Raw genomic sequence first — 273,820 nt, 5'->3', positions numbered from 1 at the left:
AAGTTTGGGTTTATTTCAAAGTAGTCGAGGTCCTCGTTAGTATAGTGGTGAGTATCCCCGCCTGTCACGCGGGAGACCGGGGTTCGATTCCCCGACGGCGAGTAATATATTTCTTTGTTTTAGGATCAAGGCAACGTGTCCATACTAGAAAAATTGTAAATATGTCCTTCAAAGTTTGGGTTTATTTCAAAGTATTCGAGGTCCTCGTTAGTATAGTGGTGAGTATCCCCGCCTGTCACGCGGGAGACCGGGGTTCGATTCCCCGACGGGGAGTGGTATATTTCTTTGTTTTAAAAGTAAGACAAAGTATCCATACTGGAAAAATAAAAAAAATGTCCTTCAAAGTTTGGATTTAATTCGAACTAGTCGAGGTTCTCGTTAGTATAGTGGTGAGTATCCCCGCCTGTCACGCGGGAGCCCGGGGTTCGATTCCCCGACGGGGAGTGATATATATTTTTGTTTTAGGATCAAGGCAACGTGTTTATTCTAGAAACATTGTAAATATGTCCTTCAAAGTTTGGGTTTATTTCAAAGTAGTCGAGGTCCTCGTTAGTATAGTGGTGAGTATCCCCGCCTGTCACGCGGGAGACCGGGGTTCGATTTTCCGACGGGGAGTAATATATTTCTTTGTTTTAGGATCAAGGCAACGTGTCCATACTAGAAACATTGTAAATATGTCCTTCAAAGTTTGGGTTTATTTCAAAGTAGTCGAGGTCCTCGTTAGTATAGTGGTGAGTATCCCCGCCTGTCACGCGGGAGACCGGGGTTCGATTTCCCGACGGGGAGTAATATATTTCTTAGTTTTAGGATCAAGGCAACGTGTCCATACTAGAAACATTGTAAATATGTCTTTCAAAGTTTGGGTTTATTTCAAAGTATTCGAGGTCCTCGTTAGTATAGTGGTGAGTATCCCCGCCTGTCACGCGGGAGACCGTGGTTCGATTCCCCGAAGGGGAGTGATAAATTTCCTTATTAAATAAAAATAATGTCCTTCAAACTTTGGATTTAATTGGAAATAGTCGAGGTCCTAGTTAGTATAGTGGTGAGTATCCCCGCCTGTCACGCGGGAGACCGGGGTTCGATTCCCCGACGGGGAGTGATATATATTTTTGTTTTAGGATCAAGGCAACGTGTTTATTCTAGAAACATTGTAAATATGTCCTTCAAAGTTTGGGTTTATTTCAAAGTAGTCGAGGTCCTCGTTAGTATAGTGGTGAGTATCCCCGCCTGTCACGCGGGAGACCTGGGGTCGATTTCCCGACAGGGAGTAATATTTTTCTTTGTTTTAGGATCAAGGCAACGTGTCCATAATAGAAACATTGTAAATATGTCCTTCAAAGTTTGGGTTTATTTGAAAGTAGTCGAGGTCCTCGTTAGTATAGTGGTGAGTATCCCCGCCTGTCAAGCGGGAGACCGGGGTTCGATTTCCCGACGGGGAGTAATATATTTCTTTGTTTTAGGATCAAGGCAACGTGTCCATACTAGAAACATTGTAAACATGTCCTTCAAAGTTTGGGTTTATTTCAAAGTAGTCGAGGTCCTCGTTAGTATAGTGGTGAGTATCCCCGCCTGTCACGCGGGAGACCGGGGTTCGATTCTCCGACGGGGAGTGGTATATTTAATTGTTTTAAGAGTAACACAAAGTGTCCATGCTGGAAAAATAAAAAACAATGTCATTCAAAGTTTGGGTTTATTTCAAAGTATTCGAGGTCCTCGTTAGTATAGTGGTGAGTATCCCCGCCTGTCACGCGGGAGACCGTGGTTCGATTCCCCGAAGGGGAGTGATAAATTTCCTTATTAAATAAAAATAATGTCCTTCAAACTTTGGATTTAATTGGAAATAGTCGAGGTCCTCGTTAGTATAGTGGTGAGTATCCCCGCCTGTCACGCGGGAGACCGGGGTTCGATTCCCCGACGGGGAGTGATATCTATTTTTGTTTTAGGATCAAGGCAACGTGTTTATTCTAGAAACATTGTAAATATGTCCTTCAAAGTTTGGGTTTATTTCAAAGTAGTCGAGGTCCTCGTTAGTATAGTGGTGAGTATCCCCGCCTGTCACGCGGGAGACCGGGGTTCGATTCCCGACGGGGAGTGATATATTTCTTTGTTTTAAAAGTAACACAAAGTGTCCATACTGGAAAAATTGTAAAAATGTCTTTTAAACTTTGTATTTAATTCGAAGCACTCGAGGTCCTCGTTAGTATAGCGGTGAGTATCTCCGCCTGTCACGTGGGAGACCGTAATTCGATTCCTTGATGTGGTGTTATACATTACTTTGTTTTGGGAACAAGAAAACGTGTCCATACTCGAAACATTGTAAAAATGTCGTTCAAACTTTGTATTTAAACCGAAGTTATCGAGGTCCTCGTTAGTATAGTGGTGAGTATCCCCGCCTGTCACGCGGGAGACCGGTGTTCGATTCCCAAACGGGGAGTGATGCATATCTTTTTTTAGGAACAAGACAAAGTGTCCATACTACAAACATTGTAAAAATGTCCTTCAAATTTTGTGTTTAATTGCAAATAGTCGAGGTCCTCGTTAGTATAGTGGTGAGTATCCCCGCCTGTCACGCGGGAGAATGGGGTTCGATTCCCCGACGGGGAGTGATATATTTTTTTGTTTTAAGAGTAACACAAAGTGTCCACAAAGTCTCAATACTTTAAAAAGCGGACCTGTCAGATTAATATATTTTTCTGGTTGGTTCTAGATAAGACTCAACAATAATAACTTACTACATATAAAGGAAACGACGGTGAATAGTTTTGCATTATTTAACAGTTGTAAATAATTGCCTATTGGACAATTAATAAAGTCAGCATTTCAGTTTTTATACAAACAATAGCTAAAGCACAAAAACCTACAACAGCGCTGTCATTCCCCCCTATGGTCCCCAAAAATGCAACAGTATTAACTCTCAAATGAAATCTCCCATTCAGCAAAAATTCCAAAGCAATTCCACTAAACGTGGATATAATGACGTCGACAATGAAGACTTCATCCAACGCTAGTGACCATTTCAAACCATTGACGAAGAGCCTCGCTCAACGTTTCCGGCAGCGCGTTGATATCGCGTATGATGACGTAGAATGGAAAAGGAAAATCGGTCAAGTACGACCGAATTTCCGGCATCTGAAATGAGACGAAAGCGTTAAGGCTGCGCGAATGACGACCCTTAATGAGGGCTTTACGCACGCACCTTTCCTGCTTCTTTAAATATCGGGACTTTAATGTCAAGAATCGAATCCTTCATGTCCGGATTGTCAAGTATTACAAAAGCTAGAAATACTCCGGCGTCAATGGCGGAGCGTACAGCCCTTTCGACTCTTTCGCGGCCTTCAACGTAAAGTCCTCTGCCGTCTAAAAAAGAATTTAGATCAAAGTAAAACGGTATAATATTTTGTATATAGTTAAAATTTAAATGTTAGGTAATCTGGGAACACGACTTAAAATGTGACGGCGTTCGGAATGCCTGGTTCGAGTATAAACTTATTATTACTATAATCATCGCACTGTCAAATATTTCTAAATTCTAAGCACCACGCATAAGGGAGCCTAAAATGACTTGATTACCAAGCATACAGAGCAAGTAAAAAAACGGGTAAAACTAAATGCATATACCGTTATACACAGGTAGGATTAAATCATATTGTTAGAGTAAGTACAATGTTTTGCAGAACCGATTACGAGTCATCTAAACTCCCGCCTGAGTCGTCCTACCTGACACAATGATGAGGAGTTGAGATATTCTCGGATCAGTTGATGAAGAATAAGATACCTGTGCCGCCTTCATGAATCTCGTACTAGCATCCAATAGCTGCACAGGAAAATGGCAAAACGAGTTAAAAAAAATGTATATGTTTAACTGTTTGTTGATGATTACAAAAATACCTACCTTTGCTATCTTCGTTTGCTCTTGTTTAAAAGAGCATTGCTGGAGCACTGAAGCGCCCGATTGATCTGTGAAGGGCTGATTAAAATCGTGTAAAAGTTTTGCATCTTCGCCAAAATTGCAAACTGCCAGCTGGCCGGCTTCCAGGGTAGATAAAGCGGTTGATATGACCGCGAGTGATTCAAAAGCCAGCTATGTACAGAAGACAGTTTCAAAGGATGTCCATTGTCCGTTCGTATCAACGCACAATCAGACTTATCCTTAAACTATACAAAATTTAAAAGTGCTAAAGATGACAACATGACGAAAAATGAGCCGCAACATTAACTTTTTCACTGACGGCCCGAACTTGTCTTCGGAGAGGCTAAGACACACCGAAAATTTCACATGTATGTTTTGAGACGTCAGTACATCGACTTACCTGTTTGGTATGGTTGTCTGACATGCTTGACGAATCGTCTATTGCAAGCATTATCTGGTATTCTCTCTTGCTTGGCTTCGATCTACGCAGCCAGATTTTATCCTTACGAAATCCGCTTGCTATATAAGGTATCACCTGTAACAACAGTATTTATTTATTAATTAAAAAGTATTTCAGTGAAAATACATGCAATGTCAATGTGCAATTAAACGAATCATTGCACAAGACGCATATTCTTTAACAGAATAAATGTAGCTAATTTACGTATTGCCAGAAATAGCACTCTCATATCAAGCTGCAAGTTTTAAAAGCAAAGCCAAGACATGCCTTTCTCATGTTTAAGCGTTTTCCACTTCGATAATCTCCTTGCAATTTGGCAGCCTGAGTGGGTTCCAAAATCAGGCGAAGTTGCTCGCTGAGCTCCTGCGAAAGTGGCTGAGTGACGCTCTGGTATTGATGCCACATCGTTTCTGCTTCAGAAATCTAGAGTAAAAATAAACACACTAACAAAAATGTCTGTGTACGTTGCAATAAAGTAAACCATAAAATCTCCTTCGTACAAAATAAACCTGCAATGTCGACCGCGTAAGCACATGGAATAATTTTACTTTAGTGCCAGATCTGTGATATATTTCATTTAAAAAAATTTCATGAAAAAAAGTGGTTTTGCAATGAATTCAAACGCGTTAAAGACGTTAGGTTTAGTCTAGTTGACAGGTTTGTGCGAAGGATGTTAAAAGTTAAACACCTCTATTTCATCATGTTGCAAAGTCGAACTTAAATGTTGTTCCATTTCTGCGCGAATTTTCACAATTTCGTCCGGAGTTAGCGCGAGAAATTCCTTGTTCATCGACCACTGAGCAACTGCAAAAAAGAAACGCATTCCATCAGTCATTTAAGACAAGAAAGTGGTCAATAGACAAAATTGCAAAAACGTTGCAAAGTTATTTTTTCACGAGATCAAAATATTGACAACATAAAACCGCTATTTAAAAGCATTCACAAGTATTTTATTGTCATGACAAGATGTTCGACAAATGACTTGAATGTAAATCCCTACTGTTTGTGTGCAAAGAAGACAAAGGTAAGTCACGTTCTTCCATTAATCCATCTTTGTCATTTTCCTGCAACTGCTCTGCTTCTTTAGACTCAGTGATGTCATCGATTACGTCAGTACACACGTCATTACTCTGACGAAAACAAAATTAGAAAATCGAAAACGAAGTTTGCAATAAGTTTTGGCCGGACGTGTTTATACCAGTTGCTGGGGATTCTTTGTCAAGTCTTCGTTCTTGTTTTCATTTCCTTCAACAGTTTCCATGACAACGTCATCTTCGTTATCCATATCACCAATGTTAGTCGGTAATTCCTAAACCCAGTACACAAAAAAATATAACAAAAACGTATGTGCTTACATAATAAGCGATTTAACAACCTGATAACTACAGCTGATTTTGATATAGGTAGCGCTTTATTAGCAAGGAAATAGCTTGTACCAATCCGAGCGTCACTAATTCTGCAGCTTCAGTTCAAAGACAACAAAGTGATCTCACCTCGTTTTCCTTTTCTTTCTCCTCATCATCATGAACGAGCTGCTGCTTCCTTTGTTCTTCGGTCGCAGCATCCAGCGCCTCAGCATCGTATCTAAGGATGGGAAGAAGAGTTAGTTTGTTTTTACAGCATGAACAAATTTACTGAGCACAAAATGTTTACCCCTTGACATCTTCACTGACGTGCTGATGCAGATCAGCGTCATTGCTCTTGCTCTTGCTTTCGTCATCATCTTCAACCTCTTTTACGTCATCCATCATCCTTAGCCGCTTCGGTATAACTGGCTGCAAAAAAATTTGTTCATTTGTCACATTATACATTCACATATATGATGACGTCACACGTTGATCAGTGGGAAATGGGAGGACACCTTTGAATCTGCTAAACTTCGTTTTGAATCACTTTCCCCGGACTTCCTTTCAATTTGTGCCTTTTCCTCCTGCTCTTCATGGCTCTCACTAGCGCTTTTACTGGTTAAGTTTGCTGACTCGTGGCCGCTTTGATCTTTTGACGGTGCACGACCACCTTTGTCGTCATCTTTGCCTTGAAAAATAAAAAAGAAAGTGCAAAATCGAGTGCTACTGCGATCACGGTAAACTGGATTCAAAAAAGCTATACAAGCATTATTTCCAAGTGTGAATTTACCTAACTTATTATAGTATATTAACTACACTACCTTCGTTGTCCATTTGCTGTGACATTTCTTCTGTTGCATCATCACATTGCATGACGTCGTCTTCAGTAACCTGTTTCTCTGCCCTAAAAATAAAGACAGATTTTTCATGTTATACGTCTAAAAAGGCAATATATGGTACGGTAAATAGTTTAATTTAAATCCTTGGAAATAATAAATGCAAAGAAATGAATTACTCTTTTGAAGATGTTACCTTGAAGACTTGTCACGCACTTCATGATCTTCTGCCTGCTCTTCTTCAATGGGAATTTGGTTTCCAGCGTTTCTGGTTGTGTCATCATGATCATCCTAGATTAAACAGAAAACAAGTGATAAGTTGTTGTGAAAAATACCTTTTATCTCTTCACGGTAAGTTAATGAAGATTTCAAAACCTCCACATCATTTTCTTCATCATCTTCCTGCTTCTCCTCATTTGTCTGAGCGTTTTGTAAATCCTCTTGTTCATTATTTGCATCTTCTCCTGCAGCATCGTCATCACTCTGGTCATCTTCCATCACTTTCTTTTCTTCGTTACTTTCCTCTGTTGTATTTTTTTCATCCATTTCATCCTGAATTTCATCACCAGCATCATTATCTTGATTCTTGTCATCTTCAGCAGTTATTTCTGTTTCTTTGTCTAAACAACACACTTTTACAGTAATTATAATAAAATGCAGTAGTCATAATTACAAAATGTAATAATTGTAATTTAAAACATTTGTACAGTACCTTAAAAATGCGATAAGTATTTAATTTTATGTATGGTATTTTAAAAGCTACAATACCTTCGTTTTCAGTGATGTCCATGTTTTCATCTAATTTATCATCTTGAAGTGTATCATTATCTGGTGATTCATCTGTGCAAGTTAAATCCAATTAAATTGTTAGACATAAGCTACAATAAACTACAGTACTTTAAAAAATAAAACTGAATACAAACCTTACTACAATAAAACACATTTTACAACATTTATGACAAAATTAATTTTGTTATCATGTATCATCAACAGTTATCTTTTAATTGAAGTTTATTATCACAAAGGAAAAAGCTTTAAATAAAAATAATAAACTTCTTTAATAACCTACCTTCCTTCTCTTCATCTCCGTTTCCATCATCGATGTTGATATCATCAGGAAGGTCCATTGGTTCTGGAGGAGGATTTGGCTCTGACTCATGGATGTCATCTCTGGAATACAAAAATTAGATGTTGACGTTACCTTGCAGGTCTTTGCAGCAGAATATAAGCTAAGCAACAGTAGGGTAGCATGTTTTTGGTGCTGGTGTGTATGTGTGGTAGCAGTGCTTACATGCCACCTTTTTAGCGCTATTGTATTCAACATTTTACACATATTGTTATACTTTTTCCCCTTTTCCCATTCTTTGATTATTATAATTTGGGAGAATATTTTTATTATGGTGCAGTGGTTAGCATTGTGCATTCACACCCGTAGTTTAAGGCAAAAAGCCGAAAGATTTGACAATAAATGATCACATAGTGACATGCACTGAATATAATCAATCAAATCAATCTTCACTTTTCGTTTGGATCAAATTCACTTTGATCTCCAAACTTCTCTTCCTCTTCTTTCTTTTCTTCATTTTTCCCTTCATGAACTTCATCATCCCTTGCAGCGAGTTCACTTTGCTCCTAAAATAATTTCATAAAATCAAATAATAATAATAATAAATATAAAACAGATACCTTGAGGATAATAACTATATACTTAACAAAGGTAATCCCTAATCTTTGTAGTTAAACTTACAGGTAGTTAAATTTTTTCAGACATAAAAATATGTTAAGATTTTGTTTATTTCTATATAAGAGCTGCTGCTGTTTGCATTAAACTGAAATTATACCGAATCAACGCCTTGTCCTTTTTCCTCTTTCTTGTCACTCGAATCTTCCTGTTCCTCTTCCTCATCTGATCCCCACATCCGCTCATCCAATTTATTTGCTTCATCTTCATCGCCAAGATCACCCATTTGCTTCTCAAGATCCTAAAAAAATTAACTAAAGACATTAAAATCCTACTTAAGCTAAATTCTGATCAATTTAAAAGATGAGGGAGAATGGTCCACACAAAATTTATAAACCAGAGAGGTGTTCAACCTTCCTTGGAGCTCAAATCAAACCTCTTTCTCCGTCTCTTCCTCGCTGTTCTCATCATCAGGAGGAGCGTCATCTTGGAATTTTCCATCAAAGTCTGTAGACATCTCGATAGCGTTATCTTCTGGTGGAATATCGTCATTATCATCATCTTGGTTTTTTGTATCAGGATTATCCTCGACCTGTTGAGTGACAATGACACTTGTCTTTTGAACTTGACACTTATTATACGATCAAATGACTCTAACTGGTGTCAGTGCAATATGTATTGTAGGTGCACAATAGTACTATATAGGCATAGTATAGGCATATAGATCACAGTGCATATATGACATACGTACACAGGCAAAAAAATTAGAAGAATCAAAGCGATGTCTTGCCTCCATTTTTACATTAATCATTATATAAAAAAAATTAATTGTGATTCCAAATGAAACATTATAATAATGATGGTGACAACGATTAATATGTTCTGAAACCTGATTTTCCTCCTCAATTTGATCACTGACATCCTTTGATCCTTGGCCTTCACCAATTCCAGCATCTTCCACCTCCTTGAATTCTCCTGTATCTTCTGTGACAAACAAAAAATGACTTTTTACTTCCATTGCTTTGTGACAATGCACTAAAAAAACTTATAAACTATCGAAATCCCTGTACACACAGAGAAAGGAAAATATTTGTAAGCAACAAAAATTCATTAATTAGTTGTCGTTTTAGGCCATGCACTGTGCAACTTTGTATTATTCTATGATGTATTATGCGACTTATTTACAAGTTCTACACACCTGACAACTCCTCTTCAAATTCAGCCGGTGGACAGAATCCCTTAGCAGCGACTTCCGAAAATATACTGAGCAATACAAAGTTTAATTTACATGTGACACGATGAGTTATGGCTGATGCAAGTGAGACTTCTTTGACCACCGTGGCAAAAGGTTGTATGATCGAGCGTAGAGACTTGAGAGTCTTTGCTAAAAGCTTTAAATTGAAGAAAATAATAACATAAATGTTGTGTTTATTAATATGTATATAGATATATTTTTTTCATTCTATGCTTGCTAAGACAAAATTCCTGCTTTTCAATATGTTGTAAGAGCAAAATATCAGAAAAAAACACATTTTATTTCTTGAGGGAAAGCAAAGATTTACAAGTAACAATATACCTCTGTATGTTCTTCCTTTCCTGCCATTTTCTGTATGAGTTCAAGTAAGTTTAAAACTTTGACTCTAAAATTTTGAACATCTAAATTTTCAAAGTAGTTCATGGTCCGTTGGTTGATGTAAGTAGTAAAATGCATTTCCAACAAATTAACTTCAGTTTCTGTTTCAAGGCTCTGGATTAAAGTTGTATATTATGTAACACAACATTAAATCAACCGAAAAAAAACATATTGAACCAAAACTTTAGCAAAGTTTTTGTAATTCAAATCACTGACGTTAATACTTCTCTGATAAACACTGGAATTTCATATCAATTACATTGGATATCTTTTACCTGTAATTCACTAGAAAACTTCACCAAATTTTGAACTCGAAGCATAACTGAAGATAGGAAGTCTTCCAAGTCACACAACAGTTCATCAGTAGATATTGCTTCATTATCTGAAAATCAAAACAAAAATTAGCTCTTACTAGTTTTGAAATATTTGTCTCAAAGGTAATAATCATTAATCATCCATAAATCATAAATCAGTAATCTATTGTACATGAATACCATACCAGGATGATTCTTTGAACTTTCCCTGCAGGAAAGCAGAATATTTTGACATTCAACCAGGTCAATGAGCAGGGGTGAAGTTGGACTAAGGTTTTGGGACCAACTAGTAGAAGTTTCAAAAAGTGGGAAAATTTCTTTTGAAATTCTTTGGCTCGACTCTTGCATGGAAGCGTTGCAAGCTTCAACTACTTGTATTATGGAAGACAAAATCATACAACCTGTAAATAAGAAGTCATCATTATTGAAGCAAGACTTAATGTAACACCAATAAGATACTAATTCACTAACTTAGACACGCACCGTAAACTTCCAAAATAGATCACATTCTGCAGTGTTACCTGTCTTGATAGACCCAAACTGGTCAAAACATTTATCTGTAACTTTCTTCAAGTTATTACATGCTGCTTTGATCAAATTAATTTCCTTGTTTGTGCTTGTCATAACCTCTGTCCATAACTTGTCACCATAGCGGCAGAAGCTAATTTTTGGCGGACAGATATGTGGAAAGAGCTTGCTTGCATCATACTCATCTGCAATATTTTCAATAAAAACAGGGCATTTTAGGTGATCCAACAATAATAAAAATAGTCTAAAACATAGTTAAAACACAATTGCACAAGCAATGAACATAACAGTCAATCTCTAAAATGTAACGTATACGGCTGAAGGAATTAATAAACTGTCATGTTTATTTTATACCAGTATCTGTGTTTTTGGGACAGCACTTCAGGGTTGTTTGAAATTTTTCGAGAGCACCCAACCACTCATTCAAAGCGTTGCGGCATGAGTGAATCTTGCTAGTTGCATTTGTCTGACATGGGAGCTGGGTATCTGTGCAGAAGACATTCATTTGTTAACTTAATTAATGAAATTTATGTTAGGTTGTTTGTTATATCATTTGTTGTGGAGTTGGATTTTATTATTTCTTTGTTTGTTTGGGTATAAGTAATAATTTTGACAGCTAAAATTACCTTCCTCCTTGGCAAAATCAATGAGAACTGCATTGAGTTGGTCCAGTATTTTGTTGGTCTGTGTCAGCTCTGACATAACTTGCCGTTGTTCCGTTGCAAGATGAAACAGATGAGCCGTAAAGCCTCGGAGCCGATCAATGTGTGACCTTCCTATTTCCTAGTAAACAATTTTCATTGCTTCAATTTTCATTTTCATGGTTGTATTTGAAAATAAAAATGGCACTAGTAGCAACACCACCAACTTAATAATATTGGTCGGTAAATTGTTACATCTATAAATTTCAATGAATAATAACAAATTATTAACAGGCGATACCTCTTTTTTATATTTTTAGTTATAAGTCTTATTTAAAGCTATCTACTATTTACCTTGTTTGGGGAATTTAGAGCAGCTGTTAGAGACGAAAATCTTGAAATCATTCTGTAAAAATACTTCTCCCCTGATTGAAGTGAGTTCTGTATTAGTCCATGTCCAATGTTTCCAGAAGAGTCTCCAAAATGTGAAGGCGTTGGTAAAAGAACAAAGCTATCAGTACTGTGGTTATTTAGCCAAACTAACCCTTTTCTGTACGATAAACCTGTGAAATATAGATACCTATGTTTAACAGCATGAAATGCTATCAAACATTTTAATTCCACATGTCAAATTTTATATTAAAAGCCTTTCATTGCTATTTAAATGAATGAATTAAATGGTAGCTGTAGTATGTTTCTTGTACCAATATCTCGCAATAACTTGAAAAGGTCTGACAAGGATTTTCGTTTTCTCGATTGGATATGTTTCACTTCCATGAGACGCTTTTTCCTAAGCTCTTCATCACTCGATGTGGCTGTACTGGGTTCCAAACCTCTCAGTATTTTAAAGTTTTCAATAATATTTGCTGCAGCGATGAAAGTTGAATGTAAAAATTAAATGTAGAAATAAAAAAATATGAAAACTTTAAAAATTACAGCAGAAAATGAAAATGTAAGTTAATAGGTAAAGAAAATTTAAGTGATCTCATGAATACTCAAGCATAGTAAAAAACAGTGTTTGTAATCATGGAAAGTCTTATATGAAATCAGATTTTCATGATGATAAATTGTAATCTACTTACCAGTGGTGTCTTCCAAGTCAAGCAACAACTGTGGCATTGATTTGTTCATCTGCTTAACCCAACCTGAACAATGCTTTTGCAGTTTGTCAGCAATAGCAGGCAATCTGCTTAACTGGGGGATGCTTAAATCACCAGACACATGAAAGCTTGTAACATTCTCCATGTTCTGCATCATTTCCAACTTCGAACCAGAGTTGTCCAACCATTTTTTGCATAGCAACATACCCTGTGACTGTGAGCCCTACCAAATTCAGAAATAAAACCATGGAATATTTTTTCAAAAATAAAAGCAGAAAACAAAGTAATAAAAAAAATAAAGGCATGAAGAAAAAAATTATATTGATAAAGGAATGTAGGGAGGTGTCGTGTATAGTGCTTAATCTTACATCTGATGTTGATGCAAAAGCAGAAGGTTGACCTTTTAACACGTTTAGGTGTACGGGTTCCTCCAAAGCTGTTGAGAACTTCTTGACAAATTTGAACAAATTGCGATGGGTTCTGTAGTTTTTGATAGTTAAGAATTCAGTTATTGTCCTGATATAGATGTTTTCATAATTAATTGTGTTTCAAATGTTAATTATCAGATATCACTGATAAAGGTTTAGTGTTGCTACATGTACAACTGAAGTAGTATTCTTACTTGATGGTAGAGTCTTTAACTGCATAAAAGTTGATGTCATTCCATTTTGCGATTTTGACAAAAGACTTAAGATCCTTCTCAATTGGTTGCCTCAGTGATGCAATTCGAACTTTCAAGGCATCTAAGAATTGCTTGTAGTAGCAATGCAGATTTATGAAAACCATCGCCAATGGGTCTGTAAACAAACGAAACAATTATTGTCAACTTGTTGGACAATGAAACACAGTATGTCCAGAATTACTGCATCTATCATAAATTTTTCTAATAGATTGTGTTTGACAGGCAAATGAACCCAAACAAAAAAAAAGAAGGAACCAAAAAATAAAAAAGTTTAAACCAAAAAAAGAAATGGAAGTGAGAAGTTGATAAGTTTGTAATGAACCTTGTTTCTGGTGTTTACAGCAAAGATGAGAATAAAATACACTCAAGAGATTCAATCTTGCTTCAAATTGACCAATTTTAGATGTTTCAATAAATTTTTGCAAAGTTGTTGAAATGTTCTTGACCTCTGAAATTTGATCACCTAAATTTAAAAAAAGAAATTACAACAAATTACTAATAAAAAAACTTTAATTTTAAAATGACTAGGCAACCATGGTATTAAAAATCACCTTCATAAGAATTTTCGTCATATTCATCAACAATCTGATACAAATAAAACCACCAGTTTGTCAAATCTTTGCGAGCGTTCTGTTGAGCATCATCCAGCAAGCGATTCCAGCTTTTGAGTTCGAGGCGTCGCCAATCGAGGATGAGTGTTGTCACAGCTTCTAGGTGATGACTGATAGAAACTTGCTTACTTGCATTGCTCTCCCATTCCTGCCAGGGTAAGCAAAATATTAACAAAAGCCTCAATTATTTCACAAAAGAAGTAACAAAGTATGAAGTGCCGATCATTACACCAAGCCAATACTCTGAAGGTTTAGTACAATAAAAAAACTACCTGGGCTTTTTCAAGAAGCAATTCTAGACCAGTGACAAACTTCATAATGGGGAAGGTAATTGAGAAAGACAAAATCCTGTCTATAATGACTATGAGGTGGTTCAAAACTGGATGTTTGGGCCATTCGACCAACAGCTTTTCGGTCACCGTGTTATGAAAGTCTTGCAGAACAGGCAAACATCTGGAGACTTCTGATGGTGTTGGATCCACATAAATATTCACAGAAGAAATGTCTACAACATACACAAGAGCTTTAAACACAAACAACATACCAATCAAAAGCCCATATAAATACGCTGCATACAACGAGACTTAGAGATAATAGCAATGTTATTCAAATTTGATGGTGGATTCCATGTTAATCCCAATATACAATAAAAAGGGAAAAGTTAATTATAATTAAAAGTCAAACTTTAGAGTGTTACTCTCCTATACTCTGCCCTTTTAATACCATTCTGATTAGTATTATTAACCTTGATCGATGGTGAGATAGTTATTGATGTTTACAGAAGCAAGAATATGGCTTCTCAGTAATGCATGATCAACTTTATGTCCGAGCAACCATGGAAGCATCGATGTTAATGTTGATGACATCATTCGGTGGAAAAATAGTTCAGGTATACAGGAGTAAAAGCAATCAACAGGAGCAACTGCTAAATCAAAAAACACAGCTTGGAAAATCTTTTTCTTCCTAAAGTTATAATATGAAACTGGGTTATACCTCAAATTTTACTTTACCTGGATCAGATCTTTTTACATTTTCTTTTACTTTGCTATTTGGCGCCTTTGTATTCAAATTATCCTCTTGACAGTTGGTTCGATATTCAGGTTGTGCTACGGAGAGCTCACAATGAACAAGAGCAGCAAGGTCAAATACTGTATCTGAGAAACTTAGTTTATGATTGTCATTTAAATTTTCAGCACTTTTCGTTTCGATTTCATTTAAACCAGTAGGATCCAGTAAGTCCGAAACAACCTAAAAGTAAAAAGGCATCTACAAAGGAGTTCTTCAAAACTAAAGAACACAATAGAGAACTCAAGTAAGAGTTTGATTAATTATATTTCAGTTAACCTCTCCAAATGTAGGAAACATTTCATTAAATTCCTCTTCAGCTTCTTCTTCTTCATTTATCTCATGTTTTTTCTCCTGGTACTTAAATAAACTGGCCTTTTCAGCTTCCCTACATAAAAATTTTACAATGGTACATTCAAACCTGGATAGCTATTAAAAAAAAATTGTATGCTAACTGTGGAAGGATGACAACTCATTTTCAGATGTAAATAAAATGGAACCTACTTTTGCTGTTTTATATCTTGTTGCTTGTGCCAGTGTTGTACAATTTCCTTAAATATTTTCATTGTGTCTTGTTTGCTTAACTCAGTCACACCAGAATTGCATTTAGTATGCAACTGAAGCAAAGCACCGATCAAAATGCTGAAAATATTGATTGACTCAGAAAATGTCTAAACACACAGTGGAGCTGAAACGTTACATCAGCTTTTGCTTTTCAATAATAATAGTAAAACATAAATGCCGGTTACAGAGGATATTGAACTTCATTCATTTGACAGTTTTATGTTCTACAAGTTTTAGTTCTGACAGAAATGTAATTAAACTTACGTTTCAGTTAATATTGCACTGGAATTGTCTTGCCCACCTAAAAAGAATGCACGATATTACAAGCCAAAACCATGCGTATTTGTGCAGATAACCGGTATTGAAAGTGTCAATGTTTTTAGCAATACACCACACACACCTATACAAACACATAATTCTTTACTTTTTTCGTTTATTGCCGATTGCACTTGTTTTAGAGAATGAATAACTTCAGGCAAATCATTATTGGAATGTTTGGCAATGACAACATCCGTGATCACATCTTCAATGCATGATTGATAAGAACCGTCTGAAGCTTGTGATACATCATCCTGCACTGCCTTCATGCTGCACGCCGTTCGGATTAAACGAAAACCAAATCGTATCTGTTTGTGTATTAAATATAAAAATTTAAAACAAGCAGATTTAAACATCTTAAAAATGGTTGAAAAAAAGTTAAGGATTGGTTGAAAAGCCTTAGTCAATTTTTTTACTTGTGCAATGGCGTCCTGCAACGGCTCAACAATATCTGGATAGCAGGGGTAGTTATCTTTTAAACTTTTATGAAAAGCCTGAAACGATAGTTGAAGTTTTTTTTCCTTGCTCCAAGCCAATTCTTCTGCATATTTCTTCAATACCAAAACAAAAAGAATTGTAAAATCAAGAATATTTTGAGTTACATTGCTCAATTGACGCAGACAGATTACAAAAAACCATCACATCTTACTTCATTGTTAAAGTCATGCATTACATCCTTCAGAGTGTTTAAGTTTGCAACTGTGCCTGTGAAGTTGGAACAATCATTGCTCAGCTGATGAAACTAAACATGAGCAAATGTTGAAAAAAGCTTAGTACAAAATAAATAGACCCTTGTAATATTTACATAAAATAATTTAAAGAAAAGGGTTTTACTCAGATTTTTAATTCTAATAAAGCAGTTTTGGCCAAGAATAAAAATACACCTGAGACATATCCAGTCTGAAAGCTGACTTTGACTTGCTCCTTTGAATTTTTCCTTCCAAATCAACCACATATCTTCCTAAAGCCTTAATATGAGGATGGAGAAAAGACAGCGACGTAATGTCACCTACGGGAACCTCATATCCGGTTAACGTCTGGTTTGACAAGTTTCTGACAGTTATATCGCATGTGCACTGATGAAGCTGGATGGAAAGTCAGATTTTAGTTACTGGCTGGAAAGTCGAAAACAGGAAAGATGCTAGGATTTGCTACAATTTAATAATTTCTTTAATTTTAATTTAATCAATATTAACCAGTGTTTTGACACGTCAAAGGAACCTATTATGAGACTAATTACACATTTGTACAATACAGATAATATATATTACAAGCAATAGAATGACACTAAACTATATTTCTACCTCTTCTGAAAGACAGTCGGTCTTAAGTTGTTGCACTGTAACCGGATCAGCAGGCCCTCTAGGTGCAACAAGTATCATTTGAAGATAGCCACACCACACCCATGCTTCCCCTACCATTTTCCAACACTGCAAACTCCATTGTTTGCTCTGGAAGCAAAAAACACAAAATATTAATCAGTTTATTGAATCTTATGTCATGATACTTTTTAGCAAATGTTGTACCCGCGTACGTCATTTGTTTTTTCTCTTCTTTTCCAAGTAGGGGCAAAAAAGAGCAAGCCAATAAAAACAAACATAAAAATATGCCTCCGCAACCAACGGATAGGGAAGTCACGATAAAACTTTATAGTCTTAAAACAGTCCAAACGGGGCAAATAAAGCTAGTTGGAACAGCCACAAAATCCAAACATATTAATAAATAAACGAGTACAATAAAATGCTTACTTCTTTAGCATTTGTAATAGTTTGTTGCAGTCTAGAAATTGAATCCACACAAGCTGATAACAGTTGACAAACATTAACTATCCATTGTGATTGAAAAGCAGTTGTGGTGTCAACAACATCGGAGAGCAATTTCGTGTTGTCAAGTAACTGAAGGCTTACTTCTTTCAAAACATCCATTTTAGTTTTAGAAATAAACTCTTCAGTGCTGCTGAGCAATTTGTCACATACTGACGCACATTCTTCAGGTAAAACAATTTTCCTTTTACTGCAGGCATTAAACAAAGCATGAAGAGTGGAAGAAAATGACTGACACATAAAGTGGATCACTTCAATGAGCTGTGGGCCAAGATAAAAGTAAGACTGGGAAGAAAAACCGCAAGTAAGAAATGCATTTGACCACAAGATTTGAGAAACTGACTCAAGCTGATGTACTTTAGTAGTTACTTCGCTGACAGGCACCCTAACATCACTGTAAATGATATTTCTCACTTTGTCAAGTGTCTTGCAAGTAGTATTGCATCCATTGGTCCAATTGTCATACAACAGTGACAAGACATTGTTAGTAATACATGGTCTCAAAAGGTTGCTAGGGCCTTCCTCAGATGAGAGTGAGTGAGCAGAACTAGATATGATGTGAGTTTCATTACCTTTATCCACTTGGATAGGTGGTTTTAAAGGCGACCAATCCCAAACCCTTGTCAAGAAATACCTTCTCCATGCAAACAGGCTTCGGCTTTGGACAGTTCTGAGAATTTCATAGAAATACTGAAGGTCTCTTCCACATTGAAGTGAAGAGAGTTTATCCATGTCAACAGTAGAGGCAATTTCAGTAAATTCTGTGTAAGATGTGAGACAGCTCAATTCCTTTGCAACGCTAAAACAATCCAAGAGTCGCCATAGGTTTTGCTGATGATGCGTGACACCAAAAGTGCAGTTTTGAGAAGCTGCTTTTATTGTATTTGGTTCTGCTATTATGGACAACTTTTCCATTAATGCTGTTGATTTCGAGGAGAGTGGAATGCCGTTATCAACTATCTCCTGAGTTAAGCTGAAATGGGAAGAAGGCGTATCAGTACACTCAGTATCCATATCTTCTCCATCTGAATCTTTATGCTGTTTGCTATCAGCATGAAGAGGAAGGCTTGATACCTGAACGGTTAAAAACTGCTTCAAAATATCAAGGATATTTAGCCAGGTCAGATGAGTTAATTTTTTGTTGTGAAATGCCTGCTTGATGAACAGTGCAAAGTCGTCAAACAAGGATTTGCAATAAGATTGGACTAAAAATTGAAACTCTGTTTGGAAAGGTTCACATGCACTTGAGCTCAGGGAACTTCGTATTTTGACTTGAATCTTTTGCTCTTGTTCTAAGGTATCATTAATCTGCAATATTTTGTCCATATTTTCCAAAATATTCCACACTTCCACTGCTTCATGATCGAGCAATTTATCTTTAAACATCAGCATTTGCTTCCGTAAGTACAAGTACAAGAGGATGAATTTAGGCAAAGAGAAGAAAGACTGCATGAAGTGCCTACATATTTGAAATAATAAGACATATGAAATGTAAACTGATATCTTGACAATCTGGGTGAATTTGCTTAATTTATACTTTGTAAAATATGGTAGGTAGCATAAAGAAACAACATAGCAACATCATGTAAATAACTAACCTCCAAACAAATGATATTCTCCTTAGCAAGCCTTCATACTTGCAAAATGAATCCTGATTTGGGATATTAAAGGTTGCAGATAATAAAACCTGTTTTATGTAGATATTCCTGCACAATAATAATAAAAATTGCGTCCAAAGCTTAGTTTTCAAGCTATTGAATCTATCGTTTCAACATACAACAACTGTGAAAAATTGCTAGGGGCATAGCAATAATAATACATGCTGCATCGTATGAACAAACTTTCAACAGTCCCACACCTCATCTTACAAAAATTGGTTAATATTACTATTCAGTCACAATGAACTATCTTTAACCAAGAATATGTGACACATTGATAACCGCAAGACATACCATGATTGATACAAAGGTACTAAACTCAACAGCACAGGATGTGGCAGATCGCTAACTTTTAGTAAGCGATTTTGGAGGCTACTGGCTATTTGAAAGGTTGAGCCTGTATTAAGAATCCTGAAACAAAATTTAGAAGGTTCGACCATACCATTGGTATACAAAAAACGTACAACAAGAATTTAAACTGTCAAGATAGCTTTGTGTAACTACTTCTTATAAAAAAATGATAAACTTACTCCTTTCTCTTTCTTGAAGTGGGTGAAATATTGCAAAAATCTTCTTCAGCCTTTAACTGATGATAAGTAATTTTTAACATGATCTTGCTGTAAACAGATGGATCTATGTCGTAACCTAAACCAAAAAGTATTGGGTAATATTTTATAACATAAACAACACATGCAGTACATATGAGTTGCGATCAAAAATACCAGATTGGTTCAAAAGCTGCATATTCCACTGCGGGTCCCATGGCTGATCTTGCCAATCCGGAATCTGTGTCAAAAGTCAAGACGTTAAACTTAATTTCTTTTATTTACTTTCATTTTGACCTGCTAAATTTATACTATAGTGTCTTGCTAAAGTGTCTTACACAACAGTTTGCTTTTTCTAGGTTCTTGGAAGAAAACACAATATGTGATAAAGAGGAGAATGCATGGGATCCTTTAGTAAGCGATTTAAAGCCAGATGCTGTAAAACAAACAAACGCTGCTCATTAGAATAAAATATCGAATACAATTCACTTAAAAGATGCAAAACGCTGTTGATGCCTACTCAGTTCGTTCATAACAACTGGAAGAAATTCTTCAATGACAAAATTTCTAATGGTGTGGTCATTCTTTGTGGAAAATTCTAAGAAAACTCTGAAAAATGATTGTATGGCCGACCTGATGTTGAAGTCTCTTGTCCTTAAAAATAACAGAATTTATGCTACAGTGTTATTAAACATAGAAGTACAAAATAATTTATACGAATAATATTAACATTATTAAAAAAGAATCTATATAAGTTTGAAACACCACAATCAAATGACATGTACTTCAAACAAGCATTAGCATACATATAATAAGCATACCTGCAAATTTGTGGTATTTGTTGGACCATTTCGAATTGCCTCATCACATTGGACAGTGTTGGACAAATGATCAAATCTTTTAGAGTAGGCGAGGTCATTTGAAATAAAGCTTGCGATTTGTTGTGTATCTGTGTTTTTCACAAAAACTTGACATGTTTTTCACTTTTGCTTGAAACAAAGTGAGCATTTACCAAAAATAGACTTTTAAGGCATGAGTTTCTTACAGTGTCATTCTTTGAAATTGCAGTGCCTCTTCTTAGATTTTCAATAAAGCATTCTACTTCCTGCAGTACTTTCAGTTTGGCATTCAAATGACTTGAGCCTGTAAAATTTATCATATTATTTATAGAACTACATCAAAAGGATGTGAAGTATGCCCAAATACATGGTATAATGCTTAATTAATGAAGCATTAAGCGTCTCTACTTACCACAAATAAGTTTCATTCCTTTTAAATATGATTCAACTTTGGCATAAATAAATATCAAAATTGTGTAACAAACCTTTTCTAAATAAAATTTTCTACACAAAAAATTTCTTACCTTTTAAATTTTTCTGTAATTTCTGAGCAAAGTCTAAACAACTGGCCATCTCTACAAAATTGGAACATTTTGACTTGATAATGGAATTCACTTCTTGCCATGTTATGTTTTGATGGTTTCCACCTTTCAGAGCTGGAGTGTTGATTAATTGGTCTAATAAGCCAGGGTCCGAAGACAAATGAATTTCAACGCATCTATTTCTCATTGCTCTTGACAGTTCACCACAGGAAGGATCGAGGGACAAAATCAACCTGATAAAAATATGACAATGATTTAACAATAAACTACATTTATTTAATACCGATAAAAGTTATGACTGCACTTGTGTTATGTGGTGTTGGTAACTTGTATAAAGCGTAATCTTAAAATGTACAAAAGATAATCTGGGAAAAATTAGTATGACTTACTCAAAAAGTTTAATTTTACTTACTAAAGTCAGCGAATTATTGGTACCTGAAATCAGGATGTGGCTTTATTTCTACCACTTTCCCATCAATAATTCCACGTTCAGTGATGGTAAGAACTCCACTTGGTTCAAGGAGAGCATTCAAACGATCAAGCACAGATGGCGAGCAAAAATTTGCTCCCTTTACAAGCAACCAATCTCCTGAATGAAGAATATTTAAACATTCAAAAGAATGTAACCGATAAGAAATACAAGGATGCATATTTTACAAGAACAGGAACTTGGTGGACAAGTAATAGTGTTTTTCAGACTTAAATAGTTTAATGTTTGGGTGACACTTTCATGATTGTTGGCTTTGTAAGTAAGCATCAGCAGCATAACAGCAAATACAAACCTTGTTGAAGAGACTGCACTAGGATGCTATCAATCCATTCGTATGCACCACGGCTATTCGTGTGACTGACGATTTTCTTCAGTGTATCAGTGCATTCTAAGCATATAAATTTTATTATATCAGAAGAAACACACGGTTAGATTTGCCAGCATCTTATCGGGGCAAAACAGTTAGTTGCAAAAGTAGAATAGTTAAATACCTTGTAGCTGCATGCATCTGTCGACATTCACCATGAATGTAGAAACCGATTTCCTAATAAAAGCAAGCTCGGATTCAACTGACAAAAACAGATTTTGAATAGTTTCATCGTCTTCCACATTCTCCAGTGATTTAGACATTCTTCGTATTTTCTCACCAGCCTTTATGAAATAGTATTATTGTTGGTTAAAAGTCAAGTAGGACACACTATGTAGCAAAGTGAAAGTCATATTAAAACACTTACCATTAGGATGTTTTGTATGTCAGAACAGAATTCCCAAGGTGAAGCAGTACTCAAGATATCTTTACAGCACTCCATAATAATGCTAAAAATTCATCAAAAGTATTAAATTTTATTGGTTAGTTTAAGTTAAAATAGTGTTTCCTAAACCCTTTTTCTACTTACCACTTTACTTATAAACATAATTTTATGACCCTTCATGATTCTTTCATTACATTACATGAATGCACTGTTGCATAATAATACAGGGGTAAAGACTTACTACTTTACTCATAAAAAAATTTACTGTTATTTAGTCTAATGAGGGCCAAGCACTTGAAACTGGATAGAATTTTCTAACTTTGGTTAGAAATTAAAAATTTAAAAGTAAATCTACTTGTGAACTTTTCTGAGGATGTTTAGAATGGATTTTATTAAGTCAGATTGTTCAAAACCACCAAGAAGCTCAACAGCATCCATAGAACTGTTGGTAGCGAGGATTTGAAGCTTACGCCCACTCAGACCAGCCAGAGTTTCCACCAACCGGCTTTTACCAGATCCTGCTGGACCAGTTACAATGCAAGGCCATTTCTAAAAAAAAACAATTTTAATCTATATGTGTTCTTTGTTCTTCTTGTGTCGCACAAAAATACATGGTTATGAACAACAGGGTTGCCCAGATCGAAGTACTCTTTCCAGAGGCTAGTGAAACAATTCCAAAAAGTGTTAAAAATGATCTGTAATAATGAAGTTGAAATGAAAAGCTAAATGCACACGTACTACTTGGCTTGTCTCTATTAGTTAAAGAAAAGATTTTTGTAGATGTGTTGACTAGGCCAAGTTGAAATCAATCTGACATTCTAATGATGAAGTTAACAAGTTCTAATCAGTATATAATTAAGTTAATTATGAGTTTACAACTAAATGAGCTCCATACAACAATTGCTTGATTCATAAAGCATCTTCTAACTCCTTACTGCTGTTGTAAGTAGATAGCAATAAACATTTGTGTCTGTACTCGTTTTAAAAAATATCTATAACCTGAAAATCGATCACGGAAAGAAATCTTTGATGCGTAATGTAAAAATCTTTGCAATTGACCACGCTTGTCTTTAGTTACCAGTAAACACAATTTCCGCAACCACTTTTACGTGATATTCTAAGGTGCTGTGGAATGTCTACTGGTGTTTTATCCAATTTTTACTAGTGTAGAAGAGTATAAGGGAAAAGCCTAAGTTTTCATCAACTTGAATTTAATGACAAAAAAAAACGTAATACACATTTCCTAAATTCTACAGCTACCAGTAGCATAGTGGCCTTTGCAATGACAGTAATAAAAAAGATTCATTATGCCACCATGATAAAACAGACCTAGCCTGCTGTGATTTTTCTGTGAACAATTGATAGCAACTTGCAAAACGTTCGGCAAGCCATAGGGATAAACTCCTCCTACCAAAATGGTCCCAGCCAGAGGAAACACAATGCAAGCTGAGATGTGGATAAAAAAGCAAATTTAAAAAGCAGTTTACCTTATTTAAAACTTCAATTAGAGCTTCAGCTCCATGCAACATGCTGGGAACAATAATTGAAGAATTCATGGAAGATGAAGGATAAAACAAACCTTCCCGCTTTATGACAGCATTGCCAATCTAACAAGAAAATAACAAGTAAAAATAATATGTGAACACCTTTGAAAATATAGCTGAAAAAATTCTGTATGGTTCTCACCTGGAGAGTCTTTGGTGTTATGTGGAAGTAACGTGTTGGGCTGTATGCTTCTTTGTCAAAAACTTCATAAAATATGTTGTACAGCTGCATAATACAAAAGTAAGCATTGATAACAATTGCTTAAATAAAGATTCCAACAGATAAAATCTTTACATTATATTAATCCATAAACCTTAGAAATGTAAAATTCTACTGTTAACTTTGACCAGGGGCACCTTTTGTCGATCTTTGCCGGTTCTTAACCTTTCACCATAAACAAGATACATATGCAAACTTGGGTCATGCGGCTTTACTTCAACCATTAGTTGGCACCACCGAGTCATGTCTCGAAGATTAAATTCCCAAGGTGATCCTACATGACCCCATTTTCGTTCCTGAACTACTTCGTTGTATACCTGCATTATATAAATAATCCAAGTTATTTGTGTTCTAGATTAAAACAGCACTAAATGCACTATACCAAGTATGGTAATGTGTAAAGAAATTATTATCTGTAGCATAAATAGAATGGTACAGAGCATGCTATATATCAGCGTTATTCAACGGGGGCGATATCGGCCCCCAGGGGGCAATTGTGACAATTTTTGAAGTTGGGGGGGGGGGGCGATTTTAGTCTTTAAAGGGGTGAAAACGCTGTTACCATTGCTTTCCAAGTTGTGATTTTATAATTATGTATCTGTTATTTACGGCGCCATTATTGCATAAGGTCATACTTGCTTTGTTTATGATTGTTCTTTATTTTTTGAGATAATTTCAAAGCATATTGTACATCGCAAGAAGTAAATACATTTGTAGAAAAATAATCATAGGGGCGATTTTGACCCAGAACTCCGAAAAAGGGGTGATTTCACAAAAAAAGGTTGAAGACAACTGATATAAATTGTTATATTCGTGTTGACCTGCACAAAGGTACTGAGAATGTGATAAATTGGTTACCTGTTGATTAAACTTGACCATGTTCTTCAGAACAGGTCGTTCCAAATTTGGAAACTGACTTTGCAAAATGAAGAGAAGGTCGCTGCTGCTTAAATTATCCACATGCACCTGCATAGTGAGTAAAGAAAAACATTATGTGATTAAAGTGCAATTTGCATTTGAGTACCGATATAACGTCATTACGTAAATTATTTATAGTTGATGATATGTAGGGGTTTGCGTGCCGAGTTTTTGTACTTTGCGTGAAAGTTTCCAGGTCATTTCCTATGATATTGTAATGACTTAACAGTAAAAATAACTACACCTCCTATCAACTTCCCCCAACAAAAATATATGACGTAAATGCGGACACTTTCGTCACTACTCCTACTACAGCACGTCAAAACAGACGTCAAGCACACTCCTTTGTTGTGAAACATCCAATAAAACGCAGATTGTGGTGAAGAAATACACCCGAAGTACTTCCTATGACTTAAAAGTGACACCAATTAGTGACCCTTAATTAATAGTTTTAATTAAGGCCAACATACAGCTAAACTTACAAAAACCTTATCATTTTCTCAACACAAATTGCACAGCAAAATTGTACGTAATTTGGCACGTAACCTGAAAAAAGAGATTTATAAAGATTATATATAAATGCTGTTCATCCAAAATGCATAATGATTAACAGTGGCCACAAACTTATAAACAGTTGGAGTTATTGTAAGAAACCCTGAATCGAAAAGCTTGATTTCTTAAAGTCGATACTTGCAGTCTAAAAGGCGATGAAAATGCAGTTCGCTTTACAAGTATTTATGACAGGAACAATATTACTGGCTGCTTCTGCTGTTATGTCAGTAAGAGGATCGAATGGTGGTGTATTAGTTTCACAAATAGTTGAAAAAGAACAGCTGTGCATTTACAATGACTGTTCGTGTGCATTGTTAAACACAACTGGCATTTTCGAAGTCCACATTGATTGCTCTGGAAAAAGTCTGAGGTCTCTAAACTTCTTTGAAACGGTGTCTTTGAGAAATATTATCCTCCACTCCTCCACAAGGCAAAGTGAAGATACAAGACACAGAAGATATGAACAAAAGAGAGTGAGACTAGTAACTGAGGCTGAAGATCGATATTTGATCGCATTAAACTTACGAATGAATTCCTTGGCGAGGATTGACAACGAATTTCAAGAATTCGGAGAAGAAGCTCAATATGTGCACATGCTGGACCTATCTTATAACAAGTAATGTATTCGGATATAACTGTTACAGCAAAAATAATTTTGTTTTCTAAAAAACTATCTTTTTTAGAATCCACCACATCAATTTTGATGCATTCTCTGCACTGGTCAGTTTGGAAGTTCTCTTGCTGAAATACAACCCAATACGTACAATACCAGATTTGTCACATTTAGCTAATTTAAAAACACTGGGTCTTGAAAAGAACTACTTTCTGAAGCAACTGCCAGGTACTCAGTTACCAAAACAGCTCAATAAACTGCTCTTATCTGGTGTTCCTCTTAAAAGCATAAACAGGTTGGTACAACTAATAGCTGTCATTGGTTTGCACAATAATAGTGGAATAATACCTAGTAATCTTGAAGTTTATTGCTTTTGCACTGCAAAAAAAAACAAGCAAGAAAAAATACTTGCATATTTGAGCAGGAATAACATTCATCCTATACTATAAATCTTGCCTTAACTTTTTACATCAGAGAACTCTTACAAGGACAGACAGAGCTTAAGGAATTGGATCTGTCAAATGGATTTGATACATCACCCAGACGAAGGAGTCTTGAACTGGATGCATTTGATAACCTTCAAAATCTAACCATCTTGAAAATTTCACACACCCGCTGGCAAGCAAACATGGCACCTTTGCAACAGTTGAAACATCTGAAAGTATTGAAAGCCAGAAGGTAAGAACAGGTATCAATATCAGAAAAGCTTTTGTTGTCATCCAATGATCTTCCTTGAACTCTGGATTTGTGTTAATCACTCAGATGTTATTTGAAATCAATGTTACCCATCATTGATGAGCAAACTAACATGGCATACAGTTCCCAACTGGAACAGTTAGACATTTCTGGAAATCGATTTAATGCTCAGAGCCTAACTACGACAAATATCCCTTCTCTCAGGAAACTATATCTCAGTTACACATCTATACCAGAGCTTCCACAGATCGCATTCCAGGTTAAATTTAATGAATCTTTGTTAAGAACTTTTCGCAACAAATAAACCAAAACTAAAGTAAAAAATTCTAGAATTTTTCCCTAGGGCATGCCAAAGCTGATTGAACTGCACATCAGTGGTATCAGGCTGAGAAACAAGAATATAACTGTCCTGAAAAATTCTGAAAGTTTACAGTAAGCATCTATTTGCATAAAAATGCTATCACTGGAAATTCTTTATGAGATTCAGTAGAGGCATAGGTGTACAGCAATAACACTAGAAATATGATTTCACTTCTTTTCACTATATCTTCATACGTTTTGTAGAAATCTTGACATAAGTCACAACAAATTAAGAGAACTTATGCCAATTTCTGCGCAACTGGAACAAATCAATTTGAAAGGAAATAAATTGCAAAGAATTGACAGAAAAACATTTTCCAGGGCAAATTCCCTTCGACATTTGGATCTTTCTTGTAAGTGGAAAATTAAAACATGATAATAAATGCTACTTATTAGCTTCTCCTACTTACATTTTGCTTTATATTTTACAGACCAAAAAATTACAAGCATAGATGCTTATGCATTCTATGATGTAACTAATCCAAAAGCCCTGAAGTGGGTCAACCTCAAGGGCAACAAACTCAGGGTACTACAACGCAATATGATGCTGGGCCTTGACAATCTAATTGAACTAAACTTGGAAGGTGAATTTTACGCTTTCATGATTGCAGAGCAGAATTCTTCACAGGAAACCTGAAGCTAATGCACATAGATGAAACTGGTGTAATTTGCAATTAAAAAAATATATTTCAATTAGTTAACATTTCCAGAAAACCATCTACAAACTCTTGGTCCACTCGATCTGCCTTCGCTAAAAGTACTAAGGCTTTCTCATAATAGGCTAATAAGACTAGATGAAAGAACTTTTACTGGACTGCCAAGTCTACAGCAACTCAATATTTCCAACAATGAGCTGCTAGAGTTTAATGCAGGTATTGTACACAGTTAATTTTCAATGAAAATTATTTTTTGTGTCCAAAATTAACATATACTGCTGTGATATAAAGTAAACTTACTAAGCAATTGTACCAACTTTTACAGAGCTACCAGAATTGCAACACCTTGATTTAAAATCCAACAATCTGACAGTTATTCCTAACATCAGCAGAATGACAGAGCTTACAACTCTGCTGCTTGATTATAATTTTATTAAGGAAGTTAGCTATGGCGCCTTACCTACGCATACCATAGCTTTAAATACTTTAAAGCTAAGCAATAACAAGTTAAAGATGCTGGAGCCAGGGTGCTTTCAAGGGTTGGTCAATTTAACAAAGTTGGATCTAAGTTGGGAGGCCTATGAATCTGAAAAGGTAAAGTAACACATTTTGGTGCCAATTTTCTAGATAAAATTGTTTACTTTTAAATTAAAGGAAAACAGCTTTTCTATGATGGCAATTGCTGACTTGGTGAAGCTAGAGGAACTTGATTTGCACCACAATTCGATAAAACATTTCATAAATTTCACTCTTCCAAATCTGAAGCGTCTGAACCTTTACCAAAATCAGTTGAAAACACTGGGTAACATTCCACTAAGGGAACTATTTCCAAGAATTGAAGATATTGACTTAGCAGTGAACCAAGTAAACTATATACGGGTAAGATGACAAAAATACATTTTACATGAGCTGCTGTTAACTGCAAAATAGTTATGTACTTTTAAAAAATATATATATCAGATGTCCTATTCACAAACAAAGTTGGACATTTTAATTTTAAATCATAAGCCAAAAACATTAACGGACATTTAAACTTTACAGCCAGGTTTATTGGATGGACAAACTCATTTAAAACGGCTAGATCTCAAACAGAATCACTTCGATTGTCCATGTGCTGACAATGAAAACAACCAACATTTTAAAAGTTACCAATATGTAAAGGAATGGCTTATTGATTTTTCATATTCGGATCAAGTAGATCCCCATATGGCAAGAGTGAGTGTGAATTGTGAATCTATAAAATTTTAGATGATAATATACTATTCTAAATTGTATTGAACATGTATTTACATACAATTGAAGGTACATTTACACTGTAAATGTACATTATACAAAACCCAAATGATCACATACATTCAGAAGTTACTGTTGTGTAACTGGGATAGTTAATTTATCTAAGTTTAGTTTACTAGTTTTGTAGCTCAGCAATAATTTGCCAAATTTATTTGCTAGGAAATCCAAGTTGATGAAAAGAATGAAATGCCGTTATATTCCTGCATCAAAACATCAAGAGAAATTGTAGCATTTTTTTCAAACCCATGCCAAGAGGAAAGCATACTCAGTTCATTGTTGTCTGTAAGTCATAGTTACATGTATTAAATTTTGGAAAACCAATACGTCTTGAGCTGTGCATATCTAGTAAAATTACCTGATCAGCATCAGTAAATGCTGTATATATAATTATATTTGTATATATATAACAACAAAGCTTAGTTAAAGATGAAAATGTTGATATTGTGATTACTTAAAAGCAGTTGTTGATTGGTAATACTTTCCAAGATATCATGGCTATTTCCAAGTCTATCAGTAATGTTGCAATACCTTAAGACGCTTGTATTGTGTGAACAGGGCATGGCTTTAACAGAATATAAAGAGTATTTAGAAACTCTAGAAGCTAGTGCTGATGAAAATTTGCCAGGAGTTAACTATGTAAGTGCATGCTTGTTACTTGTTGAAATATAAACTTTGGATATTGGATAAATGGTATATTTGGCTTTCTGGACAATAAAATAAGTTTAAATGGAATCTTCCTTTATTTGCAGGACTCGGATTATTATGAAAATTATTACGGTATTTGATGGCATCAAAATCATCTTTTGTTTTTATTTATTTGTTTTTTATTTCTACTTATTGTACTGATTTTTGTACATTTTTTGCTTACATGAAAATCACTTTTGTTTGAATAAACCTACTACATCAGCGGTTTCCAGAAAGTCCTAAAAATATTTTGCAAAGTAGGGTTGAAAATATTTCAATAGGGCACAAACTAAGAAAAGACATATTTACAAAATTGTCTGCTCAAATAATATAACATACATTTTCCACTACCACAGCCAATGTCTATTCACTCCAATATATAATATGTATACGTAACACTACCGGTATGCTCCACGATGAAAATTCAAGTGCCAGGCGTATGGTAATCTGAAATCACAAACCTGTGTAAATCTGTTCAGGAAACTCTTGGGTAAGGCTTTTCTACCACCTCCTTCTTGTACTGGGTTTTGACAGGCAAATATCCTTGTTTTACTTCGATCAACTTGAAAGCAGCAGCCTAATTCTGGTACATAGAGTTCTCCTCTGTGGTCGAACACACTGTTCAAACTTTCAAGAACAGATTGAGATGCAAGATTTAACTGCGAAGAAAACATTGTCATTAACCAATATTTTTCGCCAATTAAAATTGATTTCATTGAGCCATTGCATTCGAGCCTTAAAATAAGATTCATACATAAAATAATTTCGAAAAGAAAGCTTACAACAGCTACAAAGTCACATGTAGGTTACAACTAAAAAGATTTACGAAATTTTGATGCATGTTATTGTGAGCCATGGAAATTGTTTTATGTGTAACAACACCAGGTCTCTAAGCTGCAGTTTTCGAGTAGATAATAACACAATTGCAATTAGGTTGTCGTTTCAAAGACAGATCTAATACAAAAACTTGAACCTCTGTGTTAGGCTCAATGTTTCCAGTATGGCTTTCATGTATTGGCTAAACATGTAATTGTCTTAATTTTGACTAAAGTTACCAAGGTATCTAGCTGGAAATAAATGTGGCTTTGCAGTAATTATATAAAATAAAAATAATTTCAAATTTGGCACATAGTGTGCTAACTTAATTTAACCAAAATGTTTCTTTACAATTAAATTGAAGTTTCTGTTTATCCACTCGCTTCCCCAATGCTTTGACCTATTTTGCAGTAGAACTTTAACCATGATATAACCTTTAACCTTTATACCATGATACACTGTACAATAAGTGCAATGCCTGACACTATTAGCAAAAGTTAATATTACAACTTGAACCTTGATAAACAACAGTATTTCGATTGAACATAGTTGAAAATTTTCTTTATAATTGTTAACATCACTTTTGTAATTTCAAGCAAAAGTAAACGCTGGTGAATAACTGTATTTTTTAATTGTTTTAAATTACACCCACGTCTACTCGCATGCAACATATTAACAATATTAGGAAGTTCACCTCGTCTAGAACTATCCAATGCCCAGCCTTCAGTGCAGCAAGCAATGGGCCATCCCTCCAAGCAAATTGACCACCAGTTCCATTTTCTACAGGAAGGTCAGCTCCGAACAAGTCAGAAGCATCCTAATGTGCAACGGAGATCATCAATACTATTTAGGCAAGATGAGTAACGGAAAAATTATAGCTATAAACTTGATAGAAATATGTCAACGCCAACAAATCCATAACAAAAAATGTCATGTCAAGAAAATTACAACCTTATTGTTCAAAACAGACCACTTATATCAAAACACAATGGAAAACCTCAGATTTCAACAAAAATACAAACCGTTTGCTCGGAGAGGTTGATCCTTATCAGACGATGGTTTGACGCTTTTGCAATGGCCGAAACCAAACTAGTTTTTCCACCACCTGGAGATCCTTCAAGTAGAATGGGCCGGGATAGCTGCAAGGCTCTTAGAACCCTGAGCGCGTTTATTGATGTTGTATGAGCAGTGAAAGCAAATTGGCTGTCTTCTTGAGATACATCACTCCCTAAACATTATATGTTGTAAGAATTTGCAAATTATAATTATACATTTAATTGTGCAAAATGTAACTGAATTGATAAATGAAAGTGTATATAATACAAGCAATAAGTGTTAACCTAACTAAAAAATAAAACCTAAATTTAATACCTGTAAAAATCGAAAATGGGACAACACCAAATTTATTCGATTGCTTCAGTAATTCAATTTTGTGTCGACTTTCTGAGCTCAGCTGACTATTAACCCATGATGCAGTGTAAGATGATAACATGGACAGTAGCTTAGCTTGTTCCAATTGTGACAAAATAAAATTCAAACATTCTGTCTGAGAACTGTGACTTTGTGAAGCAAATGATCCAGACAAGCCTAACGCAAAGAACTTGGTATAACTGAACAATCTTACTCAACTTACTGACAAAATGTACAGGTTCAAAAAAATGTAACTGTGATCAATGATGACAGTATAACTGATGATGATGGCAGAATGTATGTTACTCTACAGTTACACAAAACAGACGTTCAAACAAGCTGTTCTCTAAAAATGCAAAAAAACTTACCTGACCCAATTCCATCTACGTAAACCAAACAAGCACCATGTATGTACGTTGATGGCAGATCAAGTTCATGGCTTGATATACTCATAAACTTTGCCCAGGTCAAAAGGTCACGAATAGATATTATAAATCTGAAAACAACTTAGAAGTCAAAAACCTAGTTCTGTAATACAAATTAAATTGTTAAAAATATTTCAAGCACAGTCGATGAAGCAATTCCGTAACGTCAATTTACCAGGCGGTAATGAACGCTGATAATGGATGTATTGTATTTAAGCATATATAATATGTACCTCTTTCCAAAAATGGTTTTCTTAAACCAAGTTACAAAGTTCACGATAAGATTGGCATACAGATTTGAATTCAGGATTAAATCATCTTTACTCTGTAATAATAGCAGAAGTTCTGGAATAGTATAATAGACTTGAAGTTCTGGAAGCTCATTCAACAATCAAGAAATCAGGTATTAGTACACGTGATATCACATAACACAACACTTTGTTGTGAGATTACGTTGCTTAGCTACCATTAGTCAGCAGAAGGTGAGTAAATGAAAACTTACATCAGCTTGACAGAGGTGTAAATTATGCTCTAAAATAGCGACCAGGTCTTCTTTTTTGCTTACAACCTCACACCATATTTCAGTCATACGATTGCGTAAAGCTGGTGACAGCTAAAAGAAAAAGAAAAAATTACCTTGGCATCAGACACATAAAGCTCAATCTAATTTTCTGCTTGACACCTGCATATTGGCAACATAATATTATTCACAAAGATTAGCAATCAAAAAATTAAAACATTAGAAAAAACAACTGTAAACCGGATTTTATAAACATTAACATTAGTTACCACAAATACTAGAAAAAAAAAGTTGGATAAGAATTAAGCAAGTTTTTCAGTTTCATGAAATCTTTATCCTCGGACTGAGAAAGTCTTAGTTTTTAAAGCTGCATTGTTAAAAGATGCGGTGAAATTGAATGTATGGGTTAATTAATAAATTGTATGCAGGTCAATGGGATAGCTAACTAACTAACTGCCAACGGTGTACAATTAAAAATTACAAAATGCTTGTTTTCTTGTCAGCAACCCGTTAATTGAATAAGTGAATCAAAGACTACATATTTTTACGAGCCAGAATTTACCTCTTTCTTGCCATAGTCGCCTCCGGGATTCATGGTTGCCAGAAATTGAAAGCCCTGCCTTGCTGTCACAAATGCACCCCCTTCAGTAGTACCAAGAGACTGGAAGATGTAAGTTATAATTAACATGAAAACATTTAAATAAAGAGCTTTTTAATGAACAGAACGATATGGCATAATGATAGAACACAATAGACTAGATCTTCCCAACTAGAATTTCCCAAGGTGTTTGCTAACTTTTTAAAGGGTGCAAAACCTAGGAAAAGGTAATTGTTTGAATTCCAAAGTATTTAATTTTTTTTAGTCAAAAACTGCATTTAATGGAAGCAAGGGGTGCAACAACAGATCAAACGTTTTCTAGAGGTGTGAGGGTTAGAAAAGTCTGGGAATCCCTGAACTAGACATTTTTGACAAAACTTAAAAACTAAACTGACGGATTTTTTTTACCATAGACAACTTGTCTGGGATCACAAGGCTACGTTCAGGTTCTAGGACACTGTTTAGTCTTTCCAGGACAGAATCATCAGCTAATGAGATTTCATCCACCAAGATATGATTGCCTTCGTACATGCTTTGCACCAATGGGCCATCCATCCACTCAAACAACTTCACTGAAGTGTTCTCAGTGTTATTGCTGCTGTCGTGTTCCCTATGGGTCCGGGCCTAAATAAAAAGGCAAGAGGGTTAAATGAGCAGAAGGTGTTTCAATAGAATACAACAAAGTTGAAACTTGTAGTATTCTACACCTTCACCTTCATGGCTTGTTTTTGTGATAACTACTTTGGGGATGACATTATTTCCAACTGAAACTATTTTACAAAAAATAATGAAAACAGTGACTATACATCTAAGGTACACCCAACACCCACTGGTCTGAGGCCTCCAATAAAATCAGCCGCTTCAGTGTTGGCATGACAATTAATGATTGAAAGTTTCTTTCTCATCAACCATGAAATCAGCTGACAAACTGTTGTTTTTCCTCCTCCTGTCTCTCCAACCAACAGTACAGGTTCATCAAAGCGCAGAGCTCGCTCCAGGGTAACAAAAAGCCTGCAACAAGTGAAGGCATCCATTGAAATCAAGCAATGAATGAGATCTTGAATAAATTTAAATAACGACGAACAGCTGAACTGCATAAATTTTTTGTTGAAAATATTTCATTAATTTTGTAACAATGTGTTTGAGATTTTTTCAAGTCCTTCTTCAGCGTACAATATGAGGAAACTAACAAATGCAACCTAAATTAAATAAAACTGCATCAAATACCTTCTCATTGGCTGTGTCCACACAATGTGTTTGAACTCTTCTGGGAGTTTACCAATCAATTTCAAAATATTTTCCAAACTAAACAAACGATCTCGGTCTATGGAACGGTTCAGGTGCTTTTGTAAAACTTCTTCAATTACCTGTGTTTGAAAATGTTTATAGTATCTTGAAGTTTAACAAAAAGCTTCAAGTACAAAAAGCATATGGTTTCAGCCTTAAAGCTTGACTTTTATGTCATGTGAAAAATGCTACATAAAAACTGCTAATCTGATAAAATGATTTTGAACAACACAGATGATCTTTAAACCTTTTCTTCCTCAACTTGACGAACTCTACTAGCAAGCAGTAAAAAACCGTCATCAGCTAAATGTTGTTCCCAATCATAAAATTCAGAAGAATCGACCTAATACAGAAAAGAACAACGGAACCCAAAAAGTAACTAATATCCTATGCAATTATAAGCCCATTCTATTCAGAGATATGCACAAGTCTACACAGCAAACAACTATTAACCTAATATAAGTCTTCAAACTCAGAGAGTAACTAACCACCATTGTAATTCTAAATCCATTCTACTGAAATATATGCATAATCTTAACGTTATATCAATCTGACGTTCATTTTGTTAACATCGATCAATATATAGATAAAAATACCTGATGTCTTCTATGTCGTTCAGCCCATCGAAATAAATCTCGAAGCGTTATAAAGCCATGTTTTCCAGCAAACATGCCTGATGCCCTTCGGCGAGCCTATTACAACAAAATCAATAACATACGACTTTTCATTACGCAAGAATTTAATGTCTGACATGTTAAGTTTACCTGTAGTTCAAGCATTATCTTGACTAGTTTAGCAGAGTGGTTGGGAGACAGCTGGCATCTTTTTTGCAAGATAGTTTTCAATTCATTGCAAGGAATTTCATCAAAGTGCAATTCGACAAAACGATTCCTAAATGCCCTTGAAAGGACTTTTCTTCCACCGTATAGTCCAGGGGGATTTTGTGTTGCAAATAGGGTGAATCTTTATAAACAGTGTTTATTTAACTTTGAGAGAAAAAGTTAAATTTATGGTGATAAATAGCAGTTTAAAAATTTTAATTTGATTTAAAATCCAGGTAATAGTTTGATTATTGCCTTATTTCACTGAGAGTTGTTGGTTTATATTATACACTATTTTGAAAAAATATTTTAATTTGCCAAAATTGTAAACCTTTAATACCAGGCGAAACAATTACCTTGCATGGGCATGAATCACATCCTGAGTTTCAGGAATATACAGTTCTCTATTGTCATCCAATACACGATTGAGTGCTTCAAGAATGTCGGTCGGTGCAAGATTTAATTCATCCAAAATAACCCAGTGACCTTCGCGCATTGCAGTGACCAGTGGACCATCCTGGAATACCAGTTTGCCTTGAACAGAAAAATGATAATCCGCTAGTGGCTATTGCAAGTTTTCATTACAAAATAACTATATAATTAAGATAATTGGAAAAATAATGCTTTCAAGCCCACTGCGTTTATTCATAGTGACTTAGCCAACATAAAATTATTAACAGGATGATATTAATAGTTAATTGAACATGTTGTGACAACTAAAGACTCTTTTCGCACCATTTTCATCGGACGAATATGATCCAACATATTCCTGCAGGTCAGTGTGTTCATGGTTATTAATCCGTATCACTTTATTACCGGTTAATGCTGCTAAGAATTTAATTAAACTTGTTTTTCCTGTGGACGTTTCACCTTGGATCAATATAGGGTATTTCCCATAAGACACTGGTCTGAAACAAAGACATAGCATAAACACTAAACGGCCATATCTTCACAAACTAAAGTGATTAACAATTCCGCTTTTAAAACGCAGCTACTCTGTCAAAATCCACCTCATGTTTTACTTTGCTTGCCACTGCATATTACACATGCAACAGAATATCAACACTTTAGTAAATCAAAAGTTATTACAATGCCAGTACTGCAGTATTGTTTGCGCAATATCGATTGTTGGTAGTTTTTATATTAACATTAATAATATAGCAATAAGCATACATTGTGTTGTCAACAATACCTGGCCAGATCTCGAAGATTTTCTTTCACCGAATCAGTTACAATGTAATTTGGGTCACATGATGGCGCATGCGGTCCACGTTGAATATGATGACCTTCCACTGTTACAAAATTGTAATCTGGGTTTGGCAACGGTTGAGATAGCATGCTTCTAAAAGTAACAGAACAATGAAAAATAAAGGTTGCAGCTATTAAACGACTCCATCGGAAATATGCTAAAGATTAAGTACTTCAGTTTTGATTTTCCAATTATGTGCTTTATAATAAGCTTGATAACAATTGGGTGTGAGCTTCGATCTAGGGCTGTTAAGAATGATAGGGAAAATCCTTCATACAATGCTCTCTGAAATGGTATCTTTGAATTATCCAAGACGTAACTTAAGGATCTGGAAAAGAAAAAAACATCATCCACAGAAGAAATATGATAAATACAATTTGGATATTAAACGTAAAGCATGTGATTGCAAACAATTGAATATGAGACAAAAACAACAAATTTTGAAAATGTAAGTCATCAGCAACCAAATTATACTAAAGGCAATGTGTTTACCTGCAAAGTGTGCGAAGTGAATAACAAGGCTTTCGACCGGTGCCATCAACAAGTTTTTCTCTTGCCATTTTGCGAATTTCCTCATAGAATCTAACTATTCCATCAACTACTGATGTAGTTCCAACCTACCAATATGAGCAAGACATTAAACGACCACGTAGAGTAACGGGATGGACTTAAAAGTAGAGAGATATCATCAAATAACATCTTACTAGAGTTGATATTAATTGACTACTAACAGCCCTCTGATGGACTCAATGGCAAAACAGAGAGATATGACAATTATGTGAGCAATTTTAAGTTTTTAGCAGCAAAATATAAAAGATTTTTAAAAAAATTCTGTTTTATATTTGGAATTTCAAAACATTAGCACTTACTCAAATCGTCTGCAATAATAAAATACTATGAATTAAACAGAACAACTTGTTTTTACCATTCTTTGTTCAAGGTAGTAAGTTACAATGGTGGCAATGTCACTGTAATCAATCGGTTCGTCAACAAAAATTTCAGTAAATCTATTTCGGACACCCTCTGAAAGATTGCGTTTACCAACATCAGTAGCAGGATTCATTGCAGCAAACAACCTGTAAAAACCAAACAAATGATATTTACCAACAGACAATCACTGACAACTGTTTTACGATATCTAACAGTTTCAAAAACACGTAACAAATCTTGCTATATTACATGAGTTACTAGCAGAATAACGTTTGCAGGACTTAAAGAGCTTTCAAAAACATTGTTTAATGCATTGGTACCTAAAGTTTTTCTGACGTTTAATTGGTTTTGCATCTCCCTTTTCCATCAACACCAACGACCCTGAATCAGATTCTAGTACACCACTCAGACACTCGAGGGTGTCAGGAGTAGCAAGGTTTATTTCATCAAGTAAGAGCCAATCACCAGACTGTATGCTCTGAGAAAGCTTACCTAAACTCATAATATGCTTAGTTAAGCTGTGAGCAGAAAAATTAAGTTAATGGCAATCAATTCGTGATTTGCTTAATATTCTATTAATTTGATGACAACAGGGTAGCAACTGGTTAGTTAGTGACGTTTGTAATTACTGTACAAAGTATTAGTACTGATGCTACAAATTCTACAACAAATAGATGTTATAATAAAAACTTTTTCAATTGCTTTTTCTACAGTATTTATTATAATAAATGTTTGCCATCATTTTATTTTCCAACTGCGCATTTTGCAATTTACCTTCAACAAAACTGAAAGCGATGGGAGAATCAGATTTTAACTTCACTTTCAGGTCATGCAGGTCTTTACTGAACTTATTCCAAGATGAAACCAAACACTCAACTTCTTTCTACAAAGTAAATAACAATGATCCTTATGCAGAGGTCATTATCGTATGACTTTATGTGTGTAAAATTTGGGTTTCATAAACTTGCTTACTTTTTCTTTTAGTCTTTTCAGTGCCGCCTTTGCTGATTGCATCATTAACTGCCACAAATCATTGTACCTGCAAAAACATTGTCTTAAGTTATTTTGTTCACTAGTGTTCCCTGTTGAACTGCAAAACTCAGAAAGGAATATAAAAAATCAGCAGGCTCTGGTTACAATGCTGTACCTTTTTTTAAAAAAGCAGTTCTGTACGTGTGATAAAAATTTTTGATTTTGTTTTTGTGAGAAAGTTTGTGGAAAGAGTTTTTCAAAGTCCTCTCTGACAGGTGCAACATAATGCCGCATCTGAGCAGGTTTGTAACCACCCAAAAGATCTCCAGAACTTGATTGCTGTGACATGTTAATCACGTGAAGTTGATTACCTAACGATAGAAAAATTACAATGAACAAAAAGACTTTACAAAGTAATATAGTTAGTAGTTACAGAACTAATTTACTTCTAACTGAGTTATTATTAGTTACCAGTACAGTACTTCCTCGATTATCCGGTCAAGTTGGGTCAATGTTTTCAAAAATCTGACCGGATAAGCAAAAAAAACGGATAATTGAATTTGTATTTTTACATCATAGAAATAGAAACAGAGAGAACTAATGCAGTAATGTACAGAAAAATGTCATAACTCAGCACTTTTATGGTAAAAAACTGATCGAAATGTAGCAGTTTACAAAAAAATTACGCTTAAAATCTACTAAAAAATGAATCAATCTTGGATTGTTTGCGGGAAGATTGACGTTTTTGGCTGGTCTAACTTCACACTACTTACGAAGGATATGCTGCTGGACCCATAGAGACATATTCAACAATTGTAACCAGTACAAATGCAACAATTAATGCATTCTCCATTCTAGAATTAGTCGGTTAGTTTGTTACGTCATAATCGAATGTCTCGGCCGGATAATTGAATGCCGGTTAAACGAGGTACGGATAATCGAGGAAGTACTGTATATCACATTACTTACTTTATATTTAATATCGAAATTAGTTCATACAACACAAAATGTAGCGAAATAGCTTTGATTTAACAATCACTTGACAAAACGACTAATGCAATTTAAAATGATCAACCTGTTTCTTGAGCAAGATATTGCAGACATGAAGTTTTTCCAACTCCAGTTTCTCCGACAAGTAAGACGGGTTCTACATTATCGATGCAGCAAGAGATACGTTCAAGAAGAACACTGGAGTGCCTGAAAAATAATGGTCAGAAAAATTTGTTTAAAAAGTAACAATATCCCATTGCTAATGGATGATAATGAAAGTAGACCATGACTGTGTCAAATATCCGATTCAATACCATTGATATGATCCACACAATCTTCGAAAAATCATAACATCTTGACAACAGTGCTGTAACCAAGTCATTTTTATAGGACTCGAGTCAAGACAAGTCATTTCGGAAGTTGACTTAAGTCAAGTCGAGTCAAATTACTGATTGGATCAAGTCAAGTCAAGTCAAAATGCAAGTCAAATCAAGTCATGTCATTTGCTATACTTTTAACCAATCGTTCGCAATGTAATCAAATGTCTGTAACTCAGTTGGTCAATAAATTAACAACCAAGATTTAATGACTTGGTCGACTTACTTTCCGAGGCTCGAGTCAAGTGAAGTCATTTCAAGAAATGATTCAAGTCAAGTCAAGTAATTTAAAAACGTGACTCGAGTCGAGTTATTGACTCAAGTCATTACAACACTGCTTGACACAGTTCACTTTTTCACCTAGTTTGTGCAAATGGTTGTCTCCTTCTTCTCAATCTTGAGGAGTTGGATTGAATTCGAGATATGGATGATCTCCCAACTTTAAAGACGTTACTTGTTACCACAATCTCTGGTTTGTATGTGTGACAGTAATACTCTGCCTGCAAAACAAGTGGAGGCTGAATTGAATTTCCACTATATTAAACTCAATTTTAAAGCTCTTTAGTACCATTTTTTTGCCAGTGCTTCAACACATTCAGAGAGTTTTGTGAAGTAAACATAATAAAACATGACTTCTATTTAGAAACTTCAATCACCTTTTCTTTAGATATGTTAAGTTCTGAACAAACTTGCTCCACCATTTTCAAGCGAACTTCAGGGTAAGGGCAGGAAGCTATAAAGCAATCGATTGCGGCCATGGCAGCATTGTGGGGAAGATCACTGCTGCCTTGTGCTACGTAGCTTCTTGAAAGTCGATGACACCATTTGAACAAATCCCTGACGAAGAAATTTTTAAGCAAAATATATCACTAAAGTCACACGTTATGTCGAGTATTTGCAAACTCTTAAAATATTTCCAAATTACTATAGCCTCATTTAGTAGGTTAGATTTAACAAAAGAACGTCTGTTGGTTACCTTACAGCATATACCTTTGTTATACATCAACCATACGAGTTACAAATGAAGACAGCTTTCTTTTATTACCTGGTCAGCATGTGTCTTTGGGTAGAATGTGAAGAGACAGTCACTTCTTCTTTTAACTTGGTATAGATCAACAAGATTTTTTCAACCACCTTGGAAAGGTTGGAATACTTTGCAAGAATTATCTTGAAAAAGATATTCAAACTTTTATCAACGAAGTTGTGTCCAGTGTTATTACAAAAACCCCTTTGTATCTTTATTTCTTTGCAGCAATGTTAATGACTATTGATATATTTTTATAATATTTATATGATAACGTCGATAACATTTACAAGATACATAATTACACATCTACGACCAGTGATGACCAATCTAATAAATATTGTATTTCAACAAGAAATCTAACCTCTTTCAAGTCAGTTTCAGGTATTGTCGACAGTTTAATGACACGAGCGTGTTTTGTGATCATGCTGACATTAAGATGACGAGCTGACATTGTGTTGTCAAGACGTTGAGACATGAAAAGTCGAAAGTCTGTTGAAATTAGATCGCCTTCATTGGGGCGACCAGGAATGCTCAATTTTCCAGATTCAATTAATGGAAGAAGCAATGAGATCTGTCATTGTTAAAAAGTTTGCTACATTTCACACAGTTTGTATCGTTAACAAAATATAAAATCAACTATTTGCTTTAAACAAAAAAAGTTAACTATGATCATAACTTTATGCATGGTTACATTTTAAATAACAAAATTTGATTTTGTACTGGTATATAAGAAGTTATTGACAGATTTTCTGTCTAAAAGATTTCACTGTACTTACTACATCAGAAGGAGCCCTGTCAATGTCCTCAAGCAGTAGCCAATGACCTTTGACACAAGCTTGAACCAGAATTCCCGGTTGCCAAACAAACTTGCCTGAAATAAATATAGGTTGCTGACCTCAAAGAAGTTATATGCAACATGCATAAAAATTTCTGTGCGGAAAACAACCTCAACAAATCTTTGATTCTGAAGCTTAAAGAGTAACTAACCTGGTACGGGGGTAGAGACATATGCACCGGTTAATGTTTTGCTGTCTGTTTCATCACTTAATTGAACTTTTGTTAGATGAGGAGGTGAATTGTGCCCTGGACATTTTGTAAGTAGAAAACACAACCTGGCTTTTTATTATCGTCACATTTCACTGATTTATGCATAACACTAAAAAGTAGTTACAACGAGCAAATTGTGTAACATTGTCCACTAACTGCGGCTGTGTACCTGTTACTTGAGCAATATATTCCACCAAAGCAGTCTTTCCGCAACCAACTGGACCTATTTGAAACAGGACTATTTGAAAAAGTTTTTAAAGCAAGAACTACAATGCAAATTGCTACATTATTGGAAGCGAGAAATACTTTCCTTGATATAAAATTAACCTGCAACATTAAAAAGTGGCATGGTAACCATACCTTGTAAAACAACTGCCTTTCTTTCTGCAATGGCCATGGCAAGGCTTTGAAGGTGGGGTTGCAAAGTCTTGGTTATTACCAATGTATTACTTTCATTGGTATCTGAAAAATTCTCTGAAACAAACGCAAGATATAAAATTACAAGTAAATTGAAAACAGCAAGATACAAAAAATTAAAAACATACAGAAGTTTGTATAAGTGTTAAAGGTCTTCATGGTATAATATTTCCCAATATAATAGTATTTAAGTTGTAATATATCATATGTTACCTTGCATACTTTGCGAACACTGATCCAACAAAACCCCACAAACAGCCACAAGTGACGATGACAAATCGGCTGAAACAATTGCCTGCTGGGTATGGGAAAGTTTCTTTTCACTGACACTGACAATGCATTGGACAGAGTCAACAACTGAGTCACTGATGTTTGGCATTTGACAGGTCAACCTGACAAATTATAACAACTTTGTAAAACGTTGGATAATTATAATTATCGTATATATATATAAATTTAACCACTTTTCGAGTGGTAGTATAAGAGGAAATGGAGAAACCATAAAAAGTAAAGTCACAATGCTTATTAAAAGAATTCTTGTTTCGCTAAGATTCATAACCAACACACTGTACATTAGTGTTTCTTCTTCTTCTTTAGAAAGTTCCACGCAATCAACATCACATAACCCAACAATATTTGCAAGAATTTTCTTCAAAAACCAACGCCCTCTTGAAGTGATTTGAATATTATCATGTTGAAGACAATCAACTAATGATGACCATTCCCATGGAAATTTTAATATTGAAGGATATCTCTAAATACATAAAAATTTACTGTGTAGTTAAGTACTGATGTACAAGAAATAAATACACAATTGTATGCACTAAATTTTTATCATTATGGCAGAAACAGCAGAGTTGATAATTAATCAGTGACTATCTAGGACACTCAAGCTAAAATGGTTCCAAATTCACCACTTACAAAATACGAGTGGTTTATTAATAACTAATGATATACTAGTTATCTGTATAATCAGATTGAGTTTATATGGAAACAAGCAATGAACTTTCATCCTTACCATGATCAAAGAATATGTTGCCTCCAAAACACAACTGAACTGATTTGACACCATCTTTTTTCGTTTCTTGGCCCCATTGCTTTCACACTTGTTGTGGGAGATTCGTATAAATGGAGCACCACGTTTTTCCAGATATGATAAAGTGAAACTATAAGAGCAAAAACAATAAAAATATTATCAAATAACATAAAAATATTCAAAGATCTGACTTAGTAATAACAGATCATCATTTATTTGAAGATATTAGGAAAATCCAGTGAGTCTGTAACATATAATAATAAAATATGATCATTATACACAAGTACGGAAGTACCTAAAATCTAATGTTGTCAAGCATAGACAAAGGCCCATTATAAATATTTTAAAAAATTAAACGTGTTCAATGAAAGCTTGTAACTCTCTGAGCTGAGGGGCTTCATTAAAGTGATTTGCATTCCTTGTAAATGAGAATAACATTTGTGAGAGAATAATTATCTATTTATGCATGTTATATAACAGACTTTTTGCTGGGATCAGTAAGTCACTTTGAGTTATCAAAAATTTGAGTTAAAAAGAGTTCAGTTAAGTTTTAAGTGCAGTGCAGTCAAAATGAAATTAAAATGCTCACTCTGATAAGGAAGGTATTGATGTGTAACATAACCATCCAATCACAATGCAGATGCGTTCATGCGTAGCAATTGCTTCTTCATCATCGAAAACCAGGCTTTTCAATTTACTGCAATATCTGGATATAAAATATAACACATTACACAATACTGTTAAGCTTACAAGCCCTATTTTTTTATTCCATGTGTCTATTGGATATGGTTAACACTGATTGGGTTTCGGGTACAGAGCTATTGTAAGCTGACTGCATAAATTCTTAAATATGTAACATATCTAATCATACCCATAAATTTTAATTTGAACACAGTAAATAGTACAACAACACAACGTCACTGCAACATTAACTACAAAAACAAATACAACAATACCTGTGTAAAAGATCTATTGTCAAAGGACCAAATGCCTTTGCTATTTCCACACAGGACTTGTTATCTGAGTTTACTAGCAATGTTGCCAATGATGATAATAGATGCTGTCTGTCTTGTGGGTTCCATATCTGTAAAATAAATTTTCTTATATCTAAATTTGGAAAAAGTCAATCCATACTTTCTAATAAACTGCCACAAATACAGTATACTGTGTGTTTATACACTACACACTTTTTAACTTATACTTTGTTTGCAAATTTCATACATTCTTTTAAAATATATATACCTGCTTTGCCAGATATTTCACGAGTTCTTTTTTCAGTGAATTATTTTGCTTACAGATTAGTTCTAAAGGTGCTTTTATATCAACGATAAAATGTTCCATTTTTACTAATCATCTAAATATGAAAAACAATAGCAAAAAGATAACATGATGTGTGTGGACTGTGTTGATGATATTTAGGTATTCCTCATGTGAAGACAAGATAAAAGAATATAAAAATGACACCCGAAAATAAAAAAACATACAAAAACAATGCACAACGCAATCATTACTACTACTAATTAATTATCAACTCTTAACAATACGTAGTGCAGGATATGCAAATACAACATAATTACAACCTTCCTAGTTAGAATGAATGGCAAAATTAAGCAGTACTGTATATGTATACTTTTACAAAGTAAAAACTTCAACACATTAAGTAAACTTTTAAATGGTAAAATAAATTCTGGTTGTTTCACATAAGTCAAAATAAATTCGAAGCAATGGTTAACCTCCAGTTTTAATAAAGATGAATAAACATATACAATCTCAAAAGTAAGAATAGCAATAGATACCTAATCAACCACAAATCACATATTACGAAGATTAACATGCAAAAATGCAAGGGTTTCAAAGGTTGTATGATCCACAGAAATATGACGTGGTGATACCACCATATTCTTTGCATTCAACAATTCATCTGCTTTGATGGCGACTGGGAAACATGACAGGTGGTTCATTGCAAGTTTAAACAAAGGTGCATTTTCATAATTATACCTGATCCAAAATTGAAATGGGTCACAGTTTGAAAGTGGTGCAGCCAAGTACTGATAAACCTGCATTTGGCAATGCATTTCCCGAGACATAGCAGAAGACATTTCACTTTCTGATTTCACAGATCGGTTTGATGAATATGAAAATATGAGGCTCTCAGTTGGTTCTATTTCATTATCTTCTGTGCCTGCTTCACTTGTAGATTCTTCCTCTTGGACTTCCTCAAAAAGCTCCATTGCTGCTGATTCCAGAAGATCTTTCAGCACCAACTTCTCATCATCACTTGCCCAAGAGTCTTTGATACGGGGGTCAAGCATTGATGCCATCGCATAATAATTGTAAGCCGATTCGTCAACGAAAAAACAAGTGGCCGCTTGGCTCTTTCCTAACTCCGGTTTAACAAAAACGCTTTCCATGTTTTGCAGTAATGCTGATACAAACAGATTCACTTCATGACAACTGGCATATTTTTCATTTGAACCAACTAAAATACTTTTAAGTTTTGTAATTGCAGGAAGCACAAGCGCAATGGATGCTGTATTGGCAGTTAACTCAACCAGGGCTGTCTTAAATGGTTTCAAGATATCCCTTATAGAATGTAGTGTGTTCCAGTGACTATCCTCTAATTTTGTGTATCCAATTTCGGTAGCAAGGAAATTAATAACCTCCTTTGATTCAATTGCTGAGTGCACCATGTTATAAAGCAAGAGGAGGGATTTAGAGTTATCCACAATTAATTTCGATTGACGCAGGCCTTGTTCTGACTGATAATCTTGAAGCTTGATGACATTATTCGGTTGGTTGATAAAACTAGCAACTGAGCGTGTTAAAGTTATTGTTTCTTTAATAAAGCTGCAACATTTCCAGGCAAGTGTCACTATGCTATCCAGAGTGACACCAATGCATTTAAGCTGAAGATAGTTTGACTGTTTTAACGCTCTGTGGACAATTGAATTGTCACCATTTATAAACGCATTCATATTGAGATTCCAACTGTTTTCTTGCTGTTTAATAATGATTCTGATGTCTTCATATGCAGTAAGCGTGTTGATTTTCCTACACGCTAATAGAGGTGTAATGCGCTTCAAACTGCCTTTCTCCCATACAACTGCATGTACTGCCACCAAGAGAAACATAGTGTTGTCTTGTCCTGCTTGAATATCTACACTCCCGTTAATTAAACCAGCTGAATTGCCAAGCGTTGCATTTAATCGACCTTTCAATTCCTTGAGCAACTGAGGTAACACTGAATTTGACAGTTGTGATGTTGATGGAGCACTGTATTGTGGTTCAAGTTCTTTGAGCAATTGTCGGAATCCATTGCCGTCAATCATCAAAGGCGGAATAAAATCCAGCGCAATCATTTCAGCAATTTTTTGAGTTATTAATTGAGAAGAAACCGTCACCTTAGCAACACGTGGCCTTTTCGGAGGAGGAGGAGTTTCTGTTACATTGCTTGATGAATCTTCACTTGCAGATGCAACAACTTCTGACAGATGTTTTGGGAATTCTGCTGTACGCAAACTTTTTATCCTTATCTTATGACGTGCTTCCAAATGTCGTCTCATTGGAGTTGTCGTAAAAGTTGATGGAAGTTTTCCTCGACAAATTCGCTTCTGGCAAAGAGTGCATATACTCTTCGTATGATCTACATCGCAAACTTCAAAATATTTCCACACCTCCGAGGTCATTTCTTAACCTAGGCTAGCACACTTACACAACAAAACTAATGTCTCTTATCAAACAAACAACACCAAACTATTGATTTTTACAACAGAAAGCTAATAATGTTATGATTAAATCTGAAATAACCTTATAATGCAAACGTAAATTTAAGCTTTTAGGACTTAATGGAAATTAAATTTAGATTAGATTTAAGTTACAACGTCAAAACATTCAAGTTAGGTCTAACAAGAGACCATGAAGATTGGTTTTTAACAACTTATTTTTTCCAGTGAAATAGTAATAGCTTTAAATTCATCTTTGTCATTTTATGTAACCTGCAGTCTACCGGCCAGACTGTATTTTTGGGCCTCTTTTGACAACTCATAGGCTGCTAGGCGCTGGTGTTGATACTTTAGCAAGCCTCTGTCAGCCAGTTTGCTAAAAAAACTGCTAGCCTATAAATCATATGGAAATGCATAAAAACTGTATCCACATTTGCTATGGTATGTAGTATGATCACACACAAGGTCTTGGCAAAAATTACCATAGCCTACTCTGACGGGGTTGTGGTTTGCTATCCTTGCTGGTACATTAGCAAAAATCTGTGTCAGTCCAGATTTTTGTCCCATACACAGACAATTAGCCTATGCTCATACGTTTTGCTAAAATATGGATACATCTACCTTAGATTGAAAAGTTCGTTAAGTGTGTGGGGGATTAAAATTAATTGCGTGTATAATATATCTGGCTACATTGGCTATTGTTTCATTTTGTCTTTTGGGGGATTTCAGCAAACTTTTCAATCTGACTGTCTGGTATCTCAGTATCTACCTATATGGAGTGCTTGCATTTTAGCACAGGCTGCAGCCTTCCATGGAGGGAATTTTTTCCAAAAAAAACTAGAATCTACGTTTTACACCACACCAATATTATTTTTATACCGCAACCAATTCTTATTTGAATAAATGGAACTGATTTAAAAGCCGCTGGCTTTGCTCTGCTTTTCCGTGCAACTACCACAGTCAAGTTACAACTGCTGTCTAAAGATAAAACTGGAGCGAATTTCACTCCAGTTGTAATCTTAGTATGTTTCTTGTGACACGATTTCGTGACGCCAAGCCAGATAGGCCCAAGCCGATATTCACGTCAGTGGCGTAATGACATTTGCTCCTTTGGAATTTGGATACATAGAGATCTCCACTGCATTATACAAATTTTCCATACCGTCTAGTTCCTAGGAGCTGATATATCTAAACACGTGTGTTGCAATAGAAATAATTTTGCTTATAGCTTCGGTAATTTCCCTAAGATAGAACTATGTCAAATTCATAAATTCTTTAAATAATTAAGATACAAAAGTTCTTTGTAATTAATTAAATCTTTTTAAAATAACAGTGTGTAAAACTTTTTAATCAGTTAAAATTATTTGTTTTACTAAACCAAGAAATAATTCCTTTTTCTAAAAAATCACAAAATGAAAATGTGGAAACTAAATAGTATTATGATTTGGCAATCAAACCAAACAAAACTTAGATAACAGCAGGTAGCCTATGAAGCCTATTATTACTTGGGCTAGCATTTCACAGAAAGTTTGTAGGGTAGGCAAAATTTGTGATTTTATTCTGTTTATGCTAATATAATCCAAGTTTAATTTCCCTTGCCTTGCCCACAAAGCACTACCAAAGCAAAAGTTCCTAAACGCAACATAGGCTAAGTCAGTAACTGTTACAAGTAAACAGAAATCTTGTAGGGTTGTATGGCAGTATGGAATGTTTGTATGATACACGGGAGGTCTATCCCGTGGCAGAGGAGCTAATATCGTTAAACCACTCATGCCACTGTCGCAAATATCAGCTTTGGTTTTTCTAGCGTAGCCTAGCGTGACAAAATTGTAATACAAAATATCATAAGACAAGAAACATGCAAATGCAGTGAAATTCCCTTTAGTTTCATCTCTTAACATTGCTGCAGGAACCAAGCCAACAGCTTCAGAATTAACTCCATTTGTTGAAAATAAAATTAGTTGCGACGCAAAATGATTAAAGTTTTAATACTGGCGTGGCGTAAAACATAGAACATATTTTTTTTGGCGTGAATCTCCCTGTGCTAAAAAGCAAACCTTCCATAAAAGACAAAATCTAGTCTTTTACAGCTTTATTTATAAATCTTGCCTGTGTCAATGTTGTTCCATATTCTGATAGTGGAAAGGCACCTGCACGCACAAGGTCACCTGCACGCACTTTTTTATCTTTGTGCCGCTTAATAATAAATAAACAAAGAATAGCTGGTTGCATGAACACTAATTTATAACAAATAAATAAAGTTTCAGTGCACGCAAAAGTTTCCATCTTTGCACACACAAGTTCTCGTCGAAAACGGCCGTACTTGAGTTGAGATGTTGCCTTTTCCCATGTGTTGTTTGCCTGATTTGAAAGTTTGCTACGTGCGTGGTGAGTAGACTTTAATTGCGCATATAATGGTTATTGGGGTCTAGTGTAGAAGTACACAATCAAATGATGTCACAATTTGGGTAGCTGGGGTCTAGTATACAAATGTATCCTGTGGTTGTGCGCTTCTACACTAGACCTGGCTATTGTTTCATCTTGCTGCGCAGGGGATTTCTCATCCAAAAACAGCAAATTTTCCAATCTAGGTTGTTTGTTTATAGATTTGTTACTTTTTCTTACTATAATGGTAAATGGTGAATATTTTATTTTTCATAAATATTCGACAACTTGTTGATTAACAATTTCTTGTAAAGTTTTTTACAAATCTTGCAAGCTCTTGTGTTTATCGTTTTCATGATGAGCTGAATGTGAGGTTTTTAACATAAGGCTATGTTATATGTTAATCAATTTTGTAACATATATACCTGATTTAATAGTTTTTTTGGATGTTTTTTCTTAGAAATAAGTTATTTTAAAAGTAATTGCAACATTGTCCTTGCTGAAGCAGTGCTACAGATGACTGGTGAAACAGAAATTAAAAAAGCATTTAATGATTTGAGACCACTTTGTGTTGGTTTGACGAAAAACGCTGACAAAGCGTCAATTTTATCCTTACACAGTCAGCTAAAATCTACACCATGTATGGTGATACAAGCATTACATGAGTATTTTTTATTTCCATTACGAATTGTCTTGCTAAAGCACAAAGAAACAAAAGAGGATGTAATTATTGCCGCTATCAATTGTATGACCTACATATTTGAAAACATCAAGCTCACTGAGTTTAAAGTGTTTTATGATACTTTGAAACTTCTAATTGTTTGCATCACCTCAGCAAGTAATGACTTACTTGAAGCGAGTGGAAGCGAAGACTTAAAATTAAACGTTATTTGTGCTTTGTCAAAACTTATTAATACGTCATCGTCACCATTTTGGAAAACATTTTATAATCCTGAGTACGTTCCAATAATGGGTCATTTGATCACAATTTGCCTCTCTGTAATTAGTAAGGATGAAAACAAAAAATTGAGAACAGATGCCATTCTTCTTATTGGAAGTCTGTGCATGCCCGCTTACTCTGATTCCCTAAAGGACAATGACAGGGACTCGCTAACTCTCTTTTGTGGAGATTGCATGGTGTCTTTGATGCCGGGGATTTTATCCTGTTTGGCAAAGGTCGTATCAGGAGATGCAAAACAAGGACAAGCTGTAAAATGCAGATCTTTGGAAACTATTTCAAAACTTTTGAGGACAACAGTTGGAGACACAGAATTAAAATTTATTGAAAAGGAAAGTTTGAAGCAGGATACTGAAAGCACAAGTAACACTGGAAGTGGCCGGAAGTTGTATAAATTTCAAACTAAGCGAACTGAAAAGTGGCTCATGGATGTCTCTCCAAAGATCAATGCAGTGCTTCAGCATATGTCGGTGGCCACTAACAGTTCCAGTGTAACAGTTAGACTTGCCTTTGCAAGCTTTGCCTCGGAAATACTCAATAGCTGCCAACATTCTCTGAAGGACTGTGTTCAAACATTAATGGCAATACCAATAAAACTTTTGCATGATGAACATGATAATGTTTCCACGCGATGCAGAGATATAGTAGAGCAGCTTTCAAATATGTCTCATGAAAGCACGAATTTGACCCATTCAATTTATGATCTGTTGTTTGATATTTGCACTAATTTGCCACAGAATTTAAGGAAGTCTTCTGATGAACAAAAACTAGCCTCTTTGCAGCTTCTTTTGGGATATTTAGATGTTTGCAAACAAGATCTCCAAGGCCTCATGAACTCGAGTGTTCACTTGACCAAACTCATGAAAGCTTTATTATTTTGCTTCGAAATGGACTTCTCTGATTTACATAAAATTTCTGAGATTGTCATGGTCTCATCAAACTACACTGCTGGAAATCCATTATTGTTTAAAGGCAAGATGTCAAATTGGATTTTCAACAAATCTTTTACGAATTTTAACAATGATCTAATCTGCAAAACGCTTTTGAAAGTCTGTCGATTACTGGGACAATATGGAGACATTGAAGTATTTGTTGACACTTTGTTAGATTGGTATGAAAATGAATCGTTATGTCATCAATGTGTAGTGATTCTGAATGAAATTCTGCTTGGAATTGAAAAAGACACACATGTTGTGGAGGGAGCTGCTGTGCATATTGATACATTGATAGATGTATACACCTCTCCTGAGAATTGGTACCTTGCAACTAGTCACCAGTCAGCCTATCTCAAGACACACCATGCAACCAAGCTTATGAAGGAAAGGAGTCATTTTTTACAACTTACATCGGACAAAAAAGAAATCAATCTCAGATGCATTAATTCAAATATAAGCCTGGCTTGCTTGCATTTGGAATCTATTTCCACTTTTGCACTAATCTGTGGGACAAAGTTTCGGGATAGTTTGCAGAAAGTCCTGTATTCTGTTCTTGAAAAAGTCAATGACACAAACCATCTCATTTCCAGTTGTGCTCTTGAAACATTAAAGATTGTTTCATCGAGCTGCAACTACAAAACTGTATCTGACTTGATTTGTGACAATGCTGATTATCTTGTAAGTACAATATCAGTTCATCTTCGCCACTTGAGTCTCTTTCCAAGAAGTCCGGCTGTACTACAGGCCATGCTGACACACAGTGACATCAGTGTGTTTCCTCTAGTTCGTGACACAATCGATGAAGTGTTGACAGTTCTTGATGTACAAAGATTCGAAAGTGAACGTCTGCTAGCTATTTTACCAGTTTTATTAGCAACTGTTACTTCAATAAATCGCTGGTTTCTAGCCGGTGTGACATACAACAATGATCCACACAACAACATTCAACGTGATAAGGAGGACGATAAAGAAGAGAATAATCGTATTGAAGGAAAAGACAGAATAGCTGCTGAAATCAAACGATGTATTGTTGATTTCCAGCAAAATTTGAGCACATCTCTTGATTTTGAAAGTGGCCCTTCATCAGGCATTGATGTTTCTAACAATCCAAATGATGAAGATGCAAGATATGACAATTTAACCTCCATGAGTGCAAAGGATGAAAAACCTCCAAATGAAGTGATTGTTGTTGATGAAGTTGTTTCACGATGTGGAAACCTGTTATCCAGTAGAAGTGTAAAGATACGTATAGTCACCATGGAAATAATTTACGAAGGTCTCCAGATGTTATCGAAACACGAAAACACTCTCCTACCACGAGTGCATGGAATATGGGGAACACTCATAGCAAGATGCAGAGACAAAGAGTTACAGATTGTAGCAAGAGCATTTGACATCATTTGTTTGATCGCATCCTACAGTGGTGACTTCATTCGACGAAGGCTGACAAAGGATGTGCTTCCTAAGCTCTTAGACTTTCTCAAAAACCATTCCAAATCAGTTAAGCTGATCGGACGTGACGCACAGATCGCATTCAAACACTCGACTGTGTTCAAACTGCAGCGTGATATCTTGAATAAACTGGGTCCATTGCTGGTTGCTGCAACCGTTAGCTTCGACGACATTCATGAAACGTTTTCAGTGTGCTATGTATTTTTAAATGCAAAGCAGCCACAGGAGCTGCAAGACGCAGCCGTCAACCTTTTCCGAAATTTAATTCGAATTGACCCTGACAGTATGTGGTTGTTTCTGAGCAATATATACAGCCCTACTTCAACTTTTGAACATATAAATTTTACTTCTGGTTTGAAGACTATACAGGTATCTGGATCGACAAACGTAAACAGTGAATTTGCCAAAAATATTGAAAGTTTGTTAAAATTATGCTGATTTCAATTTTAAGTTTACTATATATCGACTTCTTTCGTTTTTACAATGGTTTGCAACATTAGATGAGCTATGCATTAATATTTAAAGTGTTTCCATAGAAAAGTTATCTTCAGTCGTATAAGACACTGTCTTGACATAGAATGGTATATAAAAACATTCCACTGACGTCTTTTTCGCAAGAAACATAAATCACAATGTACGTTACCAGGTTTTATATTTAATAAAAACTTAACAAGAGCCAAGCAACAGTTAATAGATGAAGTCATTCGGCCGTCCTCTTGAGCAGCGATTGATTGATCGAGTTCAATCGCTGAGGATTCATGTCTCTGAAGTAAATTGCAATGTAAGGTAGGTTAGATAATGCTCAATAGGAAATCGAGTAAAACTTTATTTTACCCACTGCAAAGAAATTTCAGTTGGAGGAACGTGACTCCGTGATTTTATGCTGCCTTCTAGCGGGTGTCGGAAAACTTGTATGTTTTTACCACTAGGAATGGTAAAGTTCCTGAAATAAAAACCTATTTCATTTAAAATTTTAACTGGTAAAAATTTTTCGCTTTGTTCCACGTGTAGGCTAATTGCAATATCATCAAATCATGTAGGCTATGGTTCAGTACCGCTAAGATACGAAAGACCAACTGGTTCGAACTTTTTTTCAAACACAGTGTTGACTACAGCATTTCAGACAGCTCGACTAGGATTAAAGGTTGTCATTGATGTGATTTAAATCACATGCAACTATAGCAATTCTATGACGAAAAAATGCTTCGACTATTCAAAAACCAGCATCATACCACGTTTAAAAACTCGCAAACATTTTCCTGTAAGAACTACAATAGTAGATACTCATTTCTATATGCATACTGGTAAATGAATATCCAAATTAGCACTTTTGTTTAACAACGATTCAATCGGTCAAAGCACGTGATGCCGACCTGCTGCATCCCGTGTGAGTGTGATTATGCACTGTTTATTGTAACGGTCTATAACGTCACCGAGTACCGGAAATGACGCAGTACCCGCAGTATCCTTCCTAGCTTGAAACCTGCTTGTTTCAGCAATTGGATAAGTAGCAGTGTTTGAGGCAGTTGGCTCGTCGCTCATGGGTAATTTCTTCCGTATTTGAGGCTACTGCCCTAACATAGTCAATGGAAAAATTACGAGCAAGTTTCAGCAACAGTTTTGTGCTTTTAACATCAGCAAATTCCGTTTTCTTGGTAAAATACAACTTTGCATAAGATAGTAAAAAAAGTGTTTTGATTATTTTCAACTTCTCACTATTGTTAAATTTTAGAATGAACAAACTTTCAGCCAGTTTGAGATAAAATGGGTGACGTGCTTAATGTTTTGCATATGCACACAAGAACATCAGGTAATTTTGGCCGTGGAAACTGTAATAGAGTACTGTATTAGAAAATATTTAATACATTTGGCATTCGCTAATACGGAGCTTAGATACTGTGAGCTGTAGCCTGAATCTGAGGTTTTTGAAGGGAGTTGTGGGAGGATCTTTGTTCGTATTATAATGAACATTTCAAAGCAGTTTTGGTTAAATTTGACGTGAATTACAACCACTATGTCAAAAATTCAATATTTTACTTGACTAGCTAATTGCAAATTAATGAAATCAGCCAATTGCCAATAGGCCTAATTGCTACAGAAGCCAATAAAAAATGTCACATTTTAATTTTCTTGACATTAGTAAACAATTTTGGTTTCGTTCCAGCAAATCACACTCATTTTTAAAAGAAACTTTGATTTGGAACGTGTAGTAACTTGGCCGTAACTTTAGCCGGTTTGTGCGTAAATTTTATAATTTAAGTTTCTTTCTTAATTTACCAGGACATAACTTAGGTTAAACCGGCGTTTTCTGAGCAAAAGCTGAGTTAGCCCTTTTCAGGTAAGAAAACAAGGGAACTAGAGTTTAGGCTGCTATAAAGTTTTGAATTAATGAAGATCGTATAATTTTGTACATGTCGCATTAAAAAGTTGTGCAAAACATAATCAACTGTACAAATAACAAACTAAAAGAAAATTATGAAGTTTAAGTTGGCCTGATACTAGAGTTTCTTAGCTTTTCAAAATGTTTTCTACAGCTTCTTGCATGATGTGAGTGTATAAAGCTTGTTTTTCTAGGAAAATATCTTTAGAAATACTTAAATATTCAACCGGGTAATTTTAAAACTTTCCCAAAGCACGTATAGCACTGTACGTCATCATTACATCTAGGCAAAGTCGATATTTCTTTGTTATGCGTATTGGCCTGTATATTCTGTGAATATTAATTAGCATACAAGTGAAAGTGAAAAAAAGTGCTACCACATTTTTTTGTTGCTTGCATTATGTACTTTGTAATGTTTTATAAACTTTAAATGTGATTAGCCTAATTATTAATAAAATTACTTGGCGTATATCATAGCGTGGACATTAAATAAATTGGACAAGCACGCAATATTAGCCTGCAATAGCGCAATGACGTAAATCTACGTGTGCATATTGACTCAGTTCAGCGTGGCTAGTCATATCATAAACTTTAAGGCAGACAGAAAGTGACTATGAATAGACTACCGAAAAATCATTGCTGGCATAGCAGATTTAAAATGTCTGTCTGCCTTGCATACACAGATGCAAAACTGTCAGGTTGATTTTGTGCTTTTACTCTTTCAGTATCATTACAAATCTAAAATTAGTCGCTTTACATAGAAATGGATTCAATAGTTATGACGTCATGGCGTAGCAACGACTATAAAATGATCGATAATTCAGCACGTTCGAACAGTCAGATATATAGAAAAGTTTAATGACCTTTTGCAACAGTCGTTTCCGGAGTTGACACCACATAGTCTGTTTTATATGCTTGCGTAACATGCCAAACATTACACAAAACTTGCAAAAGCGGTAGTCTGCTATTACTGCTATATATAGCCGGCATGGAAAGAACCTTTTATAAAAACATTTTCTTTACAAAGTTTAAGGACTCGTGGAAATGTTGTAGAAGACTTGTTCTAAGACTATGGCTCAAGCAGGAATACTAAGGCATACACCAGTGCACAGGACTACATCACCAGACATCAAGGTGAGCTCATATGACGAAGAAGAGGAAGGCGGGATAAATGGAAACGCAATAAAAGACGGATCGTCGCTAGCTCCGCCTTGCAGGAAAGTCACCATGGAAAGCTTGAGTGACGGAGACAAGAGTGACAGGTGAGTTGGTCACAATTTTTCCGAATGTAGCCCATATATAGTCACCTAGCTTCGATGAAAAAGTTGGCTACTTTCTTACAAATTAATAAATTTTAACAGAACTCTATTTTTCGGAAATGCTGCCTATTTAGGTTGCTTATAAAGTACATAAGGGTAGCTTATAGGCCTACCTTTGTAAAAGTGATTCATTGTAACAGTTTTTCTTTGCTGTTACTTTGTCAAATCTCTCTTACTCAGATATTTCACCGCGTCATCAGGAGACGATTTTGATTACGACGATGATGACGACGGTGTGTGCATTCGATTGGATAGCGACGATGATGAAGATAACCAGAGTATGTCACTCTTTGATGGTTCAACCACCCTGTTTTTTCTTAAGAATATCAAAAGACTTATCAAACGTAGTGCACTTGTATGCACGTTGCATAACGCTTCCTACGCATGTAATAACTTTAATTGTTAAAAATATAGCGTAGCAACCTATACCCGGAAATGCAGCATCCCAGATCGGAATAATCTACTTTTAATAAAGGGCTTAGCAAATACATTCAAGTGTTATTATGGAAGTTAGGTCATTATTTCATTGGACTAACGTATAGATCGCATAGATTAGAACATCAAAGAACTGAAGAACAATTTTTACAACATTTGTTTACCATATCTATCATATACATTTTACAGGTTTATCAGGCCTTCATATCAACTTGAAGACATTACAGGCAGTGTCTTCAATGCTGGCACACTACAGCCCTGTAATACAGGTAAGTTTAGCCGTAGTGCAAATAGTTTTTGCCTGTAAATGTGACTTAAAAATATTTGCCAAAGAAACGAAGAAAAGTTTTTAATAAATGGAAAAAGAAATGTTATTAAGCAACTACGGTAGATTTGTGTAGGCTAGTTATAAACGTTATATGTGACCATAGAGGGACATGTATGGAAATCCTTTATTTATTGCTCCGCCACCCCCTCCCGAGGATGAATATTTTAACGATGAAGAGTCAGCAGGGAGCAGTATTACACCTCAACTTTATGGCTACCATGACGCTCCTCACAGTCCATCAGCACAATCCCATGATTCTACGCGTAAGAAAATTTTGTTTGTCTTTTGCTGTACTGTGATGCTCAGGGAACATTTAGAAACTACTAGAAGTTATACCGCAATTTAAGCAACATCAACAAGGCACCACACTTAGGTTATCGTTAGTTTTATTTCATTGCTTGTCTTCAATTAAGCGTAGTTTCACTGTTCTAGTAACCGGAGAAGACGAATTTCAATGCGCGCTGCAAGAATTAGAAGATGCTTTAAACGGACAAGACCAGAGTTTGCTTTCCGACGCCATGTGTGAACTAACAGATGTCATGGAAAAAATGACATATTTTTCAGCAGATCCAGTAGATGACGCTGTACCGTGACGAAAACTTTGAAAACGTTGCTTGTCCGTGGTCCTAAAAGACAAATGGAGTTTTAGTGCCTCGGTTATTTTAAGTTGCTTTTGGGGTGAAGGTACCGTACGTGGATCCATGTTTAGGCTGCAAGTTTGGTTTTCGCAAAATCTATTGCAGACTTATAGCAAAATATTTTTCATCCCGTTTCGATATATATTAACTGTTATAGGCCTACGCCTCTTTCAAAGTTCTAAATTGTTGAAACCTCAAATTTCAGCATTAAACAACTTCACGACTAATTTCGGAAAGTCTGTCACCATTGTTTTATATTTCCAATGACTACCAGTCAGGCATTGATAATATTTACACAGGCCCTAATGCAAATCACTCACTTCATTGGAAGCAAATAATCTGGATGTCTGTTGTTGTAACATTAGGGTTGTACAATGCGCTTTATATAATATATGCTTGCATTTAAGCTCTTCCTGCTTCCGTTGCTTATCGTTTTTGTATTCAATAAATATTTCGCTTTCTCAGTTCAAAATTTCCACTGTTACCTCAGGTGTTGCAATACCTGAACCAAGCTTGTATTCAGTTCAATTGGTAGACTATACAAATCTGTGAATGCTTGTCGCTCGCCCGTAACTATGTAAGAATAACTCTTTGCGCGTCCAACACCTTCTTGCAGTGGTTCGTCAATTGTCACCTTATTCATTTAATTTAATATAATACTGCAAAGTTTTTATCGTATCCTTTTAAGTTAAAGAACTGTAGATAAAGCATCCACAAAATACAGTTTTCGAGTTAGATCATAGGCTTCATAGCGCCATCTCGCGGTAAACTCAATTCCCATAAGCACAGGCGGGTTCAATAAAAGTAGGCGACCATAAATTTTTAAGTAAATTTTGCACAATTAAAAGAGGAAATAAGCACGTATGATGCAAGTTCAAAGCAAGTTGAATAAATACTCTATTGCAAAGTATGCAAGACAGCTCTTTGGCAAACAAGTCGACGAAATTGCAACAAAACCTGATCAAGGTAACTGCAGAAATCAGTCGCAAAAACTTCTTCAATGTCATTGAGGTTTTGCGTATTCAGAGCCAACTTGCTGCAGACACCGAGTATTGATTATGCTACACTGAGAGAAAAAATTCTCTATTATGGAAACGAAACAAAGGATACACAACGGTCAAAACACTGTGCGGCACTGTTCTGTACGAACCGGTTAACCACGGAAACAAACTCACAAAAGACAACTGCATTTCACGCATGACTGAAGACGATGATCACGTGATGTAAATAAAAGTATTGATGTCATTTTCGTCACGCTTCATGTACTTGTGATCAATCAACCATTCGATCTGCTGCTTGATAAGCTTCTTCTGAGGTAGAAACATATTCTTCAAGATCTCGACGAGCTCCGTTTGAAGCTGGGCATTGCTGATCTTCTTCCTCATCTTTAGGATCTTAACGATCGCTTCCTAGATGAGGATAAAGAAAAATTCAAAGTTTAGGAAGACCACGTTGCAGCGAAAGAGCTTGGCAATCACGCCATTTGCGGGGTTGTATGTTGGCAGCTGAATTGTGTCAATCATTGGCTAAACGTATAAATACTGTTAATAGTCGGAAATTCACAGGACATTGTTGAGGCGAGATTATAAGCGGGCCGTGTTGAAATGCCACGGAATATAAGCTTGTGTAATGGCCCCAAATTTGGAACACCGATCTTACATTCTACCATATAGCTTTGTGCAGATCAAAAAGGTACAAACTTCATTCAAACCCAGATAAGCACACTAAGTTAAACAAAACATCTGTAGAAATATCCATTTGCAATGGAAATTTAGCAAACCAAAGGATTCATTAACCGCTACTAATTACATGTTTGCCAACTTATAAAACAAAGACTGTAATATGAGTTCATTATTTCAGGTAACATTAAAACCCAGCTAGTAAACAATGTTTGAAAGTGAGAGCAGTGTGTATTTAATGGGTGAAACTCGATGGCGTCTGTTTTATTTAAAGTTTACTGCACTTTAAAACGAATATCTATATCCGTTATTAGTTATTAGGAGTTATTACCTGAGTTCTTAGAATTCGAAGCTGGGTAATCCCCTCATTGTCTTCCTCGCGCGACTTATCAGTTGATAGCTGCAGTCGTCCAATTAGATTCACTCGTCCACGTTTTTGCGGTTTACCTCCTTTCCTTAGTACGCAGAAGTAAACAAGTTAAAGGCGTAGATTTATAGAAAACTCAAGAGAGTCGTTCGTCGTAATATCTGTCGTTCAACGCTTACAATAAACAAAACTGCTGGTTGACTGATATCATTGAACTGTCCGTGAACTCTTTCGGGTTGGAAACCTTCGGCTCAGATACCAAAACTTGTCTTTTCATCTTTGCGTTTGATACTAGCGACTATAAGAACAAAAACAAGGAATGCAGTTCTACCCTGACAAACCGCTATTCATGGGAGGTATTTTACCAAACCATTTTGTTGTTTTATTACCCATAAAGTTTTCCTTAATTCAGCGTCCGACAACTGTGTGGCAAGTCTCAAGCTTTCGTAGGAAACCGCTTCCTTGGGCCGCATGTTCCACACAAACAGCACTGACATTTGAAAGGTGGTGACTTCAAGGTCGTACTGACCACACTCGGTTTTAAAGGTCAGCTACAACATAACAAGTCAATTAATATGACTATATTAATGGTGAAATCGTGCGCGTGACTTCTTGACATTACACTGTATTGAGGAAATTCATTTACATTAAAAGCTCAACATAACAGGCTACAAAAATGTTTCGTTTCCATTAACAAGTAATAAATAAATGACTTCATTTAACTTATCATGTAAAATGTGTATTTTGTCTTAGTACAACAACTACAGAAGTGTTTTTCTCCAAGTACTGAGCTACCACTAACACTTATCCATTAAAACTAACAGTCAACATAAAGTTAACAAATGTATTACCACAGCATTGGACATAAGATGATTCCAATGCAACTTCCTCCCAGTGTGCTGACTCTTATAGAACTCCTCTACATCCGGAATGAGGTCCTCTAAAAGGGTGGGAAGTGAAACTGGAATCCGCTCGGACTTCCTCGACCAAGCTCCAGCGTTTAATATCTTGATATTTGCAAGATCTGTCAACAGAAAGCATCAGTATTTAGATGAGTTAAGGAAAGTATTTTGTGCAAATGAAGGCTTGGAGGTAAATTTTTATAGATCCAGCATACCATATTCACAGTGATCCGTTTATGCAAAACATCACAATTCCTTGATTTTAACAAATGGAAAATAAAGGGTGGAAGTCAACAGCTATAAGTGAATTAGTCATGAAATTTAACAGAAAAACAACCGACCCGCCACTTTATCGTTCCTTGATTCTTTGAATTTTTGGTTGAGATCTTCACTGACTTTTATGTCCTGGAACATCCTGGCAAGCTTATTAACTAAATCTGCTGGCATTCCAACCTAAAATTACAGTTTATACAAAATGTAGTGAAAAACTGTTAATTAGTATACTTGGAAAAGTTTGCCAAAACAAAACAAATCTGAATGCCTATAGATAATCCAACATTGCTTGTAACTTTAAAAGATTTTTGAAAAACATTAATCAGTTTCAAGACAAAAAGTTCTTTCTAACGACTACATGAGACACGATTAATGAATTTCAAAACATCAGTATTAATCAATGAGTGTATGATTCTAGCTTCACCATAAGTGTCATACTGTATAATCGAAGTATCATGTAAGATGAGCTTCAAACCTCTCGAAGTCCTTCGACGATGTTTTCTTCTTTCTCACTATCGGCAGATGTACCCAGGATCAATCTTCGTGTCAGATGCGCTTTATGGTAGCGCATGAATACATCCTTGTTGGACACATACTTCAGTACAAGTAGCTAAGGCAAAAAATAAAAATAAGATTCTCAAAACTTGGTAGAAAATATTACAACCCTTTCAGTAAAAGCTCACTGACCTAAATACCAATAATAAGATCGGTTCAACAGTTTTGGATATAAAGTAATTCAAACATAATCTAAATTCTAAACAGTCGAAAAATTTCCAAAAAAGTTTGAAAAATTTCAAACTTAATCCACAAATCCCCTGAACAGCTTTAAAAAAGCTATTGTTAGTTTTGATCTGGCAGTTAGTTCCTGTCTTACCACATCTTTTAGTTTGGAGTCAATTTCCTCTGACGAGAGTTTTTTACTCAACGGAGTTTTTCTTAAAAGCATATCACAGAAATTAGCTAAAAGTTCCGGACACCTTGATTCAGGAGGAAGCTTCGTTGGATTGCTAAAGAGTAAAAAGCGAGACAAAAACGTTACTTAATTTTTTTAATATGAAGTGATACGAATTTTTGGATACTTTAAGAACTTAACTGGCGTACTTACTGTTTTGCTTTTGTATGCAATTCAAGGCTGAAGACAGTGTGATCATTTACAACTTTTTCAAATGCCTTATCACGGGCCGTTAGAAACCTCGGGTCATCTTCAAATGATTGTTGAATAAGAAGAGAAAATTTATTAAATAAAGTCAGAAGAAGTTCAACATATTTCTCAGAATCCTAACAAAGCAAAAAACATAAAAAAGTCTTTAGTACTTTCACTGCCGGGACTCACAAATTAATGAAAGAAATCAATTAAACAGCCTACAGTTGTGATTTATGGTAGTATAATAAATGTGCAGTTTTAAGCAAACTACCATTTAACTACTTAAACAACAATCACAAGGAACAATGATACCGTTGTGACAACATTTCGACAGTCGTTCATGTCTTGCAGACCCTGTTTTATTATGTGGTCTTGAAGACACTGGAGTATCGGAGCTACCCCGTCAGGAACCCGATCCATCAGATTAAACATTAAATTTAATTCTGCAAATGCAACATCAAAAAAATGGGCATGAAACTTAAAAGGGAACTGGATTCTTGATTTGTGGCTATATGTATCTCGTACTTACGTTTAGATTCATTCTTTCGAATCATGTCCTGGCATTCTGCTAGTATAGAATCAGAAAACTGAGACACCAAGACTTCCACACAATATTGTGTCAAAGCGGGCATTGAGAAAGTTTCAAGGTATCTTTCTGCTCGTTTAATTTCTTCTAAAATTTTCTGGTTTGCCTGTAAATTTACGGTAGGCTTTTTTCTATTTTCAGCAACAAAGAATATATTAATTATTATCAGCCAAAGTGTGCCAAAAGAAATGATAAATTATATGGTTTTACTTATATTCAGTCATGTGTAGCATGAAAGGTAAAGGTTGATAAAATTGGTTGCAGACAAAGTTAAAACCGGAGTAGGAGATAACATACATGCAATCATTGAAACCAGTACAGTTTCTTGGCTTTCATTAAAGTTGGTAAAAAACTAAAAAATGGCGCTTTGTTGCTTACATATTTCATGTATTCGCGGACACCATTCTCTGCAAGATAAGTCTCAGCTTCTGTCTTGTAGTGATCGGTTGTTGATGAGAGATAGGCAGATTCAAAATATTCACGATAAATCTCCAAAGGATCACTTGAATTTGAACAAAGGCTCACTAAATGGTCAAGTAAATAGATTGATAACTTTAATAACCCATAACAAAGTGTACTGTATAAATATTTTGAGCAATATTTGCATATGGTGTATTAGTTATGTACATGACCTGCTCCACAAAAACATAATAGTAAGTTTAGCAACTTTATAATAAACAAAACATCTATAAATATTTCTATTTTCTTAAAAAAATCTGTAGTACAGTAGAACTCGCCTATAACTGCTTTGTCTATTACAACAATTCCCTCAATCGACACTAGTTTTGTCGCAACAAAATTCCTATCTTTCACATTAGTATATATACATTTTTGTTTGCCTGTATCGGCATCTAATGAATATGTCATTATTATATATATATATATATATCAGAAATTTGCTTAAGTTGACATCGTTCATCGTTGTTCATTTACCACCACATTTGCCCATAAAACAGCATTTGTTTCTTAATATCTGTTGTTAATTGCATTTATGACGTTTGTAACAATTGCGTTTGTACGACTCCTGAATAAAATTCATAATCAAACCCAGGCATCCTTGTCATTCTAAACGAATTTATTAAATAAATGTTCCAAGCAAGCAAAGAAATCTTTTGTTTTTGAAATATCATGAAAGTTATATTTTCGTGTTATTTGGAAACAAATCCTTATATTATATTCCCTGTTATGCACCATTTTCAATCAATTTTGCAATCAATTCCGCTTAACTCACCACAAATGGGAAGTGGAAGTGAAGCAGACCACATTATACCTCACTGCCCCATATACCAAGCTCCTTATGGACCACGAAGCCTGTGTGTTCTGGATAACAGCGTAACCCAGTGGTTGATAAATTCCGACACCTAGTTCGAGTGGCCAAAAAACTTTAGCTTTGACACAATATTCAACGGAAAGCGTTTTGGCTGTTATATTGATTGGTCTACAGTGAGAGACTGACAGGTCACCGTATTGGCACCTTTTCTGATTTCCCTTAAGTTAACGCTATAGGTAAATTCTAAGTGCTGCACACTGGAACATCTGATATATAGCAAAACTTTTGCTTAGTGTCATTACTCATTACCATACTTTCCAGGTTATAGATTTAAAATTTCCCGGGCTTCTCAGTCGGCAACAAAAATTGTTGTTGTCCATCACAACGCTAAACTTCGATATAACTAGGTAATGTTCTAAGCTCATATACTAACCAAAAGATTGACGCACTCCAATAATCAGTTGGGCGTCCAACACCTCTCCTTCTCTTTCTTGTCTTATTAAGACCATTGTCCTATCTTTAAGGATCTCATAAATGTCCATAAAAATACTCTCATTCCATGTGTCTAACATGAGCTATAGAAATAATACAATGTGCAGGAACATCAGACATAGAGAAGTTAATAAATATCATAAACCAGGGCTAGGCTTAAATACAATCAAAAAAATTAAAAATAATTTGAGGCAAAAAGAAATATGTGAACAACCTGAAGATTGAACAAGAGAGCAAAACTTCACTCACTTTTCGTACAATGCCATAGGTTTCATCTTTTTTCTTTTTATTCCTATCATACATTGACTTTTCTAGCTGAGCAAAAGGTGCAGGAAGGTAATCGCACTGATCATAAAACTTTTGCCACTCAGCCACATACGCCCGCAAAAGTGCATGTCCTTCATGGTGACTTTTGATTCTCTACAAAGTTTGTACACAAATCATTATTTTTGAAATGTAATGACATTAACCTTAAATTGTTAAAAGTCAAGATGAAAATCAGCAAACAAAAAGACTAAATATCTAAAAAAAATTAAGATCTACAGCGTGCTTAATATTTAACCCAACATTGAATTATTTAAATATATATAACACAAACACATAAAAGCATACCTCTTGGGCTACTTTCACAAAATTGACAATGTCACTTTTCAGAGCATTATGGACTTTCTGTGGTCCATCTTCATTGTCCCATAGACAAACTGAATGAATATCCCAGTGCAAATCCTGGTAAGAATAGTAGTAAAGTACTGTAACTAGCCATTTAGACCATCTCATATAATTAATTATAACAATTACTTATTTTTATATTAATAACTGATAAACTGCAGCCCACTACTGGGGCGCAAAGCTATTTTTCGTGGGCCAGAAAGCAAGACAAAAAGTTACAATATCAAAATCAAATATCATGGAGTGGATTCAAAAGCCAGAAGCTATTGTAAAAATACTTTTTGAAAAAAACAAAACAAAAAAAAACATATTTTCGTAAAAAACGAGTGGTTCTGATATAAAACGCATGAATGAAATTTAAACAGGATGTAGTAAACCCTTGCATAGTTGTATAACTTTATTTAGTATATGGCAATTTTACCATAAATCTGTTTTGTTACCAAATTATGATTTACATAGATATATGATGATTTTTAGATCAAAACACCTCTTACAGGCAGATAGAAACTTGATGATTCCTGTCCACAGACACCAAATCGTTACTATATCTCAATCGGTTTTTGAGATGCAGAAATATATACTTGCGAATACTGTTTGTAATATTACAAGCTGTTTACAATGCAAAACTCTAAGCCAAGGTCATGCGTATATCAAAAAAATATTATGCCTACTCTTTTCAATTTTTTTTTTGGTGTTAGAAAGACCTGAAACCACAAAACTTGACTAAAATTAAAAGATAAATGGTTGTTATTCTGCACTGCCCTGCTGACTAGTCACTATATATCCCAAACAATATGCTAATGCACCTTAACTAATATGCACTAGTTTAATCGCAGGTAGCAGAATATTACACATTCAAAACAAAAAGTTCCTTAAATCTGCTCTGGTACCATTTGGTCAATATGACCCCAGCCTTATATGATACTGTAGGTTATATATTCCAAACGGTGAGATCTTGTAAATTACTCCTGTTTTTTATTTTCATTATCGGTTCTTGTTTACTGCTTCCATTCACACAACTTTGTTCCATTGTTCCGTTTATTAGAAGTTTTTTAATTTTGTTTGTTTGGGGTCATAAAGAAGCGCCCATATTGTTGACCATTCCTCAAGCTAAGAGTAGATTGATGACACGCCAAACTCCTCAGGATGTGAAGTAAATTATTCGCAGCTGTGGGAATTTACCAGAAGCATCTCCAGCTGTTCAAAACGGCACCCAGCATTGTCTATCAGGACGCAAGAGGTGCTTCATTTGTCCAAGACCGAAGGACAAAAAGTGCAGATTCAATTGCAGTAAATGTCACAACGCCAGCTGCGAAGAACACAGCAAGATGTTCTGTAATCAGTGCCAAGAGTAAATTATTTGTGCATTGAGCGCTCCACTACATCGTTTTGACAATAAACACTGCTTGATAACGAGTTGAGTTTTTTCTCCTGGTGTCTACGTGCATTTTCAGTGATGGGGTTATATTGGCCATATCATACGTATTGACTCCAAGGTACTGTTAAAGTGATTTTTTTCATGGTACCAGAGCAGGGTTAAAACCATAGTTGCTTGGAAGAAGAGCGATTTATTATTTCATACAAATATATACAGATAACTTTGACTTACGTGCCATTCCTGTCTACTGACAGGATGTTGCTTTAACAATTTTTGAATCACTGGCTCCATGGTTGGCCATTTTATTTTGAAGGTTTGTTCTTTACCCTGTTACATCATATGAAGCTTAAAATTAAACTTATACAACACTTTGGGTCTGAAACCGAATTTCAAATCCCTTGACATAGTACAGAACAAGTACGGCAATTATAGTAAAAAGAAAACATCTTATAGTGTAGTAGCATAAACTTACTGTGAGCATCGACATTGGGAAACTTTTGAATACTTCAGCAGCAGAAAACACAAAATGGGTTGAATTTCTAACTTGTATGTGAAAAGATTTTTTCAAACCTATTTAGACTACCTATGTGACTGCATGTCTGCCTAGGCAATAGCTTCTTTACAATTTGCTATGGAAACAGTATGACAACCAGGGCACATTAACAGCAGTATTCAATTTGGATAATGTACTGTAGTCTGTACAATATGAATCCTGTACAACAGTCCTAGGCAAGTGCTTCTCGGAAAGCTGGCTATTGTTAACAAATCATCTAAACACCTAAAACCAGAAGCAAAATTACAATTTGTCTTGTTACAACTGAAATTATTACAAATTACAACTGAACCAGTTCACGTTAAAAAGTCGAAAGTCAAGTCAGGTAGCCTAAAGTGAAAATTCCCAAAACAATCAAAGTTACAATTTGATGCCTGAAACGTTTGAAATTTAAAAAAAATGAAAGTGGGTCAACAATTTACCTTGTCAAATATAGCCTAGGGCCCTAGGCAATCAAAACTCTTGCCGCACAGACAATAACTTGGAAAGGGTCTATTCAATTGAGATCCAAAACTTATCAATGTGCAGGCCGAAATTTTTTCCGCTTACGCCAGAAAGTATATAAAAAATTACAGTTTCATGTTACAGCGCACCACATCACGTCAGGTTTGTTGTTGGGTCCCTGCTTTCAAAGACCAGCCAAAACCAGGTAAAGCCTGACAGATTTTTTTGTTATAGCGTCTACAATTTTTGGCATATGGCACGTAACATGTGGCACGTGGTTCGTGGCATGTGGCATGTGGCATTTGTGGCATTTGTGGCAATTGTGGCAATTGTGACTTGTGGTAATTGTGGCAATTACTTCAAACAAAGCTGGAAATAAAAAAAACGCAAAATGTGCATCAGTTGGCAACAAAACATCTTAAATCAAAAATATACGGCTTATCTTGCCAGTTCATCCTATAATTCCATCCAAATTTTTCGCATGGTATCTTCAATATGCTGCTTAATTAATCGCTAATTAAATACGATACCGCATTGACAAAACAAAAACTTTTTCCACACGTTTGTTCATCATTTTAAAATAGAAAATTAGAAAATTTGTGGGCATTATTTTTCATTTTATACTCAAACTAATTAGCTACTTAACTTTGTTCCTCACATAAGGTCGCTTGCATTGGTAAGGGCCAAATTGTGCATCAAATATAAGGGCTCGAAAAGTTACTTTCCGCAAAAAATATTTAAAATTTTTTTGTAGCAACTTGTTTATCAATCAATTTAGGTTAAAAAGCAATTAAATACGCTGTCATTATTTTTCATTTCATATTCAAATCAATTGCCGTTTTAACTTTGGTCCTCACCGTGCACAAGCCGTTATTTACATGGATATAGTTAAGGACATTTTTAACAAATGCATTGCCTTACATTTATTTTTTATTTCTATGTGCAAAAGTTACATTTCCAATTTTGCGAAATAAACACAGTTTTGAGTTCGTTATCTGTCATACCCAGGCAGTTACTGTGGTACCATTTAGTGCAGTTATCGCGTCCAAGCTGCAATTTCAGTTATCTTATTATTAGTTTGTGTTTATATGTATGCTTTTTTCGATGTTTTTTAGGGTTTAGATTAAAAGATTTTTAATATTAGTTATGTAAGCCTGCATGCTGTTTACACGTACCCATTCGCTATTTTTTATTCCATTACTACATTCAAACAAAGAGCAAATTTCATCGAAATTTCCTGCGCAAAAGTAATTCTTTTAAATACTGAATATTACAATTTTTTGCACAAAAGTTTTCACTCATTTGAATTTCGTAAAATGTCTTCCGCATAACTTTTTCTTTGCTGCTAAAGATCCAACAAATCGGTTTTGTATGTAATTTCTCCAATTGTGTGCATGGATTAAAGCTGAAATGAAAGCTTCTGCCATCTAGAATGATTCAAAAAATTCGTTTTCGCTTTTCATGACCGTAGAGCTTCCCAATTGATAACCAACGACCACTTATTTTTAGCACCAAAATTCTGCAGTTAAAACCGTCTAGTTGTTGCGGATGAGAAACGTTACAAACTTTCCATTGACTTCTGGAAACGTTTGTTTTTGGACATCTTGCCTTCAGAAACTTTCTATGTAACATAAAAGAACAAATGTTGTAACAATTGAAATAAGTGAAACCGGGTAAGTCAACGCTTCATGAAATTTTCCAATGCATGCAGCATTATTTTTATAACTAGGCCTACTGTTATTTGTAGATATGTAGAAACCTCTTACCTCTAATTTGCTGTTGCCAATGATACTGCGCTTTTGTTTTGGCCAAATGCATCCAGTAAGAAAAAAGACAACCATGGAATGTGAGTTTACTAAATAATGTAAAAAGATAACTAGTAGTGGTGATAATAGTATTTTTCACGTTTAAACAACTTTTATTGAATTCTTCTATAGGCTTCCATTGAATTCCAATGATTTTGCTGCGTATTGCAAGGACCAATTATAGCTTGATATTTCGATATGTCTTCCTGAAACACAGAATAAATCGCTATTAAAGTTATATGTACGCAATTGAATATAATACCAGATCTGCAATTGCCAATATATTGTACGCATCTTTATCAAATATCTTTTGTGTGCCTCAGCGCTACTTTAACTTTTCCGTTAATTTTGCATTGTACCGTAAATGCATCGAGGGCACATAAGTTACTTGTCTGAGCTTTTTTCTGTTTCAAGATGTTGTATAAAATCTGTGTAAAAGAACTGAATTTTATGGTTAAAATTCAGCATGAACTTTAACATATTTTTGCACTTAGTTTTGTCATATTTTCTTTATCCAACTTACTTTACTATCAAGCCATTTATCGTTTTCCAATAGCTTGAATGAAGGTAACTGTAAATGCGTACGTTGGTGAGATGCAACAATCACATTATCCGCGTTCTTCTTCTTTCGGAAAAGGTTTTCCGTTTCAATGCCATAATGTATGATGGAATTCAGTTTTTCGACCTGATGACGATTACCTTGTCTGCCATATAACATAGCGTCGTACAGTATTATAAAAAAGAAAGAATTAAAAAGAAGTTATAAAGTGCCGCTAGCTTCAGCTACTAAACTGATCAATGACTAGCTTTTGTCTCCAATTTTCTTAAAATTCAGTGGTTTTACTGGGCTTTGCATATATATTCCTAATCTTAGATTCAGTGTTTCCTTTCTCTTCCTTTTTTCCGACCTATCAATCGGATTTTTTTCTGTGTCTTTTTCAGAGCCCTATAAAGTAGTAAGTACAGTATGATGTAAATCGGACGCACCCAACTTACAAACATAATAGTTCACCACCAAGCAATAGTAAAGATCTTTTGCTTAATGTTGTATTTTATCTTTCTTTTTTTGGTAACCTTTCTCCAAAATCCTTTTAAAAGACTGCTCTGAAAATTTTCTTACTGATTTGCCAATTCCGAAAAGTTTTTGTATTTTCGGCTTTCCAAACGAGTTCTTTTCAATTTTTGCTGAGATTTTTCCATGGGACTCTGAGTCCTGGGACGGTTTGTCATTGTCTTGAAAATAATTTATAAAAAATATGTTTATTTCATTGACAAAACATTATTCATTAAAAGAGCAATTTTTCAGAAATGTATATTACCTGTATGCCTTTGTTGCAAGCGTTTTCACAAAATTCTGTGTAATCGGCATATGCATCATCACAGCCGTGTCTTTCTAAGTCACCTATAAAAACAATATTCAAGCAAGTACACTCTGCAGTTCATCTGTGTTAAATATCAACAGCTAGTGCTATTTTCTACAAACAAGAATTCCGGACCAAAGTAGAACTGTAGGCAAACAATATTTTTTCAGAGCTTGTATGAAATTCGTGGCATAGTAGAGATTTGTTTCCTTGCCTCCGGATGAGTGACAGGCTGCCTATTTTTGGGCTCAGTTGACAATATCATCAAAAATGTCGTCAACAGTTAAATCACAGCAGTCGTTGTTTTCAATTGGCTTTAAAAATAAATTTGCAATCGGAATTTGTCGCATGGTCAGTTAAAGATTTGAATAGATGATTGAGTACTGTATATCGTATTTATACCTCATACATGTCTAAATTGTGATGTGTACGTGTTGATGAGGAAGTAATGTCTTTCAAGAATTTAAAGCTTTCTTCGCTGTCTCACACATCACAACAACAAGAAACAAAAAAGAAAAAAGAACAAAAAGAATCGCTCCTAGCGTTGGTTAAGATTCCCGTGCCGCCATCGCTCCAATGATATGCACCCCAAAGGTGAAATGCTTTCTAAAACTATATTAGATGTATAGAAATATTGATATTTTTGCACTTTTTTGCAAACTTCTGCTATACTATATAGAAAAAAGAAACAAAAACGCGTAAGCCTTACTTCTGTTTAACCTACTTCTTGGCATTTTCCATAAAATGGCTGGAAAAGGATTCGAAATTTTAGATTCGATTAAAATCATTAGATTGTTGAAATAATTACAATAATCGAGCGTCTTTCTAAAGAAACACACAAGTGACTTGACTCGAGTCAATGCTTGAAATGACTTGACCTAGTCGGTTCGCTTTGATTAGGTTTTAGCATTAAGGTAAAACGAATCTCTATTTGTTAGTCTCGAGCTACTCAAACCGATATCTTATATCATTCATTTCATTCACCATATCAGGAATTATTAAAAATTCGTTTTTATTTTTTATGTATGTACGTAATAAGTGGCCCACAAATGCTATACTCATCATGCATTCCTTCCTCATCTTGTCTATCGAAGAAAGTAAGAAACCATAGAAAAATTCAGCCAAATCAAAAAATTTGAAATTGAAGTTTGAATAAAATAGAGCAGAGGTGACAAAAAACTTTTTTTCGGACTTGCGTAACCGCAGTCGTTTTCAAGAGAAAGAATGAATTAACGTCCTTGATTTTATTGACATAAACACACAAATTTTTTTTTCAGGGTTTAAGAAAATAATTGATATAAATGAAAAATACAATAAAAAATCATGTCCCTTTGAGAACGGATACAGGTATGAAGTATAACAACTATACATGTTGCTGCAACACTTAATAGCAGTATCAAAATTTCATACAACGAACTTCGTTTATACAATTGCTAGCCTGTGACTCCTTGAAACATCATCAGAAGATAGCTCAAACATAACTCAGTGACGAGATATCAAAGTCAGTAACGAGTTCGACTGAATTCTAGGAGTAAAATGGCATTTTTCAAAGTTTATATCTACACTTTCGTCTTACTTAATTAAACTGGTAAACTATGAAACAAATAAATAATGTTAGGCCATCATTATTGTAAGTATTTTCATTATAGATTTTCAAGAGCTAAGTATAGAAATCTATGTAACAGAAACAATTAAATCCCAAACCTCTTTTAGTTGCAAGGATATGTTTGTTAGAATGTTGGCAACATTTTCGGGTAATTCGTAGCTTCCAACAAAATCTGAAAGCACGATAGATATGCTCAGCACATGACTAACAACACCATACAACTGTATTCAGGCATTATCTAATACCGTTAACAAATGGTAACAAGTAGTCAATTTTAAGAAATTGTGATATTATTTTGACCACTGGTTCCTCAATGCCCGAACTGCTTTTCAGCTGAACCGACATATCAGTCACATATGCAGACAATGTTTGTTGTTCCAGAGTTATCTTGCCAGACGCTTGCACATCCTGCAAAAAATTGAATTAAAAAAAGTTTTGTGTTGTCTTTTCTAGTCCCCAAATTGGGAATTAAAAATTGTTCACAAATTGATAAGGTTTTAGATAAACCTTTTGGATTCGATATTTTTAATCACTAGTTTATGTAAAGATCTAAAAACCTTTTGAACATACCAATTCCATTGAAACAAGAGTTGCTTCCGAAAAGTCATCTTCTACTGCTTTCACCAATCCTTTACAACTGGCTGATGCTTGCAGTTCTGCTGAAACAATTTCAGCCAGTGGAGTGTTGCAAGTGACTAAAAACAGTTTTTCCCTTTAAAATAAAATATGTTTTTGTCAGTGATGGTTGAATTTAAGAACGTAATCGAGAAACTTTATCAGCGCATGAGTGAAAAATCAGGTTTTAAGCTTTATAGGGTTTAAGTTAATTTTAATCAGCAAACTTACTTTCCTATGTAAGGTATCAAATTTGGTAAAAGGAAAGCGACGGATTCTACACTGAAGCCAAGTTTCATCGATACCTGAAACGACAATGGAGAAAGATTAATCTTTGCGTGCGGAGAATCTTTGCGTAGTTACAGAAACTCTCATACAGCTTATTTCATGAAGCGGCATAAAATTTGTAGGGCACCTCTTTGTCTTTGAGAGTCCAAGTGAAGAAATCGTTTTCCGATAATGAGTTGAGAAAAGTATTTATTACGTAATCGCTGATAGACATCTGGAACATTCTTGAAGAGGGAGCAAGCGCGAGAGTTGGCTGCGCCGAAAACGGATAGCTGCAGAATCATGCACAGGCATTGAAACGATAAATAGCATATTGAAATGTTTTATTGGTTAAGATATTCAACTCTCAAATGTATTATAAAAACCATTATGAATATTTCACCTGATAGTTAAGTTATTGGAAGGCGTGATACGTCCACTAAAATACTCTGTAAATGATGCTGCGTCCACCTCTACAGGTCGCACAAGTTCCAAAAAGAGTGAAGTCTCAAAAATGAAGGGAATGTTGGCTAAACATAATCAAAATTTACTACACCGTATATACCGAAAAATTATCATAAATTTAGAGTTTAGTAATTTTGGATTGCTAGTTACCTTTAACATTTGTGTTCCAGCGAACAAATGCCTCTTGAACGTAGGAACAAATCTAAAGAAAAATTAAATTAAGTGAGATAAAAACCATGATGTAAAACCATGTAAAATCAAAAAACAAACAAAAGAAAACAAACATTTCGCTAAGGCAAGGTCCTTACATTCATTTCCAAGAAATCAGTAACTGAACCGTCCACGAGAGACAAAATACCGCTATTAATCTCCGCCAACTCTTTTTCCCCAGACTTTAAAGACAGTTTATCCACCGCAGATGAACAATTTTGCAAATTTATCTGTTGAAACATCATCACGTGTTCACTCTCTTCACAAGTTACCAAGTAATGCTGTAAAGCAACCAACCGCATAAACCGCTATTTATAAACGTAAAAACCTGAGGTTGTCCTTCTAATCCACGTTCAAGATGAAAGATTCCGTAGAAGTCTATTCCTTCCAACTTGACGCCTATGAAGTTTGCCTTGGACATTATGGTTATTGCGGCGTCATCCATTTCAAGCACAATTGTGTTTGGTGACTCAAGATTCAAAGACAGATCACCTTCATCCAAAGACTCAATGCTGAGGCTTAAAAGAAATTACCAAATGATAACAAAATTACCAAGTTTTTTTTTAACATGGCGCTAAAGACCGAGCGATCAAGCTCAATAATTTTTAAAGCAAAATATTATTTGAAGATATGAGGCCATACGTACTCAGTAAACGCAAATCCGAAGGGAGTATCAATATCTGGAACTCTGAATGACTGCATAGCATTCCCCAAGAAGCTCGAAGCATATTGTTTTACTAAATATTCAGTACAGAAATAAGTACAAGTTACGGAAACCATATATTAACCGCAAATGGCATCAAAACCTGTCCTGTAATTAGTTAATTATACTCTCGTATGTCGTATACTGTACAATACAGAAAAGACTTACCATAATCGATACCAGCTGGATTTAATCTTGCAATGATTCCAGGATTCGTTCCTTCAACTATGCTGGGAACAGCAGATTTCATTAATGCCAAATAACCAAGTAGACAAAGAAGGTTCTTCATTCTTCTTGATAAAGTAAATCTTAAAGTTAGGACAAATGTCGAGCCAGTTCTAGAATATGGTCGAGTTGTTGTGGTGGTGGGTTTTATACCAAAGAGCGCAGTTTTTCTATTTACGTGGTTTCTAAATCCAACGAACTGTTTACAGACTTTTGAAAAGAAAGTTGTCGTCATCTTTGAAATACGTTTACCTCCAAGCTTACTTTTATCGTGTTTATTATCTTGACGCGGTTGTGTTTTTTTCCCGTTGACTTCATCGCGAACTTGGTCAACACACAAGATATTATGTCATTACACGCTCCGATGCGTAAAGTAAACTTAATACAACTTAAAAAGAATCCACAAAGTTTTTATTAAGTCACACTCAAAAACCCATGAAACCGTAACACGCCTTCGTTTAACGCGCGTCATTGTTTACAGTTTACACCAAACGTCAAAAAAGGGAAAAAGGCTCCCAAAATTCTCTAAAACGCATTTAAAAATTTAATCAGAAATAAAAACTTCTTTTAATCAATTCATGTTAAGCAACATTAAAATCAACAACCAGATTATTAATACTTTCGACTGCTTCGATAATTTACCAATTAAGATCTCGATACTGCATTTCTTCATGAAAGGCAAAGCAATAATTAGTTTACTTAAAATTCTTTAAATTCTATAGAGTACTTTCCCGATAATCTTAGTCCGAACAAGTGTGACTCAGTAGTTAAATGACATGAACTGAACTGAACTTTATGAATTAAGATGATTATTTTATGCTGCATTGGAAAAAACTTGGCTTCCTGAAAATATAAAACATTTAAAACCAGAAGCATAATTGCCTCAGGAGATTATTCTCAGTTACTAAACCAACATAATTAAAACTTTTTCATTTGACGAGTTTTCTGACAAGGCTTACCTAATCTCCTTTTGCTTACGGCAAAATTGACATATCTTGCTATATCATTACCTGGACGTTTGCTACGGTTTACTTTTTCAGCGTAACGATTTTTTGCCGGAAAAATAATGATTGTTGATTTGTCCGTAATACCATCACACAAATCACACAATGTCGTTACTCAGTGTGCGTCAAGCTTCTGCTTCGGTGTCGGTCCTGTTTCTTCTGGGTTAAATTTCACAGTGGAACTTGTCACAGTTCATTAAGGTTAAGCTCAGCAACTATACTTGCAGCTGAAAAATGAAATTAATGATCTTTCAACCAAAAAAAAGAAGCAAATAATTACGTTATTATTACTCTTCACACTAAATGTTAATTAACTCGAAGCTAAAAGGAACCTAGTTCTTCGAGTTTTCCAACTTTTAGGTAATTTCATTTGGTTAAAATTGGCAAGAAAAATATTTTTCAAAATGGGTTTGGGCCAGAGTCGTAACTAAGATTTTGCGTCACATGCAATTGCACAAACAAAACTCCGTAACCTTTTATATGCACAGAACGACAGCTGATGTTGCCAATGTTGCAGAAAAAGTTAATTGCGAGATATTAAACGCTATACTTGACTTACTCGAAGTTTTTTGTTAAAGAAATTGATATTCGAGTTGTAGGACTAGTTATTTACACGTATTTCGGCATACACCCGTTTCAACCCAAGAATGCCTGATCAGTCCATTGACTTTAAGGGGCTGTAGGCCTATCTGAAGCCCTATTTTAAACAATGCTAAGTAACATTTTTCAATTTGGTACTAAACAAGCCCGGTCACGGAGCTGAGTTTTTGCATCCACCAAGATGTAGGATAAAAGGACTTAACGCAGTATTTTGAGAAAATTGTCGTATCTGGAATTCTCACACCAAATGCTTTAACTTTTAAACAACTTTTTCCCTTACATTTTTCAGAAAAATCAGCCAAAAAGCCTAAATTTTGAACCAACACAAAATGTCAACTTTAGCCTGAATCTACACTCATCAAACAACAACAGACCATGACAAATTAAGATGACATGCGCACTGGACCGGAACCATTTACACGTTTTCTATAGTGACGTCTTGCATAAGACCTTCGTCACAATCGCCGTGTTGCCGTTTCAAAAATGCTCAAAATGGTACTACAGACCCTTAAGGTAAGTGAAATGTTTTTAGTAAAGCAAAATTGAGCTGATGAGATTCTATTTGACAATTAGTTTTAAGAAAAATATATTTAAAGAAACATTTGCGATTCATTTTTCACCATTAATTTAGATTTACTACAATTTAAAGCTCAAAATTTATAGCGAAATCGCAAATGCGTGAAGATGTTGCTCGAAACAATTCCGTTTTTAAAAACAGAGAACTTATTTGTCTACACCGAAATGTTATTACTTCCTATAAAAAACAACGTTGTTATTCATTTTTTGCTTTTAATGAGTGCATACGTCATTGAACTGGCTACGTAATGCATGACCAGGTGGATGTTGATGTAAAAAGTTGTGAAAGCAATTGCTGTTGACTCGTAACTTGCCCAAGGTGAAGACCACTCAGTATTTGCAAATTGCGGTAAACAGAAACTCTGCGAGGGTGTGAGTAATATCTGATGACGCAATTCATGACGTCAAAAGCGGACCAACACCGAAACCGGCCTCCTGCAAAAATAACCACAACCATCAAAACAAAGCGGCTATAAAATAGAACCCAACTCGCACAAAACCATGCACATTTCAAACAATATCGTTTACTAAATATTTCGCCGAAGTTGACAATGCGTTTGTATATTTACTTGATGTGTGGGTTGCTTTTGGTCATGAATTTGTGCGACCAGGGTAAGAGCCTGAATCCCGGCATGATTTTGCGGGTGAGCACACGTGGATTAAATTACGGTAAGTGTCTGATAAGATCTGCTAGTTTCAAGGGGAAAATTTGTTGTAAAAGTTTGTATAAAGATAATTTAAATGAAGTATCTAAGGTTTTTACTGGTGACATATAGGCTATACTTTAACACTTTATGATATTATTGGCAGCAAAAGACATTGCTCTGAACAACGTCCGCAGGAGTGTTTCGTCAATTTCTATTCCAAATCAATCTGGCAGCAAATACGAGATTAAAAAGTAAGTCACTTTACAAACTATGACGTACAAAAGAAAACGAGTTTTATCTATTTACGCTTTTTTGCCCTTGATTGGTTTTTCGGTATGTTAGACCCACATAATTTACCGTGTGTTTGGGTTGCTCATCTTAAACTCATCTTTCGCGTCGATACAACGCATGTGTAACGATGAAAAAGCACTTTTGTCTATAAGATTTTAGATTGACAGGAAAAGTAAATGTTATTGCATACTGATGGTTTCATAAAGGTGAAGGTGTGAAAGCCGCTGTAAAAATGCTAAATTAATATTTGGTGTTTTTGAAATTTAGTATCAGGTTGACATCTTTCGATTTGGGAAGTACAGCGTTTCGACTTTCCAGTCCTAATGTGTTCACTCCATCAGTATCAGGTGCTAGCATTGGTTTTAGTCTCGATTGGAAGGTCTGGAAAAAGATATGGTGAGTTAAGTGGATAAATTGGCAAGTTTACTTTGAAACTTTATACACGAGCTATAATCCCACTTTGTTTCTACAAAGGTTTATCACGCTTAAGGAAGACGGCAACGCAAGAGTATCTGGTCGAGTGAGCGTATCGCCTAGTTTGGTTCTGTCCCAACAAGCAGGAAAGCCATCGGTATAAGTCAAGATTTTCTGACTTATAAACGTTATATTTTTTGTCTTACCTTGTACATCAAAAAAATATGCGCGAATTTATACGTACATTCAAATTTTTGTTTTACGATCTCAGTTTTCTGCTGGGGCATGCAGTGCATCTGTTACTAACTTCAATATAAAACTTGGAGGAAATGGCTGGTTTTTTAACTGGCTCTACAATTTGATAGTCGGTCTTTTTGAAGGGAGCGTTCGCCGCAATATTGAAAAATCGGTAAGCCAGATAGCAAATAAATTTGTCAAGGAAAATGGCAAAACCAACGTTGTTTTGTTGTTAATTTATTGTAATATTTTTAAGCATTAAAAATTACTCGTAACTTATATCGTAGTAACTATAGCGCGTAGCCTACTTTATTACTTTGATGGGCATTCTGAGCAACTTTAGATTGTTTTGCAGATATGCCCAGCAATACAAAAGGCCCTGCGAGAACAAAATGCTAAATATCTTTCTACGTATACCAGTAAGTATGTTTCATGTTAAAACATGTCAATTCGCAACACGATTTACAATATTTGTCATTGTTTGTAAATCGGTAGCAAATTACCCTTTCTTCTATGGAACCAACATCAATCTTGGCCTAATAAAGAATCCTGAAGTGAATAACAATGGTATTACAGTATCGCTTGCCGGAATATGCTACAAGAATCCAAGCCGAGGGTATACAAAGTTACTAACTGGTGTTGTTACATATGGACGTGTTCTTTTCATTAATATGTATAAGTTAGTTATGGACAATAATTTCTGAACTGTTTACTGTCCAGGTTCCCTTTTCTTCCTCCAGTTGTTTCTCCGATAACACCTTCAAAGCACATGGCAAAAGTGTCTTTGAGTCCATACGTCGTCAACACCTTCCTTTACACGCTATGGCAAAACGGCAAGTTCACCAAAGAATTCACAAAGGTTTCGGTGAGTGCGACTGCATAGTGAGCAAATGTATAGGATCAAGGTCAAATATCAAAGGGCTTCAATCGATTTACTAATCTCAACTTATACACATTCAGCTATCCAATAGTCTACCAATTCCTTTAACAGCGAGAGCTTTGTCGGTCTTTATACCATCTTTTCGAGATTATCGTGACAGGTAGTAATTTTAAAATAAAGTAGACCTACTGATTTACATCTTATACAGTCTCATTAAACTTGTGTTATAGTAACCCTGGGTGTTACACGGTTAATTGTTGTGGAACACTCTTGTTATAAAACGAATTTTTGTAATTTCCGGAATAAACTTCGCAAGGAAATTTTCAATGCAGTCTTGTAGTTGTTTGGTATATAGGCATTTGCAACGTGTAACGCGCGACATTATGTCAAACAGGTCTCTAAAGATTACCGTCAGAGCCCCAAAGGCTCCCCGAGCAACATTTTCGTCAGCAGGAATACAAGTGACAGGAAAATTTCAACTCCTTGTAGACGTCCAAGGGTTGGGCAATAAACTGACAATTGATATAGTAAGCTTTACGTATGCAACGATTATATATGGTTATTAACTTCTCCTCCCTTTCGCTTATATTGCTCTGCAGTTTATTTTCAAGCATACTGGCCATACTGTGCAGAAATTCAATTTGACAATGCTTATCTTACACAGCAGGTTATTATTGAATTGATTTACGTTCCCATGCAGAATCTGACATTTATGACCAAACTCCGAGTGCAAAACAACCTCATAACCGGTGAAGTGACCGCAATGACCGCAGTGGACACTTCTTCCAGTGGATTTCCTTCGACGATATTAAACCAAATTCTGCATACTTTCATTTCAAAATTATTATTATCTCCACTTAACGGTAAGCATGCATATCATGTTTTTAGTAAGGTAGTTAAGCGTGTAACATAAACTACTTTTGAAAGCATAACTTGTCGTTTTTTTACAAATAAACAAACACGTTTATACCGTATGTGCTTATCATATATTTTGCATAACAGCTGCGGCAGGTGGTGGCTACAAACTTCCAAGCTACTATGGGTTTGCTTTTGAAAACGTGTCTTTGCAGACAAAACAGGTAATTACATTAGCAAATTCTAGGCATACTGACTCTTCAAGAATTAGCTACAGCTTAAAAGTTTTACTTAATTAGTCAAAAAAATTTATGTAAGGATTTGGCATAATATTAACTTTATAAAGAATATTTTGTAATAATCAGTTTATTCCATTTTTCTTGCAATACTAAATTTAGTTATATATTTCATATAGAATGCTCTGGAAGTTGGAACAGATCTAAGGATGCTGTAAAAGTGCAAAAAGTCATTGTAAATTGATCGCATGCAAGTTTTGTTCTTCTCTTCTATAGTTCTTCCGCAGAATGCAATGTTTATTTCGTCTTATTTTAACATTGCACATAGAGTATAGGCTATGCGCTGAAAGAACAGTTTGTACTTTTGGTTTCGTTTGGCTTTTGATATTGTTGTTATTGCTTGTGATTTATACCCATTTAATGTTTTCACGTATTGACTTTAGCGTTTATTTTGTGAAAATTCTGAAGAGTTTACTTGCAGCTATTACAAAATAAAAAATAGGTCTACACAAGCTGTTCAACTGTAGCCCAATCCAACCACATATTTCAAAAACCTATAATGAAAATTTGTATTGACCAGATTAACAGTAAGAAGTCTCTTTAATCGTAGCTGTAAAGTTGGGTGTTATACAAGAGAGCGTTGCTTCCCTATTTTTTTAGTCTTCACCGAAAATGTCATCTTATGTCAAAAGCATTCGCTTCCAGACTTGCTTTTATGGTGTTGCTTATCTTAAAGCGATTGTCTATGTTTCACCTTTATTGCTAATTTGATCACTCTATTCACATTTATATTACCCGTTTTAATTGGCAGAATTTTTTATTTAGATGCTTTGTATTACTGCTGAGTAGTGTCTATACAGACATTTTTAATAAAAAACCTCTTCGCTGTAAACAAACCAGCATTAAACAAATTGTAACAACACAACATATCACGTCCAGCTACTCGTTTACGCATATTTTCATAGACTAGTATGTTTCTAATGAAAGCTAGTTTTGTGAGACAGACGGAGCAAATCATTTATTAGCAAGCTTGTTGAACCTAAACCCGGAGCAGAATGAATGAGTGCATCCGATGCAAACCTGAACGGGAGTAAAACCGGTAAAATAAAAATTTGTAAAATCTGAACCGGAGTTAAACCGTTATCCACTGCGGTTTCACTCTCTGGTTTGAAGAATCAACTTTATCGAATATATTACTGTTGTATTTCTTATGGCGGTGCCTACGAAGCTGTGATTACATCGGCCAAAGCATGAGTTTGTTAACTGACGTATTTCATGTGTGAAGTATACAAAAATTAATTATCAGCAAATTTTGCATATTTACAAAGCAAAATGTCAGCAGAATAAAATTATGCAAATAATATTTGAAAATGTTTTGCGAAAAGTTACTTTACCCAGATTTCATTTGTTGCAACCATATAAAGACTCAATACAAAACATTGTAAGTTGTTATTACATGTAAATATTGTTTATTGGAGATTTTTAAACTCTGACGTTTTCTGTTAGTGTCAGCTAGCTAGTTTCTTTGTTTTTAATTTTACTCCTTCGATTTACCTGGATTTTGTAGACCCCACGAAAGTAGGCCCAAGTCACAAACACTCTAAGTAAGCACACAAAAAAGTGTGGCTAGCTTTACTTTGGTGTGAACTAGGCCTACATAACCATTGGGTGACCATAACCATCTACATTGGGTGTTAGTTGGCAAGTCGCTTCCAGACCTGCTTTTATCGTGTTGCTTATTTTGAAGCGATTTTCTATGTTTTCCCCTTTAGTGCTAATTTGATCACTATATTCACATTTATATTACTCGTTTTAATTGGCAGAATTTTTTATTTAGATGCGTTGTGCTGATTGTAACAAATTGTAACAACACAACATATCACGTCCAGCTACTCGTTTACGCATATTTTCATAGACTAGTATGTTTCTAATGAAAGCTAGTTTTGTGAGACAGACGGAGCAAATCATTTATTAGCAAGCTTGTTGAACCTAAACCTGGAGCGGAATGAATGTAAAACGGAAGTAAAACCGGTAAAATAAAATTTTGTAAAATCTGAACCGGAGTTAAACCGTTATCCACTGCGTTTTGACGCTCTAGTTTGAAGAATCAACTTTATCGAATATATATATTTGTGTATCTAAGCGGACAGTTTTATACTTGAGTTATTGTTGTTGATTCATTTTCTCTATTATCATATAGCTCCTTTTAGCTCACATTTCTTCACCAACTAAAAATCACATTTTGAAATAACTAATTGTGAGATCATACGGGTTTTGTTTCTATAAAATAAAAATTTCATGAACACAATTCACTTTTTATTGTTACATTTTGCTGTAACTATTTTGATTATGCAGAGGACCAGCTCAAACAGAATTTGTAGGTTCCTCTTGGTGACGTCACACTACAACCGCAAACAAAATGATGTCCCATTTCTAAATACAGGCCTATAATGTTCTTTTAAGCAAAGCAGCTTGTTAAATTTATTCAATATTTAATTTATTTATTTAGCAGAAGAAATGTAGACAAAATTTTAACATATCAAATTCAATCTGCTTTAGAACAAACTTCCAAGCAGCAAACGTCCAAGCCTCTGAGGCATTCTCGCGATTGTTTTCAGTTACATTAATAGACTTTTCCTATGCACTAGCCTTTTTCACTAAAAAAAGTTATCAAGGATCGCTTGTTTGAATCTATTTGAAAGTTTATCGTACTTCACACCATCTAATCATACGCTGTGTTCATTTTATGCTTGACAATGTAATGTTGAATAAATTAATAAACGTATTTAACGCTAAGTTAACCTTTTTTCTTCTACACAGAAAATTCTCTGTCTATAGTAACTACTGTTTTGCGTCAATTACGATCTTTTCATTTGGAAGAGTTATGAAGACAATGAGAACAACAATAGAAAGAAAACATACCGCAACTATAAGCAAGCGTTTAAAGTTTACGCAGGTAGTACAAAGGCATTTTTAAGAAGCAAAATGAATAAATAAATCAACTATTTTTTGCCGATTTAGTCTATATTTGAAAAAAATGAAACTCTTTAAGCAAAATGACAAATAACCTTTATTTTCATTTGTGGATCTTTACAAACATTTTCACAAAAAATGAAATAAGTCACTTACAACTTTTCGGAAAATTCACACATTATACAATGCCATTATATAATTGCTATAAGTAATCAAGCCACTTGTTTAAGGGTTACATTTCTAAAAATCATTCAGTAAGATCTTCTCGAAGTTTTAAATCCAGTCAGAAATTTATCCAAAGCCTCATCCGATCATGATTGCCATATAACCTCAACATTTCCACGTATTATCTCAGATAGGGTTATGCTTGGTAAATTGTGCATTGAACAGATATAATAACCATAAATTTACCATGAATTTTTTGTCTTGGCCCTGGATGAATTTATGCATGAATTTTTCATAAGTGGCTGAGTTAAAATCAAAGATTAATTATAAATCGTATACATTGGTACAAGGATATTGCATTTTTAATATGTTTAATTATCTACCTCTTGAAAAGTTAATGCATAAAGGATAAATTAACTTGCTCAATGGGACTTGTATAGATATCGTGTGACGTTGTATACATTTAAATGCCTTAGTCAACTGTTTTAATTAATTCTGGCTGTAAGAAAGAACAAATGTTGTTCGAAACATGTTAGTTGTTATAATAAAATGTTTATACCTGTTTTTGTGGTGGTTTAAGCAACCACCTGATATGTACCTGAGCTGCGCAGTGCATTGTAATTAGTGGCTCCGCTTTTTGTTGTTACGATTACTTGTTGTACTGCAGGCCTATAAAAATGTCTACAACTTATTTCTAAAATAATTTATAGCTTATTTATTGTTAAGCATAGATGCTCAAAGTCCGTCGTGGGAGACATCTCTCCAAAATGAATGTTTTTCATGTTTAGCGCATGTTGTTGATTTAGTTTTACTCTATTTGCACGTTAAAAGATTTAATATATATGTAACTGAAGGACCAATAGAAAAGAAATGTTTAACAGTTTAAGAATTGCTACATCAGATTTAGCCTGCATACCGGATAACCTCTACTTTGCCGGACACGCTACCTCCGGAATGGAGTCAGTTCAACATGAAGTAAGGCAGATCCCCCGGGAGTTATAAAAGCAGTCAGACATTGAAGTGTCTTGAGATAACTTAATCGTAATCCGTAATTACTGAAAAATGGAAAACTGTTATGGAAAACTTTAAGATGTTTAACCAGACCAAACAAAAGCTGAAATAACGCGATTTCAAAATTTGACGTTTTAATGCCTCAGGCAATGAAGTTTCACAACAGGTAATGATGTTTTCCAACAAACTCCATCTATTTTGAGGTTGTTTGTGACATGATCAATTTACTACAAACATGAGCGTGGTCTCGTTAACGTTGCTAAAAAGCAAATTTGCTATACTTTGAATGTAACCTGTTTTTTGAGTTGTCTTGACATGGGTTGCAATCTAAAGTACAAAAACAATGGTTTTTATTTCAGTGTCTGTGAGTTGCATTTCGATATTTTAACACATAGTTAACAAAATGTCATATCTTTTGCTTCTTGTTTGGAGTTATGTGGCTCTGACTGCGGAAGGAAAAATCAATGCTGATGGCACATCTTTGGCTGGTGTTAAACTCAGGATCCACAAAAGAGGGATAGATCTGGGCAAGCGTGCTTTTAGCTTAGTTTGGATCCAGATATTATCTGTGTGATATGGATTTAAATTGGAACTCAAAACTTATAACTAAAGGTTTACAAAGGAAATAATTCCCTATATTGGATCGCTGTAAAACGTTTTACATTCAAAACTTACCAGTTTCTTGTACTTTATTTTTAGTACGAGATCTCGCAAATCAGTACGCCCAAAGCAACTTGGGCAAACTTGAGATTCCCGATTTTGATGGAACGTATGATTTCTCAAGCGGAGGTTCTGCAAATTATGAATTTAGCAAGTAAGAGAGACTATACAGCAGCAGCTTAACAGCAGGTTGAAGTACCTAATGAGAAGGATTTGTTACAACTCATTATTTTCCTGTCAGTATCAAGATTCCACATTTGAATCCGGGAAATATCTTGCTCATTCCCACTCCTCCAAATATTGTAACGATGTCGATGAGTGGAACAAAGATCAGTGTCAGTGGAAACTGGAAAGCATCAGGAAGCTTTCCTATTACCATATTTGGCGTGTAATTATATATTAATTATATAAACACTTTTCCCGAGGAGGCAAGACAAAATGTATGGCTTCTTCAAGCTAAAGTACTTTTCAAAATAACTGTAATAATATACGCTATACATATAAAGAACTGAATTCTTTAAAATTTTTAATTTCAAAGCTCTTTTTCTAATACTATAGGCCTACTTAAAATGTATTTTAAACGAGGTGTGAATTTTGCTGCAATTTTCCAGCTCAGTTCCACTACAGTTGGAAGACAGGGGGACGTTCCTGATAAAAGTTTCAGGTGCTAGTTTATCTCAGTCGGTTGACCCGGGATTCAACAGCTCTAATGGAAAACCAACTGTGAGTTAAAGTTTGATTTATTATGACATTTTATTCCTGTATATTGTCTTTGATTTGTAAATTTGCTGCGCGCGATGTTGTTGTTATGTAATCAACAGATGACAGCTGTGGACTGCTCAGCAAGTCTCGGTAAGTTGACGTTGGACGTTGATTCCAAGTTTGGCGGAATTGTCAGTTTTCTGATCAACATTGCGTCAGACACAATAAAAAGTTTTCTTGAAAACGAGGTAAGGCTTATGGAGATACAAGTCAACACTATTTTAAGGTTTTGAATTTCTTGATGCCTTAGTAACATTTTGCTTTTTCAGTTATGTCCAGGAATTCAAACTGTTGTAGCGGGCCAAGCAACCCAATATATCGAGAGTACACCAAGTATGCAGTTTGCTTTTAAAATTTTCTTTTAGTAAATAAAACAAAATAATTATTTATATAGCATCTAACAACAGCAGTATAAATAACTTAACAGTCTAGTGACAATAATGTAAACGTTGCTATGCCTGCGGTAAAAACTATTCCAGCATTAGTATTCCAGTATTCCAGTATTCAAGTATTCCGGTATTCTCAGACTTGGTATTACCGGCGTGAAACTGGTTAACGGTTCCCTGGTTAGTTATTTAGTTATAGTTGTTCAATATCGCTAAATAACTTTATTTAGGAATAATTGGATGAGTATAAGTATTACGTATAGCATGTTTTGAGTTTGCAACTACTACCGCAAATAAGTAACTGCAAATAAGAAACCACTTGGCAGTCACCCAAATTCATGTTTTGAGTTTGCAACTGTATAATACAAGGGGACCGGTAATTAGCATCAAACCGCTCTTGGTATTACATAGAAACTTTACTTTGATAACTTTTTGACAAATAAACAGGTTTTTTTATGATACGGTTTCTAGAACTAACCACAGAGTTTGAATACCAGCAAAAGTATCGATAAGTTAATTTAACTAAAAGTAATCAAATTACTATGTTTCCTTATAGTTATCGCGCTGCTTATATTTGAAACTAGCGTTTATCTGGGACTTGTTTGTCAACCTGTCGCCACCAACAAATACGTGCAATTTTTAAATCGTGGGAAATGCTTTCCCAACAAGAATCCAGACGTCGTGTGAGTAAAGAAAGAACACTTGTGCATCGTATAATTGAGATGTATCACTGTCTTTATGAAATTTACCGCCGTTTCAGATACAATTTCAATCCCACTACAACCCCTCCATTGACTTTGACCAATGAGATGGCTCGAGTGTCTGTTAGCGATTATGTCGTCAACACTTTTCTTGAGTCGCTCTTGATAAATGAATTCTTCAACTTCCAAGTGAACGCTGATGAGGTGATTCGGTTTTGGTAAAAACCTTTCTATTAACCTAATTGCCCACTTAACTTAAGTTGAGCCTCTGATTAGCTAAAATATAGTGGTGTGACTGCAAACATAAATGTCTAGTTATGGTGAGTAACAACTTCATTTACCGAACATTTTCTATACATCAATTTGCAGACTTTTATTGGCAACTCTATTTGCTTTAAATGCAGATCTCAGATTTTCTCGAAAACGACTTGACCGTCATTTTTTTAACTACGTTCATTCCAGCTTTAAAGCAACCACATTTTATGGGAAGGTTTGTATACTGTTAAAAACGATGAACCACTTTCTCAAGTCCATGAAGACTAACAGTTCTACGCGGTGCGTTAGAAAATGACTACAATGGACAATGGCGGTTACCAGTGTTTCCATTTCTGTCATAATAACAGCTCTTTTCAACATGGATCCCGATTAATCCCTAACCCGGAATAATCCAACTTCCATAGCCTAATAAACACCTTAACTAATTTTCTTCCTAAACTCTTCAGTTTTATTCTGTACAGTACTAATGTCCAAACTATCGATGTTATAACAAAAACCAAAACACTTGTTACAGTCATTGTCCATTTTCAGCGTCTTAGATTTAGATGCTGCGCCACTCATTACGAACCCATGCGCACAACCATATCCTATCCTACATTTTCATTAATAAACATTGCGGATTGTGATATCTGTACGCAAACGCACAGCCTTTTGGAACATGGACCTAGGTAAATAATATATCTATAGTTCTAAACTGGAAAAGCGGGTCAAATCCGCACATAGCCGACAACAGTTGTCATCCATATAAGGCAAACTTTCTTGACAAAACTTTTATTTCAGACGCTTATACTTAGCAAACTGTTCAAATTTTATAAAGTTTTGTGGCTAGCAGGTAATCTAATATCTGGCAAAACTTTTATTCTTCTATTGTTTTATTATACATATATTGGTTATACACTTCAACTGATACAAAATATCACAACATTTTCTAAGTTCAATTGTAACCAAGATTTTCCTTGGCCAGGAAACCTCCCGCTTTTAAGGCAAGCCGATTTGCCGGTTTCTGCTTTCCTATCTTTTATGATCATTCCTTTAATAAAAACAAACGTCTTTCTTGTATTAAATCCAAAATGTAGACTGAATCAACTCTTCTCCAACAAACGACAGCGTAATCAATTATCATTAGGGTGTGAGATTGGAAATTGCGGGCAGCGTAACATACCTCGGGGGGGGGAGTTGTGGGTAAAAGAGTAAACCGTGTATCGTGTAGAAAACTAGAAAAACTTGTGTAAAACCGTGTATGTGTTAGAAAACTTACTAACAATAAAAGTAGTCACAAGTGACATATCGATGAATTACTAATACTACATAAACACGCAGTCACACATTATGGCCACAACAATACGGATGGAATACATCTTAATATAAATCTAAAAATACGTCATGGAACATACATCTAACTATACAACTAAGTACATACCAAAGTGCAGTGCTACATTAACACGCCTGTTAGCATGGTTAATATACAAAGAATTACCAAACGTGAAATTTGGTGACACAATCGTCGACAGCTTTACTATAGGTGACCAACCCGTCCTTTCAACATTTGATGTACTTCACAAACTCGTCACGGGCTTATAATCTCATTTTATTGGTTGGTTCTAAAAATTTACTTAGCTTCGTAATATGTGTTGGTAATTATTTACAGTAAAACCAAGGTAAAATGTACTTACAACTTGGTATGTAAAAACTTTCATACATCTTAATAGTAAATAATAGTACACATTTTTAATGGTGTAAGACTGTAAGTGCTCTGTCCATTTGGATAAATAAGCCAGTTTTCATTTTATTCTAATCCTACCAAAATAGACTCAAAAATATCCCAAGATTAAAATCGTTTTGTATTTAAGCTTTGCCAGTAAGTGCGTGACGAAGAGAAAATGTGATGCTGACCCTTATATGCTGTGATGTGATGCTGCGTTATAACTTATAGCATTCGAACATTTGCGAACTTTTATAGACCCATACGAATTAAAACATATCCCGCAAGCCCAGCGACAACCCAGTTTGTTCCAGGAAAAATTCGCTTCATGGGGCGCTATGCCATGGATCTTCAAGTGGTTTTGGACGGTTTGGTGACACTTAATCACGCGACAATTAATCACGCGACGCTTAATCACCGACACATAATCACTAGGACATTTAATCACGCGACATTTAATCACGCGACACATAATCACTAGGACATTTAATCACGCGACACATAATCACTAGGACATTTAATCACGCGACATTTAATCACACATTTACAATATTTTTTTACATTTACAATTTACAGCAATGTTATGCATGGGAAATGTAAGCAACTGCACGAAGATAGACTAAAATCTCGCTTGACAGATAAGGGCATTCTTCCAGAGTTCCAAAACCGACGCTCTGACACAGTTTCAAGTAGCATTGTATTTTACGGTGTAACGTTTTGATGGTACTTTGGTCAAGAGCTTCGGTGACAATACAGTAGAATAATGTTAGATATTACATAGGTTATACTTTCGGACAATATAACAATTAGACTTAATGAAGCTGGTGTTGATTTAAAGAAACATTATAGAGAAAGCCGGCGCAACGGAGTCAAAACAATTGTCGGGGAGTTCTAAAAGAAAGACCAAGGAAGCCTTTGGCAGTCGCATCCAAGTGATTATGTGTCGCGTGATTAAATGTCGCGTGATTAAGTATCCAAATCGCGTGATTAAATGTCCTAGTGATTATGTGTCGCGTGATTAAATGTCCTAGTGATTATGTGTCGCGTGATTAAATGTCCTAGTGATTATGTGTCGGTGATTAAATGTCGCGTGATTAAGTGTCGCGTGATTAAGTGTCGGTACACCGTTTTGGACAACGGTACCATCGACGAAATAGCTACAGCCACTGCAGTAAGACTTTCTTTTCTACTAAACAACTGTTGCAAATACTTGTTTTCAGTTTTAAAACGTTGATTGTTTGCAGCAATTATTGGCCAATGTCACAGTCGAATTAAACGGGACAACTTTGTTCCCGCAATTCGAGCTTCCAAAGATAGCGAGCTTGACAGCTGAAGGATTGTCCGCTGATTTATTAAAATCTATCCTTGATACGTTACTTGCAAATACAATTGGGCCGGCTCTTAACGGTAATAATTAATCATTTACTTACTGCGACATAAACCAGTTTAAAATATCGGTGTTTTAGATAATCCTCGTTTGACTTATCATATTTAGCGTGACCATGTATGATTCTGACTTGAATTCTATATAGCTAAAACTTACATTCTGGTTTTATTTATATCTCTTTATTTATTTATACCCGGTTTTATCTTCTGCAAAAGGCTTTCTAGGGAAAGGATATGAGCTGCCTCGTGCCATAGGAATAATGGCTTTTGATGGGCCTTCATTGGAAATCAAAGAGGTACTATACATATACAGTTTATATATTTGTAACACAGATTAAACACCCACAAGTTAAAAGCGTCAAATCTTTTTTGTTAGAAACCACATATGTAACAGACACAAGTTTCACTTATAAACCTTAATTTTTCCAGGGAGCTTTTGAGATGGGCACGGACTTGAAACTGGCTGACTGAAAGGATCATGCAAAATATTGAAATTAAAAAATGTTCATTTTCATTAACGGATTGCTCAATTTAATAAATCTAACATAAAAGCCTCTAATTGTAGAATGTAATTCCTATGTAGAATAGGCGATGGAAAAGAGGCTATCATTTACACTTTTGTTTTGTCTCTTGGCAGTAGTAAGACTGGTGAGAAAGCAAGCCACGTGCTTGGTTAAATTACTGTACTGGGGATGCCCAAAATTTTTTGTCAGTTGAATGTCAGCGGTACATAAATTTTTTTTAATTATGCTTTTGTTACAACATACCATCATAATACAGTAAAAATAGAAAAGTATTTAAAGGAGTTTTCCTACGGTCGTCAGGATCAAGTAGACTGGCTTCAAACCTCTATTACAGCAAAGTTAAATTAGTCTTCTTATGACAGAATCATATTTTTATTACGAAAAAAAAGCTACACCAGTACTTCCTGGTGCATATAGATTCTCACAGCAACAAGCAAGACGCACACCGTTAATGAAAACCCGATCACAAACGTGAAGAAATATACTGCAAAGGGTGGTCCCAGAAATCCACGCAATCATGGCTATTTCCATTCCATAGGTTAAGACAAAAATTACCACGCTTTTATCTTTCTACCCTATAGGTTCTTCCTTCCCAACCACAAGGGATGCAGTTCCTAACAAATGCGGATTTGTTATTCACTTTTCAAAATTGACAATTAAGCTCATGTCTACAAGTTTTTATTTTCAGTTTGTCACAGCATAGAACATGCATATGTATGCACGTTACAAGTTACAACTGCACTACTTCAACAACACTTTACTAACAAGTCGCAGCCTTCTGAACCCCTTTTCTTTTCTAAAACTTAGAGTTTTTTTAATACTTTTGGATACTTCAAAACAAAACCCAGCACTCAGCTACCATCAACAAAATAGCACTTTCAAAAATTTTTGCAGCAAGAAAACGTATTTTTTGGACAAACACAGAAATATTTTCTTCAGTAACAGGGTCTACTACAATCGGAAGATGCCATGTACTCGTAAGTTCCTTCCAGCAAAAGTAGAGCAAAGTTATAATTATAGATAATGGAAAGTTACTTTTTAACTAGCATATAATGTTTGCAGCTAATTGAGAAACCATCTCGACATTGTCTTCAGCTTCAAAGGCAGCCATTTTTCTATTAAAAAAGCTTCATGCCTTGTTCTAATTGTGGCATAGAATGGCTTGACATCTTGGTTGGGGATAGAGCAGACTATAGCAGAGAAACGGTTCACCCAGTTACACTTGGTATCAGGGACTCCATTGTTCGAAATTACTCTTTCTTCAAACCATTAAAAATTTATGACGTGCTGAAGTCTACGAGTTAAAGCTTTCGAATAAGCAAAGAAGCATAATTTTTCATCCCCAAAAATGACGTTTGAGAAAGGCTGGGATTCTTTTAATGGCATCAGTTTGTGTTCCAAGTTATCATGATGACGTAATGCAATACAACGTAATTTGTTTGGAATATTCATTGTTTTGTTGCTTTCGTTTTTTAATTAAACACCAATATCTATAGTGACAATACGCTGTAGAGGTTTTTGCTGAAATACTGATGCCAGTTTGATTTTTAATTTGTTTTGAGAATTTAACCAAACGTTTTGGCCATTATCCGGACGGTATTAACTCACAATAATTTGTGTTGTATGTTAATAGAAACATTTTAATTTAAGTTAGTCTATGATACAAAATATTCAATCTGTAGAATTTTATGACACTTAACTGCTTTCTGGTTATTGTTTGTAGTTGTGCATCGTACTACGATTATATCGCTTTCATTCCTAGCCAAATTTCAATTTACTCCCGTGCCTAATGTATGGCGTTCTTAATTGGTGAGTGTTGTCGAGTCTTCTCGTATAGCTTCTTATTTCAGTCTTGGTTGTATCACGGCCGTTTGGACTCACAACAATCTGAATAACCATTTTTTATCATGGTTTATCTTTTGCTTGGATCCACTGTAGCAAATTAGACGATCTCTTTCATTCGGAAGTGAAACTTTGAAATAGCGAGTCGGGTAGGAAGGCGTCTAGTTGAGACGTGTGTGAGATTGTAAACGAGTCTCAGCTACTTGTAAATCCAACCAGCCCAAACAACCGGCAATATTGACGAGCCTTTTTACACAATCCTTGTACAATGTACAGTTTGTAGAAAAGCTTTCTGTTGAAAATTTGTTTTATCTTTACAAATACACTACTTGCCTACTACCACTTTTCACACTAACATTGCGTGCTGGGAGCTTACAAAGAAAAACAAACAACCTGAACAACTTGCTTGATCAAAGCAATGTGCCAACCGAACACATGTAATAAAGCGAAGCGAAGTTTGTAAACATACTGTGTTACACCCACCCATTTGCCCACTATACACTGCCATATGCGATCATGACAAAGGATTTTATTTTCAATATAATTCAAGGTTCTTTTCTCGTCCTACGTTATAATTGCAGAATTAAATACGCAGGACTTGTAACAGCAACAAAACTATGCTTTAAAATTTTGAATGCTTATTCTTCACAAAAGTTTAAACTTTTGATTTGAATCATTTTACTGCAAACATTGAAAGGAGAACCATTCCATCTTAATCAGGCCCTTTATTACCTTCAACGTTTCCACTCCATTGATCGGTGAAGCCGCCACCTGATGGTAAATGTAAGGGATGACTTATGCTTAACTTTGCTTTTCAGATCAATTCCTATATTTAAAATACTGTTATAATAAAGACGTAAGGTTGTTTACCCGTTACTTGGTAACTGATTCGAACTTCAAACCGATTAACAAAACGACGCTGTTTTCATTCAAACTAATCTAAAATAATAATATTTTCTCTTGGTTTTCCCTTATTGTCCGCTTCACGCTTGCTCTAACGGTTTTGGCATTGGTTTACATAAATAAACAATATAATTGATAAAACTTTCAGAAGGATAAATTCGCTTTTGTTATTTCTTTTGGTTGTTGTTATTATCGTAACAAATGACGGTTATGAAAAAAAGTGTTCTGTAGAAGTGGTCCAATACGGAATTCTAACTCTGATACTAGAGAAACGCACCCAATACATTATTATCTATTTCTTAGAGACTTGATTGTACATTCGTTTAACAAGAAATGATGAACGTAAGTAAGTTAGTGTTAAGTATTTTGTTAATTTTGTAGTGTTGGTTAACTTGCGTCATTCAATTACAGCATAAGTTATAACTTGATAAGAAATTTCAGGTTTGTCAGTTTGTTGTCAAAAAAGAGCAAAACTTCATTTTAAAGTTAAACAGGAAACACTAATTTATGTATAGCTGTGGTGGGGGCAAGTTAACATTATATAATAAAGATAAACGAGCACAAATATACTTAACAAATAAACTTTAATGACAGTTTTATGAATATTTTCTTGAGCTTCGAGGTGATTAATCGTTGTAATTTTTTGTATAGCTGCAAAATTGACTACAATGGTTTTTGTTGAAAAAACTCATTTAAAAAATCTTATTTCAGACCACTCAAGTGATAACGTCACAGCCTGCTGTTGTGTCTACGACTGTTGTAACACAACAGCCAACGGCTAAGTCGTGGAGTACAGGACTGTGCGATTGTTGTGAAGATATGAGAAGTTGTATGATCTTTCGTTTTTAAGTGCAATGTTGCATCTGTTAGGCTATTGTTATTATTATTTTATTGTACAACGCACAGTATTTTTGTAGGCAAAGCTGTACTTATATATAAGCTATATACAGTATTTTGGTTTAATCTTCATTTAATTCAAGCTTTTTTATTATTACTTCTCTTAAACTACAGTACATTGAACTTTTTGTAACTTTTACCATACTTTAGCTGAAATAGGCAGAAATTTGCCAATTTTCTAGAACAAGAACAAAAAAAAGCAAATGGAATTCAACCTAAAATTTTAAAGCATAAATCTAGATCCAAAGAAATTTATATTTACGTCGCATTTGTTTTCTCAAACAAAGTTTTTTATAAAAAGTTTCTTGCAAAAGCCAAAAATTGCCAAAATATAATTGCCGATCGCAACATTTTTCTTACAATTCATCAAATTATAACATAAATAAAATTTAGGTTGTTGTATATCTTGGTTTGGACACTGGCACTACGCCTGCCTCGCTCAACGCATGGGAGAACACTGCTGTGTTGGATATTCTGGTTTTCAAGGAGGATGCGTTCCGGGTGGACACTTGGCGATGAGGTCACGTTTTAGAGCAACCCATGGAATTCAGGTTCTAAATCAGAATTAATTGAAACAGAATCTCCTTATGTCTAATGAGCAGTCTTTAAGAAAAAAGTTTCAAACAGCTTCGGCATGAATAAGCCTTTATTTTAATGGAAGCTTCGATTTACTTTATGTAAAAGTGAAACAACAAGAAATTCCCTGATGATGTTCATGTCTCTTAGTTCTTGGAGATACATTCGTAAATGGAGTTTTTTGTTCCCGAACCAATATCCTCTGGTTTCATATAATAATGAACAAAACATATATTATTACAAAATGACAATTCCTTCTTGTTAATTTTTGCAGGGAAGCATCTGCAATGATTCTTGTCAAGTTTGCTTCTGTCTTCCGTGCGCCATGTGTCAGCTGTCCCGGGAAATGGATTACTACGGTTATCCCCAAGATACGTGTTGTTAACATGGCTGGTTCTATTTTTCTTTTGAAAGACTGCTACTATACTAAGTTTATATACTCTGTAGTAATAAAATAGTACTGCAGGGTACACCTATATATAGCTTTAGCGTGCAAGTTATAGTATCAATAAAGATTTTATACAGTGAATTTTCACGGCCTGACCAGTTACAGAAAGTTTTGATTTCAATTGGAAGGTCATTAGAGAAATCATTATACAGTAATGAATTATAAAGTCATGTGCTGTAAAGTGTTACAACAACCGAGAAAAGTTTAAGTGAGATTTAAATGTTTCTTTTGGCAAAGCAACTTGTTACATACGTTGAATATAACTAAAAAAGTTGTATAAACAGAAATTATTGCTCCAAAGAAATTATGACAGCAGCGCTGATGTAATATCAAAAAAGTTACGATTTAGTTATAAAATATTTACGAAACTGAACATACTGTGATCACTTAATTAACCGTTTGTATGAGCAGTTTACCACCATTGAACGTTCCTTAAACGTCCTAACTTTACCAATATAAAAAAGAGTCCAAAATATATGTACCAAAGTTTGATTCGTGGAAAGGTTCAAAACCATAAACACGATATGTTATAAGCAGCCGTTGTGATGTTTTATACGAAAGAAAGAGTAGAAGGAAAAGAAAAGGCAAACATATAAACTAAAACACAAAATTGCTCAGTAAAATACAGGATAAGTTTTGAATAGTTAAATAAGCCCTGGCAGGTCCAAAGAACATCGAACTTAAGGTACAAGGGAACATTCTAGCCCAACTACGTCAAACAGACGCTTTTGTGGAGCAAGACATCTATCAGTTTACGTCATTACAAATTTCAGACAATTCTTAATTAGGTGGCTTGCTATTTGCAAGAACCAAGTTAATACATGCAGTGGAAAAAAACCTTTACCAAGGATTTTTCATTGCAATTTGCAAGTTTTGGAAACCTAGACGAAGTGTAGCTCTTACAACTTCTGTTTAATGCCCTTTACAAAAAACGATAAAAGAAAATTGCAGACAATGGAGTCGCATGAAGTCATTAAGAAAGTACATCAACAGTATGTTGTTTTCTAACGGTATTTGTTCGTAGCCTAATAGGAAATGGTAAAGCAAAAGTACGTATTGCATTTACGCACCGGCACCATGTGCCGCAAAACGAACTTACTTACCTACTGCAAATGAGGCTAAGAATGGTTGGAGGAAAAAGTCTGCGCTAAGCTTGACGCTAATTCGAAATTATGGCAGATCCGTCTTTTGGAAGAGTGAAAATAACTTACAAACAACATATTTAACATCACCACGTTAGCCTGTAAAACCTTTGTGGCAATACCTCATCGTTATCATATCGATCATAGCCCATATTTTATTTTAATGTTGAGACACAAACTACTCCCTAGCTTTTTGGAAAAAACGATTTGAGCTAATTGCCATTACAGTAATAACAGTATATGATTTTGGGAATTGTAGCTTTGTAGCATCATCACAACATATGTACAACCAAAGTACCTATAACTTGTAACATCAATTAATTATACTCAAACACTAAACCAATCAGCAAGATAAAAACAGGCTATAGTTTGGCACTCTAAATGTTAACTTTATTTATATAATTATTTTTAAAAATATAAATAAAGTTAGCCTTCAGAGTGCAAAACTATATCCTGTTTTTATTTTACTATAAAATTTGGTTAACACGGTTCAGACAACATCAACTCTGTAGGCAAAATCAACTGCAACACTGAAGATAACTGTTAAAACATTAACTGATTCATTGGAAAAAATTTTAGCACACAATAACAAAAATCAACACAATCGATAGCAAAATCATTAACATGGTATGGATCGTTATCGTGGATGTATTAACTGCATTCTACTTTACTAATTTATTTCAATTTTTATCAATTCAAAGCCGATGTAAAATGCATTTGTTTTCGTTTTTAACTGGTACCACAACACACGGCATTTAAAACGAAATCAGACTGAAGCTAGCTAATAATTTACATCAATCTTTCAGCTAAAGTTGGGCGCGCTAAAATCTAGCCTAGATGTGTACTGCTTTTAGAATTAGATTTATTGTGTTCAATCTTCAGTTTTGCAGTAAGCTAAAACGAAAATGTGCAACGAAAGATGTTCAGGTGTTTCATTACCTAAAAATGTTAGTTCTCAAAACAGCTTATAAAACCAACCAACAATTCAACAGACCTACAGTATTATGAAGTAATAGCTACTGTTTAGATGTATTTGTAATTTGGTATTTATTAACTTATCAAGCAGTGTTGCTTTCTTTTTCACGACTTACAGTGTTGCTTTGCTATGTTTTTACAAATAGGATTGTCTCTTGGAATCTGATCAAAAATAGCACAAATCACATAAAAAAAACATTAGAGTTAAGTCCTATGCAATATACTTGTACAAGATGAGTAACAGTCAACATTCAATTCACTACAAGTCTATAATGTCACCTGCGAACCAAGTTAGAGTAACGTTCAGCTGTCTTATATCTTGCTCAGTCAAAGCTTATTTTCCCGCTTTGTGATTCTTTTTCTCACAACTTATCCAAAATAAACCGATGTTTCAACTTAGTAGGCCTTTAATAGGTTCTCCAGTGCATCTTTCAGGTAAGGGTGCTTAATCTAGTAATTAATTTACTGGTGCTGTATTTATTTTAATAAAACAATGCTTTTGTATAATGTAGTGCTTATCACTACACTGCTAATACTACTAATTTTATGCATTCTGCGCCATTCTATACCTTGTAAGTCCAAATCTTTTTGGAGAATCATGCTCCTAGACCTTCTAATCTAATCCGAATGGAAAGTATGACAGTTTTGGACAAGAAATCGTGCGTGCAAAGTCGCTAATTTTAGTGTGATGGCATGTACCAAAGCCTTAAATCTTTGTTTATTTATTGTAGATTGGCGTTCAAGCAACCAACTTATTCTTGTTTTTTTTTTATTATGAATTGGCGTAAAAATAAAAAAGTTCGGCGTGCACGTTGTTGAATCTCCTGCATTCAGCTGCCATATTTTCTACTATGACACACAAAGATATGATTTCTGCATCTTCAACACTTTCAAATAACAGTTTTAACTTTGTTATAGCACGCTTAAACAGGAATAATAGGCTTACAAATATCAACAGACAGAAAAAAACAGCATAAATCTTTACTGTAAAGAATACAGAGCTTAAATCATGCATAGTGTTAACTGCAGTGGTGCTATAACTTAATAACGATCAGAATTTAGACCTACCACGGCAACTACTTCTACAATACCAATCTTCAAAAAATACCAACTCTAGCCTATATGCATATCTATATAATTCTGATATGCTCGTATATGAGCATAAAATCATTGTTCACACTTTGCAGCAATAACTAATTAGTTATTGTATAAATAAGTATATATAAGTAATGAGTTACTTAGGCAACGCACAACGCTAAAGATAAAACTACCAAGGAATTACCGTAGAAGCCGATTAACTGTCAACATAGGGCTTTCCCTTTTTCAAACCAAAATAAACTGATTAAACTTCGACATCATCAATGTAAGAAACTCTTTAAGTGTTCTTTCTGGTTTAGCGTGATGCAGAGTCCAAAAGTAATATTTTGTCCCCAATGGAAAGACATATATGATGTTTTCCACTGTTTAGTGATCCTTTTGAACAGTTTCAAGTTTGGGCAACACAATTTAAACAAACATCAAAAAATATGACGTATGTGGTGTAGAAATGGTTTCAGTAAGTACCATGAACTTTAGTCCTTCGTCAGAGCAATGTTCAAATACTGTAAATACGTATAAATCAAGTTGTAAACTATGTATCAGGTTTCGGTCAGAAGTGGTTGCAAATGAAAATGTTTAAGTTGCAAACAGATATTGTAACTGTTTTGTAGGTTAACAGTTAACACAATACATACGATTAAACAGTGTATCAGGCAAAGGTAAGAAATAAACAACACGAGATATCATACAAATAGATATGACGATATGAGGCAAGGTGGAGGGTGAAAGCTATAAGTCACCTAATTCTATAAATCTCGTTATAAAACGCTTTAATCTCAAAACAACGAAACTTTTAAAACTAGTTATTTACTGCAAATTGTTTCCTATTAAAGCACTAATTAGCTAATCTTTTTCTTAAACACATAGTGAATATGCACAGGTACGTTACTTTCGTCTAAAAGAAGTATGGAAATGTTAATGTACTCGAAGTGAGGACAAGTCCAAAACGAAGTTGAAATTACGACAATATTGTCGTAATTGCTAACTGCTAATAAAATGTCGTAATTGCTGTTTTAAGTTGAATTGGGAAATCAGAACCGATGATAAATTTCACTTTAGTGTTTATTTTGGTTCGTGCGAAATTTTAAGTCAGGCAGGCATAGGTTTATGGTCTTTACACTGATTCCCTATCGACTGGGATGCATAACATCGGCGCTTCTGCATGTCTCGATGATCGTAGGTAGCATTTTATCATATTTCAATGATCTGTTTAGCATAAAAATTTATTTTGAAACCACACTAGGTTGCTCAGTAAGCGGACATTGCAACAACACTTCTGTGTGATGTTTATGGCCGATTTCAAGCAATAAATAGAAGTGTTGGCGGTGCAGAGTTATGATCGATAACTTTCCCGTAAAAAAACTCATTACTCTATAAATTGTGTAATGTCAACTCTTTAATAAATTTAACAACAATGTACAATCTCTTTATAAAGGCAATTAATTAATTTGTCAATTGCAAACTGCAGCGATATTATTCAATCCGGTCAAGTTGAATAATAACGTAGCCTAGTGTGAGAGTCAGTTTAGACAGGAAAAAGGTTTGTTTACGGAGGAAAAATGCGATGAATTAATTCAACTTGCATAATTGAATACCGGCTACATGCGACAAACAGTATAACAATAACACACGTGTTTGCTTCAGGAGCATATGCTTGACGTCATCGTCGCTTTTTAAAGCCATGTACAGTGTAAAATAGATCAAGTACCAATAGATAACTTGGGTCAAACACGGCACGGCAAAACACGGCAAGAAAGCAGAATGCATCCACTGGCGCTGGATCACAAGCAAACGACATAAAAAAGCTATGTCAAAATAGCATTATCGTTTGCGATAATTGCACCAATGGCCATAATGTTAACTTGAGTAATAAACCATTATGTTTTTAATTAAAGTTTAGTTGATTTTCTTGGGTTTTGCATTTGTGAGGCTCCAATAGTTTGTGGTCTTTGCATAACATTAAGCTGTTAGGAGATATTTAACTTCAAAGAAAACAACTTATTCAGAGTAAATTTTTCAAACTTTAAAGCCTGCGGCGATCTGTTCTGTTGTTACTATAATCATTACATGTGAAAAAATTTAAAACGTTGTCGAGGCACAAAATACATGATGATCAACAGAACGTGGCTGAAGCGTTCGTGGTTGAATTGTACTTGTTTTCTCACAACATAGGTGTTGAAATTTAAAGCAGTAACGGAATCTGCTTAAGTTGTTTTACCTTTTTATATAGATCAACTCGTATAAGTTAGATTAGATGTTGCATGCAGAAATGTTTGCTTTAAATCTGCTTTTACTTTTGAGTTATCTTGCCCTGGCTGTGGAAGGAGTGATCAATGACGATGGCACATCCTTAGCCGGCATAAAACTAAGAGTCCACAAACGAGGCCTGGACCTAAGTAAGAATGTTAGATGTAAATTGGGTTGTGTCAAGTTTAGTATGAACTGTTATAAGAAATAAGCAGCATATGTTGCTATGCTTTACAGTTCGAGATGTAACGATAAATTACGCCCAAAACAACTTGGACAAACTCACGATTCCGGATTTTGATGGCACGTACGAATTCTCAAACGGAGGTGCTGCGAGTTATGCATTCAGCAAGTAAGAGACAAGCCTCAACACTACATAGTACCGTGTTGTATAACATAAATTTGGGGATTTCCCCTATAAAGAGAACATGTGTCTTTAACTGGCAGAGTCGCGATTCTGGATATCAATCCGGGAAGTATCTCGCTCATTCCGGCTCCTCCAAATAGTGCAACAATCTCAGTAAGTGGAGCAGACATCAGTGTCAATGGGGACTGGGAGGCATCAGGAAGTTTTCCATTTACCGTTTTTGGCGTGTAAGTAAATTAGATAGAATATAAACAAAATAACATATAAGTTACGAGTAAATTTGCCCTACTTTCTAAAATGCATAATTAGATAAATGTTTGTTTCGATATTATTGTGAAATCTAATTGTGTTTAAATAGCATCTAGATTCTAGAGTGTATAGCCTTATCTGGTGAAAATACGCAGCAGCAGCATTTCATATGCCAATGCTTCCCTTATATAGCCTAACATCCTTAAATTACGTAGCGGCTTTTAATATATACCAGATGTAACATAACGATTTCTCCAACAAATCTTGTAGTTCAGTTCCTATTCAACTGGATGACAGCGGGACGTTTCGCATAGATGTAACCGAAGCAAGTTTAACCCAGTCTGTCACTCTAGGATACGACAGCTCCACTGGAAAACCGACGGTAATCAAGCTTAAATCGTGCTTTAACAGCTGGACTTTGCTATATGAATTAACAATAAAACAGGCAACTTATTTCTGTACCTACTGCAGATGATACCCTCAGATTGCTCAGTAAGTATTGGTGAATTGTCTTTGGATGTGGACTCCAAACTTGGTGGAATCGTTAATTTCTTGGCCAATATAGCATCCAATACAATAAAAGGTTTTCTTGAGGACCAAGTAAGACCCACTATAATAACTTTTAAACATTTTTGTTTGCAACTTCGTTGGTGTACTTTTCTATAAGCTTAATTTTTTCAGATATGTCCAGGACTTAAAAACATTGTAGAAGGTCAAGCAACTGAATATATCAACAGCACACCATGTATGAACAACTTTTTTAGAACGTCATTTACAACTTACAGTTGGCTACAATTGCAGCCAGAACTATTTGCAAAAACTTATTAAAGTGATCGTTACGAAGTAATCTCTTGGAGACGACAAATTTTAAACCTCAACAAGTATTTTTCTAAGAAAAACCACTTTTGTAATTCTCTAGTATCAAAACTAAGCTGTATTAATCACCACCTCAGGCTCGAAAATCATTTACCGTAGTACTAAGAACGCGACTATGTATGCTTTCATGCAGTCATAGTTCCTCTGTTTTTCGACACAAGCATCTTTCTTGGATTTGTTTGTGAACCTGCTACAACGGAAGACTACTTTCAGTTTTTCACTCATGGAAGATGTTTTCCCAACGACAATCCGGACATTATGTAATAGAAAAATACTAACTTTTTCTGTTGCCAATTTTGATAGAAATATCAATGTTTTAGAGCAAATCACTTCCAATTTTTCTCTAAATAATACAAAAACTTTAGGTATGACATCAGCCCCACCGAAACTCCGCCCCTGTCTTTGACTGATGAGATGGCCCGAGTTTCTATTAGTGATTACGTCGTCAAAACTTTACTTCATTCACTTTCGGTGAACGAATTCTTCCACTACCAAGTAGACCCTGACCAGGTAACTGTAAATACAATTAAACCCCTAAGTTTTTTCTAGTTCGTTAAGTTGCCTCAAAATGTTAGTAGATTATTTAAATGCTAAGTGAGTAATAAAGGCTATCTATAGCCTAACCATATATATATATTGTGTCATACTTCAGAACTTGAATTGCGCACAAACATTTACTGATTAGTGATTACAGATCTCAGACCTCCTGGGAAGTGATTTGTTTGACTCTTTGCTAACGTTCTTGATACCAGCCTTGAAGGAGCCAAAGTATAACGGAAGGTCATTGAAAGATATTCTTATTGTTCTATTTTATAGCTTCTTTGCTTTTTTACTCGAATCTGTTATGCCGCTACCGTGAGGCTGTGGTCTAACTGTTGTTTTTTTGCTGAATGGCGTGAGTGTATGTATAGCTTTTATTTCAGACCAATTCAGCTTTCAACGTATCCACCAAGCCCTCCATCTGCGAATTTTGCTCCTGGTGAAATACGAATGGCAGGTTATTACAGCATAGATGTTGAAGTGATACTCGACGATGGTAGCGTTGAACCTGTTGCTACTGCAACTGCTGTAAGCTATAGGTCTACAGAGCAAATTGTACTTCAGGTAGTAATCATGGACACCGACTTTAAACTGCCTTTTTGTGCAGTACGCAACGGGCATTGCTTTGGTCGAACTAAACAACACTATCGTGACCGGAAAGATTACTCAACCGGCTGTGGACAGTGTAACAGCTGAAGGACTTCCAGCTACTGTATTGAAACCAATTTTGAATACATTATTGCAAAATGCAGTTGTTCCAGCTCTAAACCGTAATTATTTTCACCATTGGGCATCCTATAACTTATGCAGTATAACTTTTAAGAGTCTGTAAAAGCACAAGCATTTAGCCTACTTTATGTTTATGTTACAGTAGCTTAACTGTTTTGACTTTCTATTGAGGTATACTTGAGAATGGATACGAGCTGCCCAATGCAATTTCAGTAATCGCTTTTGAGATGCCATCGTTTGAGCTGAAGGAGGTAGGTTGCAAAATAATTGTGCCACAGAGGGTTAAGCACATAAGTGAAAAACCGTTTTTAAAAACCATTCATGAAGCTACATTCAAGTTTTGATTTAATCCGATGTAATTACTTGCAGGGTGTTTTGGAGATTGGTACAGATCTAAAACTGGCTAACTGAGATGGTGATCTAAAGTAAGAAACATCTTCTACAGGTTGAGCAAGTTATTGAGATGCTCAAGTTGATTAATAAATAAAAGTTAACTTTGAAGAACACCTGGCCGGAATTTCTAACCACAGTTAATGATTCATCAGCAGCGTAGGACCGGTTTGGCAAATACTGCAAGTGTTTTCGAGATTAAAAAGGATTTATCTACTTCGCCTCTAGGCAACTATATGCATTCGTTTTACACAACTTTGAAAATTTGCTCAACTCACTCCTACTTAAAATTATCCGGTATTGGTTAATGTATTAAATTGAAGAAAACTTCACAACTAAACAGATGAAATTGGCCAGAGGTGTACAAAAGTTATCGGCTCGAGAGTTACTTTTGAAATGACCGTGTCAAAATGAAAGAAGTTTCTGTACCAAATGCTACTTATATTTAGTTATTAATGCACTTCGCCTGACCAATCTACATATCAAAATGTAGCTAATATAACTGATTTATTGCCTACATTAGGCACGGATAAGCTACAGTATGGTACTTAGTAGCTATATTTGTTATAATTTGGTGTTTAGTAGCTACATTAGTTACACTGAAATGGTTCCACTTCACCCATCAACTATAGTCACTTTAAACTGATGTTTACGAAACAAAAATTTAAGTAACGGGGAAGCAACTTTTATGTGGATAAATAGCAGAAAGCCTAATAAGCCTATAAGTAGGCCTACTTTAAAAATCCTCACAATTTCTAATTTTTGCTGGCGTAGGTTAAATTTCATGTTGCTTTGCAATCCACTGGTACAGTAAATCACTATCCTAAATTGATGCTAAAAATATGTCTTGTTGATTTAATTAAATTAACACTTTTCATTGTTTAACTTTGAATTAATCACAATGGCGTAACAAAGAGATATACTTGTGCCGTAATAATTTTTAAAATAGACAGAATTAAAGGTCAAATACAGCACATCTTAAAGAATGCCATAGAAAACCCTTGCCATAACTATTCCTTTTATATGTGTTAACTGTTAAAATGTTGCTCTTATAATGTGGCGTATGGGTTTGAGTGATGATAAAACTCGCCAAAACACAAGTAAAAAATCGGAAAACAATAAAGCCAAACCAGCAAAACGAAATGTGGAAACACATGAACATCCAAAAATGATTGCTCCGGTATTCGACCGAGACAGTCAGGTTACAAATGGCCGGGATAGAAAGGGATCCATCTTAGCCGCCGAGCATCTTATGATTAGAAGATCATTGCGAGGAAGTAGACTATTTAATCAATCACAATTCACAACCTTTCAAAATAGAGACAGTTTTCCAGCCGGAACTATGCCTCTGGAACATTCAAGACCAGGGTCAAAGAATACGCCGCGGCTGAGTATAACCAGCAAGATTTCCAAGGTCCAAGAAATCCAAAACCGAGTAAACCAGGTTTGCAACAAAATATTTTGGCTAGGAATAAGTTCGTTAATTATGGTCAGTGTTGTAACTTGACTTGACTAGAGTCACTTTATGACAGTTTTCACAGCAAAAAGTATAACTTATAAAAGATAACAAAAACGTTTTTTACCCAAATAATTAGACTACATTTCTCTGTAAAAAGTAGACTACCAATTAGACCAGTTTGGAGAGAGCAATGACTGTTTAACCAATTGAAAACAACACATAGGGTGACTTCAACACTTTTTTATGTTTAAACTAAGTACATTGGTTTAAACTGACTCAAGTCAAGTCATATTTTAAATCGGCTCGCTTTAATTGGCTCGATTCCGAAAAAGAATATGATTTGGTTACAACCATACGACTGAGGAAATAAATTCTCACAGTCAAAATATTTTAACTATAATGCTGTAACCTAGGAGTTGGAGAAGTGGTAAGTGCGCTAAAGACTGTTTATGTTAGTATAGCTTTTAAATGAGGTATAAGTCAAAATTAAATTTGATAAATATTTTTTTAAGTTTATGTTTTATAAGTCGGATCCAAATAAAGATTTTTCGAAGCTAATTTTAACCCTATTTTAACTAGACTTGGCCTCCCCCGTACACAGTCACAGCAAAACGTGGCGTACAGTTGCATTGTTTGCTGTAGAAACTTGAAATATGGTGACTTTTTCTAAAAAATGTTCAGCTATCTGTCCATGTTTGTTTGATAAACTTGGATTTTGTAATTTTTGAGATATTGTGATATTTTCATAATTTTGCTCTTTCTCCGCATTGAAGCGCATTACTCCTTTACGCACCAATAACTCGACTAACTATTCTCTTGCGTTCTCTTCTCGCGGTCAGCTGGCTTTCCGCACAGCGGGGGCGCGGCGTAACAAGAAAAATTTCTAGAAATGTGTCACTTTTAGAAACACTTAATTTACACTAAATTCACTTTCTTTAGTTTTACAATTATGATGTATACAGGAAGCCAGATGATTTTTCTACTAACCTGTAAAAATCCGATCAGTTTACGACGTATAGTTTTCTAGTAATTAACGATTGAAAATGTGTGTGCGGAGTCCGCCACACCTACTTAAAATAGTAAAGTCGCGAGCCTGGTTAGGATAGGGTTAAGTTTTTGAATTTGTGGCGGTTAACGCCACATCAGTTCGAAATTTTTTAACATTTCTCGTGTTGATTGTAAATTTACATTTCTACGTTGGTTATCTTTATTTATAAACAGAACGCGCTTTGGGTTGATCAGTTTATAGTTTACAGTCAGGGTATCATTACATATTTTCAATTTCGCTTTGAGTGTTTTGTCATTAATTTAAGTTTTTAAAGTTGTTTGGGATGACGGTTCCACATGTCCACTACTCTTTGGGGAGCATTTCCATTTTTTAATTGGACTCACATATTCACATGAGGTTTTCCGAGACATCACGAGATTCCTACCATCTCTTGACATTAAGCAATGTCTATGAGGTGTTTTCAAAGACGCCTCTCAGAAAGATTCCCGCGCTAATCAGGAACACGAGATATTGGGGGAATGCTTCGATCTCGTACCCTGGGCCGAACTTACGCCGATGCGATTGTGTTGGTTCTCGTACTGCTTAGCAACAAAAATAACAATTTAACTTTTATTTTGCGCAAATCACAATGTTATTTTTCACTTTGTTTGCGAAACGAAATGTTTTGGTGAATATAATATATGAAACAAAGCTTTATTGGGAACTGATTTGCAAAGAGGTCATTTTTGGCTTACGTTATATTATAATTTATTATTAATTACCTCAATTACAGTAAGTTATTTAAAATCGACTAATGGCCTCGCCACCATTTCTTGCATTGGACCCCGCGCTTGCTAAGGTTGCCTTGTTCTTACCAGCAGATGGCCACAAAGTTTTTGCCAGCTCGTTTAGTCTAGTTAAAACGTAGATCCGCGAACTTCTATGTGGATCCATCCCAACGCAATACACTGTATTATACTCACTACATTACTACAACCACTGTAACTCATACTGTACGTAATCGTTCAGTTTAGAAACCAGTATTCATAATTATGAATTAAATATATTAATTATAATTAGGGCGATTATTTTTTGACCTAAAAATTGAAAATTTTGACATTAAAAAACTTTTTTTTGACAAATTTTGACATATGAAGAACTCACGTAGTTAAATTACGCATTTTTGTACCAAAAGTTAAAATTTATTGTAGTAAATAAGGGCAAAAATGTGAACACAGACCTAGCCTATTCTGAAAAAGGAAATGAGCTAAGTAGGCTACAAATCACTGCCAAAAAATTGCAACTAAGACACAACAAAAACTTTTCGATACATTTGTCTAAACTAAAGATACATGAAGTTATTGAACTATCTAAAACAAAACCGAAGCAAGAGCTGATTCACAATAAGTAGACAATGGGCCATTTACAACAGGATAAAGTAGGCTACAAGGTGTACAATGTAAAATGACAAGTTCGCCTACAGTACAACCTCTAAGACACCACGAAAATGCAGTTTGTAAACAATTTTGACCTAATGCTGTAAATTTGACAAATTTTTGACTTTTTTTGACAAGTCAAAAAATAATCGCCCTATTTATAATTAAAACGACCCAAGAGTATTGGGTATGGTTAAATCCCCTACTTCGAAAACATTCAACTTTTTCATTTCAAATAGGATGTATTTGTAGTTGTAGTCTACACTCTGCAACTCAGGTTGATTAGCAGACCAATTAAAAACAGGATTAATTTTTCATCAAATTGTGCATTTTGTTGTTTAAAACAATAATTTTTGAAAACCTGGAATACACAAAAATGCTACATCACAAAACACAGATCTACACTTCTACCTACTAGGCCTACCTTACGAAACACTCAGCGTTTGACTAAGCAACACCATTTCTTGATATTTTTAGGCTGTCACTGACTTTGAAAATGTGTCGGATGATGACGTTACAGATGAAATTGACCTGATGCAGGATATTGAACAAAATCTTCACGTCATTGAAGATGACATGGTAAACTGTGAACACTACACAGACAAAGACAATATTAAATAAAAATAAGCCGTAATTTCATAGAATGGTCAAAGTTTAAAACAGAGTTTTTAGCAAATATAAAACGTTGCCTATGTTTAACCATAAAATAACTTGTTTTACATAATGACTTAAATTGAATTGGCAAAGTTTAATTCATGACAAAAAGTTTTAAGGATAGGGAAAGGATATGAAAGTATCACTAACTGCAATGAATTTGTATTTAGTTGCGAATTAATGTTGTCCTGCTTATGGATAAATTTCGAAAAGCCAACCAGCAGTTAAAAGAGGACCAATCGTGGAACAGACAAAACGACACGAATCAAAATAAAGATTTACTAGAATCTCTGCAGAACTGGATGGATGAGGACCATTTTGATGACTTCGTGAGTTCCTACATTTCAATACTCATCTATTCCATATTTAATAAATATTGTTATGGTTAGTACATGTTTTTAGGATGATTTGGAACCTGGAAGTAATCATTCCATCACAAACTCAAATGCCATAAAGTAAGTTAATCCAATTTACTGATGTTCTAAAAATTTAAAACTAGTATATTTCACAATGAACCATTTCATAGATGCGACAAGTTTGTGACATGCAAACACGAATAACCATAACTTTTAGTACAAGTGATGATTTTTGAAATACTGCGTACAGAAATGTATGAAGATGAAGTTAAGTATTATCCAGAAGATAAAAAGTTTCTTGCTTACTTTGTTTAAATTTCTAGTGACCACTTGGACCACATTCAGGCAAATATACAAAAGGTTGAAAGCTTAAATGAGAAAATAAAACAACTCAAACAATACGGTACTGACACTGCTCATCTCGAGAGACAGAGAAAAAATCTGCAATGGCAAGTTAAACAAGACGTTTTGGACAATGACTACAAAAGAAGACATGGCAAATATAAATTCTACATTCTACAATTTACATGAATTAATGATAATAACTTTCATTCATTTTTAAAAGAGTTGAGTGCTGATACTTTACTAAATTCCTAAGCCAACTATAAATTCCATTTATGAAAAGTCAAAGTTGTTACTAATAATACAGATATGTATCGATAGTGTTAAATTTTTTCTACTGTAGTAATGATGGCCCAGTAACATTGTATCTGTGGTTTAGGTGGTGAAGCAGACTCGTCCAATAAGCAAGAGTTTAATTACTTGAAAAATGCAGCAAGTGAGATTTATAATTTGTTGAATCGGACGAGAGTCGAGGGCATGGCCCACTCCCACCAATTTGAGGAAGAGCTTAAGAAGATTTTACAACAAATGGAAGATAAAGAGAAAGATGTAGAATATCTTGAAAGCAGACTCGAACAACAAAAACGAGTAACTATTTGAATTTGCTTGAATTATGATATATTTGATGTTTATGTGTAAAAGTGCAACCACAGACCAATAAAGATACATGCATTCCAAATTTCAATATAAATATTTAACATTGTGAGCAAACATTGCTTGTATTTGCCATTCATAGTTATGCAAAAATTACGTTGTATTAAGTTTGTGATTAACAGTCACTTGTTAGTTGGTTAGGCAATGGTACAAAGACTATGAGAAACTACAAAACGACCATGAACTAACTAAGGATGAAGTCACACGAGAAAGAAAAGATAACAGAAAGTTGCAGTCGGTAATTTTTTGAGTATTGCATTTGTGGTTCTCTATATAAATTCTTCATTTCCAAATTACAAAGATTACAAAAATGTCTCAACACAGACCTGTAACTTCCATTTCTTATGTGCTTTAAATTTATTTCTTGATATGCTTTCATTATGTCATTGTCTTCTGTCTGTATATGCAAATACATTTGTGCGGTCACTTAGAAAGTTGATGGTCTGAAAAAAAATCTGGAAGAAATGGAAGAGCATAAGTTTGGAACTCTGGCAAAAATTGAACAGGAAAAAGCTACAAAGGAACATGAAGAAGTAAGATGCACCAAAAATAGACTTTCTGCCTAATTTTGACTTGGATAAAACGACAACTCCTGTGGTTCTCTACAGCATATGCAAAGCATGAAGCAAAAATTTGAAGTATTATCATATACTCTGAAAGAGAAAGATGGAATCTTGGAAGATCAGCATCGACAAATCACACAGCTCAAGTCTGCTTTGAGAAAAGGAAGCTCAGCACAGCAATCTTTGGAGTCTCTGTACAAGCCAGTCTCGGACAGCCTACAAGCAGTGAGCTCTAAACGGGATGTGTAAGTTCGTTGAAATTTCAGACTACCAAAAAGTTTTTTTTTGAAACCAAAAAACTGAAGCTAACATTCCATTTAGTTGAATACGTCTGTCAATGTATTTCTTCACTTTCTGTGATAGTTTGCAGGGTAGAAAACAGTATATATAATACTATCAGTATAGCTGAATACAACTAGTTTTAAAGATTAAGAAATAAGCAAGTGGTGGCTATGGGTATCTAGCTTTGGGCTTCTCAAACTGTGGGTGTAAAATGTAATTTTGGGGTTGTGAAACAAATTTAGTTTTCATCAATTGACTTCCTTTTTTGTTAATTTTATATTTGTTTTTATGTTTCCATTACGAGATTACAAATTTCTTTTCTAAAATGGGGTCGCAGAACCAAAAAGGTTGTGAAGCCCTGCTAGCTGATAATATGGTTCAGTTGAATTTCAAACTTTTGAAATCCTTGTGTCTGCTGTATCAATCGAACAATTTTTCGTCAAGCGCTATGTTTAAATTTTCGAGATTCCACAAGTGCTTGAGTAAAAAAAGACGCGAAAAGGTGAAAAAGATATCTGTCATCAATCTCTTTAACAGATTCATGAATAAACGTATCACTATGACTGAGCACGATTGACTCGTGAGTTACACCTAAGACATTGCAAAAAACATGACAAAAAGCTTCTTCTGTTGGAAGCAAGATCAAAGAAAACTTGTTTCAGTATGCTTATAAGCTTATCTAAATAGTAAATATCCAATTACTATCACAAAGTTTATCATCAAACAGAGTTCTGTCGGCTACAAATATGAGCAGAAGTGATTCTATCCGAAGTCTCAATTCCTTTTCCGTCGATGAAGAAACAGAATCTCTGAGGCTGCAAGTGGTAGCTCTGCAAGAAGAAAATAGAAAACTTAGATCGAGCTCCAAGGTTGAGTTGACTTGATTAGTTTTTGTTTGTCATGCTTTCTTTACGCGTTTGGGTACTTGCTATTGCTTGCTTTTAGCATTTTATTGACTGGTTTTGCTCATCACTGTGATAGCAAATTGTTTCAATAGATGAGCCTTAAGCAGGATGGGAAGAAATCAAAAACGTTTTCAAACAAAGCTGTGAAGACCAACAATAAAGTAAGAAATTTCACATAAAAGATTGTAAATTATTTCAGATTATTACTGGTTGCAGTAGTTGCAAATATAAACACACATTCCATTTATTACAAATTAAATGTGTTTTTTTTATTGTACTTAAATGTTTTTATCTAACTACAAGTTGTTCTGCAAAAATAAAGGGTGTGCAGACAAACCCATTCAAAGTTCTTGCAGCACCCACTCCCAATCCATCCCCAGAAATGATGGATGAATCAATTCAGGTGTACCAGGTCTCTGAAGGATTCACATTCACTCCTGGTTAGTTTACCGGCATTTAACTAAGTTACAATATTGTGGTTGCCTAGGCAAATGATCGCATAAGCATTACCACTACTTCAAAGTTAGACACTAGCTTTCTAACACAAGTAAACAGACACGTAATTGTGATAAAAAAAATTGAGTAGAAATTTTGAATATCATTTTTTAATTTCTTAAAAGTTTTTGTGAGCTTTAATCTTTTCACAATTTTTGAAACTTTAGATGCGCTGCTATAGTAAACAAAATCTTGCAATCTTTTTGAATAAGTTTGAGTTTGCTTCAGAGTTTCTCTTTAGGTGAAGAACAGAAAAACCTTAATGCCATCGCTCAGCAAATGGCCCAGCAATTTGGACAAGAATGGACTGAAGTGGCTATGGCAATAACCCATCTCCAAAGAGAAGATATCAATGAACTTAACAATACACTGTTGTGTGAAAGCGATTTTATTACAGCACCCACCGTAAGAATCTTATTTATTTCATACTGCACTTAAATTTCACATTCTGTGCAAGATAATATGTTATGTCTGCCATTTAGTCATAATAAGTACGGTATTTTTGTGGTAAAGAAATTGGTAAATTGATGACTGGCTGTTTTGTCAGGGTTTTCCATCAGAAAAATTATTAAATATCCCCGATGAAGAGCAACAATATAGGATGACACATGAAGAACAACGACAAAACGAGACATATGAAAAAGAACAACATATGAACATAAATGAAAAAAAACAACCACAAAATAAGGCAGATAAAAAAAAGCAACACATTAAGGCAGATAAAAAACAACAAATGCAGACAGATAAGGAACAACGACTTACAGAGACAGAAAAAGAACAACAACTTATGACTACAGATAATGAAATTGAAAACACGGTATTTTTGTTTTAACTGGACTTATTCTGTTAACTCTGTAATTGTACGTAGATCTTATTTTATGTTTTCTACATTTCTTGAGGGTTCTTCTACAATATCCTTGCAAAGTAGCCCTGAAAAAGAAAATCAACTTATGGAAAGTGACGAAGAACAAAAAGTTTGTTTAACTTCGTTTAATGAGTTTGACTTTCATTTTGTATGTATCTCAAGTTTAATTTTTATCAGGTAAATGAGTGGAAAGAAAGCAGAGAAGATTTAACGTCAATCAAGGTATGCATGTTTGTGTGCAAATAAAACATTTCTGTTGGAATACTTATATATCTTATTGTATTTCTGTGATTTTTTTGCTGAAGTTCACAAATGTTGCAAGTGCATTTTTTCTCCATAAAAAGTTTCAAACAGTGTTTAACAGTTACACAGTTAAATTTTACACAAAAGTAATTTGCAACTTTCAATCAAAAAACTTGGCTGTAAGAAAATCTATACCATATCTTGGACCATATCTACCATAACTAATTAAACCTTCTTCATACAGGTTTCAAGTAGTGTACTACAGCTAGCAGAAGGAATGCTTTGTGGACAAGATCCTGAACTTCTTGAAGGGAAAAACGTTGGTGGAATCAATGCAATGCACAATGAGGCAAGTGATTTATTATTATTAATCAAAAGAAGTAGATAAATAACAAGCAATAAACACAACAACACAGAATGCATGCTATTTAGTTTGAAATTTTTCGATTGTAGTCTCAGTGATTGTCTTCGAAAAAAACAACTTTTTTGTGACTGTGAAAACAGATAAACAATGTATCACTTTTTTAATTGTAGCTTGATGGCATGTTGAACAATGTAAGTGGTTTTGTGAACAAAGTTCAAGGATTCATTGGTTGTCAAACTGGTATGATGAAAGAAGTGAATGAAGCCATTAAGAAAAATCTACCAGCAAGTATAGTGAGGAAATTGGACAAGGTAAAGTGTCCTGCATATCTGTCGTTTCAGTCCAGTAAAGTATGTTTTTGTGATCCAAACTGACAGCTGAGGTCATGTTGTGTTTCCTGCAATTCTACAATTTTGAGCTGACCTTCAGGAATATAATCGCTTGCAGTGAAATAACTAATTAATTCCTCACTACATTCCTGACCTTCAGGAATAAACTCGAATAGACAAAATAAATAAATGAAACCTTCGCTTGCAGTGAAATAATTAATTAAAATAAAAACTTCTTGCTCAGATTAAACTGAAGAGTGGCACCATGTCCCAGTTGAGTTTATTATGCACTGAGCTTTATCCTGAGTGGAAAGACATGAATGTAACCGAACAGGTTGGCCTCAACATCAGTGACCTTGACTATATTCTGCTGCGTGAAAAACTCTTTAGATGTACTGGTATATAAAATTGTTGTTTTTATTGTCGTGCCAAGAAATGAGTTCCTTTTCTACTGAAAATTCAGGTACATTACAAATTGAAGTTAATAGAAGAGACGCTAAGGGGAACTTTGTCGGAAACTATGAATGTATTTATTGGTGAAGTAGCAAAGCAGGTAAAGGAATCTCAACTATCACGTTTGTAAATTTTCAGATCATTTGATAAATACAACCAGGTTTAGTTTCCTACTTTCTTCTCTGTAACATACATTACGCAAGATATTTAAACAAAATCATTTTATCTGAAGTCTTATATTTATATTTTTTATGATGATCATTTTTTTAGCATGCAGAATATAGTGACATCCACGCAACAATTAAAAGCAAGTCTGACATAAGAGTTGAAAGATTGGTTAAAAATCCAGCATCGGTTCGACGGGATATTCAAAGTAAAGTCGAGTCATCAGTTCGTCACATGGCGAAAGTAACAAAGGCAGAGAGAAGAAACTACAGGCCAAGATTTACAACACATAGACAAGGAATGAGCCAACGACTAACAGGTAATACCATACTCAGGTAGAGGTTGATTAAAAAATATTCTGAAAATAAAAGTTCCTCAAAACGAAAAAATTAATTTCTGCAAAATATTTTAATTGAAAGAGGGAGATGGTACCAGGAGTGCTGGAGGGTGGTCTTCTTTACTCGGGCCACGCACACCACGAGCGTTTAATTCTATGGCAAATGGTGGGGCTTCGGAAGATTTCTCATTTAACCTTTCTTCGAAGCAACTGATCGGAGCAACAAAAAAGAAACCCATTTTAGAAAATAACACAGGTGAGTAAAAAACTGTTAGTTTTGCAATTGTTACAATTAAAAAATTGGATTTTTAGGATTAGAAAAATATAAATGTTTTATTAAAATTATGTAGTAAGTTACAGTTATTTTAAAATTGCAAATATATGTAGTTATGCTCCTACACTCAGACGTAAATTTTAAAGAATGTGCAAAATGACATGGATTACTTTATATTTCAAAAGATCCATACAAGCAGACAACAAAAGATTTTCATTTGATGAGGCTGAAAGGAAAAAAAGTATATGGAGAAACGGAAAGACCAAGAAATCCTGATATGGTTATCAAAAACTGTATGTCCCGAGTTCGGTGTTAAAAAGTTGGTTGTATATACAACCAAATCATAGTAGTGACTCATATATCAACCACAGCCAAATCTCAAAAAGAATTCCTTCACATCCTTCCAACAATGGCGGTGGGCAATAGCATGAACATGAAAAAAATTAACTCTAAACCTGCCTATACCACAAATCTTCCCCAAGTGACATCATATCAACCTAACCAAGAGCCTAGTGAACGCCGCAGTAAAGTTTCACTTTTCAACAAAACAGGTTTTTTTTAAATGAATCATGTTTTGTTGCATAAAATTGTACATAAAGCCTTTTATTGGGATAGCCTAAGAAAACAGTTTGATTTGTATGCACAGGACCAACGTCAAAGCAACATCCCTACAAGAAATCTGGATCTGGGTTAGGCATAACCATGTTCGACTTACAAAAGCAACTGACACAGAAACTTCCAGTAAATATGCTAAGTTTTGATTTCTGACAAAAACACTCCACTGTTCAATTTGAAAAACCAGTAATTTTAAACGTGTATAAAAATGTGCTCATGTACCTACCATTTTTAAGTTAAAGTTTTTTTTCTTCAGAAGCAACCATTCGTTCAAAGAAGTATATTTAATCAGTCGTATTCAACGCAAAATGAAACAAACATTGAAGATGATCTCAAACTTACAATATCACACGTCTTGCCTCCAGTTGGAACCCAAGTCGGTTCTCATTTCAGAGAAAAAGAGTTGCAGTTGCCCAACATAGCATGACATTACCTTGCACAGTAATGACATGCAAAGAATATTTTGTTTTATATTCGCGAATACAACTTAAGTCTCTTCATTAGGAAAAGTGACATTCTCGGTTATTCATGCAAAAGCAGTCATCTCGATGGTCTCCTGGAAAGAGTTCCAGTCTCACTATCATGCAACCCGGGTTTAATGCTCAAAAATGTTTTTTTTTTTATAAGTTAACGGTATTTTGAAATTAGAGGCTGGTTCATGCTCAAGCAGTCATCGATTTTGAGGCTCAAGTTATGTTTAAATTAATATGCTTAAATTATTAATTATCAAACGTAAAATGAAAACAAAGATATGAAAGAACACAAACCACAGTCTCCCATGGAGTTACATTAACTGTTTCATTCTACAGCTACAGCTAGACTTTGTCCACGTACAGTTCTGTAACAGAAATAATAAAATTACTATTCAAAAAGATCTGAAAATAATTGGCAGAGAGAGAAGTGTAATAGCATGGAGATACCTATAAATGCATGTGCAAATAAACATGGCTGGATATAATACTAGCTACTGTAGCTAGGTTAGCTCTTAAAAAATATGTATGTGTTTGTTGTTAAAGACATTTGTTTTTCATCAGTAGTTATGGTAAACAGCATAAAAATCAGCAAGATGCCAAAAAGCTAAGCTTGCACACGCAAATAAAATGTGTCCGCCACACAAGCTAGGTAGAGTTACAGTAGCTTTTGTAAGAGTGGTGAGAATTCTTGCTGTGTTTAGATCGCGCAGAGACTTTATAGTCATTGTGAAGATAAATGCTATGATAACGGTTTATTTTTCTAGCTGCAACATACTGTCAATAAGTACAATCAGCCCTCTTTCTTTAGCTAGTTGATATCAGTGATCTGAAGCATTTACTCAAAAATACTCCATACAATATTCACGAAAATTAGCGCCATTCCAAATAAGCTTTCGCAATAAAAGACAACCAAGTCTAATTTAGAAGAAACATGATTACGTCAAATTACGTGTTGCAATGTAATGCAACATGTAAAAGTTGTTTTTACTCTCCATGCCACCTATACACTTACCTACTAACCACGTTGAAGAAAGTAGACTGAGTTAGGACAATGTGCAAAAATACTTAATTATTATCGTGATCATTCTGAGTATTACTTCCTCCGTTTTTTTTGAAATAATCAGAATCTAAGCAGGTTAAACCCTTTGCATAAAATCAAGCTTTGTTTTTTTCATTTCTTTTTAATTAATATTTGGTAAGTTATAGTATAACATAACACCGATATATCTGTTATACAATTGCATCAAAGTCATAAATAGTCAAATTGCATAAAACTTGCTGAGGAGAAAATTTAAAAAAATAATCAAAACTCTGATGCAATTATTACCAAAGTGCAATCTGATATGCTGAAACTAACATTCAATGCTTTCCAGCAGATTTAAGATGCAGCAATGATTTTCTTGAAAATGTACTTAAATGTATATTAATATCTATTAAATGTATCGGTAGTTCTCTGTATAATAATCGAATCTTTTCACATAATCCAACAACCCATGATTACAGGCTTGTTACAAAGCGGAATATGTGCACTGTTACAAAGATTAAGGTCTCAAAAGATCAACGTAAATTTTAGGTTGGCGAATACGGCTACGTCTCTCCATACATTCTGCAATCTTAAGAATGACATCCTCCTTCCACCAAGCAGACATAAACTGTGAAAAACAACATATATTATGACTTGACACCATTTTCCCCGATTTCTGTAAATGTTTTATTAAGATGAATGTTTTTAGAGTATGTAAATTTTAATATGTAAAATCGTTACTACTCATAATCGTTATTATATAGGAAAGAAATGGTTCTTATAACTTTCAATGTAATTAACTTACTTGTAAGCCAACAGGTAAACCAGAGGCATTGTATCCAACTGGAATTGTAATTGCTGGGATTCCAGTAAAATTTGCTATTCCAGCGTACCTAAACACAGTGTTACAAATTTTGTTCTGCTTTGACTACAATACAGTTGTTATGCCTAGCTTTCTGCGATCTTTGTTGACATAAGATAACTTCATTGTTTATCAGACGTGAATTTTTGCCCTCATTATTTCGTCACTATCCATAGTGATGCAAAACAGCAAAAGAAAAATTGCCTTTTTTAGCCATTATTGCACCTTGAGAAGTTAAATGAACACAATATTATTGTACAGCAATTCAAAAAAATGTTTTCTTATCCTAGCCGTTAGTTTTATCAATGTGCAGCTTTCATTCATCCTATTCTCTATCATGCTTTAAAAAACTATTGCACCAATTAAAGGCCAGTGTTGTTTATCGGTCTAGCAATTACTAATTACGCAAATTATGGCAAGCTAAAAACGTCCAGGTCGCATGCATACGATAGCCTAAACCCTAAAGCTTGAAAATTTATGAAATGTGACTTCACTGGCCCAAACTCCAAGTGATGAATTTTGCAAGACAATGCAGGAATTTGAGATTTTATGAAACAATGTAAGGCACACTACAGTATATTCAAATACAAAATTTCAGGAAACCCATGGATTTTTCAAATTATTGTGTTTTAAATAATTCCACTCAATAATAAAACAAACCAAGAAATTGGCTTTTTTTCATGGTCAGACAAGCTGTTTGCATTAGCTGCCACCTTTTTTGTTTCCCTTGAAATGGCGACTTAGGTAAATTCTACGGTATTGCAATAATTCTGTTGCAGGCGCACTGCTTTGCATCACACCCAAGGCCTCACCATTAAACGGGTATCACATTTAAATTTCAGGGGGTACTCAACCACATTATCTCTTTACCTCATGTTCAAAGCATCCTGCTGGCCGTTAAATGCACCATCACTAATCTCTGACGGCAAGACAGGAGGAGCACAATGTCCTGTTGTTGGAGTTACCACCGCATCCACTTCCTGGAAGACCTTTTTGAAAATCTTAATCGATCGTGTTCGTTGTTTGTTAGCTTGAAGATAATCAGTTGCAGTAATACTGTGTCCGACACGCATAAGAATACGTAGCTGAGCAGTCTACAAAACAGTTACCAATATTATCAAACAAAGCTGCATGGACCATTAAGTTAATTACCTAACTAAAAGTTAAAGATTAGTGTTATTGCAAATTTTATCGCAAAAGATCATTAACGATTTAAGATTCTTTATATTTCTTTCAACACGTTTTTACAAGTGACTTAAACTTGAGAAACCAATATCCAATTACTTTCACCCAAAGTTTTACGAGACATGATTGCAACAGAAAAACACTCTAAATTCCTACTTGTATGTTTGCATAAAAATCAAACTAAGAACAACATGCATACAAGGCTCTCAAAGTTATTGTTGAAACCGTGAATCATTCCAGTTGTCATTTCAGCCAAGATCGAGATACGATGGGCGATCATAGTATCTTGTAGTTCAGGTATTTCTATACTTTGTACATTTGCTCCCCAACCTTCAAGGTGTATTAACGAATCCTCACAGATTTGGTTGACATCTTTTAGACAATCCTAATTGAAAAATAGATCTATTTACCCATAAAAGTCATCAGTAAAGACATTCAAGGTATAGACAGAACTTACCTTGAAGTATCGTCGATCTATGCCTATTTTAAAGCCTTTCAAATCGCCTTCAAAGTCAGGAAGTTTAAGTCTGGGTTGTTTTAAGCCAAGTTCATAACCAGGATCGGGGCCACCCAGCAAAGCATAAAATATTGCCGTGTCACGTACGTTTGTGCAAATTGGTCCTAACAAATGGAATGTTGATGGGTTATAAACTTGAGTAAATATAAGAGCAACAAGACATCAAGCAAAAGATGATAATTCATTATAGTACATAAATATTTGTTCTAACATGGTTGTTTCTGGTTCTGATTTTTAATGTGAACAAACATTATTGCGAATAAAATTTTCAACAACTAATTTAAAAACGTTACCCTCTTCTGCAAAAGTCTGGGTAAACACTTACTGCTTTTTCAACAATGTCTGAGATTTGTAACTTCAAAAACAAGAAACAACTGGCGCCCACTAAAATGGCATAATCAGAAAAAACAAAAACATACCACAGTGTCCAACTGTATTGGAAAGACCCTCGACTCCAGCAAGATTGATACGAGCAAATGTTGGTTTTAAGCCAACAACCCCACAGTATGATGATGGGATTCGAACTGAGCCCCCACCATCACTTCCTGAACAATGGTGAGATGCAGGATTAAAAATCAGACACAAATAGCCACATGTAAATGATTTTGAAGTTTAAACTTGATATAACACCGGAAAGAAGCAAGCTCACATGAATACGCATGTTATTCCAAAAAAAAGGTGAAATATCAAAGAAATACACTGACCTACTGCAGCAACACACAACCCAGAAGCAGTAGCCGAAGCACTCCCTGATGAACTTCCACCGGAATAATGGTTGACGTTGTATGGTGTTCGGCAGGGCCCAAACTCTCTTTACAAAGTGACATTTTATGCAAAGCGCAATAAAATATAAGAATAAGCGGTAACTATGATAGTACTTACTTATTTGCGTTATTTCCTGAGGTACCCATACCAAGTTCATGCATGTTTGCAATAGCAAGAATAATGACACCTAGTTTTCGCAGCCTTTCCACAACTTGGGAGTCATATTTGGCAACCTCATGTTGGCCAAGGAAACATGTACCTTTGCTGTAGTGAAAACCTTTCTAGAATACATGATACGTGCAATCAAATACTCCTATTTGATACTATTATTATTGTCCCCAAATACTGTTACTGTACTGTCAGGTGACACCAGGCCAGATGTGGAGCATTTAAACTATTTTACAATGTATACCACTGCATATTCATCCTTAATTACAACCAGAACTCCATCAACTGGGGACAATGTGCAGTTGTTTTTATAACGTTCTGTTGAAGCAGCCGCCATCTGTAACACAGAAATTTGTAAATTAGAAAAATTACCAAAATATGTATAGTACCAGAATATTAAAACAGAAGCTTACCTGACGTATAGATTTAACATTGTATTTAACAATAGCATTCAACGGTTTGATCTCTTGGAAGGCTCGAATGGCTTTCTCAGCCACGTCGCTTGGTGTCATGTATCCGCTTTTATATTTGGAAACATAGTTGCTGATAGTGTTAAACTGGAAGCCATCTTGATCGAAATCTAGAATTTTTATCAAACAGAGATCCAGTGACGCTGACTTGGAAAATAATTTAATCAATGCAGCCATGTTTCACGAAAAACAACCAGACCAGCTGCCTAAACAAGTACAACTATTGAGTTTGGGGCTTAACCTATACTGACCGTTTTCTTTGGTTGTTTTTGAAAGATTTTCTATTTGCTCATCACTGTAATCTTTTTGCCCAGGAATAGCACATTCTTCATTAAACGATTGGCATGGGTAAAATGTTGGATTTTCATTGAATTTTTTGTCACGGAAATAAGTAAATTCACCATTACGAAGGGTAAAATTGACCAAAAAGATTGATCCAAAAAGCTATATTTCAGACAGATATATATCAGTAAGATATTGAGCAGTAGTTGACACGGTATTACAACCACAATTTGTATATATGTAGGTGACCATACACACAAATGTGAAAAATGACTATTTAAATCTTAAAATCTGCAATGGGTGTCTTACTTTAACCTAGCTATGTCCAACCAGCGAGCTGCATGCAACCCGGTTAATGTATATATACTAGGGATGGGCCGATACGAACCCAAACCCGAATAGATTCGCCGAATATCGCCTTTATGGAAGATTAGGGCGAACACGAATACCAACAATGGCAAACCCGAATACAATATTACTTATAAATTTACTGACTTTCGTAAAAAATGATGATCTAGTTTCCCGACAATGCTAAACTAGAGTCAGCAGTACTTACAATGAAGGTCGTTTCCCTAACGATTTTGCTTTTTCGATTGTTTTTTAAACACTATTTTTCGAAAGAAAGCGATTTGTATATCGATTACGTCATTTTAGAAGCAAGACTTGACAACTTTTGGAGGAAATTTTATTGTTTGGTTGTAATACAAATAGATTCGTGATTCGTTCGTGTCGACCTTCATGATATTCGGGTTCGCACCTTCCTCGCGGCACATCCCTAATATATACCCAGTAATGAGCATCGACACTCCTTTTGAATTTAATAAGCAACAAACGCTTGTAGATAACATCCAGGCTAATCAAAGTAACTAAACCAAACTATTTTTATCTAGAACGACGTGGCGAGTGGGTTTGCCTGCAACACATTAATAATAACAAAAAATAAGTTGCTAACTGGCACCACTACAGGTGTTAAGGTAGGGGTGTCCAAACATTCGGGGCTCTCAAGCTACATTTACAATGTTCAGGTAAATATGGTTGATTAATGTAGAAGCTCTTTTATCAATTGCTAAATGTCGGCTATCTGGGCACTTTACTCATAACTTATTCAATGTTTTGGTTCATAAAATGTTTAAGGTGCAGTGGACCAACTTTCCTTTCACATTATATAAAATAAAAAGCTGATAGTAGATACCTGTCAACATATTGGGCAATCCTGTATTAAGATCAGTCAAAAGTTAGATATATACGGCTGAGAACTTGCTTTTGTGGTACTCTTCAGAAATTGCACGATTAAAATTTTTTTATCAAGAGTTAATTTCCTGATTTTACCTTACTTTTTAGACCAATTTTATCTAAGTGGGATGATTTTTAACTTATGTTTTGGGTTAAACTTAATCAAGAGCAATTAGTTATTTATTGCGTGGCCAGCATTCGAAAAATTTCTTCCTTTTAGGCCCAGTAAAGCATTTCAGTTGGACATAGCTGCTTTAACCAGTAAACTCAATTCTGGAGTATGTATAAACTTACTGAATTTTGGAGTTTTGTCAGCAAACGCAATACAAATCCTGATGTAAAAGGAACCTACACAGTGTAAGACTACCATAGTTACCTAACATTAGGAAGGCATTTACACCACACATATTTAATACCACTTATTTGAAACAAAGTGCTTAATTATCATTTGTATGATTTTGCCTTCTGTTCCCTTTCAACAAATCTAAGATCACTTTTTAGAAAAAAACAAGATGACATATACTTTTACAGCTGTTGCAAATTGAGTATGTTTCTACTCACCTTGATTATTTTTGAATTATAGGACATGTCATAGTCACCTTCTTTTCGTTCAATATATTGTTGTGGGCCATAGCCATGACGGCGCAAAAATACAAACCAGAATAAGTAAGCGATTACTGCAATAACCAATAAGGCTGCGATGTTTAAAATCATTTTTGCCAGGCAAAACAATGCGACTTCTACTTCACTAAAGTATAATAGCAATGGTCATTTAAATTCTATTTGTCAATACAGTACATGTATATGCATATATTTTGTTAGATTTAGCAAAAACATGTAGATACAGTTAAACGAGTTAGCTGACTTTAAAACAATTCTGGCTTCCTGAATAGCTTAGTTATGAGTATTCTTCAGTGCATCGCACACATTTTGTGCATTTATGTATAAACTGCACAAACTTTGACCAAACTTTTGACCTGACCTGACCTGAAACTTTGACTTTTGACCTTTGACCAAAATAAATTAATGTCTAACTTATTCAAATCCAATGTGAAAAACAAAACAACCAGAAATACAAGAATAAGAATATGTGGCATACACAAAAGAATGCTTTGCTTCATATAACTTAGTTTCAACAATACATGGTCTTTTAAAACAAATTATGGTTGTAGTTGGTGACTTTTCTGACAGAGATCACACCAAAGCATTATCACCAGGAACTTGATCAATCAAAGTTGCTTCAATTTTTTCCGATAGCTTGCAGTGATCCAAGCAGCCTATTTTTCAGTAGTGGCGACTTCATGGTGCAGCAGTAAAAGTTAGCAACTGGCACACTATATTATAACTAAACTTACTTTAACTAGTTTCCAGCAACAGCTTTTTCAATAAATCTAAAGTTTTGAAACACAAAAATAAGCAATACACCACTGTTTTTATTTTAAAGTATTTAAATTTGAATAAAGAAAATATCATTATCACAGGAAGTGACATTCCAAATTGTATCATACCGAAAACAATTTCAGATATCAACACAAAAAGAACTTGTTAGTGCTATTCATAAAGCAAAAAGTGAAACACTTTCAAAACTGTTATATCTCACCACATTATTTACGAAAAATGTGAAAAAAATGTTTTAACCAAATACAAATCATTATGGTCCACATCGAGGTATTCCGGTTTGATTGTACCAAGCATACATATGGTCAAAGAAGCTGGTAGATGTCAGTAACGGGTAATCGAACCTCTGATAATTCATGAAATCACCAAGGCCAGGCTTGAAATCCAGATCATACCCGGAGCCAACAATATTAAGAGCCTCTGACTCAACTTGTTCCTTCCAAAAGCGAAGATACTGACGATCTTTTTCTGCTTCCAGGATCGGCATCAAACAATTCTCTGCTGATCTATTTTCCTCAATTCGATGTTCGGTGAGTCGCTTTTTCTTTTGCATCAAGTACAAGCCCAGACCATGGACGGCGATGCCCAAACCAAAAATAACAAACCCACTTGGCCCCCTAACTGGGAGATTTCTCTTATATGGAATTGCACCATAACCCCCAGGGGGCGGCAAATCCTGCCTATATTTTATATTCTTCCAACCTGTGGAAGACATCCTTAAAGGTATCTAAACAGAAAGAGATAAAACAGATTTTATCAGGAAAATGATTTGAATACGCTATGTCCAATATTCAATTTCCAAACGTTATTTTATGCACTAAATATAACAGCTGTGAAAAAAACAGTACAGATATATTTCAATCTTTTCATGCATGAAATTCAGTAATATCAAGCAATTTAAACAAATTGTTCTCCATCATAAACATAATATTTATACATTAGATCAATATTTGATGAAACTTTGTATAATATAACAGGTGGAACAACTTGCTCTTCACATGCTGTTCCAGTCTGTAGTTTCATCCACATTTTCAAGCAACTGATCTTGTGTTAAAGTATATCTGCTGTCTTGCCATTTTTTAAATAGTATATTTATAGCTTTGCCAATTTCTTTACCTTTTAAGCCAGTTTTTTCTTTTAGAACATTACCTTTTACTGGAAATAAAGGTACTGAAAAATCTGTGAAGTATCCAATCGCTTCCACGTCTCCATTATATTTTAAAAATTCCATAAAATATTTCGCACACAGTCTGTCATATCGATAATTGTACACAAGAAGATCTGTATACCAGGTCAATTTATTATCAATGTTAGCTTGTAAGGAGTTTTTCAGAATAAACGTGGCGATGTTAAGTTCTAAGTTTGAAAATTTTACACGTTGATGGTAAGTGTTTAAGTCATTCAAAGAAGGCAACAATGCTGAGACATAAGTCATATAGTGTGGGTTCAAATGCCTAGCACTGTTGTAAATTTTTGCAAACTTTTTAAGGTCAGCATGTTCTGGCAAACCAATGAAAGGAAACAGGCCGCATCGATGCATGAGATTCACAATGGTGACAATGTGGTTTCCTTCAAATATTAATCGCACTTCAGTCTGTATTCTTTCCCCTGCAACATTTTTGAGACCAGACACATTATCTGCAATTATTTGTAACAAATCTTGGTCAACAGTTGTATTGGTTTGGGCAATACGCCCATAAAATCTAAAAAATCTCAAAATTCGCAAATAATCCTCTTGGATTCTTTTTGCAGCATCACCCACAAACCGAACTGTTTGGTGTTTCAAATCCTCAATGCCATTAAAGTAGTCAATAACTTGCCCCTCCAAAGTCAAAAACAGAGCGTTAATGGTTAAATCACGCCGTGAAGCATCTGTTTTCCAGTCAGTGGTGAATTCAACTGTTGCATGTCTCCCATCAGTTACACGGTCAATTCTGAGAGTTGTGATTTCAAAGTTTTCTTCTTCTAATCTACACGTCACTGTACCATGTCCCCAACCAGTTTCATTAATTAGTCTAATTCCTTCCTTTTTAAACATCGAAATCATTTGGTCAGGAGTTGCTGTTGTTGCAAAATCTAGATCCTTCGGGGTTTTACTTTGTAGTAAATCGCGCACGGCTCCCCCACAAAGACGTAGTTCATAGTTGTTCTCAGAAAATAAGTTGTGTAATATCTTTAACCCTTTAGAAAATATTCCTTGAATCTCTGAGGAGCCTATTTGCACTATTTTTGGGTCATCCCTATCACCACAATGAAGAGAAATGTTACGACTGGTTGCCATATTTCGTGTCAATTTTAGGTCTTGCTTGCTGATACTTGGATGGTGCAAGCATTTGTTATACAAGCTGATTGGTAGCAATGTTGGAGTATCTATATCTCTTAAAAGAAAACCCCTTCTGCTGTCACATATGTATGCTTTCCAGTTCAAAATTCTTCGCATAAAAATTGAATATTGACGAGATCCCATTCAAATTTTGCGCATTCTGAAATAGTTCTACAATGAAAAACAGACAAGTTTATAATTCCAAGTTCACCATTTGGCTATATAACCAAGATGCCAAAACTCAACCGATTTACTCTGTTGAAAGTTTATATATATTGGAAATCGACAAGTGAAAATAAAATTTTAAAAGGCCATCTGCAATACTACAATGCCTAACTGATTCTCTCTGATACGCTTAACGGTGAAACGTTGCAACATTTTTTTACTCCCTAACAAATTGTAAAAGTTTAACATAAAACTATGTATTTTCTAACAAATTTACACTAAAAAAGTTTGAACGGATGTTTTACACCAGTGATGACTGTCTACTCTACTCAGGCGAACTGTCTAAAGGTGGGATTGACCAAAAATGTTTTACCAACTTTCGAGTAACTGCTCCTAAAATTGTCTCAAAACTTATGTTTGCAAACTAACACCAACAATGCAAAATATAGAATAACTTTGCTTGTCTGCAAAGCCTAGATTCTGAGGTTTTCATTTTTTACAAGTTTTCCATAAACATTGACGCTATCATTGAATCAATTATGTTTAAATACGTAAAACCACCAAAGAGTAAGTATCATATGGTGTATTTAAATTGCAATGAGGAAGCAGGGGACAAAAACGCATAAAAACTGGACAAAAAGTTTTAGTGTGGCCACTACGTGCAAACACGTGCACCACAAAACTTCTGCAAGAATGCATGATTTTTCAATGAAAACTGCCATACGTTCCAGCAGTTGTAGGAATTCTTGCACCGAACACTGAAATTTTAGTTTAGTCTCAAACCTATCAGTTTTCCTTTAGATGTGTTGGAAGTTATGGAGCTACAGAAGTACTGCATGCAGAAGCTTGTAATTTGCCATACGGTTACAAGAAAAATTGTGAAGTCTCTTGTACTTTTGCACTCTGACTTACAGGCCTGAATGAGAAAGAGATTTTATGAGGTAATAGTAAAGGAATTATGATAATAATAATCTTTTCAACATTCTATCTTGATAAAGTACAAAATTAAAAAAGATCTGAATCAAGCTAAAAAGCTGCAAAAATTTCATGAAATTAAACCAAACATTATTATTAAAATATGGGTATAGTGCAAGTGTACAACCACAGGATGCATTTGCATAGGCTACTAGAGCCCAGCTACTCAAATTTTGAAGTAATTTGGTTGCACACTTCTGCACTAGAACCCCTAAAATAAACTGGTTTCTTTGGTTACAGGCTACATGACGACTGGTCAGTATTTCATGGAAAGATTCGCCGAGATTTCAGGTGTGCAGACCCACTAACTTAGGTACACAACTGCTATCCAAGTGTACACCTAACCTACTCAATCCTTTTTCAAGCTTTTGTCTAACACTTAAAGGCCTACAGATTTATCAGGGCTACCAACAACCTATCAAAAGTCCTGTGGACTAGACAAATTTTAACTGCTTCTCATTGAAATTTGGCAAGCAATAATTATGGCTAAATCAATTAGGCTTGCTCCTTAATCACGATTCAATGATTCTAAATGACTTTATTACTGTTACCATTCTGCTCTCACTTCGGTTTTGTGATAAAGAGAATCTTGCCAGTACTGCCACAGGAATGGCTGATGAATTTCTCTGGACCTGATTTAATCTCCATTATGGGAGAATTAGGCCTATTAAGTGACGTGACAATTTATTTGGCGTGCAAATTAAGGTTTTAAAAGCTAGCCTATAGAAAGTCAAGTGTGCAAAAAATGTATTTGTAATTTATTTTTGATTTTTTATTGAAATCTCACCACGGCACAAACAAAGAAGTTGGGCTTTACGTTGATGCCTGCAGACCGGCTAGATTGCAAAGTATGGCAGCTTTTGATGGGAAAACTTGCGTGCAAAGACGCAAATAGGCCTATGGGAGGGTGACGTGCACTGAAACTTCAATTCTTCGTTTATTTATTATAAATACGTGCACGTGGATAAATCTCATGAATTATTGTGCTCAAATCATTTTCCACTCTGCCCGTTCGGCATTCTCTGTGAAATCTCGAGCAAGTTTACATTCACCCGTTGGTAGCATTCATCCTTTGCTTCAACCAGTGACTTTGACTTGACACCAAACATGCCAAGCGGAACCAAAGCCGTGGGTCTTCTCAAATAACGGGAGCAGGGACGATCATAAGCAACGGATTAAACAGATTTCGTAAACTTATACGCAAAAATTGCTTGTATCTTATACCATACCATACGTGTAACTTGTAACATACTATCTTTACAAACACGACTTGGTGACGTAAAATGTCTGTAAGTTCGTTTGTAGCAGTAGATTAACATAAAAGAAAGCATTTTGCGGAAATAAAAAGGATGTCCCAATAAAGTTAACCTACAAATTATCTATATACGACACCGATTATTATATAGGGGAAAAACGTTGAAAATTTCATGGACACAGTAAGTTAAAAATATACAAGTTAAGAAAAAGTTGATTGAAGAGCAAACTATAGTTCAAGCAATAAAGACCAGGAAACTGAAGTAGGATAAAATACCTACTGTGGACATATGATAAGGAAAGGAAACATACATAAAAGTTTGATAGAAGGACAAGTAAATTGGAAAAGGAGCAGAGGTAAGTCAAGAGCTAGATGGTAATTAATTAGTGTAATATAATTGGTAACAATTAATAGCATAGTAATTGGCCTAAACAATGGTCAACTGATCGAGATATCCAACTTTAGTTTTGAAAATATTCTAACAACCGACGACATGACTATAATCTTCTACCTGAAAGGATGCAACAGAAATAGTGAGTACGGAAAGTGCGTGGCCAACATGTATAGCCTGTTGTTTTCCAAAAAATTGTGCAGAAACAGCTAGATTTTTCAACTCTCTCCTTCTCTTTTCGAAAATCTCTTTTTCGTCTCAGGTAGGTTGTGGGTGTAGCAGCTCCAGGAGTTCACGTAACAGTTCGCGATCTTTCGCCACGTCTGTCAGTCAGGCTAAAGGACTTCCTAGTCGTGACCAGGCCAGGTCATGTTGTAATTGTACCACCTGGTGCTTGGTCGACCCGTTGATCTTTTACCGGTTGGTGTGGTAAGCATGACTTCGATTTTTTGACCGAAAGGTAGGCCTATAACTTTGCCTGCATAAAGGTTTTCAAATCTAATAATTTTCGTACATTTAAAATTTTTTACGAAATTTTTGAATTTACCACAATTGATTGTCCTACGCAATCAACGCGGACCCTTACAAAACTTTTGTTAAGATCGCTATTAGCTTAATAGGCTAATATTCTTAGGCTACCATGCACATTTGCAGCACAATATTTCTTTAAATGCCCTTGATCGTTTGTTTCTGTTTTCTTAGGTTACCAACAGTTACAGTAGCATCAAAATCAAGATCTAGTGTAAACCTATTGCAATACAGATTCAAACGAATTTTAATAAGATTTAATTTTAATTTTATAGGCTAAATGTTAATTTGGAACAAATTATTTAATTTTCCTTTTTTTCAATTTGGTCCTTCAATTGTTTTTTAACAGTTTAGGTTTATCAACATTGATTCGGGAAGTTCTGTTACAAACTATGAAATACATTTCTTTGTTGTTTACATAACCCGTTTAAGTCAGTTTTGTGATATTCATTCATCCGTAAGAAAAGGTTGGCCGTGCATGGTCATGCGACTTATATTTTTGCCAATTATACTTGCAGATTCTCGAAGTTTTGAATTATTTTGTGTTAATGTTATTATAAAAAAAGATTTTAAATAAATTCAGTAAATTGTACGCAGTAAATATTTTGTTAGGTTTAAACTGTTTTAATAATTTAACTTTTCAAGAACGTTTACTGAAATCAAAAATACATGTGAAAAAGAAAGCCATAGAAATGTGCAAAACTACCATCAGTCTAAGCATGTTTTAAAACCTGCATTATTCCATAAAAAATAGTTTGTTTTGTATAAAATTAGTTTGTTTTATTAAAATCAAGAGGAAAAGATTTTATTTCTTTGATTTATGTTTTTTTTTTGCAGCATACCAATAAAAATAACCTGAAATGCTTTGAAGGCCATAGAAAAAAATCGTGAATGTGCAAATCTTTAGTTGCACTTATTCTTAAAGTAACAACGGTTTCTACACGGAGGACTACAGGAATTTTTAACACAACAAAGTCCATTAAATAAATCCATTGTTCGGGTCAATATAACAAGCGATTACTCAGTGGCACTTATTGTACCTTTCTAGTTTAATAGAAACACGTATGCATACAATACTTGTATACAAAAATAATGTCTGCAAATAGATGGTGTAAGTGCACTCTGGCTAAAGCGGTAACATTGACGTTCTGCTTGTTTACCCAAGCAACTTTTAGCACAATTAGCTTCATCATGTCACGTAGATGTACTTACCAAGGTACGTTTAAAAACTTTATTCCAAAACATTTATAGTATAAATGTTTTATAGCGTCAAAACGTTCTTAGAAATAAGATGATACCACCACTGAGCAGGAATCATGGTGTTCCCAGAAGTGACTAAACGATTTCAGAAGCTAAATTAGCTCCGTTTTCTTCAGAGTGAGCCGCAAGTGAGGTTTCTTCCTTCTTCTTTTCTTTCTTTTTTTCTTCCAGAACCCAATCATGAAGATAGGAATACAAAGCCAAGCTCTTGTCGTCGCGTTGAAAGTCGTAGACGGATGATATTCGGTCCCAGATTTCTTTTGATCTTCTCTTCTCCATAAATTTCAAAACGTTCGCTTCGGAATCTTTTTGAGCCTAGAATATGATGTTAAAAGATGTTTCCATTAAGTTTAGAGGTTGAAAACTTTGAATAAAGTCTAGGTATAAAGATCAGCTTCATATTTTAGTAAATGCTTTTATTATTTCCTGAATCCTTGCTTTAGTGATGTTGTATAGCAACGTATTGCACCTCTTTTGTATAAGCGTTCTGTATAGGTTTTAGATATGAATGGAGGTTTGTTAAAGACACTTTTCACCTTTTTGTTCATTTCGTCGTTAAACTCGTTCTCTTCATGTGCTCTGTAAAGCTTGTAATATTTGGCGTGATAGTAAGTCAGCGGAGAGACACATTGCACAACGGTGTAAGCAATCATGCCTGCAATAGCGAGCACAGAAACCAGAATCCAGCCAACAACTTGGGAAAAGCTTCTTTTGTCCAGGTAGTCGTCAGAGTTGTAAACCTTACTTGCAATCGCCACCTACGTTGAATTGAATACATCAATAACTTTAAAAGAAAGACAAACCTATTTTCTTTACTCAACATGTTACGAGTAACCAAAACCAAAAGACTATATAATTACAAAGAATATCTCAATGATTTGAGTCGATCAGGAAACACATAGTTAACTTAACGTTTGACCTTTTCACAGTTGTCATATTGTGATGTCGGCCGACCAATGTCGTAAGGTAAAGGAGTAATAGCACAAGCGAGAAATCTTCCATCCAATAAGGCAATGGCCACCCATGTAATCGGTGCTATGGTAGCTTTTGCTGCAATCTGGGAAACCGTTTTCAAAATTTCGACCCAGTCACGTTTGAAACGCTTGATTTTGTTGATGAAGCCAGTACATGTTTTCCACATTTTGGGATTGGACACCATTCCAAATAGAAAGAGACCAATAGCTGGCGCAATAATAAAAGACAATCCGTAACCTATATTCAAAAGGTTGCTGCATCTACCGCTTTCAGTTAGCAAAACGTCAGTGCAGTTTGGTCCAAGTTCAGCCAGTGAGACGCAAGGACAACGGTATGAGGCTAAAGTGACAAGCTGTTCTATGGCGCCGGTCACTGCCACAATCCCAGTGCTTGCAATTACTCCGCTGTAGTCCTTAAGCGTCTTTGCCAAAGTTCCAAGTTGCTTTGCCATAATACTGTGATATGATTGTTATACTTTTTTTGCTTTTTGATTTAGTTCAACCTCAGTTTTTTAGAACTTTATTTTCCGTTGAAGAAAACATAACACTGTTACAAAATATAAGAACAATAAAAATGCAATGATAGGACATCATTGACACAGCCATGAGACGGCAAATAAGTTATCGTATTATTTAAACTCGAAGTCAGCTGTCAATCAAAGCTGTAGCTGTTGTCTGCCGTCAACGTACCCATAGTTATAATCTAAGAAACATTTTCCTACCTTTCTTTTCAATAAACTGTAATAATTAAACAAGTGTAAAAAGCAGAAAATTCAGGACGACGATTGCTTCGTAATGCGATTCGATTGCTATTGTAATGTACATTGTACAGCTGTGTGCAATGTTTACTACCCAAAAGTTTTTATTACTGTGCAGCCGGAAATAAACTAAATTATGCGCATCACGTTATCTGACGTCATACTATAAAAACGTCCCTGGCCCTGTTAATTACCTTATTACTTATAAGGTAACGATTTATCAATTACCGTTGCCGAGATTAAATGGCTCCAAGAATTAAAAGTGTCTCCTATATGCAGGGTTATCATACCTTACCATACGATACCGTTCTTATTTCTTGTTTGTCCTTATTTTGAAGGTCTTTGTCTTTGAAAATATTTTTGTCCTTATTTCTTGGAAATGTCCTTATTTTCACTTGCGTCCTTATTTTTGTCTCATTTTTAGGGCAGAGGTTCCTATTTTGGGCATTTCGGCACTTTTAGTATACCATTTTCTACCAAAATTAAGAACATGCATAAAGTGTCTTGTTTTTTTTAAGAACATTGATTGCCTTCTGTTGTGCACTGTTTGAGGTAGTATTCTTCTTTCGTCCTTATTTTTGAGTAGAGACTGGTGTCAAGTTGTCAACCCCGTTTATATGCGATTGAAAAAAACGTCACTTCTGTCATTTTTTTAACATTTGATTTAGTTTTGTGTACACGCGCTATATGCGATCTGTGAAAATTGCGTTTCTTTGTATTTCGCTACATGGGGTACATTGGACGGATCTGTCTCAATATAAGTATAAGATTGTCTCTTAGGGCGAGGTTGTTAATGATCTAATCTTGCAAGTTTGTCACTGATTAAGTTGGAGGTCTGTTGTTTGCTGTTGCCTGCGCTGTTCCATATTTGGCCAAAGTATACCGTATAGTATTATATTATATCACTGTATTTAACCTTCTTCTTGATGATAAAGTTGTTAACTCAAAGCAATTGCATATGTCATTTCGATAAGTCATTTTCCAGTACAACTCAACGTCTAATTGTGTTAAGGTAAACCGACAAATAGCATAAAGTAGTATTTGTCAGTTCAATATACATATGATCAGAATATAAGATGATTTAATCAATGATTTGATTATTTCAATATTAAGATGTAAAGTTAAAATCACCTAGATTAATTATTTTTCCACTTGAAGTCAAACAAAAGATTAATTAATTTACATCAAAAGATCTTCGCCAAACCTGAACAAAATGTATACAAAGTGGGAAGTTACACTTTACACAAGAGAGACGTTTTAATAATATATTTCAACAGTATGAGGAAGTAAAGTAAGATAACTCATGTAACATGTTGTCTGATATATAAGAAGACGGGAAATGGCATTAATAAACTGCCTTGCATGTTGAAACTCATGCGATCATAAGACGTGGAAAGTCCAATATTATTAGAATTTCCCGGAACATTATTCACATTACGCCAATGCAACATGAAAATTTATAGTAGTACTCAATTTTTAAAACCTCTTACCGTGCAAAACTATGGAAGCTCCATAGGCGTTAGCAATACTCTGAAATTTTTATGCATAAGTTAATATTATCTTAATTGTCAAAATGTAATTTGACCTTGCCATATTTTGCGTAAACATAGAGATTAAATTCGCAACAAAAGATGGAAACAATTTATTTCTTCAAGCAGCTAATTTGAATATTTATTTGTATGTTGTTAACTCCGCTTTATATTAATAACACAATTTTAAAATTCGCAAAATATAAATAGTTCGAAAATTGCAAATTGTTACCGACGCCTTCGTGTGGTGTTTAAAATGTTTCTGTAACGGGTTCGTTTAGTTCACGATCGTTTCTTTCCAAACGAGTGACTGTCTAGCCAGAACCGACCATTCCACTCAAATACTGTAGTGTAGTGTCAAACGCAATAACATAGTTGAAAACAGAGAAATTAACGCCAGCAAAACAACAAACGCCTTCGACGAACAACAAATCGTGTCGCGAATCATCGTCCACATGCAATCAGAGTACACGTGAAAGAGAAAGAAATTGCTGAGGCTAAATTGAATGATGTTGTTGAACACCGGTTGCCGAGCCGACCGAATTGGGACGCTAATATAAGAACAAACAAAACTATGGTCGTATAGACAGGCCTGTACTTGTATCTGAAAATCGAGTGCTGACATACTTGAGAGTTGAAATGTAGTTTGAAAAGTTTTAAGCTGAAGGGCCGACGCTAATTCTGAAGCTTCTGAGAAGTTATCAAACTTCTTTATCGTTCGTGACAAAACAGCTAAGGTTCATACTGGAATAAAAATAGCCACACTAATGAATTCTTTACAAGCAGACACCATCGTTTGTGTAAATGCGTTTTAAGTGTTCTCTTTAAATTTAGTGCAGTGCGGTGAAAACCAATTGAAGTTTTAAGTAAATATGTGCAATATATTGTACACGCACAAGTGTAAAACAAATGGAACGCTGCGTAAATTAATTCTGGTGACTATAACAAAAAACATCTTGAACGTAGACCTTTTTTCGTGCAGAGAAAATTAGATTATATAAAAGCCGAATATGATTGGATCCCACATAATAGGTATGAGTGTTAAATGTTAAACCTATAAATCTGAGAATAGTAAAGAGAATAGGCTAAATAGATTCAACAAACAAAATCAAAACTGCCACCAAGGAACTACAAGCGGTGGAAATTTTATCTGAAAATTTTCGCAAAACTATTTTTTTGCAAGCGTGGCGAAAGCTGTAAGAGTAATCACAAAAATAAAATATACCATCAATGATGATACGATGTCAAACGTGCAAATATATAGCATATTATTACCACATTCGAACAGTATGTGGCCTTGACGTTGGCGTGTTATTGTTTATTGTATCTTCGAATAGCTTAAAACTGAATTATTTTCGCAATGATCAGTACTCATGCAGCACTGTCAAAAACTATAGGAGCAAAAGTCATAATATCATGTCATAAATATGCCACTCAAAATTATCTTTATGATGTAGTTAAAACTTGTTCCGCAACTTTCTTAATTCAAGCCTGCATGACAATTGCTCAGTGACGTTCAGTGTACTTTCACACGTGAAACCGTTAAAACTACTTTAATCAGAAAGTACTGCGCACATTTTATAATGAATGAAGTAAAATCTTTAGTTAGTATGGTTGAGAAAAAATGTGAAGACACTATTTTGGTAAGTAGTCTATTTTACATGATATGCTTGGGAAATTGCAAAGGGAATGCTGTAACGGCCCAATATACTTTAACCGGCGTTTGCAACGCAGATTTATGATGCTTCTATATTGCAACTTACTTGAACGTAAGGAAAATCTGAAAAATCGTAATTTTGTATTTTTTTATTTGTAGTATTCTGATATAGGAAAAAATATTCTTTTATGTTTGTTATGACAGAAGTAAACTCACAAAAAATTCAACATCATTGTTGTCATATCTTTTGTCATCAAATCTCTTTGCTTTTTCGTGTTTGCGATCTTTAGCATGCACCGAGTTGAAATTGCAACCACTTAGTTAGGACAATGTCATTCCTTTCAATTCATCCATTTATAAATACAAGCGCAGTATGGCGTAAAGTTTCAAACCTTTAATTTTAAGAAATACGTTTTTATTCTGTAACAACTGTAATTGGTTTCCGGTACAGGGAGTGATATACACGATGTAAACATAACTATTACAATTACCTCAATTAAAATAAATTCGGCTAAATTTTCGAATTTTGTTTGTCAAATCGGTTTAGTTCTCCTTGATACCTGGGTGTATAATTATATTTTCCAAGCACACACATGTATATTCGATATTCTGACTCCACTGCGAAATGAATGCACGACAATGCTTATCACAATTTAACCACATTTTTACATGCACTTTCATTTTATTTTAAATCGCCGAAAAGCACCTCAAAATTTCTCTCAAAAAATTCAAAATCATATAAGGACTTAAAAACTTATAAGGAGAAAAATGTACATCTCAAGTTAAAAATATAAATCTGGAATACATCAACTTCATTAAACACTGGTCACTATAGTATCTAGTATCCAGTTACAAGGAATTTTGTGCGTACTTGGGTATTAAAGTTTCGGCGTTAACTTCTACATTTTCTCCATGTCCATGCTCTTCAATGTCAAGCGGAAGAGCGCCTTCCCCATTTGCTTTCCTCTCTTCCTCCAGGACCCATTCATGAAGATAGGAATACAAAGCTAAACTCTTCTCATCGCGATGAAACTCATAGACCATTGATATTCGATCCCAAAGTTCCTTGGATCGTCTCTTTTCCATAAATTTTATAACATTTGCTTCCGCATCTTTTTGAGCCTTTTTTTAAGTAAAACAAATTTAGTAAAAGGAATTACAGGTTGACAATCAAGACGACAGATTTACTTGCAAATGCCAAGTAACTAGGAAAATAGCAACACAAACAGGAAAGAAAGGAACCCACCTTTTTGTTCATTTCATCAGTAACCTCGTTTTCTTCATGTCACCTGTAGAGTTTGTAATATTTGGCGTGGTAATAGGTCAAAGGGGATCTGCACTGGGTGACTGAATAGACGATGACGCCGATTACAGCCAGTCCAGCCACAATGACCCAACCAACAAATTGAGAAAAGCTTCTTTTGTCGTGATAGTCGTCAGAGTTGTAGATCGTTTTCGCTATGGCAACCTGACATTTGCAACATATAGTTATAGGTATTTTGCTATAAGTAACCGAAATAGGTGTTAAGTCGGACCAAGTCGTATAGTGCAGGGCTTCAAGATTACCAATACAAAAACTTTTGTTCAGTCTCGTCACACGCAAAATTCATTTTAAATATGCCGAAATATCCAAGAAGGTAACTCATGCCGTAAGCGCTCAAGCAAAGTGATCGCCAATCAAGCCTCCGTGCGCATAATATACATTTCGGAAACTGTTAATGCGCGTGTTTACGCAGACGCCTCGGTCTTTGAAGCGCTCAAGTTTGTTCCATTGGAATAATAGCATAAAACTTCATTTATGTTACACCATAAGTGTAGAGCTCCTGTTTTACAGGTTGCATTTTTTTATAAATACTGCGATAGCCGACTTAACTCGACTTCAATCGTCATTATACGTGCATGCTTTATTATATCAATATAACGTCCTTACCTTTTCGCAAGTAGCATATTCAGAAGTGGGAAGTTCCACGTCATAAGGTAAAGGCGTAATAGCACAGGCCAGGAACCTTCCATCAAGTAAAGCAAAGGCAACCCACGTAATCGGAGCTATGATGGCTTTTGCAGCAACCAAAGCTAGTACGGCAAGTATTGTTTGCAATTCGTGAAGCTGCCGCTTAAACTTCCTTGAACAACCGGTTAGAATTTTCCACATTTTGGGATTGGAAACCATTCCAAAAAGAAAAAGACCAATAGCTGGTGCTATGATGAACGAAAGACCGTATCCCAAATTCAGGAGGTTGCTGCATCTGCCACTCTCAGCAATGGTAACGTCAGTGCAGTTCGGGCCAAGTTCTGATACTGAGACGCACGGGCAACGATAAACAGCAAGTGTTGTCAGTTGCTCGACAGCGCCTGTCACTGCCACAATTCCAGTGTTAAGAGCTACGCCGGAATATTCTTGAAGATTCTTGGCAACGGCTCCAAGCTGTTTTGCCATTGTAAATTTCTAAAGCTATATCCTATAATCACGTTACTACATTCACATCGAAAGTTCTATGTAATTTATTAGCACAACGTTATCAACAATAATAAGCTTTAAATGTAACTGTAATTATATTGAAGTAGATTTCATATCTAAACGTAGGGAAAAATTTATTGAAATATTTTTCATACCTATTTAATATAAAAAATATAACATATATACGATAACAAATAAACAATGAATCTGCTTAATCAGAAATATTGCTTTGGCTATATGCACACCTTACTGATTGCTGATGCTGATTTCTTTATACTAATGCTAACTACTTATATTAATGCTAACTAAGTATATCAATATGCATAAAAAGTTATTCAAATCACTTATGTATTTGTTTCGGTCGTCAAATTACTGGATTTCAAAAATTACGTTAACGTTTACCAATCCCTATTTTGTCTGTGTAGCACACGGTCACCGAAAGACGGGTATTGACTTGATCTGCTTGCTATATGGCGTCCCGAAGTCATAATTCTTACAAGATTCCTGCCAGTATGAGCCCCAACGAGAAACAGGAAACTAATTAGGACGTATCAGTTTCCAACGTATTGCATAGCACTATTGACATAATGCCTGATGACGCATGTAAAGTCGTCCGCGTTCTGCCTTGCAACATAATTTCCTTGGGTACTCACGGTGACTAATTATATCATATACGCATTCAAGCGTTTTAATGCAAAGATATATGAGGTTTGAAATAATTTACAGACTTATATCTAACTTCTGTTTTAGATACACCGTCGGCTATATAGTTTCTACGGAAAGCACATGCAAAATTGTTAAGCCTTTGCGTAAATCAAAGTTTCCTAAAAGCTGCTATGTACCCTTTTATTACTTTAGAAAAAATCAAATACAACATTGTAATTTGACAGAATTTAAATAATTATTCGTTGGTCTGACATAGGCTATTGTAGTTGGGTTATAAGCTTTCTTTTTGCATTGGTTGAGCAACAATTCTGTACAATCAGGGATCTTTAATTCCGTTGGATTGCGGGCCGTAAAACAAAAGTGATCACGAGAAAAATACGCAAAGAAACAAACGCTAAATGCCGATAAAATGTATAAAGATTAATCGTGTGAAAAACATGTTCTACCTGTCCCAATAGATGTGAGAACGTTAAAAAGATCATTGAAAGTTACTAAAATCTAGCGCGGTTTATGTATGTTTTTCATATGAAAATAATTACATTGTCACATTACAGCACAATGAAAATCACAAAACAGCAGTTCTTTTAGGATAACATCTTTTGGTGCTATAAGTTAAATTGTGGCGTAACAATTAATTTCATTCAAATTTGGGACGGCAAAGATAACAAAATCATAATACAGTACAAGTTGCCGAACACTTTGATTAATTATTATTATTGAACCTGCTTATGTAGAAACTAATTGTATCGGGGGCCGTATTGTATAAATGCAAAACCAATATGACATTCAATATTTACAATTTACTGTACAATTTGGTCTCAGAGATTGGATTGCAGCTATAGGCGAGGACTTCAAGTTTAAATAACTCTGTTCTGTGTGGAATATTGTCAAGGGGCCTTTAGCGCCAGTCAGCGCTTGGATAAAAATTAACTTTTTAACGCTAATTGGTGATGTATGAGGATGTTTTTAAATTTTGAGCTTATAATTGCTCAAAAATTACTACGAGAAGTTTTAAACGCCTCATATTTATCCTGGGGGTATATTAGAAGAAATCCGCATGTGTAAGTATAATTTATAGGTTTAATATAAGCACATTTGATTAAAAATTGAAAAACAAATTAAACTCTGTGCATGTAACCATGTAAGGTAAGACAAGCGCTTCAAAACGAATGACTCAAAGAAAAAAAATTTTAAGCTTTTTGTTGTTTAATTTGATGAAAGAATGTTTTCTTATTCTGTTGGTCTTGTTTTTTGTCAACAGCTATTTAACTATGTTGCGTATACGGATCAAGTTCTCATTTAGCGAAACTCTCATTGCTTTGAGGATGTCGTTAGTTTAGATTTGGACAACTGTTATTTCAAAGTAATTGGACTCAGACAACAGAAAACTGAAATGCCCATTAAACGTTCTACTTCACTGAGACAAACATTAAAGCAAATTTGTTGGCAATTATGGAATAATAACTTATACGCATCAGAGGACTAATCCCACCGCACAAAAACGGCAAAAATGAAGATCCGTTAGTAATCTTTTTATTTCAGAATATTTTTTCGGGTTATTTGGTTTTTAAGCAGTATTGATTTAAGTTTAAAAAATTTACCCTCATGATGTCTAGTTACAGGATTCTGACTTTATTGAGTTTGAAAGACATCGGCGTATAGAGGTACACAGTATTTTAGGATCGAAAAATCTTCTGTGAGCAAACCAGCTTATCAACTAAGGTCATTTTGGTTAGATGGCCACTCACAAGTCGTAATGGAGTAAAAGGCCATCGAGGCAGATTTTATAAGACGAAGCATAAATGCAGGAAAACAGAAATATCAAACAGAGATCTTATTTGAAACTATTTAATAACATACAGTATACCTGCCTGTAACTACAAGAAAATGTTGCAAATTTAAGGTTTTATAAGTTAAGCGTAAACATAATTAAGCTTAGTTTACCGCATAATTTGATATCTTCTTCAGTGAACCGGGATATTTTATCAATGAAGTCTTCTACGAAATTTTCAAGTGGCTACAAGTCAGTTAATGTGCGACCAGATGCTTACGGAAAAATTTCTTTTTTCGGTTTACTGAGTTGCCTGGCTGCTGCAGTATTATGTGTTGGATGTGCAATGTTATACGCACTAAACACAAATAGCTCAATGCGATTGTAAGTATTGTGTCAAATAGACTCGGTATTGTATCTGTTGACAATAATGACTAGAATGACTTTTATTATCAATTTTAGACATGTCTATTGTTAAAATGTATAATAAATGCATTTTAGAGTAGCTTTAGAAGTAGCTAGTAACCAAATGAACTACTATATAAATACAAAGTTTGTAAGCAATAAAATAATAAATTTGCTTGTATATTTGAATATAAACATCAGTGTACACTCCATATACAAATTACACAGAATGCAAGTCAAGCTGACTGCAATGTCGCATTGGACAGCTCGTTTTGAGAATCGTTATCGTCGACATTCAAATGATCTGCCACTCAAGAAAGAAGAAGAATTAGTAAACAACTTCCCACATCGCTTAAGCAGAAGATCGCCATCAAGCGACGACGTGCAATTGGTATCTGTTAAACTTCGTTAGTTAGTTTGGGAAATTTTAAAGACCTTTTTATGAAAAAGTTGTATGAAACTTTAGGTCGATCTTGATTATTTAAATTTGGTTAAAAATAAACTTCAATGTTTTTTTTATGTGTTTTTTTAGTCTAAAACAGCACGTAATGTTAAAAAGAGTCGTTGATTTTGTTATTATTTATTATGTTGCAGAGCACAACAGGTCAGTTGTAAAGAAATGAAGCTTATGCCAACTTCTGATCAAGCAATATTCCAAAAGTCCTTTCGTAAGCTTATCGACAATGCTAATTTTTCGTACACAGGAACAGGTGTGCCTTACGTCAGATGGGGTCGGCGTGACTGTTCTGGACCAAGCAACGAGTTGGTTTATAATGGTCCGTACAGATCCAGATACATATTTTGCATATTAAGCTCTTAATGTTTTAAGTTTATGCAACAGTTAATATTTGCTTCCTATAAGCAGCTATGACTATGTAATTTTTCCAACGCATCAAATAAGTTTTTTTTAGAATGTTAACGATTTGCTTTCATATTTGTAAGGTTACGCAGCTGGTGCATATTACTCCCACACGGGTGGACCATCTCAATATCTGTGCCTTCATAACAATGTTACTTACAGTCCTGGTAGATACCAGGAAGGATTTCAAGGCAAGTTGCGGTGAAATACATTCTTATAATTTTTAGAAGAAAGAAATGTTTAAAAATCTTGGTTTTTAAAAAAATACCACTTATCACAGCATCTGATTCTGATATCTTTTGGAAAGTTATAAAAAAGGAAATTTATTTAAAAAATCCTTCATTGCTTGTGGGATATGAAATCGAAATAGATATTAAACTTAACATGGTATTTGATAATGATGCTTGAATAATTACTTGGTTTATTTTTGTTTATATTCTCAACTTAGGTCTAAGTAGATTTTATGGTGTGGAGTATCGAGATTCGTCGTGGGTTAGCTCAATATTAGACCTGTCACTTACGGAAGGTGCTTCATTAAGTCTTCATTCTGTTCCTTGCGCGATTTGCTTAGCAAGACAAAGAAGCAACCAGGTAATAAATAGCTCAAAACCTTCACCTAAGAAAAATAAATATAGCAGCTATACATCGTTGTAAGCTGGCGCAACTTTTAAACTATAGTAGCAAAAAAGCTTCAAAACTTTTTATAAAGCTCATGATACCTGGACGAGACACATGCCCAGATGGTTGGACAAAAGAATATTCGGGTTACATGATGGGAAATGCTTATGGTGCAAAGCATACGACATCTCCAATATGTGTAGATAACAAACCACAAGTTGTGCCAGGCACAGAAGGCGAACAACACGGAGAATACTTGTACATGGTTGAAACTGACTGTCACTCTTTGCCTTGTGAACCATATATTGCAGGTCGTGAGCTGGTCTGTGTGGTCTGTACTCTTTGAATTATGAAATCAAACAAAACTAACGATTAATGCTATGATAGTAGTTACAAATATCATCGAACTTTCTATCACACTAAGAAATTTACTCTAAGAAAGTTAAACTTTTGTGTTATCTTCTCCAATATGCATTTTCTATAATGCATTTCTTGAACTAATAAATGTAATAATACTGTTCGAAAATGGCTTAGCCTTGTTTTCATCATAAATTGATCTATTTGTAATTTTAGTTTTGCAATCAAGTATATACTTGTTACTAATTTACAAATTTAGGACTTTGTCGGTCTAAATATTACATACGAGTTCGAAATATATGCGGTATGTGAACATTTTAATCAAACCTTTCGTTAATCGAGATTCTTTTGGGTTGTAGCATTGATAAATTCTAAAAAGTTAAAGGATATAGCTTACCAAGATCATGTTGTTTGTTGGAATGAGAAAGTAATAGAAAAGGTTTTTGAGAATATTTGAGGTTTTTAAGTGGATCAAAGCAAGCGATTTAAATTCACTACAGCAGTTCAAAAATGTAAATTTATGGCTTAGAATAGATGCGCTACAAGATACTGTCACATTAAAATTCTTTCAGGTGTTTTATCGCTAACGGCCCGTCATATAAGTCAAAACGTCAAATCAGTCAAAACCAAATTTATTTACTGGCAAAGAACAGCATAAGCTTCTCGGTCGGGCACCAAACCCAGCTTAAAAGCTTACTTACCATAGCATACTTACTTTTTCTACAGCAACTCAAAGGGCTTGGTGTTTCATGCTAGCGGAGGACAGGTTCGAAATAAAGTGCTTGAAAACGTGTACAAGCAACAGGATACAAACATGTACAAACTAACCTAAAATATGAAATACTAAAACTACTTTAAAAGTACAAGACGGTATAATACAACATGAAAATATCTATATGTGTATCGGCAACGTGTTACGTTCTTTTTAATCGAGCGCATAGCTTTAACGTTTCAACGCAAATGTCATATACTGTAGACTGTAGGTGCAGTATAGTAAAAATTTCTTTACGATACGATAGCAAAAAGTAGTTAAATAAACTTTCTATACGGTTGTGAAATACATTATCATTAACATGGAGCACATTCAAACCGTCAAAGTTTTGGTAAATTTACACTTGGAACGAAAAAGCAAGGAAGGCATTTTGTCTTTAACACCGTGAACAATTTCGCATAGTAAAAATACACAGGATTGCCAAAAGCAAAGTAAGCATACACGTTTACACGAAGGCACAAACACAATTGCAATCAAATTCTTTAGAACGGTTAAACATGTCGCCGTTGAAAGGAATTTTTTTAAAGACGAGATCTATACGCTTTACTGATGGCTAAGCCAGTGGTTGTTTATCTTTTCTTGCCGCGACCCAAAATCTTACCTGTGGGAGCGACGGCGACCCAAGTGGTGACGTAATAGTAACAAACAAACTTGGAAGCTTCCACGATTAAAACTAAGAAACCCTGTTATTTTGCTTCCGACGCAAACACAGAACAACTTGGGCGCATCTCATTGAACTGGCTTACATAATTGAGGTTATACATATAGGCAGCCATGTTGATATGCGATACGACTGCGTGGAACGCACCTCGGAGAATTTCAGGCGCGCGTGTGGTCTCAGCGTCAGCCCCATTATTACACACATTGAATTTTGAGCATATTACACTTATTTCGGAGGTCTCTCGCGTATCGTATAGAATAGAACAGATAAAAGAAATATCCACTTTCAGTGTCGTAGCCAGGACTCGGTCGCGACCCATTTTCGAAGGCTCCGCGACCCAGGGGTTAAGAACCACTGAGCTAAAGCATATAACTGAACGTAATGCAAATGAAACTTTTTAAAAATTAGTAAAACATAAAGTGGCCTTAAAACAATCACCTAAGGGAAAAGATCTTCTCCAAACAACGAAACGTGTTTTGATTTATGATTACAGATACCACAACATAATATCTAAATCTATTTGTTGAAAATGAATCAACAGGAGGTTGCAACACTTATAAGTTCAGTATATCCCGCACTTACGGCTAGTCACATAACCAATCTCTGTTCTTCTAAGTTTTAATAACATTTACTCGAGGATGTGTAGGCTAGTACGACGTTCTTCATTGTCCGTCAATATAAACACCAGTCTTTCTTACACAAACCCAAAACGTAGAATAAAAATAAACTCTTGTCCACAAAACCACACCGCAATGAACTTTAATTAAGGTGTGAGATTAGAAATTGCGGGCAGCGTAACATGCCTCAAGAAGGAGTTGTAGGTAATAGCGTAAACCGCGTACGTGTGTAGAAAACTTACTGAAAACAATATAAGGCGTCACAAGTGGCATATCGGTAAATTATTAATACCAAACACGCAGTCACACATTGTGTATAAGAATGGCCGCAACAATATGCGTGGAATACATCTACATACACACTTAAAAATACCTCTTGGAATACATCTAAATATACGTCTAAAAACATATCAAAGTGCAGTGCTAGATTGACATGCCTGTCAGCATGGTTAATAAACAAAGAATTACAAAACGTGAACTTTCGCAACAGTCACACTGAAAAATATCCATCCCAGGCAATTTTTGATTTTATTTTCTTGCGTGGCAATGGATTTCAATACTATGCTCAGTGAAATTGAAACCGTAGGTAATATATATACAAATACATAAACAAAAATTATAGCAATAGAAAATTTACAAAATTTTTAAAAGGGTCTTAAACATTTGGTAAAATCTCACTGTAGGCCTATTTCAAATTTGTTGCAACGCTATTTTGGAGAAAAAATTGTTGGCTAGCAGCATAACTCGACCTTTTGTAACACAAAGACCGTGAGGTGCAGTATTTTGTTGAAACAGAATATAATAAAGATGAGAATTACGATAATAAGGAAGAAAAAGGTCTTTATTGTCTTTAAACATTTAGTAAAAGTTTTCGGTATAAAGTAAATTTGTAAGTCATGAGAATGACGGTGTCAATGTTTTGTTTTGGGATAAAAAGCGTGTTTTTGACTGGAAAATATCGCAGGCACTAATTGCTGTAAATGTTTGTAGATTGTTAAGATTAAAATTAGGTAATCTAAACAAATTTAACGTTGTACCTTCAAAATTAACACAGCACAAAAATGCATCAAATGAAGACAAGCTGTTTGCATGCCTAATACAAAAATCACCAAAATTGAAACGAATCCACCAACTTTGCACATCCTGATAAAATCTTATCACATATTTTCCATGTTTCATAACACAACAAACGGACGTCTGATTCATGTTGGTGGTTTTAGTTGAAATATTTTAAACAACAAATATCATCCAAAGTAAAGAGGTTCGAAATTTTCCTTGCGGGAAATTGTTTTTTTTTTGTCTTTCAATAAGCTATCAAAAATCTATATAAATGGCTTTTATCAGAAAACTAACTTCAGTGCTTTTAAATTTGCGAAAGCGAGTAGGTTTTTGATGTGCTTATACTTAAAGTAATAACAAAAAGTAGACTAGAATTGAAACGTTTATATAGCAGGACAAAGTGGGACAAGTTGTCAGTAGGGTAAGGTCACAAAAAGATTTCTAAAACAAAAACCAGCGTAAATCATTCTCCAAGTTTGTTCATTACAACCAATAACATACAAAGAAAGATGGTTACCTTCGACGAAAGGGGTGGTTACACTTGACCCATTTCATGGAAGCCCTTGTGTGACAGATAACCTTTGCCTTATTGTACAAAACACTAGAAGTAGTGGGATGTATATTAACGGATTATCGGAGTTTATGTTTAACAGATACATATATTATTACAAAATGTTGTGTACACCTCAGTGATCAGTGTAATGAAAAATATATGAAGTAAGCCTATTATAATTAAAATAAAATTAATAATAGTTGTTTTTTCTAGAATTAAAATAAAAATAATAGTTGTTTTTCTAAAATTCACAGTGGTTAAAAAGCATTTTCATTACTTTCACGTAACATTAGGGCAATTTATTATGCTTTAAAACAAGTTTACAATAATCACATGATAATAATTTAATATAATATATGCTATAATTTACATAATCAAAGCACCAAAGTATTTCAAATTTTCGAAAAAATATGTTGTAAAATATCCGTCAAATTTTTTTGCACAAAATGTTTTGCTAAAGCTTATATTTAAGTCTTGTTGGTAGTTGTATGACTTATACTTAAAATACCTATAACTTATATACCTTATATACCGTAATGGGTGAATTTTATGTGATATTTTAGGTTGTTAATTAAGTTTAAAAAAGTGCACACGTCCAATTTCAGGACAAAGCTGAAATTTTTTACTAAGATTAAGTCAGTTTGTAAACTTCTGCAATGAAACGTATCATCGCGACGAGGAATAATTCTAATAAACTCTCCAGCGTTGACAAGTCAGCAATTTTACGTTCTTTTCTTTATGGCAAATGTTCTCTGTTGAATCTTTTGAGTTGCCTATTTGTTGCCTTGTTATGTGCTGGATGTGCAATATATGCGTTTAACGCGAACAACTCTCTGCGATTGTAAGTAAAAATGATATTGGAAGTTAACGAGCTGTTTTTTATATTAACGATGTTGCATGTATCGTTAACATTTTATACGTAACATTAACAAATATTCATTAGCTTGTATGTTAATATAAGAATTTCTTAATAATTTCTGACCCAATCAAGAGAATATTGAATTTAAAATTATATATTATCATATTTTAAGAAAAAAACTTTTCTAGCATATTAAGCACTGTTAATTTCAGAACTATTAATTTCACAGAATGCAAGCAAAACTTGTTGGAATGTCACAAAGGACAGCTCAACTCGAGAATCGTTACCGCAGAAATTCTGAAACCTTTCTATTTACCAAGAAAGAAGAAAATTTAGCAGACAACCATCCGCATCGCATCAGCAGAAGATCGCCATCAAGCGACGATACGCAATTGGTAAGTTTAACTTTTGTTATTGCAGCAGCTTCAATCAGTTGTGTTAGATGTGTGCAATATTATAGCAAAGATTGCTTTTAAATTGAAAAATAGTCCTATCTCTAACGATTAATTATATATCCAACCTACAGATTTGCATTTATCTGTTTCAGACAACAACAGGTTAGAAATCGAAAACTGAAGTTTATCCCAGGTTTAGCAGATTTTTTTTGCGTGATGGCAGTTTTGATGAAGCGGAGACAAGGATTGCTTAGAACAACTCAATCTATTGTAAATATTTATCAAGCATAGTGGAAAACATTTATTCCCATTTATACAGGAACGGGAGTGCCTTACATACGATGGGGTCGACGTGAATGCTCTGGAACAAGCAACGAACTTGTGTATAATGGTAACCTCTGTTAACATTGTAAACAGTGTTATAAAACAAAGCTAGCCAAAGAGTCCTACATTCATTCTGCTAAATACAAATATTTCAAGGTTACGCAGCAGGATCATATTACAGTCATACAGGTGGTTCGTCTCAATACTGTCTTCATCACAATGTTACATATTCACCAGGTCGCTATCTGGATGGATGGCAAGGTAAAAACCCAACTTGCAATGTAACCTGTCAGATCTAACAATTTTCCAAAGATATAGATATTCTGATGACCACTTCACGTATATTATACATGAATTATCTGAAATTAAATTGTTGTTACGTTTACATGCAGTATGGTTTCAAATTTCCAGGTAGTGGAAGATTGTATGGAGTTGAGTATCGGGATTCCTCTTGGGTCAACACTTTGTTCGATTTATCACTTACAGAAGGCAACTCACTGAACCTTCATTCAATTCCATGCGCAATTTATTTGGCCCAAAGACGAAGTAATCAAGTAAAAATATGACTAAAGGTTCTTAACTCGCTTTATTTACCTGACAATTTCCTTGAGAAATAAACTTTTACAGCTCATGATACCTGGACGAGACATATGCCCAGACGGATGGACAAAAGAATATACAGGTTACATGATGGGAAGTGCTCATACTGCGAAGCATTCAACATCTCCAATATGTGTAGATGACAAACCGCAAGTTGTGCCAGGCACGCAAGGCGAACAACACGGAGAATATTTATTTCTAATTGAAATCGAATGTAATTCTTTGCCTTGTGAACCATATATTGCTGGTCGTGAGCTGGTCTGTGTGGTCTGTACTCTGTAAGATATTTCGCTGTCCAACTTATTTCAACGTTTGAGTGAACATAAGTAGAATGAAGTGATATGTTACGTATACTGCTGGTAACTTTTTAGTGAATATAATATTGTAAATGGTCAATTTACTTTTTTATCAAATTGAATCCATTACATTATAATTGTCAACTATTTTAACATTTCTGTTACATTATTTAATTGCTGTATATTATTGCTTTTGCATGCTTTTCTGCATTTCTTTTCATCTGATTTGTCACGCCACTTTATTTTAATAATAGCTTAAATGTAATATAATATAATAATCTGACGTCCAATAGTTCTGAAGGTGAATATTCGAGTTTCGTTCTCTTAATTAAGAGTTTAGTGTCTTAGCTGATCTGTCGGCACTAGGGATGTGCCGCGAGAAAGATTATTTGGGTTCGTGCGAACCCGAATATCATGAAGGTCCACACGAACAAATCCCGAATCTATTCGTTTTAAAACCAAACAATAAAATTTCATCCAAAATCTGTCCAGCCTTGCTTGTAAAATGACGTAATCGATAAACAAACCGCTTTCTTTCGAGAAATAGTGTTTAAAAACGATTGAAAAAGCAAAATCGTTTTGTAAGTACTATTGAATCTAGTTTAGCTTTGTCCGGAAATTAGATCATCATTTTTAACAAAATTCAATTAATTTATAAGTAATATTGTATTCGGATTCGCCATTGTTGGTATTCGTGTTCGCCCGAATCTTCCATAAAGGCGCTATTCGGCGAATCTATTCGGGTTCGTATCGACCCATCCCTAGTCAGCACCCTCTCGTTAATTAAACTTTATTTAGCAAATATTTTTAATGCGGATTTAATTATTTGTGGGACTAACCAACAAGGCACTCTGACCGCAATGTAGAATCCGAGCTGTAAACAGGTAGGAATAAACCGAAATGGATTCATGAAGAAATGAAAATATAAAAAATTTGCACTTTTCAATTGAAAACATAACATAAAAAAGTTTGACAAACATACTTATGTAACGTTTCAACAAATATGGTTGCTTTGAGTCTACGACATAGAGAGAAATTAATTCGATCGATTTGGCTGCGCTTTGTCTCTTGCTACTACCAGTGATGATGACATTCTACCGATACCGGTACTACTGGCAGACGTGCCTAGTTTTTATCGTTTTTAAAATACAATCCGATAGTTAACTGCAGGTCTCTTCGAACCAGCACTAGAAAGAGGCCGGTAACATTTTGGAGAGCACGGCCGGACCTGCAGTTTCAAAACGTGTATAAAGAAAGTGATCTGGACCAGGTTTTATCCACGATGAATTTTTTTACCCTCCTCCGAAGTTTGAACTTGGAGAAAATTTTAGCTCGTTTTTATCCACGTTTGAAAGTTTCTGCGACAGTGTGAACGCAACAGCAGCTGCTCGAAAATATGCTATTATGTTGAGTTTACCGGAAGAGGTGAAGTTGGAAATAAATGCAATGGTGCGGAGGTAGTCACCATGAATTACGAAGAACTAAAGTCCAAAGCTGATGAAGTTGCTTGTTCCTCACTTCGATGTAACAAGGTCAAACAAGAGCTTATACAAAGAACCCAAGCTTTAGGTGAAACGAATCGAAGTTACGTCAACGCTCTTGTCAATTTGGGAGCAATTGCATACCCGAAACCGGAAGATGAAGGCACGAAGAATGACGTCTTGTATAACGCTTTGATAGCTGGACTGCGTAACAAACATGAAGCAGAAAGGCTGATGGTCACTTGTGTCGCAATATGATATTTCGCACCGTTGTTTATTTGTTTTTCGTGTGTTTACCCACGCTGTTATTTTGTTAGTGTTGTATCACCCTGATTTCTTTTGTCCACTGTCTTATTTGATTTTGTTCTTTTTGGCGCGTCAGTGTTTCGATGTTGTCGAACGCGTAATCATTGCGTGTCCTTTTTCGATTGGTGTCCCGCATTTGCTTCAGGCGTGAGTAGTTGCCTTCCTGAAAAAAGGTCACCTTTGGAGTCAGTCTACGTTCGAGTGTCCAGAGCGAGGACCTGTCCTTTTTTTTGGTCTCTCGTATCTGCTGTTGCTGTTTTTATTATATTTTACTAATTAATTTTGCAGAAGGACGGCAAAGCAAGGTTTTGCATTGACTACAGGGCTGTCAATGATTGCACTAAGAAGCACAGTTTTTCTTTGCCACGGATCGATGAAAGTTTAGAATCTAAACTTTAGATCAACTCTCGGGGTGCAAATATTTACCACACTGGACCTTAAATCTGGTTACTGGCAAATACCGATAAGTGAAGACGACCTTGAAAAAACAACGTTTACGTGCCATCGAGGGTTATTCAATTTTAATGTTATGCCTTTTGGAATAACCAACGCACCTGCCACGTTTCAACACTTGATGCGGATAGTGCTCGATGGGGTTGAATGCAATGTTGCATTAGCTTACCTGGATGACATCATCATATTCGCACGCACCTTTCAAGATCATCTGCACAAATTGGACGACGTACTTTCCCGATTAATTGCAGGTGGCCTCAAACTTAAACCGTCTAAAAGCAATTTGTTCAAAGAAGAAGTTAGATTCTTCGGTCATGTGGTTTCAAAATCTGATGTATCCTGCGATCCGGAGAAAATCTCAGCCGCTTCCAATTGGCCTGCGCCCTCGTCGATAAAGGATGTAAGCCGTTTTTGGGACTCGCATCATATTATCGCAAATTTGTCAGAGATTTTGCCAAAATTGCGGGCCCACTGTACGATTTGACGAAGTCTCAATAACAGTTCTGCTGGAATGGTAAATGTTTACACTCATTCAACTTGTTGAAAGACATACTCGTAACAAACCCGGTATTGAGATACCCGGACTTCGCAACAGTTCATCCTCGATACAGATGCTTTAAACTCTTCGCTTGGCTGTGTTTTGTCACAGATTGTAGATGGTGAAGAGCACCCAGTTTCATACGCAAGTAGGTCTTTAACGAAAGCAGAAGGAAATTATTCCACGACGAGGAAGTAACTCATGGAAATTGTTTATGGGGTGCAGAAATTTCGTTGTTATCTTGGCACACCTTTTCTTCTTCGCAATGACCACGCTTCGTTACAGTGGCTGTGGACAGCAAAAGAAACATACAGTCAATGTGCGCGCTGATTTGAAATATTGGCTGATTTTGATTTTAAGTTGATCAATCGGTCTGGATCAAAGCACTTCAATGAAGACGCACTTAGTAGAAGGCCAAAGAGCAGCAAAAGAAGTGATTCTACTGTAATCGCGTCGAATTGAATCTTGACAAGTATCCGTTTGAAGTTGAAGAAAACGTTAGTAACTCCCGAAATAACGGTCGACTTCGCCGAAGCCCACGTCGCCCTAATCGTTACCCAGACGTCGAAACGTATTAGTTGTTTGTTTGTGTGATGCTTAATTTTATGTTGTTGACTACTTTCCTATGATTTGCGTTTTATATACCACAGTTTCAAGTATATGATGGTATTTTATTTCGGATCCGTTTATATACAGCCTATTTTAGCTATCAATCTCACGTTTTTATACCTTTTGCAATGTTATTGGCATGAAGTGTGATTTGTAGCCCACCGATGCTCTTTATTGTGTTTGTGCTATTGTGTTGGTATAGTCATCATATGTATAAATTTCTTTTATAACAAATTTTTTTAAATTTTGCTGTGGTTTGTAATGTAATGTTTGTGTTTACATTTTCTGCATAGAAATGCTGTACCTTGATTTTCGTTTGTTTTTATTGGTGTGATGACCATAGTTTCTGTCACTATTGCACCATTTTGCTGTGTTTAAAGAATTGTTTTTGTAAACCTTGTTTTTTATGTGGCCCACTATAACATACGTAGTCGAAAAAGTTTCCTTCAAAATTCACAAATTCATCTTGGTAACAAAAGTAATGACGTTTGCTTCGTGATTATATCGTAGTTTGTCGTTGAATTTACCGTAAACTTAGCCTATAGCCTGTCATGCTGATCGATGTTCAAACAATGTCAGAGCGAAATTAATTGGAGGGGGAGGAGTGATACATTGTTTTACGCTTGATTTGTCAAGCTTTATGACATTCTACCGATACCGGTACTGCTGTGTAGACGTGCCTAGTTTTTATCGTTTATGAAATACAATCGTATAGTTAACTGCAGGTCTCTTCGAACCAGCACTAGAAAAAGGCCGGTAACATTATCAAGTTTCAAACTTTCAGATTAAGGGAGGTTAAAGATGTCAACCTTGGTCCGATTTTGTTCACTTTTACATATGTTCTCTAAAATATGAGTTTTTTAATTTTATTAGTGGGTTTCTCGTAATTGCGCAGAATATGGATGCAAGCTAACCTATAATAAACAATAGTTTCAGCTTCATACATAACAATGAAGCGTTCAGAAATAAACTTTCTGATGCGCCTTTATAGTTTATTGCAAAATTTCGTTTACGTAGCGTTTTCACCATATCGCTTTCCACGTTTGACGCTTAACGTTTTGCCTTACAAAGATCCTTGAAGATTTGTTGTCATTTTGCCGTGAATGGGCTTCACTTCCGCGCGTACGTGGCACCCTGCAAAAAACTGTCGCACTTCTTCAAGCGGATATGGTAGATTCTTGGTCCTCCTAAAATGATACCGTTGAGTGACTCCTGGGTGACATTTCAGTGTAGTACGTTCACAATTGGTGGTCAAACCGTTAAGAACTAAGCACGGTTATAATGATCTTATTGTCATATTACGATCTGTGTTTGTTGGAATATCCTAACTTTCAGTTGAATAAAGCTCATGTTAGCTTTCAGTGATTGCTAGTCCACAACACTAACCTAATGTGATAGTTTTTACATCACTCTCGTCCTGGTTTCGAAAAACACATCTAAACGGACAGCACAACGCATCCTTTTACAAATGCCAACTGAAACCTGCTTTTGTGAAGTGCAGATGGACTCACTGTCATTTTGTTTGTAGTGCCAAACGTTACCTCACTTATTGGGACAACGAACAACAATATAGGTTACAGGTCAAGATAAACGAAGTTGTTCATCCGTTCAAGAAAACGCTACATTTACTGTAAAAGGCAGTTGCATGCGAGAAAATGTAATGATAACTGATAACAACCAATTGTTTCTGACAAACCTAATTACCTAAAGGGTCGGTAACGACGACGACAACGACGAACCTCGATAGTCGGTATACCCATGGCCTACGCATAGCATTGCAGCAACAAAAACTTGATTCTGATCAAAATACTGTACTTGTAGATATAAAGAAGTTTTGGTACTGACAAACATTTATTAAACATTTATATAACCACGTGAACGAAACCTAAATTACATGGTTACGATTATTTCTTCTAATTGTCGACCTTGTAAGGAACTGTTCGTTTATAAAAGTTAGAGTCTATAGATCGACTTTACTTTGTGATCATAAATGCTATACTCAGTGGCCAGTTGCGAGCGGGTTTGTGGCTGGTTTTTCATGTTTTGCTTAACTTTTAATCGTTGCATTAAGTGCTCCATATCTAGCCTTAGGGATACTTCAGGAAAATATGTGCAATTAATTTGCAGGCTGGCCAAGTACTCCTCGTTATGACGTTAAAATACTTCATTACTGAGGCCGCACGCGTGACCATATAAGGCAAGGGGAAATGAACGTACTATATCGCCTTATATTTAGAGCGATGAATTAAAAGCTTTAGTTGTTGACCTTGATCAAGGAAAAAAACTTGATGATATTTTTTCTTATACACAACACAAGTACTTTACCACGAACGACATATTACAGGTTATTTTGAGAAAGGTGTATAGCCTACTGGGCAACTCGGAAAAGTAAGTGGAATGTAATCCTGCCTGACAAGGGAATTACATGTTGCAAAAATAAGGAGCATTCTTAAACTAAGGTCTTTATATAACAATATCAGCAAACTTTCTTTTATAATCGTTAATGGTGTTATCATCGAAAGCGCCGAAAAAACAACCTATTAAGAATCAAACCAAAAAACGGAAGTGAAGTTTGAGTCGCCAACAAGTCGTGGTAGTTTAAGTTCCAATACATGTCAAATACAAACAAGAGATTTTGTAAAAGGTCTGGTCTGTCGTTCAAAACAATTTCCTGTTTGTACTGGATTAAGCTGGATTGATATCTCAACATATATAGTTTTCACATATATTGCAGCTGCAGTTTCAGTTTTATGTTAACGGCGAAGTGTAATGCTAAAAACTTTCTAACATGAAGCCTAAGGTTACCTCAAGCAACTATCTTGCAAAAGTCTCACACAGAGAAACTTCAGCAATGTCACGACTTGCTGCTTACAGCAAAATATCTGTTTCAAATCTACTCTGTTGCTTGGTTGTTGCCATTTTATGTGTTGGATGCGCAATGTACGCACTCAACGCCAACAACTCAATGCGATTGTAAGTTGAATAAGTTTTGAGTGTTGTGTGTTACAATTTGCTACCTGGTGAAAACAATAAGTTAGTGATATACTTCCGCACAACTCTATGATATTTGAATGGATTAGAACTGACCAAATGTGTTTAATCTTTTATGAGCTCAATCCATCGACTATCAAGTTAAACTGCTTTGTTTAAAATTACTAAAACAGACCATTGATTTTTAATAAAATTGTTTTGACTTTTACAGGATGAAAACAAAGATATTTGCAATGTCGCAAAGGACAGCTCGACTTGAGAATCGTTATCGCAGAAATTCGGAAGCAATTTACAAGAATTCCGATAAATTAGCAGAAAAACATCCCCATCTACTCAGCAGAAGATCATCATCAAACGACGATGTACAATTGGTAAGGGTTTTTCCCGTTTGTTGTATGTCATGTGACTATAACAACACGTGGTCACTAACGGCATTACTTGGTACAACGCAAATTATATGAAGGACTATACCGTTTTTTCTGTAATATTGTAATTTATGGTAAAATCCAAGACAGGCTGTATTGCATATACCAAAGTCTATTAAGTTTTAAGGAAGCTTCTTTTACATTTTTTGACTGCTTATTTCGTCAAAGGTAATCTATTGTTTTTAATTTATTTCTTGCAGACCAGAACAGGTAAGTCCCGAAAACTGAAGATTATGAGCAGGATTTGAACAAACGCTTCGAATTTGCTTATCTCGTATCCTGCTTAGCTAACTTATCAACATTACTGTACAAAGCCTACTTTATGCAGAGACGGGAGTGCCTTACATAAGATGGGGTCGCCGGGAATGCTCTCCAAGCAACAAATTGGTTTATGATGGTAACCTTTGCCAAGATTAAACTTTCTGTATTTCACCAGATCTAAACTTACAAAAAAGTTATTGTATAGCATATTGTTAATCAAAATACATTTCACTATTTATTAATTGTTTAATTATTAATTAAATTCAAGATACAATTTAACGCTTATTAATTGTATATATTATAACATTCTTCTAAGCTTTTATATTTTTTATTTGTTTATAGTGTCGGATTTACCTGAGTGTACAGTTAAATCAGGTTCTTGTTTTCTTTATAGGTTACGCAGCAGGAGCATATTACAGTCATACAGGTGGTTCGTCGCAATACTTGTGCCTTCATCACAACGTTACCTACAAGCCTGGTAGATATCTGGATGGGTTTCAGACAAGTTAATATTTTTCCATTTACGAGGCTGTTTGACGAAATTTGTGGCATAATTATTTACAAGAAGTTTAGGACTCTGTCATTGCAAAACAGGTGCTGGTAGATTATATGGGGTTGAATTTCATGATTCAACTTGGATCAACCCGTTGTTGGACTTGTCACTTACAGAGGGTAAGTCATTAAGCCTTCATTCGGTTCCTTGTGCAGTTTGCTTGGCGGAAAGAAGAAACAATCAGGTAGAAATTCTGTGACAAAATAGTAAACTAACGCCATAGTACAGCATTAGAGTAAAATATTGCCAATTTAAGACATTGTTAAACTCGAAGAAGCAAGCTTAAGCTCGCGGAAGCACGTGTCGATAAATTAATGTTAACATTAAGCGTGCTGTATAATCTTGTTTTTGTTTACTATGTTATTAATATACTACTGAGGTTAACACCGTTCAACCACCATTAACATAAAAGTTCTAAGGTAACGTGTTCGTAAAGGGTAATTATGTATATTTGATAAAGCTCATGATACCTGGACGAGACGTATGCCCAGACGGATGGACAGAAGAATATACAGGTTACTTGATGGGAAATGCTTATAGTGCGAAGCATACGACATCTCCAATATGTGTAGATAACAAACCACAAGTTGTGCCAGGCACAGAAGGCGAACAACACGGAGAATATTTATTTATGATTGAAATCGAATGTCATTCTTTGCCTTGTGAACCATATATTGCTGGTCGTGAAATTGTTTGCGTAGTTTGTACTCTTTAAACTGGAAATACAGTTGACATGTGTGATGTCATTTCTTGTAAAAGAGTTTATTTGTACTGTTTAAAAGAAAATAAACGTTTCTATGAAATTAACTTATGAACGTCAAATCCGATAACAATCTCTCAAGTTAGTGCTTAACTTAACGTCAAAAAACAATAATAGCTTTCGGTTTTTTACGTTTTGATGTTTTACGTAATGAGTCATTACCAAATATTAATGCCTTTAACGTGTCATTACGCATGACAGAATATATAGGTTATACTTAAAAATAGCGTAATACACGTTTGTAATAAATGACACAGTAAATGTAAGACACGTAAACATAGCACAAGTTAACACGGTATAAATCAAACCGACTTATGCGTTTTTCTTGGTCAATGCGTCGCTAATTGTATTTTACTGTGCCCTTAGTGTGACATTACTTGTAGCAAGCCAGAGTTGATTAAATAAATTTGTTAGGCTGCAATCACATACTTAATGTGTACACCTTGACTGGTATAATCGGATTACTCTTGCTATATTAGTTTTGGCGACCGTACAAATTCCCTCCCGGGCCCAGAGGAATTCCATTTTTAGGTGTGCTACCATTTTTGGGAAAATGTAGTGAAAAAAAGATTGCGGAATGGAGCAAGAGTTATGGCCCGGTGATCTCGTTGCGTTTTGAAAGAAAAGACTTCGTTGTTTTGAATGACTACAACTCCATCCACAAGGTTTAGCAGATTGCACGAAAAGATCTAGAAACACTGATGTGTATTATACTTTAATTGAAGACAAAAATTTGTCCGAAGTTAAACTAAAACTTAATTTAAAAACTAATTGTTGTTTCATCAGGCGCTCGTATACAACAGCAGAGCAAATTTTCAGGTAGGCCGAAACATACTATCTCAATTATAACTGAAATAGCAAAAGGCGCTGGATTTGCTGTGCTTGATTATGGAGACTTCTTCAAGTGTCAAAAAAGATTGGGACTCTTGGCTCTTCGTGGGTGAGTTCGTTTTACTAAGTGTTGTTTTTGTATGTATGATATAAATGATATCGCAATGTTTACCCTCGGTCTGAGTAAAGTCATTGCACGACTTAAAGTCGGCGATGATTTCTCATCACTCAAACCCCGAGTCTTGACTCTTCTTAGGTACAGTCAAATTTCGTTAATCCGAACCACGAATAACGGGAATCCCCACTATCCGACACAAAACTGCAGGGAATCGCTTTCTTCCTATGCCCTTTACCTATTTAATCCGGAAACCCCGCCGTCTGACTCCTACACAGAAGTTTCGGAACAGATGTGTTAAATCAATAGAAACAAAATTCGATAAAAGGAGATGCAAAGTGCGCGACGAAAAAGATAGGCTGTGAAGGCAAGTTTTTGTGCGTTTATCGTTAAAGACGAAAACAATAGCCAATTATTATCTAGGCACAATGAAAGTAGAAATCTCACTCCTAGGATTTTTGTAATAGGCTGAAGTGTCAAGTAGCACCGTCAGCAGTACGGCCTGACATTCACTACGAAAAATTTCGTCCTATTATTCATTGGTTCTATTCTAATTAACCAGATATTTCGCTAAACCGACATTTTGTAACGACACAAAGTGGTCCGGATTAACGAGGCTGGCTGTAAGTGTGTTTTAATTACTAAGTGATGATAATATCTGTGCAAAATATTTTATTAAATATGGCTTTTTATAAGTGGGTTAACAATAAAAGCATTTGGACTGACCTCTTTTTTTGCCGAACCTCGTGTATTTTAAAATGTTATAAATGATTAGCTATATTAATTTATAGGTTTGGTGTAATGAGTAAAAACTAATCATTTAACTAAATTATGGTTAGTAACATATGTATATAGTGTATATTATATATTGCTGACTGCTCCATACTTCAAGCAATCTAAAATTCACTAAAAACAAACTCTCGTAAAACAAGTACTGTAGCAGGCATGCTTGGACCTTAAACTATATTTGCGTTACGTACAGATGGTAAAGTTATACAGTTTTTCCATAGAATACTGCCAATCCACTTACAGTAGAAAATAATTTATCCAAAATACTGCAAGAACAAATATAACCTTAAATTAATTTACAATCCGCAAAGACTTAATGCTTTATATTTGTCTTTCTGGAAAAGGGCTGGAATAGGAAAGCAAAGTATCGAAAGTCGTGTAATCGAAGAAGCGTCTTATCTGGTTAAGGCAATACGATCAAGGAAGGGAGATTCCTTTGATATATCGGTAAAGTTAGTTAACACACCTAGGTTATCACTATCAGTAACTATTCGTGGTGAACTTTTAAAAGCTACCTATATAAGTAATCAGTGACTTTTATTTATATAAATATAGCACATATGTGCTTACTTGTTTGCTAACATTTTCACGTAATAAACTTGAATGATCTTGGTTTGTAGAAAGTTTTGCAAAATGCGATTTCAAACAACATTTGTAGCGTTGTATTTGGAAAGCGTTTTGATTACGACGACAAGCGCGTGGAGGACGTCATGAACCGTTTGCTAAATGCGTAAGAAGAGAAAATTTGTATTATTTGTCTGTGAAATAAATTTATGCTATATTGGTGTTAAAGATCAACAGATACAACCCAAATACTTTCAAAAGTGAAACTTAAAATGTCGGTTTCTTACCTTTTTTTAGTATCAAAATACTGTATGTTGTTCATTCCTCGCTTTACATTTCAGACTTAAAGACCCGGCTAATTCACTAGCTTCGCGCATTTGCACGCTTGCACCGTTCTTAAAATATTTACCGCCTGTTGTTTTTATATTCTCAAAGTTCAAGAAAGAGCTAGAGGTGTCATTAAGTACGTGGCGTAACCATCGAATCGATTAATCGGAAGTGCAAAATTAGCAAATACCCATTAAAAAACTACTGATTAATTAATTTTATTAAGTCAGTTTGTTTGAAGGATATTGAAAATTTTTATGTTATTACAATTTAAGCAATTGTCGATAATAATAATAATAATTGAAACCGATAACAAACAAAAAAACGGCAAAATTATTCGGAACAAGAGAGAATAGTGCTAGTTACCGACTATCTAAAGATTATAGAAATAAAACTTATTTGAGCTTTTTTATTTTTTTTCAATTTTTTCAGAAGTTACTTGATTTTATATAAAATATTGAGACTTGTTTGCTTTTCATAATTTTTTAAATTAACATGATATTGAAAGCATTTATTTGAACTTTTAGAAATACTTTAAAATTTAATTGCATTTGTATTAATTTATTTGAGTTTTATTCCCTTTTAAAGCTTTATGATGTTTCATTTCAACTTGTATCAATTTATTTAAATTTACCTTACTCTTGTCATTGTTAATATGTTCAAAGTTTTGACTTTTACAACAGACGGCAAATGATTTGATAAGTAATCTTCATGCAAACTGCAAATAAGTAACTGAATAAGTAAAAATGCAACGAGTAGCTAACTTCGACGGCGAATAAGTAACCAGCAAGGAACCAGTAGCCAACCGTACGCCGGAAGTTTTGTTGGCTAGCCTAGCATATTTACAAGTGAAAACGCCAGTGCGATGTGTAGTATTGTTGTATATCCGTATTAATCCCGGTTAAATTACTGTAATACGTCCAAAGCAATAATCAGTTTGAATTTGTTTAATTGATTGTTTGTCATGCAACGTTCTAAATTAGTTGCTGGGAAATCTGTTTTAGGCCTATTTATCTGTAAACCATGTGACCCACCTGCATCGTCTTATATTATTGCTAATATGTACAAAGGTTCAGTGTAGTAATCATTTCTTAACCTTGTGCTTGTACCTTTTAGATTAAATTATATTATACCCTGGGTTCTGCACAGATAGAAATCACACAATCCACACACGTACTTTATATTCTTTGGAGTTATTTCTACTGTCCTGTTTTCAACTATCGTTCGTTCAGGTCGTTTTATACGACACTTTAAGAAAACCGTGCGCATTTCTACTATTCAAGGTAGGGTTAAATGCAACACTTGCTGGCTTGAAAGGTATCTTTTTAGGTTTACATGGTCAGCATTTTATAAATTTGCTGGTTACATCGACTACAAATTTTGGACAAAATGGTCTAATTAAGATGCTATTTTTAAATATGGTATTTGCCGACAACGAAAGGCACTGTATAACTAATTAAAAAAATTAGAAATCTATTACAATCTATCAAGGTACAGTAAAACTTGCATTTAACAGGACCATCAATTAATTTTTTACATTTGAGACCTTTTGGCGGGTACTGAAACTGTATCAAGCACGTTAACCTGGGCACTACTTTGCTGTTTGCATTATCCAGAAGCGCAAAAGAAACTTCGAGAAGAAATTTTGAATGTTCTAGGTAACACGTGAATGTTTTTATGTTATCCCATCTTCAAACCAAAACTTAAATGCATTTTTCCAGGATCCGATGGTAATGCTACCTTGTCGCAGAAACCTAAGATGCCATATACAGCAAGTGCATTTATGCAAGAACTTATGAGATTTCGAGCTGTAGTTCCGATTGCTCTTCCACATAAAACAAATGAAGACTCCGAGCTCAACGGGTACTTTATACCAAAAAGCACTACGGTAAGCTATACACGCAACTCTTTCAAAATTAAAATGTTTAAAATATGTAACACCAAATGCAAATTTTAGTATCATTTTCACTTATGGGTATTCTACTTGAGTCTGCGCATCTTGTACCTATAGTAGGCTACATAAATAAGTTATTATCACAGAAAGGAGTACAAACGATGATCTGCTTTGATTTAGGTTTTAACTAATCTCTTTAGGTTGTACTAAACATTAATTTAATAACGTTCATTCTGCTAACGTTAAAACACTGAATATATGCAGGTGGGCCGAATATCTGGGCCGTGCATAATGACCCTGATTTTGGGATAAACCGGAAAAATTTAAACCCGAACGGTTCATCGACGCTGATGTAGAGTTTATTAAGTCAAATCACGTGATTCCGTTTTCACTTGGGCCAAGAACTTGTTTAGGCAAGCAACTCGCTCAAATGGAAATCTTCATCTATTTAGTTTCAATGATTCAGCAGTTCGAGTTTCTGCCTGATCCCAACAGTGACAAGCTTCCAGAAATCGATGACAGCATCAATGGACTTGCAATGTTACCTTATCCTTTCTGTTTATCAGCCAAAGCATTATACTTTATGCTTGATTGTTTTTATAATATATACAGTAGCTTGTTGACGTACAGGCATGACGTGCAATACATTAAATGGATACGCTTCTGATACAAGTTAGCTTGCTATAGATGTTTTAGTCTGATGTGTACAGTTTTACATGCTACATAACTGTTGTGCAAATAAAAACAATACTTCAAGTTTAATTACACCCTTATTCAGTGCAATATAGTTCAATTTTTAAACTATAAACATTTTATCGGAAACAGATTTATTTCCATATCCCCCCGGAACGTAAAAGCCTGTTTTATTTCTACCAAGCAATTACTCTTGGACGTTAAAACAATTCAACTTGAGGGGATACAATTATCATTAACTCTTGTAGTACGTTTGCTTAACATACGGAAATAGAAGCCTCAATTGAACCCTGAGAACTTTCATTAGGGCACAGTTCGTTAATTCAATCTCGCACTCACTATCTACAGTATAAATATTCATGTAAGATTACTACTCATGCCAGTAAATATTAAACGCCTATTTCAATGCCTTTCACATATACCAGTGTGTTTGAATTAACGGCCGGAGTAGCATGCTTGATATCTTATAAATTCTGAATTAAAAATGAATATATTTGACAATCGCAAACTGTCACAATACCAATGAATATTTAAGAAAACTTTTTAGTATAAGCCCCTTTATCCTATTGAAATTTTTAGTACACAACCGTACAGAAGTTTGTGTTTAAGCAAATAATTAATTTAAGCACAAATAATTATTTAAACGTACAGCTTTCGTAAAAAACTAAATATTCTAAATTAACTGTTCAACTAAATAGTTGAACAGCTTGAACATTTGTAGACTACTTTAATCTGGTTCTCAATTTGAAACACCCAAATTTGCGACTTTTACACTCCAAAACATACAGCTATAGGTTTTACAAACGGGCCGATACGACACTTTCCAGTTGACAACCGAAGACTTGGGTATGCTAAGCCTAAAAGTGAAACATTAAACCTAAATATTAACCAGCATTTAGCATAACCAGACAAAAGATGCTTCTGTTTACTAAACCGCGCTTATGGCCTCAGGGCTTCAGCAAAGCTAACTTAACCGGGTGAAACCAACAAGCAATGCATATTTCAACCGTTGCAAAGTACAGCTATATGAGCGTATGTCTAGCAGTGTATATGTTGGTATTTCGTAACAGCTGGCATAAGAAACCAAGTAATATTTGGTACTTATGATGACTAATAAGTTCTTAAAGTGTTATGATTGCAACTAATGTGTGCCAATTTCTGATTTTTAATCCTTGTGCTATTATTTTGGCTTAATTATAGTAAGGTACTGTGTGTTGTGTGATTGGCTTGTTTTCTGTGACGTATTTGGTAAACAGGTTAAATGTTGTAGGCTCATTCTTTGGTTGGTCGCGGTTCTTTGAACCCAGTGCTTCGTTTGTCTTGACGTAACAATTGGCTACGACAACAATTTGCTACACGAGAAATGATTTTAAAGACTGACGTCTACTTAGGCAACAAAGAATTATGCAATGACGTCAGATATCTAAGCTACTCAATATGTTAAGAAAGAGCCACAAAGTCAGCTTAAAGAGAAGGATGTCGAAATTTTTTCGTGGAAGAAGTATGCTATGTAAATAGACTAGAAAGAAATCGACTAAAATAACCAAGCAAAGATTCCCATTGATAGTTTTCAACAAAACTTTAAATGTTAGTTTGTCTAAGGATTAGTAGGCCCTTGTATTGTGGTTAAGGTTGACTATAAGTGTGTAAACCTATATGTTTGCTTACTTTTTGGGTTATAATTATCGTTATTTCGACTAATAACATAAACGGCTACTTAAATACGGCGTAGCTTAGCTGTATGTAATAAATGGTGCGGTAAATAGATGCATGTACATTTATATTGCACATGTTAATTAATCCCGAAAAGCGTTTTAAGCAAACTCAACTAATGAGCTTTGGTTGGTCAATTTGTTACTACTGGCGTTTTGGTGTGCTATATCTCTGATATTTATTTAAAGCAACTTGCAAGCCATATTCAATTAAATAAATATGTTAGACTGCAATCACATACTTAATGTGTACACCTTGACTGGTGTAGTCGGTTTACTTTTGTTGTACTGGTTTTGGCGACCGTACAAATTCCCTCCCGGGCCGAGGGGAATTCCCTTTTTGGGAATATTACCATTTTTGGGGAAATACAGCGAAAGGAAAATAGCGAAATGGAGCAAAAGTTATGGTCCGGTGATCTCTTTACGCTTTGGGAGGAAGGACTTTGTAGTTTTGAATGACTACGAATCTATCTACGAGGTTTAATAGATTATATAAAGAGATTTAACAACGTTGACGCTTGTTATTTTAGTGTACGTATGTGACAAAAATTCGTTCAAATTGTACTTTTTTATTTATGGTTTAAAAAGCTTATAATATTGCAGGCACTCGTTAAACAGCAGAGCAAATTCTCAAGTAGGCCGAAACACACTCTCCCAATAATGACTGATATAGCAAAAGGTGCTGGATTTGCTGTTCTTGATTATGGAGAATTCTTCAAGAGCCAAAAGAGATTAGGACTCTTGGCACTTCGAGGGTATTAGTTAGTTATACTACATAGTGTTTTTATCTTTACAAAAGTTGATGAAGCACGTTCTTTCGTATACCATAAACCAAAAAATGCCAACAGTAAATACGTTTGCACTGACCTACTGTATACACCTTTGTTATTACCCAAGCCATGTGTTTTGAAAAGTCTGAAATGATTATAGCTCTACACTTCGATGTTTGGTAAATTAGTAACAATTAATCAAGTCTTAACTGAACTATGTTCAGTATAACAAATGCATATAGTAGGCCTACAGTCCTACTTAAGTATGATGCAAACTGTATAAAAAATCCTACAAAATAACTCCTGAATAAAAATATAGTTGGTTTAAATTAAAAATTACTTTACCAATACAGATAATATTTTTCTTCTACAGTTATTTACTTTACGTACGGTAAATAAAGTTATAGGTATAAACCGTATATCGGTACAAATAACTTTAAGAGTATTGACATTCTCCAAATTAAACATAATTTAACCAAAATGTGTTAGGCCAAGTATAACCTTTATTGAACTTAATATCTGCAAATGTTTGATGGTTATTTGTCTTTTTAAACAAGGGTCGGGATAGGAAAGCAAAGTATTGAAAGTCGTGTACTTGAAGAAACGAATTATCTTGTTAAAGCAATAGCATCAACGAAAGGAGATTCATTTTATATATCGGTAAAGTTAGTTAACACACTTAGGTTATCACTATCAATGAAAGGAAGGGCTTTTAACATATCGGTAAACTTTGCTAACATATACAATACTTATATACGTAATCAATGACATTTTATTTATATAAGTAGCACATAAAAAGTTTCCTCATTTGTTGACATTTCCACGTATTAAACCTGCATGATATTGGTCTGCAGAAAGTTTTGCAAAAGGCGATTTCAAACAACATTTGTAGCGTTGTATTTGGAAAGCGTTTTAATTACGACGACAAGCTCGTAGAAGATATTATTGACCGTTTGCTAAACGGGTGAGAAGAAAAACTTCTATAGTAATTAAATATGAAATAAATTCATGCAATATTTGCTCAATGTGGAAAGGCATATTAACCAAAAGGTTTCAAAAAATGAAATTTAAAACGTTAGAGTCAACTTTGTTTTGTATCACAATAGGCTGCTTATTTTCTTGCTTTATATTTCAGACTTAAAGACCCAACTACCACACTAGCTTCGCGCATTTGCACGCTAGCACCATTCTTGAAGTATTTACCACCTGTTTCTTTTATAATCTCGAGATTCAAAAAAAAATTAGAGACTTCATTAAGTACGTGGCCTATACCTATGCCGATGTTTCCTACGTTTCTGATTGAGTTGAATGATTCTCAAACCATCCTAAACTTAACATTAACAATTGTAACAAAATTAAGAAATAATAAAAAGCATTTCTTTACTGTACAAAGGCAGGATATGTGTTATTGTTTTAGTGCATATTAGTGTTACATAAAACACTTTTTTACAGATTTTATACAAGAAAAGATTGATACACACAGAGCCACATTTAATGTAGAGGATTTGAGAGATTTCATTGATGCGTTTTTAAGTGAATCTATGAAAGAAAATAGTTATGGATTTACGGTAATTGCCTTATACTATACACCGTACAAATTACAACCTGTCTAATTATGATGCAAATTTATGGAAGTATGACAATTCCCGACACGGAAAAGTGTCAGTAATTTAATAAGATGTACTAAAACAAAGAACTATATCTTTTGAGGTAAAACACGTGCAATTATTACAGGATCGTCAACTAATTTTTTACATTCGTACACTTTTGGTTGCGGGTACCGAAACTGCAGCAAGTACCTTGGCCTGGGCACTTATTTGTTGTTTGCATTATCCAGAAACGCAAAATAAACTCCGAGAAGAAATTTTGAATGTTTTAGGTAATACGCAATCGTTTGTATGTTATTCCATCAACGAACCCAAATTTAAAAACATTTTTGCAGGTTCTGACGGGAAAATTACCATGTCTTACAAATCTAAGATGCCATATACAAGTGCGTTTATGCAAGAACTTATGAGATTTCGAACTTTAAATCCAATATCTCTCCCACATAAAACAAATGAAGACTCCGAGCTCAAAGGGTACTTTATACCAAAAGACACAACGGTAAGCTATGAATATAACTCACTTTTTTAAAAATAAATGATACTTTGATGCTATAATGACTTTAGTGTCATTAATTTAACTGCCATTACCTGTATTTCGCTGCAAACGAATCGTGCGTTCAAAGCTATTTTTCGTGGTTTCTTGTTACCCTAACTTAAATTTTATAACACAGTAACTTAAACCTAACCTAAATCTTCCTTCTAATCTCAATCTAACTTCAATTAAAACCTTAAATAGCTTAAATCGACTTTTTTGATACCCATTCTCCTAACCTAACCGAATATCTTTAGCTATGGGCTGCGTGATCTATACTTTCGGTGAAATATAGTTACCCTGTTTTAATTTATGTCCTCATATACTGTACATGAGTCCATTTTGAGGGTCTAGTGCGAATTATGTATAACCATTTAAAGTAATCAAATAACTGGGCTATATTTGATTTAATGTAAGTTTCATTCAGATTGTTTAAGTTGCACTATCAATTTATCTATCAATTTAGACTATCAATCACTATCAATTTAGGCTACATAAATAAGTTATTATCACAGAAAGGAGTAGAAACGATGATCTGCTTTGATTTAGGTTTTAACAAATCTCTTTAGGTTGTACTAAACATTAATTTAATAACGTTCATTCTGCTAACGTTAAAACACTGAATATGTTCAGGTGGGGCCGAATATCTGGGCCGTGCATAATGACCCTGATTATTGGGATGAACCGGAAAAATTTAAGCCCCAACGATTCATCGACGCTGATGGAGAGTTTATTAAGTCAAATCACGTGATTCCGTTTTCACTTGGGCCAAGAACTTGTTTAGGCAAGCAACTCGCTCAAATGGAAATCTTCATCTATTTAGTTTCAATGATTCAGCAGTTCGAGTTTCTGCCTGATCCCAACAGTGACAAGCTTCCAGAAATCGATGACGGCATCAATGGTCTCGCATTTTTACCTTATCCTTTCTGTTTATCAGCCAAAGTAATTTAGGTTTTTAATAACACGTATTTTAGTGATGTACATTGTGCAGTATTAAATGAAAAATTTTTACTACAAGGTAATTTGCTTTAAGTGTGTTGGTGAAATGTGACCTGTTGTGATGCTTTTCTTAACAGAGAACATTTGTTGTGTTTTTCAAAAAGACCCCATATAAAGCAGCTTCTTACATGAGTTTTAATGAAAACTTGGTAAATATTTGTAAAATCGAATATAATAAAGGAAAAAGTTAAAACGGAGATGTCTAAGTTTGGCTAATATCCATACAGTTAAAAATAATAATCGTTAATGCTTCTTGTATAAGTTAGAAATCGTCGATCCATCCATGCCCGCGACGAGGGTTGCACTATACTATAGTACTATACCTTATATCAGTGGTTCTCAAACTGTGGTACGCGTACCACTAGTGGTACGCGAGAGCTTTTTAAGTGGTACCGCGTACCGCTGAACATGATTTTCGATGTGCTGTGAGTAATGTGTTGCCCCGGATAGACAAGCTTGTGCAGAAGAAACAGTTGCTTCTATCAAATTAAATTGTGTTTTCTTGCTATTCATTGGTGTTATGGTATAGTAATAACGGTAATAACTAATAAATACCGGTACATTTGAGTAAAATAAGTCATTCAGGAGCCAGGTGGTACGCAGTGTAGCAAAAAAAACGAATGAGTGGTACGCGATCGCAAAAAGTTTGAGAAACACTGCTTTATACAAAACACTTCAAAAACGGAAATAAATCAAATCGTTTTAAACGTTTTTCAAAATTTCTGCTTCATTTCAAATTTTATAGCCACAAACTTTCGCAAAAATATTCCGATAGAAATAAACGTAAAGGCTTTTTCCATATTATGGGTTTACTATGACCAATTAACTTTATAACTTTCAGTGGACTATTACTATTACAGAGTGCGGAAATGCAATGAGTGTTAAACTTAAAGTCAGGGCAAATTATTTTTTGAAGTCATTTTCAATTTCTTCTTTTTCTTGAGACCATAGCTCGTTAGATCCATTGTTCATGGGTTCAAGATAAATTACCGAATCAAAGTATAAGTTAGTTTTATTCATCTAGCCCTTCACTGTGGTTCTCTATGAAGCAGTGGAATAGCCTTGCTCATGTTTCATATACCAAAGACCATCGACATCAGACAAACAAGGAAAATTGTTTTGTATTCAATACGCAATAATTCAGGACAAAATAAATGTTTTGTACAATCTGCTATAATTTTAGACAAGAGAAATGTACGTGTTTAGGCATATTTTGCTTGTAGGCATTGCGTTGTTTCTCATCATTTGGTTATCGACAAGTGGATAAGTTTTAGAGTTACCAGTGTTTGATTTATATGTAAACTATAATTATATCAAAATATGATTGACTAAAAGTTAAATACTGTAATTAAATTCTTCTTATGATTGGGCGTAGCTCACCTATTGCATGTATTCATCCACATTAATCCCCTGCAACATTGGTCGTTCATCCATAAATTTTAAATATTAATTTCGTATGGAAAGGATAAGGAGGGAAAAAATTTATCCGGCTAATAGCCGCTAAGGGCCAAGAGCTCTTAGCAAATAATCGTTTTGGTAACCATTAACCGAAAACGTAGGAGAGGTCTTGGAGCAAAATGTTTGTTCATCCATCGACTCGTGGAAATGTGTGCTTTGATAATTAATTAATCATTTTACTGTTTGAATAGTTTGCTTCCTTGATGAATTTTGGAGTCTAGCGCGACATACGTTGCTAATACAATACTTTTCTTCATGCTTCTTAAGAATAAACAATACTTTTGTCTGCATTTTACTACGCGACTTGTCATTTAGCGTCTATAGCAGCTAACCGCTAGCTAGCGGGTAATGCCATCCAACTAACAGCTGAATTTCCAGATTTGGTGAAACCAGTGGTGGGATTTAGCCGATTCGCGAAAACCGGTTCCAGTTACTAAAACTTTGAAATGTAACAAACCGGTTGTTGCTGGGCAAATGCACTGCTGGGTGTTACAAAAAAGATCGACTACTTTCATGGTGATTATTGATTACCAGGAACCGCTCCATTTAACCTAAACGATAGGTACATTTGCACACTCACGGACGTTTTGCCGCTTGGCTAATGAATTGGTGGCATTAGTGGGCGCTAAATATCCCATAAACAAATGTTAAAGCATTATTTCCATGATTATGATGTCATTTGTTTTGCGCAGTTTCATATACATATATTTTGATTTCAATCTTTACACGAAACAGCCGTGACAACAACTCCTTTAGAAAAAGGTAAAACAAAGCTTAGCTTTCAACCGCGTTTATTGAATTGCAAACAATTGCAACAACTAGGTCATCTAGTTCAACCCAAGTAGGCCATCTAGTTCAACGAAACTAGGTCATGGTAGCTGCGTAAACATCGTGGTATTCTTTCCATGGCAAATATATCGGTGTCGATCCCAGCCTGTTGATAAAATTCAAGGATAAATACGGGAAAGGCTGAGAAACACACTAGGAAGCGTCAAAATCTTCAAACTGAAACAAAATTGGAAAAAAACTAGGACATCACATTCCCGAGACAACATCGAAAGATTTATACACTGAAAGAAAATTTTCATCTCCTTCAGGAGGAGATACACTTCCAACAAAGCAAATCAAGCATTGCAGTTGTTGATGCAGAGTTGTTTAATGTTTAATACAATTGTAAAAGTTACTTAAACTTAGGTTATCTATATTTTCTATTGGATAGATGACGTAAGATTACGGCTGGCAGTACAAGCTTTGTTTAGCATTAGAAACCTTGGTTGAACCATGGAAAGCACTAGCACCAAGTGGTATGCTTTCTGAAAATGTTTGAAAACCATTTATCTTTATGCTCTTCGACCAACAACGGAAATTGAGTGAAGCAGCTTAATGTAAAAAAAGAAATAAATCAGGGCAAAATTATACAGCGCGTTTTAAAAAGCAAATATTTAAGCAAGTGGTTATTGTTTATTAACGCGTTTTGTTTTATATAGAAAGGTTCAGTTGTATTTGTGTATTAACCATGCTGACAGGCGTGTTAATGTAACACTGCAATTTAAATATTATTAAAAGTTCGAAAGGTTGAATATTATTAACAGTAGAAAGGTTCAACAACCGGTGTTAAACGTTTCAGAGTACGCTGAATTGTACTTAAAATGGATTGTTCAGTGTTTGAACATATTACTTCACTTCAATCGGACACAACATAACTTTAGTCAAACAACGACTTCATTTGATTTAACATAGAAAAAAATTTGCAAACTTGAGTAAAACCCTGATGCAGGGCATTTAGGTTTTAAAATGAGTTGAGTAATGCGAAGTTTATTACAAATTTAATTATACAAATGCAATATCTTCAAAATACAGCCTGAAACTACCTGCAGAGTTAAGCTTTACAATTTTAGCAAATTTTAGCAACCAAGCGAAAAGGATGTGGCACAAATGCCACACCGCTGGTGCCATGCTCAACTTCAGGAAGTTCATAATCATCAGGGTTAGGTAAAAACTCAAACCTTTGAACCATTGAAACTAAAAAAATGAAAATTTCCATTTTAGCGAGTTGTTTGCCTAAACAAGCCCGTGGGCCAAGGGAAAAAGGAATTATGTGACTTGGCTGAACAAACTCTCCTTTGTCGTCAATGAATCTTTCAGGTTTAAATTTTTCCGGTTCATCCCAAAAATCAGGATCATTATGCACAGCCCAGATGTTTGGTCCTACCTATAAATATTTAGTTTTCTTTTACTAATGCCTTAAATCTTTGTTAACACACAACCCACAAAATAATCTGTACGTCCAAACTTATTACATCGTCAACTATTGGCGAAATAAAAAAGTAAACAAAATAAAAACTTTTCTCACCATAGTATTTTTTGGGATGAAATAGCCGTTCAGTTCTGCGTCTTCGTTTGTTTTATGAAATATGGAAAGTGGGGCCAGAGTTCGATATCTCATCACTTCTTGTAGGAATGCTCTGGTATATGGCATCATAGGTTTATGAGTCATACTCGCTGTACCATCATACCCTACAAGCGAAAAAATTCAAGAAAGCCTTAAGGAAATCGTTTCTTTGTGTAAAAAGTTACATAATATTACAAAAAAAATACAAATGAACAAAGTAATGTATAGCCCAATCATTATTGAAAATTTCTCTTTGTTTCGAGTAATTTGTGATAAGGCTAGCATACCAATAACGTTTAAGATTTCTCGTCGGAGTTTCTGATGAACCTCGGGATAATGCAGAAGACAGAGAAGTGCCCAAGTAAGTGTGCTTGATACAGTCTCAGTACCAGCAAAGAACAGTTCTCGAATATAAAAAATAAGCTGGTCATTCTGTAATTTAGAGATTGAGTTAAGAAATAAAATTTGCATCACGTTTAAAGTCAAATTTAACACATAATCTCAGTTTTTTATATTTGTTGCAATACTTAAATGCACTGAACGCGATGTAACTGCTAGCAGATTGAGGTTAAGAATTTTAAAGTTTCGACTACTGTACAACATTTTTCAGAAACTTGGAAAACAACAGCCTTTTGTGGCCGAAAAAATGCACCTTACCGTAAACCAATTGTTATTATCTTTTATAGATTCTTTCAAGAAAGCATCGATAAAATCTCTCAGATAATCTTCATTAAATGTCTCTTTGTGTTCATCAACTTTTTTCTTGATAAACTCTGTTATAAGACTGACAAATAAAAAACTACTAGTACTTGTAACAAAATATTTCAATTCTCTTGGTCCTGGATATCAGATTATAGAAAAGAAGCTACCTACCAAACACCATGGACAGACGTTCCTTGTATCTTGAATACACAAAGATAATTGGTGGTATGTCTCGTAAAAATGGTGCAAGTACACAGATGCGAGAAGCTAATGCTGTGGTTGTATCAGCAGTACTGGCCAATGAAGTAAAACTTAATTTAGCTCTAGCCATGGATTGCAAATTTACATATTATATTATTCACTAACGTACAACTACATGGAGTCTATTTATCTTTGTAACAAGTTTGATTAAACTTAAATTATAGCTATGTAATTGTAAACTGAACAAATTCAATAAGAAACTCACAATGCCGTCAAACGAGACAAAATTTCTTCTATCTGCTTGTTGTCATAATCAAATCGCTCCCCAAAAATTATGTTGCAAATATTGTTTGCAACTGCCTTTTTGATGAATATCTGATTTAAAGTAATTTATATATTTCAAATCATTCACATATAGCTAAAAACTGCTTAAATAAATTACTTTTATATTATCTGTAAGTTATATACATAAAGAGTAGAGTAATAGAACAAAAAAGTACAACATGAGTCATGGCAAAAATAAAACCATAAAATAATAAGGAAAAGCATCACAAAATAAAAGAGCTTTTTATCACATTATCTTGATTGCTATATTTATACATTTCTATGCTTGAAGACCGGATCCTTTAGAATACGTTGGCACACAAAGTTACAAACAAAAATTTTATGATACTTTTTTCATTCTCCTGTCAAAACAAATGTTTAATGGCTGCAACAAAACTCGCCGATGCATCAAAAGCTTTGCCATCCATCGACCTAATTGCTTCATTTAGATAAGAAGCTTCCTCAGTTACACGACTTTCCAGTTTTCTACCACCAACGCCCAACCTTAGAAAAAATAAAATATGACATAAGGAAAGAAAAACGTTATTATTTGCAGTAACAGTATCTAAAATGATGTCAAAATAATTAGTTACAGTACACATACCCAGAAAGGACTCTTTGTCCCAATTTCTTCTGAGATTTAAAGAATTCTCCATCATCAAGAACAATATATCCAACATTTTTCATTATGTCCTTCATAAAAGGAGTGATTGCATCAGTTCTTCCAGAGAATTTGGCATGTTGCTTTACTAAAGCCTGACAAAGATCAAAAAGATCCCAATTATCTTCAACTTATACAAGAGAATAAGAAATGTTAAGTGAAACAACCTCGTGGATGGAATTAAAATCGTTCAGGAATACCACGTCATTCCTTCCCATACGCAATGACATGACAGGACCATAAGTTTTGCTCCATTTTGCCAACTTTCTTTCACCATACTTTCCCATAAATGGCAGCATTCCAAAAATGGGAATTCCCCTTGGCCCAGGAGGAAAGTTTCGTGGGCGTTGATACCAGTATAACAGGAGCAGACCAGACAAACACAATAAAAAATACACATTTATTAGGTTAGTCAAATCTAGCTCAAACATACTTGTTGTTTGGCTTTATGTAGTCTAACAAATACTACCCTGTGAATGATTTTTCTATATTTTCAACTCTATTCTTAGTTGCAAGCTAATCCATAGCCTATGTGTTGCGCAAATAGTACAGTAATTACATTTAAGTAAATACAGTATTTCCACTAGAAAGTAGAAAGGAGGTTGAACTCCCAATACTTTGCTGAACTCACTCATTTCTTAAGTGTTTCCAAGTCAAGAAGTTGAGTTAGAAAAAAGTATACATTTTAAAACAGTTGATTTTAGCAACCGCCAATGGGTAATGTGACTATCCAAATAGCAATATATCTAAATAGACTATCCAAATAGACTATAGCAGTTTCAGTTTGAGACCTCAGGATGAGAATATTGTTTATTCAAAGATGTTTCCTACTTCCAACCTAAGATTCTGTCCTTTCACTATTTAGGGGATTTTGTTGGGAAACTTTTTACACAATCCAACAAATTCGTATTGGTTTAGAGCAGGGGTGACGAACCTATTCGATGACGCGGGCCACTTTGTCAGTTACGGCTGAGCAAGCGGGCCGCACAATTTTTTTAACATTTTGCATAATAATTAGCATTCAAGCACAACCGCTTCATTTGGCAGATTTTTAGCTGCTCCCGCGGCCGCAAAAAATACATCGATTGAGTGCGGCAATCTATTGAAGACATACTGCTGCGACTCAATTGTGCTATCAGCTTTTGATATCGCATTGCGCAAAGATTAGAAACAGGTGAAAGAAAGTTCAAGACTGCTGGTCTCACCGGACGCTTCGTTCAAGACTGCTGGTCTCCCGGACGCAAAATTTAACCCTAAATTCCGGACGGTATGGCAACCCTATTTCCTATAAGTCCTAATGTCCTATATGCCTTGCATGTATGGGCGTTTGTCAAATCGTTTGGTGGGCCGCACAAAATTGTTTGGCGGGCCGCAGGTTCGTCACCCCTGGTTTAGAGTTAGACTTTAGTGCCTACATACAGGGTTGCCATCGGCCTGGACTCAAAAATAACGATGATTAGGAAACGGAAGAAGAATACTAGCTTAAGCAGTGGACAACAGGAGAAGTCAATCAATTTTTCCAAAAAAAAGGAAATAGAACGAGAACGCTATTTGCATGTTCTTAATTTTGGTATCTCTTTGGTGCAAAATGGTATACTAAAGCTGTGGAAATGCCCAAAATAGGAACCTCTGTCCTTAAAATAAGGACCCAAGTCCCAAATAATTATATTTCTAAGAAATAAGTACAAAGGATTTTTCTAAGACACAGGCCTTCAAAATAAGGACAGTATGGCAATCCTACCAATAGGCCTATATACCAGCCGACCAGTGTTTCTTCACGTAGATCGCACACCTCATCGGCGGGGCCTGGCAAAGTTTTTGTGAGGCTTGGCAAATTTTTGGTAAAGTATATGCATTCAAATTTAACTAGGCTATATATTCACTTTTCGCAACATACACTTTCGAAATAGAGCTTGCATTTCACAATGGTCAGAATGTTGTGTTGAGCGTGAAATCCTCTACGTGACAAAAGCATTGAGCAAAGTAATGCGCAGATTAAAAATCCCTCGCACATTTTGCAAACTTTGTAGTCTCGGGCCAGAGTGTATTCCACGTGAGCTACGGTGAAACGGCGTAAACTCAGTTTGACCTCGGTGTCACACGGAGCCAATTCACTTCTTGGCGCAAACATCGCAGCTGCAGAATCATGTCGTTCTTTCGTTTATACCAAAAAAGACAAAGACCATGTCTCCTTTCTTGTTTTATAGTTGATGAGCGAAACCCAAAGGTATGGGTATAGGCCAGTGGTGTCCAACTCAAACACGCTGACGTGCCAGTTTTTATCTTAAAACTTATTCTCGTGCTAACGTTTGCATGGTAAATTATGTTTGACTTTAAAACAGAAAAGAGGCCAATTTAGAAAATTTTCAATATTGTCAAAGCCACCTGCTGACTTGTGCGCACACTTAGACTACTATACTGTGACACAGGTCACCAGAAGTCTATGTTATTTGTTGTAATATCTGCGATTGTTTTGTATTGTGAAAAAACTATAGAACTACAATTAACTGTGTAACAAATCTTAGTTTTTGGAATATGAATTTTCTCAAGAAGTGCCATTTCAAATACCAGTGTTGGACACCACTGCTGTAGGCTATGCCATTTCAAAATTGTACATCACAAGTTGCAAGTTGTTGTAGACCTAGGTATAAACATGAGAATACATTTTATTTCGAGACGCTCTAAAGCAGTTTCTTAGGTATAGCCCAACATTTTTACACCACGCGTATTTTGGGTGAGGTGGGCAAACGCGGAAATTTTAGACCCAGCTTCTAAAACGTTTGGTTTCTTTTTAAACGCAATCCTAAATATGCCACTAATGGTGGGCCGTAGTGGAAAGTACGAGAGCTGCATGCATGAGTTTTGTCAATGTGCACATCAAATTTATTATTTTCAAGCCGATTTATAATAAATAAACAAAAAATCTGGTTGTTTAAATGCAAATTTATAATAAATAAAAACACCATCACACCAAAATTTACATCTTTGCCTGCATGATTTCTCTTCAAAAACTTACGTACTTTCCAGTCGGGATGGTGAGGCGTACGATTTTTTTCAAAAGTAAAAATGGGGCCTGGGACAAAAATGGTTAAGAAACACTGGTCTATACTCTGGACAAAACCCAAAGTACCTTTATTAATTGGTAAATAATCAGTTTGTCGATAATTGGCATTGTCAGCTCGGATTAATTGCAAACTTAGGATCATAACCATCTAACTGTACCTGTACAACCTATCGTTAATAGCTTAATCATGACTTATGAACAGTATATAGACATACTATGGTTGCCGCTAGGTATAATAACACATACAAGGGTGATCTGATGAAATACAGAGCTTCATTTCTGATAACATTTCATTAACCCATTTGAGTTAACTTCTTCTGTGCTATAGAATGGCTAGGCTATGTTAAATTAAAACATGGAAATATTATTTAATCCTCATCATCATGAAACATTCGCTGTAACAAATGGTGATCTTTCCTTTTATAAACTTTGTTATGGTGACATTGTTGAAGATGAAGAAATCTCTGTTTGTCGTTTTCATTCAAAAGATACCGATGTTAACACAGACGTTAAGGTATAAAACTTTTTTTATTTGTTGTGCATGTTGCGAAAGTCAACTCTGCAATTTTAGCTGAAGTGTCAATTACATATATCGGCATATATATATATATTCATGTAAAAATGTTATTAGTTATGATAATTATTATAACGTTTATTTGTATGCAGTTGTTTTTATGAAAATATTATAATAAAATTTTCTACAACAATTGGTTTAAACTAACTGACGAATTTATGTACGGTCTTTCAGTGTATGGCATGGCATCCGTCTGAAGAATGCAGTGACATAATTGCACTTGGTCAAAGTAATGGCCGTGTTGTGTTGAAATCTGTTGAATTCATGGATTATTCGTCCATGGTGCATCTTCCAAAAAGGGAATTTTTTCAAAAACATTCAAAGCAATGTAATGCATTGGCCTGGAACACACATCATCCAAACTGGCTTGCTGTTGGTTTTGATAAGCAAAAGTATGATGTTTCATATGTATTATATGAATTGTTTAGTTGTTAATTTTTTATCTTCAGTTATTTTATTAATTGCAAACTTGTGTATATTGATTTTTTGATATATATACAGTTAATTAATCTCCATTCCAATATTTATAATTCTGACTGGTTGTAAATTGATGATAGATGTGCCTGTGTGTGTCTTATCTAACTTTTAATCATTGACCATTTTATGAAAATAAGACAAAGTTCACTCGTTGTTTGGGATGTGAATTCAAAAGGTGATTTCTCCCATATGACGGAACGAAATAAGTTGTCTGGTTCAGAACTTAACCCTTCTCCTAATCAACCGTAAGCAGTACCGGTAGTTACTAACTATATTTTTTGATACATATTAACTAACTAGCTCTATCTACATGTATATACTTTCAAACTTGGTTTAAATGTGTTTCGTCCCTAAAGCATTTTATTTACGGAGTTATTTCGTGTTCAACTGTCATTCCCGACTAACATATTTCCATACACACATACGTACTATATACCAATGGAGTCAAACCTGAATTCTTAATATGTCGTGATTATATCATTTGCTACAAGTTTATATTATACTGAAGACTAAAGAGCAATGTGTTCTGCTAAAAGCACTGCAGTTTTGCAATTAGCGAGCAACATACATTGGTATCATTATTACTGCCTATTGGTCATGCCTTCGCGACACCTTCTGCATGGTTATTGCAAACACAGATACAAGAAAGAAAAGTGTGGAGTGTAGCAGCGTTCTACGACTACGTAACATTGCCTATATATAAACTGATGTCAGATAAAAAAATGATCTTTGCAGGTTTGTATCCCACTTTCGTTGGTTCAGTTTTTGCAAAATACTGGCAATAGCGTTAAAGGAGTTGGCTGTTGTTTACTTGTGTCAGTAGCAAAGCTAAAGACGAATCTCAACGTTGTTACGCTGTGCCGATGTATGTCGTGCTCGACAACACACCTGTTATTAATAACTAGCCAGCCATGTTTTGGAAAAATTATCTGAAGGAAAAATGATTTATTGTAAAATTGTATTTCTGGTAATTGTGAGACCTCTGACCTTACAAAATACTTACAAGTTATGACAAAAGCAAACTTTCGTATGATGTTGTTCATAACTAAAGCGTGTTAAATTCACATTTCACGCATTGAACAGCAAAGAAAGCAATGTGTTATGCCATTTTCTTGAATGCGAATTGAATACAAAAATTAACGATAGGGTAGTCATAACTAATATATTATCATACCTATTATCATATCGTAAATTTACAACAAATACAATATAATGATAAGCACTTATAATTAGATTACAGCTAGACAGTTGTTTTACAATACAAATTTGTAACATACCAATGCGATTGGTTTTAGAAAATGCGCGGGAGTAAAACATCTTTCATTGCTAAAAAGAGCAGAAGTGTAAGCGACAAAACAAGCACACTCCAGCTTTGATTATTCATATACATTTAAAGTAAACAATTTAAGCACTGGTGACCAAAGACAAACTGACCATGGACGACATGATATTTGGAGAAAATGCCTTGGGGACGAAACGCTAGGGATGAAACACTGGGGAAGAACTATCTGCATCCTTCTCAAATTTCCTCGAGGCCCGTGAATCTTCTAAGGACACAAAACATCTCAAATTTCTCTTACTGAATTCTCACACATGCCTAAATAGCAGCATGTTGCCAAATTGCGAAAGATATCGATTGTTGCTATTAATTTATGCATGCATCAAAAACTTATGTAATTAAAGTAGGTCACTGATCTTAACTAAATAACAATAGAAATATATAGGTCTAAGATAGTAATTCAACAGTTCTATTGCCTCTTTGTTACTTCAATACGTAACCAAGGCTCTGAAAATTTTTTCGAAACAGATCTGTGGTTGTTAAACCACTAGTTGAACTGACCCCTGGCGAATCAGTTAACTCTCTGGCTTGGATTGGACAAAGCGGCGAAACAAGTACTTTAATTGCTGGATTTAATCATAAATTTCTTCGTGTTTATGATATTCGTTCACCATCAAGTAGCATTTCGAGCTCAACAATTAACCACAAGGTAAGGTTTGAGTGAAACAAATGTCTTAGATGATGTGTTATTACAGTTTTAATTCAATATGCTATTCTTTGCAACAAGAAACATCATGATCTTTTTGTTTTTGTTCGCAGTGATGGTTTATTTCATAATTTTTCTTGTTCCATGTTGTACAACTTTCAGGCAACATCTGGAATCTGCATTGACCCATGTTGTGATAGCCGCATTGCATCATTTGGTGAAAATAGTGTCTCTATTTGGGATTTGAGGAAGTTTGTGAAACCTGTTGTTAACATTCCAGTTAACAATAATATCAGAAAGGTAGGAAATAATTATATATTTTCACCAAATTTTGAAAGCCATTAGTCCAGGGGTGGGCAAACTTGTTCAATGAAAGAGTCACTTGCGGAAAAATATGAACACCAGCGAGCCGCAAAATCAGTGTTTGTCAATTTGGTTATTATATTATTAGTAGTCATTTTGGGATATTACTTTTTAGCTAGAAGACCCATAAAAAACATGTCGGCGAGGCGCACTTTGCCATAGCATAGAGTATAGAATCTATACCTGAAAACAATGTCGGATTCTATGTATAGTGTTACGCCATAAACGAAATGCTGGCCTAAATAAAGAAAAAATAGACAGAAACGTTCATAAACGGTACTCTTGGTAGCCTTTACAATTTTTTTGAAATTTTACGATTCGACTAGAAGAGCCACAAAAAACATGCCGGAGAGCCGCATGCGGCTCGCGAGCCGCAATTTGCCCACCCCTGCGTTAGTCATTAACTGGTGACTAGTCGAAACACTAGGCAATGAGTGCCAAGTTTTTTCATGATTGTTAAAATTTCTTCAATCACTTGCAACAAAATTTGTGATTCTTAAAACTTATCAATGCTGTATAATGATGGTGCTTGTGTGAGAAAAGCTAATCATTTTGTATTTTTGAATTAGCTACAGTGAAAGATATGAAAGCAATTCATATACAGTTATGTTTATGCATTATTTCAAATTCTTTGCTACATATATATGTATACAGTTATACATACATAAAAATAGTAAACATGGTGTCGGTTCGGAAGATTAGGAAAGCATGTCTTAGCATTGATTGACAATAATTTTTTATTTTAAATGTTACAGGTTATGATTGTCGTAATGTCATATTATGATCATACTTTTCTTCAGGTAGAATGGAGCCCACACAGAGGAGGAATGTTAGCGGTCCTCTTAAATTCTGGTCATGACGGATTTGGAGTAGCAAGTGATAATGATGTTGTGTATGTTTATGAGCTACACAAAGCACTTTATTCAGACCAGGATCTCAATATTGTTGGTTACCAACCAATCGTGAGGACCGTAAAACCAAAATTGCCTGTATGTCAACTGCATCTTCCCACCCCCACTACTCTGTTATATATCTTATCTCATTTTTCGACGTTTTTATACTGTAATATATTCATCTGCTTTGCCGTTTGTTGTTGTAATTAGGTGACTTAGGTATGCTTTTGAAAACAGGACGGATGAACTTGAATAGAAATTGTTAAATAAACTTGTATGGTAATATGCTGAATGCTTTTTAACAATAGCCTACTTCACAGCATCAAAAATTCAACTATCACTATGTTTAGTAAAATCATTTTTCTGCTAGGCTGGAGACTGGATGACATGGGTTAACGGCTTTACTTGGCTTCCTGTGCAACCCAATTCCCTGTTAACATTAAGCAATGCTTCTTCATTCCATGTAAGATTGATTTAAGAAATGATACCACTACTTTTAATCATGACATGATCAAAGTATAAAATGTACACAGGTTACTGGAATACTGGAAAGAACATCTGCATGCTGGAACGGAAATCGAAGTTTTTCTGTAACATCGGGTTATGACTGCTTTTATTATTCACATCCAGATAACTTAGCATTTCACCAAAACTCCGACAGCATAGTATGTATTGTATAGCTAATAACTGTATAGGCTATATAGTGCCAACTGTTTTAAATTTGTTTTGCTTAATTTTGCCATCGCTCGCTGTGAACAGTTACAATATTTTTATGTTTCAAATTTCATGTTTGTGATTCATACAGTATATAATTAATTTTTCATGTTGACCTATGGTATACTTCATTTTCACAGTTTTCAGCTGAATTTGTTGATGTGGGTCAAATAATCATGAAAAGGGCCAAAAACAATTACGGTTTAGTAAATGGTACTGTATTATTTTTTGCTTACATATAGTTAGGTGGATGGATTAAGTCGAACCAATGTGAATATTCCTTATTAGCAGCTACACAATTTTTATATATATATATACAGTATTCATAGTGTGTTTATTTTTGCATTCATCAAAATTTTGGTGGCATTTAATTGTATCTTACATAAGTTTATTGAGACAGTTGAACTATGAATTACTACTGATGTTTGCATCGACAGTAATGACATCGCTTGGGTATCCATGAATGATTTGTTCTTATCCTTTAATAAGATTATGTTGATTTTTCACAGATAATCCTTTAAAAAACATCGAGCTGTGTTTGGAGCCAGAGAACATTGACCTTCATCTTCTGTGGGAGTGGATCGACAGGATTAATCATCTTACTCAACCCAATTCATCTACTCCGGCTATTCTTTCCCCAAGTGGACCCCAACCCACTACGGGTTTTATTCACAACAAACCAAGGTCAACGCCCAGGAGACAGTCACTTAAAATCGGAAAGTCTGCCTATTTCAGCGGTGTACTGGCTGTAATGAAGGGTATATTGTTTTAAGTATTGCATGAATACCAGTATTATTCATAATGCTGCGTTACATTAAAACTGCAGTCATAAACACTGCAAGTGTCAAGTTACAGGAATTGTTTAGTTATATACATGGCCTGTTAAGCAATTACTTTTATGATTCTAATATTGATTAGGATTGCTTAACAATTTTTCTATTTGCAGAATCGATCGGCGATTCAAATACAAATCATTCAACAACTGAAACTATACAATGGATTGGTGTCCCATCCACTAAAAGTGTCACGTACACAAGCAAGAAAAGGTAAGAAAATTATATCAAACAAAATAGAATTTAGTGATGAAAATTGTAGCTAATAATAAAAGACATTTGTTAATAAAATCATTTCAACTACGATACTGGTTGTTTATAATCCACATTTATCTGGTGGCTGCAACAAAGTCCCCTGAAAATGTTCATGTGTTGCAGTTAATATGGAACTTACTTTTTTGTGTATTTTTTCTTTGCCTTAATCGCCGGGATTGAACCTTTCTGCGCCATAGGAGCAATTATATAGCTTAGCATTGTTCAGTACTATTCCAAAGTTGTTAAAATGTTTTGAAAAAGTTGTGTCTTGCCTTAAGGGATTTTTCTGCTCTTATTTGCATTTAATATGACTATGTACTTTTGATTCAAACGGTCCCTTTGCCTTCAAATAACTATGTCAAAACCGTAACAATACTTTTAAAATTATAAAGTTTTGGAACAATATTTCAGAAATGCTGTTTTGAGCTTATGTGATTGGGGAAGCTCTGTCGGCAAAGCTGTGGAAAGGTTTGGACGAAACAGCATCGGAGAAGCACTTGTAAGACGTTTGCAAACTTCTGGTGCAACAGAACGAGCTTGCACCATTGCAGTTTGGCATCTTGATCTAAAACTAGCAATTGAGATTTTAAATCTTGCTTCTTCAAAGAAAGGTGTGTGTTAAATTGTTAAACTGTTACTGTGTGTGTTAAGTTGTTAACTGTGTAAAATTATGTACAGCACACTTCACGTATTTGATATCACATCTCTTATATTTGAACTGACTGAAAGTAAGGCTTAGCTGTTAGAAGTACAATAAAGAGGCTGAGTTTTTACTAAAAACATGACTGCTCTTGTTTCGCATTGAACTTTGTTGTCTATCCAGGTAACACTGACCTGCAGTTTTCAGCTGTAGCTATGGCTTTGAGTGGTTACACTGGAAGTGGAAGCCCAACTTTGTGGTTGGACACTTGCCGACGTTTGCAGAATGAACTCAAGAGTGCATATTTGCAAATGGCCTTTGCATTTCTCATTGCTTGTGCTGAGGAAAACAAATCAAATGAGAATGAAAGTTTGACGTTTGAGCCAATACTAAGCAATAAAGTAAGTCATTCTACCCATGTTTACTTAGTGCTTGCTATTGACCTAAACTTGTTTGTGTTTCTACTGTGTAACGTAAAAACATTTTTTAAATTGCAGTCAAAGGTTAACTAATTATCATAGACTTTTTTAAAGTTTCTAACTTGTAAGCTTATTGCCTTTTTTCTTTTACTTATTGTATATTTTAAGTCATAGTTGAAATCATCTGCTTCTTTAGCATTAATGATAAAATTAGTGTTGTCAATATATTGAACATAAACAAAAAACTTACGCCGGAAGATAATTAAATGAGACCAATCAATTTATTACATAATTGTAAAAACAAAGCAAAAGATAGTTGATTTGTGGTGGGTGGTAGCAGCACATGCGCAATTTGTTACTTGTTATTTGTTACAATTAGCCACTCCTATTTCTATAACACTCTGAGCAATAAACAGCATTTTATCTCTGTTGTAGACCATTCTAGTGCAAGATCGTGTTGCATTTGCTTGTATATACCTTCCTGATTCGTCACTGGTTAGCTACCTCAGTCGTCTTGCAAGTGATGTGACAAGCCTTGGTACTTTATCAGGAGCACTTGTAACTGGCTTAACTGGCAGTAATGGAGTGCAATTACTGCAGAACTATGTCAACAAGGTTAATTTTTTGCTTCTATAGATACCAGTTTCTTTTTCTTGTTTGTTTGTTAATTGTAATTTTTCTTTGATATTAAATGCCAGTTACATAGAACTTTTAGTCCGCTATAACATTTCAGTTCAGAATTACCGAAAGCGAAACACAAGAAAATGGAAAACCAAAATATTCAAAACATGAAATTTCCAAACTGGAATTTTTTTTCACAGCGAAATAACGAATCACATTTTTCCAAATACAAAACAGATAAACCACTATTCCAAACCAAAAAGTATTGGCACAAATTTTGTTTTGATATTTTTCGGTCTGTGATCAATTTTGTTTTAATATGTTTTCTTTTTTATTATACTGTATGTCTTATATCATATTAGATCTTATATAGATATTTTAAAATCTTAATTAATTTTGAGAAGATGTTATTTTCACTTTTTAACTTTCTTGTTTCGAAAATTCCTATAAAATGTAACACACCCAAGTTTAAATTAATCAAACGTTGTTCATGTTTATTCAGACAGGTGATATGCAGACTGCTTTGCTTGTGATTATGCAAACTAACAACTCCCAGACTCTGCTTGGTCCTAATGTTTTACATTGGAAGGAGAGGTAATTCAGTAATTACAAATAATAAAAAGTAATAACTAATTAGATCAAAAGTGGAGCTTGCAAAGACGCGAATCTTTTTATTTCTCAATCTTAGTTACTGTCAACTTCTTAACAAGTGGAAGTTGTGTTTGGAGAGGAGTGAGTTTGATTTGCAATGGGCAAAAGCCAGCGGCATTCAACGAACCACCTCTCAAGTTTATATTCACTGTAACTACTGCAATAAAAACATTTCCAGCACACCTGCACCTACTACAAGTAAGACATTATGATCGTTTGCTGCGACTTGTAAATTTTTTTGAAACTTACTATTTGGATGTGTAAGTACTGATGTGAAATCTCTCAGCTACAGTAAGGTTATGATACTGAGAAATGCCAGAATATGGAATGCATTCTTTACCTAAAGCAAGTTGTACAAAGTAAAGTAGCATTGTCCTCAGTAGTCCGTAGAAAGTTTGAAAAGCAAGAACTGTTAGTTCAATAGTTTCCTACTCTATGATTTAGGTTGTATCCGTATGAACCAGACATGCTCTAGTTCCTGTATTGCAGAAATATATAAAAATCAAAAGTAAAGTTAACCTTCAGAGTGCCGATTTGTTTTATATTTTGCTATAAACTTAGGTTAACATGGTTCAGTCATCACCAACTTTACAGAAATATGGTTATCGTTGTTGCAATAGCCAGTGTTTAAAAGATTTTTGCGCTAAAGCTTCAATCACTTCGCCTGTGAGGATCAGTAAGACGATACTGAGGTCCAGGCTTGGTACTCCAGCATATACAGCAGAATTGTCTCCACGAATCTATCGCCAGAGCAAGGACCACACCGAAAGTCCGTCATCTCTTGTGAAATTAATGCGAAAGGTTGCTTCCCCAAAAAGTAGTCAGTCTAGCTTGAATCTGAAGTCGTTTGTCAGCTCACAACTTCAAGCCTTGAATGCGATAGAAGTTTCTACAAAATGTCCCAACACAGGTAGAAATTAGCTGTAAAAGTACTACATATTACAAATATGCTATGAATTAGGTTGTGTTGTCAGAAACATTTATTTCGTATAATGTATGGCTTATACAATGAAGAGAAACGATATCTAGAAACTGTGCAATTGTATATAAAATACAATAATGCTGCCGCATGATACATGGTCAGTAAGCGTACTTAAAGGAAGCACAAAGCTCAGGGTTATAATTTGAATATAGAAAATCATGGATAACGTAATATAATAAGATATAGAACATGGAGATTTTTGTGTGGTTATAATTACGTTCACAGACAAACAGCAGGACCAGAAGCCACCCATCATGTCCCGACCTAATCATTTAATTTCGCCAGTGTCGCCAGGTATAGCATTGAAGTGTGGGGCACTTAAACGCACAATTAGTTCAAATGCACACACAGTATTACTAATATGGTGGTGGGCTTGTTGTTCGGCGTGGCAGCCAGGATCGTCTTAACAAAAACACATTGTTCTGGGGAGGGGTCTTACAAGCGAAAAAACTTACCTGTACACCATACTGATTGATACATGTTTTAACCTATCGATATATCGTGTTGCTTGAAGGGCTGCTATGCTGTTAAGACGGGCCTGGCTTGGACTGTTATCCTCTTCTTCGTGTTGGCGCACATAATGTGTTACTAGATAGGACCTTAGCCAGTTTGCTTATATTAAACACTATAACCGGCTTCAATATTTTACGTTTTAGCCCGTGGCCGGGGATATATGGGCGGTGGGATAGGAATGCAAAGCTCAGTGAGTTTAACTTTTGATGATCTGTTCTTGAAGTTTAATGCAGCTGTTGTGTCGTTACTGCGCTTGGCAACCTCTCACGCGCTTTATGTTCGCCAGATATCTAGCTGTCCTTCCTGTCGTAAACCTTTACCGAGATGTTCCGTTTGTTCCATGCATTTAGGAACCAGGCACAATGAAACAGGTAACTTACTCCTGCAACCATACTACAGCATATATTTTTCACCCGAACTTAATTTTGTGACTGAGGTATCCAATATCACCTTGACTGGGTTGTTGTTTAATACGTTTTAAATTTGTTAAAATTGATTATATGTCACTCGTGCCATTGTATATGGTAGATGTATCAAAATGGACATCCTGGTGTATGAAATGCAGACATGGCGGTCATCAAGCTCACTTGATGGAGTGGTTTGAGTAAGAAAGTTTTCTTTTTCAAACCTTAACTTTATTTTAGACTTTGTTCAGCATCCAACTTGTAAATGGTTCCAGTATTACTATTACAATGGAAGAACGTTCACTTGGTTTAGCCAGAAGAAGCTGTATCATGTAAAAATGTTGTACTTTTTTTGAATTATGATGTTTTTAGGAAACATGTTCAATGTCCAGTTACCGACTGCGAGTGTTACTGTGGGTCCGACCTACCAACCGGTTGAGCCGCATACAACTTGCATTATGTTCACTTATTCAGAATCAACGCCAACGAAATTGTACACTTCCTATATGGAATAGTGTTCTAAACGGCTGGCTGCCAAATTATTACCGCATTCCATTCTTTTTTTCCAATGCATTTGTTTTGAGACGTGAGACGATACATATTAATAAAAGAATAATATCGTTATCCGATAAGTACAAAATGGCCTGTTTGTAATAATTACTCCAAACAAATTAGTCGTCTATCATAATTTACTCGCTATGCTGTTAGTCTTTTTTCAACTGGTATTAACCCAAGGTTTATTTTCTCTGATGATCTTTTTCTTCAGTGGCTGTATTTGGTGAACTATCAATATCTGTGGTCTGGTAAAATCTCATTGGTTACGGTTTTATTTGCACAGTCTGCTCAAGCAAGTGGCGTTCAGTGAGTCGGACTATCTGAATATAGGTTCAAACGGCCTCAAAATTACGTCACGTGATGCGCTACCGGTATCTTGTCTTGGCCCACGCCCTTTCGAGCGACAGTGTTGCAAAAGCAAACACAACTTAGTTAAAAATCTATTCATAATGATCGCAGTTGTTATAAATAACTCATGGGTATATGCAAGCTATATTTTGCGCCATGTTTTGGAATCCAATGAGCCAAGTTTTTCTATCTACCGTAATTTAATCTGTGAGTGGGCTAAGTTAATAATAATTTCCTTTTGCTTATGGCTTAGCATGCAGTAGGTCTTAGTGTACGACCCTAAATCTATTCTTAACCACATTTCAATCGGTTGGATGTGGTTTTTCGCGAAAGTATAGGCTAAACGTACTTTCTGTTAATTGGCTAAGTGGTAGTTGCCAATAGTTTAGTTATTTGCTGGGGGAAAAACGCAGTTTTTTCTGTTTGGTGGTTTTTTATCAAAGCTTCAGTTAATAGGCTACTCCACTTCATAAACAAACAACATAATTGCTTTCATGAAAGATAAGAACTTCCTGTGTGCGTTCTGGGTGGAAATTGCATCGTATTAGTAGAAGTGACAAAACTCTTTCCTCCATGCAAACGTAATGTCCGTAATTTATGCCAGGCCAACGAGTTAAACATGCTATATTGAGTGCTACAGACTGTTTACATTTTAGTACGACCCAACCCAAACAGTTTCGAAAATGAAGCAAATAGTTTGCTTTTCCTTATTACTTGCCTTGCCGTTGGTTTATGTGGAAGCACGTAAGTTGTTAGTTTTATCTTGTTAATGGAGCTTATAAATTAACTTAAAAATTATTGAGTTACTGAATGTTCTGAAATTAATCTAACTTTAGCCTAGATGTCTGTTTGGTCAATGCTAAAATGTAATCCAGGTGAGCCGGTTGTAGCTTTTTATGCAGATTCTCTGAAAAAGCTTAAATCAAGCCTTTGATAAGCAGAAATATCTGTTTCTTACGAGCTTGTTTTAATTTTATATTGAGATGACTTTTTCCTCTATTAACTGTGACTCGCATCTGTCTATCTATTCTCCCAAGGGAGCTAACTCAGCCTAGAAAACTCTAGGCATCAGCAGCCAACTTATAACAGACAAATATTTGCTTTAACGTGCATTATGTTAGATTAGCCTCTCAAATTTTCGTATAATTAATCTATTTAACGTTCCAGAAAAAAACATAACGTGCGAAGGGTAATTATCACTTTTAAACTCTTTACATTCGCTTCACTACATATACATTCCATGATCATCTTTCAGACATATCTTACCATTCAGTAGACACTCAGTTATCGACCATTAGATCTTTTGCGCTCACCCCCGAGCTAGTCGTTACACGACAGCTCTCCGCTGGTATCTTTCATTTTAGCAACTCATACTTTTTGAGATGGAAAGCGGTTACTTATATACAGGTTGACATATAATAAAGAAACCAATAGCTAACTACAACAACTATAAGTGAACGCAAGAAGTGGTGTAATTAAGGTGTCAGTCTTATGCACTTCACAGTTTAGCCAAGTAGATAAGATCAAGTAAACAAGTTTATTATCGGTATCTCTTTTATAAGTTGCGCATTAATTGTTATATCCAAGATCAGACATGTGCAACCAGTGGCCCGCGGGCCACAGTGCGGCCCGCCAGGTTGTTCAAAGCGGCCCGCGTGGTGCTCAGCAAAATGTTAGAAGTTCATACTAGCCATCACTATTTGATGCAGTTTACATCAAAGCAATGGAAATTTTCGCATTTTCGTGTCGTGGACTACATTAAATCTATTTTTTAACTATATAAACTGCACAGGAAAGTCGTTTTATGATACTAATTTTTTCTGGAAAAAAATCCTGTGGCCCGCGTTGTCATTCAAAATTTTGTATTTGGCCCTCCAGTGAAAAAGGTTGCACATGCCTGTCCAAGATAGATAATTAATTATTATTGTTTCTCGAAGTAGTCTTCATAACTCGTAAACGGCATCAAAAGTTGTTAGTACGTGGTCAGAAATCCCTCAAACTCGGTTTAAACAGATGCGTTATTTGTCTTGGTTAGTTTCTCTCAAGCTTCTTCTAAAGTCTTAAAGCTGCTTACGTAATTGTCTGAAGCAAGATCATAAAATCATTAATGCGTTACGTCACCTGGAGTAAAGAAAAGACATTGCATTAAGATAAACTTACAAAACAGGGCGAATTGCTTTGAGTAATAAAATCTTTCCTTTAAGTTTGACGTCACTTTTCTGACAGAAAGAAACAGCGCCTGTCAATGCCACTAGATTCATCATGACGCTGGACATCCCCCTTTAAGATGATATTTGTTATTTTCGGTTATTTTCATAGTTGATAGCGATCTAAACATGCAGCCACTCACTTACGGTAGGCCTACAGTTTATTATAGTGGCGTTGCCATATTTAACTGTTTAATATTTTCTTACGCCCTATCGCTTTGTTAAACTCAACTGCAAGGCCACCTGATATATCGTTTCGTATTTGTTCCAAATGCTTACACGTGATAACTTGCAGTGAGGAATACAAACTAAATTGAGAAAAATGTTAACTTACGCAAACGCACACTGGAGTTGTTTATCTTTTTAGAATGGGGCACGTGGTCTGATTGGGGCGACTGTCTCGGTCTTCCGTGCAAAGGCGGCGGTCGTTTTCGAAGCAGAAACTGTACCGGGTAAGCAAAAGCCGCTTGCAGACAACAGCTAAAATTGCATTTTGCCAACTGTCCTTTTGTTGCTTAACTTCCTGATTGTGATAAGCTTGGAAAAAATTTTTTGTAGTTTCTTTAAATTTGTGTTGTGCAATAGGCCTATTGGTACTGCCTTGCCAGATTGTTGTAGCTATATATATATACATAAAGTAGGCCTATATAGGCTACTTGGCGAAATAAAATGTTTGAATGTCATCAGTGCACAATCCACAGAATAATTTAGATACAAGCTATGACAGATTGTATTAACAGAACCTGCGTAGGAAATAGCACTGACAATGAGGAATGTGCCGTTCCGTGCGACCAACCCGTCGATTGGAGTCCTTACTTTTACACCGCCTGTATGTCAGCGGAACCGGAGTGCGTACTGGGTTCTCGAACCTTAACCCGTTTCTGTTCAATAAACGGTACAGATGTCGCCGCAGCGACAGAACTGTGTCCAGGAGGAGTAAACTCGTCGCAGGAAGTACGTTTGTGGAAGTATTGCTTGCTGCGAACCTGTGTGGCATCTTCTATTATCTACCTACGATAATTATTATGGTGCTGTATAAACAAGGTAGTGCTGTCTACCGATTGTTAAAATCTTGACATTTTTCAATAAAACTATTAAACCCATTTTCAAACCCGTAAAAAACCTGCTTCTATAGGTAGGATGACTGTTATACCCATCCAGGTTAAAGATCAGCAAGTTACCACTGCCTTGATCACTGCTTTACTTTTCCGTGGACAAGAAATCACATTTCATGCACATAAATAATATGTTACAGACGCAGATATGCGGAAACGGTCTGTGTGCATCATTTTTTCCAACAATATTTCCAGAGCCGTGTTCTGAACTTTGTGGCAATGGATACAGGCTCGGAACACGATTATGCTCGACCACAGCCGCCGACATGTCACCTTCCTGTCGCACCGTACTTGAATATTGCAATCTCCAATCTTGCAGTCAGTGATGTGGAAAAGAGTGATTATAACAACTTATTATAATAACTTAATGTTGCGCGGCTTACTTAGGGTTTGGTGACACTTAATCACGCGACACATAATCACTTGGACAGTTAATCACACATTTACAGTATCGAAAATTGCAAGTTTACACATGGGAAATGTGAGGAACTGCACGAAGATAAACTAAAATTTCACTTGACAGATGACGGTCAACTGTGTTTTGCAATTTTCGATACTGTAAATGTGTGATTAAATGTCGCGTGATTAACTGTCCAAGTGATTATGTGTCGGTGATTAAGTGTCGCGTGATTAAATGTCGCGTGATTATATGTCTGTACAGTGTACACCCTTACTTAGTGCACGTCGATGAACAGTCATGACAGCTTTGTTCTGATAAATATAGGTCATACTACTTTTCCCCACTGGGGTGATTGGCGAAACTTTGGAGATTGCACTCAGGCTTGCAGTCCAGGTGTGATATTTCGGTCAAGAGATTGCCTGGATGATATTGGAAGTATCGTTAATAGTTCTTTGTGTACCGGTGATTCTGTGGAGGTAACTTGAATTCTCGTTCGTAATTTTTCTTTTGTAGCATGGGCCGTTCGTGCTTCCAAAAGTTTTTAATGTCGCATCAATTTACTGCCTGTAGGCTACATCATGCAATTCTTTATAGTTTTGATATTTAAGTATCAAATTAAAATGAAGAAAAAGCCCTTTAAAAATGTTGACCTTGACCTTGGATGTAATTTTAATCATTAAATTACAGCACCAACAATCAACGTGTATTTTTCTGTTTGCCTTCATTTCTTAAATCTTTTTAAGGTGTTGCCTTGCAATGAAGGTTATTGCGAAACATATTCTGAAGGAGTAAAAACGTGTTTAAACGGAGAGTACATCCAGATAACCCGGGTTTGTCGGGACGATTCTCCTTCATTTACGCCACTCGATTGCATCCGCACCATAACTAACGAGGCGTGCGAAGAACAAGGGCCTACACCGGTTGTTCGTGAGTACATGCTGGCACGGAAGGACAGATTATCGCGTACCTAGACGGACTTGCTCGTCCAGTGTATACAATATGACAGATGCATATAATTGCACAATACGACTGGATTTCGTTTGCTATTGTCCATCTAGATATGATATGGCGTATTTTGTATCAGTGATATCTTTCTCAAAACAACGGTTTGTCTTTAGTGAATGACCCGGACATAGATTTGCTCCTTTTGCTCGACGTCTCAGTTACCGTAGATGATTGCAATAGCCTGCTCTTTGCGACTCCTATCACCAACACATCTGACGGTTATAATACTACTTACATCCCCAACTATCTTCAGCAAACCCAAGTTGCGGCCAGGTAAAGATGTCTTTGATTTAAATCGCACAGTGGATATTGACAAAAAAATCTTATCATCGAAAATCGGTTTTTGTTTTCAAGCTTTGTCCGATCTTGGAATGAAGTGAGTCCTTCGCGCACCCGCATTGCAGTTAGTCAAATGGGCAGCCAGCTTCGATCAAGCACTTGTGGACAATCTGAAAACACCGACTACATGCCAACTATTTTCCTTGATTCGACAACCGACATAGAATCCACCGTTAGTGCATATATAAACAAAATAAAAACGGATCGTTTATACACTACTCGTGCTGTTTTCATGTCGTTTATTTAGATTTTGAACTCTCCTTATCTTTGCGGTTCAACGTCTTACCCGGGATCGGCATTCTGTGGATCTCGAGCAATTTTTAACACATCAAGGGGTGACAGAATCAATCAAAACTACCTGATTGTTTTTGCTTCAGAAGTATCGACTTTTAGTAAGTGTATATGCTTTGTACATACATGCACGTGATGTATGTAAAGCATACATGCTTTTAAAAGTCAGCACAAAAGCGCAATCATCGACGAGTTTATTTGTATTATATGATTTGCATGCAAGTACAGATTTTTTTCTAATATTGCGCCTAAAACCTTTACTTCAAAATTTTTGTGAACAATAGTAAACAATTTGCCTGTACGTACAGTATAGAGGGGCACCTGAGGATAGGTCCATCGTACCACTTGGGGATAACTTAATCTCGCTGTAGCATAAGCACCGTACTGCAGGAAATAGCTAGATCAAGGCATAGCCATAATTGTGTCATCTGAAATGAGTAAAAAGACATTTATGGAAAAGTACTTATATATGGGCAAAATCTACTGCAACTCACGCCACGCTATTGAGAAAACTCTTTTAATTTTGTCTTTTAGATCCAGAACTAATATTGCAAGTTTTAAATCAAGACTTACATCCCTTGAATCCTGAAAATAGTGCTGGCAACGTTACAATGTTCTGGATCAGCGTTGTCAATCCTGCTACACGGGCCGACATTTGGGAACAAGAGCAAACATGTATAAGAAAGCTTTGCTCTTTACTTGTTTCTCACACACCCAGTGTCAAATATTTACAAAACCTTTGTATCGTTAGGGCTTCGAAGATTTGCGTGCGGTACTGACGCCACGAACACTGATCCATGTCCATATTTTCTTGGTTCAACGTGGAACGACTTTGATGTAATCATTGGCCATTTCCGAGCTCAAGTCTCCATAGATCTTGGTATCTAAAAGCTTAGGTGATGAGGTCATTTCTACACTACCGTATCTGGTGTCTAAAGAGAAGCTGGGCGGATGCTAATGTTTATAAATTAAGATTTTATTTTAAGTTTTGTATTGTGGTCAACGTTTTTGAATTCATTGTCTGATCGTAAAAAGCCGCTTAATTTAGTCGATAATTCTTTTAAGTAAGGAAAAACCTGTGGAAAATAAAGCAATCACACGCTTACACTTAAGCTTTTAATCTCACCATCATTATCGTGGCCTTAAATGTCCTTAAAACGTCGTCTTTTCTAATCTTGAAGATAACCTGCTTTTGCTATCCTGTAATTACTTCTATATAGTTATAGTATGTTGATAACAGTATGGTGGCTTTCATGCATTTGCTTATACAGTAGTTTGGCCTACAAGTGTTCTTCTATTACAAAGTAAAGCGATGCTTTTGCTTATTCTCTATTGCTAGTTGCTACTAATCGGGATATTGTGTGACGTTGTATTGTAGATTAGCATATATATGCTTAATATCATACAGGGAACGAGCTGCAATATCAGCCTTGTCTTATGAGACCCAACTCAAGAATAAGCTTCATGTCGTAACTTGCTCTTATCCTTTATCTTCGTATTTATTAGCCTACGAGCTCCAGCTTATGTACAATAAACATAATCACAGTCGACAAAAAACTTGATGATTACAATTCAGAAGTAATGTAAATGCAACGGAATATCTAAGCATTAATTCAAAGTTATTACATAAGTTTTAATGTTAGGCGGGAACAGTGTTGGCAAGAACGGAAACCTAAACGTACCCTATCGTACAAAATATTTGGACAACAAAAATGTCGACACAGGAGTTAGAAAAGTCGTAACCAAGTCATCAAAGTTAAAGTCACTTATCAAGTTATTTACTTTCTGCGGAAGTAAGTCAAGTCATTTGGTAATGAAGGCGGTTTCTGCTGGTTGGTACATCACGTGTATATAATGGTCTATGATTATCACTTCGTTATTTGCAAGATTTTTCATTTCAAAATAGCAAAACCTGATTTGTGTTTTTTTTTTATTTTAATTTCTATTCTCGTTTTCATGTTAATTTTCGTATTTATTTTCATTTTAGATTTTATCCTATAATTTTTGTGCAGCTTTAGCATTATCAGCAAAAATATGCATATTGAAGCGGTTTCTATATACAAATGACAGGGACAAGCAATACCACCTTTTTATTGGATATACTCTTCGCTTTCAGCTAATCCGTGGACTAAGTTATATAGAACCTTTGTATTAGAGCCACAAGAAATAACGAGGTGCCGAAACGCTAAATACTTATACAGTAACACAGAAAATTTGTAGAATTTTCAACTCAAATCACAGGAATCGTTTGAAAAGTTTAGTAGGCTACACGCAACACAACTACTTTACAAAGATTTCGCAATTACACGGTACGCGTATGGTAAAAATTGAAGGCCATTTACACCTTCATCAATATTAGGAAGTTCTTTGTCATGCGGATCGGGCAGAAATTCGAAATTTTGAATCATTGAAACTAAAAAGATAAAGATTTCCATTTGAGCAAGTTGTTTTCCTAAACATTGACGAATACCAAGTGAGAACGGTATCACGTGACTTGATTGAATAAGTTCTCCATTGTCGTCGATGAATCGTTCCGGTTTAAATTTCTCCGGCTCTTCCCAATAACCAGGGTCATTATGTACAGCCCAAAGATTTGTTGCAACCTGTAGGAAGATAATTGTAAATAGTAAATAGATTAGAAGTACACAACAGTTAACTGTGTCGCTTATGTCGTATGATGATATATTGGGATAGGATAAGCGACGATAGGTTTCAAGAAGCAACGTTACATTTCCATGTTTGGCTACAGCATATACGCCTATGCGGTCTTTTGAGAAAAAGTATTTTCATTTACCACGGTATCTTTGGGTATGAAGTATCCGTTCAGTTCTGCATCTTCTGTGGTTTTATGGGAAACACCGATAGGAGAAAGCGTTCTGTATCTCATCACTTCTTGTATGAATGCATTAGTGTATGGCATCATAAATTTGTGGGTAACGCTAACTCTCTCTTTGCAACCTACCAAATCAAACAGTTTACTGTGAATGTTAATAAGGCCATAAGCTTGAGCTTATGATCATTACATCGCATTGCAAGAGTAGTGAAATGATTCATAACGAGATTCATAATTTCATATCGATAAACAGATTTATACCGGAAACTGGTCACAAAGTGATACGTGGCAAGCGTTATACTGCGGCTTAGGCGATAGTTTCACTTAAAATATAGTAAATGTCTTAAAACTAATACATTTTAAAATTATATATAACCTTACATAAAACTTTCATTATTTCTTCTCGAAGTTTCTTCTGCTTCTCTGGATGGTGTAAAAGGCAGAGGAGTGCCCAAGATAAAGTAGTTGATGCTATCTCATACAGTGAGATCTATATACAGATCTATATATAGTGAAAATTATCCGTCGTTATAGATACCATTAGTACTAATTTTTCCGGCTGCGCGAATGTCATACTGTAGAACACTGTAAAACAATCAAATCGAGAAAATGTCGAAACTATGCTTCTAAACGTCACTTCGATTTCGATTAGATGTTGTTTCACTTACCGTTAAGTCTTGGTTATTTTCTATTATAGACTGTTTTAGGAAAGTATCGATGAAATCTCTTAGATCATTTTTCTGAAAAGTTTCTTGATGCTCATAAATCTTCTTTCGAATATAGTCTTTAATATTAATACCAATAGTCTGCTCAAAACAATATCTTGTAACTTATACTTATAATTAACCTAAAAGCCGTTTAATATGCAAAATATTTCCTGACCAAGCTTGGCAATGATCATTAATTTTATGTCGTAAAATAAGTTATACTTAAATTAAACCTAAACTTACCTAGCGAAACAGATATTCTTTTCTTGAATCTCGAATACACGAAAACAATGGGAGGTATGTCTTTTAAGAAAGGTGCAAGTGTGCAAATGCGGGAAGATAATGATGTTGCTTGATCCTCGAGCCTGGAATAGTAAATGATTAAAGAAACCTATAAATTTTTGCTCGCATTTGTCGTAACAATTTCCGCTTCTTTGCTTTGTAACCTAATTTATACGTTCGTACAAAACGCCAAACGGTTTAAAAAGTTGATTTTCAAGCTCTATCTAAACATCCATACAAGTTGTTAATTACGTGAATAACAGTATATAGTCTACAATTTTTTGAATTAAATATATTACATATACTTACATATTCAATAAACGATTCATGATGTCCTGTATGTGCTTGTCGTCATAATCAAACCGCTGTCCAAAAACAACGCTTAAAATGTTGTTTGAAATCGCCTTTTGAATGATTTTCTGAAAAGAAAAAAGAATAAATCCAATGTACTTTAGCATAAATTAAGCTTGTAGGTATTGGAGACATTTTTTATGTTGTTTATCTGTAAGTACTGTAATCAGATTTAGTGGAAGATGAACTTTAAAGTTATGAGGAATAAATTATAGCATTAAACATGGTAAGTATGTTAAAGCGTTCAGTAGATACCGATATTTTAAAAGGTTTTCCTTCCATCGAACGTATTGCATCAATAAGGTGAGACTCTTCTTCATACACACGACTTTCCATTGTTCTACCGACGCCCAAGCTTTGAACCAAATGGTTGAAATTGTATTAAATTGTATAATATTGAAGAAATCCTAACTAAAATTGGTTCAATTACCATGTTTATGATTTAGCAACCAACAACTGTTTGCCTAAACCGACACAGTTTAACTTTTTCTTTTAAAGATTTTCCCTCCTTTAAACTTACAGTCATGCTCAACTTAACTTGATATTTTAAACGATATATACTTATAAAAACACTTAATAAATTTGAATAAATTTATTGAGATATTACCCAAAAAAATATAAACTTATTTTTGGTCAGTTTTAAGATAAAATAAATTTAACTTTTTAATGGCAACCAATCAGTGCTTTTTCAAACCAATTCGAGACAATTCTTTTTGAAAAAACTCATTATAAAACAACTAGGTTTTGCTGTCATGGATTGGATTATTAACCGATCAGCAATAGTTGTTAAATAGGTTAGCTGCAGAAGACAAAATTACCATCAACTGTACTTACCCGCGAAGAGCCTTGTAACCTAGTTTTTTCTGTGACATAAAAAATTTTCCATAGTCCATATCAGCAAGACCTGCGCCTTTTGCCAAATCAGTTATAAATGGAAGAGTGTATTTTGGCCGTCCAGCAAACTTCCTGCCTTGATTCACTAAAGCCTGTTGGAAATCGAAGGTTACCGGTAAATAACATAAAAAAATATTATATATAAATACACAATGATAAAAATTTAAGGAAACCAAGGCCAAGTTTAATGAAAAAGCTTTAAATTATTTGCAGAAATCTCCATTCACCTCATGGATGGAGCCATAATCGTTTAGGAATACCACATCAGTTCTTCCAAAGCGCAATGACATCACATTGCCATAAGTTTTGCTCCATTTTGCTAACTTTCTTTCAGTATATTTCCCCATAAACGGCAACATACCAAGAACAGGGATTCCCCTGGGCCCAGGAGGGTATTTTCTCGGACGCCAATACCAGTATATTAGGGGCAACACGACGGTACACGTTAAAATAAACGCGTTTAAGTAGTTACGTTCCAACATTTGTATTTGTTACAAATAATTTGTTACTAAATAATCTGGAAAACTAGATTAACTTGTATCGATTCCTTAAACAGCCGTAAATTATTATTATCATTTAAAATAAAACGATTGTATGCACGTGGAAATGAATTTACTACAGTAAATATTTAGTAAGTTTATCTGTCAATTCACACTTCGCATCTATTCACTCGTTTGCCGCTAAAACAAGCTGGGTCAACGCGAACTGTAATGCGTATCCAGAACGTTAACCATATACGTTCGCTGCTGTCCCACATCTTAATTAGTCAATTACCTTTAAAATGCCGGCTTCATTTTCAAAGCTGCTTTTATATGCTTTGTATATTTGTTCTTTTTCTATTTTGCTTCGTTTTCTGAAGCCTTCCGTTCCATATGGGGTTTGTCAATTATCTGATAAGTATATATTTTAATCTGGTGTTTTACATCTTCGTTGGAAATACTTTTACGATGGCGGATGACACATTAACAACAATGATAGCGCCTTAGAAATCATAGGCTGTTGTGTCAAAGTTGCTAGTTGCTACTATTTGTTTAACGTCATCACTTGATACTTTATAATTTAACGGTTTTAGTGGGAAAATGTTAAATCTTTGAAAAAAAGCCAAAAACAGATTTTTGATAGAAGTCTTTTACTTTGTTTACGTGTCAATCAGTAAGATAAGGAAATTTTATCTCAAATCCATCATCTAAAATAAGGCTTTAGGTAGTAATTACTGCTTGCACAATTCTGCCGAGTACTACGTACTGTACATACAGCGCATTACAAGTGGTATCCACTACGGCATTTCCTCATATTATGAGTCAAGGTGTTTTTCTAAATCCTATCAATTGTGTTACATAATAAGTTTATATAAACTTTTTGTTCACGTTGGGATGTAGAGGTACAGCGTAATACCACGTCGTTTCACAGCGTTCTATATAGCATATAAGAGTCTGTTGTCATCGATTCCTGTTTTTGATTTTTCACTTTCCAGTCTTCATTCGAAGCATATTTTCTGTAGTTTTCCTGCACAGTGGTGTCACAGTTAGCTTTCTCATTCTTTTACCATTTGTTGTAATTATTACTTCCTCTCTTTTGCTTTACGCACAAATGTCTTATTGCATGTCGCTTTGTTATATATTTAGTCTTTTATGGAGTTGTGGAAGTGGCCATCGGTGTGTTATGTAAAATTGTCAGGTTCGAATACTTTAGTGGATTCCCTCTTTTTTATTACGGGTCGCTGTACAATTGCAATCTACCGGCTGTTTAGATTGGATATAGATGTTTTGGCGCTGATTGGTGATGATTTTAAAAAGTGTTTTTGTAGCTTTACAACTTGCCTTTAACGAGTCTGATAAACCCAGGCTGGAATTTAAACTTAATACCTATAGTGCTTGCAGTTTGTATATGAATTTATAATAGACGAAAATTAGCTTTCAGTAAAAACTGGCAAAGTCTGATAAAGAAATGAAACAAACAATAAAGCGCGTCAGTAAATGTTGCTGTGGCAGATGTTTTATTTTTTCTACAGTAAAAACATTCTCACCAAAAACAAGGAGATTATCTCGAGGAGAGTATGGTCTGCATAGAGTCAACAGATGTATGGGAGAAAAAGAGTGTGACGTTGTAATTAAACAATCGTATCGTTTATTTTTCGGTATCGTTTGTGTGGATCGAATATAAAATGGTGCTAACCTTGCTACGGCGTAAAACAACGAAAACATGCTCACAAACAATCAATGATTGGGAAAATAACGACAAAGCCTCGATAAAACGTTCAATATATTAACTACACTACAGTATGTAGAAACATGGACTGTCGCATCCAAAGTTGAAAATATTTTTAGCGTAACAAACACAATCTAGATTACTACAACAAACACTAATATATCATGACTGCTCCAATTCTCTTGCGTGAAATGAGTGTTTTGAGCGTAAAAATACAAAAAAAGCTCTAAGAAAAAAAATAATTGAATTATAACACCTATCACAATCACGAAAGTAAGGATTCTTGTTTACATTAAATATCATACCCACGCAATTGATGACCGATTTTTATAAGAAACGTGTTATAAGGAACTGTAAAAGACTCTTTGGAAAACTAAAAACTCTAATTTCGGGTAGCCTAAAATCAAAAAACGCTTTTGGTTCAAAACTTGTTTTTTTATATTATACTATGTTATCAAAAATTGGTCTAGTACTCTAGGTTATATGCTGTGTTTACAGTATAGTGGATGGAACGAATAAACCACACACACACACTAAGCTATAGGCTCAACAACAGTTAAAGGAAAAGTATGATGGGGATAGAAACAGACGCAAAACAATAATAAATATACTTATAAAGAGCTTACACTGTAAACCGATACTTTACAAATTCAGTGGCATAGGAGTATCCGCCATTGGTTATCGGCATTTTTGGTTTCCGACTGGCTCTTATTAGCTATAATTCCAAGGCTGTGGTTATCAATGTGAGCGAACCACGACTCTCATGACAGAAAAAATCTACGACCAAGTGGAGTCCGTAGGAGACACGCTTTTATGCAAACGTCGCATAATTTTCAAGGAACAGAAAACAACTGGAGCGAGTTAATGTCATGATACGTTTTTACACACGCGTTTAGACACTGGATTTTAATACTGAATGGTAGAGCCCTGCGCGGGGTGTATTTAACATAAGTTGACGTAATCATCTTATAGATAAAATCTACAATGATTCATGCGGACACCAGCACCCGCCCTGCGACAACAATTGATATTTTGCGGGTACACGATCTGCATTATAAAAACTTTTTTTCGCGACCGACCCGTTAGCACAGCGAAGTTCGTGCGGGTACCCACAACCGCTCCGCGTGGGACGGGCATACCCGCGCAGGACTCTACCGTACAGTAAAATCTATTAAATTCTATTATTATTATTATTATCATTATCAAGTTATATATCGGTTTGACTGCGTGCAAGGTAAATCCAGAGTTAATTTGGTTAAATGGGGTTAAAGGCAACTTGACCAACTTCAGAGTACCCTTCTTATTGGACAGCTTATCATCTATTTACGTTATTGTATCACCTTCATACATAACACCACAAAGTAGGAGGGCCGCCCTGGGCGTCTGCTAAATTCCAAATTTGATTGCGCCAGCAAGTGACGAGAAATTTTGTAACGAAATTAGAGTATTTTTGTCACCGGTAATTGGCTAACTAATCCCGCAACCTTTAAGTTTGTTGTGTCAAGCAGATTACAAACGTTTGGCTAATAGCATTATTTACAACAACCTCAGAAATGATACTGCGTTTTCTCAAAGCTCAACCAAGCGCTTGCAAACGTCCAGTTTTAGCTATATTGTAACGCTAACTCCTAAAAAGATTGACCTTCAACACCTCAGCAAAGCAAAAATGAGTTCTACTTAGTGACCGTAAGACGTAAAGAAAACAAAGAAAACGACGCATCTTTCGAACAGTCCAAACCTTTTCGACTGCTATTTTCTGGTTATCTCTTTTGCTCTCTCCGGAAACCAGCACAGAATAAAGACTGTTCTCGATATATATACTTGTTTGTTCTGCTATTGAACCACGGCATGATTTGACCACCCGCCTTGCTTTAACTGGAAATCGAATCAAATTATCAGAGTTGTTAAGTTAAATAGCCTATCTAATAAATCAACTTAAAGCTTATCACGGATATATCAAATCTATAATAGGGATTCTTTACAGGGCCATTCATATATAAATACGTACTGTAGGCTTGCTGCAGTAGGCTACTTTTGCTCATATCAAATTATCACCCATTACAATTCTTGTCAATCAATTGTTCAAGTTAAATATGTTGTGAATGTATACCAGCAGCTAGCAAGCAAACAATAGCAGGCATAGCTTCAAAACAACTTTGTACGAAGTTTGTAATTGCATTGTTTTAGCAAGCTTCTGCTGGTGCTTTAAAACCATTTGAAATCTACTCTTTACTGTATATTTTAAATGATTTTGGTTGATTTTGTACAAAGAAAGATTCACTCATGGGAAAATATATATTTAAAAATTATGACGACAGTGTGATTAAACAAAAGAGTATTTTGAGATTTTGAGAATGCTTTTCGCAAAACACATATAAACATATACAATGCATTGCGTATAAGGAAAAAACGCGCAATCAAAAAAATATCAAAATTACAAAGACAGTGCTACTGGAAAATTACTTGTTAAATTACGGAAAAGTGATGGCCAAGATAAACGACTTACAGCATATTGATTAAAAACTACAGTTTCATGACAACGTATACATGTGTTCCTATTAGCATATTATACGGTCGGTCGGTCATCTTTGTAGTCAAAATAAACATCCATTAGCATTAAACAAGCTTCAAACATATACAATCGAGTGTGCAAACGGTGTTTCACTAGCCGGGGGTGGAGAAACTGTAACAGAAGTAAAAACCTATCATAATACCTACTTAATTCTTCATTTACAGACAAAAATTATAATATCAACCTACTTTCTAATCTCCATTGCTTATCTACAGCGGCTTGGCAACCACACGGAAAGGATATGGTATGAAAGCCATTCCGTTGATACCATCATCAAGTTTAGGCAGCTCTTCATCATTTGGATCAGGTAAAAACTCAAATTTTTGAACCATTGAAACCAGAAAGATGTAAACCTCCATTAGAGCGAGCTGTTTGCCTAAGCAGGCCCTGGGACCAATTGAAAACGGAATCACGCGATTCGACTGAATAAATTCTCCTTTCCTGTCGATAAATCTCTCCGGTTTGAATTTGTCCGGTTCGTCCCAGTAGTTAGGATCGTTGTGGGCTGCCCAAAGATTTGGTGCAATCTATACCGTTAACACAGAAACATAGGCCTGAATATAATCGCAGTTACTTTTAACAACACCTCTTGCTTATAAAGAAGTCTTTATTTACCGTTGTATTCTTTGGTATGAAATATCCGTATAGTTCTGCATCTTCGTTCGTTTTATGTAGAAGGTCGAGAGGGAAAAGAGTTCGGAATCTCATTATTTCTTGTATGAACGCGTTTGTGTACGGCAGCCTATGCTTGAAGGATATGCCTACTTGGGCGTTGGGACCTAAAAATAAAGAGGTGGCGGAGCATTTTCTGAGACTGATATTTTGGATTGCATAGTGGAAACCACAGTAGTATAGATTTATAGATATTTGTAAAATATACAATACACTGCTACAATGGTGTGATAAATTTCAAGATGCATTTTCACGAGCTCTTATTAAATCCACAGTATCAGCTAATCTTACAGCATATTGCTCGAGGATTTGTTTATGCTTAAAAATAAATAAAGCAACGCCTTGAAGAATAAATCAGTAACAAAACCTAAAGTATCTGTTACTATAATCTGTGTGGTATTTTGTGAAATTAAACTATTACAAGTGAGCAGTACGTCATAGTAAATTAGATTTTACCAACGACGCTCAAAATTTCCCCTCTCAGTTTCTTCGTTATCTCAGGATAATGCAAAAGGCAGATGAGCGACCAGGACAAAGTGCTTGATGCGGTCTCAGTGCCGGCGACTAAAAGTGCTCGAATATAGAAAATCAGTTGATGATTCTGAAAAGCGCCAATTGGAATCCTTTGGAAAACTTTTTATTTGCCCAACAAAAAGCCATACAGTAATGGTACGTTTAATAAGAGATACATCTTAAAAATGTTATACCCAAATTGGCTCCCAAAATGTAACAAATTAGCCCATATTTAAGTTGACGTATGTTATACTGTAAAAATATTATTTTACCGTAAAACCATTGTTGTTTTCCTTCTTTGATTCATTCAAAAAAGCATCAACAAAATCTCTCAGATCATCTTCGTTGAAAGTTTTGTTGTGTTCCTCGATCTTTTTTCGTATGAACTCTGTGTACAATTTACTGAAAGCGACAAACAAACAAACAAACAGAACAAGAAATTTATAAATATATTTTGGTTATATTTTTCAGAAAGCCCAAAATTATCTCTGAGCTAATAATAAAAATACTATGATGTATACTTACCCAAGGCAACAGATATTTTTTTCTTAAATCTGGAATGTACAAAACCAATCGGCGGCAGATTCCTTAAACCTGGTGCAAACATGCAAATGCGCATGGCAGCTGCGTTTGTCGGATCGTCAAGCCTAAAGTTTAAAGTGTGGATGCAAAAATGATTTTAAGCGTTGTACGTTTTACAAATGTTAATGATTTATATTTATTTTGTGTAATTTTCTCAAAACATTTCAAATAAACTTTAACGTTCAATTTTAAAACACTTTACACTTTACAGTTTCAATAAACGAGACATGATATCTTCCATGTACTCATCGTCATAATCAAATCTCTCGCCGAAAACCACGCTACAGATGTTGTTTGAAATTGCCTTGTGTATATACTTCTGCAAACCAAATGTACCATCAGGTTATCCGGCACAAAAATCGATTGGACCACTGACAATACTTCTAAACGAAACACATGTTGTCCCAAAGAAAACGCCCAATACACAAAGTAGCAGGTATTAAACATGTCGGAAAGTTAGTCTATGTATGGTCACGGTACCGAGATGTTGAACGCTTTTCCATCCATCGATCTTATCGCCTCATTGAGAAACGTATCTTCTTCTTGTACACGGTCTTCCATGCTTCTATTTCCGACGCCAAAGCTGCAAAGAATAAGAGGTTTCGAAATTCGCTATTAACAAAATTGTTTGACTTCTAGATGGTAGCGTTTAATAGAAATAAATAGAAAAATATACACGTTTATTCAATGAAATATTGCCAGCTTTTTATGTTTGTTTGAGCAAGAAAAACACAGATGAAAAGATGTTTTCAAATGTCAGAAAAATACTTCGTATTCTAAAGATTTTCCTGCATGAACAAAACGCCACCAACACATACCCGCGAAGGGCCGTTAGTCCAAACTTCTTCTGGGCCTTGTAGAAATCCCCATAATCAAGTCCAACATACCCTGAGCCTTTTGCTATGTCAGTTATAAATGGTAGGGCGAACTTTGGCCGGCCAGAAAACTTGGTCTGTTGCTTTACTAGCGCCTACTAGAACAAGATTATTCTGCAATATCAGAGGTGTATGCCACGCCGCCCGCGGATTAAAATGCGGTTCGCGCAACCATTTCATGTCGCGAGCACATACACTTCAATTCTGCTTTATTTCGTAAAACGCGCTAAGCTAATACCAGACACGGAATCAAAATAATCTATGATTTTTCAGCAGATTTGTACATTATGTGGATTACGCTCTACAACAGTAACATCAAAACGACTTTGGTTATAACATCACTATCAAAATTATTAATACATGTCACAAGATAATTTCAAGACGCAAGATGCCAAACTTATTGCGCAGCCCTGTTCTACAATACCACATCAGTCATATGTGCAAATAAAATTATGTGCGAATTTGGTTAACCTCGTGGATGGAGTCAAAATCATTCAGAAATATCACGTCATTCCTTCCGAAACGCAGCGAAATCACCGGGCCATAGGTTTTGCTCCATTGCGCTATTTTTCTTTCACCGTACTTTCCTAAAAATGGCAGAACTCCAAAAATGGGAATTCCCCTGGGTCCAGGAGGGAGTTTGGCCGGTCGTCGGTACCAGTATAACAGAAGAACTCCTATCAAACTCGTCAAAGTATATAGGTTCAGGTAGTTGGTCCAGTCCAATAAAATCATTTTTGCATCAACTACAACACTCACTGCAACTTTAAAATAACTTTGAAAACATCGTTTATTTCATGTTGTGGACTGTATTCAATGCTCTACACGGCTAACGGACGGGAAAAAATGGCAAACCCGAAAAAGCTTAACACGTGCTCAAAAGTAATAACCTAAACCAAACATAAATACTGCTTATAATCTAATTCTGACTTCACTTAGACCCTAATTACCAGTTCACCTAGTCCTAATATCACCGCCTAGCAATAGGCCTAAGCAACTTGACCAACTTATCGTGAAACAGTCACTTCGTAAAACAAACTGATCTATATGTTATTAACTTATTTCTAGATCTTGATGTAATACTGAGACGTATTCAATGAATTCTATTCTTAATTTTTCTATCGATTAACCTGAAATGATGCTTATTTATCTTTACAGTCAATATGTGGAAAACAGTTGATACCAGCAAGATAGCGGATAACTTTTGCGGTTATTAACCTAATCTAAGAGGTCAAGCTACATCACGTCCATAATTTTAGCGGCGCTTTTAAGATTGCTAAATGTGACCTTTCCCGTTTGAACCATGTTAAATACACGTATCCTTTTGTTTGCTCTATAGAAATGAAATAACAAACTGTATGGTAGGTAGGTCATTATTTTGAGTTATTAGGTCCTTTGCCAAACTGTCAATTAATTATTAACTCATTCCTGTGGTCTGTGGACTATGCTACATTTACAAAGTCTGCGTAGACAAGACGTCTGTACTTATTCGTAAACTCAAAGCGTGATATACATAACATTACGCACTATATTCGCCTAACTAAACCTATGTCCTATACACTTTGCGCAATGTACAGCGATCCGTGCAGGCACGCTCAGACAAACTTTTCGCCGAGTTCAAAGTTCAAACACTTATGCAGAACTAGTTTTACTGCTTTGAGTGAGTGTCTCTTATTCACTGACCACAACACCACAAACTTTATGATAAGTTTGATAACAGTACAGTAGATATAGGCGATGGTCACAGCAGTACTGAGCTTTTTCTTGTCATGCCGTTACAGTATTTCCAGTAAAACATAAAATGCCGCTAGTTTTTTGAAATTTTTTCATCCATTTTCAAGGCCAACTCACAACTAACTTGTACGTAACTAATTGAAAACGAACTTGCGCAAGTGGTACGGCCAGTGGTAGAAAGGAGATCCATCCAAACAAGGATGCTAATTATTCAGCAGAACACACTTCAAACTCGACTGAAACAGAACAAAAATCTTCGAAACTCACAGTTATCTTTTTTCGTTTACTGGGCTGGTATGTAGCCTGCATACGAAGGCTACATTGAACTATACTGACGTCACATACTACTGCACTGTATATATACAACCGTTCAAAATGTTAGGCAAAACTTAGCTGGTCTTCATTCGTGTGACAGTTACGTTGTATTTTGCAAACTGCTAGCGATAACACAGTCACTTTGTATTTGCTTTTCTCTGACAACTTTTTCCCACTCTTCTTTGCCAAATATTTTCTGGACAAAACTTTATTTCTGCTGGATCAACAGTCTGTTACAGTATAATACGAGCGCTCAAAGGTGGGAATTTGTTTTATACATTAATGATTATGACAATTAACGTCCCAGTGATTATACATAAGTTATATGACGAGCGTCCCCAGATCTAAGTTGACATTTGATCGGTGCTCAACTGATCATGCAGTAACGTCGTGATTTTCAGCCATTCTTTAACATTCACTTTCTTCCTTGGTACTTCAAAAGAACACAAACTTGCTATAATTTGCAAGTCATGGTATATCTTTAATATACAAATGCAATGTTTTCTTCACAGAATCACAGTGTACTTATATTCTGTCATGTCTAAGTATTAAACATTACCGGTTTGCATAGCGCAATAGGCCTATTAACGTTGCCATGTCGAACTTCCAACAGAATAGACACACTGGCTAACAACTGGAAGATTGATATGCGCTAACCTGGCAATGTTTAAATCGCGAGTTGCGCGGTTCCTTTATCTTTGAAAAAATCATTGTTGTCGAATGCAATACCAGACAGGCAGGGCAACCAAAGTCGATCACAACAGAATAAATCGAGTTGCAATCAGGAATCGCACCAAATAAGGTCAAAGTCGTTAAAACGTAAATTAAATCGATAAAAAATTGATGTATACTGCCATTGAATCTTAAACACTGAGGCCCATAGATATAAACTTTCTGTCTCTCTTCTTTTTGCCGTATTCCTTTTCTTGAACTACAGTAAATCTTATACACACGTTTCAAACGTACGTTTGTTCGTTCGTTCGTTCGTTAAAAACAATCCTGTATATAAGTTATATTCTTTCTTGTGTTGTTAACGATGGCGTCCATTTATCTGAAAGTGTTAACACAACGGAACTCTGCAGTTGGTTTAAAACCGTAGCTTTGAGCCTTTGACGTAATGCGTAAGTATGCTGAAACACATTTTACCATTCTGTATATCGGTTATATATTTCATATGGAAATTTGCACAGCTTCTGTCTCCTACAGCACATTTTTATAATAGCTGGTCAGCCATAAAAAATATGCACAAAAGACAGAAAATCACAGAATAATAATATGAAAGACAGGTTTTGTTCTCGCTGCTTCGTTTAAAGAGAACGAAAACATGGCATAATATGTGTAAGGGCCTATCGGTTACAAGGGTTACATACAACGGGGATATAATGTGTTAGGAAAATATTGTAGGCAGTATCAAGTATGTACAACACATGCAAATATAACAAACTAAGTTATAGGGTACGGTTAATTAACGACGAGAATTATATGCTATACATGCGATTAATGCTTGAATAGATGTAAATCAATTTTACAAGAAAGTGCATGAATGTGCTCCAAAACGTACGAGTATCGGCTGTACCAACCACCATGTACACAACCAAATCGCTTTAAAATATATGTTCCATATACTAACTATAAGTGCATAGCGAGATTTTTTCGATATAATGGTTGATTGCTTTATAAACTGTGAAGCAAGCATAAGTATAGGGCGGTGTTATGCTGTATAAGTATATGTACATTTGTTATACACGTCGGCAAACGAACATCCTTCAAATGGCATTTAGACAACCCCGAAATACTTGGAAACAATATAATAAACGTATACATAAATCTTCTACTTTATATTTAAACGTTTCAATAAAACGTTACTGTCTATTTCAATTGTACAAACCTTTTTTAAATTGTAAAGATTTTAAGCACTTTGCAAGTTGTCAAACAAACGATGACCAACTTTTGCATGGTGCGTTTTTTAACTTTCAACAGAAACCGTCAAGTGGGAAAAAAGGAACTTACATGCTTTTGCACGTAAACGTATACAAGTTTCCCATTTATAAAATATGCACGCAATAGAGTAGCAATTCAGTACATTACAGGTTCTCTATTATAAATCAAGCAGGCAATTCGTCGAACAACAAAACTATGGGCCAAAACACCCTTTATTTTAGCATATTAAAGGTTGAAAACAATACAAAAAGAAGTTTGTTAAAACCTGTCCTAAATGCCTTTACCAATTGCAATTCAGAATAAAACATCAATTACGTTACTACCAACTAAAGTTATGTTAGTGGTTATTAAAGCTCAAGGGAAAAAAACAACAACATGGAAATTTAATATTGATTAAATATATGCTTTTAACAAAACTCCCATGATGATGACTACAAATTCTCCTTTTTGATCTCTTCACAGAGCAGAGGTTTCCCTGCGGTTATACGCCTCGTTCTCGTACACGCCTTCCCCCTCTTGGGCGGCAACATCGCCTGCATTCTCGTATGTTGGTTGATTATTATCAGAACCGAACCCGTTTCCAGCGTGAACCTCGGCGACCCCGTCAAAGCCCTCGTTGCGGTGACCCCCGTCCACTGCTTGAACTCTGCTGCTGTCCGGTCTAGGCTTGCGCCTTTCGGTCCTGCGAAGTGCACGTCCAATTACAGTACTCCGGTGTGCCTGAAAATAACAGAAACAAAAGAATTAGCGCTAGTTTTAAACCCGATAAATAATTCGTCTTTCGCGTAAAGGTGCATTATTAATGCACTCTGAATGAAATGTTCAAGAAATTATTTTTTCCTGTTTGTGTCACAAGTGTTCAGTTCGTTGGGTATGAATTAAGTGGTAGTCAATGACCGCAATTCTTTCTAAACACTTGATGCACAAGTAAAACAAAACACCTGATACGCACCAAAAAGAAATATCGTACATTCCCTTAGGAATGTCGATGAGACAAGATTTAGAATACATCAACACCCTTTAAAAAAAGCCTACATCAAGTAGCACCCAACATGCAAAACGAACAACTAAATAGAAAAATATTATTGAGTACATAATGATATACAAAAGATCAAACGGGTAGAAAGTATTATAAAGAAGCAGAAAACAATTCGTGCAAAACTAAAATAGACATCCGTATTAGCGTTGTTTTATTTGCACCCAAGCTATAACTGAGACCATCCTCCAACCTCTTTCATTCAGTCGAATAAGGATACCACAGGAGTCCGAGGAGGATGTTTTCAGATGGTAATTCCACTTATTGGAGGTATCAGAAAAGTGCAGGTATAACAGTACAGAAGAGCAAAAAATTCGAGAGATGGAATGTTGGTCGGCATCATGGTATTGCGGACAATTAAGAAGAGTATCAGTGTTGAAAGACAAAACGAATTTATCGGCGAAGCTTGAAAAAGTCTAACCTCGTAGAAACAAGAGATACAATCTCTGTGACAAGAATCCGTATAGTAACAGGAAAAAAGATTTCTTCTGAGTATAAATATGGATAAATTGAGACTACATTGTCTTTCAGTTTTAATTCAAGAACAGTTTATAGTTTAGTATCTTGCACCGGGCTGCTCACGGCGGCTTGCAAGGGCTGTTTGGTAACAGCTGGAATCTCAACTTTCTGCTCTTTTCCTTTTTCGCTTTCTTCTGATTTAACACCAATGTCTTCATTTTTAAGGGATTCTTCTCCGTGTTGACTTGAGACGTCACTTATCTTATCTTCCTTAAGAGATTCAGTGTCATGGGAAGGTTTCCTTGATGAGGTTGGAGAAGATGATGATGTAGAGGAGTTGCTCGACTCTTCGTGTAGAGTTTCCAACTCTACAACAGTAGATTTAGGTTCCTCCTTTTTAGGAGGAGCTTTGGAGCTTGAACCTTCTTCGGATACTGTTGCAATTGATGATTCCTTCTCCACTGCAAACTTGCTGTAGTTGTCATAAATTTTAGCGTACTTTTCCCGGTTTAAATCCTGAACCAAAAGATCACGAGACTTGCGACGCCTTGTCCAGTTCTTTGCACGGATATCAGCAAGACCCTGGCTAGCCTGGATTATGGCAAATGATATGAAGATGTTTAGATAAAGTTACCAACAAAACAATGTAGTAATATGTGGGATGATGGAAAACAAAAATTTCCCAGCACACGCTACATAAATATATGTAGGACTTTGCCATATTCTAGACAAAGTTTAAACTTCAGATGATGATGATATATGCTGAGATTGCTTGTGTTGTTAAGATGAAAATTGATTTAAATATAGATAAATGATGAGATTGCGGAGTTAACCGCAAACGGTTAGACCGATTAACTGGACGACAAACCAACAAAGCCATTGGTGTGAACATGCGAATACTGAAAACTTTGCAAATCTTAAACAAAATTCCTTTTTTCTCTGAACTATTTGTCTCTCAAGATAATTATAGTATCCTTATTTAAAATTGCATAAAATCGTTTATATCAAGTTAAACGTATGAAGTTATCTAAAAAAATTACAGAAACTGCTCAGATAAGCAACAAGCTATTTCTGTCTGTATATCAGCTGAACAAAGTTGTGCTTACTCGTTTCTGAACGCCCCCGCGGTGATGACTGCTCGGCCGCTTTTCAACATCCTGTTCATCTGTAGAAAATTTGTTTGTAAACGATTGCCAATTAATTAATGGTAGATTATTAATTAATTACATTACAATTAATTACAATTAATCGGAAATAATTCTCTAAAGCTTTAAATTTTTGGCTAAAACCAAATTCTTTAAGGAGTAATATGTTGGCTGTGATGACAACGACTTCTACACCAGAAGTGATTCAACTTCTTCTTTTACCAAATAAATCATCCAATGCTAATTTATATTTATTGTAATTACTAGTTGAAATTATCTGTAAACATTTAAAGAATCTCACCATCTTCTTCATCGTCCTTGTGGTAGTATTGGTCATAATCCTTGAGCACGTCGTTGTCGAAGAAATCAGCAATGAACTGTGGCCACCAGAGGTCAGCGCAGACAATCATGATGCCCCATAGGCATGATATTATACCTGGAACACAAATCTTGATTACGAGTTGTTCTGTTGCCCAACTTAAGTGCTTGTAGCTGCTTGTAGAAGGTTATTAAATGGCCACCTTGATGTTACTAAGATTGTGGTTGCTACATTTTACAGTCGTTTGCTTGCGTTACGGAGCAACTTGCTCCCACAAGGTGGTAACGTAAAGATTACATGACAGGTTATTGGTTCTCAGCAATAACAAACCAACCCAACAAATACTGCGCCGGTGGAATTGTTGTTAAACTCAATACAGCGATAACCACATTATACCGACCTCCTGCTAAAACCAGGTAGAAGCTGGGTCCGTAGTGTGGTTCGATGTGACCATCCTCAAACGGAATGACCAGCGGTTGGCTGCCCCATTTAATGCTTGCCCAGATGATATTGCCCACAAGCATAAGGCCCCCGGTGATCAGGAACATCCAGCCGGCGTAAAAGAGTACAACAGCTGACAGTATATTGGCGATGAGCCACGTCGGGACGGCGGTCCTATTTGAGAGTGGTACGTCATGGTTACGTAAGGCAGAGCAAAAGCTGATTATGCGCGGAAATCAGCCAACTTTAATAACTTGCTACTGTTGTTATAATGCAAAATTGTCGTAACTCTAATTCTTCGCCGATATATACACGATAACCCGATCTTGCAAAATAATACAACTCTTTACAAAAGATACAATTGATTCAAGTCCGTTCTACTTCAAAGTTGCATTACACCATACCGCATCACTTACCACAAGACCATATTGGTAAACCAGCCAGCCGTTCGGTACGATCTGCCCCATCTTATCAGTTCACCATCAAGAGTAAAATACTCAGCAACCCATAAGATTGGCAAAGGAGCGCCTCGAAACTGTGCTGCTCTGTATTCACGGTTGATTATGCCAGCTGGAAGAGAAAACACGGAGTGTAGTAACACAGAATTATATTTCAATCGCGCTGGTAATTGATTTCGGACTTGTTGGTGTTGCCTGCAGTTCTGCACAAGGTTTTTTTTAACTATATTTAACTTTAAAATTTCGAAATTTAGTAATATCCTACGTATTACGCTAAACAGAAATTAAATAAGTTAAATCGACTTAAATGTACAGTGCAGTGCAAACAATTTAGAGAACCGTTTTTTTATAATTCACAAATGTATTATTAAACAAAGTAATAGGTTTCTGAGAAAACGTTTTCACTTATACACGTGATTTTCTATAAAGCTTTTATGACGTAATAGAGTGCGTGACTACAAGCAAGCTTGCATTTAAAGGCGACGGAAGCATGATTATTGCTCAACGAAAATACTTTGTATTGAATATTCCCTACATCGTGCTTGCTTTAAGGAAATGCTAACCATTGGCCAGACTGGCAGTTTTTAAAATAAACCACTACGGGTAAAAGAAAATTTTCCTCAACAAGCACAAGCAAGGTATCGTTAACTGCATTCGCAATAAACAGCTGTATAGCTAATTCGTCACTACGTCTTGAATTGACACCGACATACGCGCATATTACAATGGGCAATATTTAATTGTATTGCCTTGAAGCATCAAGTATATAAGTTAAAAACAGCTGTAGGAGCCGACCGAACAACCACACCAAAATGTTACCATAAGGTCCAAATCCTATTCTTCCCTGACGCCAAGCCCAGTGAAAACGTTCGTTGTAGTTGATTGTCTCATAAAAGGTTTGGTTGCCAACATGTCCCACTGTTTGGTTGACCGGCGTTCCTTTATAAAAGAAACCGAAGACATTGAAAAATATAACAAAGTTGAAAGGAAAAGATTTAACTTACGATATCTTAATTTAAAACCACTACAATTCCTGTTATTTACGGCTCGTTGCGCCCTTCTGTTATATGCACTTACCTAACAGAGTTATGTTCACGGAACCGAGACCAATTTTAACTCCGACTTTGGCGTGAATCTCGGTTGGTGTAAATGCCTTGTAATATGTCCGTGTTTCAATTTCATGATATTCCCACTCTTGGCCCAAAACTCCCACTGCAAATGTAAACATGTGTTAAAACAGTAATTCGATTGATTTTTAAGAGCTTCATTTCAAACTACTGAATATTGTCATTGTGTTTGCGACGTGGTTGCCAACTGAAAGAAAAGCACACATTTTATTCGTCCAATATAAATAATTGTTACGTTACGATTAAACTTTTACTGTATTTGCAAAAGTAGGCATTCGTATAAACTATTTTATCCAAACTTTGAAACATTTACTTACAAAATATTGCAGAGCCAATGAAGAGACTGACAACGACCCGACAAACAAAGTAAAACCTCTGAAAAACAAGAAATAAAAAAAAGTTAATTCTCTGTAAACTTACCAAAGTGGGTTGCGTATAACCCCGCGAGGGTCTATTTTTAAAAATGCAAATAATGCCAACTACGTCAGCAATAAGGTATTTGTCACGTGAAGAAAAATTTTTAGTTGCTGCTGCTTCAAAGTTCTATTTAAAGTGCTTTCGGTTTGTTTCGCGGTTCTTGCTACATCCAAAGCTATCATTTGGAGGTGATGTTGGCAGCAATTTTAGGGAAGAGCAGTGAAGCGAGACGAAACCCATTCGGTGAAAAAAAACTTTTAAAATCTTAAAAATATTTTTTTATCTGTGATTTTCCATTAACGCCATAAACCGCAGACACAAAAGCGAGTATTTGGTGTCATTGAAAGAATCAGGAGACTTTATAGCGGACACTTCTTTTCGTGGGCAAGCCGTGTGTTTTATTTTCAAACGTAAGCAGAGTGTAAATTGATAGCACGAAAAAATTTACTCTGTCGGTTTTTCCCTTTTGGATTCAGCCACAGCTGGTGACAATAAGCCTGAATGTCTTCCACGCTTTACGCGATCATCTACGTCACAATACATTTAGCGTTTCTTGAAGCTGTATACCAAACACAATCATAACTAACGGATATTTACTGTAAATCATCATGCCACCAATAACAGCTAAATCATAGTCTTTCCCAGCCGGACACAAAATGTAGAATGGCCCCTCTCAGCTTATTAAGAGTCAACACGGCCTGAGATTAACGGAACAAGGTGCGAGATATATGGAGGCGTGAATTTTGAATCCTTGAAATCGTTATAGTGTGCCCCAATGAGCATCATTATAATGCGTGAAGGGGTGGTCAGTGGCGGTGACAGCAGCAAAACACTTTAGGCGTGGAATAAAATTAAGTCCATAAAAAACACAATTGTATGGAAAAAAACGTACTATGATGAATAGACATAAACTTTTCATGACAATATTTGGTTTTAAACTTCCATAAAAGTTCGCGTGTTGTTCGTTACTGGCTTGTTTTGCAGTAGCTACGAGAATGAATCTGTCTTATTTATTTAATCGCAACTGGTTTCTTGTTTTTTATTTGACTTACGCTGACGTGTATTGCTAAGTACATGTAATGACTCTGAGTTAAGCTTTTTTGATCAGGGTTTCAAGAAACTTCGCGAAGAATCGCGACGACATAGCGTAATTTTACTTTTATTAGACGTCATTAAAGTATTCTAGAAAGAGGAGCACTTACCAACTGGTTTGGAAACACCTAAAGCACACATGTGGTTTGTCCCTGCCTTGTAACAAACCGCGAACCGACGTTGTTTACTTTTATATTATGACGTAGTGTTTCCAAGTAATACGAACATTATCCTATGTATAAGTGCTATAAAAAGATTTCCATTTAAGTTGTTTCTATTGTTATGGATTGTAACTAAAACTATTCTTTTCAAGATTGTGAGGCTCAAAATAACTTTATCTAAACACTAGTCATTCCTAACTGTGACGTTTGTAATTGAAGTTTGAACTCCTTCTGTTGTAGGCCAATTTTGCGACAGTGTTATGCAAATAACAAACCAATTTCTTAGCCGAAAAGTACCTGAGGTTACGTAGAATAAAAACGTCTGCCTCTGAACGACATTGAAAGCACAACGTCGTTTACCATATTTGTTTAAACAAAATTTCTTTGTATTGTTGGTCCTGTTAAAATCTCGTATGGAATGTTTGCCTATATAGCTGTCGCAATGTCGGGCAGTTGGTAAAGGGCTAGGTTAAAATATTTACTTTCAAAAACGACTTATTTTTCCCTTTTGTTACGATAATGGATTTAAAACAAGGACCAATACAAATTGTAGTATTTTGTTTAACTATAAGCGCAATATTGCATGAATTTCTTTCTTCTTTTGCTCTTTGGGTTTCTGTTTATCGACGATGTAATCAGGGCCGTAAGTATATCTTCGAGCTTAGGCAGTGACACGAATTTAATGTCGACCTTTTAGAACAATCGTCAAATTACCTTTGCTAGTTGTAAATCGCCACAGTTAAAAATATTTACAACGCAAGCGCAACCTTTAAATTAACAAAACGAACTAAAACCGTGTTAACTTTGAAACAATTAGTTTAAGACGTTTAATAACACAATAAAGCAACATTTTAAAGTGTCATGTTTCTACAAAAACTATTGTAGTTGCTTTCGAAAGCATTTTACTGGACCTTATTACATTTCTGCCTTTGTTTTGCTTTATACAGCATCGCAACCTTTAACGGAGCAAATCGATCATCCAACAAAAGTTTAAAGACTGTTAAATACTGTTTTTTAGTACAACAAGCGAATATTAAATAAAATGTATTATTGTATCTTAGTTTGTGTTTTAGTTTGTACGTTTTATTAATAAAATTTATGGAAAAAATAAAAAAAATAAAAATTATAAAAAAAACGACAGAAAGAAAAAAACGTCTTAGCAAATCATCTCAAATTTATATCATTTACAAATCTATGGCATTTATGCAAAACGCACAGATACAATCAAATTAAGATAATCGTATAATAAAAACACCGTAATTTGTTTTTTTTATATGCAAAGCAGGTGTACCCTAAAGTTTTGTTAGCACCACCAAATTCGGTACATACTGTATAGTCGTGGATGCAAGTAAGGTAACTTGTGTAACTCAGTCTGGCGTTACTTATCAAGAGCCTACATACCTTCTGCAGGAATCTTTTTACAATGTCGCAATTTAAGATACTTACAAACAATAGATTTTTCTGTAACTTACCGCAATTCCACGGTAGCCTGGGACAATCAGGGCAAAGCAGAAAGCCAAGATTGCAAATGCAAAGACGAAGCCAATTTCCAGAACATCGGCTGTAACCGCAGTGGGCATGGCGGGGTGTTGGGTAGGACCTCCATTCTGCCGAAAAGCGCTGTAAATGCCGCTCATTTTTTAAGCCTTAGTTCGCTATAACAATAAGCTTCAAGGCTTTATTAAAACAAAAATATAATTTCTGTGCCTGCAAAATAATGCTACTACATGGTTAGTTATTGTAGTTCATTGTCCAATGTTCTCTGTTAAAATAAAAAACGGCAAGAAAAAGACGCATTTCATTCCTCATGTGGATTAACCTAAATAGAAAAATCCTGTCATTGTTTTAATTTAAATAAAAAAACGAATTACAGAAAATGACTGAGACAACGACTAATGTTTCGGACGTTTGCTAACCCAGTAACGTATACAAAATTCTATACGATGCAAGTTCAAGTGCTAATACAATCATTGTTGCAACCTGGACATTAAGTTGGGCTTTCAACACACAGGCATTGCGGTAAACCCCTTCTGTACTCTTTCACCTGTGAAGGCATATCACCTTACGTCATCTAATTCCACAGACAAGGAAGTGAAATTTGATGTAACGTCTTTTATCCACGCAGAACGCACAAGCGACGAAAAGCAGTTCCTAAATTTTCAAACGCTTTGTTTCTTACTGATACAATTAAGTTCTCTTACCTTGTTGTTATCACAATTTCCGTGTAAACGAGCAAGCAATGCTTTTAAAGCAATTAATCTTTTCAAACAAGTCGTTCCAGCCTCTAAACTTTATTTAAACGCGTTAATGTGGGCGTGATCTTATTCGTTATGCTGTATATGCATTTTGTCTAATTCAACTAAAACAGTTGTAATAACAAAAAGATAAACATCTTTTAAGATAAGACGCGCAGACTATACCCATTGAAACTCATTAAGAATCGACATTACAATCTAATATGCTCTTATGCGTGGTATCCGTTGTTATTAGTCATACGCACATATGTGTAGAAAACTCTGATTTCCTGCGCACATCGAACATTTGCATTACTATCTACAAGTTACAATCTACAAGTTACCGTATATTAGGCAAAACGTTTGTTATAATTTAAATTTCAAAAACTGTTTAACTTTAAATTACCAATTGGTTTGAGTTACACAACGGTTAATTAAGTCGGTCTTAAGATTGTTTAGCTCTTCAGTCAAAAGTCTTAACAAAATACCTGCCTATCGATACGGCATGATTGCAACTTCGCCCAATCCAATAGACAACCGTTTAACTTTGTCTACGACGTAGCATCTAATTCCGACGCCTGAAAGCAAGGAAGGTCAAAAGCCTTTTTTTCTTTTCCCGTCAACGTACTTATAAGAAGATATCAATGTAAATCAGAAATATTGACATAAATAACTTCAAGTATTCCAACTCCTGGTGTGTTTGCGAAACCGGACTTTATTACGAAGGCTACTTTGCTGGGCGACCGAATTTTAATAATTATTAACCCTAGTTCGGAATAACTTACGCAACACAAGTTTTAGCGTCCAAACCTTGTATAATTGCTTAAGGGAAAACCTGTTTTTGACGTGTTTACGAGTAACTTTACGAGAATTTGAAGTATGACAAATGCTAAAGTGAAATTGATTTTATCACACCGTTAAATGCAGTTTTGCGTATCATTTTTAAACATTAAGTGTAACTTGCAACATAAGCTTATGTCAATTTTATAATAATGGTGTATATATGAAGCAAAGTTGAAAATGATAATTTTGTTCATTTCAAATTTAAGGATTTAACCAAATCGAGAAAATGTTTAAGCGTCTTACTTCGATTGAGTTTTTTATTATCTTCACAAACCACTGAAAAATAATACAAAAGGTTGCAATCTCTGATTCACTACTCCCTTTTGTCTTTCTAAATATAATTTTTTGCTACCTGCCTTCCATAACAATGTTGTATTTCGTTGCTGTCTTTTCGCCCAAAATGCAAAATCTCTTTTCTTGAACACACACAAACATAATTCAAACAGAATAAATGAAGCATTTAGAATAAATGGAGCATCCGAAACCGTCGCGTACCAGCGTTGTCACGAAGTTATGTTTCTTTCTTTATGACGAAACGCTTCCTGCAAATGCAATCTTTTCCTAGCAACAATTGAAAAACAAGCAAGATACATCAACCCGCGAGATCTGCAATAGCTTACTTTTAGTAATAACAACCACTGAACAATCACGACTTCTGCAACCAGAAACTTCTTCATACAGTTGTCTATTTTTCATCTGTTCGCGTTAAAGGCTCAGTACGTTTGTAGACATTCTTAGACCTGACAAACATAGATTTTTCGAGGAAAGAGATGCCCATCAGTATGAAATACGCACTGCTTACAGTGTGACGTTGTATCAATGTAAATTAAAATACTCTTCAACAAACTTTTATCAGGCTAAAACTCAGATGACGTTTTACTGAAAAGCGAACAAACACTCAACTAGCATTAAATCTGTATTTAGCGCGTTTGAACGATGAGAAACTTGAAAGACCATAATTGCTAACTTTATATTAACCTCGCAAGCCAAATGACCAAAATCACTGTATACTAACCAAACGCAAGTCAAATTCAATACAATTAGATTAAATATTAAACTACTATGCTGATTGGTCTGACTCGGTAAACGCGGGCTTTCGGTCGCCTCGTCATTCATTTAATACAATTAGGTATATGTTAATATTCGTTACTGCCGACATTTTTTGCTGAACGAAAGGTTATTGTGCAGAACATATTGTCACCCATTTCGAACAATAGCGTTTACAGTAACAAACCAGTACCGATATTAACATTATTCGATAGTGTTTGTTATCGCTCTTACGCGTGGTATCCGTTGTTATTAGTCATACCCACATATGCGTAGAAAACTCTGATTTCCTGCGCACATCTAACAATTTGCATTACCAACATATCTGCCTTTAAAATATTTAAATGATGTCGTGCCCAGGCTTGCGCTTTATCTACGACTCGCCTTTATGTCTGTCGACTTCTTATCAGCAGTTTCGTCTCTGACATCAGCTAGATACTGGAAACTGGTACTTCTTTACTCAAAACTATAGAGGTTTAAGTGCATGTATAAAAAAGACACTTTAATACTTACGGGGTGAATAGTACAAACTTTTCGTGGGTAACGCAGCGGAACCGTCATGCACTATGACAACGGTGCTGACCTTATGCCCAAGACGGAGCAACAGGAACGCTAAATTCAAAATGCTTTTTAACCACTGCGTTTCGTGGCAAGGCAGATTCGTATAAAAATGAATGAGACAGTTGTGAATTTAAACCGTTTTTCAAACACAATGCCTTTGAGTAAAAGTGCTGGCCATTATTCAGTAGGGATGGGCCGATACGAACCCAAACCCGAATAGATTCGCCGAATATCGCCTTTATTGAAGATTCGGGCGAACACGAATACCAACAATGGCAAACCCAAATACAATATTACTAATAAATTTGCTGACTTTGTTAAAAAATGATGATCTAGTTTCCTAACATAGCTAAAATAGAGTCAGCAATACTTACAACTAAGGTCGTTTTCCTAACGATTTTGCTTTTTCAATGGTTTTTTAAACACTGTTTTTTTTTTAAAGAAAGCGACTTGTTTATCGATTGCGTCATGTTACAAGCAAGACTTGACAACTTTTGGATGAAATTATATTGTTTGGTTTTAATACGAATAGATTCGGGATTCGTTCGTGTCAACCTTCATGATATTTGGGTTCGAACGAACCCGAATAATCTTCCTCGTGGCACATCCCTATTATTCAGTAAACAATTATTCAGACTAAATATCGGTTTATCATTTTAAAGCAACTTTGTATTTTGTTGTATTGTACTGTTGTAGGCCCCCAAGCCCTGACGCAAATAGAAACGAAGAAAGGAAACAACGGCTCCAATCATCTCTAAAGGCGGCGTAAATAGCAAGAAAACTTGTCTCTAGTCTTTGCCTTGCTACAAAATATCATTGTGAGAAAACCTTAACACGTAACACAACGCTAAAAATAACAAAGAGCCTCAACGCTGAAACGAGCCGGTGATGTCTTGTGATTACTCCATCGTGCTTTTGTTATTTTTAAATGATCTTTACGGTGTAATCTAGACTCTAAGTCTATAGGCTATGATTTTCATAGGACGGTTTTTCTTTGTTGATTCGGGTTACACTTTTCGCAATTCAGAATCACAGGACATTCATGACGCATCTTTTTCCTTGGATTATTTCTTTTTTGTTTATTGCAGATTCACATGACATACGTGGCAAGAACTCGCAAGTCTGTAAATTTCCGCACGTCGTTGAATGTTTATCGCAAATCTATAACTTTAATATCTCTCTAAGTAAACCACGTTGATCTAATAGAGTTCAAAACCAGATGGAAAACAAATGGATAACAAACAGGTTCTGTGTATTAAATGTGAAACTTTAACAAGTTTATATCAAACAAACTGGTTGTCAAAAAGTTCACAGAAAATGCAAACAGGATGACGCAATTCAACAAACCTCTGTAGAGCGTGTATAGTTCCTCTTTGTCGTTAAGGAAAAAATTCTTGTCAAAAACAAGTGTGAAAGGTACAGATCTCTTGTCCATGATTGTTAAACAACCATTGTGTGGTCAAGTTACTGTTAGTATTAGCTCACTTGCTGATAAGAGCAAATTAATAATTAATTAATGCTTGGAATTAACGTCGAACGATAGAATGACCTATGAAAAGTTGAGTAGATCTATTTACTTTTCGTCCCTATATCACATTCACCAGCAAAAATATGAGATTGAACGCAATTCAAAAGCTTACAAATGACGTCATTATCAAAACAAACATGTAATAAATGTAGTAAATAATAGCAGTAAATAACGTGTAGTAAATAATAATGTTTCTAATGTTTCAGTAAACCGTTTTTGGCATCTCTGGGTCACTATTGTCCTACAACTTTTCGAAATGAAAAATGTGTTTACTCGGAGCCACCTAGCGACAATTATATACAAATTATTTTCACCGCAAGGTCTTCAATAAATTTAGCAGTTTCTTCATTTCTTCATTCAAGTTACAGGAAATAGGAACCACAAGCTGTTTTAAACTAGGTAGCATGTTGACAGTCATGTTAGAATGTTTGATTTTTTTAAATCGTATCATAAAAGTTTGAGAACAAACATTTTTTCCAAAACTTATAAACATTTACCAAACTATTAACCATAACATAAGAAATGTTACAGATCAATGTAAGGCTCGAAAGAAATTGGATGACGTCAAACAATACAATGTTGCTAAAATTCTATGACTTAATACAATTGCTATTTTGCATTCACTGCTCACAAACACGCTGGGCATAATTGACCGCATAATACTTGCACGTTAACATTTAGTCCGTCTGTTAAACCTGTACGCGCATAAGCTTAAAACAACATCGTATCTGTTCAAGTAGTATCAGCATCTCATTTACAGGACAGAGTTGTTGCAATAAAAACAACGATAAAGCTGATTTCATCCCGGTGCTGATGCATGATTGGTTATTCATAGTCACGTGTCTTGAAACGAATACGTGTTACTATATTCTACAATATGCACATGCTTGCTATACTGGCTAAATGGTTGTTTGTTTTCGGGCAGGTTAGGTAAAAATTTACCCCAGAAAAGAGATAGATTTACCTCAAATGTGTGTCTGGAATAACTTTTACCTGTGACCTGCAACTTGTACTGATAATAGGTTTAGTCAGGAAAAATCAAGCATTCTTACAGTCTTAGCAGCTTGCTATGCTAGCTAGCTTCGCACAAATAAAGCAGCAACAATAGCCTGAAAGTTTAAATCAATGCAAGCTACTGCTTCAATAATTTTCTTTGAATTTGTTTGATAATCGCAATACGTAAAATGCACGTGTCACAATGTTCAATTTCAGCTTTAAAAACGAAGTCTAAAAAGGATAAGGAAGATAAGTCCCCTGAAGTAGCAGAAATGAAGGTGGATGATTCTTCTTCACCTGCACCTTCCAAAAATGCCAAGGCGGAAAAAGTGGGAGTGAAAGACAAGAAAAAGGTAAAAGTAAACGGCAAAGTTCTGCAAAAAAAGGAAGAGAAAAAGGAACGCAGAAAAGAAAGAAAGAAGGAAAAAGAAAATGTTTCTTCTCCTGCCATGATTTGTCTTAAAACCTTCTGTCGAAATCACTATCTGATTTGCGCTATATCGGTTGTTTCTCTTGCTTTTCTTATCGCACTCTACATGTCAGTGGATGCGTTGGATCGCGGAGGCGCTCCTAAAGTCACCGATTATGTAAGTTGTGCGCATTTTAACTACAATAAAAGTTGCAAGCGTTTATAACCTTGTCTTCACCACTTTTAAAACTTTCATTACTAAACCTGACGTCAACGCTAGGTGTCAATGAAGATTAAAGTTGAAGGTGGATCACGGGGCACGGTTGTATTTGGTCTTTATGGCCAACACTGCCCCAAGACTGTGCAAAACTTTGTAATGTTATGCACTCAACAAAAGGGGTATGGTTACATTAATTCAAGGTTTTTCATGTTGCTGCCAAATCATTTCTTAATGGTAAGTTATAGCTTGAAGTTGCGAATTTACTTTTTGTATACAATTGCCTGTACAACAATTTCAACAAAATATAATTTACATTCAGTATATTCTATATCGTTTCGGTTTCAATAACCAACTGTAATTGCACTAACTTATATTTGATTGATTGCTTTAAGTGTCGATGAAATATGATTGCAAAGAAAGCGTCGTTTATTCTTTCCTGGTGCTTTTCTCATGCAAACCTATAACTCGCGCGCGCTCTATTCTTAGGGAGGCGATATCGTCAATAACGACGGGACGAGCGGAAAGAGCGCCTTAGACGAGCCGTTTGAAGGCGAAAATCTTAAGCTGAAACATCAAACCAAAGGCAACATCGGAATGGTTTCGCTAAAAGACAACGAAGATAGCAAACGCTCCTCTCAGTTTTACATAACAATGAAGGAAATGAAAGAATTTGACGGAAAGTCCGTGGTGTTTGGTCATGTAATCGATGGTAAGGTTGCACTTTTTCGAAACTAATTGCAAAAGTGTGTTACGTTTCGCTTAATTTCACCTTATCGTGTGCCAGTCTTAATCCGTACCAAACATATCTTACAAAGTGTAAACTGCCATTATCGTGGAGCTTTTGGCTTTGATGTAATCTGTTTGATGCTTTCTTGTTGCTTTTTAGGTTTGTATTTCTTGGAAACTTTGCATAGACTGCCAGTGGATGAAAACTTCAAGCCCCTACAAAACATCACAATCGTATCGGCAGCTGTCCATTAAAATCTAAACACTATGATTCACCTAAAGCGACGAATATATTCTTTTTTATTTAACCTATTCACGCTTTCGGTTTTTGGTGGATCGATATGTCAGTTGGTATTTACACTCACCATGATATTCTACTGTAACCTTTGACACAAATTTGCTATATTTGGCAACTACATTTTGTTGCTTAAATTGAAATCGGTCACTCCATAAACAGTTTTTTTCTTCAACACGCTCAGGTTAAAGTGTCATAAACATTTTATACTTCATCACAAGAAGCAGAGGTTAAACAGCTTTCTCGGTGAAAAATGGTAAATTATTTATGATCCAGACGAGCGCACTCACGTAAACGTTGGCATTAATATAACAGTAGAAATTAGTATTTCAAAAAACTTGGTGACAGAAAAGTGTTGTAACGTGTGTACTCGAAATATATAGGTAGACAATCATTATATTTGTATCATGTATAATGTTACAGCCGTAGAATGTAGCTGTTTAAAAAACACAGTTGGGTTAGTGTTATGAGTGAAAAGTATAATGCTTGTATGAAATGCTTGACTTCATTTACTGTACAAAATCAAATTTTAATGTCTTAGATCATAGGAAGCTGAGCGTGTTTTGTGTAAAATGCACAACCGCCATAACGGATGTCAGAAACTGCTATTGATAAAACTAACCTAAACTGTAAATTACCGTAGCTTATTTCTAAACATTGGGTTAAATACTACAAATCAATCCTAGCTAAGCCGCTATACTTTCTCTTGCGTGAAGTTTGATGGAAACTGAGTATCCATGATCTGACGATCGGGTCAAAGTCCAATCGCTAATCGTGACATTGCGAATTCCAAAGGTTTGTAAACCACAAAAGATTTCCAAACCTACTAGTAATAAAAAACAAACGCTTTTTCCAACATGAATGTCTGTTGGGTCGTTGGTACACTTTTTCAGTTTAGCGCGTCAAGTCTCGCGAGCAGATTGCAGACAACCAAGCCAGCGGCCATATGCTTTGGTGCCTTTTTCTTATGCGTCGGGAAATGTTCTGGAGCCATTTTAACTTCCTGAGTTTACAGTTTAGTAGAGTAGTATGTATCACTATAACCACGTCGTATTAAGAACAACTGTAGTTTGTCTGATTTAGCAGGAGACCGTCTACGACGGTTAATGTAAGGATAAAGTAATACATATTTTAGATAAGGATTCGGGTTTTAAAGTCACACTAAAGGTTTTGTTATTGCCAACCCGAAATGCAAGATTTTGAGGCCTGGGAGGAAAAACTAAGCAATGGCTCTCTTAATGGTAGGTAGTTTTCTAGTTTTTATTCGCTTGTAAGCATACTGTGTCAGACCCGTAGCCCTGGTAATGATAATTGCATGTGTTGGTATCCTATAACTTTGTCGCATATTAGTCAATACCACCTCCACCAACCTGGTTGTTCATATAGTAATTTTATTGATCCCCGGTCAATACTTGTATTGAGCCGATTGATATGGGAAATGAAGCTATTCCTCCATTCTTGTTTTTCAATACCTTTTCATTACTTAGACTGGAAACTAGAGAAATATCGTATAGAAATATGGATGTCTTCGCTATATCAGACATGGGAGATTCCTATAATATGCAGTGTTGCTTACTTGGTTGTAATCTTTGGTGGACAAAAATACATGAAGAACAGATCAAGGTAGATTAAACATTCAGTTCTATTCATCTAAAATTCTAAAACAATGAGGTCATTACACAATAATTTGTTATTTCTTTGAAGTTTCAGTCTACGTAAGCCTATGATGATATGGTCGTCGTTGTTGGCCGTTTTCAGCATACTAGGAGCTGTTCGTACGTCAGCAGTCATGGTAATAGCTTTTCAAACTGGAGGCCTGACAACGGTCGTTTGCGATCCCATTGTTTATAATGGACCCGTAACTCATTTTTGGGCAGCGCTTTTTCCATTTAGCAAGTTTATAGAATACAGTGAGCAATTCTCTTTAATGTTATCTTTGCTATTGTTAACGTTGCTTTTATAGAATATTAAGCCAACTTTGACAATAATGACCAGAGGGTGTGGCTTACTTAAAATAGGCTGCTATTAGTTTAAACGTATGAAATGTTTTCCATGTAGACCAAAATAATCAATTAACCCCGTGTATGATATTTTCAACTCAATAGCAGATGTTTTGTTCTTGCAGTTGACACAGTTTTTATCGTATTACGAAAGCAAAATCTCATATTTCTTCACTGGTATCATCATCTAACAGTTGCTCTAGTTGCTGGGCTCACGTATGGTGGAAAATATGGAGGTATGAAGTGACAGCTTTTATCAAAAACTGGATTTATACCCAACCAATTATTAACCTAACGACTAAGAAAATAAACATAAACCAGGTTTTAAGCGCAGCCCAATTTGTATTCTGTATGTGAAGAACAAGATGCATTGCCATAAACGTTTGAGTAACCGCTTACGTCGCATTATTTCTCAAGACAGCGACTGCTTGGCGGTACAGGTGTGTTTAGTAGAAAGTCACCCTCGAAATTCCTAGCGTTCCAGATTCAAGCACTTCGTGCTGAAACGCTTCGTAGTGGTGCAATTAGGTGTAAGACCCTAACTACTGCTTAATGATCCTAGTAGATTGTAAGAAAGTTAGTTAGTTAGAAAATCACAATACAATGCCGTATTTACTTGAACGGCATGTAATGGTGTTAAAAATCAATTTAAGCCGTACGTAATGCTTAATTATACCGTACCGGAACATATGGCGCAGGAAGCCTTTGAAATATACTTTCTATTTTCCACGACAAATAACTAAAAGTTAAAATTTCGTTTCGGTAAAAATTGTACTCTGCAATAAGATCATAAAGTATCTTGTTAAGCCGATATCGAAAACGCTTATACAATCGAATAAACAAGGTATGTTTCATAACTTCTTGCTGGCAACAAGTTTGCATAAACTGAGATGAAATTCCAGGCCTTGGTTCGAGATGCTCATGGTTCGATTAGAAGTTTGGGGAAACTACGTTAACCACAGCTATCTACTATGCAGGTGGTTGGGTGTTTATGACAGTTAACTACGCCATACATTCGTTGATGTACAGCTACTATGCTTTTCGAGCGGCAGGCATAAAACTTCCACGTTCCCTGGCTCTTGCCATTACTGGATGTCAGGTAATGAGATAATTTAGCAAAGTTGTCATTCACAGTTTAGTTACTTGTATTATAAATATCTTGTTGATTTTATTGCGGGAAAATCTTATTTTTTCAACTTATTTTTTGTTGGTAAACGAGGCTTTTTGACAAGGTTAACGTTGTTTTCGTTTATAGATTGCCCAAATGATAATAGGTTGCGCTGTCATGTACGGAATTGTGGTTTGGGGCGATGAGTACGGTTGTCCATCGTCGCCCGTCCATAAAATATCGGGAAGTGTCATGTACGCTTCCTATCTTGCACTTTTTGCCAATTTCTTCTACAAAACTTATGTTGTTGGAAAGAAAGCGAAACAGGGACAACAAAACTTTCAGAAGGTAGAAATTATTTGCTTTGCTATGATTAGTTGATTGTGTAATTACAATAACGCTCTCCTTAGTGTCCGTATATGCTGTCTAAATTACTTCATTATATATTTTGCAGGGTCTGGAAGTAAAAGAGCACTTCCAAATAATGCCTAATAATGGAAAAACTAATATTAAGTCTTTGCGCAAACGATCAAAATATGTCGATTAATGACGACAGTGCAGACAAATTAATTTTAACAGAAAATTTATTATGCATTATTTATATAGGCCTAGTTTAAAATATCTTTTTGTAGTAGTTCCCGAATAGGCTTTGTCCTATATCATTTTCTTTTACCCATAAATCGTTTAGAAATTAGGCTTGATGGCCTATGAATTACTGTAATTCTGTGAATGTTTATTGTTTCTTTGTGTCTTTAGCTGTCCATAAAATATATATAAACAGTTTTAAAGTAGTGTACATTGTATGTACAACGTCGACATATAGACAGCAAGTCGTCGTAATATACAAAACTGGATTATAAAAAATATTTCAATTTGATTTGTTTTGAGAGAGTGATGGTGTAGTTTGAATATAAATACTTCATATGTGATGAAGATTTTGCGCCGGTGCTACCACCGTGTTTGTTCGATACTTTTGAGTAGTAGTCAAAGGATGAGATCATTTCTTCACAGTAGTATGCTGCAATACATTTAGACAACCTAAAGAAATTTACATATTTGATGTTTTCGTAGACATTGTGCTTAAAACAAAATTGTTTATACTAACATGCCAGAGTCGTAACCAAGTCATTGGACTCGAGTCGCCAGTCAAGTCATTTGCATTGTAATAAAGAATCGAGTCTTTGGAATAAATAAGACTCAAGTCAAGTCAGTCGATATCAAAAACCAAGCCATGTATAAAAAGCAAAATACCATTTCTCTCAAGAAGAAAAGATAGTGATTGTACAAAATTTGCGTCATTTTTCTGCACGGTACGCTATCGTAGACAAATAAATTCATTCTAAGTCACACTTTAATAATTTCGGACAAAATTGTATGAGATATTCGTTTCATCTTCATGCTCAATCGCAATCAAAATGAACCGACTCGAGTGAAGTCGAGTCATTTAAAACATTGGCTGGTGTCAAGTCAAGTCTTTTATGTAATTTCCTTGAAAGGGACTCAAGTCTAGTCGAGTCCTATAAAAATTTGTATGCCAGCTCGAATCACTAACTCGAATTTTTACGACTCTGTAACATACTATACCCATGCTCAATAGCAGATTGTGGCCATCGTATGCGATGTTCTAGACGTACGTTTTCGTCCACATACCGGGTTGTCAGTTGTTTGCTATGTCAATACTTCATTGTCGTCGTTTAATATCGCTGTGTCAAGAGAAAGTTGGGAATTAGGGCCAAAAATTTCTAAAGCCTAACAAAGGTAACTAACTATAAAATGATTCTTCAACAGCTTGGGCTGGCAATAAACTATAGCTGGAAACCGCTTACGTAACTACCAACTACAAATCAAGGAATCCCCTTTCACCACAACTTTGTAAACCAATTTGTCTTGATAAATGTAGGAAGAGGTCAACAAGTGCAGCTGTGCAGAAAATGCTTGTATGTCTATTAACATTTGTCCTTCGCCAGAGGAAATATACATAGAGATAAAAAGGAAAAATGGTTATGTCTGAATAAATCTCAAATTGAGTAAATTGATAAAATTTGTGCAATTGTTGCTTCAAGCGCAACCTTATATGATACAGTAGCCTATACAAAAAGTCAACTTCCAGTCATTTTACGTTGTAAGAATTAGTATTAGCCATAGAATATAGGTACTGCGTATGGAGTAGTTACAAAAATAAGACATAAAGTTCAAAACGTTATGTATACGTGGGTAAAGAGTAAAAGGAGTGGCCATAACATTACTGATAAGTGGTGCGAGGATATATACTTAAGAAATATAACATGGTGTTACAAAGTAACAGACTCAGTCTGATGTGTAAAGATTATTTGGCGGTGACATTGACAACGTTGGATACAGATAATAACAGAATTAGACATTACGGACAACACAATTTTTTGGCTGTAAATGGAAATCTTTAAATGTAAAGGTTTAATAATAATGATGAACCTTTCTCGACGGCCTGTTTGTTGACGGTCAAATTGAGATGCATGTTTGATCAAATAGGTTATAAGTCTGCTATCATTCCACTTTATTTTATCTATTGACAATTTTTTTCAAAATGAGTAAAAACGGAACTATGCACTTTGATTTTAAAATCATAACCATGTTCCAATCCCATTCCCAACACTGATATTTCTTCGGGTAGATTAAACTTTTTCGGTGAAAACGATAAACCATTTATGACGTAAGCCAGCTCACTTACGTAAACGTTGGCATTGATAATAGTAGAAAATATAGTATCCCAAAAAACTAGGTGACAGAAAGTGCTGTACCATGTGTGTTCGAATTTTGAAATATATAGGCTAAGTAAACATTCATTATAATTGCATCATGCATAATGTTATAGTTATACAATGCAGTGCTTCAAAATAAAACTAGTTGAATTTGACTTTCGTAAAAGATAGGCTATATATGTGCTTAGACAGTAGGTTAGTATAGAGGGGATCAGTCAAGCCAATTGGCCTGGGCCTTCGACTTTTAATGAGGCCTATTATTTTACAATCACTTTCATCCTGAGCCTTCGATAAAGGAAGCATGGAAAGTAATGACTCGAAGGTTAAAAGGTATCGTCAGAAAGTACGACTTTTTGCGCGTTTATCGATTGTAAGTTATAATATTCCAACTGCGCCACAGCTAAGTACCTATTTCTACTTTATATAGGGGCAAGATGTGGCCCCTTTAATTGTGTTCTTGTTTCAAATCTATATAAACTTTCATTCTGCAGTATATATATTTTAATATCAACGTCACATGTTATAGGAAAGTTCTTCTGACAAAATTTTCTGAAACATTTACGATATTAACATGCAGCCAAACAAGTTTAATTTTCAATGAGGAAACATATAAATCTTTGGTTTTTCGTACGATTTTCACTTGCGCGAGAACAAATGCGTTGCCATTAATATCTGCTTATAGTGTATAAATTTAGCAACTGGCTGTTAATGAATCAGTATTTAGGAATTACAAGCTTACAAAATTTTCACGTGTATTGATGACCTGCCATTACTACTAGATTTGCTGCGCAATGTACTTCATTAAAATAATCAGAATTTTATCCAATCTTGGGCTTTAACGCCTCGCTAGTTATAAAGACTTGAAAGCATCACGGAATATTCTAAACTGATTTTAGATGAAAAGCTCACATAATTAGAAATAGGTAATTGGTCGTCAGATGTTGCTTAATGCTAATCGCTCTCTTTAGGGAAATGCCACCAACAGCACTTTGACTGCCAACATCACATATTTACGACATATTGATGTGTTTGTTACGTTTTATAGTCAGAGTAAGACTGAAAACGCAGTTTTGTAAAAATTTCATGCTCAATAAATTTTGGGCCAATATGCCTGCATTACGTTTTAAGTAGGCTGTAGGAGTTAAACGGCTTAAAGAAGGTGGTAAAGAATTTTAGCAGTGTATAAACACAATAACGTGATTGATGGAATGTTACCACAATGTGTCAATCACGTTATTGTGTTTATAAACACTTCACTGTAGTTCGTTTGTAACATTGTCATGCACAGTGCGCATGATTCTCTATTACGTCATGAGCATGAGGTAATAATTCTTTTCGTGCTCAGTCAAAACTCATGAGGCGTTAACTGTGTAGGCTGCTGTACCGTGTACAGTAGTTAGAATAGAATGAGTATATGGGCAGGTTAAGTTTATCTCTTTTATACTGATCGTGGCCTGGCAGCTAGTTTTAGTGTATGTTTGAATGAGCTTATGTTACAGTGAGTGTCCACTTCATTTGCATGCTAGTCTAATTGTAAGTTTGTAAATCTAAAATCCGCTAGATTTTTTGCCAAAGAAACCGGGCGCAAAGTTTGGGTGAGTGCTATTCAATGTTCTTCTTTAATCATAGGTAGCTATCTACTATCCAATCAAGTGTCTATCTAGTATGTACCCTATTAGTTCAACGTGTGATGTGTACTGTGTTGTGTCCTCTGTAGCCAGCTAATTCTACATCTTTATTTCGTTAGACGTTAGAGACTTTTTATCTTTCGTTACCGGTATTTTGATAACCACGACCGGACGCAATGTGACGCTATGCAAGCATGGTGTTGTAACCAACGTGATAGGATAAGTATGGGATTTTTTAATCATAATAAATTCTACAGAGCCAGCCATCAATCTAATGTAGGGGCAAAGTAATACAATTATTTTTATTATAGTCTAGTTCATAAGTATGCAAGTTTTAAATGCGCTCTAAACATTTTGTAATTGATAACCTGGAATGCAAGACTTAGAGCCCTGGAAAGAAATATTGAGCCATGGCTCTCTTACCGGTATGTAGTTTCTTAATTATTCTGTGGTTTCTTAAAGTTTATAAGCGTATTGTGCTTAAACTATATCGTATTAATTGACGATAGCTATTTTTACAGCTTCGTGTTAACCTAGGTTAACTATTATAACATAATAACCTAAACCCAACCCAAATCTAGCTTCTAATTTAAATCTAACTCCAATAAAACCTTAAATAGCTAAAATCAACCTTTTGCATACGCATTCTACTAACCTAACCTGACCACCTATCTTTAACAACAGGTTGCGTGACATACGTACAGTGAAATAGTCGTTTTTTTAAATGCTGGTCACCAGGTTATACTGAGCGAGTTGAATTTTGAGATAGCACCTTTTTTATAATTTTTTATTACTTAGACTGGGAACTAGAAAAGTATCGTATAGAAATATGGATGTCCTCGCTATATCAGACATGGGAGATTCCTATAATCTGCAGTGTTGCTTACTTGGTTGTAATATTTGGTGGACAAAAGTACATGAAGAACAGACCAAGGTAGATTAAGTATTCAGTTGTATTCATCTCAAATGAGGTCATTACACAATAATTTGTTATTTCTTTGAAGTTTCAGTCTACGTAAGCCTATGATGATATGGTCGTCGTTGCTGGCCGTTTTCAGCATACTAGGAGCTGTTCGTACGTCAGCAGTCATGGCAATTGCTTTTCAAACTGGAGGCCTGACAACGGTCGTCTGCGATCCCATTGTTTATAATGGACCCATAACTCATTTTTGGGCAGCGCTTTTTCCATTTAGCAAGTTTATAGAATACAGTGAGCAATTCTCTTTAATGATATCTTTGCTATTGTTAACGTTTGCTTTATAGAATACTGTATAGTAAACAACGTTTCGTAATGACCAGATATGGTTGTGTGAGGTGCACTTACCTACGAATAAGCTGCTGGTTTGAACGCAGAAAAAGGAATAATTCGACGTAATTAAATAACTTTCAGTATGATATTTTTAAGTAAATTGCAGATGTTTTCTTCTTGCAGTTGACACAGTCTTTATCGTATTACGAAAGCAAAATCTCATATTTCTTCACTGGTATCATCATCTGACAGTTGCTCTAGTTGCTGGGCTCACGTATGGTGGAAAATATGGCGGTATGAAGTGACAGATGCTATCAAAGACTGTATTTATACCCAACCAATTACAAAACACAATCCAGTTACAAAAGATTAGCTTAACCTATACTGGCGGCTATTACAGAAGGAATACGCGAAAGTTGGCCCAGCTTATAAAAATAAACATCAAACCGTCATAAAATAATTTAAGTTCAGATCCCCAAGGTTTTCGAGTTTAGCCAAACTTGCGTTCTATATGTGAACAGCAAGGAGCATTGCTACAAATGTTTCAGCAATCTCTTCAGTAGTGATTGATTGTCGCCTCACGCGCTGGACTTGTACAATGTTGTAGCCCGTTTTCGATAACTATGCAGTGGCGTTACCGTCGTAATAACCTTTGAGCAAGGCATTAACGACGCTTGCTCTTGTGTAGTGGTCCTGATGAACAGTTTCAAATTCGGGCAAAACTAATTAAAAACTCAATAACAAACGCTGCATCAATCGGAACTTGCAAACGGCTAGCTCAGTGACCGGGGCTCGAGCAATTAGGAACCATCGCTGGGTTTAAGTCATGCAAAGACTTTTCTCAATCCGAGGATAAGGATTATGATAACATACCATATATACTTACAGTACATGCAGTGGTTGTCTTGGTGGTGTTGGATCAGTATTGTGTATATGACGTTTTGAAGCCAGTGCAATTAAATATATGGCCCTAACAGCTGTTCAGTGATCACAGGACCAAATTTTGTAAGACCCCGTAAATATTGTAAAATCGCAACAGAATAAGCTTTATTGCTTTCATTTGAAATTAAGTTGAGACAAGCTCGGTAATGGGATCTCGTGCGTCGAAGTTGAGTCTTTGATAAAACATACCACGTTACATTGAATCTTCCTAACCTTTTGCTGGCTATAAATATTCTTAAGCTAAGATGAACATATTTCATGTCTTGATTAGAGATGCTCATAGATTGTTGTAGACATAGACACTCGGATTGGTCGTGTGTGTGATTACTTGGTGTGTAACTACGTTAACTCCTATATACAGGTGGTTGGGTATTTATGACAGCCAACTACGCCATACATTCGTTGATGTACAGCTACTATGCTTTTCGAGCGGCAGGCATAAAACTTCCACGTGTCCTGGCTGTCGTCATTACTGGATGTCAGGTAAAGAAATGATTTATCAAAAGTAGAGTTGCTTGTATTAAACATATCTTGTTGATTTTATCGGAAAAATCCTGTTATTTTTACATGTTTTTGTTGGTAAACGAGGTATTTTGACAAGGTTAATGTTGTTTTCATTTATAGATTGCCCAAATGATAATAGGTTGCGCTGTCATGTACGGAATTGTGGTTTGGGGCGATGAGTACGGTTGTCCATCATCGCCCGTCCATAAAATATCGGGAAGTGTCATGTACGCTTCCTATCTTGCACTTTTCGCCAATTTCTTCTACAAAACTTATGTTGTTGGAAAGAAAGCGAAACAGTGCTAACAGATTTTTCAGGAGGTAGACATGATTTGATATTTTAAGTGTTGATTACTGTGCTGATACTTTCCGTTTGATATCCGTATATGTTAGTCAAATTGCTTAACTTATATATCAAGCAGGGTTCAAGTAATTGAGCACTTCCAAATAATTCCTATTAATGGAAAAATTTAAATCGACACTGAAATCAAAATATGTCCGCCAATGACGACAATGGAGATAGTTATATTTTAGCATGAATTTGCTTATGCATTATTTATACAGTTTAACATTAGAATGTCTTTTTCTCGGCTTGGCTTACTATTTTTACCCATTATCTGTAATGAGAATATAGGCTCAGCTGTGATTTTGTGAATGTTCATGTTGGTTATTGTGTCCCTTTCCGCTGGCATTAAGAGACATATTTGCACAACTCTGGTGTACATTTTCGGCACAATATGTATAGTAACTTAGTGCAGTGTTTCCCAACCTTTATTGAGCCACGGCACATATTTTACACTAGAAAAATCACACGGCACACCAGGAACATGGAACATGTCACAAAAAAGTATAAATGGTGGAAATAAAATAAAAATGTCTCAATTTACTGACTCATTGCAGCGATCTTTGTGCAATTTCTTTGTTGCATTCTGGCAGTCATTCCTTTGTTATCCAGGTGCAAGTCTGTCACTAAACATGCCACAGGTATTTATAAGTAACTTAGAAAAGCTGGTTAGAGCGTACACAGTGCCAACAGCAATATACTTCCAATTAGTTTAGGAAACAGTACCACAATAATTTCGAGGTTTTCTTAATGTGAAATAACTGAAAAGTAACCGATTTATTTGCGTTTAACAGAAATTGACATCACTTATTATAACAAACTGTATAAACTTGCGGTCACCACACAAGCAGTGCTTAAATCTTTCCAGCAACCGCAGTAGAAGTAAACAATGTGGTGCTGTGTCAGTTTTATAGGTGCCGTAGCTCTGTATATAACAAAAGCTCGTCATATTGTATGCTCTGTGTATGCCACAGTTTGGGTTTGCATTCCATAATTATCGTCTAAAAATAATGTTAAGTTTCAAACAAATTAAAAATAAAATAAATGTATTTCATCCAAAAGCACTGTAGGGTAAAATTCAGGGATTAAGTGCTGCTGGAGCCCGCATACGTACCGGAGCGTCATGCCGGCAAAATCTGGCAGCACTGTAACCTTGCGAGTATGTGCACCCGCCATTATCTTGATGAGGACTTTAGTCTATTTAATGATGACTTCATAATAATCTTCTTGCTGTAAGTGATGAAGTCATTACGATTTCATTAAGATATGAACTTTGAAACCAAATGGCTTATTATAGTTGTTTACTAATTAATGCATGTTAAACAAACTTTGGTAGATTACAATTGAGATGTGGAGTACATGCCCGTGGTGTTATCATTAAGCTTATTGCATTCCATTTTATTGTCTTATTTTGTTTTAGGCTACATCAAAAAGGATACTTTGGCAAAACTTTTAAAAGTTCTGTAAAGACAATCTACCATCGTTTAGTTTCTATTTCTGCTTGATATTTTTGGAATATAGTTTGCCTTGTATATGTATTTCTTTAAAAAATCTTAGCGCTGCAAATTGTCTCCGCTACACCATAAAACTTTCTTTAAACTTCCATTTTTGACGCCTGCGCACCCGTGAGCGTACTCTTTCGGTATAATCTAAGATTATGACTTTATATAGGTGACAATTGAAAGGAAAATTAACTTAATACTGTATTTTTACAATCAAGGCATGATGGTTTTCAATTTAACCACAGTAACGTCATTAAATGATATGAAGTTCTTCCATTTTTGGAGGTTTCTTGGTACCTGCTACTGTTGCTGCAGTGAGGAAATATGGAAATTTTTAAGTGAGCGGCAAGTCCAAAAATAAGCTGGCCTTAAATCAAAGAGTAGTTGCCAGTAAACATACTGGTGAATGGTTTTTAATAATATATAGTGGTAAAGCAGTTATTACCAAAATTGTATTGCAAATTTGGACTCCTCTTATGACAAAGACGGCGGTTATTATAATGTCACAATGTACAAGCAATATGCTTCATGACTTAGGTATGTACAGTATTAGGCATGGTATTAGTGGTAAGCTAGCTAACGCGTTTTAGATGGAATGCGTCTCTTTCGGCAGGTGATTAGTAGCAGGTAATGTTTATTTTCAACATAGGAATGTCACAAATGACAGTGCATGAACTTGTAAAGCAATATTGTTTTTACCGCAGTTACTGGTACCGTACTAGGCTAGAGCCAACAGCCAAGACTAAACAGTACGGTATGTTAGCATCTACTTTAACCATGACAAATACCCCAACGGTATGCTAGTTTAGGCTTATTTAACTCAAAAAGTTCTTGTTATAAGCTTACGTAGGCTATGCTTTTATTATACCAATTACTATTTACTTATCGGCCATACAAAAAATTCTATTCAGATTTGATCCAAATGCATAATTCATCCATTACGTTTCTGTTATAGTGACGTAAAAAAATCGCAATTCTCGACATAATTAAGCGATAAATTTGGGTTTTTTACCACTTACTTATGGCAATGACTGCTTAACAGTTTAACCACTATATATTACTTAGTACAAATGTACAGGTATGCTGAAATGGATCGGCATTTTCTAAAAGCAAAGAGGAGGTTTAATTAAAATGAATGTTCAAAGATTGAATTGAAATACCACATAGGCCTACTTTAAGTTTGGTTGTTTAAACGTCAATTTATAACAATAAATATAATGATTGAGGTTACAGTAAAAGTCATTTCACAAAAGCTTGTGTCGTCAAAAACTGTCCTATTTGCCAGGTTGGCCGCAAGACTATTTCCTTGCCTATTCGTAATCATTCGGCTCTGCCGTGAAACGCTTACGCCAAGCGATGGCGCCAAGGTGCGAAATGCTGTTTAATAAACGAAAGCGCAGCTAATAAAGAAATCGTTGAAGAAAATCTATGTCGTTCTTTGGATTTGGTTTTGATTCACTCGCTTTAGGCAATTTTGGCGCGTATATGATTTTATTGCAACCTATCTTAACAACGGAAAAACTGTAATCGTTTACAGTAAGGGTTTCTTATTATGTTATAAGCCCTGACTTGCATGCGGCAATTGTTGGTTTAGTGAAGTTATGACATGAAAGGCTCACCATTTATCACGGTATAAAGAACTTGCCCCGAAAGTGCTCGGTTTGCAGCTTATGCTATTTTTACATTTGCCACGTTTGTTCAATATTTTTCTTTTTCTTATAAAACTATAACCTACTTTAGTGCTTGGGGAGTTTGGCATTATGCAGTAGGTTTATTATTCGAATTATTATCATAAACTCGAAATCACAACCTGAATAACTTTTGTGACGTTTTGATACTCGTCGTTGTTTAATTTGTCCCTGGCTCGGGCTTGCAAAAAATGATAAACTTTGCAGCTATTGCTGCGTACGTGAGCTAGTCCGTAATAGCCCATGTTTTCAAGCAGCTTCACTGTAGCCCCTAAAATATTCCGGCTCCATCGATATTTACATCTTTCTTCACTATTTTCGATCTGCTCAAATACGGAAGATTTAGGCGTCCAGGAAAGATCAGGCCCTTAACTACGCGGAAGGGGTCTATGTTTTCAGTTCCTTCTCCCTCTGGAAAGGAATTTTAGCATGTGTGTATTTACTAGTTATTTGGCTATATCTCGAAATCCTTGGAAGCAATTAATGGAAAAATAAGCGATGAAAACATTTAGTTTCACTTCATTTTCAACCCAAAAATTAACATTTTTTTTTCAGATATAGTCTTTTGCTTACTTCGCCGCCCTCATCTAAACTACCAACGTCAGATTTATTGCATTTTAGTCAATGACTTAATAACCGTTAATAGTTTACATTCTATCGTAGCTAGCCAACTCAGATTGCGTATGGAAAAAAGCCAATTTCGTGTACATGTTATAAGCTTATGTGTGATTTTTGTTCCCTTCGGAATAATGTTTGCGCCCTTTGACGCCGTAAGCTATAGTAACCAGGCTGGGGAAAAGGTATCAAAAGACAACGGACAAAATCAACAAATTGAAATCATCTGACAAGCCCTACTTTTTTGACACGCATAAACGCTTGTTAGTAAGCAGGTTCTTTTTGTTGCAGGAACTAGCCTATATACTCTCGATTACAGCAGTTTTTAACCTTTTCACTATTGTGACCCAACATCGTTGCAAATGGCAATATCGTGACCCACAAGCATGTTTTGTTATTTTGTAAATAACATTACATTTGAAGCAAAAAGAAATAGCTGTACAAAAACGATACTGTACGTACGTACGTGTATGGCATACATGCAGCATTAAACATTGTATGCATCAATCCTGAGTACCGTTATGGTAAAACAAACGGAAAAAGAAGTTGGTTTTTCAATGGATTGGCATAAGGAAGAAAAGTTTAATGCTTTAGTTATAAACTTTGCTAAAATGGTGTTTTTTTAGCATGTGCGCACCATGTCTATCTGAATGTTGTCGCACACGTATAAGGTTGTTGCTAATACTGTCTTGCAGGATATGTCAAAAAATCGTCGGGTTTACGATTTTATTTACCAAGTTAATTTTGCTAGAGTTCAGAAGGTCATCAGAATGAGGCGAAAGTTTACTTTAATGACCTGTTTTTTGTGACCTAGATACGTTGGTTTTGTGCCCCACCTTATGGGTCGTGGTCCATAGGTTAAGAACCACTTGGTCTGCTTCTTTTGTAAGTTTGTACGCCATGCCGATCTAGGTTAGTCAAATGTTGATAGGCATGTTTAACTGCCTGCAAATTAAATTGCAACGTTTTATGGAAAGGAAGTTGTTCTATACGTTAGTGCATCCTTCATGCAGACAATAATTCCGTTTTTGTTAGGTTTTTTTATTGCTCAAGTATAGAAATCTAACCTAAGTGGAGCGTAAATTGGTTTTTCAGTAGTCACTTAGTAAAACATTATATTAAGTACTGCAGCTGATAACGACAAATATGAGAGTTATGTTTTTTGTCCATATTAAAATTGAAGCAACTTACTAATGTCTCAGACACTTGATTGTACAATATTATTCTTTCCTGCCGCGCAGTGTTTAGTTTCTTAATTTAGGCGAGTAACAATATCACAATTGAGTTATAATTAACTGGGGCTGTGTTGCTTGTATGCAATAGTCAGCTTTCACTGAAAGCAGCTCTAAAGTGAGGGGCATGTGAAAAAACAAGTTGAAAGAACACTATTAACTGAATACTCTGGTAAAATATTTCAGACTTGCCCATCACTTTAACGAAACAAAATAATCGGCTATATGAGTAGATTTATAACCAGTAAAAACGCCATGAAAATGCTAGGAAAGTTTCATGATAAAAACATGAACATACTGATGAAACATGAAATGTTTCATTTCAATGAAATGCAGATGAAACATGAAACCAGAAATCGATGATATTTATGATCATCGATTGCTGGTTCAAACAATTAAGAGCATCCCTTGCTCATAAAATAAATCATTGTATCATACAGGGTCAAGTGGTGGATTGTGATTAATTATTACCTAATCGCACTATAAACTTATTTCTTGACATCAGCAAAACTTTACCATTTAGCCCTTCATAAAAGTACATTCGTTTCAAACTGAATTGTTTTTAATTGAGGTCTAGATTTTTTGTGGATAGAACATTCTATGTGTCTTATACTTTGCTTTTGAAAAATTGATATAAATAAGTACTGCATCAGTCCGATGGGTAACAGAAAAGAGCTTAAGTTACTGTAACAGAAGACGTGGTTTTTACATTAGACAGAAATGTTACAAACTAACTTAGAATCATCATCGTAGTAATCGTTTGCGGTAATAAAACGTGGCTTAGTTTTCCAAAGTCAAAATACGCTGTGCCAAGGTGAAAAACAAATATACAGCGAAAAAAATTTTGATTCTGAATTATGCAATAGTTTATAAAGTTTTACTCTATAAACCTACTTTTCGTCTGAAATCTGCCATTTTACTTAGTTTGATTGCTTGCTTGATGTTTGAAAATTACTGGCAACCACTTTTTAGAAAACTTATTGTAAAAAGCACAACCCAAAGCAAACACAAAACCTTGTGCATATTTTAAGTTTATCCTTGGGCTGAGTAAACTCTTTACACGACTTAAACTTGACCATAATCTCTTATCACCAATAAGCCCCGATTATTATCTTTGGACGTTTTGCGCTATAACTTATACATTTTTTTATGTCAAGCCATTTTTCTAGAAATTGTTACTGTCGTTTTGGGACCACGCAACAGTTGTTTAAATATATTTATCTGTTTAGGCAGAAACAAGTGCAAAACGCAACAAAAAACTTGACAAGAACGAGCACATGAAACAAATTCATCGCCAATGAAAATTTGTAAATGTGTTGCAGGCTTCAAATGTGCATTGTCAATTTATTATACGGTTTAAATTTGGCGACCGGTAAAAAAAGTTCAAGAGAACGGAATTTTTAAAAACCAACCGCTAATTTTCTGCTGCATAGTTGTTGCTATAAATTTTCAGAGACCGTCGGAGAGTTTTGAGGACTGTTCTATTCTCCAAAAACACTTAGAAAACCCCAGCACTGCAACGTTCGACTAACCTAGATTGCCAAGAATAGCAAAAGTCACAGCACCTGGGTGGATACGGATATGCATTTTTCCTGGAAAAGTAGAAGTGTCTTTTCTCGGAAGTTTGTTTAATATGATGGTTTGCAATTTCAGAAACCAAAAACTCTGTTTGCGTTTTGTTAAACATTATCAAGCCTTTAAACTTCCTGCTGCAGTGTTAAAAAGCTAATATCGTTGATGTTGCGTCTTTTAGAGCGAGCATTTTTCCTTTACTTGCCGAATGGCTTGTTGGTTATCTTATAACAGAGAGAATAATTTTAGCATCTCTTTACGTTGTATATTAGCAAACAGGTTTTGAGCAAACATTGGAATTTGTAAGTCTGGCCTAATCACACTATACTGTTGAAATTGTATAATGCAGGAGTTACCGGCATGGAAAGGAACTCTAAAAAATGCTTTACTTAACGGTATGTGTTTCTATTAGTTCAGTGGCAAGTTAAATCTGATAAGCTTTAACTTTTGCCTCTATAAAAGGTTGATTTAATTTGGTGAAAGTTCAATTTGGAGCGTCATGAAAAGTTGAAAACTAATAATTTCAAGAATCTTTGATTCCTTCGAAACGAAGCAATAATTCTATCATCAACTTCTCATTATTATTTTGTCATATATCCTTGCTATGCGAGATACCGTACTGTGATGTCACAAAGCACCACCTTAGATGTGAAATAACAAAATAGTTTGTTTGTTTAATTCTAATAAAATGGAAGACCTGCTACCAACTTCTAAACAAGTTTCATGATTCGATGTTTATGCGTAAAGAACAATAACAAAATGTGCGGTTAAAGATAACATTAAGCATAATTTTAACCTTTTAATTGCCTGTTGGTTGATAGCTATGCATTTAGTTTTCAATCACAAAATTAAAATGCTTTTTAAACAGTTGGACTATAGGCTATTTTCTGTGCGTTTTGATTCCCAATTAATCCAGTACGGTAGGCACGACACCACTACAGGATAAAATTGGCCTTTTTACCCTTACCATGTGACGTTTCCAACTTTATTGCGCATGTTAGCTGCGCCAACTAAGTTCCATAATTCACAAAAATATTGAGCATTTTTATTTGTCATTCATAGAATGGAAAGTGGAGCAATATGCGGTTGGAGATTGGGTTTTACCTATTTATGAGACATGGGCGTTTCCCATAGTCTGCACTGCTGCCTACCTGTTGATGATTTTTGCTGGGCCAAAGTATATGAAGGACAAAACACGGTAGACTAAGAAGAATACATCATGTATCCTATCACAATCAATGCTACCATGCTATAATGATCCTTTTTTAAAGCTTCGACCTACGTAAGCCTATGATGATATGGTCATTCATGTTAGCAGTCTTCAGCACATTAGGAGCTGTTCGTACGTCAGCAGTCATGCTGGTTGCCTTCCAAACTGGAGGTTTGCATACGGTCGTATGTGATCCTATTTTCTATAATGGACCCATAACGCATTTCTGGTGTGGGCTTTTTGCGTTCAGCAAATTTCTTGAATACAGTGAGTAATTCGATCCATGATGTTTTCTTTAAAACTCTTATCTCATTTTTATTAAGATCATATAATTATACAGTAACTAGAACCTAGTTTGTATTGGCGGCTTTTGATCTTAGATAGAGGAATTCTTTATAATTATTTGTATATTCACCGGGCGCGTTAGCTTTAGAGAAAGTTGACTTTAAGCACCAAGTAGTTCCTAATAACACAAGTAATACTAAAAGGGTCATAACTCATTTATTTGCAAAAAAAGCAGAGACTTGTTTCGGACTAGCATCTTCCTTATTAAGAATAATAATACGGTATTAAGCGAAGCGACTATATGCGTAACGTACATGCCGATGTCGTGCCAAATCTGTTAAGGTATTGTGACGTGAAAATATCGCATGAGTCAGCATAAATTTCCCTGTAAATTTGTATGTGGTGTTTTCTTATTTATAAGTTAGCTTTCTAACCTAGTGAGTTTGTCTTAAAGCTGACGGCAACCTCCAAGTTTTTTGAACCGAAAACGTACCCTGATTCATGCGACATCTCAACGTCACAACGCCCGGAATAAATGTGGCACTATACCAGTACGAGAAAAAAGAGAAACATTTAAAAGTGCAGACGGTTATTAATATTGTCCGTTGTTAATAAAACGATGCAATGGAATTAGCGATAACACAATAAAGCCAGTTAAAGCAATATGACCGGGCAACTTAATTACAAATTTTTAATATGACAGACACGCAATTTTCAAAATTTTGTTTATTAAGAGTCGAGTTGAAGTGTTTTATTAACAAAAGCTTCCATTATTTTGCTTTCATAATTAATCACTATTATAAAATTTTAACACTTTACAGCAGTCATCTATGTTTCGAGCTGCAATTGCATTCAATTATGTGTTCCTTTGTAGCACATTTGTTGTAACGATGGAATATGAGACGCGGTTACTGACCATACGCAAATCTTCAATAACTAACAAACATCTGTAATGGAGACGGCGTAACTTAGTATTTAAACACGAACAACGGCCGAACTGAACTGACATTAAAAAGCGTGTGTGCTTTCCGCTTTCTTGTGGCAGACAACAAGGTTAACACCAAACTCTTAAAACTCATTCCCCTCCAGTAAATGTCGAAACCGAAAGGATACGATGCGCTATGTGTATGAATGAGAGAATCAGATTAACGCAGCATCTCTTCGCATCTAGCATGCGCTGCTCCGTTTCAGAAGTCAGAATGTATTGTTTTCAAAAAATATTTCGCATGCATATAACTAGGGATATTGCTGTTTTGATTTTAAAAAGTATAACGTGCTGTAGCCTATATACATATTTCTACAATTGGGATTACGATGCTATACTGATAAGAATTTTCCTACAATTGCCACTGGCACTGTGCTCACCGTAGCTTGTTTGGTACGTTACTTGGCATTTGAAAACATAATCAATGTTACTTTTAACAACAACTTTTTCTTGCAGTTGACACCGTCTTTATCGTACTTAGGAAGCAGAACCTGATATTTCTTCACTGGTATCATCATATAACGGTTGCATTTGTTACCGGGCTCATATACAGCAGCCAATATGGAGGTACTGTACGACCAACGCTTTTATGATGTGTTCGTGATGTAATATGACTCAAATGCGGTGAATATCAGCACACTTCTTTTTACGCCCTTTTACGCTTTTTTACACCCTTATTGACTACATGCTAGAAAGTTGTTGGTTGTTTCCAAATTGTACACGCAGTAGTTACCAAACTGGTGACCGTGGCTCCCCAGAGGGCACATGGAGTAAATTTAAAGGGGTCGCGTATTCATTATAAACGATAAAGTTTATTTTGGTTAAAGTTTTTATTTCGTTTAATTTACTTTTTCTACTTCTGTATGAAAATAAAAAATGTCGCATTTCGCTGGAAATTTTCATTTTGGACTTAAACAAATGTATTGGAATACAGACAGTCACTTTTTTCACGAAAGATGAAACGGTAGGAGATGGGCCATGAATAAAGGCCATATGTGAAATGTGGGTAATGATCAGATAGAGTTTGGAAACCGCAAACGATGCAAAGTAATATATCGAATTGTATTATTTTTATTTGCATCTCCGAATTTTTTTTTTAGGTGGTTGGATATTTGTAACAGTCAACTTCATTATACATTCGTTGATGTACAGCTACTACGCGCTGAAAGCGGCAGGCATAAAACTCCCGCGTGCGCTTGCGCTGGTTATAACTATATCTCAGGTATCTCAGATGATTTGATTGCTAATTAGAAAATAAATTCTTCCAATTCCAATCCATTTGTTGGTAAACGAGGCATTTTGACAAGGTTAATGTTGCTTTCATTTATAGATTGCCCAAATGATAATAGGTTGCGCTGTCATGTACGGAATCGTGGTTTGGGGCGATGAGTACGGTTGTCCATCGTCACCTATTCATAAAATATCGGGAAGTATCATGTACGCTTCCTATCTTGCACTTTTCGCCAATTTCTTCTACAAAACTTACATTGTTGGAAAGAAAGCGAAACAGGGACAAGAGAAGGTATAACACGATTTGTCAGAATGTCAATGTGTTTTTATTTCAGTCTAGTTCTATTACAATACAATGGAATCTCGAGGAAATTTGAAAAATGAAATGATGTACATCAAACGATTTTGTAGACGAACCTTTATATAATAAACCGGATAGGCTAAGTGCTAAAGCATTTTTCAAGTTGTTTATGCTGTTTTAGTGATTTGATTCTTAAGCTGCAGAGAGCTTACAAACTGATAAGCATTCAAACAGCATGGAAAATGCTCCAGAACTTGCAAATAATTTCAAAAATTAAAAGGTTTAATCAGTTATTTAATCTATGCTTGACAGAACCATTTTGAAAATTTCATTTTACATTAGGCTACGTTATAATAACTGTTATGTGTATGACGATAACATTTGTGTTCAACTCTAAATTTCAAATCACGGGGCGGATGTGCAAGTTGACTTGTTACCGTCTTCTTGCTGAAAAGAGATTTTGCAAATCTTTTGTCTTAGAATATAAAATAAAAACTGTAATTTTTTTATGCAATTTGAATTGCTGTTGTAAAAGAATGAAATTACGCTGGGGCAAAAAACCCTGCGATGTGATCGATATCCACTTGATAAAATGCGGCTGTAAATAAACTCATTTGAATGTGAGTGATACATACGCATACGGGTAACAATTTTGTACAGAACAAAGAAAGATGTTGATATAAGTGAATTGCCCTCTTATAGGCGAAACCAGTAAGAACTGGCTCTACTGTTTATTACCATTTTCCGCCTGGCATTCGGAACAGTTACATGAATGTCATTGTTTACTTTTGTTTTTACATGTGCAGAAGGTTTCTGATTCAAGTCAACAATTTCGAATGGAAGTTGATGATAGGGAGATGAACGGCGGATCTTTACGAAAACGTGCTTAACATACGGGTTAACAACGACGGTGGATGCTTTATAGTTTGTGATTTTAGCGTGAAATTCGCTTTTTCTTTTAAATTGATCCAATCTAAGATGGCTTAATCTTTGTGTAACTGTGACCGATCTAGTTTGCTTGTGGTCCACTTTTACAAGTATAATCCACCTGCGAACACCGTATGGTTTATTTTGTGTCGTTGTTGTGAAGCATATACCGTATACTTTGAGAAATTAACTCATTATACATGAGCACGTTTTCTGAGCAAGCGCAAATTTATAGTAATTTCATACTATGTGGACATTTGGACAATACAATATTTCGTGTAAAACTCGCTACTAATAGCAAAAGTAAAAGAAACTTTGACACCATTTACCGAACTTTAAGCGGTCTCCCAAAAACTGATTACTCGTTGTCCAACTATTTTCTGAGGTGACCATTCGTGTATGCCCAAGCTGATTACAGCTGAAAGTTTTGTATGTACCATTTGCAAATAACTTGCACGTACTGGTGTGAACCCCGCAATGAGTTCAAAGTCCCAACACAGAGTGCAATGTGGTATTTTGTACCATGTATTTAACCCCGTGAGACTGTTCAAGTCAAATAGTGTGGCTTATGTTTGTCAGAGTTATATGAACTGGTATACCCCGATTGACAATGCGCTTATTTGAAGTTCCAATGTCCATTACAAATTTGCACATTTTGCCAGATCAATGATCAATCCAATACGAGATTGCTTATAGCGTCAAACATTTTTTTCTTCAGCCATTTTTTCTGCGTTGCTATAAACTAACTCGCACCCAACTTTGTGTGTTGCGTCGTCCTGCTCATACCCACAGATGATATGACCAGCTTTATTGGTTCGTTACCGAATTTTCAATTTAAAAACATTCGTTGAAATTATCAGTCTTCGAAAATTATTACCACTTTTCCTTCCGTTTTTTCTCTCTCAAAGCTGTTTGTTCCAACCACGCACTTGGGTCGTTGCATTTAGGCTTTACTGGTTAGTTTTGAAGGACGTCACGTATTAAACCTTATCCCGCCTTGTCACCATGCGTATTTTCTACCCGTGCAACTTGGTGTGTCTGTCTACGGCTCTATGTGACACTTGACATTATTGAGCAATGCAGTCAAACATTTGTCTTTCGTATGACGTAAGTTTCGATCATAGTTCGAGTTCAAGCATGAAATGTGCAGCGTATTGCAGATAATGGAAACATTTTTTGTTGGTCTTTTTGCAGCTTACCTTGTCGATGTAGGTTTGGTTGTAGCGTGCTTCTGGTATGGTGATCCCTATCTATCTACAGTATCTCTAACATCCATCTCTCCATATAAAGGGTCCTACCCCATCCTCTTTAATAGACCTGTTTGTTAAGTAGCTTGCTGTAAAAACAAAATCAACTTTTGAACTAAATTCACTCCAACCATCTTTGTAGAAAATTGCTCCAGATCCTGCAAATAATTTCAGAAATAAAAAATTATTTCACATATCTCCATTTTAAAAATTCAATTTGTTCTTTTTTTCAAGAACTGTAGTGATGACATGGTTTGTGTCCACTTTTAAATTTCTTTTGAAAGTTTAATATTTATGTCACTTTGTTAAAGAATGCCAGCAAAGATTTTTTTGTTCTATATCTTAGAATCGGTGTTCTTTTCTGTGCGCAAATGCCGTATTATATGGTTACGTTTTCTATCCTTTAATACTCCTAGATGCAGACGTTCTCGTATTAGTAAAAGCATTATAAAAATGTACTCGACTAAAACAAAGTAGACCAAATACACGACCCATAATCGACCGGGTCTATACGCACGATAGTGCAAACGGTAACAATACTATGGTCTACAGTTACACTCTACAGCATTATATGGTATCACAATCTTAAGTTTACTCTCTCATTGAGAAAAGTCTTCCGCGACTTCCACTCGGCTTTTCTCATCACGCTGGAAGCCTGGATACTGAGATTTTCGAATTTCAGGGTCCGATGAATACATATTTTTTATTTTAATCTATGGTATTGCCTGAATTCGAAACTGTTCACTAGAACGTAAAAACAGGAGCAAGCGTCATTCATCCCTAGCCCAAGGACATTATGCAATGGTAGCGTGACTGGGTGAAAAAACCTGGTTCTCATTATGCAAGTGAGCTACAAAGAAATTGCCTGAAAACATACGTAACAGCATGAATAGATTTATGCGCTGAAAGTTGAAAACTGGGAGTTTTGCGGTCTTAGAAAAGTCTCGCTTAATGAAAATCGAACGTTGCAAGCTCACGCTTCACTGCACTTGCTTTTCTATTTCGGCCATCCAATTCAATGTTCTGCCTTCTATCACTTGTGAGTTGCATTCGTAGATACTTGAACTTCTCTACTTGCTTCAGTGTTTCACTGAACATTTGCAGGGAGCACTGAGCAAGGTTTTGTGAGAGGCAGAAAAGGGGGGCCGGGGTGGAGTGAATCACTGCACACAGCAAATCCAACTATTCAAAAATGAAAAATATTGATAAAAATATGTGGTAATCACTGTTATGTGACGACCTACAATATTTTGTTCATAGTAAAAATAGTAAACGACCTATAACTTTCCGTTCAGGAAATAATTTAATGATTTTGTTAGCAAAAAGTGGTAAAACACTTTTTGATTATTGCTTACTGTATCCTTATGTATTTATTAAAATCTGTGTTTATACAAGTTAGTATGAAATCACAGTGACGAATGCGAAAAAATATAAATCAAACCTGAAACAAAATATGTTGTAGATGAACTTATTTGTAGGCAGTTAATACCGGTCCGCAATGAATCAATTTTTGTCCACTATTAAAGTCAAATATCTTAATAAACAAAATCGCTAAAAACCTCTCCATAAAGCCAAATAGAGTTTAAGTCAGATATAATTATATCACAAGAAGTGAAGTTTCAACAAAAGGCGGAGAAAACACAAAAATGTGTGATTCACTGTACGCGGTCTCACGTATAGAGTCACGTTTATTGGCAAGGTTTGTTGCCCACAGGTTTTGTGGCAACCATGATTTGCTGCGGAGTATCGCTTGGGAACTACCGGCCAATCCTATGTAGGCTACATCCAACAAAGCCTATCTCGCATTGTAGTTGTTGATACGAAGTTTATGTTTGTTGTAACATAATTGTAACAGCAAACTTAAGTTATCGATGTTTTTCAAGATAGTTATTATACTTATACAAAGGAAATTTGTTACAAAACTCATGAACTCTTTGTGATTAATCCACATGCCAAGTGTTATTTCATGGCATTAATTGCAACCCAGTGTAGGAAAGTTAGCATTTACACTTCATTTATTATGAGAATTCATTTCATTTTGACGCGTTTTAAGCAGTTTCCGAGGCCTAAAGTCGCAAAACGTTTTGGGCGCCGCCCATTTCAGGTCGCCTCCTTTAACGTGAACTAATGATATAGGTTACATGTTTATGACTTGTACCGAAGGGTTCGGTGAATGCATTTATGAAACTTGCAGGTTTTGTTACTCCAAACGCTTAAGAACCACTCTTGAATGCTATGACGACTTTCGTGATTACAAGTTAAACATAGGCCTATATGGGTTTTTTTCATCTGCAAAATTTCTGATTTTTATGCGCATTACGGAATGGAAATTGACCGTAGGAAAAATCAACAGAGTCTCTTTGCCTAAACTTGCAAATTACGCAGATAAACAACGGTAGTAGTTGGTTTAGTTCGTGATTTCAGCATAAAATTTTCCATTCCCTCTTAACCTAATTTAGGTTTAATTTAGCTATAACACACTTTGTCTGATCGTGACCGATTTAGTTTGCTTGTATCTGTTATAAGTAGCCTAACTGTAAACATCGCTTTTTAATTTAATTTGTGCTTATTTTTATATTATGAAGTTTCGGGAAGTTATACAACATGTTGCATGAATTACGTTTACTGTAAAAGAGCAAATTTAACTTCAAACGATTTGAACGTTTGGAGAACATTTCGTGTAAATGCACAATGAGAGGAAAGAAAACTGCTTCCTGGAACTGTGCTGGGCTTTAAATTGTCTCCAAATTTGATTACTTTTTGTGCGACTATACTCTGTGGCGACAGTTCATGTGTGCCCAGGGTGATTACAGCTGAAGGTTTTTTGTTGGCTTTGTCACTGTACGTCGTACGATTTGGTTCAGATCTTGCGACGTGTTCAAAGTCCGAATATAGAGTACCTACAACGTGGGGTTTTGCAATGTATTTAACCTTAACTAGATTGTCTAAACTCAAACAGTTTTTTCATTTTTTTCGTCACACTTATTTGAACAAGAGAACTTTGGATGATGATGGGCTCAAAGTTCCTACATCAAGCGCAACGTTGCATTTTTCAAACAATTCATAGATCCAATAAGACTATTTAAGTTATACAGTAGTTCTCCTCTTTTCGGTATTTCCCAAGTTTGTTCCTTGTGTGACATTTTGCTAACACCAGGTTTACCAAAATTTAAGGGCCCAGACGAAGATCTCTCCATGTAAAATTTTAGTTTAAATTAACTAACGATGTCTTTTGTATGTGACATGGGACATCCACAGTTCCACACCATCTTCATTCATACAGGCCTATTTGTTCAATTGTTTGCTGTGTAAATAAAATCGAATGGTTAATCGTGTGGTTAATCAATAGGTGGATTGGGAGAAAATCATGTTTATAGCGTCAAACAAACTTCACAACGTTATTCAACGACAAAAGAGCTTTCATCAACAGCCTCAGCTGCAATAGTAACGAAGGAGACATGTATCGCTAAAGGAAATTAAACACCAGTGGTGGTTTGCTGTCACAGTATAGCTAAGCTCCTAAAACAGTCAGTAACTTAAACGATTCCTATCTAGTAATTGAAGCGTACTAGTTATGCAATTCTTACACACAAAATAGCCTTGAAATAGAGTACGCTTAAAGTAACAAGTTAGCGTATGGTATAGGAAGCGATTCAACTTATGGTTTTAAAAGCAATGCGTTGATTGTAGGTATATGGCTGCTTCCGTTTCCTTAGCCAAGCTCATAAATATGTATAAAGAAAATTAGCAGATTGGCGGTATAGGCGTGCTCGAGTTTCGATTTACGTACGCTATATATAGACAACTTGCAGTGCCAGCGGCCACTGCCAAATAGTTTGAAAGCAGCGGCCCATCATTTCTGTTGATACAAGTCACGGATAATAGCCTACACACTGTAAAACATCCGGTATGTTTGTATTCAGCAAAGTTTTAAGTAATAATGATCTAAAACCAGTCGTAGGCAGTATATTTCTCACCTATTATACTATAGTTGCGGTAAAAAGCTATTGAAGTGATTTAAACGGCAACGGTCACCTCAAACAAGAGTGCAGTCAAGCGTGGCGAGTGACGAAGACAATAAAGGAATCGCCGAAAATCGCCTAAATCTTTGACTTTCACTCTATCTTAGTATAGTGTGGTAATGTAGTTAAAAGATGCCGAACCCCTAAAGAGGAGATGGTTTAGTGCAGAAGAAAGTTTTTTAACAATGAAAGAGCGATTGGCGATTAAGGAGCGCTCTTTACTAGACAAACCGGTCAAAGAATTTTTTAAAAATTCAGTGGTTGGGTAATTATGGCTGATGTATGGCACTTTGATATCTGTTGTGACATGTTCAACGAACACTGCGACATCACAGACGAAAAGTCATGTTTCGCGGTCAGAAAGACAGGTTAACTTTCTCTTTGAATGAAATTATTTAGGCTATTCCGTTCATGATATCATTCTGAAATTGATACTAGAACTGTTTGAACAAGGAACGAACCATGGTCGTGGCTGAATAGTCATTGTGAGCCATTGCGCGTGAAACCGTGGCTCATAGACTACAACCGCTGTTACATTGTATTGGCACACGCCATGCTTTTTCTTTTCTTACGTAACACTGTTCGCCAAACGCTTCACAATAGCCGTCACATTTGCGATGTGTATTTTAGGCGCTGATTACCCCTGTATAACCACTGAAATGTTTTTCAAACTTTTTCATCAGCTTATTCAGTTAAGTGCGCTCCTTGGTGTGAGACAAACTTGTTTTTGCATTAGGCAACCACAATTATTTAGCTCCACAGGCTCAAATAAACATGTCAAGTTTTGACGCTGGTGAACTATGATGCAAAATTTACCTGCTTGGAAAGAAAAACTGAAAAACTTCTCCCTTAACGGTATGTAATTTTCAATCGACCTTAAGGATTTCAAGTTCATTGAAGCTTATGTCAGTTAGTAAATGAGAATTTATCTTTGTGAATTTATTCTAAGAGTGGGAATTGGAGAAATATCCTGTAGAGCCTTGGGTGACTTCGCTGTGTCAGACATGGGAAATCCCCATAATCTGCAGCGCGGCTTATTTGCTGATGGTTTTTGGTGGACAAAGATATATGAAGAACAGAACAAGGTAGCTTACGCAATTAATACCTATGAAAACAAACCAACAAACAATTGCCTTTTTGCAGCTTCAGTTTACGTAAGCCTATGATGATATGGTCGTCGTTGTTGGCCATCTTCAGTATAGTGGGGACTGTTCGCACGTCAGCAGTGATGGCGTTTGCTTTTCAAACGGAAGGTTTGGCAACGGTGGTTTGCGATCGAATCATTTACTACGGACCCATAACACGCTTTTGGGCTGCGCTCTTTCCTCTGAGCAAGTTTCTAGAGTACAGTGAGTTATTCCGTTTATTGTTGCCTGCATAACAAAATTAATTTGGTTTTGATCAAGACCCAAATCGATTCGGTAGCCGAGTGGTTAAAACGCTTGGGCTGCAACACTACTACACTTCGTGTTCGATACCAGGTGGCGTTAGAGTTGTAATGCACGGCGTAAACGACACTTGCCCCTTTTCAGTGATACTGATGAACAGCTTCAAATTCGGGCAATTTTATTTAAACAACGAAAAAATAAAAGATGTGAATCTATCGGTGCTTGCACAACGGCTCGCTCTTCAACCGGGTCTCGAGCGATGAGGAGTCATCGCGGAGTTTGAGTCGTGCAAAGATTTCCTCAGTCCAAAGATAAAGGATTCTATATCACACTAAACCAAAATTTAACACTTAAAACGTGGAACTTTCCTATATGTATCTTTTATTAAACTGTAGGTTTTACAATCGCTTTTCGTAAAACGAAACACACGTGAAGTATTGGCAAATATCATGTTTAATTATAGAACCTCTAACAACAGAGTTTTTCTTGCAGTTGACACAACCTTCATCGTGTTCCGAAAGCAAAACTTAATTTTTCTTCACTGGTATCATCATATGACAGTTGCTTTATTTTGTTGGCTCATGATTGGCGGAAAATACCCAGGTATGATAATAGCATCGTTGGTAAAAGATCATGTACGGTATAGATCGATTGTAATGTGTCTCTAGACTCTCTATACGCATTTGAAACAAGGGTATTTTGGAAGTTGGGTTTATATACATTGTCGCTGTAATGCTTTTGAGCAAGGTATTATGTAAGGACAATTATTCCAATTTGGTGATCCTGGTAAATACTGTATAGTTCCGGATTCTGGTTTTAAAAAAAAAAAAAATATATTTATTGGATAATGTGGACAGACAAGCTTGGTGACAGGGAATCTATTTATGATGAATTATGGTTGGGTTTCGATTGTCTATAGCCTTTCTCTGTTCGAGGAGTTGTTTTTATCCCGATACCATGCAATGCATTTATCATATTCTGTTAATGCCTTGTAATGGCATTATAACATTGCTATAGCCATATGACACGCCTCATTCCTGTACCACGGTTTTTCTGGCACTGCACTATACTTACATGCGCCTTGATTTTCTCCAACAGGTGGTTGGATATTTATGACAGCCAACTACGCCATACATTCGTTGATGTACAGCTACTATGCTTTTCGAGCGGCAGGCATAAAACTCCCACGTGCCTTGGCTGTTGTCATTACTGGATGTCAGGTGATTGGACAACTTATCATTTGTTGTAGTCTATGTGGCGTAGGCCTTGGTATAAATGGTTATCAAGAAGTCCAGATTTCGATCTTTAATTTTCAATAACTCAATGTAATATGTGAACAATGTGTATATAAATCATGATACTTTTTAATTATAAACGCACTTTGTCAGCACTTTCGTTTCTTTCGCTTTTAAAACATATCTTGTGGATTTTTTCGGAAAAAATTCCTGTTAGTTTTACATGTTTTTGTTGGTAAACAAGGTTAACGTTGTTTTCATTTATAGATTGCCCAAATGATAATAGGTTGCGCTGTCATGTACGGAATTGTGGTTTGGGGCGATGAGTACGGTTGTTCATCGTCACCTATTCATAAAATATCGGGAAGTGTCATGTACGCTTCCTATCTTGCACTTTTTGCCAATTTCTTCTACAAAACTTATATTGTTGGAAAGAAAGCGAAACAGAAGAAGGTATACGATTTGTTTTCTGTGTGAATAAGCAGAACGTTGTCGTACACAGCTCGCTTAATTATAGCCTATACGGATATTTACTTTAAATGCCGAATAATAAACAAAGTTAATCTTTGCTTTTACCCATACAGGTTTCTACTGCTGGTGAACAATCCCGTGTGAGTTTAGGTGATGGAAAAATTAAAAACGTTTCACTTCGCAAACGTACGAAATACGCTGATTAATGACAATGGTGGATATACTAAATTATATGACGTCAGCTTTTCTACTGTTTTATGACTTTCAGTAAGCTATTCTAATAGCGACTTTATTAAAAAGAAATAAAGCAGGTTGTTTTGTCTCGTTTCTTGAGGTTAAACAGAGAAACAGAGTTTTAAATGATGTTATTTTGTTAAATGTCTATATTAAGTTGGTCCCTTTTTCTTCTAAATACATAAAAAAATAAATAAAGTTTTGTCTCTTTGTCCCCAATTTTTGGAACCTATAAGACCGAAAATTTGCAAATTCTCATGTATAAATAAAGTCAAATAGTTTAAATATTAGTTTGTTTAAAGCATAGCCTATACCATAGTAAGCAAAAACAAATTGTAATATATTAAACTAAAACACAAAATATCGTGAACGCATTAAGCAATCTTTTTGCAAACATCAATGAACTAACAAGTTCACAAATATGGCATGTCTACTACAAAGTTGACACTGAACTAAGTCCCACTTACTTTAGTCTGCGCCATAAGTTTAGGCTGCGGCAGTAGACCACAGTAGTTCTACTCGTACAATGTGCTGTTTTATTGCAAAGAAATGCTATAAAACAGGCAATGCGTGTAAGCAATATCGGCTAGAAATAAATCACAAGCATTTGAATAGTTGGTCTAATAGCCTATACAGCACAGTTTGCTGACTATAGCCTCCGCTACGCAAATTTATGACTCAACGATTGCCTTTTGCGTGGTATTCTGCCTACTCTGATGTCTCGCTGTGGCGTTAATGATCCAATATTAACGAGCTACTAACTCTGATTTCAATAAACAGGTGTGTGCTTATAGAGATCGTGTTTGTTAGAGGTGGTCTATAGAGATCAGTTGTTATCTTGTTGCGTGGATTTAGGCTTTCCACTCATCCATGTAGAAGGCGAAAGAGAGTTTCTTCATACAAATTATGGAAAAAAAGCTCCACCATGCTTGCCAAATGCCGGCCTTTAATTCAAAATTAATCGGGCATAGCATTTAGGATACACTAAAAGCCTGAAAGACTGAAGGGGCTGAAATTGAAAAGAATGTGCCCAACTAAGCCTATTTTCTTCGTTTCAACCTTTTCAGGATTTTAGTGAGATCCTAACATTTTCTCTTTCACCTCTTGAGTGGTATCGGTAAGTAAAAGTAAAGATCACTTAGAAAGGCTCTACATATCATACGAGTGTCATGCCCGCAAGCAAATTTGTTCCGCAGTCGCATGACTCTGATTCAGCATAATTTTTGCGCTCGTAGCTTATTGTCAAGAAAGTGAGTTGGAAGAAAGATTTATGGGTAAATTTGGATTACAGTATTGGGAAGTAAGGTGTCGAACCGTATTTTAAATCCAGTTTAGGTCATAACAAAATTTCCTTTTAACGATTGTAGCTTATTTCGGCTCGCGTTTGCATTGGATTGAAACATTTAGGCTACTCCGTTTCGGAGTTAGGTTAAACAAACTTGCTAAGGTAGCCTACGTAGGCTTACCATACGTCCCGTTTTAGCCGGGACAGTCCCGGTTTTTACGGGTTTGTCTCGGCGTCCCGGTCAGTCTACCAAAAAGTCCCTCTTTGGCATTTGGCCAGCCAGCATTGCCTTTGTTTAGCCAACTTGCTGAATAGTGATGCCTGATGCGTGTTCTTGTTTCGTTGTGTTAAATGTGAAAGTAAATGTTACGTCATTGCAGTGGGCAATAAATGGCCCAGTAGTTGAGTAGTGGGTTGATTGTTAGCGCATTCGCCAGTTCAGTAATAGTAGGCTAGTAGGAAAAAAGTAAAATATGAACCACATTTATCTGATGCTCGTTGTTCTGAAACGTCCTGGCTTTCAATCACAAAAATATGGTATGCCTAAGCCTACGGTTCGTCCTGGTTCAAATGACAGATTTTAGCTTATAAACTGTGGTTTTTAATTTCTTCAGACGCACTGCCTAGGTAACAGTAGCTTATGCTAAACGTGGCAATACAGTATACTGTAATTGGGACAAGCGCTTTAGAATCCCAGTACAGAATTTATTTACTTGAAAATTGCAAATAAACAACAATTGTAGTTTAATTTATTTCTAAGCTTTTGTTTCTAAATATACAGGTCATTTTTTCTTATTTGGTTGTATGCTATTTGTCAATTTTCTGTTTAAAATAAATTTGGTTAATTTTTAACTTTATTGATATCATAGTCTATACATAAATATTATGCATAGATAATGATTGGTAATTCCCGTTTCCCCTGTTAAAATGCGAAAATCGAGTATTTTTCTAGGGTAAATCCCCGTTAACGATTGCTTACTTTCATCTCGAAATTTCTCAGCACTACGGAAGTTAATGGAACAAATCAATAAAATCATTACAATTGGTGGCAGTGTGTGACAAAGAAGCTTATAAACGTTTATCGTTTTAGATATCGACATACCTCCACATTTATTAGAGAAAGTAGCACTAAGGTTAGTTTGTAGACGCCGTTTAAGTAAGGGTATTTTGATTTTTGGGCCTAGTGCGGAAGTGCACAATCACATGATGTCACAATTTGAGTAGCTGGGGCCTAATATGCAAATACATCCTGTGGTTGTGTATTTCTCCACTAGACTCGATCTTTGTATCCATTTTTAGATTAAAATTAACAGATTTTAGTTTCACAAGTGGAAGATATGATTGCCAGCATTATTTTGCGTACAGTATTTTAATTAATTGTTTCGTTATTGGCACAAAAATTGCATCTGATATATAATGTGGAAATATAAACTTTACATCAAACCTCCAGTAACTGCAGGACCCCACCAGCTTGCTGTATGGAGAGCTTGGGTTTTAACACAGAGAGATTTATGCCAAAAAATAGGGTATATGTTTTACGCCACATCAATATTAAAACTCTGATCATTTTCTACCACGATTAGACCTAACCTAATTCTTAGTTAAATATATGGAGCTGTTGACCTCCATTGGAAAACGGTTGGCTTGTACTTACAATTTTTGTATACCAATTTCTTGTGACAAGATTTTGTGATGCCTCGCCAGAAAGGCTGAAGCCAATATTAAAACCAGTGTCGTGAAGATATTTGATAAGATAAGATAAGATAGGATAGGATAGTATAAACAACTTTTGTGTTAACTGATCATGTTGGAAAATAAGATGTGTTTTATTCATAATAGCGTTAATAAATCTGGCCCAAAATGTTTGTATCATATCAGTCGAAATGTGGTAAATGTGATAAACAGTAGCGATGAAAAAAGTTAAAATCCAAGGAATCAATATTTGTGAAATTATCGATGTTGTCGGCTTAACTTGGTGTTAAAAATCATTGACTGTTATCCTAATTTAAATGCTTTTAATGGACGTTCAACTTCCATTATTCCATTATAGTTTTGAGAGAATTTCTTTGGTAATATATCTATTGCATGTAGATTAAAACTGGGTATTTCAGCAACCACTGTTTATTGCAGATTTCTGCAGCATTTTGCATCATATGGCAACGACACTGAGCTAAAAAGTGCAAGTGTTATAATTAAATGGAACGGTAGCTAGTTGGTGAATTGCCAGGTTGGCGGTAGGTTGGAGAGGTATTTTGATCAGGCATTAAAGAATATTAATAGGCGTGTGTCAATTGAACCGTTTTCTCCCCATTGGCAAACTTGATTGTGAATTATAAATTTAGTTAACAATGTCATTGGCAAAGTTTAGTTCTTAAATTTAACTATTGGTTTTTTTCACTGTCAGTGATGATAAAAAGTCTATCACTAAGCAGTCTGCCTAAAATAGACGAAAACGTTTTACCGAAACCACAAGTTTTTCTTATTAACATGATTTATACATAAAAACTAAAAATGATATTAACTGATTTTACAAATAAATTCTAAGTCTAAAAAATAAACCTGGATTTGCCAAAAGTTGAATTTGGGTTTGCCTAAACCTATGGGTTTGCCAATGTTAGTATTCAGGTTTCCTTAAACTTTTATTCTGCTGATAATTATTAGCTCTAGTCATAGTTCTGTAATATTTCAACTCTGATTTAAAGCTGAAATTTACAATCATGCAAAAAAAGTAGTTTCCTGATAAAAGGAGCGAATGGTGCATCAGAGAACTTGAAAAAAGATGCCACCTTATAAAGTTCTACGCAAGATAGCTGGTGGGGGCCAGGGTGGAGTTGTGTTTGTGTAAGTTGTATATTCTATGTATTTTGCTGAGATCTATTAACCAACTTTTAAAAACTTTTTCCATTGGGATAAAACAAAGTGACCTGTCTAATAATGAAACAAATTTATTTAGAAGTGTCGTCTGTTAGTTTTCTGACTTAATCTAAATTCATTTCATTAGCACCTTCCTTTTACATACATGCAAATGAAAATTGTGAATTTAGCACTTTTACAGCACTGTGAGAAAATTGATGTCTTCTATGTTGCAACAGATAATCTATAATCTTTGTTCTTCCCACTTGACTTGAGACAAAATAGAATACTCACCATGAATAAGTAAATAAAATAGATATATAGGTACAGGCTGATTTAATTTCAAAACTAATTCTAACAACATTATAACAACTAAAGCAACACTCACAATGCCAAAAATTATGCAAGTTTTGATCCATACCATGATGTTATATAGTTGGATATGGGAACTATTTTGTGGTTTAAAAAGTGGGCAGAGCATTTACTGGTAACATGATTTAACAACCAATTGCATGTAATGATGAACTTATTCTAGTGACAAAATAGAACCTTTGTCTGCACTCTCTAAACGTTATTGCAGGAAATGACATGATAGAAAACAAGGAAATAAAAAAACAAATAGAATAATCAAATCTGTCGCATATAAAATTAATTTTATCATAAATTGAAAGACCAGCAGTTAAAATGCCAATATAAACTATTAGCATTAACATCTACTGATACTTTCTTACAACTACCTGTACCTGAAATATACTCAAAGAAAATATCTTTTACAAAAACAATGCTTTTTATTATATAGATGTGAAAAGAATGATGAATCACTTTGTGCTGGAAAAGAAGTCAACAAGTCAACTTACACCAATTTAAAAAATGAGATTGAAATCTTAAAAGAAGTGGCCAAGAATCATGAAAACATCGTACACTATTTTGATTACTTTGATAAAGTAATTGACTAAATATAGCTACATTACAGAAAAGAAACAATTTTCCAGAAGCTATTTTGAAACTTTGTAAATATTATGGGATATTAAGTATTTGTTTATTTTTCCAGTAAACTGATACCAGTATGATACATAGACGTACAGTAAACCAATATACTTAAAAATGAGTTTGTTTACATTATTCCAAAAATAGTATGACTAACTTTCTGCTTATGATACCAAGCACAAATGTACACAAATGCCACATAAATGTAAATAAATGAATATTTAAAGAGCAAGTTGGTAAATCATCAAAGTAAACTTGTGGTATTTGTTGTAATGCGTCGTGCTTCTATGTTAGGATCTGACCATTGTCATATATATGGAACTATGTGATGCAACAGTGCAGCAGGTGAGGATGAGGTTGATATATCTTTTTAACAATCATAAGTTTTTCTTTGGTTTTTAAATGCTATAATATACATTATAATCTTGTAAACGAAGTAGTTGTATGCTGTACTTAACTGACTTTGAGAGCTCTTGTAAATAAGGTATCATATACAATATAAATATTTAACACTATTCTTTTTAGTTTGTGGAAAATAAATTTACTCGAGAAATGCAACCCGAAACTCAACCAAATGTTACCCCTCAGGAATTTTTCAATGATATCACCCCACTGCAAATTTGTTTGCAAGCAGTTAAGGGAGTTGAATATTTACACAGCAATGATATCAGTGAGTTATTGTTTCTTCACATACAGTACTGCGAGTTAGCTACCGTTTTAAAGCTTATTTCTATGATCTCACACTAGCATTATGTGCAACTACCAATGTATGTTATGGAACACTGATTCCTTAAAAACCAAATTCATTAAATGCCATTTTTTGCCTTTTCTCATCCTTAGCAACCAGTTTTCTGATATGAGCCAGACTTGTTTTAATTGTTCCAAGCAGTCAATTTTGTTCATTTCAGAATGCGTAGTCTGTACATATAAGTACTCAGTTCTTCAAGTCACTGATTGCAGAACTGATTGCTATCAAAATTTAGCCATTGATATTAAATCATGTCATAATTGGATATGAAAGTATAGACATTTAATGGCAATACTGGATTAGGAAAAACTATTGTAGAATATGCCAGAAATTGAACATTTCTATTATAAACATTCCCACATACACCGGTAAGGTATAACTTCTCAGTGAGTCTTAATACAATTTACGAAGGCGTTTTTCTTTCTTTGGAATAATTATGTTATTTTCCATTATATTTTTAGTTCACAGAGATATTAAACCAAGCAATTTTCTGATTGTCAAATGCAAAGGCAAAACACTAGTGAAAGTATCAGATTTTGGTCTGAGCAGGCAGCTCTTACAAGATCAGTCTGGTATCTACACAGAATCTAATGGCACACGAGGATACATGCCCCAGGAATGCTATGATCATGGATCCAAGTGGGTATGTACAATGTATTTATCACTAGATTGTGCATTTTGCCATGCTGAACAAAACACATGGATATAATTATATACGTAGTGATGTTTTAAACATGTGACCAGTAAAACATGGCAATTAATTTGCTTACAAATACCAGTAGTTGTCATGTTATGAAAATATTTGACAACAACAATCAAAACCTTTGTTAACAGATTATAATTTAGTTGCATTATTTGTGTCATATCCATATCAGCAATTTTATCTTTACAGTATAGCTTTGTCTTGGCAAGCAGTGATAGTTTTTTTAAATATCGAACATGATGGACTAAGCATAAAGGACAGATTCTAAACATGTCTTTTCATTTACCATTCATGTGCAGTTCTATTTACATATACTTTGAAAAACTAGTTTTCGTGTATATGCGTCATGTATACATAGTATGTCTTTTTAGAAAATGACAGCAGATATTTTCTCTCTTGGTGTGTTCATTCACTTTGTGGTAACTGGAGGGTTTCATCCGTTTGGCAGTAAGGGTTATAAACAAGAAGGAAATATTCGAGAGAGAAAAACTCCTAATTTTGAAGCTTTATTGAAAAGTCCTAATGGTCAGTCAAGAATAACATTGGTTTTAAGACGCAGAATATATTTTTTGAAATCTTGTTAGTTGGACTCAAAATAATATTAAACTCCCTTCATTAATTTGATATCATGTGTGTTTAGTGCAAAACAATATGCAGGAGATGTCATAACAATACCATTTTTTAAACTATTTTAAGCATATTTTGGATGTAGACAATCCATTTGTTTTTATTTAGTTATAAAGGAACATGATGTGACTGTATGTGATATGATACGAAGAATGATTAAGCATAATCCTGCTGATCGGTTTACGATTGCAAATGTGCTTAAGCACCCAAGTTTTTGGAATTCTAAGGAAAAAGTGGAATTTTACAAGGTGTCGTTTTATTATAACAAAGTCAATCAATTGTTTTCTCTGTTTTGCCATTGATTAACTTCACTAAGGTTTTTAACTAACTAACCCAAGCGTTTCATGTAGACTTTAAATACACATCTGCGACACATCGCACCAAACAAATTACAACATTTAAGCATATACGACCGTGGATTACTCCAAAAAGGCATGGATAGAAAAACAACCAAATTTCAGATACAAAGCTCCCATTTACCCCAGCCTGTTATTACAGACAAATATTTTAGTGAATGCAGCAACCTACAACAATTGCTGACGTTAATCCGAAATATGGTGAGCTTTGCAGATTCTTTTCACCTTTTGTTGCTTTTTTTAAGTTTGGACAATTGCAATCATAAGTTTTAGTTTTTGTAGTTTTAATTAATCCTACATGCCATAGTGGTTCATCTGTATGTTCGTGTCATGCCTTTCATAGACACTCTGTACAAGGATTTGCGTATGGTTATGTTTTCACCGGGATTATTTTGTTTCTCAATTAAGGAAGCTCATGGTCGTGATGCTGAGAAGTCAAATGCAGAAAAGGAATGTTTAGGAATGGACGGACTGATTACAAACTGGGATAAGTTTTTAGAAAGTCTTACTGGAGCTTATCCACAGTTGCTTGTTCATCTTTATGAATCATTTAGAGACAAAAATATTGCAATCGAGTTTTACAAAACGTAGGTGAAATATTGGTAAATAATCTAGAGTTCAGTACAGTGCCTTATCTTTGTTATAAAAAGTTTGTGCATATTTTAAAGTTGGTTGTCTCTGTCAATTTTGTTATGTTATGTTTTGCTTTATGCTGTATTTACTGCTCCAATTTTGCAGAACACCGATTCCACCTGCATCCCCACAAATATCACGACAACTGGCGAATGTTTCGTTAAAAGTTGATGAATCTCCGCATAAAAAGAAACCATCTGTGAGTCCTAAGTCCAAAAGAAAAAAAAAGAAAAAGTCTATCGACCCTGAATGCAATGAATGGATGAGTTTGTTTCGCAAAGAAAATATTCCAGGTTTTCTAAAAAAATAATCTGACGTCGTTGCTTTACTTCAGTCCTCTATTTTGTTACTAGACTAAAAATGATGGAAATAAACTGCATGTACTAATCAAGAACCACCATCAGTATTGTAATATTTTCTTTTACTACAGACAATGAGCTATATCAGTTTGAAATACAGCTGGAGTATGGCAACCATGCTCGACCAAAAAATGAAATAAGTTTACGCCATTCCCCCGCTTGTCTTTACCACAAGACATCCTGCCAAAGCACTTCAGTAGAAAGTTTCAATCGTTTTGATTTCCCTCCAGCATCAAGTGAAAGTATGATACAGAAAGTTCTAGACAAATTTGATGATGGGATCATTCTCCACCAAGACAAAGACAGTAACTCCCTGATGGCGCGCAGATGTTGCTTGGTTCAGGTCTGGTTTACATCTCACTTGCAAGCTCGTGCAGTAAAGATGGAACAGCAAAAGATTGTGGAACTCTTCTCCTATGAAAAGTTCTATGATCAGTCCATGGATCAAGGCCTTCCCAAATCTGAAGTAAAGTTATACTTGGGAAAAAACCCAGACACATTAGAAAAAGGTAGAATCGTGCCAATCACCATAACCATCAGGCCAGTAGCTGCATCAAAGCTTACCGATAGATATCCAAGCGCTGAGGGAGGATCTATAGATGTTAGTTATGAAAAATGCGGTTTATAGTCTGTTGTGTGTTTTAGGATGATTTGCTGAATTTTATTGTTATTCATTGGCAGCAACGTGAGGTAATTGGAGTCTATTCATCATATTTATAGGATTCATTCATCTTGTCTTATTAATATATATGATTATAGTCGTCGGTTTTGTGTTGTCCATGTTTGTAGTAGGTTCAAATTATTGTACTTTGTAGTTGTCAGTTGGGGTCACTGTATTTGAATGAGATGTATCTTATAAAGACATGTATATTTTTCTGTATTTGGTTAACAATATATTTAGTGTTATCGTTTTTGTTTTATTCAAAAGTTGTGTGCAGTGACACTATTTAACTAAATCGAATGGTGGACATTACTTAGTTATACGAATGCTGAAAGAAAAGTAGACAGAGTGGCTCATCTGCATGTAACACGAAGTTGACTATGACTTGGTAGAACCTTGAAAGATTGGTTTTGCACTTATTTACATGTTTCCATACGCAATAGGATTTCAATAAATTTGTTTGAATGTCGTTGTTAGTTGACCTATTTGTTACAAGATCGACTCCAATAATATTTATGACTTAGATACGTTATACTTTTTAGAAATGTTCCGGGGTATATTTGTAGTTGTAGGTAATTTTGAACTTAGATGTTGACAGGTTTGATAAACTTTGTGTTATTGTGTAAAACTGTGTTTTAAACCAGTCACTTTTACAATGCTATTGCTTTACAAAAACAAATATTTATAATATTAATGTCTTTTTGTTTGCGATAAAGGCAAACTGTTAGCCTGTGCTTCACATAAACTGTCTGTATTTTTCCTTGGTCCTCTCATTCTTAACATTAAATCACTTGCTAAAATAATTACGCAATTTATGCAACTTTCTCTTTGTTTCAATTAACAATTTTATTTTATAATGACTTTTTAATTGTATCTTAAATTAAATTAAATTAAATTGTATCATATATTAAATAAAATCCTACAAAGTGTGGCTATTTTCATTAGAATACAAATAGCGTAGAAAACGTGGTTCAGGTTTCAAACCCTCCTTTCAGATCATCATCCGACTCAAACGTTAACTCATTTCGTCCAGTATAATAAGCTTTTGCCTCTATGGAAATGACGACTGCGTCATATCTTCCAATCTTACAGGTTTTTAACGGCGTTGCACGTGTCCTGTATATCAAAGATGAAGGTAAAATTCGCAAAAGGTGGTGGTAAAAATGAATGTTATTTACAGTTTAGACTTACGCTCCACCAGCAATTACACCTGCGTACAACCGTGATTCTCCAAGCTTAAGACGACCACTGAAGTAATCTAGAGTTGCTCTTGTAGTCGATCCTGAACCACAGAAACCACGAACAATCTTGATAGAATCGTAAGATATAATGCACATTTTTATCACATACGCACGTTATCGCCAATTGCATTTAACATGATTGCAAACAAACTCACGCAATCCTCCATCAAGGTGATTATGTGGTAAGATGTTTCGGTCCTGCTGTCTTTTATAATCGATCCCGCAATAATTTTAATGTCTTTGTCAGGGTGAGATACTTTTATCTGCGAAAAACAAAATATTCTCGTAAATATTGACAATTTTAAGTTGGTGACTACAACTGGTATATTAGGCCTACTTGCTTATTTGCTTCTCTTTCCAAGTTTGCCAACAAACTCATATTATTCTTGTAATCAAACTTTTTGACATCGAAGCCAAGCTCAGAGTCATCTACGAGCAGATAAAACGCCCCACCAAACACCACATTACTTTTGACGCTTTGTCCGTTGGGGAGCATTAAACTGACCCCTGTAAATGCACGAAACATGGCCATGACTTCGTTACTTTAGTAGGCCTACTTTGCAGCAGCTTGCGCAAAAAGAAATCTGTTTTTTGTAAACGAAATGTAAGGTGTATAGCATACAGTATACCGGGTGTGTGAACAAATGACGGCACGCTATGAAAGCGAGCCTTTCCTGCTTTTCCATCGGCACACTGGACATAGCATTCCACCAATCCGCATGGACATTGCAAAGTAAATTTTACCTCAGGTTCTTGGTACTTCACCAAACCATTGTCCACGGCATACCTAAAAGTATACTGAGCTGAACCACCAACTGAGAGATTTTGGTTATAGGCAGAGTCGTAACCAAGTCGTCAAACTCGAGTCGCAAATCAAGTCGAATCTTTTGGAAAAAATAACTCGAGTCGAGTCATGTAGCAAAAAAACTCAAGTCAATCGATATATGAAGCCAAGCCACACAGAAAGCAAAGAAGCAGTTTATATCAACAATATACGTTTAAAATGTTGAAAACTTGCTTCGTTTTGCTGCCACGAACGCACTCATGGACAAGCAAGCTTTATTTCTAGTTACACTTTTGATGGTTTAAACGAAAGAAAAAAATCGTTTTACCTTAATACTGAAATCAAAAAGGACCGATCCAAGTCCAGTCTATGTTTTGGAAATACTGAATCTAGTCAAGTCAAGTCTTTGAAGTTATTTTTTAGAAAGGAACTCAAGTCCAGTGTTTGCAAAAAGCGACTCGAGTTATTACGACTCTGCTTATAGGCCTTATGCACAAACGGTCCGCTGAAAGGTATACAAGCTTAGTGGAATTACGCTTAATTGAGATGCAATTAGAAAACAACACTAAATACCGGCAAGTGCATAGAGTAGATTCACCACACATAGCGAGATAAGATCCAACGGATAAAAAAACCACACCCAGGTCCGCTTCCTTGTCTGGCTCCATGAGCAAAGCTACCACCAGGTCTCTGTTACCCCGAGGCTCGTTGGTGACAAATCTTTAAAATGGAATGCATCTTAGAAGTGGTAGAAGTAGTAGGCTGAAAAGTCAATTTGTATACCATGAATATGATTGAACGGGATAATGGCATCTTTTTTGAAGATATGTACAAGAGCTTATTATCTTTGTCCTGTGACAAATTCAGTTCAAAGCATTCATTTTGGTTTTCATTTCGTTTTGGATAAGCACAAGAAAACAAGACTTTGCTCAAAATAGATACTCTATTAAACTCTTGTAGCTAATAGACTATTGCAATATTTTTGTTTATTGACATAAAACGTACCGACGCACAAAGTCTTGCTTGGTTTTGAGATAATTAAAACGTTCATCATAAGTATTACCCTTGGGTTTCGGCACACCGGACGCAACAATGCGCATAGGAGAGCCTCCGCAGTGCATTTCTATTGTTTTGACAACTGTTCCAGGCTCAAAAAACTCCTCAGATTCTCCCATTTTTACTGAATTATACTGAAGTTTTGACAGAATAACAACACTAAGAATAATTCGCAAAGAAGCGTCAACGAAAGTTTACAACATTTGGATTTAGAGAAAATGGGTTCAGAACTTAGAAAGACAGCTCTTTTCTTGCTTCCTGACTATTATACGTTTGTTTGAAGTTGTAAATAATGCTGCGATATCGAATGCAGATATCATCAGGAAAATACCACGACGAGGCTCGCGAAACTATATACTTAAGCAGTACGCATTCTCGAGTATCTATCAGCAGTTTTTCAGTATTATCTTTACTTAAATTGGCTCAAGCAAGCTCATTTTCATCTCCTGTAGTTGGGTAGGCTATGATTTGAAGTAGCCCAAGACACTTTCTTCATCTAAATGAAAGATATTTTAACCTGCTGTACGGGAATATGTTAGTGGCTATACTTCATTCTCCAGCAATAAGCTACAAAGACGTTTTATAAACGAAGCATCAGCTAAATTTTCATCGTTTGAACCTTGTCCAGGAACCTTGCGGAAATGTATGATTTGCAAATATTTACCGATTAAATACTTTTCAAAGCTATTTTATAAAAGATGAGTATGAAACGCTCAACCTTGATCAAACAAGGTTCTAGCCGCGAGGATTGCTGGCTCAGCAAAATTTTTTGGTTTATCAGACGAAATGTCAAAGCAAAGGTGTTGGAAAGTAAACATTCTAAAATATGACTCTGTCAACTTTAATACCCTATTTCTGCATGTTTCGTCATTTACCTTGATTCATTCATGTTAAATGATATTAGTGTGAACAAATACATCCTAGCCTATAGGCCTGCACAAGCTATGTCTATAAACACTTTTTTGATTTTTTGTAATCTTTATTTTGATTGCATGTTATTTTATTCAACAGTTTTATACGTTCCTATTGCGTTTCAGTTTTTTTTGCATTTTTGGTTACATTGTAGATCGCGGCGACTAACTAGCTGCTGATGAAGCGTATTTTTGCCGGTAGTAGGCGCGTGCAAGTTATTTGTGTTAATAAAACAAACATCCAATTTGTATTGGAAAAAAAACAATAACCTAAAGTCCTACACGTTCATATTAGGCCTATATTTCTTTCTTGTATTTGTGGATTTTTATCTTTTTGTTTATATTATGATTTAATAAAATTAAACCACTAAAGGAACGGCCCACTGGAAGCCAGTATGAGTGGAAATCGGTTTTTACCCTAGCTGGTTCAGTCATATACTGCAGCCAGGCTTTAAGAATAGGAGGAAGTTGACCAGAAACTTGCCCCATCGATCGCGCTGCCATATTTGCAAGTTTTATGGCAGTAATTCAATAATAGTTTGACAAATAAGAGCGTCTGCGTCTACTGGATACCGACAGCACATTGTCGACATGATAAAACTAGTCACCAATCGGCTAGATCGCATTCTCTTTATAGTGTGGATTGTATGTTTTTGTAATCTTTATTACACATATAGGTTACGAGACGACTATATACGTTATATATTCTGTACTAGTGTTACGTTGTTTTCTGCTCGGTTTGACGTGCCTTTGTGTTTTCTGCCTTCGGCTGGAGGCACTGATAATTGTGATTGCGCGCCTTGCCCGTTGTCGAACGTGTGTCATTCTACCGATACATGTACTGCTGTGTAGACGTGCCCACTTTTTACCATTTTATGAAATACAATCCGATAGTTAACTGCAGGTCCCTTCGAACCAGCACTAGAAAGAGGCCGGTAACATTTGGCGAGCACGGCAGGACCTGCAGTTTCAAAACGTGTATAAAGAAAGTGATCTGGACCGAGTTTTATCCGCGATGAATTTTTTTGCCCTCCTCCGAAGTTTGAACTTGGAGAAAGTTTTAGCTCGTTTTTATCAACGTTGGAAAGTTTCTGCGACAGTGTGGACCCAACAGCAGCTGCTCGAAAACATGCTTTTATGCTCAGTTTACCGGAAGAGGTGAAGTTGGAAATGAAATGCAACGGTGCAGAGTTCGGCACCATTAACTACGAAGAACTAAAGTCCAAAGCTGATGAAGTTGCTTGTTGCTCACTTCGATATAACAAGGCCAAACAACAGCTTATACAAAGAACCCAAGTATTAGGTGAAACGAATCGAAGTTACGTCAACGCCCTTGTCAATTTGGGTGCAATTGCATACCCGAAACCGGAAGATGAAAGTACGAAGAATAACGTCTTGTATAACGCTTTAATAGCTGGACTGCGTAACAAACATGAAGCAAAAAGGCTGGTCACGTGCAACATGGAGGTACAGTGTCCAAAGTTTTTAGATGTTGTCAAAAAGCTATTAATGATGGAACCTGCGCATGTGCAACAACACGTTTCCAAAATACAGCCAATAAAGTAAGGCCCATCAGCTTTCGAGGAAATGAAACAAAGGATCCAAGATCTGCGGCAGGAAGTTGACACCTTGCGTGAATCACTATCGGAGATATCGCGGAGGTCTGGTCTTAACCACATTCATCCCTTTCGCCCCCGGGAATCACGCACGTGTTTTGCATGCGGAGAAAGGGGACACATCAGTCGATATTGTATTCAACGCAACCGCCAGGGAAACGCCAACGGGGCGGGCACAGGTGTCCGTCCCTGAATCCATCACCACAGCCAAAACGAGAATTGGTCACTTACAAGATACAGACCGTCTCTGCAGAACAATATAGGTACGTTAACGTTAACGTTATCATTAATGGTAAGCCCTTGTTTGCGCTTGTTGACACTGGTGCATCAATTACTGTCATATCTCATTTGGCTTTCCAACAATGTTCCGCTCAAGATTTAAATGACTGCCCTTCAAATGTTCGATTTCTTGGCGCGAGCGGAACCGTTATCGCGATGGCAGGAAAAGCAAAGCTAAACTTCACCGTTGCCGGAATAGAGGCCACTCGCGACTTTTTTGTTGCGGAGAACTTGTCGGAGTCTTGTATTCTGGGTTTGGATTTTCTTCAAGACCATGGTTGTATCGTTGACTATGATATGATGACACTCAGGGCTGGTGGAGGAACATTACTGTTATTGAGAGAACCAGGTATTTTGCAATGTTCTTCGATTGCATTAATTGAGTCACTGCTTATCCCCGCGTTTACTGAGGTTGTGTTGCCCTGTAATGTTAAACGCCCGACAAAGTCCAAGTCTAACGACGTTTTTATACAGAGATCTGCAAGCCTACTAGACAAATACGAAATCTTAGGCGCAAACTACGTAACAAAAACTAAGGAAAATTTGGTGCCTGTTAGACTTGCCAATTTTACGAATAAAAGCAAGTGCATTCCGGCTGGGACAAATGTTACAAATTTAATACCAATTGTTGGCGAAAATGTTTCGTACATTAATGCCTACTCATTATGTTGTATATCGGAAAAGGTTGACAAGCCAGCGACCGATGTTACCGATATTACCGACCGATAATACCGATAATACCGATAATACCGATAATACCAATGATACCGATAATACCGATAATACCGATAATACCGATAATACCGACAATACCGATAATACCGATAATACCGATAACACCGACCGATATTCAATTTTAATGTTATGCTGTTTGGACTAGCAAACGCACCTGCCACGTTTCAGCACTTGATGCGGATTGTGCTCGATGGGGTTGAATGGAATGGTGCATTGGCTTACTTGGATGACATCATCATATATGGGCACCTTTCAAGATCATCTGCACAACTTGGACGACGTGCTTTCCCGATTAGTTGCAGGTGGCCTCAAACTTAAACCGTCTAAATGCAATTTGTTCAAAGAAGAAGTTAGATTCTTGAGTCATGTGGTTTCAAAATCTGGTGTATCCTGCGATCCGGAGAAATTCTCTGCGGTTTCCAATTGGCCTGTGCCCTCGTCGATAAAGGATGTAAGGCAGTTTTTGGGACTCGCATCATACTATCGCAAGTTTGTCAGAGATTTTGCCAAAATTGCGGCCCCACTGTACGATTTGATGAAGCCTCAAAAACAGTTCTGCTGGAATGATAAATG

The 273,820-nt window shown here is 35.4% G+C and overlaps 35 protein-coding genes, 2 long non-coding RNA genes, 2 other non-coding genes and 1 pseudogene across 59 annotated transcripts; 23 read left to right on the top strand and 17 right to left on the bottom strand.

The window, feature by feature from the left end:
• Nucleotides 1-201: 201 nt before the first annotated feature.
• Nucleotides 202-273, top strand: Trnad-guc (transfer RNA aspartic acid (anticodon GUC)). Its single transcript has one exon. It is a non-coding gene; the product is annotated as a tRNA-Asp (tRNA).
• A 1,577-nt stretch (nucleotides 274-1,850) lies between these two features.
• On the top strand, nucleotides 1,851-1,922 carry Trnad-guc (transfer RNA aspartic acid (anticodon GUC)). The gene has a single exon. It is a non-coding gene; the product is annotated as a tRNA-Asp (tRNA).
• Nucleotides 1,923-2,655: 733 nt separating this feature from the next.
• On the bottom strand, nucleotides 2,656-45,162 carry LOC143469993 (midasin-like). Of its 3 annotated transcripts, none has more exons than XM_076967818.1 (104): nucleotides 45,039-45,162; nucleotides 44,753-44,880; nucleotides 44,386-44,502; nucleotides 43,779-43,926; nucleotides 43,333-43,514; nucleotides 42,974-43,152; nucleotides 42,704-42,817; nucleotides 42,513-42,566; nucleotides 42,284-42,379; nucleotides 42,073-42,167; nucleotides 41,658-41,867; nucleotides 41,315-41,436; nucleotides 40,926-41,106; nucleotides 40,630-40,769; nucleotides 39,978-40,099; nucleotides 39,078-39,273; nucleotides 38,903-38,969; nucleotides 38,705-38,813; nucleotides 38,251-38,422; nucleotides 37,926-38,076; nucleotides 37,493-37,617; nucleotides 37,173-37,328; nucleotides 36,944-37,093; nucleotides 36,487-36,659; nucleotides 36,108-36,285; nucleotides 35,695-35,893; nucleotides 35,527-35,622; nucleotides 35,178-35,273; nucleotides 34,871-35,010; nucleotides 34,474-34,654; nucleotides 34,052-34,267; nucleotides 33,608-33,706; nucleotides 33,028-33,138; nucleotides 32,759-32,850; nucleotides 32,469-32,596; nucleotides 32,062-32,277; nucleotides 31,713-31,918; nucleotides 31,385-31,507; nucleotides 30,336-30,533; nucleotides 24,961-25,068; nucleotides 24,240-24,419; nucleotides 24,025-24,108; nucleotides 23,826-23,945; nucleotides 22,694-22,887; nucleotides 22,321-22,402; nucleotides 22,078-22,237; nucleotides 21,879-21,974; nucleotides 21,532-21,685; nucleotides 21,079-21,329; nucleotides 20,761-20,858; nucleotides 20,537-20,664; nucleotides 20,236-20,369; nucleotides 20,054-20,151; nucleotides 19,893-19,956; nucleotides 19,701-19,815; nucleotides 19,465-19,581; nucleotides 19,111-19,218; nucleotides 17,438-18,971; nucleotides 16,994-17,140; nucleotides 16,574-16,774; nucleotides 16,339-16,431; nucleotides 16,106-16,240; nucleotides 15,796-15,997; nucleotides 15,636-15,672; nucleotides 15,312-15,449; nucleotides 15,087-15,195; nucleotides 14,753-14,990; nucleotides 14,488-14,667; nucleotides 14,015-14,247; nucleotides 13,683-13,890; nucleotides 13,454-13,594; nucleotides 13,072-13,246; nucleotides 12,818-12,929; nucleotides 12,432-12,672; nucleotides 12,054-12,215; nucleotides 11,704-11,912; nucleotides 11,335-11,491; nucleotides 11,063-11,194; nucleotides 10,702-10,893; nucleotides 10,366-10,581; nucleotides 10,142-10,248; nucleotides 9,810-9,980; nucleotides 9,432-9,624; nucleotides 9,123-9,217; nucleotides 8,670-8,825; nucleotides 8,394-8,534; nucleotides 8,072-8,184; nucleotides 7,622-7,722; nucleotides 7,321-7,392; nucleotides 6,928-7,172; nucleotides 6,749-6,843; nucleotides 6,538-6,620; nucleotides 6,232-6,404; nucleotides 6,024-6,145; nucleotides 5,864-5,954; nucleotides 5,569-5,679; nucleotides 5,371-5,500; nucleotides 5,059-5,174; nucleotides 4,638-4,793; nucleotides 4,311-4,445; nucleotides 3,893-4,081; nucleotides 3,718-3,814; nucleotides 3,197-3,357; nucleotides 2,656-3,129 (listed from the first exon to the last, which is right to left on the bottom strand). In XM_076967818.1, exons 1-104 carry the CDS (start codon nucleotides 45,135-45,137, stop codon nucleotides 2,995-2,997), a joined length of 16,236 nt encoding a protein of 5,411 aa, XP_076823933.1. In that variant the 5' UTR covers nucleotides 45,138-45,162; the 3' UTR covers nucleotides 2,656-2,994. The 3 variants fall into 3 exon arrangements, with proteins under 3 accessions (XP_076823933.1, XP_076823934.1, XP_076823935.1); XM_076967819.1 differs by having other exon boundaries at nucleotides 14,488-14,664; XM_076967820.1 differs by having other exon boundaries at nucleotides 36,944-37,090.
• Nucleotides 25,553-30,102, top strand: LOC143471224 (podocan-like protein 1). Of its 2 annotated transcripts, XM_076969627.1 has the most exons (14): nucleotides 25,553-26,188; nucleotides 26,256-26,480; nucleotides 26,660-26,863; nucleotides 26,948-27,140; nucleotides 27,225-27,313; nucleotides 27,446-27,594; nucleotides 27,673-27,825; nucleotides 27,952-28,113; nucleotides 28,223-28,491; nucleotides 28,552-28,776; nucleotides 28,939-29,112; nucleotides 29,350-29,472; nucleotides 29,746-29,826; nucleotides 29,940-30,102. In XM_076969627.1, exons 1-14 carry the CDS (start codon nucleotides 25,728-25,730, stop codon nucleotides 29,973-29,975), a joined length of 2,544 nt encoding a protein of 847 aa, XP_076825742.1. In that variant the 5' UTR covers nucleotides 25,553-25,727; the 3' UTR covers nucleotides 29,976-30,102. The 2 variants fall into 2 exon arrangements, with proteins under 2 accessions (XP_076825742.1, XP_076825743.1); XM_076969628.1 differs by lacking the exons at nucleotides 26,948-27,140; nucleotides 27,225-27,313 and having other exon boundaries at nucleotides 25,554-26,188.
• A 445-nt stretch (nucleotides 45,163-45,607) lies between the features above and the next one.
• On the bottom strand, nucleotides 45,608-47,482 carry LOC143471388 (zinc finger BED domain-containing protein 4-like). Its single transcript, XM_076969850.1, has one exon. The coding sequence runs from the start codon at nucleotides 47,480-47,482 to the stop codon at nucleotides 45,608-45,610; it is 1,875 nt and encodes a 624-aa protein (XP_076825965.1).
• A 2,860-nt stretch (nucleotides 47,483-50,342) lies between these two features.
• Nucleotides 50,343-53,923, top strand: LOC143469994 (TELO2-interacting protein 1 homolog). The gene has a single exon (XM_076967821.1). The coding sequence runs from the start codon at nucleotides 50,420-50,422 to the stop codon at nucleotides 53,684-53,686; it is 3,267 nt and encodes a 1,088-aa protein (XP_076823936.1). The 5' UTR covers nucleotides 50,343-50,419; the 3' UTR covers nucleotides 53,687-53,923.
• Nucleotides 53,924-54,753: 830 nt separating this feature from the next.
• Nucleotides 54,754-58,821, top strand: LOC143469997 (uncharacterized). 2 transcript variants are annotated; one of them, XM_076967825.1, is made up of 6 exons: nucleotides 54,754-55,058; nucleotides 56,656-56,890; nucleotides 57,128-57,225; nucleotides 57,572-57,651; nucleotides 57,814-57,973; nucleotides 58,143-58,821. In XM_076967825.1, exons 2-6 carry the CDS (start codon nucleotides 56,700-56,702, stop codon nucleotides 58,301-58,303), a joined length of 690 nt encoding a protein of 229 aa, XP_076823940.1. In that variant the 5' UTR covers nucleotides 54,754-55,058; nucleotides 56,656-56,699; the 3' UTR covers nucleotides 58,304-58,821. The 2 variants fall into 2 exon arrangements, with proteins under 2 accessions (XP_076823940.1, XP_076823939.1); XM_076967824.1 differs by lacking the exon at nucleotides 54,754-55,058 and adding an exon at nucleotides 55,087-55,586.
• Nucleotides 58,822-58,971: 150 nt separating this feature from the next.
• On the bottom strand, nucleotides 58,972-68,292 carry LOC143469996 (cullin-5-like). Of its 2 annotated transcripts, XM_076967822.1 has the most exons (18): nucleotides 68,084-68,292; nucleotides 67,581-67,886; nucleotides 67,340-67,435; nucleotides 65,674-65,787; nucleotides 65,311-65,481; nucleotides 65,003-65,144; nucleotides 63,678-63,823; nucleotides 63,243-63,405; nucleotides 63,026-63,156; nucleotides 62,675-62,847; nucleotides 62,444-62,576; nucleotides 62,045-62,179; nucleotides 61,638-61,749; nucleotides 61,246-61,418; nucleotides 60,784-60,945; nucleotides 60,574-60,692; nucleotides 60,359-60,482; nucleotides 58,972-59,757 (listed from the first exon to the last, which is right to left on the bottom strand). In XM_076967822.1, the coding sequence occupies exons 2-18, from the start codon at nucleotides 67,593-67,595 to the stop codon at nucleotides 59,563-59,565; spliced, it is 2,304 nt and encodes a 767-aa protein (XP_076823937.1). In that variant the 5' UTR covers nucleotides 67,596-67,886; nucleotides 68,084-68,292; the 3' UTR covers nucleotides 58,972-59,562. The 2 variants fall into 2 exon arrangements, with proteins under 2 accessions (XP_076823937.1, XP_076823938.1); XM_076967823.1 differs by lacking the exons at nucleotides 67,340-67,435; nucleotides 67,581-67,886; nucleotides 68,084-68,292 and adding an exon at nucleotides 66,746-66,823.
• A 1,019-nt stretch (nucleotides 68,293-69,311) lies between these two features.
• Nucleotides 69,312-72,360, bottom strand: LOC143470891 (uncharacterized). Its single transcript, XM_076969179.1, has 5 exons — nucleotides 71,230-72,360; nucleotides 70,434-70,614; nucleotides 70,270-70,338; nucleotides 69,872-70,116; nucleotides 69,312-69,726 (listed from the first exon to the last, which is right to left on the bottom strand). Exons 1-4 carry the CDS (start codon nucleotides 71,286-71,288, stop codon nucleotides 70,024-70,026), a joined length of 402 nt encoding a protein of 133 aa, XP_076825294.1. The 5' UTR covers nucleotides 71,289-72,360; the 3' UTR covers nucleotides 69,312-69,726; nucleotides 69,872-70,023.
• Nucleotides 72,361-72,500: 140 nt separating this feature from the next.
• LOC143470890 (lipopolysaccharide-binding protein-like) lies at nucleotides 72,501-76,596 on the bottom strand. Of its 3 annotated transcripts, none has more exons than XM_076969176.1 (13): nucleotides 76,322-76,596; nucleotides 75,306-76,205; nucleotides 75,081-75,171; nucleotides 74,763-74,952; nucleotides 74,533-74,664; nucleotides 74,375-74,426; nucleotides 74,163-74,289; nucleotides 73,908-74,052; nucleotides 73,724-73,797; nucleotides 73,448-73,589; nucleotides 73,123-73,285; nucleotides 72,976-73,049; nucleotides 72,501-72,796 (listed from the first exon to the last, which is right to left on the bottom strand). In XM_076969176.1, the coding sequence occupies exons 2-13, from the start codon at nucleotides 75,595-75,597 to the stop codon at nucleotides 72,743-72,745; spliced, it is 1,536 nt and encodes a 511-aa protein (XP_076825291.1). In that variant the 5' UTR covers nucleotides 75,598-76,205; nucleotides 76,322-76,596; the 3' UTR covers nucleotides 72,501-72,742. The 3 variants fall into 3 exon arrangements, with proteins under 3 accessions (XP_076825291.1, XP_076825292.1, XP_076825293.1); XM_076969177.1 differs by having other exon boundaries at nucleotides 76,373-76,596; XM_076969178.1 differs by lacking the exon at nucleotides 76,322-76,596 and having other exon boundaries at nucleotides 75,306-75,430.
• A 1,442-nt stretch (nucleotides 76,597-78,038) lies between these two features.
• Nucleotides 78,039-82,052, top strand: LOC143471210 (bactericidal permeability-increasing protein-like). The gene is made up of 13 exons (XM_076969607.1): nucleotides 78,039-78,211; nucleotides 78,353-78,440; nucleotides 78,748-78,876; nucleotides 78,955-79,051; nucleotides 79,166-79,303; nucleotides 79,487-79,550; nucleotides 79,627-79,747; nucleotides 79,852-79,996; nucleotides 80,092-80,171; nucleotides 80,406-80,538; nucleotides 80,712-80,874; nucleotides 81,014-81,090; nucleotides 81,282-82,052. Exons 1-13 carry the CDS (start codon nucleotides 78,094-78,096, stop codon nucleotides 81,318-81,320), a joined length of 1,392 nt encoding a protein of 463 aa, XP_076825722.1. The 5' UTR covers nucleotides 78,039-78,093; the 3' UTR covers nucleotides 81,321-82,052.
• Nucleotides 82,053-85,591: 3,539 nt separating this feature from the next.
• Nucleotides 85,592-91,683, top strand: LOC143471092 (lipopolysaccharide-binding protein-like). Of its 2 annotated transcripts, none has more exons than XM_076969441.1 (14): nucleotides 85,592-85,778; nucleotides 85,951-86,065; nucleotides 86,153-86,299; nucleotides 86,523-86,634; nucleotides 86,733-86,861; nucleotides 86,943-87,006; nucleotides 87,616-87,742; nucleotides 87,820-87,964; nucleotides 88,165-88,250; nucleotides 89,997-90,105; nucleotides 90,874-90,909; nucleotides 90,983-91,145; nucleotides 91,341-91,420; nucleotides 91,554-91,683. In XM_076969441.1, exons 1-14 carry the CDS (start codon nucleotides 85,655-85,657, stop codon nucleotides 91,593-91,595), a joined length of 1,479 nt encoding a protein of 492 aa, XP_076825556.1. In that variant the 5' UTR covers nucleotides 85,592-85,654; the 3' UTR covers nucleotides 91,596-91,683. The 2 variants fall into 2 exon arrangements, with proteins under 2 accessions (XP_076825556.1, XP_076825557.1); XM_076969442.1 differs by having other exon boundaries at nucleotides 85,748-85,863.
• A 2,909-nt stretch (nucleotides 91,684-94,592) lies between these two features.
• On the top strand, nucleotides 94,593-96,395 carry LOC143470727 (cornifelin-like). Its single transcript, XM_076968995.1, has 4 exons — nucleotides 94,593-94,735; nucleotides 95,105-95,222; nucleotides 95,684-95,841; nucleotides 96,141-96,395. The coding sequence occupies exons 1-4, from the start codon at nucleotides 94,727-94,729 to the stop codon at nucleotides 96,249-96,251; spliced, it is 396 nt and encodes a 131-aa protein (XP_076825110.1). The 5' UTR covers nucleotides 94,593-94,726; the 3' UTR covers nucleotides 96,252-96,395.
• Nucleotides 96,396-101,746: 5,351 nt separating this feature from the next.
• On the top strand, nucleotides 101,747-105,041 carry LOC143471135 (lipopolysaccharide-binding protein-like). The gene is made up of 13 exons (XM_076969513.1): nucleotides 101,747-101,925; nucleotides 102,014-102,128; nucleotides 102,224-102,370; nucleotides 102,663-102,774; nucleotides 102,864-102,992; nucleotides 103,074-103,137; nucleotides 103,402-103,528; nucleotides 103,634-103,778; nucleotides 103,963-104,048; nucleotides 104,192-104,336; nucleotides 104,416-104,578; nucleotides 104,709-104,788; nucleotides 104,907-105,041. Exons 1-13 carry the CDS (start codon nucleotides 101,784-101,786, stop codon nucleotides 104,946-104,948), a joined length of 1,497 nt encoding a protein of 498 aa, XP_076825628.1. The 5' UTR covers nucleotides 101,747-101,783; the 3' UTR covers nucleotides 104,949-105,041.
• An 881-nt stretch (nucleotides 105,042-105,922) lies between these two features.
• LOC143470114 (uncharacterized) lies at nucleotides 105,923-117,206 on the top strand. Its single transcript, XM_076968017.1, has 26 exons — nucleotides 105,923-106,371; nucleotides 109,288-109,389; nucleotides 109,635-109,793; nucleotides 109,867-109,919; nucleotides 110,144-110,316; nucleotides 110,542-110,750; nucleotides 110,950-111,054; nucleotides 111,248-111,349; nucleotides 111,425-111,624; nucleotides 112,389-112,530; nucleotides 112,659-112,727; nucleotides 112,889-113,006; nucleotides 113,303-113,466; nucleotides 113,609-113,878; nucleotides 113,961-114,035; nucleotides 114,104-114,148; nucleotides 114,414-114,518; nucleotides 114,704-114,844; nucleotides 115,107-115,196; nucleotides 115,326-115,415; nucleotides 115,586-115,799; nucleotides 115,900-116,073; nucleotides 116,277-116,384; nucleotides 116,463-116,642; nucleotides 116,738-116,832; nucleotides 116,963-117,206. Exons 1-26 carry the CDS (start codon nucleotides 105,982-105,984, stop codon nucleotides 117,131-117,133), a joined length of 3,744 nt encoding a protein of 1,247 aa, XP_076824132.1. The 5' UTR covers nucleotides 105,923-105,981; the 3' UTR covers nucleotides 117,134-117,206.
• On the bottom strand, nucleotides 113,873-118,318 carry LOC143470115 (uncharacterized). The gene is made up of 4 exons (XR_013119297.1): nucleotides 118,192-118,318; nucleotides 117,474-117,544; nucleotides 117,049-117,262; nucleotides 113,873-113,991 (listed from the first exon to the last, which is right to left on the bottom strand). It is a non-coding gene; the product is annotated as an uncharacterized LOC143470115 (long non-coding RNA).
• Nucleotides 118,319-118,400: 82 nt separating this feature from the next.
• On the bottom strand, nucleotides 118,401-124,923 carry LOC143470111 (uncharacterized). Its single transcript, XM_076968013.1, has 13 exons — nucleotides 124,247-124,923; nucleotides 123,980-124,033; nucleotides 122,422-122,614; nucleotides 122,114-122,280; nucleotides 121,945-122,037; nucleotides 121,650-121,813; nucleotides 121,472-121,578; nucleotides 121,187-121,312; nucleotides 120,708-120,871; nucleotides 120,450-120,635; nucleotides 119,936-120,159; nucleotides 119,009-119,096; nucleotides 118,401-118,831 (listed from the first exon to the last, which is right to left on the bottom strand). Exons 1-13 carry the CDS (start codon nucleotides 124,397-124,399, stop codon nucleotides 118,721-118,723), a joined length of 1,830 nt encoding a protein of 609 aa, XP_076824128.1. The 5' UTR covers nucleotides 124,400-124,923; the 3' UTR covers nucleotides 118,401-118,720.
• A 152-nt stretch (nucleotides 124,924-125,075) lies between these two features.
• On the bottom strand, nucleotides 125,076-125,798 carry LOC143470113 (NADH dehydrogenase [ubiquinone] 1 alpha subcomplex subunit 13-like). The gene has a single exon (XM_076968015.1). It carries the CDS (start codon nucleotides 125,796-125,798, stop codon nucleotides 125,337-125,339), a length of 462 nt encoding a protein of 153 aa, XP_076824130.1. The 3' UTR covers nucleotides 125,076-125,336.
• Nucleotides 125,799-125,809: 11 nt separating this feature from the next.
• Nucleotides 125,810-127,959, bottom strand: LOC143470112 (CCA tRNA nucleotidyltransferase 1, mitochondrial-like). Its single transcript, XM_076968014.1, has one exon. It carries the CDS (start codon nucleotides 127,548-127,550, stop codon nucleotides 126,078-126,080), a length of 1,473 nt encoding a protein of 490 aa, XP_076824129.1. The 5' UTR covers nucleotides 127,551-127,959; the 3' UTR covers nucleotides 125,810-126,077.
• A 3,502-nt stretch (nucleotides 127,960-131,461) lies between these two features.
• Nucleotides 131,462-133,813, bottom strand: LOC143470491 (calcium homeostasis modulator protein 6-like). The gene is made up of 3 exons (XM_076968659.1): nucleotides 132,900-133,813; nucleotides 132,517-132,738; nucleotides 131,462-132,295 (listed from the first exon to the last, which is right to left on the bottom strand). Exons 1-3 carry the CDS (start codon nucleotides 133,404-133,406, stop codon nucleotides 132,056-132,058), a joined length of 969 nt encoding a protein of 322 aa, XP_076824774.1. The 5' UTR covers nucleotides 133,407-133,813; the 3' UTR covers nucleotides 131,462-132,055.
• Nucleotides 133,814-137,292: 3,479 nt separating this feature from the next.
• On the bottom strand, nucleotides 137,293-139,581 carry LOC143470549 (calcium homeostasis modulator protein 6-like; annotated as a pseudogene). The gene is made up of 3 exons (XR_013119377.1): nucleotides 138,829-139,581; nucleotides 138,145-138,366; nucleotides 137,293-138,020 (listed from the first exon to the last, which is right to left on the bottom strand). The product of XR_013119377.1 is annotated as a calcium homeostasis modulator protein 6-like (transcript).
• A 2,865-nt stretch (nucleotides 139,582-142,446) lies between these two features.
• On the top strand, nucleotides 142,447-144,434 carry LOC143471071 (uncharacterized). Its single transcript, XM_076969417.1, has 5 exons — nucleotides 142,447-142,589; nucleotides 142,793-142,974; nucleotides 143,141-143,248; nucleotides 143,506-143,648; nucleotides 143,767-144,434. The coding sequence occupies exons 2-5, from the start codon at nucleotides 142,818-142,820 to the stop codon at nucleotides 144,019-144,021; spliced, it is 663 nt and encodes a 220-aa protein (XP_076825532.1). The 5' UTR covers nucleotides 142,447-142,589; nucleotides 142,793-142,817; the 3' UTR covers nucleotides 144,022-144,434.
• Nucleotides 144,435-147,412: 2,978 nt separating this feature from the next.
• On the top strand, nucleotides 147,413-150,460 carry LOC143471387 (uncharacterized). The gene is made up of 8 exons (XM_076969849.1): nucleotides 147,413-147,467; nucleotides 147,617-147,758; nucleotides 148,783-148,948; nucleotides 149,101-149,110; nucleotides 149,268-149,339; nucleotides 149,429-149,533; nucleotides 149,684-149,826; nucleotides 149,900-150,460. The coding sequence occupies exons 1-8, from the start codon at nucleotides 147,413-147,415 to the stop codon at nucleotides 150,152-150,154; spliced, it is 948 nt and encodes a 315-aa protein (XP_076825964.1). The 3' UTR covers nucleotides 150,155-150,460.
• Nucleotides 150,461-156,343: 5,883 nt separating this feature from the next.
• LOC143471386 (uncharacterized) lies at nucleotides 156,344-158,531 on the top strand. The gene is made up of 7 exons (XM_076969848.1): nucleotides 156,344-156,528; nucleotides 156,758-156,917; nucleotides 157,172-157,181; nucleotides 157,300-157,368; nucleotides 157,627-157,737; nucleotides 157,827-157,969; nucleotides 158,246-158,531. Exons 1-7 carry the CDS (start codon nucleotides 156,344-156,346, stop codon nucleotides 158,498-158,500), a joined length of 933 nt encoding a protein of 310 aa, XP_076825963.1. The 3' UTR covers nucleotides 158,501-158,531.
• Nucleotides 158,532-159,122: 591 nt separating this feature from the next.
• Nucleotides 159,123-163,742, top strand: LOC143471385 (cytochrome P450 2J6-like). Its single transcript, XM_076969847.1, has 17 exons — nucleotides 159,123-159,144; nucleotides 159,332-159,485; nucleotides 159,633-159,785; nucleotides 159,959-160,033; nucleotides 160,283-160,289; nucleotides 160,474-160,476; nucleotides 160,554-160,727; nucleotides 160,901-161,010; nucleotides 161,186-161,307; nucleotides 162,176-162,241; nucleotides 162,321-162,488; nucleotides 162,716-162,829; nucleotides 162,893-163,059; nucleotides 163,212-163,245; nucleotides 163,330-163,401; nucleotides 163,479-163,622; nucleotides 163,696-163,742. Exons 1-17 carry the CDS (start codon nucleotides 159,123-159,125, stop codon nucleotides 163,740-163,742), a joined length of 1,632 nt encoding a protein of 543 aa, XP_076825962.1.
• A 1,039-nt stretch (nucleotides 163,743-164,781) lies between these two features.
• LOC143471167 (cytochrome P450 2U1-like) lies at nucleotides 164,782-169,510 on the top strand. The gene is made up of 9 exons (XM_076969547.1): nucleotides 164,782-165,948; nucleotides 166,074-166,225; nucleotides 166,798-166,900; nucleotides 167,095-167,204; nucleotides 167,376-167,497; nucleotides 167,693-167,808; nucleotides 167,975-168,119; nucleotides 168,183-168,346; nucleotides 169,013-169,510. The coding sequence occupies exons 1-9, from the start codon at nucleotides 165,691-165,693 to the stop codon at nucleotides 169,328-169,330; spliced, it is 1,488 nt and encodes a 495-aa protein (XP_076825662.1). The 5' UTR covers nucleotides 164,782-165,690; the 3' UTR covers nucleotides 169,331-169,510.
• Nucleotides 169,511-171,610: 2,100 nt separating this feature from the next.
• Nucleotides 171,611-175,712, bottom strand: LOC143471017 (cytochrome P450 2J6-like). 3 transcript variants are annotated; one of them, XM_076969335.1, is made up of 10 exons: nucleotides 175,284-175,712; nucleotides 175,060-175,211; nucleotides 174,857-174,959; nucleotides 174,397-174,506; nucleotides 174,102-174,223; nucleotides 173,886-174,001; nucleotides 173,516-173,660; nucleotides 173,190-173,353; nucleotides 172,708-173,048; nucleotides 171,611-172,215 (listed from the first exon to the last, which is right to left on the bottom strand). In XM_076969335.1, the coding sequence occupies exons 1-9, from the start codon at nucleotides 175,545-175,547 to the stop codon at nucleotides 172,731-172,733; spliced, it is 1,494 nt and encodes a 497-aa protein (XP_076825450.1). In that variant the 5' UTR covers nucleotides 175,548-175,712; the 3' UTR covers nucleotides 171,611-172,215; nucleotides 172,708-172,730. The 3 variants fall into 3 exon arrangements, with proteins under 3 accessions (XP_076825450.1, XP_076825449.1, XP_076825448.1); XM_076969334.1 differs by having other exon boundaries at nucleotides 171,611-171,770; XM_076969333.1 differs by having other exon boundaries at nucleotides 171,611-173,048.
• Nucleotides 175,713-178,512: 2,800 nt separating this feature from the next.
• LOC143470415 (GATOR2 complex protein MIOS-like) lies at nucleotides 178,513-189,136 on the top strand. 5 transcript variants are annotated; one of them, XM_076968529.1, is made up of 21 exons: nucleotides 178,513-178,694; nucleotides 178,929-179,146; nucleotides 179,369-179,476; nucleotides 181,039-181,219; nucleotides 181,379-181,516; nucleotides 182,380-182,568; nucleotides 182,843-182,935; nucleotides 183,006-183,137; nucleotides 183,327-183,399; nucleotides 183,696-183,944; nucleotides 184,133-184,232; nucleotides 184,686-184,885; nucleotides 185,098-185,315; nucleotides 185,769-185,948; nucleotides 186,457-186,548; nucleotides 186,643-186,803; nucleotides 187,813-187,881; nucleotides 188,244-188,290; nucleotides 188,387-188,471; nucleotides 188,629-188,704; nucleotides 188,877-189,136. In XM_076968529.1, the coding sequence occupies exons 1-21, from the start codon at nucleotides 178,536-178,538 to the stop codon at nucleotides 188,941-188,943; spliced, it is 2,835 nt and encodes a 944-aa protein (XP_076824644.1). In that variant the 5' UTR covers nucleotides 178,513-178,535; the 3' UTR covers nucleotides 188,944-189,136. The 5 variants fall into 5 exon arrangements, with proteins under 5 accessions (XP_076824644.1, XP_076824646.1, XP_076824645.1 ...); XM_076968531.1 differs by lacking the exon at nucleotides 179,369-179,476; XM_076968530.1 differs by lacking the exon at nucleotides 187,813-187,881.
• Nucleotides 187,120-190,766, bottom strand: LOC143470417 (uncharacterized). The gene is made up of 2 exons (XR_013119365.1): nucleotides 190,674-190,766; nucleotides 187,120-187,494 (listed from the first exon to the last, which is right to left on the bottom strand). It is a non-coding gene; the product is annotated as an uncharacterized LOC143470417 (long non-coding RNA).
• LOC143470416 (coadhesin-like) lies at nucleotides 189,883-196,315 on the top strand. Its single transcript, XM_076968534.1, has 11 exons — nucleotides 189,883-190,151; nucleotides 191,982-192,066; nucleotides 192,355-192,568; nucleotides 192,870-193,047; nucleotides 193,454-193,605; nucleotides 193,873-194,056; nucleotides 194,248-194,407; nucleotides 194,489-194,645; nucleotides 194,721-194,865; nucleotides 195,299-195,439; nucleotides 195,516-196,315. Exons 1-11 carry the CDS (start codon nucleotides 190,091-190,093, stop codon nucleotides 195,650-195,652), a joined length of 1,614 nt encoding a protein of 537 aa, XP_076824649.1. The 5' UTR covers nucleotides 189,883-190,090; the 3' UTR covers nucleotides 195,653-196,315.
• Nucleotides 196,316-196,943: 628 nt separating this feature from the next.
• LOC143471384 (cytochrome P450 2U1-like) lies at nucleotides 196,944-200,313 on the bottom strand. The gene is made up of 9 exons (XM_076969846.1): nucleotides 200,059-200,313; nucleotides 199,772-199,923; nucleotides 199,193-199,292; nucleotides 198,896-199,005; nucleotides 198,548-198,669; nucleotides 198,266-198,381; nucleotides 197,979-198,087; nucleotides 197,559-197,722; nucleotides 196,944-197,367 (listed from the first exon to the last, which is right to left on the bottom strand). The coding sequence occupies exons 1-9, from the start codon at nucleotides 200,311-200,313 to the stop codon at nucleotides 197,050-197,052; spliced, it is 1,446 nt and encodes a 481-aa protein (XP_076825961.1). The 3' UTR covers nucleotides 196,944-197,049.
• A 4,002-nt stretch (nucleotides 200,314-204,315) lies between these two features.
• Nucleotides 204,316-208,071, bottom strand: LOC143471058 (cytochrome P450 2J2-like). Its single transcript, XM_076969394.1, has 10 exons — nucleotides 207,725-208,071; nucleotides 207,197-207,348; nucleotides 206,859-206,961; nucleotides 206,588-206,697; nucleotides 206,322-206,443; nucleotides 206,069-206,184; nucleotides 205,740-205,884; nucleotides 205,227-205,390; nucleotides 204,800-205,138; nucleotides 204,316-204,722 (listed from the first exon to the last, which is right to left on the bottom strand). The coding sequence occupies exons 1-9, from the start codon at nucleotides 207,986-207,988 to the stop codon at nucleotides 204,821-204,823; spliced, it is 1,494 nt and encodes a 497-aa protein (XP_076825509.1). The 5' UTR covers nucleotides 207,989-208,071; the 3' UTR covers nucleotides 204,316-204,722; nucleotides 204,800-204,820.
• Nucleotides 208,072-210,450: 2,379 nt separating this feature from the next.
• LOC143470535 (dual oxidase maturation factor 1-like) lies at nucleotides 210,451-219,626 on the bottom strand. 2 transcript variants are annotated; one of them, XM_076968739.1, is made up of 10 exons: nucleotides 219,371-219,626; nucleotides 216,546-216,603; nucleotides 216,179-216,313; nucleotides 215,921-216,040; nucleotides 215,060-215,213; nucleotides 214,603-214,817; nucleotides 214,185-214,319; nucleotides 213,845-213,903; nucleotides 212,473-213,329; nucleotides 211,824-211,963 (listed from the first exon to the last, which is right to left on the bottom strand). In XM_076968739.1, the coding sequence occupies exons 1-9, from the start codon at nucleotides 219,533-219,535 to the stop codon at nucleotides 212,829-212,831; spliced, it is 1,542 nt and encodes a 513-aa protein (XP_076824854.1). In that variant the 5' UTR covers nucleotides 219,536-219,626; the 3' UTR covers nucleotides 211,824-211,963; nucleotides 212,473-212,828. The 2 variants fall into 2 exon arrangements, with proteins under 2 accessions (XP_076824855.1, XP_076824854.1); XM_076968740.1 differs by lacking the exon at nucleotides 212,473-213,329 and having other exon boundaries at nucleotides 210,451-211,963.
• A 5,654-nt stretch (nucleotides 219,627-225,280) lies between these two features.
• Nucleotides 225,281-227,240, top strand: LOC143470576 (peptidyl-prolyl cis-trans isomerase 6-like). Its single transcript, XM_076968800.1, has 4 exons — nucleotides 225,281-225,694; nucleotides 225,797-225,970; nucleotides 226,223-226,445; nucleotides 226,623-227,240. The coding sequence occupies exons 1-4, from the start codon at nucleotides 225,296-225,298 to the stop codon at nucleotides 226,715-226,717; spliced, it is 891 nt and encodes a 296-aa protein (XP_076824915.1). The 5' UTR covers nucleotides 225,281-225,295; the 3' UTR covers nucleotides 226,718-227,240.
• A 445-nt stretch (nucleotides 227,241-227,685) lies between these two features.
• LOC143470888 (very long chain fatty acid elongase 6-like) lies at nucleotides 227,686-230,798 on the top strand. Its single transcript, XM_076969173.1, has 7 exons — nucleotides 227,686-227,998; nucleotides 228,245-228,380; nucleotides 228,462-228,667; nucleotides 228,883-228,993; nucleotides 229,735-229,856; nucleotides 230,013-230,213; nucleotides 230,320-230,798. The coding sequence occupies exons 1-7, from the start codon at nucleotides 227,947-227,949 to the stop codon at nucleotides 230,410-230,412; spliced, it is 921 nt and encodes a 306-aa protein (XP_076825288.1). The 5' UTR covers nucleotides 227,686-227,946; the 3' UTR covers nucleotides 230,413-230,798.
• Nucleotides 230,799-234,000: 3,202 nt separating this feature from the next.
• On the top strand, nucleotides 234,001-237,638 carry LOC143470889 (very long chain fatty acid elongase 6-like). Its single transcript, XM_076969174.1, has 6 exons — nucleotides 234,001-234,656; nucleotides 235,030-235,165; nucleotides 235,236-235,441; nucleotides 235,664-235,774; nucleotides 236,784-236,905; nucleotides 237,047-237,638. Exons 1-6 carry the CDS (start codon nucleotides 234,605-234,607, stop codon nucleotides 237,230-237,232), a joined length of 813 nt encoding a protein of 270 aa, XP_076825289.1. The 5' UTR covers nucleotides 234,001-234,604; the 3' UTR covers nucleotides 237,233-237,638.
• Nucleotides 237,639-244,114: 6,476 nt separating this feature from the next.
• LOC143470985 (very long chain fatty acid elongase 6-like) lies at nucleotides 244,115-249,135 on the top strand. The gene is made up of 7 exons (XM_076969292.1): nucleotides 244,115-244,273; nucleotides 244,941-245,076; nucleotides 245,150-245,355; nucleotides 246,815-246,925; nucleotides 247,459-247,580; nucleotides 247,689-247,880; nucleotides 248,696-249,135. Exons 1-7 carry the CDS (start codon nucleotides 244,222-244,224, stop codon nucleotides 248,777-248,779), a joined length of 903 nt encoding a protein of 300 aa, XP_076825407.1. The 5' UTR covers nucleotides 244,115-244,221; the 3' UTR covers nucleotides 248,780-249,135.
• A 5,229-nt stretch (nucleotides 249,136-254,364) lies between these two features.
• LOC143470983 (very long chain fatty acid elongase 6-like) lies at nucleotides 254,365-257,491 on the top strand. Its single transcript, XM_076969291.1, has 7 exons — nucleotides 254,365-254,940; nucleotides 255,035-255,170; nucleotides 255,229-255,434; nucleotides 255,966-256,076; nucleotides 256,572-256,693; nucleotides 256,976-257,161; nucleotides 257,293-257,491. The coding sequence occupies exons 1-7, from the start codon at nucleotides 254,886-254,888 to the stop codon at nucleotides 257,383-257,385; spliced, it is 909 nt and encodes a 302-aa protein (XP_076825406.1). The 5' UTR covers nucleotides 254,365-254,885; the 3' UTR covers nucleotides 257,386-257,491.
• A 706-nt stretch (nucleotides 257,492-258,197) lies between these two features.
• LOC143470593 (putative serine/threonine-protein kinase irlA) lies at nucleotides 258,198-267,538 on the top strand. Of its 5 annotated transcripts, none has more exons than XM_076968825.1 (13): nucleotides 258,198-259,831; nucleotides 260,829-260,932; nucleotides 261,401-261,539; nucleotides 262,351-262,495; nucleotides 262,833-262,883; nucleotides 263,064-263,208; nucleotides 263,748-263,929; nucleotides 264,361-264,514; nucleotides 264,725-264,864; nucleotides 264,967-265,173; nucleotides 265,381-265,559; nucleotides 265,711-265,898; nucleotides 266,036-267,538. In XM_076968825.1, exons 3-13 carry the CDS (start codon nucleotides 261,478-261,480, stop codon nucleotides 266,590-266,592), a joined length of 2,010 nt encoding a protein of 669 aa, XP_076824940.1. In that variant the 5' UTR covers nucleotides 258,198-259,831; nucleotides 260,829-260,932; nucleotides 261,401-261,477; the 3' UTR covers nucleotides 266,593-267,538. The 5 variants fall into 5 exon arrangements, with proteins under 5 accessions (XP_076824940.1, XP_076824939.1, XP_076824937.1 ...); XM_076968824.1 differs by having other exon boundaries at nucleotides 260,829-260,945; XM_076968822.1 differs by having other exon boundaries at nucleotides 260,829-261,539.
• Nucleotides 267,539-267,545: 7 nt separating this feature from the next.
• On the bottom strand, nucleotides 267,546-270,269 carry LOC143470594 (trans-L-3-hydroxyproline dehydratase-like). Its single transcript, XM_076968827.1, has 7 exons — nucleotides 269,656-270,269; nucleotides 269,224-269,370; nucleotides 268,496-268,653; nucleotides 268,204-268,373; nucleotides 268,022-268,129; nucleotides 267,817-267,932; nucleotides 267,546-267,741 (listed from the first exon to the last, which is right to left on the bottom strand). Exons 1-7 carry the CDS (start codon nucleotides 269,823-269,825, stop codon nucleotides 267,597-267,599), a joined length of 1,014 nt encoding a protein of 337 aa, XP_076824942.1. The 5' UTR covers nucleotides 269,826-270,269; the 3' UTR covers nucleotides 267,546-267,596.
• Nucleotides 270,270-273,820: the final 3,551 nt, after the last annotated feature.

This window comes from Clavelina lepadiformis, chromosome 9 (assembly GCF_947623445.1).
Source record: "Clavelina lepadiformis chromosome 9, kaClaLepa1.1, whole genome shotgun sequence".
Lineage (NCBI taxonomy): Eukaryota > Metazoa > Chordata > Ascidiacea > Aplousobranchia > Clavelinidae > Clavelina > Clavelina lepadiformis.
This window is presented reverse-complemented; position numbering and strand designations above follow the sequence as displayed.

Excerpts from the sequence above, each read along its gene's own strand:
- LOC143471224 (XM_076969627.1), top strand. The coding sequence starts at position 25,728 with ATGAAAATGCAGTTCGCTTTACAAGTATTTATGACAGGAACAATATTA. Across the intron at positions 26,189-26,255 it reads CTGGACCTATCTTATAACAA|AATCCACCACATCAATTTTG; the intron begins GTAATGTATTCG and ends TATCTTTTTTAG. Across the intron at positions 27,141-27,224 it reads TTCCACAGATCGCATTCCAG|GGCATGCCAAAGCTGATTGA; the intron begins GTTAAATTTAAT and ends ATTTTTCCCTAG.
- LOC143469993 (XM_076967818.1), bottom strand. The coding sequence starts at position 45,137 with ATGGAACATTTTATCGTTGATATAAAAGCACCTTTAGAACTAATCTGT. Across the intron at positions 34,655-34,870 it reads TGGACACAGCCAATGAGAAG|GCTTTTTGTTACCCTGGAGC; the intron begins GTATTTGATGCA and ends CACTTGTTGCAG. Across the intron at positions 22,403-22,693 it reads ATCCTCAGAAAAGTTCACAA|CATTATTATGGAGTGCTGTA; the intron begins GTAGATTTACTT and ends ATGAATTTTTAG.
- LOC143471388 (XM_076969850.1), bottom strand. The coding sequence starts at position 47,482 with ATGACCTCGGAGGTGTGGAAATATTTTGAAGTTTGCGATGTAGATCAT.
- LOC143469994 (XM_076967821.1), top strand. The coding sequence starts at position 50,420 with ATGACTGGTGAAACAGAAATTAAAAAAGCATTTAATGATTTGAGACCA.
- LOC143469997 (XM_076967825.1), top strand. The coding sequence starts at position 56,700 with ATGGCTCAAGCAGGAATACTAAGGCATACACCAGTGCACAGGACTACA. Across the intron at positions 57,226-57,571 it reads CGATGATGAAGATAACCAGA|GTTTATCAGGCCTTCATATC; the intron begins GTATGTCACTCT and ends TACATTTTACAG. Across the intron at positions 57,652-57,813 it reads ACTACAGCCCTGTAATACAG|AGGGACATGTATGGAAATCC; the intron begins GTAAGTTTAGCC and ends ATGTGACCATAG.
- LOC143469996 (XM_076967822.1), bottom strand. Across the intron at positions 65,482-65,673 it reads TTGTGAAAGTAGCCCAAGAG|AGAATCAAAAGTCACCATGA; the intron begins GTATGCTTTTAT and ends CAAACTTTGTAG. Across the intron at positions 60,483-60,573 it reads AACCAGCAGTTTTGTTTATT|GAAAGGAGGTAAACCGCAAA; the intron begins GTAAGCGTTGAA and ends CTGCGTACTAAG.
- LOC143470891 (XM_076969179.1), bottom strand. The coding sequence starts at position 71,288 with ATGATGCATATGCCGATTACACAGAATTTTGTGAAAACGCTTGCAACA. Across the intron at positions 70,615-71,229 it reads CTTGCAACAAAGGCATACAG|ACAAGGTAATCGTCATCAGG; the intron begins GTAATATACATT and ends GTTATATGGCAG. Across the intron at positions 70,117-70,269 it reads GTGCCCTCGATGCATTTACG|GAAGACATATCGAAATATCA; the intron begins GTACAATGCAAA and ends TCTGTGTTTCAG.
- LOC143470890 (XM_076969176.1), bottom strand. The coding sequence starts at position 75,597 with ATGACGACAACTTTCTTTTCAAAAGTCTGTAAACAGTTCGTTGGATTT. Across the intron at positions 73,286-73,447 it reads CTCTTGTTTCAATGGAATTG|GATGTGCAAGCGTCTGGCAA; the intron begins GTATGTTCAAAA and ends AATTTTTTGCAG. Across the intron at positions 72,797-72,975 it reads TATCCTTGCAACTAAAAGAG|AATTCAGTCGAACTCGTTAC; the intron begins GTTTGGGATTTA and ends TTTTACTCCTAG.
- LOC143471210 (XM_076969607.1), top strand. The coding sequence starts at position 78,094 with ATGCGTTTGTATATTTACTTGATGTGTGGGTTGCTTTTGGTCATGAAT. Across the intron at positions 78,877-78,954 it reads AAGGTCTGGAAAAAGATATG|GTTTATCACGCTTAAGGAAG; the intron begins GTGAGTTAAGTG and ends GTTTCTACAAAG. Across the intron at positions 79,748-79,851 it reads TACAAGAATCCAAGCCGAGG|GTTCCCTTTTCTTCCTCCAG; the intron begins GTATACAAAGTT and ends TTTACTGTCCAG.
- LOC143471092 (XM_076969441.1), top strand. The coding sequence starts at position 85,655 with ATGTCATATCTTTTGCTTCTTGTTTGGAGTTATGTGGCTCTGACTGCG. Across the intron at positions 86,635-86,732 it reads GCTCTAATGGAAAACCAACT|ATGACAGCTGTGGACTGCTC; the intron begins GTGAGTTAAAGT and ends TGTAATCAACAG. Across the intron at positions 90,106-90,873 it reads ATCTTCAAGTGGTTTTGGAC|AACGGTACCATCGACGAAAT; the intron begins GGTTTGGTGACA and ends ACCGTTTTGGAC.
- LOC143470727 (XM_076968995.1), top strand. Across the intron at positions 95,223-95,683 it reads TTGTGAAGATATGAGAAGTT|GTTGTTGTATATCTTGGTTT; the intron begins GTATGATCTTTC and ends AATAAAATTTAG. Across the intron at positions 95,842-96,140 it reads GAGCAACCCATGGAATTCAG|GGAAGCATCTGCAATGATTC; the intron begins GTTCTAAATCAG and ends TAATTTTTGCAG.
- LOC143471135 (XM_076969513.1), top strand. The coding sequence starts at position 101,784 with ATGTTGCATGCAGAAATGTTTGCTTTAAATCTGCTTTTACTTTTGAGT. Across the intron at positions 102,371-102,662 it reads CCATTTACCGTTTTTGGCGT|TTCAGTTCCTATTCAACTGG; the intron begins GTAAGTAAATTA and ends CAAATCTTGTAG. Across the intron at positions 104,049-104,191 it reads GAGCCAAAGTATAACGGAAG|ACCAATTCAGCTTTCAACGT; the intron begins GTCATTGAAAGA and ends CTTTTATTTCAG.
- LOC143470114 (XM_076968017.1), top strand. The coding sequence starts at position 105,982 with ATGTGGCGTATGGGTTTGAGTGATGATAAAACTCGCCAAAACACAAGT. Across the intron at positions 112,531-112,658 it reads AACTTAGATCGAGCTCCAAG|ATGAGCCTTAAGCAGGATGG; the intron begins GTTGAGTTGACT and ends TTGTTTCAATAG. Across the intron at positions 115,416-115,585 it reads TTGGTGAAGTAGCAAAGCAG|CATGCAGAATATAGTGACAT; the intron begins GTAAAGGAATCT and ends TCATTTTTTTAG.
- LOC143470111 (XM_076968013.1), bottom strand. The coding sequence starts at position 124,399 with ATGATTTTAAACATCGCAGCCTTATTGGTTATTGCAGTAATCGCTTAC. Across the intron at positions 122,615-123,979 it reads TGACAAAACTCCAAAATTCA|CTTTTTGGATCAATCTTTTT; the intron begins GTAAGTTTATAC and ends TCTGAAATATAG. Across the intron at positions 121,579-121,649 it reads TCAGGAAATAACGCAAATAA|AGAGTTTGGGCCCTGCCGAA; the intron begins GTAAGTACTATC and ends CACTTTGTAAAG.
- LOC143470113 (XM_076968015.1), bottom strand. The coding sequence starts at position 125,798 with ATGTCTTCCACAGGTTGGAAGAATATAAAATATAGGCAGGATTTGCCG.
- LOC143470112 (XM_076968014.1), bottom strand. The coding sequence starts at position 127,550 with ATGGGATCTCGTCAATATTCAATTTTTATGCGAAGAATTTTGAACTGG.
- LOC143470491 (XM_076968659.1), bottom strand. The coding sequence starts at position 133,406 with ATGGCAAAGCAACTTGGAACTTTGGCAAAGACGCTTAAGGACTACAGC. Across the intron at positions 132,739-132,899 it reads AATATGACAACTGTGAAAAG|GTGGCGATTGCAAGTAAGGT; the intron begins GTCAAACGTTAA and ends AATTCAACGTAG. Across the intron at positions 132,296-132,516 it reads ACGACGAAATGAACAAAAAG|GCTCAAAAAGATTCCGAAGC; the intron begins GTGAAAAGTGTC and ends ATCATATTCTAG.
- LOC143471071 (XM_076969417.1), top strand. The coding sequence starts at position 142,818 with ATGAAGCTTATGCCAACTTCTGATCAAGCAATATTCCAAAAGTCCTTT. Across the intron at positions 143,249-143,505 it reads ATACCAGGAAGGATTTCAAG|GTCTAAGTAGATTTTATGGT; the intron begins GCAAGTTGCGGT and ends TTCTCAACTTAG. Across the intron at positions 143,649-143,766 it reads CAAGACAAAGAAGCAACCAG|CTCATGATACCTGGACGAGA; the intron begins GTAATAAATAGC and ends CTTTTTATAAAG.
- LOC143471387 (XM_076969849.1), top strand. The coding sequence starts at position 147,413 with ATGGCTTTTATCAGAAAACTAACTTCAGTGCTTTTAAATTTGCGAAAG. Across the intron at positions 149,340-149,428 it reads CAACGAACTTGTGTATAATG|GTTACGCAGCAGGATCATAT; the intron begins GTAACCTCTGTT and ends AAATATTTCAAG. Across the intron at positions 149,534-149,683 it reads CTATCTGGATGGATGGCAAG|GTAGTGGAAGATTGTATGGA; the intron begins GTAAAAACCCAA and ends TCAAATTTCCAG.
- LOC143471386 (XM_076969848.1), top strand. The coding sequence starts at position 156,344 with ATGAAGCCTAAGGTTACCTCAAGCAACTATCTTGCAAAAGTCTCACAC. Across the intron at positions 157,369-157,626 it reads CAACAAATTGGTTTATGATG|GTTACGCAGCAGGAGCATAT; the intron begins GTAACCTTTGCC and ends TTTTCTTTATAG. Across the intron at positions 157,738-157,826 it reads TCTGGATGGGTTTCAGACAA|GTGCTGGTAGATTATATGGG; the intron begins GTTAATATTTTT and ends ATTGCAAAACAG.
- LOC143471385 (XM_076969847.1), top strand. The coding sequence starts at position 159,123 with ATGGAGCAAGAGTTATGGCCCG. Across the intron at positions 160,728-160,900 it reads GAGATTCCTTTGATATATCG|AAAGTTTTGCAAAATGCGAT; the intron begins GTAAAGTTAGTT and ends CTTGGTTTGTAG. Across the intron at positions 163,623-163,695 it reads AATGTTACCTTATCCTTTCT|GCATGACGTGCAATACATTA; the intron begins GTTTATCAGCCA and ends GTTGACGTACAG.
- LOC143471167 (XM_076969547.1), top strand. The coding sequence starts at position 165,691 with ATGTTAGACTGCAATCACATACTTAATGTGTACACCTTGACTGGTGTA. Across the intron at positions 166,226-166,797 it reads GGACTCTTGGCACTTCGAGG|GGTCGGGATAGGAAAGCAAA; the intron begins GTATTAGTTAGT and ends TTTTTAAACAAG. Across the intron at positions 167,809-167,974 it reads AAAATAGTTATGGATTTACG|GATCGTCAACTAATTTTTTA; the intron begins GTAATTGCCTTA and ends CAATTATTACAG.
- LOC143471017 (XM_076969333.1), bottom strand. The coding sequence starts at position 175,547 with ATGTTTGAGCTAGATTTGACTAACCTAATAAATGTGTATTTTTTATTG. Across the intron at positions 174,002-174,101 it reads ACGTCTGTCCATGGTGTTTG|AGTTTATCAAGAAAAAAGTT; the intron begins GTAGGTAGCTTC and ends GTCTTATAACAG. Across the intron at positions 173,354-173,515 it reads AGAAATCTTAAACGTTATTG|GGTATGATGGTACAGCGAGT; the intron begins GTATGCTAGCCT and ends TTTCGCTTGTAG.
- LOC143470415 (XM_076968529.1), top strand. The coding sequence starts at position 178,536 with ATGGAAATATTATTTAATCCTCATCATCATGAAACATTCGCTGTAACA. Across the intron at positions 182,936-183,005 it reads GCAATGCTTCTTCATTCCAT|GTTACTGGAATACTGGAAAG; the intron begins GTAAGATTGATT and ends AAATGTACACAG. Across the intron at positions 188,705-188,876 it reads CACTTGATGGAGTGGTTTGA|GAAACATGTTCAATGTCCAG; the intron begins GTAAGAAAGTTT and ends TGATGTTTTTAG.
- LOC143470416 (XM_076968534.1), top strand. The coding sequence starts at position 190,091 with ATGAAGCAAATAGTTTGCTTTTCCTTATTACTTGCCTTGCCGTTGGTT. Across the intron at positions 194,646-194,720 it reads CAACCGACATAGAATCCACC|ATTTTGAACTCTCCTTATCT; the intron begins GTTAGTGCATAT and ends TCGTTTATTTAG. Across the intron at positions 195,440-195,515 it reads TTGGGAACAAGAGCAAACAT|GGCTTCGAAGATTTGCGTGC; the intron begins GTATAAGAAAGC and ends TTGTATCGTTAG.
- LOC143471384 (XM_076969846.1), bottom strand. The coding sequence starts at position 200,313 with ATGTTGGAACGTAACTACTTAAACGCGTTTATTTTAACGTGTACCGTC. Across the intron at positions 199,924-200,058 it reads ATTATGGCTCCATCCATGAG|GCTTTAGTGAATCAAGGCAG; the intron begins GTGAATGGAGAT and ends GATTTCCAACAG. Across the intron at positions 198,382-198,547 it reads AAGAATATCTGTTTCGCTAG|ACTATATTCGAAAGAAGATT; the intron begins GTAAGTTTAGGT and ends TTAATATTAAAG.
- LOC143471058 (XM_076969394.1), bottom strand. The coding sequence starts at position 207,988 with ATGATTTTATTGGACTGGACCAACTACCTGAACCTATATACTTTGACG. Across the intron at positions 206,698-206,858 it reads GAAAAGCGTTCAACATCTCG|AAGTATATACACAAGGCAAT; the intron begins GTACCGTGACCA and ends TTTGGTTTGCAG. Across the intron at positions 205,885-206,068 it reads AAAACAACAATGGTTTTACG|AATCATCAACTGATTTTCTA; the intron begins GTAAAATAATAT and ends GGCGCTTTTCAG.
- LOC143470535 (XM_076968739.1), bottom strand. The coding sequence starts at position 219,535 with ATGAGCGGCATTTACAGCGCTTTTCGGCAGAATGGAGGTCCTACCCAA. Across the intron at positions 216,604-219,370 it reads CAGGCTACCGTGGAATTGCG|AGGTTTTACTTTGTTTGTCG; the intron begins GTAAGTTACAGA and ends CTTGTTTTTCAG. Across the intron at positions 216,314-216,545 it reads CATTGGCTCTGCAATATTTT|TGGGAGTTTTGGGCCAAGAG; the intron begins GTAAGTAAATGT and ends TTACATTTGCAG.
- LOC143470576 (XM_076968800.1), top strand. The coding sequence starts at position 225,296 with ATGCACGTGTCACAATGTTCAATTTCAGCTTTAAAAACGAAGTCTAAA. Across the intron at positions 225,695-225,796 it reads CTCCTAAAGTCACCGATTAT|GTGTCAATGAAGATTAAAGT; the intron begins GTAAGTTGTGCG and ends CGTCAACGCTAG. Across the intron at positions 226,446-226,622 it reads GTTTGGTCATGTAATCGATG|GTTTGTATTTCTTGGAAACT; the intron begins GTAAGGTTGCAC and ends GTTGCTTTTTAG.
- LOC143470888 (XM_076969173.1), top strand. The coding sequence starts at position 227,947 with ATGCAAGATTTTGAGGCCTGGGAGGAAAAACTAAGCAATGGCTCTCTT. Across the intron at positions 228,994-229,734 it reads GTATGGTGGAAAATATGGAG|GTGGTTGGGTGTTTATGACA; the intron begins GTATGAAGTGAC and ends TCTACTATGCAG. Across the intron at positions 229,857-230,012 it reads TTGCCATTACTGGATGTCAG|ATTGCCCAAATGATAATAGG; the intron begins GTAATGAGATAA and ends TTTCGTTTATAG.
- LOC143470889 (XM_076969174.1), top strand. The coding sequence starts at position 234,605 with ATGCAAGACTTAGAGCCCTGGAAAGAAATATTGAGCCATGGCTCTCTT. Across the intron at positions 234,657-235,029 it reads GAGCCATGGCTCTCTTACCG|ACTGGGAACTAGAAAAGTAT; the intron begins GTATGTAGTTTC and ends TTTATTACTTAG. Across the intron at positions 235,775-236,783 it reads GTATGGTGGAAAATATGGCG|GTGGTTGGGTATTTATGACA; the intron begins GTATGAAGTGAC and ends TCCTATATACAG.
- LOC143470985 (XM_076969292.1), top strand. The coding sequence starts at position 244,222 with ATGCAGGAGTTACCGGCATGGAAAGGAACTCTAAAAAATGCTTTACTT. Across the intron at positions 245,356-246,814 it reads CAGCAAATTTCTTGAATACA|TTGACACCGTCTTTATCGTA; the intron begins GTGAGTAATTCG and ends TTTTTCTTGCAG. Across the intron at positions 247,581-247,688 it reads TGGTTATAACTATATCTCAG|ATTGCCCAAATGATAATAGG; the intron begins GTATCTCAGATG and ends TTTCATTTATAG.
- LOC143470983 (XM_076969291.1), top strand. The coding sequence starts at position 254,886 with ATGATGCAAAATTTACCTGCTTGGAAAGAAAAACTGAAAAACTTCTCC. Across the intron at positions 255,171-255,228 it reads TATATGAAGAACAGAACAAG|CTTCAGTTTACGTAAGCCTA; the intron begins GTAGCTTACGCA and ends GCCTTTTTGCAG. Across the intron at positions 255,435-255,965 it reads GAGCAAGTTTCTAGAGTACA|TTGACACAACCTTCATCGTG; the intron begins GTGAGTTATTCC and ends TTTTTCTTGCAG.
- LOC143470593 (XM_076968825.1), top strand. The coding sequence starts at position 261,478 with ATGCCACCTTATAAAGTTCTACGCAAGATAGCTGGTGGGGGCCAGGGT. Across the intron at positions 263,930-264,360 it reads ATGATCATGGATCCAAGTGG|AAAATGACAGCAGATATTTT; the intron begins GTATGTACAATG and ends ATGTCTTTTTAG. Across the intron at positions 265,899-266,035 it reads TCGCAAAGAAAATATTCCAG|ACAATGAGCTATATCAGTTT; the intron begins GTTTTCTAAAAA and ends CTTTTACTACAG.
- LOC143470594 (XM_076968827.1), bottom strand. The coding sequence starts at position 269,825 with ATGGGAGAATCTGAGGAGTTTTTTGAGCCTGGAACAGTTGTCAAAACA. Across the intron at positions 269,371-269,655 it reads AAGCAAGACTTTGTGCGTCG|ATTTGTCACCAACGAGCCTC; the intron begins GTACGTTTTATG and ends TCCATTTTAAAG. Across the intron at positions 267,742-267,816 it reads GGTGTAATTGCTGGTGGAGC|GACACGTGCAACGCCGTTAA; the intron begins GTAAGTCTAAAC and ends TTTGATATACAG.